Source organism: Arvicola amphibius, chromosome 15, assembly GCF_903992535.2.
Source record: "Arvicola amphibius chromosome 15, mArvAmp1.2, whole genome shotgun sequence".
Taxonomy (NCBI): Eukaryota; Metazoa; Chordata; class Mammalia; order Rodentia; family Cricetidae; genus Arvicola; species Arvicola amphibius.
In genome coordinates this window covers 5,127,453-5,377,752 of record NC_052061.1, presented here as the reverse complement: position 1 = coordinate 5,377,752, position 250,300 = coordinate 5,127,453, and the positions used below count along the sequence as shown (strand labels likewise).

General features: G+C 47.6%; 6 protein-coding genes and 1 pseudogene across 16 annotated transcripts in view; 5 read left to right on the top strand and 2 right to left on the bottom strand.

Annotated features, from left to right (window-relative positions):
* Positions 1–14,475: 14,475 nt before the first annotated feature.
* On the top strand, positions 14,476–35,946 carry LOC119801864 (cholesteryl ester transfer protein). 3 transcript variants are annotated; one of them, XM_038312591.1, is made up of 16 exons: positions 14,476–14,632; positions 15,375–15,489; positions 19,502–19,636; positions 19,740–19,810; positions 20,019–20,106; positions 20,685–20,754; positions 20,930–20,990; positions 22,487–22,578; positions 23,617–23,796; positions 24,484–24,534; positions 28,045–28,212; positions 32,721–32,788; positions 33,383–33,416; positions 33,817–33,886; positions 35,168–35,253; positions 35,700–35,946. In XM_038312591.1, exons 1-16 carry the CDS (start codon positions 14,515–14,517, stop codon positions 35,772–35,774), a joined length of 1,482 nt encoding a protein of 493 aa, XP_038168519.1. In that variant the 5' UTR covers positions 14,476–14,514; the 3' UTR covers positions 35,775–35,946. The 3 variants fall into 3 exon arrangements, with proteins under 3 accessions (XP_038168519.1, XP_038168520.1, XP_038168521.1); XM_038312592.1 differs by having other exon boundaries at positions 14,482–14,628; positions 15,383–15,489; XM_038312593.1 differs by having other exon boundaries at positions 14,499–14,628.
* On the bottom strand, positions 16,132–16,242 carry LOC119802374 (annotated as a pseudogene).
* A 1,837-nt stretch (positions 35,947–37,783) lies between the features above and the next one.
* On the top strand, positions 37,784–115,851 carry Nlrc5 (NLR family CARD domain containing 5). Its single transcript, XM_038313150.1, is given in 65 exon segments — positions 37,784–38,669; positions 56,793–56,905; positions 60,993–61,070; positions 61,072–61,104; positions 61,106–61,137; positions 61,139–61,262; positions 61,264–61,297; positions 61,946–62,005; positions 62,611–62,679; positions 63,695–63,759; positions 63,761–63,823; positions 63,825–63,938; positions 63,940–63,984; positions 63,986–64,055; positions 64,058–64,239; positions 64,241–64,279; positions 64,281–64,421; positions 64,423–64,458; positions 64,460–64,618; positions 64,620–64,646; positions 64,648–65,211; positions 65,213–65,388; positions 66,975–67,058; positions 67,193–67,276; positions 68,925–69,051; positions 69,152–69,231; positions 69,895–69,954; positions 71,152–71,217; positions 71,615–71,698; positions 73,926–74,009; positions 74,886–74,975; positions 75,875–75,943; positions 76,790–76,864; positions 77,332–77,691; positions 78,091–78,174; positions 79,724–79,813; positions 80,480–80,524; positions 81,244–81,333; positions 82,488–82,571; positions 86,721–86,804; positions 89,543–89,613; positions 89,767–89,820; positions 89,823–89,844; positions 91,242–91,325; positions 93,936–94,019; positions 94,664–94,753; positions 95,003–95,062; positions 96,042–96,125; positions 96,214–96,297; positions 101,756–101,842; positions 102,378–102,458; positions 103,550–103,633; positions 103,839–103,931; positions 105,435–105,518; positions 106,094–106,177; positions 109,379–109,462; positions 111,070–111,153; positions 111,414–111,497; positions 111,621–111,698; positions 112,311–112,394; positions 112,478–112,549; positions 112,731–112,814; positions 114,091–114,174; positions 114,498–114,581; positions 115,027–115,851. Coding segments are annotated over 63 exon segments (5,826 nt in total). The 5' UTR covers positions 37,784–38,669; positions 56,793–56,905; positions 60,993–61,004; the 3' UTR covers positions 115,130–115,851.
* Positions 115,852–121,792: 5,941 nt separating this feature from the next.
* Cpne2 (copine 2) lies at positions 121,793–170,057 on the top strand. Of its 5 annotated transcripts, none has more exons than XM_038312600.1 (16): positions 121,793–121,953; positions 137,602–137,819; positions 140,039–140,218; positions 140,593–140,667; positions 142,250–142,321; positions 143,431–143,514; positions 143,752–143,841; positions 144,328–144,426; positions 144,735–144,821; positions 146,152–146,211; positions 147,049–147,182; positions 148,710–148,764; positions 151,378–151,429; positions 152,468–152,601; positions 157,720–157,953; positions 169,856–170,057. In XM_038312600.1, exons 2-16 carry the CDS (start codon positions 137,640–137,642, stop codon positions 170,033–170,035), a joined length of 1,716 nt encoding a protein of 571 aa, XP_038168528.1. In that variant the 5' UTR covers positions 121,793–121,953; positions 137,602–137,639; the 3' UTR covers positions 170,036–170,057. The 5 variants fall into 5 exon arrangements, with proteins under 5 accessions (XP_038168528.1, XP_038168526.1, XP_038168530.1 ...); XM_038312598.1 differs by having other exon boundaries at positions 157,717–157,953; XM_038312602.1 differs by lacking the exon at positions 169,856–170,057 and adding an exon at positions 159,083–159,448.
* On the bottom strand, positions 162,694–195,047 carry Psme3ip1 (proteasome activator subunit 3 interacting protein 1). 3 transcript variants are annotated; one of them, XR_005283312.1, is made up of 10 exons: positions 194,569–195,003; positions 181,506–181,588; positions 180,881–181,033; positions 180,093–180,191; positions 179,394–179,515; positions 173,778–173,908; positions 170,182–170,246; positions 163,546–164,349; positions 163,232–163,349; positions 162,694–162,862 (listed from the first exon to the last, which is right to left on the bottom strand). XR_005283312.1 is itself a non-coding variant. In XM_038312603.1 (9 exons), exons 3-8 carry the CDS (start codon positions 181,005–181,007, stop codon positions 164,132–164,134), a joined length of 762 nt encoding a protein of 253 aa, XP_038168531.1. In that variant the 5' UTR covers positions 181,008–181,033; positions 181,506–181,588; positions 194,569–195,047; the 3' UTR covers positions 163,450–163,687; positions 164,095–164,131. The 3 variants fall into 3 exon arrangements, 2 of the variants coding, with proteins under 2 accessions (XP_038168531.1, XP_041910160.1); XM_038312603.1 differs by lacking the exons at positions 162,694–162,862; positions 163,232–163,349 and having other exon boundaries at positions 163,450–163,687; positions 164,095–164,349; positions 194,569–195,047; XM_042054226.1 differs by lacking the exons at positions 162,694–162,862; positions 163,232–163,349 and having other exon boundaries at positions 163,450–164,349.
* On the top strand, positions 195,020–246,587 carry Rspry1 (ring finger and SPRY domain containing 1). Of its 2 annotated transcripts, none has more exons than XM_038312595.2 (15): positions 195,020–195,509; positions 210,595–211,096; positions 216,925–216,977; positions 217,595–217,707; positions 219,616–219,742; positions 220,453–220,511; positions 222,348–222,414; positions 223,555–223,686; positions 225,232–225,347; positions 226,408–226,551; positions 230,406–230,517; positions 234,615–234,717; positions 235,079–235,231; positions 238,417–238,521; positions 242,484–246,587. In XM_038312595.2, the coding sequence occupies exons 2-15, from the start codon at positions 210,747–210,749 to the stop codon at positions 242,578–242,580; spliced, it is 1,731 nt and encodes a 576-aa protein (XP_038168523.1). In that variant the 5' UTR covers positions 195,020–195,509; positions 210,595–210,746; the 3' UTR covers positions 242,581–246,587. The 2 variants fall into 2 exon arrangements, with proteins under 2 accessions (XP_038168523.1, XP_038168524.1); XM_038312596.2 differs by having other exon boundaries at positions 195,026–195,173.
* A 3,087-nt stretch (positions 246,588–249,674) lies between these two features.
* LOC119801622 (ADP ribosylation factor like GTPase 2 binding protein) overlaps positions 249,675–250,300 on the top strand; it is a 9,348-nt gene continuing 8,722 nt past the window's right edge. The window contains exon 1 of one of the 2 annotated variants that reach the window (XM_038312212.1): positions 249,675–249,906. In XM_038312212.1, coding sequence (XP_038168140.1) covers positions 249,869–249,906 — 38 coding nt within the window. In that variant the 5' untranslated portion in view covers positions 249,675–249,868. Of the gene's footprint in view, positions 249,907–249,985; positions 250,223–250,300 lie in introns of those variants that run through there. The other variant, XM_038312213.1, reaches the window with a different exon arrangement.

Here is a 250,300-nt window from a genome sequence, read left to right as displayed (position 1 = left end):
GAGAAAGGAATAGAACTTCTCATTCACCGACCCTGGTTCCTCATGAGTACTTAGAGGCTGTGTTTGCCCTGAAAATGGTCCTTATGCCTGGGTAGCTATAGTCAGAGCCTGCCAAGCTGAGTCTCATCTTGGAAGTGCGTGAGTTACAATGCATAGTGGTCCCTGGATGGGAAAGAGATGGGTTATGATGGCAGGAATACCAAGGAATTGAGCTGGGGTTTTTTGATGTGAGTTAACTAAGATTTGGATTCACTGCTCTGGCAAAAGGGGTTAGGAAGGGCCCAAAACTAGCCTCTACCAAATAAACAGAAATGCTGGGGCTGCCTTACAGAGGAAGGGACCCAGAACCTTATGCAAACTACAGTGTTAGGACTTTTCAAATATTACTCCATCATCAAAGGGAAGTGGTATGTATATAGGGTCTCATGCCCGTGGTCCTCCCCCCTCATAAATTGCCTTTTTTCTCAGTCTGCACCTAAGGCCTCATGCAAATTCCCTGTGATTGGCTGACAGGTAGAGACCACAGATGCGCTTCAAAGATAGTTCTGCATGAGATGTTCGCAGCACCTGGAAAAGGGCAGCTTGCAGCATTCTGTGCTTTCTGGGACATCCAGAGAGCAGTGGCACAGGGAACTCTTCCCTCTGGGCAGAACGTTATGACGGCATCATTTGCTTATGAAGAGAAACAGCCAGAGCCACATAATCAGTGTATACTGATTAGACCATGTTCATAATTATACTGTGGTGTATACTGATTATACTGCGGTGTGTGCCAATATATGATTTTGTATATACTGCTTATGGGTTGTGGCCAGCGGCTTAGCTGGTTGGGCAGGGACTTGGGAGAAACAAGATTGAGAAGCTGGTCAAGAGGCCTTGGAAAAAGGCATGTAGGTAGACCTCTGAACAGACCAAGACCCAAAGGTATGTGTTCCCTGTGAATTCTCACTAAAGGGTGGATAGGCCCCTTTTGTAGATAGCAGCCGGTCTCCTTCCCTTGCCACACACATCCTTGTCCCAAAGGTTCATGGATAAAGTGTCAGAGTGACAGGGATGAAGTCTTGTAAAGCCCAGCTCTACAGGATGGTACGCGCTATGGTCCGCGAGCCAGGAACTAGGCTGGAGATTTAAACGCAAAGATACAGAGACACGGGTCATCCTTGAAACAAGAATGCCAACTTTATTGTGCTCCAGGGAAGCTTATATAAGGATCCTTAACTGATAGCCTTGCCCCAGCTTTTAGGATTTTCAGCTGTAAAACACACCGGAATTCACTCCCCTGCCATCAGGAACTCACGAGGGTCTCGGGCTCAGAGCAGCTGCAGGCACAGGAAAACGAGTGGTTTTGCTCAGTTCACTCCAGCAGGCAAAGGGTCTGAGGCAGGCAAAGAAAGTCAAGGGGCCAGGGATCTGCAGCCCCCACCAAGGTCTGGCCTAAGATTCAGCAGCATGGACTTCCACTCATGGTGAACCTGCTTGTAGCATAAGACATTAATAGTTGTACTGTATGTCCCAGTATGTAAGCCACAAGTTCTCAGGGAGCACAGTGGTCATTTCCTGCTGGGGAGAAGATCTGCATATTCCACTGCATGAGGAAGAACTGTCATTCTAGATGGAAGTGAGATTTTTTTTTTTTTTGCATTTATTTGTAGGTTGAGGATGACCTGAGGAGGTGCCAAGTTGACAGAAGTAAACTACAATGCTCCAACCCAGCTTGACTGAGTTCGGTTCTCTAAACATACGCATAGTGTGGTCTGACTTGCTTGCAGCCAGGTACCTTCAAATCAAGGTAAGCTGGGAAGGCCCCACTCAATTAGCTCACGGACCTGAGGTCTGTCTCCTCAGAAGTTGGGTTGCAGCCTTAGCTCCTGCCTGAGGTCCCCACATGGCTGACCAGCCCAGCCAAGATCACATGAGCCCATGGCAGCAATACATACACATCCCAGCTGCTTCTACCTCTCTGGCAGAACGTGGGCTACTACAGACTCTCAGTTCCTTGTCCCTTTGTGTCATGTTGGCCAAAATGGGTTACTCTGGCGGGCTAGCACTCTTGTTGAGTCAGGGGCTTCTTCCCTTGCTTGTGTCTGAGAACAAAGCATGTGGGGTATCTCCAGCAAAGGCTGAGACTTCCCAGTCTAGGAGAGGGCTGGGATCTGTAGAAAGAGGCAGGCCTCAACCCAAAGGATTTAAGGAGTCCAGAAGTGATGGTATTTTAATGGTGACGAGATCCTGGGTGTCAGGTTGGGTGGCTGTAGAGGAGGCATGTCAATCAGGCTGTGACAAATACCCAAGGAACCCCAGCTTTGCAGAAGGAAATGCTTTGGCTTCAGGGGTCCCAGATCACAGCTGCTTAGCTCTATTGTCTCCAGGCCTATGGTGAAATGGGAAAGAATGGCAGAGGCTGTGTGGAGCAGAAATGCTCAATTTGTGGAGTCTGAAAAGTGGAGAGAGAGATGGGGACAGGGAACGGGGGAGGGGGAAGAGGGTGTTATTAGAAGGAAGAGAGGAGAGGAAAAGAGTGGGGGAGGAAGAAAGGAAGGAGTAGAGAGAGGGAGGGAGGAATGGGGGAGGGAAGAGAAAAAGAAGAGAGAAAATAGAAAGAGGCCAAGGATAAAATATATCCAGCCAACAAAGGATTCACTGCTCTGGGGTCAGCTTCCTCCAAGGAAGTCCACCTCCTAAAGTTCATGCCACCACGCAGACGCCATGAAGCTATGAATCCATCCATAGATCAGATCAGTTCACCAGCAAGGCCAGTGCCCTCATGAGTCAGTTACTTCCCAAAGACCCAACTCTAAACACATCTGCACTGGGGACCAAGCCTTCAAGGTAAGCCTTTTGGTGAGGCACTTAGGAACCAAACATAATTTGGCCTTTCTGGTGTCCCCTGTATGCACTGAAAGTGTGTGCTCCTGAGGACAGAGGTGCTTACCAGTGTCAAGGTGTGGGAGCCCATCCTACAGCTGGATGGCCAGAACGTAACCACGTGCACAGCGTTACTACTCGGTGGGCAGCACCGGCAAACCCACTTGGGATTTACATCTTGGTAGGTCGACAGAGATTGCACTAGGGCGCAAATGGATATAAAGTGTCAAGAGTTAAGGGTAAAGGCATGGGAGGAAGAGGTCAGTGAATAGATGGTCGTGGTTTGGGTGGGGATTAAACAGCGGTCAGGGAGAGTCTGGGTGAAACAGCACTTGACTGCAGAACTGCAGATGCAGAGGCCCTGGGTCAGGAATGAGCATGGCATAGCACACCTGTACGACAGCATGCTGAGGCTGAGCCAAACGAAGTGATGGGAGATGGGGTCCAGACGGGGGCAGAACAGCCCACGTGAGATACTATCAGCCAAAGTGTGGAACACAAGCCTTAGCTGAAACAGGGTGGGGCCACTGGGCGATCTGTGAGCTGCCAAGTCTGATGGTGGTGTGCTCCGTGGAGAGAGGAGAGGCCAAGCGTCGTCGCTGATGAGTGACAGACAGTGGCAATCGCCTGGACCGCGTCCGCCAGCACCATCACTCTTAGGATTATGAACACTTTCGTGTTTCTTTTTTTTTTTTTTTTTTTGTCCCAGGCAGTTGTGAGCATCCCAACATGGGTGCTGGAAACCAAACTCAGGTCCTCTGCAGGAGCGGTGTGCACTCTTCACTGCTGAGCCATTTCTCTAGCTTATTCTCTTGTTCTTAACAAGAAGGACCCATCTCTTAGAGTTGGTCCCTTATGGCCAGCCTTACTGCCTCCTCACGGGGCTACAGGAAACCTACCCAGAGCAGCCAGCCTGTGAAGGGACAACAGAGAGTGCCGGCAGAGGCAGGATTTGGGATGGGGGGGGGGGGCACTGCAGCACCACCTTATAGTGTGAGCAGTGGCAGAAGGCACAGCAGGAAGGCAGACGGCTGTTCTGATGACAACTGTCTGTCTGGGACTGGCCTGGGGTTGTTCCCATGGAAGGGCAGTAGGGTTGGCACAAGAGGCCACTTTGTTTCCAGCATGGTGCTTGAGGGAACTCACACTGCCTCTGAGCTCCTGTGTCCAGTGCAGATTGACACAGTCTCTACATGAGATACCAGCTCTGCCAATACAGAGGTCACGAGGTTCCAAGGAGGTCACACGTGCTTTCCAAAGGTCGCCCTGGTGACACAGGCACGGGACATCCTGGATGAAGGACATTTTTTTTTTAATGTATTAGGTAACTGTATTCTCCACTTGAAATCAGGACATAAAGTTCCCCTTTTAAAATACATTTAAGTAAAAGAGCAAGTTTAAAGGTCTTGAAAAGTTAAATAAACAGGAGCCTGTCACATATGCAGAAAAGACACCAGGTCTGGCCGTGGCTCGCGGAGGACTGGCAGGAGACACTCACTACCCACAAAGGTCTCTGTGGACACAATGATCAAGACAAAATGTCTTGAAATATATGAGACGAATTCTGAAACATATATGTAGGAGGAGGGAAGGGACCGCTTGTTGATTCCCTGCTGCCCAGCCCTGAAATAATCACACAGAAACTATTAAATCACTACTTGGCCTAGTTGCTCTAGCTTCTTATTGGCTAATATCTTACATATTAATTTAACCCATTTCTAGTAATCTGTGTATTGCCACGTGGTTGTGGCTTATCGGCTAAAGTTCCAGTGTCTGTCTCCAGCGGGGCTACATGGGGTCTCTCTTACTCCACCTTTCTTTCTCCCAGCATTCACTTTAGTTTTCCCTCCTACCTAAGCTCTGCCCTATCAACAGGCCAAGGCAGTTTCTTTATTCATTAACCAATAAAAGCAACACATAGACAGAAGGACCTCCCACATCACATGTATCCATCCATCGGGATGGGTGCTGTGGGGCTGCCTGTGTACTAATGGGTACGTGTATTTCACAGCCAGATGTCTCTGGGTATCTATGTATAGGTGGCATGTGCATATCTGCACATGTACACACAGGTACATGAGGCTACATGCATGCAAATGTCTATATCGGGACAGGTATGGGGGCAAAGTGCATCAGGTGTGTGCATGTCTGAAGTGGCTGCTGTTAACAGAGCCATGGGGTGGCAAGTAGAGTAATTTTCTCTCAACACTCAGCATTACAGTAAGGGATTAGGCTGGACTGGAAGCCAGGATGGCCTGCCACTAGCCACCAGAGGGCAGAAGATGCCTAGGTGGAAGCTGATGCAGCCAGTCCCAACTCTTTTCTTGGGTCTCCGTTAGGCAAGATCAGGCTGGAGCCTGATGCCAAAAGCTTTGGCATTTCTCTGCCTTAGCACCATCTCTCTTGACCTCTTTCAGGCCTCTACCTTATCCAGTGAACCCTGGCCCAGGGCTCAGAAAGCAGACTGGTTGTTACATAGTGGATTAGCACCCAGAGGCAGTCCAGGACCCTTTGGGATCCCAGGAAATGTGCTCCTGACCAGGCCAACATGAATTCCTGAAGTGCCAATGCCCAGGCGTCCAGGAGCAGGGCTGGCCTTGTTCTTCTGGCTCCTGCACAGTTTGGACCCGGCTGGGAGATCTGTACTGGGTGGGCACTGTGGAGTGGTCGGCCACTCTTGTTTCAGGCCTGGGCCCCGATCAGAACGTTGCCAAACCCAGCCTTGGCCCTGGCTTGTGTGGAGTGGGCCCCTCTGGGGATTCATGGTAGGGCACACGCCTAGGCAGAAACATCCCAGGACCAGTCTGGTGGTTTCAGCAGTGATCATCAGGGAGCTCTGGTCTCCTTCAGTTTAGGAAGTTTTCTGAACCTCCGCTCTGTGATGAGCTAGCCTTCCATGATGGGCGGGTTGTCTATTGGAGGCTCTTAACGTCTTACTGATGAATGGGCACTGTGGGCAGGTGCCCCTTACAGCCAGAAAGGATGGTGGTACACACTGGGGACAGGGCAGTAAGCTGTGGTCCAAGCCCTCGTCCTTCCCATCCTCACTCCCTTTGAAAGGAAGACCCTGAGGTTCTGAGAGATTCCACAGCTGCCAGGCAGGTAGCTATTGAGTGGCCAAAGCTGGGCTCCCATAAGACTCCATGCCATCTGGTAATTCTGCTGTTTATTTAAAGACCCTTCACGCCTGTGGCCTTCTGTGTCTATGCTCAAATGTGGAGGAGATGGCAGACCTGTGGGTCTCAAGGGTAACAATAGCTTTGCCCAAGACTTCCAACTTAGTGTCTGTCCTTCCAGGAAATTCTCTGCAGATAGCACCTACACACCCAGGGCTGGGAGTGAAATCACGTGGTCCTTACCAGAGGGAAGAAGAGGGAGATCTGACACAAGGCCCAGAAAAAGACGGTGAGAGAGCACCAGAGGTTAAGATGAGTGTTGTGACCACTCACCAAGGAGCTCTGGCAGCCAGCAGGTGAAGGGCAAGGTCAGGAATGGATCAGTCCATGCCCAGTGCCTCCAGAAAGCTGGCCCTGTTTGCCCCCAGCTATTGGCTATAGACTTAAAATATGTTAAAATGCATACGCTCTGACCTCTTGTAACTGCACACTTCTGTTGTTCTAAGCACTGAGTAGTAGGAATAATTTGTTATAGCAACCACAGGAGTCTCATACTGGCTCCAAATGCCCAGCAAGAGCTTGTCAGCACACAATAGCAAAACCATAACTTAAGATAGCAGGACTCAGAATAGTTTATGTGGCATGAGATCACTTTTGTAAAAGGTATTCACATGTGCACATACACGTGTGTGTGTGTGTGTGTGTGTGTGTATGCATACACACACAATACCGGGTGAGAAAACCATCTATTACGTTTTACCCAATATAGGTCTTCCTGGCAAAGGCCTGCATACACGGACAGATAGCCTCACTGGCAAACTGTTGGGACATTATAGACATTCAATTGGGAGCTCATTTGATACAATGGAATACTGTGAAAGAATAAATAAACAAAAAGAAAAGGATATCATTAAGAAGTAGGAAGGAGGGGCTGGAGAGATGGTTCACCTGTTAAGAGAACTGGCTGTTTTTTCAGAGAACCTGGATCCAGTCCCGAGCACCCACATGGCAGCTCACAACTATCTGTATATCCAGTTCCAGGGGATCCAACACTTGCACACAAACATACAAGCAGGCAAAACACCAATAATAAAATACAAATAAATAAGTAAATAAATAATTTTTAAAAAGAGTAGAAAGAAATTCTGCAAATATTACAAATAATAAATCTGAATGTCGCTACTGAGCAGAACACTACACAATTATAAAACAAATCTATCTACACTCACTCAGTCTTAGGCTTAGTTACTTTATACAAACCCAGGTATAAATGGCACTCATCACTTGGAATGGGTGGGATCATTGATAATACCATTTTCCTCTTTACTCCATCAGAATTGTTTTTCTGAACAGAAGAATGAAGGATATTTATAATGAATTTTTAAAAAACACAACTAAAGAAAAAAATACAGATGTGTGTGGATCCGGGGTGGGGGAAACTAGGTTAGAAGAGAAGAGCACCTTTATAACTACGGCCAGACAAGGTGAAAAAGAATTTTAGAAGGCCAAGGACATGGTCGGGGGGGAGAGGGGGGACGCTTTCTGGAACCGGTGCTATGAGAAGGAGAAATGGAAGAAACCAAGGGCTGATGGGGAGAGTAAAGCCGGGCAGAACCCTGAGAGGATCTGGTTCCTCCAGGCCTCATTTGTGGTGTGCTGGTGAAGGCAGGGACCAGGGCTCAGCCTTCTCTGAGGGCTATCGTGTGAATTTCCAACTAACCAGTGACATGACTGAGTGCAGAGGTCAGAGACTCAGGGTCACACCTACCACGCAGTCCTTTCCACTCTATGGGCCTAATATATGCCAGCCATCTCAGGAGCCCCGATGGCAAGAGACTGGAATAAAGTAACACGAAAGAGGTCAGCTTTAAGCATTAACTTTGAGCATTCTGCTGTCATTTGCATAATCTAACTTTTAGTGGCTGATACCCAGCTTGCAAAATGCCTGGGAAGCTCACAATTGACCACCTCAATCAACCAGGCTTCTGCTGCACTCCCTGGTCTTGCAGGACATCAAGCGTGAGACCCATGGGCTTGAGCTGTGACAATGACCTGAAGCATGGGTGTCCCTAAGTCACTGACCCTCTGTCGGAATGCTGGTATCTCCCTCAGCCTTTGTTACAAACAGGAGGCCATAGCTCTCCTGTCCCTCCAGTGTGTCCTTGCAGGCAGGAGCGAGGTCTTCCTGTCCTAGCTGGCTAACCCCTTGTCCTGTTACTCTTAGTTCCAGTCTCCTGCCGCTAACGAACACCATGTACTGGAGACACTGTCAAGAAAACAGGTTTGGTTTGGCTCATATCCTGGTCTAAAGGCAAGGTGCTTATCTGCCGGTACCGCCTGCTGACAGAGTCCCGAGGCTAAGCAGGAACAAGGAGCACATGAGCATACGTGTATACAAATATGTACGGCCTCGCCATGACCACAGCCGCCTCTTCCATCTCTCCTCCTCATTGTGTGTGTGTCTGTGTGTGTGTGTGTCAGAGGCCAGCCACAGATGTCTTCCTCAGATGCTTTGCACTCTATTGTTAAGACAGTATCCATCGCTTTTTACCTGTAGTTCCTCAACTCAGCTAGCCCAGCTGTCCAGTGAGCCCCAGGGATCCAGCTGTTCCCACCTCCCCAGCGCTGGGCTTACAAATCCACACCGCTACCCTTGGCTGTTCCCACCACACCCCCTTTATTTGTATGTATGCGTGGGGGTGTTTCGCCTTCATGGATATCAATGTACCACATGTATGCAGTACTCCTGGAGGCCAGAAGAGAGCATCAGATCCTCCTGGGAATGGAGTTTCCATTAGTTGTAAGGCCCCGTGTGGGTGCTGGGAATTGAACACCTGTCCTAAGGAAGAGCGAACAGTGCTCTTATCCACCGAGGCACCGCTCCAGAACCATTAACTGTTATACCTGAATTCTGACTTAGCAACTTCCCCAGACTCCTCTCTTTCTTCTTCTAAAGCCACCAGGATTCGGTCACATAGGTTCTACACTGACAAGTAGATTCTGCGAAGCCCCACGTTGCTGTCTTAACAGTCCATGCTGGGGGTTAGAGCCTAACATGGTTTCAGAGGGAACAGACTTTATCCAAACCTCCATGGCTATCCCTGTAAGGTATTCATGAGTCCCAGCAGAGCTCATCAAGATAGTCTCCTAGAATGCGACTTTAAATGTCACCCACTTCAGGACACCACTACTTTTAATCCAAGCTCCTTCCAGTCATGGGGCACAGGCCTGGCATCCCAGGGAACTGGACACAAAGCTCCACCCCTGGTAAACAATGTCATCCTTTTCCCTTAGTGTCCTGGTTTATTTTCCTCCTGATAACCTGTTCTTTCTCTTCCTGATGCCCACTCTTCTTCCTCCCTGACACCCACTTTCCCTCCTCCCTGATGTCTGCTCTCCCTCCTCCCTGGTGCTTGCTCTTGCTCTTCCCTGATGTCCACGTTCTTCCCCACAGCTAACATTTATTTCAGGAAGGAGTTTCATTACTAGCTCTTTTTTTTTTAAATCAAATTTATTTTTATTTCTTTGTGTAGTTGTATGGACGCATTTGGAGGCCAGAGGACAACCTCAGCTGTCATCTTAAGGAAATCCACCTCCTTTGACAGGTGTATAACTTTGAGACAAATCTCTTCATGCAGTTCTGACAGATCTAGAACTCACTGTGTAGACCAGGTTGGTCTTAAGCTCACAGAGATCTGCTTTGCTAGGATTAAAGACATGTACCACCATACCTGGTTCTACCTCTTTTGTGGCACAGTCTTTCATTGGCCTGAAGCATGCCAGCTAGGCTAGACTGGCTGGCTAGCAAGCCCCATGGGTTCTCCTCTCTCCACCTCCTTGGCACTGGGATCGCAGGTGCACACCACACCATGCCCAGCATTTTCACGTGGGTTCTGGGGATCAAATCAGGTTGTCTTGCTTGCTGGTCAGGTTGCTGAGCTGGTTGTTGCTGTGGCAGAGTGGCCCAATGCTCTGCTACAACTGTAAGAAAATAATCAGACACCTACTTTAGATTCTTCCCTCCATGGCCCAGGGAGCATTGCTGAAGGAAGAAAGAAAAGAAAGAAAGAAAGAAAGAAAGAAAGAAAGAAAGAAAGAAAGAAAGAAAGAAAGAGAAAGAAGGAAGGAAGAAGAAAGAAAGGACTCCAGGAAGACGGGAGGTAGTGTATAGGTCTAGTGCAGAGACGACTCCTCTGCCCCCTCCACTCGCCCTCACTCCCCCCGCCCTCCCCCTCCATACTCCCGCCCCACGACACACTCCCCACTCTCACAAAGAATCCCTAAAGGACTTTTGTCAGGGAAGGGGTGGGTTAATGTAGCTATTTCCTCCAAATTGAAATATTTGCTTCCACAGAGAGGAGGAAGGTTTATAAGACTAGGAAAACAAAAGTTCATGAAACTTACAAGACCCAAAGGGATCAAAACCTTAGGAAATTCACAAAACCTCTCCTCAAGGTTATACTAGGGGTCAGGGGTCGGAGGCTTGTGCGCTGGCCAGGGAGCTCCAGGGATACAGTCTTTTTTAAGTTAACACCCATGATGGGATAGGCCGCCCTTGCCCCCACCTTCACCTCTACCCTCACCCCTGCCCTTGCCCCTTTGCGCTTAGAGCACTAGTGAAGTTTAATGGGTTATCCAGGACTTTTCATTTTTCCCATGTAAGTTGAGTAAAGTTTCTCAGCGGGTGTGGCGGCTTCAAGGATTCCTCACGGTTTCATACAGCAGAGTTCTTGTAACTAAATGTCGTGTATACACTGCCTCTCCCTGCAGCCAGTCGAGTTCTTCTCACAAAGAAGGAGGCAATATTGCTGACATGATTTAGAGCACAGAGCAAGTTGCTCTACTCTCAACCCAGGTATCTTTTTAACTCTAAAAAATGTTTATTTATCTGTCATGATTATTTCTAATGTTTTAAGTTTATTTTGTGACCACTTTGTATATGTACTAAGGCATCCTGATTGCTTTGCCCACACACTGCCTCTTACCCCTCTACGAGCCCTACCAACCCCCACCTTCTAGGAACGGACTTCTCAGCCCTACCAACCCCCACCTCCTAGGAACGGACGTCTTTATCTGTGAGATATGATTTAACCAAGGCCATCTGCTGAGTATTGATTTGAAGTTAATCAGGGGACTCTGGTAGTTTTTTGTGCCCAGATTATGACCCCCAGAGAGAGACCACTAGAGAGGCCCAGACTGTAATAAGCAAGGTTTAATCAGTATAATTCAAACATGTTTGGAACTCATCTCCATCTCCGTTACAGTGAGGTGGAGAGAGGAGTTGTATCTCCTCTGTGGGGTAAGCTTTTAAAGGCATAACTACAAAGAGAATCTTTGAAGCTGCTTTGGCACGGGTACAAGGACTTTTGCTCCCTCCCATTCTGCTAAGTCAGCTTTCTCCTTGTTCTTAGAGCAAGGCCACTGTTCTTGAGTTAGGCCGTCTTTATCAGCCTGTACCAGGTGGCTGGCTGGGCTGAGTTAAGTGACCTTGTGCTGGGAATTTCCCTGGTGGGAGAGGGGAAGGCCACTATCTTCCTGGGAACACATTCTGCTAGGAAATTTCTTCTCGTCCCTTTGAGAATAAGGGGTGAGGGTCCCACAGTAGACTCACTGGGGTGGGAAGACAACTTAGACAATAACTCCCTGCCCCCCCAGACTCTATCATAGCCAGAAGTTCAGACAGGGGTGAGGACCCCAAGCCCCTCTCTAATCTGAAACCTGACTATCGAGAGGCCCGTTCTTGTATAGATCTAGGCCCGTTCTTGTATAGATCTAATGCAGCCAGCCCCAGCTGGTTTGAGCTTTGATTATAATTGTGTCTTAGAAGATGGCATTTTGTAGCACCCCTCCTTATTCCAGCTCTTACACTTTCTTCTGCCTCCATCCCTCAGTGTTTTCTGAACTTTAGGCGGATGTCATGAATGCCTTGTTTGGGGCTGATCACTCAGCCGTCACTACCAATGCTTTAAGAAGCTATGGTCTCTGTTTTTGTTATTACCCACTGCAGAGAGGGGATTCTCTGACGAAGGGTGAAAGTGGCATTTGTCAGGGCCTTGTGGCCTTGTCAGCTCTCAGTCAGCGAGGTGTCCTGGGCTTGGAAGATTACCAAGCAAGCATCTTTCCAGGAAAAGTCCTGTAACATAATAGCTGGTGCAGTGACTGCAGCTGCCTGGTGCCGATCCTTAAGATCCAGGTGAGAACCAGCAGGACTAACCTCAGGGGAGAGGAGTAAGGGCCCTGGGGACCCACCAGAAGTCCCAGACTACCACAGGTGACCATGATGTCAAGGGAGCCGTTGTGCAGACCCTGAGCCTGTTCAAAGGTGAGAAAGGTCACCAGGGAGCTAAACAAACAGCTGAAGTAGGGATGTTTGATTCAGCTTGGTTTTTTATTTTATTTTATTTTTGCTTTGTTTTGGTTTTGATTTTTCGACCCTCAGCTGCCATGCCTGACCCTCAGTTTTAAGAACTGCTTGAAAGGTGGGCTTTTATGGGTCTGTCTGTTTTGTTTTGTTTTTAATCCATTACCCTCCCCACCATACTGCTTCACTGGTGTGAGGCCCTTGCACTAGAGTGTGGATGTTATCTCTCTGTATAGTCCGGTGACCGCTAGTACCCTACTAGGGCTACCCTGGGTCATTGTCCTCTGTTGCCTTGGAGTTGAACACAAACAACAGCTAGGACAATAGCCCCAGGAAGTCCTCCTGATCCTAACACTGGAGGCCCTTGTGTGGGTGGGATACCCAGAAAGGGATTTCTGGGCTAAAGGCTTCCATCCACTCATCCACCCTCTCAGCTGAGGCTGTGGGTGTGAACCTTGAGGTCAGTGTGCCCAGAAGGCTTGGCTTGCTCCTGCTCCTGAGCAGGTTTGAACTCTTGACGCTGGAATGACTCGGGGCAGTGTCAAGTGAATCTGCTCCTGCCTTCCATTTCTTATGAGCTCTTCTGCCCTAGTACCTGCATCCCTGGCTCCTTCCCAGAGGCTGTGAGCGGCAGTAATTGGTGAGTTGGTCCCAGTGAAAACATGACGGTTCTTGGCCCCTGTGGATCAGATGTCATATGTTGTAACTTCTGGAAAGCTAACACAGCCACAGGACTGGAAATTTAAACATCCCGGAGACTGTCTATTGGGCTCTTTACGGAGGCCTGCCCCTTTGGTCCTATAGAGCAGAAAGCAGGGAAGGCCACATCTTCCCATTCAACAGAGGAAACTGAGGCTCTCAGTGGCCACAAAGACCCTGTTGCTAGTGCCTCTAATCTCCCTTCCTTCAGTGTCAGAGACCTTCGGAGGCTGGTGCTGAAGAGGATGTGGCACTACGTGGTCAGCGGACTCTTTGGTAACGTCACAGCCTTGCCTGTCCCCTGGGAGAGCTGGATGGGAATGTGAGAGGGTGTGAGAAGTCTATCTCACTGCTCACAGTGTCAGAGACCTTTTGCCCGGTGGCTGCTCGTGGAAGATGAGGATGACTCTCTCTGGCCCTTTATGGATGACTGCAGAATGCGACCTTTAGGGTTTAAAGGCCTGGATTGTCCCTCCGCTGTGCCACCTGGAGGAATCTTCCTGAGCTCAGACTGTTGGATGGAATGGAGAATCAGAAGTAATAACGACTCACAGGGTGATCATGAGAACGGAATAAGACATGCGTGAGGAGGGCGTTACCATGCTTGCCAGTTCATGCCCAACCTAACCAGCATTTACTACAGGAGCCTACCGTGTGGAGACACAGCTCAGCTATGGTCTCAGATGCACATGCTGATCACTTGGTATGGGATGGGTAATGGGGGTTCTCAAAACCCTTAAAGATGTGGACCCAGGACCTGAATGTCTAGAAAAAGCTGTCACCAACTGCTATGTGACTTGTGCCTGCTCCCCTCCCTCTCTGGGCCTTATCCTCTTCCTCAAGACAATCAGGGTATAAGGAACTGAACTCCAAGTTCGCTAACTGGAGCATCCCAAAGAGCAGGCCATACAAGCGTCTGGGGGGTGGAAGGCTGGGTGAGGGTGCTGGGGTACAGTTTGAGTGGTCCAGGAATCTACTGTCACAGTCACAGAGGTTCTTGATCTTTCAGAAGACAGCAAAGGAGAGACTGGGACTCAGGTCCCTACCAGGCAAGAAGCCCATCTGCCTCTTTGACGTGCAGCAGCAAAATGTCAGCTTAGGCCACTGTGGGCAGCAGGCTCCAGCAAGAGCTTGATGCCACTATTTAATGGTCATTGTATTCTGGCTTCTCTATTTATGATTAGCGAGAGATAAAGTTTAGATGAACTTATCTGAGGCTGGAGGGGGATAAATGAAAGGAAGTATTATCACCGGAGGGTGCGGGTGCTCAAGGACAGATGAGCAAAGGGTGGGACACCCTGGTCATAGACCTAGAGCTGACCCCAGAGGAGGTCAGAGGTGCTAGGCAGGAAAGAGGTGGACCCTTGGAGCCAGAAAAGCGCTGCTTCCCGAAAGCTCATGGGGGCTGGGCAAACACATATATAAGCATGCAGGCTGGCCAGCCAGGCCACTGGCCACTGCTGCTGGGGCATCATGCTAGCTGTCACGCTCCTGAGCCTGGCCCTACTAGGAAGCACCTGTGCTTGCTCCTCCAGCACCTCGTATGAGGCGGACATTGTGTGCCGCATCACCAAGTCTGCCCTTCTGGTGTGTAAGTGCCTGCCTATGTCTGTCCTGTAGGGACTTCTGCTGGGATCAGAAGCCAGCAGACTGGAGTAGGGCTGTACCCTGGCAGCTTGGGGGTGAGGGTGGAGAGGGAAGGGGAGAAGAGAGGGAGAGGGAAAGGGATGAGCTGTGACGGAGAGCTCGCCTTTCTCTTCTGACTGCACACTCAAGATCAAAGTTGTTGGTCCCTGCTAGATTTCAAGGAGCCAAATGCATGGTTTTCTGAGGACCCCGAGTCAGTCTGTAATTGAGAGAACCTGAGGAAATCAGGTTCAGGGCAAAGCTGGGGATTATGTGTCCTTGGTAATAGTGGCCCAACTATGGCCAGAGTCAGGCACCTGTCATCAACTGCCATGTGACCTCAGCTCTCTTGCGTTCTCTGGGACTCAGCCTGATGAGAATGTGGGGAGGTTAAGTTGTGTTATCTACACAGAATATTCCATATTAATCGTATTGGGAGCCAGGGGTCTGGGCACCACTGAGCTAGGGGCTGCCATTTTGACTAGAATCACACAGCTCCTACGTGTTGGGAAGTATAGCGTGGGGTAAGAACAGGATCTGGGGGAAAAGTTCTGTGTTTCGTGATTACCGCCCCACCTCAGTTCCCACCCAGAGGCCTGTTCCGGGGATAGGGGCCTCATTTAGAGAGGCTGGAGAGTGGTCTGGGCTCAGCTGATGGAAGGTAAGGTGTGCCCAGCTCGCAGCCCTTCACTCAGCTCTCCTTCTAGTGAACCAGGAGACAGCCAAGGTCCTCCAGACAGCCTTCCAGAGAGTCTCCTACCCAGACATCAAGGGGGAGAGGTCCATGATGCTCCTTGGCCGAGTCACGTATGGTCTGCACAAGTGAGTGGCGGGGCTGGGGCTGAATGGGGAAGGACTTGAGACATCCTGTAGACCCAGGGAGGAAGAAGGGCACAATTGAAGATGCTCCAACCTGATGTGCCTGCCCTCCCCTGCTTTCAATTTGTCCAAGTGTAGGGGACCCCAGAGCAAGTGGCATGAACTCACCTCCACAGCAGCCCCTGTGGGAGTCGGGCCTCAAGAACCTCTTTCAGCTGGGCTAGAAGGATGAGGCAGAGAGGCAGCACACTGAGGTTTCTTGGCCAGACTGTTCTGACTTGACTGGGATCATACTCAGGCCCGAGGTCAGGCTGTGGGCTTGGTTTTTTTTTTTTAACAGTCTTTTCTCATTTTACATACCAATCCCAGTTCCCTCCTCTCTTCCCTCCTCCCGCTCTTCCCACCTTCCCTCCAGTCCATCCCCTGCCCCTCCCGGCCCCCCCCCCAATCCACTCCTCAGAGAGGGTAAGAATTTCTATGGGGAGCCAACAAAGTCCGACCAAGGCCATCACCCCTCCCTTTATTTAGGCTGAGCAGGGTCTCTCTCCATAGAGGATGGGCTCCAAAAAGCCAGTTCATGCACTAGGGATAAATCCCGGTTCCACTGCCAGTGGCCCCACAGACTGCTCAAGCCACACAACTGTCAAAAAGCAGTGGTTAGGTGCCATGAAGGAGGTGGCAGTGCCTTAACCGGATGTGCGTTGCCAGGCCCAAGGGCCTCTTCTGTCCTTGTCCTTCTCTCCTTCCCTACAACTCGGTCCTGACGCTTTTTAAGCTGAGTTTTGTTTTCATAATTGCATCTTCCTAAGACACACACACACACACACACCCGCCGGCCACCTCTACAAAGGAGACAGGAGGTTAGGCTACACACACTGCAGCAGGCACAACTGAGCCATAAGCTCAGCTCCTGGGACTCAGCTTTCTGTGTGTCTAAGGCCCTAAACCCAGGGAAGACGCTGTTCTTGGACCTTATCTTTATTTCAAAACCAACGTTCTCTTCCCCAGACCCCTAAAAACCCAGGACAGTGACCAGTTGGAGCAGGAACCTGTCCCTTTTTAGAGCCACTAGGGGGCGCTGGCAGTGGTGGAATGACACTCTGAGGACTCCTTCAGGTGGACTGAGAGGGACAGGGAGGCAGCCAGGGCTCTGTTTGTCCTGGAGTGTCAGTTTCTCTTTCTGTATCATGAGGACATCCGTGTCCTGTGTCACAACAAGCAGTGTCCTGGAAATTGTTAAAAAGAGGTATGACCTTACCTGGGCGGTGGTGGCACGTGCCTTTAATACCAGCACTCAAGAGGCAGAGGCAGGATGATCTCTGTGAATTGGATGTCACCCTGGTCTACATAGCAAGTTCCAGGACAGCCAGGGCTACACAAAGAAACCCTGTTGAGAGAGAGAGAGAGAGAGAGAGAGAGAGAGAGAGAGAGAGAGAGAGAGAGAGAGAGAGAGAGAGAGAGAGAGAGAGAGACAGAGAGAGAGACAGAGAGAGACAGAGATGGACAGACGGACAGACAGACAGACAGACAGACACAGAAAGAGAAGCTTTAACACATTAGCAGCAGTCCAGACCAGATTGCCCGAGAAGAGATTTCATTTCGATATAAGTGTTGCTCACACAAGCAAGGCTAGATAATGGGGGATCGGGGACCGGGGACTGGCTATGGCTGAAATCACTGTGTTCAATGGGATTCTTCACCCTGTTGTCTATGAAAGGAGGAGAATAAAATGTAATGGGGGAAGGAAAGCTCTGGGGAGATGGCTCAGTTTGTAAAATGCCTACCACACACTCAAGGGGTTCAGATCCCCAGTACCCATGGAAAAAAACGAGTACGGGGGCATGCACCTGTGTCCTAGTTAGGGATACCATTGCTAAGATGAAACACCATTACCAAAAGCACTTGGGGAGGAAAGGGTTTGTTTTGCTTAATTTCCACATCATAGTCCATTAATGAAGAAAGTCGGCCAGGAACCTAGAGGCAGGAGCTGATGCAGAGGCCATGGAGGGGTGCTGCTTACTGACTTGCTCCTCATGACTTGCTCAGCCTGCTTTTTTTTTTTATAGAACCTAGGATCACCAGCCTAGGGGTGGGACCACCCATGATGGCCTGGGCCCTCCCTCATCAATCACTAATTTAAAAAATGCCCTATGGGCTTATAACAGCCTGGTCTTTTTGGTTTTGTTTTTCTAGACAGGGTTTCTTTGCATAGCCTTGGCTGCAATTTTATGGAAGCATTTTCTCACTTGAGGCTCCCTTCTCTCTAATGACTCTGGCCTGTGTTACGTTAGCATAAAACTATCCAACACAACCTGTCAGGAAGATCCCTGGAGCTCACTGGCCAATTAGTCTAGACAATTAGTGAGTTCCAGGTTTAGTGAGAGAGACCTTTGTCTTCTAAACAATGTTGAGACTGACCAAAGAAGATACCTAACATTGATCTCTGGTTTCCACATATGTATACACATGCACGTATGCATACACCCACACGAACACACACATATACCCACACACACCAGGTGTGGTGCCACACACTTGGAATCCCAGTACTGGGGAGCTAAAGACAGGAAGATCCCTGAGGCTCAGTGGCCAGCCAGCCTAACCTAGGTGGTAAGTTCAAGGCCAGTGAGAGACTCTGTCTCAAACCAACAAACAAAAAAGGCAGATGGCATCAGAGGTTGTCCTCTGGCCTCCACATTCATACGCATGTCCACGTGAACCTGTATACACAGGAACACACAGAGAGAGACACACGCAGATTCTCTCTCTCTCTCTCTCTCTCTCTCTCTCTCTCTCTCTCTCTCTCTCTCTCTCACACACACACACACACACACACACCCCAGAGAGAGAGAAAAAAATAACAAAAGGCCAAGCAGTAAAACCTGGCTTTTCACTACTAACATCTATCCCAGAGGTCTGTATAATGCAGGCTTTGAGGTCGGGCGGAAGATGAAATTCCAGCTCCATAGAAGCCTCTGAAGTCACGCAAAGTCTCTGGGCCTTGGGCGGTGGTGGCGCACACCTTTAATCCCAGCACTCGGGAGGCAGAGGCAGGCGGATCTCTGTGAGTTCAAGGCCAGCCTGGTCTACAAGAGCTAGGTCCAGGACAGGCTCTAAAAAAGCTTCAGAGAAACCCTGTCTCGAAAAACAAAAAAAAAAAAAAAAAAAAAAAAAAAAAAAAAAAAAAAAAAAAAAAAGTCTCTGGGCCTCTCCACCTGAGCTCGGCACTGCAGCAGTGGCCATGTCCTGGCGTGACTATGAGAATGATGCCAGGACACACACAGACACTCAACAGTTCTTCCCCTCAGAGCACACTTCACATCTGTGGCAGTAGGTGGTTCACAAGGTCTCCCCCACAAGGACTAGGTCCCCCAATCCTTCACTACTGTCACCTCCAGGAAGCTTCTGTGTTCATTTCTTATTTGTTATCATAATAAACAGTGTACGTTTGGTGGCTTTAAGCTTATCTTGCAGTTGTAGGACAGGTGTCACTGAGCTACATTCGAAATGCTGGCAGGAACATTTCTGAGGTCATAGGGACGTGAGGTACTCTGCCCTGTGCAGTTTCTAGAGGCCACCCCAGCCTAGGATTCTGATGCCTCGCTCTCTAAGATCATTGGGGCTGCATCCTTGCCCATCTTTCCTGGTCACATGTCTGCTCTCACTCCCCTTCCCACTGTCTAACAGTGGGACTTGTGATTAACTTACAACCACCGGGAGACTTAGGGTTCCTCCCACTTTAATGTCCCCACACCTGCATGGTCCCCTCTGTGGATTAGGAGTTAATTTTTTGTGTGGGGTTCTTATTCCAGTCTAATACCCTCCCCAGCCTCTTAGGCAAAGTGAGGAGCACCTTTAGGTGCTTTCCTGGAGACTCAGGTTCCTGGGAGTTGACTCCAGGTTGCATTTAGCACCAGGACAGTAGGACTAGGCAGGGCCAATTGAGCTTGTGGCGAGGCAGGGACCGCCCCTTCCTGCCCATCGTGCCCTTCCTTACTATCATATATCCTCCTAGCATCCAGATCAGCCACCTGGCCATTGCCAGCAGCCAGGTTGAGCTGGTGGAGGCCAGATCTGTTGATGTCTTCATTCAGAATGCGTCTGCGACCTTCAAGGGGACCCTGAACTATGGCTACAAAGCCGCCTGGGGGTGAGCATTCCCAGTAGCTGTTGAACCACCTGCTGGCCTCTCCGTGACAATAAAGGAGCACAGGGACATTTTAGTGAGGGTGTTGGGCCCTGGCTTTTTGCAGGTTGAACATTGAGCAGTCCGTCGACTTTGAGATTGAGTCGGCCATCGACCTCCAGATCAACACGCAGCTGAGTATGCTGGCTCCTCTGGGAAGGTGGGAGGGGCCAGGCTGCAGGGATGGACGACCAAAGAGATGGGTACTCTGAGGCCTCTGGAGGGACAAGCTGGGAACGCTTGCGGGACGGGAAGCCCAGAGCTGGCCCAGCTTCTGGCTCTCTGACTGCCCATGGGTGCTGGCCGGTAGCCCAGGCTGCCCTCATGGGTGTTGGGTTCTCTGCAGCCTGTGATTCTGGCAGTGTGAGAACTAATGCCCCCGACTGCTCCATCTCCTTCCATAAGCTGCTCCTGCACCTCCAAGGCGAGCGCGAGTAAGTCACCATCTCCGGGAACCCCTTCTTATTCCCCAGTCCTGTTAGTCCGCCCCCTCCTCAGAGATGTCCTTTCCAGTCCCTTCCCATTAGTGGGCCCTTAAAACTCAACAACAGCAAGGGCTCCATCGCTGAGAATGTTTTATGAGATAAAGAGCGTTCTAAGCTCATTGCACAGAGAGGATCGCAAGGTTCAGAGAAGCCCCAGGATTACAATCAATAACAAGTGTGGATAGCGGAGGGGAGCTGGTGTCTGGGCACTGGAGAGAGCCATCTCTCAGCCCTTTCAGCAAATGGGTTCGTGCTCCACCATGCCCACATGCACAGAAGGTAAAGGTGTGATAGACAGGAAGTGAACCCTTCAGGGAAAGCCTACAGCAGCAGTGGGGTGGACACTTGGGTTCCAGGCCTTCTGAGTCCAGTGCTCTCCGCTGTGAAGTGGGGATACTCATGTCTACTTCCTGAGCTCTTGGAGGACTCCGAGGGCTGGGCAGCCCTGAAAGCGCTCAGCATACAGTAAGTGCCCAACGCATGCGTGTGACTACGTGAAGACCCACTGTGATGCTTGGTCCCCTCAGGCCTGGGTGGATCAAGCAGCTGTTCACAAATATCATCTCCTTCACCCTGAAGCTGGTCCTCAAGGGACAGGTAGGTGAAGCCAGACCAGCGTTAAGCCCGGGAACCAGGTTTCCTCCTCTTCCTACTCCCCGTGACCCGACCCATTCCCAGTGCATCCGCTCAGACACAGCTAGAAAGAGGTACCGCCTGCCTCTTCTCTGGCCTCTTCGCCTGCCTGATAAACAGCTTGAGCTGTCCACTCCAGGTCTGCAAGGAAATCAACGTCATCTCCAACATCATGGCTGACTTTGTCCAGACCAAGGCTGGTGAGTTCTGTCCTCGTGGTTTATTGTGGGACATCGGGACAGGCACTCCTTTATGTGACTTTTGTTGACCCGAGAGGCACTTCCTTTTGAAGGTGCAACTTTTTAAGCCGACCTTGCATAAGACACTGAACCTCTGAGACTCGGTTTCCCTGTTGGTAATAGAGAGGTGATAACAACTGCATCTTACCCCACAGGGTAGCAAGGAAATTGACTGAAAAACAAATGGACAATTAGATTTATCAGCCTCCCGTTCTCCTAAGGCTAAGCCCAGCAGCAAATAATGAATGGTGATGTGGAGACCTCACCGGGGGTGGGTGTGGGGGGCTGCAATCTCACCTTACCTTCCCACCAGTCCTAGAGCCATGGGGGAGCTCCCACGAGGCTGTGCAACATGGAAGGAACCACTGGGACTGTGGTGCCCTGTAAGGACATTCCTATGTCACTGGGAGGAACAGAGAGAGAGAGGACTGGGTGCTGCAAGGCCTGGGCAGTCCCGTCCTGTCTGGTACCAGCAGACAGAGCCACCGTTGGTGACCTACTTCTCCCCCAACAGTTGGCGTCTAGCTAGGCAGTCCTCCTAGCCCCGTTTTACTAATGATGACTGGTTTATAAGCCGACAGGACACTCCCCACACTCCAAGCAAGAAGTGGAGGAGAGGATTCAAACAGCTGGTCCTTTAGCAATTGATCACTGGGCCTGGCCACACAGTCCTTGCTCTCTGACTAAGGGCAATAAAAGCAGTGAAGGCTTCAGGTCAAGAACTGTGGGGACCTCTGAAGAATGAGTTAGGAGGGGAGACCTCCACACAGCCCCAGGTGTCCCTGGCATGCAGAGTAGCCACACAGTATGGGAGAGCCAGCTGCCTTCCCCACCCCTACCCCCACCCCCACCACTGGGGAAACCTGCTTCTGTGAAACACAGGGTGGTCCTGTCCATCAGGGAGTGGAGGTGGGAAAGAGACACAGAACTCAACTGGGCTGGGAGGCTGGGGTTCCATACTGACTAATGGGGACTAGTGGCTATAGAGCCCCTGGGGACTGCAAAGGCATCAGTGGTTTTTGTCAGCTGTAGCCCCTCTTGGACGTGGGAGAAGATTAAGAAGAAAGATTAGAATCGTTCACAGTGTGCAAGCTTGCTGGCTCACACTTTTGCACAAATGAATTAAATGAACACAGCCCTGAGACAGGTGCCGTCCTCAGAGGTGAGGACAAGGGTCCCTAAGGGAGTTAGGTCATCATCGGCTGTTGCCACTCCCAGTTTGGGTCTGGGGTTACAGCCTGCGCCTGAACTCTGAACCCTTCTACCCCAAGGCCTTCCTCAGCGTGAAGCTGCCCAGACAGACAGTCGCTGAGAGAGAAGAGTAGAATGGGATCGACCCTTGGCTCTGGGACTGTTCCACAGAAGGGGCGCTTCTCTCTGAAGCATTTAGGAACAAAGAACCCCTCAGCCAGGGTCAGCCCCATCCATAGGTCCATTTGACCCCTGCTTCCCCACAGCCAACATCCTCTCAGATGGAGACATTGGGGTGGACATTTCCTTGAGGAGATCACCCGTCATCACGGCCACCTACCTTGAGTCCCATCATAAGGTAGGCACATTAGGAGGGGGCCGGACTTCTCCTGTTGTACTCTTGCGTTTGGTCCTTACCCTCCACTTCCTTCCCCTAACTTTTATTCCATGGAAGGCAAGTGTCCTCACCACACCTCTGTAAGACATTTTAAGACACGGACAGAAAAGCAGGACCTCGGTCCATGTGCCTCATCCCCTCTTCAGCACTGACTCCATTACAAAATGTTTACTTGCCTTCTGGCCTCCCCAACAGCAGCCACTCAGGGTAGCCACCGCCCCTCATAGGATCTGAAGAAAGCCTGGGTCCCCGATTACCTGAGACATGGGCCATACTATTGTAACAGAGACCCAAGAGGACAGCTTGACGCCCACAGCTAATCCGCTTCCTCGGGGAACGGCCTAGGGGTTCTGGTCGATGCAGTGTCGGTGTGCACAACACAGCTGTATTGTGACTGAATGCTACACCCACTCTTCTCACACCCTACGGGCCTGGCCTCAATCACATGGTCACCTAGCTGAGAAGGACATTCCATGGAACTGTAAACCTAAGGCCTGGGTGTTACAGAACTCAGAGAGCCACCAGTCATCTCTCCAAGGGGGCTTGTCCCTAGGAAAGTGACCAAAAGGAACACTTCAGGAGGGTGTGGATGCCGATGAAGACCCTCCACCACATGTGGGTGGCTGTTGTCAGTGCGCATGAACTGCTAGTGACTCGTCTTCCTTGCTCTGTTGACTGGGGCTAGTGGCCGGGGACTGTCAGCTCCCTGAAGGCACAGGGCTGGCAGCCAGGATGGAAGCATGAAGACCACGGCCCAGCTGCTCTTTGGTGGAGTGCCAGCCTGGGAAGTGGTGACCAAGCCCACCTGACACCTCACCCTGTGCTAGGAGCCTATCGGGCACTTTAGCCGCGGTCCACTGAGTGCAGGTGTTCCTCAGTTTCCCCATCTGTCTTCGACTAGACGCTCTGCCTTCCAAAGCTCCGCTCTTCTCCCTGAGCCCGGCTCCTGAGCCTGGCAGGGCTAAGGAGAAGAGCACCAAGTATACCAGTTTCTTCCAGGGCCATTTCATCTACAAGAACATCTCCGAGGTGCGCCCCCTCCCTTCCTTCTCACCCGCGCTGCTGGGGGACACCCGAATGCTCTACTTCTGGTTCTCTGAGCAAGTCCTCGACTCCCTAGCCAAGGTCGTCTTCCAGGATGGTCGCCTCCAACTCAACCTGGCAGAGGCTGAGCTCAGGGTAAGGGGCAGGCTGGACTGCTGGGACCACCATGTGTGATGGTCTATACGCATTCATCCCCACCCAGGGTTGGGGAAAGCCCAAAGGGAACTTTGGGTGTCGGTCAGAGGAGCCATGAACCACCGAAGCTGCAGCCGTCATATAAATTTTGGTGCCCACTATGCGTGGTATATAAGAGTCACTGATCAATGAAACAGCAGACAGGCAGATGTAATTACAGATATTTCTGGCACATGGTGATTATGCAAATTACCTGCTGTTAGCATCGCTGCTGCTGCCATTTTTGTTGCACTGGCTGCAGGTGAGTAGGGTTGCCACTTTTGAGTATGCAAAAGCGGTCAACCAAAAATAAGAAATCCAAAGAAGCCAGAGAGGATAGGTAGCGTGTCCTAGACAGCTCAAGAGGTGATTCACAAGCCAGCACCTTTCACGGCTGCTTAGCTGGCTTACAGCCCACACCTGCCTGTGAATTAATGGGGGAAACTGGACTCCTACAGGGAAGACCACAAGGCCCCGCAGCCTGGGTGCCACAAGCCTCCAGCTAGGTCAGGATTTCTTATACTATACCCTTCCCTGATCTAAGCTGGGGTTGAGTTTCAGGAGGGGTCCAATCCAGGATGTTGCACCCCACGCCTGAAGTGTCTTTCTGAGGAGTAACCCTCATCCATGCTCACCCTTCTCTTGTAGGCAGTGCTAGAGACTTGGCACTTCAACCCTAACCGGGAAATCATTCCGGAGGTAAGTTCTTGTAACTTGGGGTTTGGCTTATGCACCCCAATCCTACCCCCCCACTTCAGGAGCTCCCCATCCCCAGCCAGTCTCAGCAGTGGGGACACACATATGAGCAAGGACAAGCTCCTGGGTGTCCAGTCTGAGCTAAGGCTGTCTACCTACCATCTCATTTGGAACTTCGTGGAGCCCTGAGAGCCAGACACTGTTCTGAGCACCAGTCTCCCACTGGACAGCCTAGTGAATGACAGGGCTGCCTGTGAGCCATGATGACTCTAAAGATTATACCCCGTACCCCTGCTCCATACCGAGTCCACGGGGGTGTGTGTGGAACCCCAGGATCAGCCCCAGGCTCTCTCAGGGGGCCCGGACAATAGGCTGTGGCTACTCACTACTGACTCTGGACCCAGCCTGAGAGTGTGCTCTCTGAATGTCATAGCTTTCCCTCTGCTGAGCGGTGATGATGTCTATAAACCTGTTTCTCAAGGCGAGGCCCTAATCTTGAAGGGACCAAAGCCCTGTCTGGGTAAACTCCTCCAGTCTTCTCATGGACTCACTCCCCACCTGTTGGAGGGAGGCCGCTTGTTCGTTCTGGCTGCCAAGAACCAAAATAATCACATAATCACACAGAAACTGTATTAATTAAATCACTGCTTGACCCATTAGCTCTTACTTCTTACTGGCTAACTCTTACATATTAATCTAACCCATTTCTATTAATCTGTGTATCGCTATGTGGGAGTGGCTTACTGGGTAAAGTTCCATCCCGCTCTGGTGGGGCTACATGGCTTCTCTCTGACTCCACTCTTCTTTCTCCCAGCAATCAGTTTAGTTTTCCTCACCTAGCTAAGTTCTGCCCTGCTATAGGTCCAAAGTAGTTTCTTTATTCATTAATGGTAATCACAGCATACAGAGGGAAATCCCACTTCATCCACCCACTGTGGTGGTTGCTTGGGTATTTTCACACGACCCTAAATTTTTCAGGTGCTCTCCCAGCTTCCCGTCACCTCCTTCCCCACAAACTCAGTAACTCTCTGAAACTGCATCTCCCAGAGTGGCCCCAACAGAGCTCCCTTCTGCTGCTGTCCCAACTCACTCACTCCTGCTCCCCCTCGGGAGTCTTCCTGGCCTAGCAGTGGCAGCCCTTCCTTTCTGAAATTCCTGTTTTCCCTTCCCAGCCTAGGCTGCTTCTTCCTTCCAGAGATACAACTCAGAACCCAGGCAAACCTCTGATTTGTTCTCCCTCATCCCCACCCCAAGCACCATCATGACATCCACGCTACTGTAGAGTTAGTCTGTCCACTTCTCTTCGTCCCCATTCCCAACCCCAGGCCCCTGTGGGGGTCTCTGCAACCTCAACAGGAACAGGCTGCAGAGAGATGAGCCGAGGGAGGCAAGAAGACAGTTCAGTTCAGCACAACTCAGTAGCGGGTGTTGGTACAAAGTTCTGGAGTCTGTCCCTGGGGTTTATTTTAGGCATCTTCAAGCGGAGCACAATCTAGTGGAAACTATTCTGGTGATAACTCAATTCCATGCGCACAACAAAGCATACATAAAGCTTCTTGAGGAGCAAAGTAAGTTAAACCCAGACCAGACAAGGCTTGGTTCTGTAAATTGAGGGGGAAAGCATGGTGCGGTATGTTAAATGTTCAGCTCAGGAAGTCCTGCACCTTGCCAGACAGAATCACAAATGCATCCTTCAGTCCTGGCTTTCACGGATTGCTCTTTGATCCGTTTACATCCTGTGTGGCTGCTGTCACCGCTGCTGCTGTCTGAGGACAGGGGCTTCACCATATGGAAGGCTCACGCTAGCCTCAAATTTTGCATGCAGCCGAGGCTGCTCGCCAGTTTTTGACCTTGCTGCTGCTGGGATTGCAAGCGTTCACCACAATGCTTGGGCTCTTCTCGTCTACACCTCTACGCCACTTGAACCTCCATGTGGTTTCCTTTGGCGAGGGTAGTCTCAGTATTTCTTCCACAGACAGGAAATATGTCTTGCTCCCAGCTGTACACCTCACCGATTTCAGAGAACACCAAAGCTCAGGCATGCCTACCTCAGTGCCACACCCTCTATGGTGTCCCGGGCCTTCGCTGCGTACAGCTTCACCCCTCAGCTGGCTCCCCAGAAAGCCTGTCTCCAGAGCCTAGGATTGGCCCTTTCTTTATTTTGAGTTCAGCTTTGTGTTAAGTAAAGCTTCTTATTTAGGACACTCACTGGGTGAGTGGTGCATTTGGGAGAAGCTGCTGGCCCAGTCCCATTGGCTGCCAGTTCTGCAGCTCTGCTCACCTGACCTGCCTCCTGCCTTACTTGTGTGAGCAAAGCTCCACCCACAGGGCCTTTGCTGGCTCTTCTGTCCTCCCTCCCCCCCTTCCTCTCCCCCACCTGATTCTTTTCCGTCTATGGGGTCTAAGCCAGATCTTTTGTACAAGACTCTTGTACCCTGGCCTGGTCCCTCTCCCCTTTCACATACTCTGATTGTAATTGTACGCTTCGTTTGGGGATTCTAGAACGAGTGCTGGGCTTTGCTGGTAGAGACCAGGTGTGTTTGGCTCTCTGCTTGAATCCCGTTCCTGATCAGAGCTGAAGTTAGTAAGGGTCCCACAAATATCATTAGAAACAACAGCAGGCTGTTAAGATCTCTCTCTCTCTCTCTCTCTCTCTCTCTCTCTCTCTCTCTCTCTCTCTCTCTCGTGTGTGTGTGTGTGTGTGTGTGTGTGTGTGTGTTGTGTTTTCTAGACAGGGTTTCCCTGTGTAGCTCTGACTGTCCTGGAACTCGTTCTGTAGACCAGGCTGGCCTCTAACTCATATTCGCCTGCCTCTGCCTCCTGAGTGCTGGGGTTACAGGCATGTGCCACCATATCTGAAAAAAAAAACCCACCTCTTTATTCTTTCCATCACTTCTACTGGGTCCCTAGTAGGACCAGCTCTCGGCTCTGCATGTTGGCAATCTCATTTATTCCCCACTGTTGTCACCCCCATTTTGCAGGTCAGGAAAAGTGGGGCCCACAAAACTAAGTGAATGTGTCCCTCCCATGCCCCTGGAGGTGGCAGAGAAGCAGCAGTATTTGCTGTCCCCCATACAGATGACAAAATTGAGGGCCTGGTGGGGGGGGGGGCAAAAGTCTTAACTTATTTTAATTTTTTAACATTTATCTACTTAATTTTATGTATGTGAGTGTCTTCCCTGTGTGTTTATATGTATGCCACATGTGTGCCGGGTGCCCACAGATTTCAGAAGAGGGAGTGAGATCCCCTGGAATGGAATTACAGACTAATGCGAGCCCATGTAGGTGCTAGGAATCAGAGCAGCCAGCTCTCGTAACTGCTGAGCCATCTCTTCAGCCAAGCGCTAATGTCTTGCCGTGTCAAGTTAGTATTGAGATATAGCTCAGAGCCTGAGCCACTGCCCCGAGCTGTTTATCCCCACCGGGGACTCCAGCCAGTCTGATCCCTCCAGCCCCCGAGGGTAGCCCTTCTGATGGTTTCTTCTGTTCCATGGGATCCCTGTCTCTCCACAGCTGTTCAGTGGCTTCCTCACTAGCCCAGGCCGAGTCACCGTCCACTGCCCGAGGAGGCCCACAATCTCCTGCCAGAACAAAGGTGTCGTGGTCAGTTCTCCTGTGGTGATGGAATTTCTCTTCCCACACAAGGATGGGCAAGATTCCGTGGCTCACACTTTTGAAGAGGTGAGATGCGTGCAGGGGTTTGGAGCACCGGCGGCTGTCCAAATCTATCGATTCTTTCCACCACCTCTGCCGGGATTCACTGTTTCCTACCCACGGCTCATGTTCATCAAAACTGTGGGACCTGAGCCAGGAGGTGGTTGACAAGATTGCCCCAGCTTTACTGCTCGTCCCCTAAGCGGAGCACTGGCACACAGATACTTGTCATTTAGGTCTCAAACTGTCACCATCTGCCCCTGTCAGCATCCTCTAAGACCATATGAATTTCCACTTTCCCATGTTGTGGGTTTTAGGAAAAAAGCATAGTGTGTGTACGTGCTGGCCTTGTCGCCGAGAGTCTCATGTAAGGCCAGGGGTGGCACCACAATTAAGGACACACCAGCATATCTCTTTGTGTCACAGCCGCATGGAACAAGGCCAGGACTGGTGACCAAGCCCCCTCTGAGTGGCTGTGTTTCATAAACTCAGAAACAACGAGCGTGGATGCTAGGATAGTTGTAATGAAGGCGCTGAGGGTCAGTCTGGTTCCCAAGGCTCTTCAAGAGTTCCTTCATGTTTTCTAGTAGCTCAGTCTCTAAAGATAGCAGGCAGGATGTCTACTCCTATAATCCCAGTGTTGGAAGGCTAGCCTAGGACTGTGGGTTAAAGGTAATCCTGGGCTAACAGGGGACCCTGACTGGGAAAAAAAACACACCCCCAAATCAAAAAAACACCCCCCCAAAATCCTAAAGGCAAAAGTAATGAAGCCCATCACAGAAATGTTGACATTTGAAAGAAGAAGCTCAATGACTCACAGGCCCAAGGTCCAGGACCACACCCCACCTCCATGTAGAGGGATTGGTTTCCTTCTGACAAGTTCCTTAAAAACAGCAACAAACTAACTCCTTAGTTATACATTTTAATTTCTTAAAAATACTTTGATTGGGCCAGAGAGATGACTCAGTTCAGTTCTTGGGACCCACACAGCGGAAGGAGAAAATCAGCTGCTGGGATTTGCTCTCTGGCTTGTGCACACACCATAATGTCCTGCACACAGACGGACACGCACCAAATAAATAAATACGGGATGAAATTTTAAAATTTGGTGCACTTGTACACACATACACACGCAGACACGCACACACAGACACAGGCACACAGAGAAATACCCACACACATAGGCACACACAGAGACATAAACAGACATGCGCACACACACAGGCACACAGAGAAATATGCACACACGCACAGACACATGCAGAGAAATACACACACACACACACACACACACACACACACACACACACGGTCTATATCTGGAGTCACAGAGCAGTTTTAGGAGTTGGGTCTCTCTTTCTACCATATGGATCCCAGGGATTGAACTCAGGCCATCAGGTCTGGTGGCAGATACATTTACACACTGAAGCCTCTTGCCAGCCCATACTCCTTATTTTTTTCTAATAACTTCAGATTTGAATAAAAGTTGCTAAGATAGGACAGAGCGTTCCACATCCACAGCCCCTGCTTGTACCTTTTCATTAACGGGCTCTATTTGCCGTAATGAAGAGATGACCATGGCTGAGCCTTAGTGACTAGCTCTAGACTTCATCTGAACCTCATCCGTTTTCCCTACTGACTGTCTTTTGTGCCAAGAAGATGCAGTCCACAGAGCATATGGCCTTCAGACATTTGAAAAGTCCACAGGTTTTTGTCATGTTCTGTTTACTTAACTTTTTTTGTGTCCTTAAGAACCCGAGGAGGTTCAGAGTAGTCAGTAGAGAAAAAAATAATTCAATGACGTTTGTTAATGCCAGGTGAGGCCAGCGTCCATATTGTCAGGGGCCTCTGCAGACTTTAAGGAAGTGAGAAGTAGACAGGGATGATAGGTTCAACTCCAAATAAGGTCTTGTCAAGAGGGAACTGATACCCCAAGGGTAAGGACAGGGAGTCGAGGAAGGGTGTGATGGAACGAACCTAACAGATTCTTGCTGATAGTGGCTGGGGTGACTAGATATCACCCTCATAGGAGCAGGTAGAGGATGAGCCAGATAGGAGGGCGGCCAGATACTGAGGGCACACAGTGGCTCTAGGAGGAGGTTTAGGAATGTGCCTGAAGTTTGGTCAAGCCAAGACCTTAGGTCAGAGCACAGTAGGCACCTTTCATGCCCCCCCTTCCCCAGATGCCACAGTTTATCCTCCTCCCCTGATGTCCCCAGTACCTTTCTCCCTCTCCGCTTCTGGGCTCTCCTCTTGTTTATGAACTTGGCTAGGCACATTAGCGTCCTTCATGAACTGTTTGCCCAGGATGCTAGAAGGGAAAGCTTCCAGAAAGCTGAACTAGTTAGATCTTCAGGGACCCAGGCTGGTGTCTTGGTGGCGTGAGACATCCTGGTGTGGATGTTTAGGGCTGGACGTAGGCTGAGACTGTCCGTGTGTCCGTGGGCTCAGAGGGCAAAGGAGGAAGTGAAGCACGGAAAGCTGTTGGATGGGGCAGGAGGAGAGGACATGGCTGGCACTGTAGTTTGGCTAAATTGAGGGGACATTAAAATGGGTTCTGGTGGGAATAGTCCTAGAGAAATTGTGGGCTTACCCCTTCCTGAACAGAGGTGGCTTTGGAGCCGTGGAGCGAGAGGACATTTTTTTCTGCGCCCCACTCACATTTGTCTCTGAGATAACAACTTCTGCATTCCTTAAATTCTTTTCAACACCCTGAGTTCCTACCATGGCTTGAGCCATGTGAATCCTGACCTTATGAAGCATATAGTGAGCAGAGAAAGGGTAACTGGTCATCCAAGCAAAAGACTATACTTTTAAATTTTTGCCTGGAGCTATAACATTGAAACGTATGTCCAATAAAGGTGCTTAGGTGACTTTAACTCAACATCAAGGTTATTTGAAGGCCATTTTGTACCTGGCTCTTACACACTGATATGTTTTGAGCATGATCCAGGGAGGCTGGCGGGGCACAGATATCTGGGCCTATCTCCAGAATGTCTGGTTTATAGTCATTAGGCAGCCCCCCAAAACATGCATTTCCAACGCACTCCTTGTTTTTAATGCTGGGGCTCCTGACCATGGGAACAGTACTGGTGATGCAGCTATCCAGGGTCCTGGATCTCCAGAGTGTGAAAATACAAACACATCCAGCTACTTGCAGAGGATGCCTTGGCTCTTCTTTGCTTTGGAGGTGGAGGATGGAAGTGATTTGCAAAAGTCTTGGTGATTGGTCATTTCAGACCTACCAGGAAGAAGCAGTTTGGGTGTGTGGACGGGACCAGGGTCCTACATCCAAAGCCGCAGGTGCTGGGCAACTTTCTTCAGTTTTGCCTTTTCAATCCCCTCCTGGGCTGTGGAGCTCAGGATCTGTGCATCCTTGGCAGATGCTCCATGACAGAACTACTCCAGCCTTATCCCCACCCCACTCCCACCCTGCTTCATCTGTGTTTATGTGGTACATTCATATGTATGTGCTCCTGTGTGTACACGTGTGTGCACACCTAGATGCTGGAGGTGACACTGGGTATTTTCTCTACCGCTCTACGCCATTTTCTTCCTTTTCTTTTGGTGGTTTGTTTTGGTTTTTGAGAAGAGAGTCACACTATATGGCTCTGGCTGGCCTAGAACTCAGAGATCTGCCTGCCTCTGTCTCCAGAGCACTCGAGTTAAAAGTGTATGCCACCACACCTGGCTTGTACCTTATTTTTTGAAGCAGGGTCTCTCACTGAATCTAGAGCTCACAAAGAGAGCATGCCCCAGAGATTCTCTTAGCTCTGCCCTCCCAGGTACTGGGATTAAAGGCGCATGCCACCACCACCCAGCTCCAGGCCCTGCCTTTAATGTGGGAGCTAAGGATCAAACTCCGCTCCTCATGTTTGCACTCCAAGCACTTTACCAACTGAGCAACCTCCCCAACAGCATCCCCAACTTGTGTTTTGTTTTGTTTTGTTTTTCGAGACAGGGTTTCTCTGTCGCTTTGGAGCCTGTCCTGGAACTATCTCTTGTAGACCAGGCTGGCCTCGACCTCATAGAGACCCGCCTGCCTCTGCCTCCTGAGTGCTGAGATTAAAGTCATGCGCCACCACCTCCTGGCTTTTTCCTGTTTTGTTTTTTAAAATACCATTGCTTTATAGGATGTATTTGATGCAAAAAAATGTCTCATATTGTCATCTTAGTTAATTCTCTAAAATAGTTTCTTTTAGTTCTTCTCTTTGAAGTCTTTTCCTGCTCTCTGGACACCACAGAGGCTATCAATGGCTTTTTATCCTGTAAATTAATGTTTTCTTTCATGACTCGTGTGTGTTTTTTATTTCCATTTGCAGTGCTGAGGATGGAACCTGGGGCAGGCCAGGCAAGCCATCTATCACTAAGCTATGTCTCCAAACCTTCCATTAGTTTTCAGAAGACCAGTGGCTCAGCTTGCTCCCATTGTTCCTGAGGACCCCCTGCTCCTTATGCCTCTCTGTTCAGTGCAGAGAGTAGAGAGCTATGCTTCCAGGAGGGCCCAGCTCAGAGCATCTGCTTTCTCTCCCCAGGATATTGTTGCTACCATTCAGGCCTCCTACTCCAAGAAAAAGCTCTTCTTAAGCCTTGTGGATTTCCAGTACGTCTTCTGGCTTGGGGGAAGAGGGTGGACTCAGCAAGCATGTCTTGACCCTGTGATGTCAAGCACGGGACTAGGACCTGGGTGGGGTGGTGGGGGTCTGTGGCTGGTTCCTTTGAGAACTTGGGAGTATCTTCGAGGAGAGAAGAACCCTCCCTAGTGTCAGCATTGGAAGAAAGAAGCATCAGTGTGGAGAGAGGGCTTGGCCTGACCGGTGCGAAGGCTGGGTGGCTGGAAGGCAAATAGAGAAAGAGGGTTCTGAAGGGTAGAGGCTTTGGGCATAAGAGAGGAGCACAGAGAAAGGAGGATGCTGTGGTTTCAGTCCAAAGCAGGACTAGATTTCCACCACCCCCACCTTTGTTCTTTGTGTCTGTGGTTGGGTGCTGAGGATGAAGCCGGAGGCCTTTGATGTGCTAATCAAGTGTCCCACTGATGAGTTATGCTTCACACCATTGCTTTTTTGAAACAGGATCTCGCTGTATACCCCAGGCTGTCTAGGAAAGAGTGCTAGGTTATGGGTATATGTCAGCATGTTCAGCTAAGATGAAGTCATTCTAACTTTCCATGTCTTTCTCTTCCTGTCTCTTGATTCAGGATTAAACCAAAGACTACCTCCAACATGGCTGAGGTAGGTAGTCTTGGAAGAAATAAGTTCTGGGGAAAAACAGGTGGAGGATGTAAAAGAAAATGGACAATAGGAACCTCCTGGGTCTCTTGTATAACTTTTCTCCTGCTCTCTGCCAGAAGGAACGTTGTTTTTAAAGAAATGGGATTGATCAGAGGAGACTTAAATTAGAAGGCAGGGGAATGCTGGATAGGTAGCCTCTCCTGGAGACCAGTTTCCCTTCTGTGGAATGGGATAACAGCCATAGCCTAGAAGGGACCTCTGGGAAGGAGCAGAGCGTCTGGGTTCAGATGTACATTCTTATGGGCATGCGAATGAGTGCATGTGGAGGATTTGTGGCCCATCTGCCCCATGGTCACGTCCGTGATCTGAAGAGCACTCACCATGGGCCTCTGATCGACAGAGCTCCAAGTCCATCCAGAGCTTCCTGCAGTTGGTGGTCTCCACAGTAGGCGTCCCCGAGGTCATGTCTCGTAAGTGTGGGGCCCAGGAAAGGATGGGGTGGGTGTCTGGCTTTACCTTGTTCCCACTTCTAGATTGTTCATTGTAGAGAACCCTCCCAAGCAGAGCCTGAAGTACTTCTCTCAAACCATTGGGTGTCCGCAGTCTCTTCCCAGGTGGTAATGTGTAATGCGATCAGACCCACAGACCCCTGATTCTGGCTCTCGCTGACAGCATTGTCTCTGCCTCCTCACTGTGGGCTAAGTCCACTTTAGGAACCCAGTTCTCAGCCAGGTGTGGTGCTGCACATCTTTCATCTCAGTGCTTGGAAGGCAGAGGCAGGTAGATCTTCGTGGGCTTGAGGTCAGCCTGGTCTGCATAGTGAGTCCCAGGACAGTCAGGACTATGCAGAGAGACCCTGTCTCAAAAGAGCAAAAAATAAAATAAAAAGAAGAACACAGGTCTCCCAGTGGCAACTGGATATGTCTGGAAAAAAAAATCCTGACAGCTGGAGGTAGCCACTTAGTGGGAGCCCAGGGTAAACCTCAGTTTCCCTTCCTATAAAATGAGATTTACTGATCCCCAGATTACCTGCAAACCCTGACATTATAGGATCTCTGTTCGTTTGTAGCTACTCCAATGGTAGCGTCTCACACAGGGGAGTGTAGAAAGCACCTTAAAAAGAGGCCCTATGAGGAACTGTGTTCCTGTCCACACAAGGAGGCATAGTCAACTGCCCCGTCATTCTGAACATCTGCTTATCTACATGTCTTTGGTAGACACAGAAGAAGAGAAACTGACTGTGTGTCTGGTCTCTTTCTCAGCCTCAGTTTCCCCTCACCAATATTGTTATGCTAAAGCTATAGGAACACTGGATATGATGGTGCAGGCCTGTCATGACATACATCTATCTGGGAGGCCAAGGCAGGAGGAGGATCGCAAGAGCAAACCCATGTCTGAGTTATGGAGCAAGTTCAGGCATTGCCTGGGCAGCTTAGTGTGACCTGGGAGAGAGAGGGAGACCAGTATTGTGGGGCCCCAGGTTCAATCCCAGTACTATAGAAACTAGAGAACAAATGAATCACAGACGGTGGAATAGACAGATGGAGAGATTTTCTGTGTGACTGCAAAGTACTGAGAAACCTCAGGTATGAGGAGTGACCACTAGGGAGAGGCAGCTGCAGCAGGGTGACTGAGAGAGGCTCACGGACACCATCAGTGCCAGCCTTTCCCTCTGGGACAACCTAGATGCTCCAACCTGGGCCTGGGGCTGGGCCCACAAAAGAGCTGACTTGACTCCCTCCCCTGCCTAGGGCTGGAAGTGGCCTTGACAACCCTCATGAACAGCAAAGGCCTGGACCTTTTCGACATCATCAACCCCGAGATCATCACTCGTGATGTGCGTACGAAGTCGTCCATAGCCCCATCTCCTGGACAGACAGTCAGATAGTGTTCACATTTGATTTCTATCGCTGGGATAAAACACTGGCCAAAAGCAGCTCAGACGTTGATTTCAGTTTACAGCCCATCAAAGGGGGAAGTCAGGGCAGGGACTTGAGGCAGAAACTCTGGAGGAATGGGTCACTCAAGCCCATGCTTAGGTAACTGTCTTACATAGCCCAGAACTACCCACCCAGAAAATTGTGCTGCCCACAATGTGCCGAGCCAACTTGCATCAAATAACCATCGAGACAGTGCCCCATCCCACACCCAGACATGTCCACATGCTAACCTGATCTATGCCAGTCCTGGGCGAGATTTCTCTTAGCTGACTCTAGACTCGGAGTGTTTGGTGGCTACTAGAAAGCATCTCTCTCCAGCACAGCCTGCCCCTGTCTCCTGCAGGGCTTCCTGCTGCTGCAGATGGACTTCGGCTTCCCAGAGCACCTGCTGGTGGACTTCCTGCAGAGCCTGAGCTAGGAGGCATGGCTTACGGGGCTGGGATCAGAAGCGTGCACCCAGCTTACAATGGGACCAGAACATCAGAATGCTGGCATCTCTCATGTGTGGCTCAGAGAGGGCAAGGAGATGGGGACTGGATCCCTGCTTCCCCAGTTATTAAGGCTGCTGCCATTAAATGCTCTGTGCAGGATCTGAGAATGTCCTTCTTGGGAAGAGGAACAAGGGAGCAGAGGATGGGAGGGACACATCTTACCCACCATGCCCATGTGCTGAGCCAATCTGTGACAGTGCCCTGTGGTAGGTGCCTTTGCTTGCAGCTCTCCAGAGCCATCCTCTGTGGAATATGTTGACATCGCCCCCCACCCCTAGCAACTGCTTTCCTAGCTCACATGGTGTCCGTGTGCACCATCCTTGACTCAGACCCGAGGGACACCAAGTGGCCAAGGCATATATAACACAGCCATCCATTTCTGCAGGAGCAAGGCGCATACTCCACCTGGATACAGAATAGTAGGAAAAGTAACATACTGTATTCTGTCCAGGCTTGGATCTGTTCACCTTTCTCCATTTTCCTATCCCCTTGGGCCAGTTCTCACACACAGAATATAGCCATGTAAGCTTTGCCACAGAAGGACCCGTGTACACTTTGGCCAAAGGAACTTGGTGTTGATGGAGGTCTCAGGCTATTGGTTGGGGTGTTGTGAGAACTCTTTCCCTGGGGAGATGTGAACAAGGCCTATCCCTTCCTCCTAAACTCCCAACACAAACCAAAGTCCTGTGTTTCATCACATTCACCATACAGAACCAATGAGTTTATTGGGCTTACTTACAGAGCACTGGTGACCCCAAAGCGGCATTGCAAAAGTCTTTAAGGATGGATGATGGCTTCCCCATAGCTGCACAGAAAAAGCCTTCTTTCCTAGTTCTCTTTCCCCTTCTAGAGACCTCAAGCAATTAGGGTAGAATTTCCTGCAAGTGGCTGGGAGAAGTGGCCAGAAACTCAGGTAAAGGGTCAATGACCTTCCCTGTATCCTTCTGATCTCATAAAGATGGCAGCACTTTGGCTCATAGGATAAAGGCTTATGAGGCAAGCAGAACAGAGGGAGTCTGGGAAAACAGTTCTCCCCGAATCCCCTCTTGGTAGACCTCGTTCCACAGTAGTGGAAAGGCTACTAGGTTCAAGATCCACTTCTCATTGCCATGTGACCTTCAGTTCTCACATGACCTCTCTGGATCTTCTCCCTGTGGTTAACAAGATGTTAACCTCTGTCCTGCCCCCCTCATGGGGCTTCGTGGGTTTAAGTGCATCTAAATACGGCCTGAGTTTGTCTCTTTGGGTCGCGGCTAATTGTCTGTGTCCACTGACACCCCTCTGTCAGAACGGAAAGGTGTGGGTCCAGCAACAGGGAACGGCTGGAGAAAGAAGAGCTGAGTCCTACTGTTGATGGTAGTTCCTTTCACACATACAGCGGGCATCCCGCCATGTACCACAGGCCGGGACAACAGGAAACAGGCTGGCTAAAATCAAGGCGTTAGAGGTACACCAGGCAGGGGTGGGAAAGTTGGGAGTCACATCCAGGTAATCACTGAAAAGTAACGCCACGTGCTCTGCCCATCAAACACTTTCTACATTTCTGGCTTGGTCTTACAAGGGAGGAGGTTAGAGGTCACAGGAATTCAAGACCCAAAGGAGGAGCTAGAAATAGAAGGGCTTCTTAAGTTTCAGGTACAGGTTACACCTGCGGTAACTTCTGGTCCTCCATTCTCACGGAGGAATGGGAAGATGCTATTGTCATTGTCTGCCACCAGGCAGGTACCAGAGCTGAGATTCAGGAGTTAGGGTTTTTGGTCTAGGGCAGTGGTTCTCAACCTATGGGTCATGACTCCTTTCGTAGGGGTGGCATATCAGATATTTACATGTGATTCATAACAGTAGCAAAATTACAGTTATATAATAGCAATGAAAATAATTTTATGGCTGGGGTCACTACAGCATGAGGAACTCACTGTATTCAAGGGTCGCAACATTAGGAAGGTTGAGAACCACTGGCCTTGGGTGATGAAGCAAGCACTAAAAAAGGACTTGAGCCTGAGGGGTTAGGGTCATGGTTGTGCTCCTGACCCTGCCATCAGTGCTCACGTGACATCCTTGTCTTGCCACTCCTCCTCAGAACAGTCTGGGAGAGTCGCTTTATTGTGGGACGTCACGGAGATTCCCCCCATATGGAAGACAGAGCCACCCTCAGGAAAAGCCTGGTATTCTATTCTGGGACAAGGACAAGAGGCAGGGCAGGCTGTAGAACTTGGAACAGAGCCAGGGCCAGCGGTTTTCCAGGACGGACCCTAGCCCTGTAATCCCTTCCTCGCAGCCCACCTGTTCCCATCCCCTCTCTGCTCTGCGCCCCAGCTTTCTTCTGTAGATTAGTTAAGCAACCCTTGCATCTTTGACTTGTGGCTCCTCAAGGCCTGGTGGACACAGCTGGAGACCGTGCTTGTCCAGGTCAGGTGTTGGTGATGAATAGCTGTCATCCTGCAGCGCACTAGAGCCAGAAGTCAGGACTCTGGACCCAACTCCACGAAGTTTTGCTCAGTGGCTTCTCTTGCCTTCCTCCTTTAAAGTCTCAGGGAGGCGAGGAAAGGACTGTGCGGGTCCTGCGGCGCCCTGGCCCCACCCACCGCCCCGCAGATGCCCACCTTACCCCGTCTTGCTGGCAGGCAATGGCACGCCCCAGCATCTCAGCGGCGATCGCCAAGCTGCGGCGGTTTCCGGGCACCCTCCCCGAGTGCTTTGGGACTGGCACTTTTAATCCACGTGATTTCTCGGCAGCGGCGGCGGGTTCCATGAACTGGCGAACAGCGCTAAGTGGCCACTTTCAGTTTCGCACCGAGCGAGGTGGAGCAGGAGTCGAGTCGGTGAGTTACCTGCCCAGATGGGGGCGCGGATGGAGATTATGGGTTTGGATTCCGCGCCAAGAGGGAGGAGGGGGTGCCAGAGGCCAGGTGGATGGACACATGGACAGATGCGTAGGTGGGCACTGGTGGCTTAGCAAAATGCAGTCAGTCACTGCAGTTTGGGGGCAATAGAAAGTGGCAAATTGGGGAGTCACTCAGTCTGGGGAATATGCATATGTCCGTACGCCCCTTCTCGGGGGCTACACCCGGCATCCACTGGAACCATCCTTCCTTGTTTTTTTTTTCCTTTTCAATTTCCATTGCTTTATTAATAATCACAGAAGTCCACCTGTTTGTTACGATTCCGAAATTTTAGCCTAAAACAAAACAGAACAAAAAAAAAAAATGAAAATCCTTTCTTAATTCATTTGTAGAAGAAATAGTTTGGCTGAGCCGTAAAAGCTTGCCGTAAAAACCTCCTGCCATTCTCCAACAGTAGCCAACCTCAGGTTTCTCCCATCAGCTATGTTTTCTAGCGAATGCCCGATAGAGAATTTCAACAGAAATAGCTCAGAGTGTGCAAAAAGGCAAGAATCTTTTTTAAAAATAGAATATTTCATTAAAAAAAAACCCTCAACTATTCTTTAAGGTCATCATCTCTTTATCTAATGATCACTGAAACTCACCAGGCATAAGGGTAGGTTTGGGTAGTCTTTTGTTCTTGGTCTGCCACATTGCCATGTGGGTTTTAAACCATTTTCTCACTCAGAAAAGTCGGAGTTGGGAGTTGCGGAAGTAGCCACCTGGGAGGGTCCTGTAGAGCCCCCGATCTTCAGTACTGTTTGCGTGTATTGTTGGGATTCTTCTAAAGAGATGGTGTGGGGGGCTTTGCGTGTAAAAGGTATTTTGAAAATTAACTCCCGTGATTGGGAAAAAGGCCAGGGAATGGCAAAGATGGGTGTGTATAGCCGGGCCATACCCAGAGCTTTCTCTTTCCGAGTTACTTTCTTTCTCTCTAAGGGACGAGGAAACCTGGAAAACCACCAGGTTCTAGCTCAGTGGTAGATCAGACCTTGTGTTGAGTCCTCGGCACCACAAAAATAATGCAGGAGGCCTGATCTCCCACCAGAGAACAGAGCAGGGTGACAGCTGATGATTGGGGTTCATAACCACCCCCCCCCCCCGCTGTGTACTTCCTTCAGCTCAGTCCCCAGAATTTACGCCTGCCTGCTCTGACTCCAGAACCAGCACCCACCTGTCCTGGACTGGGGACTTCCTGGGGGCTCTCAGCATTGTGCCCTTGCTGAGTGATCATGAGCTAACAATTGTATCTCTGGGAAGTTTGATTTCCCATCTATAATACAGGCATAATGGATAGTTCAAAATTTGTCTCATGGATTGACCAAGCAAAGTAGAAATAGTGCTTGGCCCCAAGAACAAGGAGCCTTGGGTCCTGATGGGACAAATGCAGAAGCTTAGGGAATGCCTCAGTCTGCTTAGCCTAAAGTCTTGTCTGCCCTGAATGCAGGGCTGGCCTGCTTTCAGAAGCTAAGTGTGATCAGGCCTAGAACTTGGATGGGACCTTCTGCTTAGGCTTGTCTCCTGACTAGCTGGAGAGCAGCAGGGCCTGACCAGTGTCCTTGCACCCCAGCACACCTCCCTCCCTCCTCTGAAGAGAACCCAACAAAATGTCTTCTCCCATCTGTTATGCTGTGGGTCCCCTAAGGAAGACATGAAGTCCTGACTTCCACTGCCTCTGAATGTGACCTTATTTGGACAGAAGGTGGCTGCAGAGAGTTAAGATGGGGTTGTAGGGTGGGCCCAGTGTGACTTCTGCCTGGTCATAGAAAAGATCAGCGTGTCAAAACAGACACCTTGGGGTGGGCGGTCATGCTGGGGAGGCCAAGACTGCAGCCACAAGCTGAGAGAGAAAAAAAATTCCAGCAACCGCCCCAACTGGAAGAAGGAGGGCTCCTTTTCTAATGCCTGCAGAAGGACCTCGGCCCACTCCTGGGTACAAACTTGCAGTCTACAGCCAGCAGAGAGCAAAGCACTGCTCTTTCCATCAGTGCTTGATGGGACTTGGTTACCACATCATCTCAGCAGCTCACCTGTATCACCAGCAGAGAACTGGGCAAAAAAAGTACAGACGCTTTGCGAAATTATAGGGGAGGGGTGTGGCTCAAGAGTCTGCCTGGCTTGCAGAAGAGTTGGGTTCTCTGCTTACCACAGATGACAAACAAAAACAAGTCTTTGTGGGTGTTCTCAGGATGCAAAGCATGGTCTCTTTTCACCAGATCTGTTTCTGTGAGTGTGGCTGACAGCCTGCACCCTGTTTGGCTGGGACTAATTCTGCAGAAGAAATATAATTTAGAAGCAAAACAAAATAGATCCATCCTCCTGGCTGCTGGAGCAAGGGGCTCAGACAGAAGGAGCAGGATCTCTGGATTTTACAGGCCTCAGAGCACCTGTGTAAAACAGGCAGCAGGGGAGGCAAGTGTCCCTGACTGCTTGTGGGACTTGCCACCCTTAAAAGGATGTGATTGTAAAGCTGGTACGTTAGCTCCAATTTCTAGGTCCCTGGAAGCTGGTAGAGTTGACATGGCCCCCATTCTTCTCTTTACTGGAACCCTGAGTCTTCCATTCTGAGGATCTCAGAAATGGGGGCCGGGGGCTCAGTTTTTCTGGTCACTTCTGACTGCAGATTCTTCCTCCTCTCTGTCATTGTCTCAGACCAAGGCTTGGATAGACTGGGTTCTCTGGGTTGGGAGATCCAGAGGAAACCTGATTTAACTGGTTCTTCCTGTTGGTGCTGCTTCCAATAACTCTTCTGTAACTCCTCCCAGTGGAATCTTCTCCACAGAAGCTTTGGCCACCCTCTGTCTGGCACTGATGATGGGGTGAAAGGGAATTAATTACATGGAGCTGATAGACACAGGCCCTCTAGCACCAGGTTTTTCCATGTGTATATCATATTGTATTTTTTATTTTTAAGACAATCTTATCTCACACACCAATCCCAGTTCCCTCTCCCTCCAGTCCTCCCGCTCCACCCACCTTCTCTCCACCCCACCCCCATCCACTCCTCAGAGAGGGTGAGGCCTCCCATGGGTAGTCAACAAAGTCTGTCTCATCACTTAAGGCAGAACCAAGGCCCTCCCACTATATCTAGGCTGAACAAGGTATCCCTCCTTAGGGAATGGGCTCCAAAGAGTCAGTTTATACACTAGGAATAAATCCTAGGGAAATCCCCAGGAATCCACAAGGATGACCCCAGCTAAGACCCTAAGCAACAGTGCCCTTAACTGCCCTTCCCCTATAATCAGATTGATGACCACCTTAATTGTCATCATAGAACCTTCATCTAGTAGCTGATGGAAGCAGTTGCAGAAAACCACAGCTGAGCACTGGGCCAAACTCCACGAGTCCAGTCATAGAGAGGGAGGAACAATAATATGAGTAAAGGGCCATAATGGGGAAACCCACACTAACAGCTGACCCGAGCAAGTGGGAAATCACGAACTCCTGACTGACAACTGGGGAACCTGCATAAGACCTAACTAGGCCCTCTGAATGTCAGTGACGGTTGTGTGAGATGGGCAGTTTGTGGGGCCGCTAGTGTATCCATAGTTTAATGGACTCCGATTTTTTTTTTAAAAAAAAGTGAGATCTCACTTGTTAAACTAAATAATATGGACACCTTGGTGACACATACCCAGTATTTAGGAGGTTGAGGCAGAAGGTTTAACAGAGGTGAAGCCCAGCCTGTCCTATGCAGTGAGATCCTGTCTCCAACTTTTTTTAAAAAACAAATAATTTAATTTAATTAAGTAACAAATATATTCATAGTGTAAAGAGGTAAAAATCCAGCGACCCAGATGCTTTCTCTGAAGACAACGGGTGGTGTCACTGGGTTTCTATGCCTCCTTCCAGAGTCTAACTGGGCCTTTACAGACAAGTGCATCCAGGGTTTCCCTGCACAGTCAGCTTCATTAAATAGACTTTAGATTATACATGTATATACATATACAAATACACAGACATGTACGTATGTGCTTCCATACCTGTATACACATGTACACACATGGGTTCCCTCTCTCATAATGATAGTGTACTGTATGGAGTATACACGTTTTTTTTAAAATTTAATGTGGTAAGTAATCTTTATTTTCTCTCTATATACTTATTATTTTGGTGCTAGGGACAAACGCAGGGCCTTGGGCATGGCAAGTGAGTGATTTTCACTGAGTCCCGTTTCCAGCCCTCTTTATGGCTGTATACTCTTTGCGAATAGAGAGCCCTGTTTATGCAACCATACCCTGTACTTTGACCATATCTATATAATAAATGCATAAAATCATATGATTATGGTGTATATGTATATTGTTTTATACAGCTATATCAAAATCCAGGGTCCACAAATGAAGAAACACATTCAATGTTTGTCTTTCCGAGTTCATCTTGTGTTCACTTAATCTGGTGCTCTCCGGTTGTGTCTGTTTTCTTGAACACACCATCACTTATTTTCCTTTATTGTGCGTGCCACATTTTCTTTATCCATTCTTTCGTTGACGGAACACCCGGGCTGACTCTACAACTTGACTCTTGTGATGCAGCGCAGTAAACACAGATGTGCAAGCATCTCTGGGCTGTGTGGATCAGGAGTCCTTGAGGTATACAGGAAGTGGTACAGCCGGGTCATACGGTAATTCTATTTTTAGGGTTTTTTTTTTTTTGAAGTGCCTCTGTATTAATCTTTATGCTGGCTAAACTAATTTACACTCCCAGCCACTATATATGTATATATTTATGTATGTATATATTGATATATTCCTTTATTCCTGAATCCTCCACAACACTCGATGCTTTCTGAGTGACAGTCATTCTGTCTGGGGTGAGAGGGGACTCGTTTCAGTTTGAATTCTGACGGCTAAGGAAGTGAACCTTTCTGTGTCCATTTGTCTTTCATCCTTCAGCTTCCGAAACTGTGCTCATTTACTTAGCCTATTTATTGATCGTGTTGTTTTGGTTTTCTATTATTTAGGGTTTTTAGGTTTTTGAGTTCTTTACATGTTCTATTAATCACTTGCCACATGTACAAGTGAGAAAGCTTGATCATCTGTTCTGTTAGTTCTGGTTGGTTTGTTTCTTTGGCTGCATGGAAGCTTTTATTTCATATGGTCCTGTTTCTCAGTTCCTAGTGTTGTTTCCCATGCTTTCGGGATTCCTTTCGGAAAGTCTTTGCTTAAAGCTGTGTCTTGGAGTGTTTGGTTGTGTTTTCTCTAATCATTTCAGAGGGCAGGTCTTACATTAAAGTCTTTGTTCCAATTTTAATTCATTTTTTTTTTGTGTGTGTGTGTGAGAGAAGAGAGAACTATCCAGAGAGCTATCAGGGAACTGTTGTTGTACGGGTTCCTTTCTGTATTCCTTGCCTCATTTCGTTCACTGGTGTGTGTGTGTGTGTGTGTGTGTGTGTGTGTGTGTACCAGTACCATGCTGTTTTTGTTACTATAGCTCTGTAGTATATATTAAAATCAAGTGTATGCTTTTAGCTCATTCTTTTTGCTCAGGATTAGTTTGGCTTTTGTTCTTCCAAAATTATATATATATATATATATGTGTGTGTGTGTGTGTGTGTGTGTGTGTTCTGTGAAGAATGTTAAAAGAATTTTGATGAGTATTGAATTGACTGTATAGATTATTCTCAGTAATATTGCCATTTTCCAGTATTAATTCTACCAATCCATGAGCATAGAGGTCTTTGCTTTCTTTCTTTGGTATTTTAAAATTATCAGTGTAGAAGTCTTCATTCCACTGTCTTGGTTAGATTTATTCTAAAGTTTTATTTCTAAAGCTATTGTGAATAGGACTTTTAAAAATTTCTTTCTCAGTGTGTTCATTATTGAGTATAAAATCGACTGGCTTCTGTGTTGTTTGCATCCTGACACCTTGTCCAGTATCTGTCAGTTCTAAGAGCTTTCTGATGCATTTGGTAGGACTCTTATGCAGGAGATCCTGTCATCTTCAAATTGGATAATTTTACTTCTTCTTTCTCATTTGCATCCTTTTTTTTTCTTTCTCTTCTGCTGTTCCAGCTAAGATTTTCAGTACTATATAAATTAAGAATAGAGAAAGTAGACACCCTATTCTGTTCCTGGTTTTAGCAGAAATAGTTCAGATTTGTCATATAATGTTGGCTATAGGTTTGTCATATCTAGTCTTTATTATGCTGAGATATGTTACTTGTATTCCAATTTCTTCAGTGGTTTTTTTTGTCATGAAGTGATGTTGAATCTGCTAAGAGCTGTTTCTCTATGTATTGATAGAATCCTGCAATTCTGTCCTTGAGACTATGGCTGTATTGAATTTGTTGATTGTCTTCGTTGCGCCGTCATTGCGTACTTGAGTGAAGACAGATTGATCATGGTGAATGTGCTCTTTGATGTGTCGCTAACTGTGGTTTGCTTGTATTTGTTGAGAAATTTTGCACCTATGTTCATTAGAGAGATTAGCCCATAATTTTCTTTTTTGTTCTGTGCAGTAAACATTGCTGGTTTTTAAACAAAATTCTTTTAGCTCTTTTGGGGAGGGGGAGTCCACCACCCAGCTCCCAAATAATCACATGGAGGACACTTATTCTTACTTACGAATGCCCAACCTTAGCTTGGCTAATTTCTAGCCAGCTTTTCTTAACTTAAATTGATCTTTTAAGTTTAATTATCTTTTGCCTCTGAACTTTTATCTTTATCTATTTCTGTATTTCTTTGCTTTTTACTCTGTGGCTTGCTGTATATCTGGGTGGCTTGCCCTTGATGTCCTCCTCTTCTCTTTCTTGCTTCTCGATCTTTTCTTCCCTGATTTCTCCTATTTATCCTCTCTGCCTATCAGCCCCACCTATCCTTTCTCCTGCCTTGATATTGGTCATTCAGCTCTTTATTAGATCAGTCACGTGTTTTAGACAGGCAAAGTAACACAGCTTCACAGAGTTAAAGAAGTGCAACATAAAAGAACGAAATACATCTTTGCATCATTAAATGTTCCACAGCATAAACAAATGTAACATATCTTAAAATAATATTCTACAACAGTTCTGTGTTTATAGAGATTTGGTATTCAAGTACTACTGACTTTTGGTTTTATATTTTGAGACAGGGTCTAAGGTTTCTGTTTGTTTGTTTTGTTTGGGTACTGGGAATTGAATATAGGTCCTCATCTATGCTAGACAGGTTCTCTACTGCTGATCTACAGCCCAACTTCATGCATTATTTTGTTTTGGTGTGTGTGTGTGTGTGTGTGTGTGTGTGTATGTGTGTGTGTTTTGATACTGGCTTTTGAAAATGAGTTGAAAGTGTGCTTCCCTTTGCTGTTTTATGGAGTATTTTGAGGAGTGTTGATGTTTGTCCTTCTTTAAAGGTTTAGTGGACTCCAGCAGTAAATCCCTCTGAGTCTGTGGGGTTTTTTTTTCAGGTGAGCAACTTTAAAAAATATTTTATTCATATTTTCTTTGTGTATTTAATTTTTATGACTCTTTGGTGGACAGAATATTATTATTGTTGTTATAATTTTGTGTGTGCATGCATGTGCAAACACATGCACTCATGTACATACCATGTGAGCACAGGTGCCCTCGGGATCCAGAAGAAGCCATCAGATCTCTTAGAGCTAGGGTTCCAACCAGTTGTGAGACACCCGGTAGGGTGCTGGGAACTGAACTGAATTCCTCAAGTGTCCTCTGTATTGCTTGTATGTGTTTGTAAATTCCTTCAGTGTCTGCTGCACCAAGGTTTTCTTTGTATTTCTCCATCAATTTTGAAGGATAGTTTTGCAGGATATAACAATCTGGGTTGCTAGTAATTGTCTTGCAAAGCTCGAACTACATCTGTCCACATCCTCTTGGCTTTTAGAGTTTCTGTCCAGGAATATGCTGCTGTTCTCTTTGTCTGAATTTTTATATAGCTTGATGATTTTCTCTTTGGCTTTCAATTTTTTGTTGCTGTTGTTGTTTTGTTTTGTTTTGTTTTTGGTCTCTCTGCTCACTGTTTTAATTCTGCTATGTTGTGGGGAGGTTTCTCTACCTGAATGAACATTTAGATTCCTAGATTTTCTGCTTTGGCCTTTTTGCACATATTTTCTTTCTTTTTAAAAAAATCCTTTATTTATTATAATTATGTGTGCATATGATGCATGTGTAGGTGCATGTCATAGCATGTATGTAGAGGTCAGAGGACAGCTTTGTGGAACTGGTTCTTTCCTTCCACGTTAAGTGGATTTTGAAAATCAAACTCTGGTCATCAGAATTGTATAGCAAGGGCCTCTCAGCCATCTTTCTGGCTCTGTTTTCTTTTAAAATATTTTATTAGTCTATAGTAATTATACATACTGATAAGTTTTATTAGGACATATCATACATTTATATAGTGTATTTGGGTCATACACACACACACACACACACACACACACCTTATCTTTTATCTCCCTTCCACCCCTTAATCACTTTCTTCTTCCTTTCTACGTGTGTGTGTGTGTGTGTGTGTGTGTGTCCCGGTGAGTTTCATTAGGGTTGTTTACTGGAGCATTGTGAGGGTTGATATGCAGTACTTATCAGTGCCTATGCCTCTGAAGAAAGTGTCTTCCCCACCCCATCGCCCTCAGTGAGGGAGGGCCGGGGCCACATCAACACCAATCTTCCACCCCCTACTTCCTCTCACCGTTACATTCGCCATCTCTTCTTTCACAACACGCACTAAGCCTTCCAGTGCAAGTATAGATGCCCTATTTATGGTTGGGCACTCAACATCTGCTTATTCTTAGTGCTTTGACAGGTGAATGAGTCTCTGCAGTCACCACTGACCACTGGGGAAAACAAAGCTCCTTTGACCCAAGCTGACAGCAGCTTTAATCTGATTTTGGGCTTTCATCTGGACTCTTGTTCCGTCCCCAGCTTCTAGAATGTTCCATTTTTTTGTGAGTGTATTTCCTATGTTCTTAGATTGTGAATCTAATTTTTTAATTGCTGAAAAGCCTGAGGCGGTTTGTATTTGGGTGAAAGGCTGGCTATAACCCTCTCGTGAGGGACACTTGTAACATTTGAGAGAAGAAAGGTGGGGAACTGTAAACCACGGTGAATGGAGGTTGGGAGAAGGAGGAGGCAAAGCCAATGGCAAAACTGAGAGTCAGGGAGGGGAAGAGGGATGAAGAGAAGGAGGAGGAGGAGGAGGAGGAGGAGGAGGAGGAGGAGGAGGAGGAGGAGGAGAAGGAGAACTGTCAAGTGGCTTTTGTGCTCCTAACTGCTTCTGCCGTGTGGATTTTTTGCATGTGACTGTACTGAGGAGCAGAACCCTGGGCAGTATCACCACCCCTCCCAACAGGAGTTTCGGAACCCTGTGGGGGAGGCTGTGCCTCCTCAGAGTGCTAGTGTGGTGGGTGGCTTGGTAACATCCAGGCACACATGTGGCTGCTGGCGGCCAGAGCTCCCCTCCAGTGTCTGCGGGATGGCTTCCTTGGGCTCATTCTTTTTTCTTATTTTATTTTATTTGTAGTTTTTCGTGACAGGGTTTCTCTATATAGCCCTGGCAGTCCTGGAACTCACTCTGTAGACCAGGCTGGCCTTGAACTCACAGAGGTCCACCTGCCTCTGCCTCCAGAGTGCTGTTATTAAAGACCTGCAAGCCCATTCTTTTTTTTTTTTTTTTTTTTTTTTTTTTGGTTTTTCGAGACAGGGTTTCTCTGTGGCTTTGGAGCCTGTCCTGGAACTAGCTCTGTAGACCAGGCTGGTCTCGAACTCACAGAGATCCACCTGCCTCTGCCTCCCGAGTGCTGGGATTAAAAGCGTGCGCCACCATCGCCCGGCTAAGCCCATTCTTAAGATAGACTTCTCAAGGTAGAGGTTGGCCTTTATTTTAAAATGTTTGAAACCAAGTTGCTAAATCCTGAAGATTGTATCAATGGAGGGCTGCTGTGAGCCACCCAGAGGCCCATCGCATGGGCAGAGGGGTGGAGCCAAACTCATCGCTGTCAGCCTCAGTGGTCTCCGGGTCTTGTGCTGGGAAAGAAACCACCAGCTGTTTTATGTCCTCTCACTGTGATGGGCAGGTCAGGGATCCTCTAGCTAAGGCCTCATCCAAGTGGTGTCTACCCAGTGAGCTTAGGAGGCTCTGGGGTGGTGCTTTGGGTTAAATAAAATCATAAAGAAAAGAATTGTTCTCTTTTCAGTTCCTGTGTCCCATACCCTTATTAGTCATGGAGAAACTTCTTGGCCAGGTGTCAGGGCCTCTGTGAAGCACTGCATTCAGAAGAATTAGTCCAGTCACCAAACTGGTCAGACCTCAGGTCAGAGCTGGGATCAGCAGCAACACCCACTCCATTTGGATTGATTCTGGCTTTATTTTTTATTATTACTTCAGTCCCCGGTGAATAATACTTTTAAAAAATAAAGTTAAAAGTGAGATGCTTCCTAGAACTTTGAGAAGTGGTGCTCTAGCTGTCGTATATGGTAATGGTAGTCTTAGTATAATATATGGGTTAAAAAAATTCTAGGAAATTGCACACATCCTTGAAAGGCAGACTATGGGGAACAGCCTGATAGCTATTTCTGCAATTCATACAACTTTCCAAATGATTGAGGCTATGCCTGTGAGCAGAAAGTAAAGTAAATCTGCTGAAACAATCATTTAGTTTTAAGAGAAGATCATTGTGTTTCCATCTGGGCACAGCCCCTGGTTCATGGTTTATCCCAAGGCTTATGCCCTATTATTTATTTTTTAATGATGCTAGAGATTGAACCTGGAGCTGGCTGGCATGCCTGCAGGTGTATTCTATGTGTGTTTTTATATAGCACAGCTCATTTGGTGAGGGCATTCTAAAGATATGGCTGTGTCCTTCCATGATCCATCACCTTCATACCCAGAATGCCATAACATTGTAACAATCTTATTGTGGATGTCTGGCTTGGTCAAACATGGCTGCAGGAATCTCCCTAGGCCAGAATCAGGTGCCTGCGTTTATTTGGACTACGGTGACAAGGTTCCATAGCTTGGGTGGCTTTATATGCTTTATATTTATCACTGTCCAAGAGGCTAAAGTCTATGGTTGCGATGCCAACATGGTGCGTTCCAGGAGTCCCTTCTCTGGGTTGCAGACTGCCCGCGTATTTTTTTGTATGCTTGTATTGTGGGAAGAGTATTGTAGAGCATGCTGGGCATTTCAATAAGGGACAAATCCTACTCCTCAGCACCTCTTGTGAACTAATTGCCTCCCCCATATCCACCCCAAACCACTAGGGCCTGAGGTTTCAACATATGACTTGGGGGTGACAGAAATACTGCATCTGTAGTCACGTGTGCTCTAGCCGTTTGGTACTGTCTTGCTTTCTGCCAAGGTGGGCGGTGGGGTCCAAGAGTGGACGTGTGTCTAGATGTAAAGTGAGCAAGCGATCCTGCAGGTTGCTTCACCTCACCTGAGAATTTACTCCTCCCTCTCTCTCTTCTGAACTGTTCCTTGCTCTCTGCCTAACCTCCCACACCAGGACAGGATTCTTCTGGTCAAAGCTGTCTCCCCACCCTGGAAGCTAAGGAGGGGATTTCCAAATTCTAGTTTCATTTTTGTTTGTGTTATGGCATTCTGGGCCCTGTCTGCAGAGTAGAACTTGACAGAGCCACTCTGTGGGGAGCCAAAGTGTGAAAGAAGAGAGGCTAAGGGAGAAATTGTCCCTTGGAGACAATTTCCGCTGCTCATATGACCTTCCAGTCCCCGGGGCCTTTGGAGCCGGACAGAAGGTTGGCATAACCAGGACTTGGATTGCTGGAGAAAGGGTGCTAAGTATAGGGACAAGGAGCCAGTCTCGTCGCACCAGCCGTGCAGAACTGGTGCCATCCTCGTCTGGCATAATGGTTCTGAGATGTGTCGGTCGGTGTAGCAGCCACCTGGGAACTTTCCACTGCCTGAACTCCACCCCTGAGACTGCGCTGACTGACAGCTCGCCCTGCCCCCATGTAATTCGAACGTGCAGACAAGTGTAGGTCTCTCTGGTCTGGAGGGACCAGGGAGTCGGTGACAGCACCCAGACACGTGTGGTGCCTCTCTGACCCCAGCCACTTCCTCTGCGTGGTGGGCCCAAGAACTGGGGCTGAGACCTTAGCTCCCAGGCTCTCTGCTGTGCCAGTCAGGCTGAAACCAAGACCCTGGTCCCAAAGGAAAGCTCATCTGGATTCCCTAGGGGCCTCAGTGGAGAGTCTGATCCCTGAGGAGGAAACAGCTGATTGGTATGTGCTGAGCTGGAAGCCAGATTCCCAGGGCTTCATTAATGGAAATGGTAGGTTGTGGCCCAGGCCTGGGGTGATGCAGAGCCTCTTTCTAGATGGCAACAACCATCCAGAGGGCTGTGAGGTGAGAAACGTCCCTTGCTTATAGCTCTGAGGCTCAGGCCCAAGGGGTTCCCTTCTTTGGTGATGAGGCTTCCATTCCCTCCTCAGTAAAGTACCATGATCTTACAGGTTTTGTTTTTGTGCGTATATGTGTCTGTGTGCATGCGTACGCGTGCGTGTGTGTGTGTGTGTGTGTGTGTGTGTGTGTGTGTGTGTGTGTGTGTGTATGTGTGTGTTTGGTTGTTTGGTTTTGGTTTTACTTATATAGTGTATTACTATGTAGTTAAGATTCTTTCTCCCGTCCTCTCTTCCCCCATCCTTTCCTCCCATGCCCTAAGGATTGAACCCAAGGCCCTTTTCATCTAGGCAAGCACTCAATAGCAGCCACACCTCCAGCCCTGTCTTCAAACTCATTTTTCTGCCTCGGGCTCCTTGCCTGGCTTGAGGTGACTTTTCTACAGGGAACTTTCACACACCTACACCCTACCGAAGTGTATGGAGCGAAAGGTGTGTCTTACCTGCTTTTCTAGCTTCTGTGGATAAAGGGCAAAGAATTGCTGGCATCTCCCCCCCACCCCCCGCACACAAGGCACCCTTCACCATAGGGACCACAAAGCGGGGAAATGGTAGGTTGCAACCCAGGCCTGGTCTCACTATTGTAATTGCGCCTTTCCCTCTCAGGACCTCACTTTCCGACCTATGCACCTCACTGCCAGGACACTTCCAGCTCTCCAGTGTCCACCAGCATTGGCCACCAGCATTGGGGAAGGCGGAAACCCTGGGTTCTCTGTCTTTGCTCTCTGTGGGCTGAGCTTGATGTGAAGGGTTCTGAGGGGACTGGCTGGCCTGTGTGGTGTGAGTTCATGTGACTTGACTACCCAAGCGTGAGAAACTAACCCCAGCAACACTTACTCTGCTGAGGTACTTCTGTCCAAGTGACTGTAGCCGTGACTAGAGGTGGCTTTCTGGCCACCCCAGATCCACATTCTTCCTGTTCCTGAGGTCAGAGTCCGATTCCCTTTTATTTCTACCCTTCTTCTCACGATCTATCCCTATGCCCTCTTTCCAGAGTCACCACAGGGTCAGAGCTTCTCATCTTGAGCCTCCTAGCTGGCCCTTAGCAGAAGGAAGGAAGATAGAAACACCCTTAATTAAATGAGGACACAAGGCTCTGTGTTTCCCAACCCCGCAGCTCATGCACCCTTACACAAGCTTGGGGTCTGGGGCAAGAGAGGAGCCAGTGGGGCAGTAGCCAGCAGCCTGTGGTGCACACCTATCTCCTCTCACATCCCCCCACCTTTCCTTCTTTGAACCCAGCACTGGGCTGGGCATGGGGTGATGTCGAGGAAATAACAGCAATGATAAGCAGTTATTCTCGCACAACAGGGTGTCAGACTGGGCAGACCTCACAGCAGCCTGACCAAGGGCCTGGGATTGTGACCCAATGATAGGCACCACTGCCCATGCCTGCCACGTTCATGGCACTGGGCTACTGACATTTGTATCTGTCTTCAGCTTAGCTGACGGTCTCACCTCACTGGAGAGGCCTGATGCCTTGCCTACCCTTAACGAGACCGTCACAGAAGCGGTGACTGGCAGGGATGTCCCTAAGTCTGTGTCTCCTGGCAGGACCAGTCACCCACACCCCGATACAGAGTCAGGCTTTCTCACGAACCACTCTTTTGCCTATCTTCTGTGACTACCCCATTCTGTTTGCCTGACCTCTTAATAAAGAACCCCATAAAGACTTGTCGTGGGCCCTGCGCCTAGGAATCTGACCTAGGACATCCCCAGTTTGCAGACTGAGACTGAGACTCCAAGAAGCTGAGTAACCCATGGAGTCACACAGCCGGTGACTGAATTCACCATACAGAATTCCAGGCCAGTGTCAAATGATCGAACTGTATGCTGTAATATGTATAATCAAAATAGTAACTGAAAGATTATTGTGATGTTCATAAGAAATAGCAAATACCACGGTATGAGAAAAGGACACGGTCAAGGAGGCTGCATTAAACATGAAGACATGAAGTGACTCAGCCTTGCAAGAGCCACGCGTGGGCCCGTGCCCATGATCTCAGCTAAGAAGGCTGAGGCAGGAGGATCTTGAGTGTGAGGATAGCCTGGCCTCTTCATGAGAACGCCTCAAACAAAACAAAACTAAACTAAAGAAAGAAAAGAAAAAGCAAAAGTTCAAGAAAATGTCACACACAACTGTGTACTATAATAATTTAAAAATTTTGAGAAAATGAGAAATTACTTAAAAGACAGAAATTGCTAGACGTTAATTAAAAATGAGCGGAAAACAATACAATGAGAAGCATTTTAAAAAGGATTTGCGTGTGTATTGTGTTGTGTGTATGTATGTGTGTCTGAGTGGTGCACACACATCCTGACAAGAGGGTGCCGAATCAACAGAAACTGGGGTTACAGGTGATTGCGAGCTACCTGCAGCAGGTGCTGGGAATTGATCCTGGGTTCTCTGAAATTAGGGCGAGGACTCTCCGTTCATTTGCTGGCAGGACACCAAGGCTGATCCCACGGCTTAGCTGTTTTGTATAGTGTTTCAATAGACACAGATTTTGTTGGGACTGTCTCTGTGGTGTGTTGGTCAGTGTCCTTTGAATATATGCATGGGAGTGGTATCACCTCCATGCTGGTTACCATGGTGGCTACATCACTCCACACTCCCACAGCAGGGTAATCAGCTTCCCTGTCCCTGTACATACCGTTGTCTGTTTTGCTGATGATAGCCATTCTGACTAGGTCCAGACAGAATCTCAGTGTAGGTTTTTGTTGTTGTTGTTGTTTTTAAAGATGTATTTATGTGCGTCATTTTTCTTCTTTTTCTTTCTTTCTTTTGCCTGCATGTATGTTTCTCCGAGGGGTCTAGATACTCTGGAACTGGAGTTACCGACAGTTGTGAGCTGCCATGCAGGTGTTGGGAATTGAACCCGGGCCCTCTGGAAGACCTACTGGTGTTCTTAATCACTGAGCTGTCTGTCCAGTCCTCAGTGTAGGGTTTTGTTTTGGTTTGGTTTTGGGGTGCTTTTTTGTCTTTTTGTATTTGTTTTTTGAGACTGGGTTACTCTGTGTGGCCCTGACTGTCCTGGAACTCATCCTGTAGAGCAGGCAGGCCTCGAACTCTGAGATCCACCTGCCTCTGCCTCTGCTGGGATTAAAGGTGTGTGCCACCTGGCTTCAGTGTATTTTTTTTTTAATTGAGAAATGCACCTTTATTGCCGTGCAGACTCTCAGGCAACAAAAACATTCATTGGGAGCGTGAAAGAAACCAGAAGACCCAGAGCTATCTGCCTCTCTTTTTCTTGCAATACAGCATCAGTCATAAACACACAGCACAGATAATGACCTTCCAAGGCACTTTGGGACATAAGCCTTTTTTAATTGTTTTTACTGAGTTATTTATTTTTCACCGCTTCCCTCCCTTCTTCCCCACCTTCCACCCTCTCCCATCATCCCCACGTTCCTAATTTACTTAGGAGATCTTATCTTTTTCCACTTCCCATGTAGATTAGATCCATGTATGTCTCTCTTAGGGTCCTCTTTGTTGTCTAGGTTCTCTGGGATGTGGATTGTAGGCTGGTTTTTCTTTGCTTTATGTCTAAAAGCTACTTATGAGTGAGTACATATGATATTTGTCTTTCTGGGTATGGATTACCTCACTCAACATGATGTTTTCTAGATCTATCCATTTGCCTGCAAATTTCAAGATCTCATTATTTTTTCTCTGTGTAGTACTTCATGTGTAATTGTACCATGTCATCTTTATCCATTCTTTGGTTGAGGGGTATTTAGGTTGTTTCCAGGTTCTGGCAATGGCAAATAATGCTGCTGTGAACATAGCTGAGCACATGTCCTTGTGGCACGATTGAGCGTCCTTTGGGTATATACCCAAAAGTGGTATTGCTGGGTCTTGAGGAAGGCTGTTTCCTGATTTTCCTTGTGTAGTTTCAATTAGCATTTCTCCACTGGTTAAGGATATTGAACAGTTTTTCACGTGCTTATTGGCCATCTGAACTTCATCTCTTGGTCAAAGTTCCTGATAAACTCAAAATAAATTACCTTCATGAGAAATAAACAATTTTAAATGGAATGTTGAGAATTAAAAGAGGTAACCCCAAAGGGTATTCGCGTGGAGTCCAGAAAATATTCAACATACTGTTTATGCACACTTGCCAACCTCATTTCCAAAGAAAATATAGTGTCTTTTGTCTCTCTCTCACACACGCACACACACACACACACACACACACACACACGTTACAAGTAAAATAAAGTGTTTTCTCTATTGAATTATTTTTTTGGTTTAAATATTCATTCTTAGTCAGTCCAAATTCTTATCTTCACCACTGCCTATATATTTCCATTTTAGGATGTCAGTGTTTAGTGGACTTTCATTTTTTATAAGACCGGTCTTTTGATAAAATTGCCTTCAGTTTTTCTGTCTTGTGTGTTCCTGGGCATTGACTCCGGGTCTTGTGTTTGCTAAATACATGCATACGCGCTGTACACTGAACTGTGTCCTGAGCCCTTAACTACCTGGCTCTAACTGAAAATGCCTGGTGCTGTTATAGTTACATCCTGTAGCCACACATCTGTTTGCTTTTTTTATCCAAATGACTCTTCTTGCCATCTCATCAAGACTCTGGGGTGTCCTGATGGAACTTTTCAAGCGGCATTGTGTTCTGCCTGATCTCACTGTAGAGATTTTTTTCCCTTCTACTTTCTGTGGTTACAGGCAGGTGTGTCTTAGACTGTCTGTGATTGTAACAGAATATCACAGTCTGGGTCTCAACTGTTGCTCACACTCTCAGAAACTGGAAAGACCCAGATCTGAGAGCCAGCACATCTGTCATCTGGCGATGGCTCCCAGCCACTTGCTGTGTTTCCATGGGGGAGAAAGAGACAGTGGCTTCCTGCATCTTCTTATAGGGACACTTGAAGCTCCACCTCACAGCATCGATGCATCTCAGTAGCCCCATCTCTGAGTCTGCTCACTGGTGTTTTGATGGCACCACGTGCACTCAGGAGAACATTAACTTGGTATCACAGTAAGGTGTACTACCATGCTCAGGCTTCACTGCCTGCTCTTCTTTTAGACAGGATCTATGCAGCCCAGGCTGGTCTTGAACTTGCTCTATAACTGAGGATAGTCTTGAACCCCTGCCCCTTCTGTGTTCACCTTGCAAGTGTTAGATTATACATGCCCATGCATCACCATGCCCAGCACTTTCTGACGACTGAAAATGAGAAAGTTAAGCTTTAAAGTAATGAGAAAGAAGGGTACAAGGCTGACCTCTTGGGGACTTTGTGAGAGAGGGCAGAGGCTGGCGATTGTGGTGAAGATTATTCCACTGTTGTGCAAATCAATGAACCGGATCCAGCTGTGGAATTGTTATGACACCCAGGCTCTGAGTTTAGGAGAACGTGTCTCTGTGTGTGTACATGCGTGTACGTGTGTGTACGTGTGTGTGTGTGTGTGTGTGTGTGTGTGTGTGTGTGTGTGTGTGTGTGTGTACATCCCCCATTCCCGGTCCGCTAGGATGGCACCAGGAAGGCTGTGCCAACTCTAGCGACATATAGAACTTGGTTGGGAAGAACTCAATTGGTTTGTGAGGGTGGAGGACTTCTGTGGGCTGTGTCCTCAAAGATATCTCTCAGGCAGGGGTAGGGGCAGGGGCGGGAACCAGAGTTCTTGAGACAGCAGCGTTCCTCTTGGCTCTGGAAGAGGAGGAGAGCATCATGTCTTCTCTCCCTTCAGCACCTGCACTATGGAAACAGAACACAAACTGGAGGGCTTAAGACAAGGCCCAGACACTCCAGAGAGCCTCTGCGTGGGAACGCTGGACCATCTATCATGATCCAAGAAGCCAGGTAGGTGTTTTTTCTCTTCTCTCTTTTCCTTTCTGCTCCCGTCCATTCCTCCTCATCCTTCCTATGGCCACGACTGTCAACCCCACTTCCCTGTGCCACCAGTCAGCTATACCTTTTTGCTGCCATGCATGGTAACCAAGAGTGGCCTACAAGTTCTAATGGTGTGGGCAGTCCAAACTCCAGAGTGCCAAAGATCTCTGGGCAGGTCTGACAGACATAGCACTTATAGCTCCAAGCCCTGAGAACTAGAGCATTAGAAGCCAGAGTCTTAGAATTCTATGTATTCTGAGTAGAGGCTTTGACTCTGGGCTTGGTCACCGGGTGCTAGGCAGGACCTTATGGGCTGTTCTTGCACTGATGAGGGCACCTACTATTGCAATCAGAAATCTGGCTGTGTTTATAAAGCATAGCACAAGGAGGAGAGGTTAGCTAGTCTTAATGGGAGGTCACTGTGGGGGCGCTGTCTCTACTATGCAGGAGGAAACTGTGGTCCATGTTTTTCACCCTGTTCATACTGCCATCAGGAGGGAAGGACCATTTCATAGGTCTCAGGTTGGGGTGCTTGCTATGTCTGTGCCAATAATACACGTTCACCCAAGATTGCCTCCACTCCCCACAACAGACAGAGAATACCCTTGCTCAATGTCCCACTGTGAGTGTGTCAGCCAGGTCCTGCTGTGGCAACTTAGCTTGCCCCAAAGCAGCGTTTCCTGCCCTTGCTTCCTGGCTGTTGTGAATGGAGGGGAGCTCTGGCCCGCAGAATTGTCCTCTGGCCCACACTCAGTTTAAAGGAGTAGCCATGATCTGAAATGGCACAGGATGAGTCACAGAGTGGCTTGTGAAACATCTGCACAAATGTGACCTGTGTAATTTTTAACAGTTTACCAGATAAATGGAGCTTCACAGCCACACCCAAATGCAAAGGGATGGTTCCTTATGATACCATCAAAGTCCCAGAAAGGGGGAAGCAGGGCGTCTGTAAATGTCCCCGAGACCTACCGCAGAGAATTAGTATTAAAGCAGGCTAGTAATCATCTCCTGGCTCTGGGCTGTGGATCTTTTTGCCAAAACCATGTTCTAGAGGTCGTTTCCCACAGAAGTCACAATGTCTCCTATGGTGAGATGTGCCCCGTCTGCCAGCGGTGGTTGCTTAAAGAGTTTGGTGTCTTATCTCAAGAGGTGGGACACCTATGGCAAAGCAAAGGCTTCATGTCAGGCTGACGTGAGGATAAGGAACAGCCCAGCATAACCTGTCAAGACCTCAAGACCTCCTTCTCGTCTGTCACCCACTGCCCTGGGCGATTCTTTCCCAAGCAGCGTAGCTGCCGGACAGCCTAGCCCAGTAAGGAAGCCATGCCCTTGTTCTCGGGACATCCTTTGGACAAAATCACACAAAGGTCTTGTCTCATGCTACCTGAGGCTCTAAGGCTTTGGAAGTTCACTGGCCTGGGAGCCAAAAAAAAAATCTTAGTTCTGATCCTGCCTCTGCCACGAACTTGGTATGTGACCTTGGGTGCTTCCTTCTCTCTTCCTTGGCCTGAATCTCCTCCAGGAACAATGGTGTCTGCCTAAGGATCATGTATGTGAGCACATTACATGACTTGTAAGCTCTGGTGCAAGTCTTAGATGTCTGATGGAGGAGAGGAGCCTGGAAGGAGCCCCCACTGAGTACCCAGGATGTTCAATGGTTGTAGCAAGGCCAGCTCCTGGGTGGACCTCCTACTCTTTCTAGAGTTAGAGGTGTTGGCTCTGCAAATTGAGGATTAGCTAATCTGTAATAATATACTCAGAGAATACCATGCCTAACACAGTATGTATTTCATTAGTGTTGATGGAGAAATATACCCCAAACAGTTTGTTCCAACATACAAACCACCATTCAATTAGCTCATCCTCCAACTGTTCGTTATTCATGTTGCTTCTGATTTTTAATTATTATAAATAATTGTGCCATGAACTGTTTTATAATTTTTTTTTCTTTTTCTTTTCTTTTTTTTTTTTTTTTTGTTTTTCGAGACAGGGTTTCTCTGTAGTTCTTTTAGAGCCTGTCCTGGAACTAGCTCTTGTAGACCAGGCTGGCCTCGAACTCACAGAGGTCCGCCTGCCTCTGCCTCCCAAGTGCTGGGATTAAAGGCGTGCGCCACCACCGCCCGGCTGTTTTATAATTTTAAAAGTTGTGTATCCATGATGGCTTCCTACTGCATATGGAATTACTAGATAGAAACCACGGCTCATTATTTTAGGCTTCTGCTTTGTGAATGCCCTTTGGTGATGTGGGATTCCCCTTTGTATGCTGTGAATATGGTTGGTTAATGAATAAAAAAAAACTGGCTTGGCCTGATAGGGTAGAACAGAGCTAGGCGGGGAAAACTAAACTGAATGCAGGGAGAAGGAGGGCAGATTCAGAGAGAAGCCGTGTAGCCCCCGCCAGAGACAGACGCTAGTTGGAATCTTGCCGGTAAGTCACAGCCACATGGCGACACACAGATTACTAGAAATGGGTTAAATTAAGATGTACAAGTTAGCCAATAAGAAGTTAGAGCTAATGGGCTGAGCAGTGTTTTAAATAATCTAGTTTCTGTGTGGTTATTTTGGTTCTGGGCGGCCAGGACGAACAAGCAGCCTCCTTACTACACTTGCCATCTATGGGAACTCTTCCTAGCAGGCTCTTTGTAGGCTTCCATCTAGAGGTGGAGAGCAGACTGGAGAGGTGGTTCAGCAGTTAAGAGTTCTTGCTGCTTTTCCAGAAGTCCCAGATCCCAACACCCACAGAAGGTACCTAGGAACTGCTTGTAATTCCAGGGAACCCAGTGACCTCTTCTGGCCTATGCAGGTGCCACACATACGTTGCATACAGTCACACAGACACATACAAATAAATAGAAATTAAAATTAAAACTCCATCTTTGGAAAGAGAGAACTAGCTGTGAAAGAGAGACAGACGAGAGAGAGAGAGAGAGAGAGGAAGGAGAGAGAGAGATGAGAGAGAGGAGAGAGAGAGGAGAGGAGAAGCAGATGGTTTGTAGTAGCTAGACCTGGATCCACTTTACGCAGAGTTCTTGAGTGACAGGATTTTGAACCATATAAAAATGTACTTCTCAGGCACATAATAGAGGGCTAAAGGCACAGAGTCCAGGGAAGCTGAGAAACTTCACCCACATGTTCCTCAGCACTGACCTTGACATCATTACCCAACATGACTGCCCAAGGTCTAGGCATCCTGTTAACATTCCAGCCACCAGGAAGAAGCAAAGGAAAGCAGATAACATTCCACTTGCATCCCACTGACCAACCCCACCCCCCCCCCCATCATGTAGCTGTATCTAACTATTAGGGAGCCTGGGGGGTCGAGTCTATTTTGGATAATCAAGGAACAGTTGCGAGTTATAGTTCTAAGGAAGAACAGTATTAGTGGGTGGCTAGACATCTCTGTCATGAAATGAACCCAGAATGAAAGCAGCACAGATGGTCCATGGAAACAGCATCCTCTGAGCCCGGTATACTTTGAAGAACTGGTAAACTGTTCTGCTTAGCGCGCGCGTGCGTGTGTGTGTGTGTGTGTGTGTGTGTGTGTGTGTTTACAGATCAGGGGAGGGTACAGAAGCAGGCCTGTCTCTGAAGCTGATTGTGAGCAGACACATCAGGCTACTTTCTGTTGCTGTGATACAATATACTGACGGTAGAGAGAGCTGCTCAAGAGTACAGTCTATTATTACTTGGGAGGTCAGGGTGGCAGGAATGTGATGCCCAAGGGTCCAGTCCATTACACTGGGAGGTCAGGGCAGCAGGAGTGTGATGCTGTTGGTCTTATCCACTGTCAGCAAGCAAAGTGATTAATGCCAGTGCTCGGTTCCCTCTCTGCCCTCTAGACAGTCCAGGATTCCCTGCCCAGGGAATTGTTCCATCCACATCAAGATGGGGCCTCCTATACTATTCATGTAGTGCAGATAATCTTCCATTTGTATGACCAGAGGCCCATCTTCCAGATTGACAGTAACAGAAATCACCATAGACCACGTACCCCAGCCTGCCTGCCCCCCCCACTCACCTACCCCTAAGCTCACCTGTTTCCCCTCATCTCCACAGGGGCCAGCCTCTGATGGACCCTGAGAGCCTCCAACTGAACACTGAGAACCTGTGGACCAGGCTTGTGAGTCTGCTGAGTAAAAAACTCAGAATGGCTGAGTGCCCAGGTTAGGTTCTACCCTCCCTAGCATGGACCTGGACTGCAGCAAGGCCCTTGAACCCTGAGAGCATTGATGTTCAGCTCAGGAGGCTGCACACCCAGAGCCTGGCACCTGGGAGTCTTTTATCCATAGTCTGTGCATGGGAGCTTGACGTGCCGCTAGAGCTGGAGGGTACCACTGCGGAGCATCTGGGGCCCAAAAGATGGTAAGAGTCCACACGGGAGGTGCGAGGCTGCCAGCACAGCCCTGTGACCTGCAGAGCTTCAGCCTCCCCGTCCCTGCCCCCAGTGACCCATCTGGTCACACAGAGAGGACATAGAAGAGCCATACATTCCAAGTGCCTGCAGTGACCAAGAGGCTTCCTTCTGCGGCGCAGCCAGAAGACCTCAGTGCCTACTAATAAGCAGGGAGGTTGACTATCCCATTCAGTACCATCTTGAGCAGAGCATGAGGAGAAGCGTGAGATACTGAGGGACAAGGAGTTTTTGGATAGAAAGTGAGACCCCACCCGTGAGCTCTATTAGTGTGGAGGCCAGGGACACATACTCACATACACATGAACAGACAGCTCACACAGGCACGTGGAACACATACACACATATATTGTGCAGACATGCATCCTCACTGAGATGCACACGTGTACACATATATGTACCCTTCTGCCTGTTGTTGCATGCAGAGTGCACCAACCTGCTTCCCTGACAGATGACTGGGGTGTCAGTTTTAATCTATGGAACTTATGGCTGCTCCCAAAACAGATACCACTCAGAGCTATCCGGATACCCTATATCCTCTTGGACCACTGTATCTATCCCACATTCCCGGTGACACATGTTCTGCTCTGTTTTTACAGAATTCTCTGAGCAGGTAGGAGCAGGTGAGGACAGCTATCCTGGACCTCCGCTTCACCATGGTGAGATCTGGGGTTAGGGCTCAGGATGTCAACAGATATGCTCAGTCTTCACCTTAAGCTAGTGGTGGCTAGTGACCACCATTTCCTTCCGCAGCACATGGAGACCGGAGCCCCACTTCCTCCCTCTCTGTGACTTTCAAGGCCTGCCCCCACTGCCTTTTACCAGGAATCTAATTTGGGTCCCCAGAAGAGACTCTGAGGTTGTGGCTTAGCCTCAGCCTTCTAGATCCCCCGTCAGGTGTCACCCCAGAGAGCCCTGTTCTCATGTCCCTGTCCCCTCATGGAATTCTAGGAAGGCAGGTATGATGTCATGGTGTTGATGTGTATTCTCAAGAACCAGTTTCAGGCTCAAATAGGTAACTGAAGATCCAGAGAGCCTGTCCCTTCCCTGGTGGACATGGTGCTTAGAATACCCTGCTGTGGGACTGCTCGCTTTATCCTGGCCCCGAGCCTGAAGCTTGCTGGTGAAGCCATGGAAATGGCCTCATAATTCCCAGGTGTCCCATACTTCCCTTCCTGGGCCCACTTGTGGAATAGAGCACCCCAAAGCTGCTGCCCTGGGTTCCCCCTTCACTTCCCTATGCCCTCACTCCTCTCTTTTTCAGGCGTCAAGCGCCCTTTTCAGAGCTGTGGGTCCTCACCCCGCCGGAAGCACTGCAGGAAGCAGCAGCTAGGTGAGTTATGGGAGTAGGGACCCCTGCATAAGACTGGGTTGCCCTGACGTTGATCACAGACAGGTTCTGGGCCTTGTCCCTGGCTGAAAAGCTTCTGAGGTCCAGAGGCTTGTTTTCCAAGCCTCCAGGAGAGAGCTACTGAAGATTCTAAATGAGCAGAGGAGAATAAAAGGCACTTCAAGGGCAGATTTGTCACATAGGCTCTTCCAGACTGTCCTCAAGGTTGTGGGAGCATCAGGTGGTAACCAGTGTAACCTCAGGCCTGGGCCTTCAGTGGCCATGTTGGAGGGTGAGTGAGGATGGAGGTGATAAAGGTGCCTTGGCGAACCCCCAGATAGGAGCTCCTTGGAGACACAGAGTATCTAGGGTTGCCATGGGGAAGAGGAGAGGGGAAACTTCCTTCATCCTCTGCCAGTAGTCCCAGAATAATCCTTGGCCCAACCCTCACATGCATATATACGTCACCAACTATGGGCATAACCAGAAAATTTATGTCTGTGCAAAAATAGACCACTACTTCAGTCCTTCTGGGCTGGAGGTGGGGCTGCATCTTCCCAATGAACTCAGGAAGGAAGAAAGTAACACCTGGCATAGCAGGAGCCCAGTTCCCATGGTCTGATTGACTGGTGCACAAGCCTGTCGTTTGTTGGTGCCCACTCTCAAGGGAAGGATGCAGTTGCCTTTGTCATCTTAGAGCTGGTCCCCATAGATGTTGCAAAGCAAGCAACCTCCCCCAGTTTACTGAAAACAGCATCACCTGTATTGCCCTGGAAGAGAGAGTTGTGACCCAAGGGCCCATCCCCACCTCCCTGAGTAAGAGGCTTCGGAGCCTGTGTTGCTCTGCAAACCCATTCTGTCTGGAGCTCTGTGTGACCTAAGAACTCCTTGTGCACTTAATGATGCCCCAGTGCCCCATAGCTGGGGACTAAGGCAGTAGCAGCCTGATCAAGGGGTCCCAGGATGTATGTCGAGTGTGAGAACTCCTGCCTTCATCCACTGCTGTGCCCCTTGCAGCAGCTGGCTGAGAAGTATCTGAAGCTCCTGAAGACTTCTGCCCAGCAGCACCATGGCGGTGAATGCCCCAGGAGCAAAGCCTACTCATGCCTCCCCACAAGTCTACATCCCCCCAATTATACAGTGGAGCGCGGGCTACAGCACCCTTGGACGTTTCAGGAGGGGGCTACTAAAAGAGACCCCGATGGCCACAGATGACACTGATGTTGAGCAGCCAGGATCTCTTCAATTTCAAGGCCCCCAACGGGACCTCGAGTGACAGTTCTGCTGGGAAAGGCTGGGATGGGCAAGAACCACGCTGGCACGTCGGCTCTGCTGGAGGTGGGCTGACGGTCAGAGCTGGGACCGCTTCCGGGCTCTGTTCCTTTTGAGTTCCGCCGGCTCAACATGATCACACGTTCGCTGACCCTGCCCCAGCTCCTTTTTGATCTGTACCTGAGCCCCGAGTCAGACCCTGATGCTGTTTTTCAGTACCTGGAGGAGAATGCCCATCAAGTCCTACTGATCTTTGATGGGCTGGACGAGGCCCTCCATGCTAATGGCCAGCTCCACGGGTGCTGACAATGCAGGCTCGGCCCTCGCCCTCTTTCTCCGACCTCTGCCGTGGGACCCTCCTGCCAGGCTGCTGGGTGATGACCACCTCTCGTCCAGGGAAACTGCCTGCCTGTGTGCCCACAGAGGCCGCCATGGTGTACATGTGGGGCTTTGATGGGCAGCGGGTAGAGAAGTTACGTCAGCCACTTCTTCAGTGACCTGCTGTTACAACGAGCTGGCCCTGGCAGAAAGGAGAGCCAATGAACGCCTCCGGGGAATGTGTGCAGTGCCTTGCACTGTGCAGGGTCGCCTGCATCCTGCCTCGGCCGTCTGCTTCCCTGGAAGCCCTCCAGGGCAGTCTACGGCCCTCCTGCCCACCGTAACCCAGCTGTTTCCTGCAGATGGTGGAAACATTTAGCTCCCATGGGGACTCTGCCTGCCACGTCCTTGTTGGGCCTTGGAAAGGTGGCCCTTAGTAGACTGGATATTGGGAAGGTCATTTTCTCTATGGAAAAAGACATTAGTCCTTCCCTGATGGCTTTTGGAGCTGCCCACAGCCTCCTGACCTCCTTCTGTATTTGTACCAGCCCTGAGCACCGAGAAATAGGCTATGCCTTTGCCCACCTTAGCCTGCAAGAGTTCTTTGCCGCTCTGTATCTGATGGCCAGTGACACCGTAGACGAAGAAACGCTCACCTACTATGTCACACTCAATTCCCACTGGGTGCTGCGGACCAAAGCTAGGCTGGGCCTCTCCGACCATCTCCCTACCTTCCTGGCAGGCCTGGCATCCCACAACTGTCGTGCATTCCTTTGCCACCTGGCTCAACAAGAGGAAGCCTGGGTGAGCTCCAGTCAGGCTGCTGTTGTTCAGGTGCTGAAGGGAAGCTGGGCTAGCCGAAAGCTTACGGGGCCAAAGATGATACAATTGTATCACTGTGTGGCCGAGACCCAGGAGCTGGAGCTGGCACAGTTCACTGCCCAAAACCCTCCCGGTCCAGCTCTCCTTCCACAATCTCCCACTGACCCGTGCAGACCTGGCTGCACTGGCCAACATTTTGGAGCACAGGGTTGCCCCCATTCACCTGGATTTGATGGCTGCCCGATGGAAGCCCCATTGCCCAGAGGCTCTGGTAGGATGTGGGCAAGTTGAGAATCTCAGGTGAGTCAAATCAGAAGAGAGGCAGGGGGAGGGTGGGGGAGGGCACTGTGCTTTGGGAAAGTGGGAGACCAACCAGTCTGCCAGAGAGACTGGATTCAAGTCTTGACCATCCAAAAAGAATGCTCCATCTTCATTTAGTGTGTAACACTGGTGGGGCAGCTGTGCACCTTGACCGGGCCCTGGAGTCCAGGTGCCATGCGGTTTCTTGACTCTCACGTCCTCTCTGGCAGTCAGGGACTGGAGTGCTGGATCTGGGCTATGCTGCTCAAGGCTGCTTGACTTGAACAAGTTTATGTGTTACCTCCCCGAGGGTGTTTTCTCTGTTACGTGCAGTGACTACTCAGTCAGACAGGCCTCTCAACCTGGCATCTAGGTCCAGAACCAAAGCTCCGTTTCTATCGGTTTAGAAAGAGCAAAGCTGTAGTCCCAGTGTGAGCCTCTCCAGATACAGCGGGGGAAGTTCCTGTTGGAGTATAGGTCTCTGTGACGGACAAGTCAGAAGTAGGTTGTTCAAGTGGGTAGTTTGCTCTGCTTCCATGTGGTCATGCAGGGACCCCAGTCCTTGCCCAGCATCCCTCGACATCTTAGCTGTAGGATCAGTGCTGAGCCATGGATGTCCCTGTGCCCTGACTTGAAGAAGGGAAAAGGTGACTTTAGGAGGAATGTGTTTACAGGTCACCGTGGAGTGGAACACGTCCCTTCCAGTCACGTTGCTTCGCTGAGAACCTAGCCACACATCCACTATGGGCTGCAAGGAGCTGGAAATGTCACTGCTGGCTGGTGAACTACTTCCAGCTTAGAGCGCCATTTCTTGTTCTTCCCCCTCATATCAACGCCAGGTTTCATTTACAAACAGTTATCAGTGTTTAATAGGCTGAAAACACCTCACAGATTTTAGTATATTATTAGCATTGTAACAACGGCAGTTCCATACCTATTGAATTACAGTAGTTTTTTATCACTTAAAATCCTTTTAGACTGATTTGCGAAGTGAAATTGTACCTCTGCTAAAGTCTCTGCCCATTTGATCGTAGCACTTTGTTGTGCTTCTGGTTCTAAGGGAGTGTCTTGAGTCTGGGGAGATAGCTCGGTGTCTGCAAGGGCTTGCTGTAAAAAGCAACAGGACCTGAGTCAAGTCCCCAGCGCCTATGTAAAAAGTTAAGCAAATCCTCTCATGCCTGTAGCAGAAGAGGTGAGGGACAGATACATACGGGATACCCCAGAGCTCACTGTCAGCCAGTCCAGCTTAAGCTAGAGTGAGTTTTCAGGACTAGTTGGGAGAAAAACAAACAAACAACAAACGGAAAAGTATAAAGACCTCTGGCCACTACGTGAGCAGTAAGCTTGCACACATGCATGATCCTTGCTTGTCATGACTGTATATGACTCTCTATATGACTGTATTTCTATGTATAAAGGAGGGGAGAAACTGATTTGGCAGATAAAGAAGCCAATGTTGTAAGCTGTGCTTTCTTGCTACCCCAGCAGCTACAATAACTCGTGCTACAGTGATGGTCCCCATCTGTCCCATGGACACTGCCAGTGGAGTACTGCCCCGCATGACTCATTTTGCTTCTCTCCTGCAGCTTTAAAAGCAGAAAGTGTGGGGATGCCTTTGCAGAAGCCCTGGGCAGGAGCTTGCCTACTATGGGGAGCCTGAAGATACTAGGGTGAGCCAAAGCTTGCAAGCGGAGATATGCAAAGAAGGATATCTGGCATTACCTTTCCTGCATAGTCCTGCACAGACAGATTCCTGGCCAGCCCCCTTCTCCGTCCCCATTCTGCTACCATCTTTGTCCTGTAGGTTAACAGGAAGTAAGATCACAGCCCAAGGCATCAGGCACCTGGTACAGGCTTTACCCCTCTGTTTCCAGCTGGAGGAGGTCAGGTGAGTGGCCTCTAAAAGGGTTCTTTTGCTTTGGGGAAGGGCACTTTCCAGCTCTTAGGATACCCCTGGGGCCTGCATATTCCATCCAAGATGATGAGAGAGAGAGAGGAGAGAGAGAGAGAGAGAGATGAGAGAGAGATGAGAGAGAGATCAGTCTAAGAATGAGGTGGCTAAATCTGAAAAGAATGCCTCTGAGATTCCAGCAGTGCACATATTGGGACCACCTTGGAGGATCATGAGTTTGGGCTCCCTCCCCTTCATTCTGTGACCCTAGAAAAGGTATTACAGCATCTACAACAGAAGCAGGTACCGTGGGGGAGACATAAATGCATACAACGTATGACTTTACATTCTGCACTTGGTACACACTTGCACAAAAATACACACTCAAGCTCAAGGGTGTGTCACATACCTAAATTCACAGATGAGTACATGCATGGCACATGCAGGCAAACTAAGATGCACACACACTGGCCGGGCATATCTGCACAATATACCTCTTGCTTGTGTCTGGAATTGATTGTTTCAGAGAAAGGTGGAACCGGGGACCCTCTGCTACAGTCTTTTTAAAAAATACTTTCTTTTAATTTTATTCGTTTCTTTTTTTGAGATTATAATATAATTACATCATTCTCTCTTCCCTTTCCTCCCTCCAAGCCTCCTATATACCCCTCCTTGATCTCTTTCAGATTTCATGGCCCCTTTTTTCATTGTTGTTGCATCCATATACATAAATGTATATACATATATATATTCCTAAATATAACCCTCTCTGTCTGTAAATGTTGCTTGTTACTTGTATGTATGTTTCCAGGGCCGACCATTTGGTATTGGATAACCAATTGGGGAGACTATTTCTCCACTCCTAGCATTCAGTTGCCCATAGTTCTTTGTGTAGGGTTGAGGTGTCACGGGCTTTCTCCCATCCATGATGCTGTCCTCGTTAGGCTCATGTTTAGGCAGTCATGTTGGCAGAACTATGAGTATAGCTTCTAAACATTGTTAGGAGACACAATCTCAGCAAAATCCTTGGTCTTCTACAGTCTTGTATAGCTCCTTCCTGACGTTCAGAAAGGCAACCCCGGAATCTAAGTAGGCTGGCCCAGGAAGAAGTAGAATACAACACTTACAGACTAGAACACAAGCTGACCAGTCTCTGCTGTTTCCTCTGATGAGTGCCTTTGTTCAGTGGTCACTCTGGTTTGAATGAAGGTTTAAACCATTGATTTTTATTAAAACTCTCTTTTTTTTTGGTTATTGAGTGACCTCAATCTTGGCTCCCATCACCTTTTATTTATTTATTTTTTAATGTCCGCTGTTGCTCTCAATCATTCTCATACCATTTATCCATCTGTCCTTCCAGCTGGGATTTCAGGAAGAGAAAGTGAGGTTGGAGAGGTTGTCCTGGACTCTGGGGAGCTGTGGCCAGAGCTGACACCAGAAGTAGAGTCTTTAGTCCCCCAGAGACTTCAGTGGTCCCCTGGGATGTTGGCAAACTCAGGACTCAGGCACACTGTACACCTGAGGCCTGGAAGCAGGTCACTGAATCACCTTACCTCTAAGACTGTCACCCACCACCTGGGGCTTCCTAGCACCCATCCTTCCCCCCCCCCCCCATCTGAGGGATTAGGTCTTGGTCTCCCTGCAGCTTGCACGACAACCAGCTGAAGGACCCAGAGGTGCTGAGCCTTGTGGAGTTGCTCCCTTGCCTGCCAAAGCTCCAGAAACTTGAGTAAGTGATCTTTACCCTCAGCCAGTCCCTTTTCCTGAACCAAGTCACTCTTTCCTTTGTCGACCATGTCAAGGGCATCCCAGCCCTGACACTTTTGCCACAATTTTGCAGCCTCTGAGCAGAAACCGTTGTCTCCGTGTCAGCGCTGGCTGTCCAGGTGAAGGTTGGCCATCACGTGTCCTACTGTCAGAAAGCTGCAGGTTCAGGTGAGCAGATCTTCAAGGTCTTGGGAAAAGGAAAGGGACAGAGGGAAGCGTGGGATGGGAAAAGAGGAGGTCCCTAGCTTACAAGATCTGTGTGTGCATGCCAGAATCAGCTTAATTCAGAGTGTGGCTTGAATCTGGTGCTTTACTAATAGCAAACGGATGGAAAGTTGCTTGGAGGATGGATGAACAAGCTGCGGAGACAAACGAACAGTAGCTCCGTGTCGCTCTCCGTGGTACTGAAACAATATTAACTCATTGGCTCACAGGTTAGACGTCAGGCTTCTTAATCTGAATACAAATGTAATTCTCATTTTTAAAAGCTCTCAGAGGACATGGGTGATACATAGTGGCAATACCAGGACTCAGGAGGTATTAGGAGTCCCAAGGCTAGCCTCAACTAATAGTGAATTCAGGGCCAGCCTGGTTTACATAACACCTTGTCTTAAAAAAAAAAAGAACCAAAACAAAACTAAACAAAGATGCCTCCCACATCATCTTTCTGACCTTTCAAAGCAGACTCGGGGTGTCAGAGAACTTAGAACCTGTGCTAGGGCACTCTTTCTCATTTATTGTTTCTCTATGGGCCAGGAAATAAACTTTCCCTGGATGGGCAGGGTGACAGCTGGGCTAGTGGTGGCTTCTGGTTCCTAGATATTATGGCTTTGTGTCTGACCCTCTAGGGAGTCGGACTTCATCTTCCTTCTGTCCCCGATCACAGAGACAGCTGTGCAGCAATCAGGGTAAGTAACTCAGGAGGCATGGCCCCAGCTAGTCCTGAGAAGGGGTCTGGGCTGAGAGGGTGAGGGTGGGAACCTAGAGTGGGAATGGGAAGACTCTCCCTACTGCCGTGTGGATTCCTGCTCAGGGCTGGCAAAGCAGTGTTCCCCCTCCCTCCCATGTGTCTGAAGTACATCTGACCCCTGGCTAGAAAGCATGCCCAGGGTCTCAGAGTGAGCCAGGCCTGTAGGGAGAAGGGGAAGAAACTGAAACTGAAAAGTTTTCCAAACTGGAAGAAAGATAAAGGAGAGGTTAGTGAGCCACACCTTAGGGCTGCCTGGGGAATGGGAGGACCGAATGTGTCTAACATGTTCCAGACACTGGCCCACCACCAGCATCCAGATGCTGGCTACACGTGGATCTCCACGTGCCCCCACCACTGGGCAGGTGAAGACATGGAAGGTTCTCCCTCTGAGTGAACACTCCTCCCTGACTATCCCAGCTTCAATCTCCACATCTGTACCATGACCCAGTTGTGCCAATGTCACTCCCTACACCCTCCAGATGTCTAAAGCTCTGACACCCAGTGTAGCCATTGCCAGCCACTGTGACAATGGAAATGAAGTGACTTCAGTCTTATCAGTTGCATGTACCACCCTTCCAGGGCTCAGTAATGGCCACAGGTCACTCCCGTGGCAGATGACACAGTGGGAGAACAGTTCTGTTATTGTAAAAGGGCTCTGTTAGACATTTCAAATCTATAAGTTTATGGAACTTGACATATAGTATAGCCCAAGATTCTCTGCAGTCCCTGGCATTCTCCTCTCCCTGTGTGAAAGTCCGGAAGGGCTGTAGCTCCCCTCTGCCTGGACCTGCCTGTGGCAGTGCATGATCCCTGTCTTCTGAGCCAAAGATCACATCAAAGGGATGCTATCTTGGAGACTTTAGGAAATAGAAACTGAAAAGTCTGATGGGTTATGTGACTTGCCAAAACCTGCACAGCCACATATGGGAGAGACCACATTGGAATGAAGACCTCAAGCCCTTTGCTCCTGCTGCTTCTCCTAGTTGCACCTTGAGTGCCTTCCCGCTCTGTCTTTGGGACTAACTCACCCCGGGAGGTGCTGCAGGCTCTTTAGACCCTAGATGTCAAGCAAAGAGGTTCAGCTCATCGGGTCTGGCTCCTGAGCCCAAGCTAGTGTGTAATCTGTTCTTTACAGAACATCAAACCTACAGGACAAAGACAGCATGAAGAAGGAAAGGCAGAGCCGTAGCCTGGAACTCAGGTACCTCAGCAGGGCCCGCTGCCCTCAGAAATTGATAATGGAGGGATGGCCCTTTCCCAGGGGAGGGAGGAGCACAAGTAGAGCAGATGCAGTGACAAAGAAAGAGCATGCATATGTCAGCAAGAGCTCCTGCTGAATGGGCCCTTGCTATATGTGGGACACTGTGTTCAGAGGTGGCTGGTACTTTGTGGAAAGTCTTTTAGGAACCTCATGAATGACACATATTACTCTAGTTTGGTAGAGAAAAAAACTGAGTCACAGACAGACGAAGTGCCTTGGATAAAATCACTCTTCTACTAGAGGTACACAAACCCCTAGGTCTACACCCTCAGGACTCATCTGACTCAGGACAAGAAGGACCAGGGTTTTCCCCTGACCTCCTCTATTCCTATCCCAGGCTTCAGAGATGTCAGCTCAGGGTCCATGATGCAGAAACCCTTGTGGAGCTACTCCAGAAATGTCCCTGCCTGGAAGAATTGGAGTGAGTACCCTGGAAAGTGGGAGACCTGGGGCAGGAACTAGGGGAGCTTGGCAGAGCAGCCAAGGCTTCACCTTCATGTGGGGGATGTGGTGTGGGTGGCTGACTCCTCAAGAGTCCGGGGACATCCCCTGTCAGAACACCTGTCAGAACACCTGTCGGAACACCTGTCAGAACATCTGTCAGAACACCTGTCAGAACACCTGTCAAGAACACCAGTCCAGTCAGAACACCTGTCAGAACACCTGTCAGAACATCTGTCAGAACACCAGTCACCATGTAGCACTGTCCTTATAGAGCAGGAAATGAAGGCACAGAGGTAAATTTGCTCAAGATCAAACAGGTAGGAAGCGTCTGGTCTGAAGGTCCCAGCCCATCCTCATGAGTCCCGCCACCACTTCCATGACCATCAGTAGAGGGGGACTCCTTCTGCACTTAGGATGACGAATTCTTCACAGGCTAAAGAAGTTCCTGTGATGCCAAGCTCCTGAGCCTAAGAACTGATGGTGGTTATTTCTTAGTGATAGAAAGGGGGCCCCACCAACAATCCCAGGAAGTCCTCTAAGGGATGTGAAGGCAGAATGTTGGGGTGCACCAGGTGGTGATAGTGCACACCTTTAATCCCAGCATTTGAAAGGTAGAGGCAGGTGGATTTCTGAGTTCAAGGCCAGTTTGATCTACAGAGCAAGTTACAGGACAACCAGGGCAAAACCAAACAAAAACAAAACAAAAAATCCCAAAAAAACTCACAAACAAAAAACAAATAGTGGGGTACTATGAAGTATTTAGGGGTGAGTTGGCCCCACTTCAGGGTGTGCTACATAAGTGGAGGGTTACTTGGACGATCAACTCTTGGGTCTCCTTACCTTGTTTTACTGGAAGACTCAGGGGCAAGACTCAAACAATAGCAATGAGGGCCAGTAAGACGACATCAGCAGTATGTGCAACTCGTCCACAAGCCTGGCCATCGGACTTCAAAGTCCAGGACCCACATGATAGAAAGAGCACATATCAATCCCCCCTGCAAGTTGGTCCTCCTCATCGCCTCCACGTGCATGACCCCAACTACAAAAAATAAACATAATTTTAAAAATGATTTAAAGGTCTGGAGAGGCGGCTTAGGGGCTTAGTGCCTGTTGCCCTCCAGGGGGCCCTGACTTCAGTTTCCAGCACTCATGTTGGCAGTTTGCAACTTCATGTAACTCCAGTTCGAGGAATCCAGAACCTTCACGCGCATGGCAGACACTCAGGTTTACAGAACAAAATTTAAAAAGAAGGCATGGTTGTTTCTGGCCTGTTTGCCGTCACTGAGCCTACCCCTCCCCAGTTCCCTCATTTGCAACACAACTCCACCCCACCTAACTAGATGAATAACACCTTCCCAGCCGCCTCACCCACCCTTATTGCCAATCCAATTTAGACGGTCTCAAGCCCGTCTCTTCTCCAGGTTCTTCATCCACTTCCTCTGTTAGAACCTCTCACCTAGTGACCCCATTAGCTCTGGCTCATGGTTTTCCCACCTTCCGCCATGGCATTCTCTTTCTGGCAGGGTAGACTGTATTTCACCACTGCCCTTTACTCCCTCTCTCTTTACCCTCAGAGTAAATAAAGCCCAAATCCTCACATCCTGTGATACCCAGAAGCCTCCCCCAAACTCCCCAACCCCTTTCACCCTGCTACCCTAACTCAATTTCCAGTCTAAACACACTGGCTTCCTCTGGATGCTGATATGCGCTATGTCATGGGACCTTTGAATGTGCTGTTCCCACTACTAGGGACAATCTTTAAAAATCTCTCCCTATCAGTCACCTATAGAACTCCTGGGATTTCCAGCAAGTACTTAAATGAATCAAGAAAGCCTTCCTGGCCCTACACCGGGTTAGATACCCTGGAATTAGGGAGGTTATCACAAGAAGCAGTTATGCATATTGCAGCGTACAGGAATAGGTATAGGTGGGACCTTCCAGTCAGGCTGTCTGGGTTGAGTCCAAGCCCACCCTTGAGCAGGTCCCTTAAGGACTCTGCCTTGGTTTACCCGGCAGGAAGATGAAGAAGATATACGAGTCTCTGCTTCTTCATGGATTGTATGAAATGTGGCATACATGTGGAAGCACCACATGTGGAGCTGGCGACCTGTCCCCTTTAGTTATTATAAAGTTCACTTGTAGGAACGATGCTCGGACTGAAGCGAGAGGGGGCTGTGAGCGTCTCCATGGTGCCTCTGTCTTAGTCTTTCAGGGAACCATCTGGAAGACGAAGGCTGTCGACTTGTGGCAGAGGCTGCTTCCCAGCTGCGCATTGCCCAGAAACTGGAGTGAGTTGCACACCCCAGCGCTGGGTGACAAAAGGAGTCATGGAGAGTCCCATCTGGTCCCTGCCTGCCCCTGTTCCCCATGCCCACAGTCAGCAAGGATCTGCCCAGTGTCCCCTCTCTCCAGCTAAGTGGGCCTCTTGACTGCACCTTGCTCTTGCCTCTGCCCTGAGCCACTAGTAGCCTCGCCATCTGACTCCTTGCACATGGACAGCATGTCCGTGGCACATCTGGCTCGCATGCCAGGTTGTCCTGGCCACAGCTCTGGGAGGCAGGAGCCTTGCACTGGGCCAGAGCTAAGGTACTGAATGGGCGGGTACTCTGCCGCTGGGCCAAGACTTCAGGGGACAAAGTAGTATGTTTGGTTACGGCGTAGGCATAAGTTGTTGGAGTGGTGACCCAAGAAAGCAGGCTGTCTAATGGTGCAGGGCGGGGACAAAGATGGTGTCTAGGTGGGTTGTGTTATGTCTTCCGGTCGTTTGGGTTGAGTAAGGAATAGTGAGGTTGGGGGAAGTGGTTTGGGCTTCAGCCTTCACTATGTCACTCCATAACTTTGAAATCCTGGGAGAGTAATTGAATGTCTCTGGGACTCAGTTTCTCCATCTGTAAAATGGAATTAAATGAGACCATGCACACCTAAAACCCATGGTAAAGAGTCTGCTAGTCAGTCCTGCATGGTCAGCAGTTACTTTGTATACCACAAAACCGAGGCTCAGAGAGAGGAGAACCAGGGGTAGTGCTTATGGGTTAAGCCAGAGAACTTGAAGAACTCTTTGAGAGACCCTGCTTGGGGACCCATGAAAGACAATAATTTTTAAGTCACAATGAGGGAGCAGGAGCTGTCTGCCTGCTGACGCTGCCTCCCTCTCCTCTCCACAGCCTCAGTGACAATGGCCTCTCTAAGACTGGGGTGACCTATGTGTTGAGAGCCATGAGAACATGTGGAGCCCTGAAGGAGATGCATATCAGGTGGGTGCCACACAGGGCATCGTCACTGAGTTCAGGACCAGGTCACCATACCTTCTGAAACTCCCCATATTATTTCTGGCCTCATACCTCAGGGACCCCCAGAAGATGCTGCCTGAGCCCTGCCCAGCCAGCACAGCGGTGCAGTCACTGCCAGTGCTGTGGCGCTCCTCTGGAGAGCTGCCTGCTGCTGGTGGAGCCAGCTGGGAGTGGCAGGGTCAGAAAATGAGGAAACTGCCCTCCAGCTCCTTGCTTCAGTTGGTACAAACTGTACAGTGTCTACTGTGTCCCCAGATCCTGTGGAATCAGGCTGGGCCCTGCCCCTTCCAGCTCCCATCAGTTCCTTCCCAGTTTCTCCTGAGAACAGTCTCCATGTGACATGTCACCCTCCTGTCCCTCTGGTCCAATCTCAGTTCTATCTCTACCAGGATGGGGACAGAGGACATGTGTGAATGCATGCTAGTGCAGCTACCACCTTGTTGCAAGCCTCCTTCTTGGTTCTCAGTTGCATGGAAGGTCTTTATTTTATGCACACTGCCCCCAAAGGGCTGGAGGGAAACCAGATCTCTCACAAGGTAGATTAGGGTCCTCATTCACTGTGGCCACTGAGATGTACTGCATGTCATGAGAGACAGCACCCATATTCTAAGTGCTCCAAGCAATGGAGGAAACCCCCACGCTACTCCACCTGAGCAGGCAGAAGGGGTATGTTCTAGCCTGAGGTACAAACCAGAGCTGGAAGAATATGAAGTCTGTGTAGCAGGAAGGCCTCACACCTCAAAGTCTCAGAGGAAGTCACAGGAAGGGGCTTAGCTTAGACAGGTGTGGTGGCTTGGTGGTCCCACCAGGTCAGGGTTAGACAAGGACCGTAACTCTGTCCCTTGCTCCTCTCTTGTCCACAGCCTGCTGAGCAACACCGTGGTACTCACATTTGCCCAGGAGCCAAGGGAGCAAGAGGGGAGCTGCAAGACGTAAGGACCCAGTGTTCCTACATTCCTCTCTGGGATGGGGCTGTGCCTCTCTGAACCAGGGCGACCTCGACAAGAACTCACAAAGTAGGACTGGAGAATGCAGCTCATATGTAGTGTTTGTTTAATACTGCATGAGACCCTGGACTCAGTTCCCAGCGCTGTACAAATGACACACGGTGGTGCCTAAGACACACGAGACCCTGTCTCAAAAGTGAAAGGGAATTGACCCAAGGGTCAGGCCTTCAGCAGCCTGGCTGGAGACATGGCTCTGATGAGGAAGGAGCAGACTACTGGGAATCCAGTGATGTAGGATCTGGGTAGTATGCAGTCCAGGCTGGAATAGTTAGACAATTATTCATGGGAACTTGGGGGTTTTAAGCCTAAATATGGAGAGTAGCCTGGCCCGGAGCTCTGATTTGGCCAGAACTTCTATCTTCCTTTGGCACAGGATCTTTCAAAGGGATGAGTGACTTCCAGGACATGGCTTAGGGGCTATGAACTCTTGTGTGCAATGTGTGACTCCCCACAAGCTGTAACACAGAGTCTGAGTCTGAAGGCTGGTAGGAGAAAAATGACGTCTCTACCATCGTCTGATGATTGATAATGACAATGATATCAATAGTGACAGCAACCAGGGTGAATTGGGCATTTCCTTATGTGTGCAGCTAGTGTTAGACAGAGAGAACTCATTCGTGACAAATGAGGCCAGTCCCAGGTCACACAGCAGGCTAAAGTTCCCACTGACCCTGGCTAAGGGCAGAGAGGTCAAAGCTGGACAGTGAGTTTGCAATGGACCCTGGAGCCAGAGGTAAGATGCTCAGCCTGGCCTTGCTGTGTGTCCTCCAGGGGTGCACCGCTTCCCAGCTTGGCATCTCCTGCGACCGTTCAGAGATGTCCTGGAGCTCTCGAGAGTCAGGGACAGTAATAATTCTCCTACCTTTGTCCCCAAGCCTCAAGCCCTGCCTCACAGGGCTTGCTGTGTCAAGGAGTTACAGCCTGCAACTTCCTGTTCCCTGCATATCCCATCCCTCAGCCACCTCCCACTGTCTAGGCTGTCCTACCCCGCAGCTTCCTAACCCTGGGCTGGGGAGACTGAATAAAGAAAAGAGGAGCCATGAACTTCCGACCCCCAATTCTGGGCCTCAGCCTGGACTCCTCAGCCCTGCATGTTCCCACCAATACCATCTTCCTTTTGCTTCTCTGCCTGCCTGCCTGCCTGCCTGCCTGCCTGCCTGCCTGCCTGTCTGTCTGTCTGTCTGTCTGCCTGTCTCATTCAGAGGTGGTTTCTTTCTCTACAGCACTTAGTCTCATTTCTCATTTGACTTTTTGCTTCTTGTCTCTGTCTCTGTTTCTCTTTATCTGTGCCCCTCTCTGTCTCTGCCTATGAGTGTCTCTATCTCTGCTGCTATCTCTACTTGTCTGTCTCTGTATTTATTGTCTCTATGGATATCTCCACTTATTTCTATCCCTTTCCCTCTCAGCCCCAGCCCCAGGCCTTGCTGTGTGCCAGTCCTCCTGTCCCTCTCCCCATCACAAACCACAATCCCTCCCTCCTGCCTGTGGGCCTCTCTGCCCGGCCCTGGGGCTGGGGGCAGCTTTCCCCTGGGTACAGTGTCTAGTGGTCACTGCAGAGCTGTGGGTCTGGCCCCTTGTAGGCTGACACACTGTGGCTTCCTGGCCAAGCACATAGAGAGGCTCTGTGGGGCGCTGAGAGCCAACTGTGAGCTCCACCGTTTGGATCATCTTGAGTGAGTATCTACATCCAGGGGGGCCTAGGCGGGACAGTACAGGCTGCTCGGTGATAGCACACAGATGTCCTGTTATTTGGTCCTTAGTTTTCTTTCTCCACTGACGTTAGAGACCTCGGGAAGTGGGGGAGTGGCTTTCCTTCCTGACATCAGGGGCTGGTGGAGTGACCTTCCTTCCAAGTATACATCCCACACTGGTACCCTTTGCAGCCATCCCAGAAGACCACAAATTTTGGAAAGAATACTGGGGAGAGGGATGTGGCCCATGTGTGATGTGCAAAGATTTAACCTAGTGCTTAGATTGGAGTTCCTGGTCCCAGAAGCAGCTGTGTTTCACCACACTTGATACCCGAAAGCAGAACCCACTCCAGAGTCCACTAACCTCTTCTTCTTTTCCAGCCTATCAGACAACTCTCTGGGGGATGAAGGGGTGACCCTACTAGCCCAGCTGCTCCCAGGACTAGGTCCCCTGCAGTCCTTGAAGTAAGCCACTAACTACCCCCCCCAGGCCTCTGTGGGAGGGTTTGTTCTGTGTCTAGTGACGATGTAACCCCGTAGCACATATGAAGCCCCTTCCTCCAGCACCACACAGGCAAATGCTCAACAAGGGCCCGACTGGGGCTCTGCTCACCCTGGCTGGACTGAGCGCTGGCTCAGCTGGCAGAGCTGTGCCCTAGCTTCTGCTTCAGGCCTTCTCCAAGCAGACCCTGTGTCTCTCTGTGGGCTCCCACGGCACCTGGGCTGTGCAGATGTGTGCAGTACGAGAGGATCATGGGAAGCATAAGGGACGCATGAGGACGTTAAGCGATAAACTACTGCCAGCAGTCATTCTAGTCCCTGGTTACAGAAAGAGGGCCGCTTGATGCAACCCCACCTAGGTGGACAGGGAGGATTCATGCGGTAGAAGACACCACGCAGCGTGTCTAGAGTAGCCCAAGTATTCTGATGACCTGATAGAGAGGTGGGAGGCACTTGATGGGGAGGAAGACCTCAGTGGACAAGATCCCCCACACTCTGCCTGCACTCAGCCACGTTCCTGAACTCTCAAAGACCTCGGTTGTTCTCGGCTCTCACAGTACCCTCCTGTTCCCGAGCTTCCCTGGACAGAAATAAGATGATCTCGTGAATGAAGCTGAAGGCCCTGGGTTCTGGCTCTCTGTGCTGCCTGCACTCTGTATGGCCTTGGGAAGTCAGGGCAGAAGCTGAAGCTTCTGAATGCCTCAGTAAATGCAGAAGAATCGGGTGGAGCCAGGCTGTAGTGGCACATGCCTTTAATCCCAGCACTCAGGAGGCAGAGGCAGGTGGATCTCTGTGAGTTCGAGGCCAGCCTGATCTGCAGCGTGAGTTCCAGGACAGGCTCCAAAGCTGCACAGAGAAACCCTGTCTCGGAAAACAAAAACAAAACAAAACAAACAAACAAACAAGAATTGGCTGTAGTCTCCACCTGTGGCTATAATGAACGAGCACTGTGGCCCAGGGCCTTTCTTGCTACAGTACTATGTTACCAGGAGACTGGCTGATCCTGGAGGTAGGGGCAATGGGGGTGCTTACAGGCAGGGAAGGGGCCTTTCTTTTGCAGACAATGGCATGCAGATTGAGTTAGCTGGCAGATTCTTGCAGGTGTTCTTGACCTGGGTGACAAGGTACCTGTGAGGAAGACCCTGGGTCCCAGTGGGACCTTACATGGCAAATGAAAACCCCATGATAGGTGGACAGAGACTCTGAGAGAAGAGAAATCTTTGTTCTTGCTTCAGGATGGCAGCCCCCTCCCCAGCTTTTAACCCTGAACCCCACCCCTCCTTTATCTCTGGGTTCCAATCTTAGCTCTGTCACCAACACAGCTTGTCCCTTGAGCAAGTTCCTACCTAGATCATCTCAGCTGTGTGGTGCATGCAGTTGGAGGGTTCCCGCTGTCATCAGGGTCTGCTGTCTGCTAGCAAAGACGCTCCCATCCCGGGACCTAAGCTCTGATGTACAGAGAGCACGTCTGAGTCCTTGCTGGTTTCATCATTGTTGCCTGTGTGATCTCTAGCCTTAACAGGAACGGTGTGTCCCTGGATGCTGTGTTTGGCTTGATCGCATGCATGTCTTCTGGGCAGTGGGTGTTCCACCTAGATGTCAGGTGAGCGGCTGCCCTGTCCCCTCCTGTCTCCCTCCCATCATCAGTTCCTGCTGAGGTCATTTTACAACTCACCCTGCGTCATCCTCAGGGTCTTAGGTGCAGTGAGCTTGTGCTAGGAGTTCATGGAATGAATGAATGAATGAATGAGAGGGAGATTTCTCCAAGTTCTCCTCGGAACAAAAGTCTTTCAACTCTCCCTTACTCTCCAGATTGTCCTAGACACTCCTAAGCAAGCTGGGAGCTGGCTGGTGGCCTTTGGGGCTCAGGGACTAGCCTAGCTGTGGCATCTCCAGAACTACGACACTAGAAGGGAAGGCGGCAGCCACCTCAGTCTCTGAAACCTTCCATGCAGAAATCCTGTCATCTTAGGAGCACTTTGCCCCATTCATCCCTCCCCTGAGAACCCTAAGAATAAAGGTGTGGTGGCAGGTGGGCAAAGCTGAGAAGCTTGGTGCCTGTATCTTATTTGGACAGAGCCCCAAAGCCAGCCTCCTCTCCCAGTTCACCACAAGAGGGCGCTGAAATAACGGGCCACAAGTCCTGCAAGGGTCTTAGATAATCATCGCAGTCGTTTGATCCATTATTATTATATTCCCTGGGTGGCGGGCCTTCAGGGAAGGGGACCCTTCGGCTCTTCCCAACCCACTGCTTCCTTTTCACTTCCAGCCTTGAGAGTGACCACGTCCTCCTTCGAGGAGCTGAAACTGGCAGGTGAGGAGGGGAGATCTGGGTGGTCTGGCTTGCCTGTGGCTCCTGATTCCCGCTTTCTGTGGATCCCCATCTCTACCCTGACACAGACACATCCATGCCCAAGAATTGTACCCCGTGTCTGGTGTGGTCTCTGGGCAGCTGCAACTATCTAATCTGTAAGGCCCTGAGAAGCCTGGCTAGCTCTTTAAATAAAACCAATTTAGCACTCACAGATGCTCCCAGCTGCCTCCCTAGTGGCAACAGGCGTCATGGCCTTGAGCCCTGGAAGCCTGTCCTCAGTAGCCCAGTTGGGGGGTGGGGAGTAGGGAAGGGCCAGCTGGACAGGTGACCTCACCAGGGCTAATGTGCCAGGCAGTCTGAAGCCAAGGCTAGGCCTATGGCTAGATGCGCTTGGTTTCCCAAATAAGAGCAAAAGAATGAGAGAACAGGGAGGCAGATGGACGGGCCTGTTCAAGTGGGTGGTCAGGGGAAGCCCTCTTTCTGTCTCCGTTTACCCGGATTGGGGGTTGACTTGAATAGGTGTGAACTGCTGATTTTCCTTGTTCTAGCTTCCCTTTCTTGAGTCTCAGTTTCCCCACCTGAGTAATGAGGGACCTGACTGGAGTCAAATCCTCAGGTTCCCGTCCAGGTGTTCTGCCTCCAGGTGTAAAAGTCCTGAGGGTGTGGGAGCCCCACAGGTGTGACTCAAGCTATCCTTTGCTATGCTTTCCCCCTCCAAGGGCTGTACTAGCTGGCAGATGTAGACTAGAGCTCCCAGCTGGAGCCCCGTTACTGACAGGCAGTCAACGCTGCACCTCCAGGAGCTTCAGGTACTGTATTCCACTTTTGTTCAGGGGTTAGGGAATGGGCAGAGCCAAGGGTCAGGGCTTCGAATTAAAGTAGAGGGAAGAGAGTTTGAGAGATGGGAAAGGAAAGAGGCATGGTACAGAGGCCAGCGCTGGGGGCTGCGGGGCCCTCTGGATCACCTCGGTGGAGCCAAGGCCTGACGTTCTTTTTAGAGAAGATGCCATAGCTGGGAAACACACTGGAAACCCAGCTGTCGCACTGCCCTGGCTTGCTATCTGCTTTTGAGACCTTCCCTTTTCTAGAAAGAGGTTTACTTCATACCCCAGAGAAGTCTGGCCTGGGTAACTCCCAACTGTGCCACAAGGGGCTATAAGACCCTGCCGAGCCCTGGCGTTCTCCTCCAAGAGATGCCTAAGCTGGCATCAACAGAGCTACTCACAGGAAAGTTGCCATGTCCCAAGCGGGAGAGACAAGGAGCGAAAGCCAGGGTGAAGGCACGTTTTGGAAGCACGGCAATGTAGCCTGAGAGCATAGCAGGAGAACCTGGGCAGGGCATTTGTTTTATGTTTAAGGAGAATAGGGAGCCCCTGAAGGTTTGAAGCAGTGGAGAGGCCCCTTTAGATTGGCAGTGTTGAAAAATGAGACGTGGACTGAAGAAACGAATCAACAGTTCAGAGTGTGTGCTGTTCTTACAGAGGGCCTGGATTCGGTTCCCAGTGCCCATGTGGGAGCTCACAACCATCTATAATTGCAGTTCTAGGGACTCTAACACCCTCTTCCATGGGCCTCCAAGGGCACCAGGCATGCACTTGGTGCGTGTACATCCATGCGGGCAAAACACATTTTAACAAATTAAAAAGATGAAGCACTTGGAGGGTGATGGAGGGCTGTGGCTGTGGAAGCCAGAGGGCAGTAAGTGGTCCAAGCAAGTGAAGATGGCATCTGGGGTCAGGGAGGGTGGTGGGTGGAAAGGCCTTGCACCACATGGGGCAGCTTTAATGTAGCAGTCATAAAGGTGGGCACCGGAAGGGGCTATAGGAGAGCTTGGGGAGGGGAGTGTGCCCTGCAAGGCATAGGAGAGGCGCCTGTGACCTGCAGTTCAGTATCTGTTGGAAGAAGGACAACAGGGGACCCGTGTCCACTCTGATCCTCTACCCTGTCTCCTGTCCCTTCTCAGCCTTCAGGGGTGTCAACTGGAACCCCGGAGTCTTGCCTGCCTCTGTGCCGCTCTGGAGATGTGCCCAGGGCCTCTGGAAGTCCAGTAAGTGACAAGACACACCCCCGAGGACACAGTACAGGTGACGTGCAGAAACCTGGGACAGGGCTTGTAGGGGAGTCTTGATGACTCTCCCCAGGCCTTCTTCCACCAGGTCATCCCCACTCCGGGAGTTACAAGACCCGCTGGTAGGTCAGTCATCTCCAGGAGCCCTAACCTCAATACTGAGATGCACGGGGTCCTGTACCAGAGCCCCACACAGGTCTCTCCCTCATCCTGCCTCTAGGGCTAAATCATCACCTTTGAACCCTTTGTCCCTGAATTACCTCACCCACTTCAGAACAACCAGTTCTGTAAGCAGAGACCAACCCCATGACGAAGCATTGCTCAGCCACTGGAAGCTGGCTGACTCTGGGTTTTGAGTCCCTGGGCCTCAGTTTCTGCTTCTGTGGAACAGACAGTGAGCCCTTCCTTGGGAGTCAGTGTTGTGATTCTTATATAAATATAGCCTTTAAAAGACTCCAGGCTGGAGCCCCCTCAAACCTACCCTTCCCTCCCACTGAACCATGGTGTGGTTTGTCACAGCCCTGTCCACTTCTTGCTCACTGTATGTCCCGTTTTTACTTTCTGATTGCTTAGTTTTTGTCCAAGATGCTCAGGACTGGAAGTGTTTGAGATTTTGGAATTTTCTTTAGGGTTTGGAATGTTTGCATATGCAGAATGAGATACCTTGGCAAAGGGAATCAGATCTAAACACAAAGTTCATTTGTTTCGGGTAAGCCCTATGTCATAGCCTGAAAGTCATATCCAGTGTCTACAGTGAGCCTGTACTTGGGTGCTGGGACCTGTCAGGACTGGAATTTTCCACTTGCAGTGTGATGTCAGTGCTCAAAGTATTTCAGATTTTGGGTCTTTCTGATTAGTGCCACTCCGTCGCAGTTTGCAGTCTTAGGCCAGGTGCAGCCTACAGCCTCACCTGGCTCACCCCTGCTTTCCTAGTTTGTGGCAGTCTCATGCCCTGACTTTTGGCTCCACCGCAGATTGGTATCAGCCTTTTGCACAAGGTAATCCATGCAGCCCCCAGTGTGTGTTTCCCATGCACTTCTCCATAGTGAACACACCCAGAAGGAGGGATTTGCAATGTTTGGCAGGATGGGATCTGGCCACGCACAATCTCCCTGCATTTAGACAGTGTGGCTTTCCCTGAGGGTCACGTCGTGAGTCATTAAAAACATTTTATTTCATTTTGCTCATGTGTTGTTTGCGGAGGGGAGGCAATGTATGTCCATGCCTCAGCATGCGTGTGGAGGTCAGAGGAGGCATTTCCGGAGTCGGTTCCCAGGAACTAATTTCAGGTTGTCAGGCTTGACAGCAAGTGCCTGTACCCTTGGAGCCATCTCACAAGTCCTCGATTCCTTTTTTAAAAGCTTATTATATTTATTTTGTGAGCATATGTGGGTGTGTATGTCATGCTACTTGTGTGGAAGTCGGAGGAACTCACAGTTATCCGTTCTCGCCTTCCACGGTGTAGATCCCAGGGAGCCATCTCAAATCACACTGGCCCTCAATTCAGCTTTAAAAAAAACTCCTTTAGACCACTTTTAGACGATGTTTCAAAAAAGTTGCCAAGGAGTGCAGAGAGCCGGCATCTCTTGTTACATAGTATGTTTGTCACAGTGAAGAAACACCTGTGACAGAAAGCTTTTTACTCAATCTTTAGTGCTTTTCCGTGGAGACAGATCTCTGCATTCTGGATAGCCTTCTGCACCGGCATTGCATTCAAGCGTTTCTTCCCAGCCTCCCGTCTTCCTGGAGGCTTGTGGATTTTCTTTTTGTTTTCCATGTCCCCCTCGGTTTTGAGGGCCCCAGGCGGGTATTTTGTAAGCCTTCTGCTGGTTGAGTTTGGCTGTTTTCCCCAGGTTAAACTAAAGTCTGGGCTTGGGGGCAGCATCCACCAGCCTAACTGCCACGCGGTATTTCTTTAGGGCATGCTGTCAGGCTTACATTGGCATTGACTACCTGGCCAAGGCTGTGTCTGCCACACTTCCTCACTGTGAGGTTACTTTATCGTTTAAACAGCTCTTTTATTCTAGCATATATAAAAGCAGAGAAAATAAAGAACCTTAGGTACTAACTTCTCTCTGAGGAGTGATGGACTCATAACACACCCCACCCCCTCTCCGTATACTATAGCACACAGCAAAGCACAGTGGCACCTGCCCCGCAATCCCAACAACTCAAGACTGAGGCAGGAGTATCAGGAGTGTAAGGCCAGACTGGACTACACAGCTGGCTCCAGACCAGTTGGGATTACACAGTGACACCCTGTCCCAAAACAAAACAACAAAAATTCCTGTGCACACACATGTATGCATACAAACACATGCATACATGCTTAATGATTTTGAAGTAGTTGCCAGACAGTTTATACTTTTTGTGGGGGCATTGAGACAGGGTTTCTCTGTAGCTTCGGAGTCTGTCCTGGAACTTGCTCTGTAGACCAGGCTGGCCTCGAACTCACAGAGATGCCCTGTCTCTGCCTCCTGAGTCCTGGGATTAAAGGTGTGCGCCACCACTGCCTGGCTTGACACTTTATACTTTTATTTGTAAATATTTCAGTATGAAAAGCTATACATTTCTTTTATATTTATTTATTTACTTACTTTTTTTTAAAGACAAAGTCTTCCTGTGTCTCTCTGGCTGGCCTGGAACTCACTTTGTAGACCAGGATGGCCTTGAAATCCCTCTTAAGTGCTAGGATTAAAGGCATGCCCCACCATGCTCTGTACTCTCATTTTTAATGTAACCACAAAAATATTATCAAACCTCAAATATTAACAATAATGTTCTGCAATCATCAACCACATCATCCAGTACTCAGTGGCCCTGCCTGGGGTGTTTTTGCAGAGTGCTTGCATTTCCATGCCTTTGCACCTGGGCCATCTGCAGCAGGATGCTGCAAACCCAGCTAGAACTGTGCAGACAGCTATACCAGCATTCCTGTGGTGTCCCCGCAATGCTTCCCAAAGCACTTTAGCACCGTGTACTTGTTAAGCACCCACTGAATACATAGGTTACATAGGGCTTGGAGCTGCAGGCCCTGCTCATACTTCATAAGAAAGACAGGCAGAGTGGGGGTTTGGAGAATAGGTAATATCTCAGGTCCCCGCCCCCAGCATCACTGCCTGTCCTGGAACAGTTCCCCTGCTACAGGCTTACTTCCTTCTCTACCTACTAATGGACCAGTGATAAGTCAGAAGAGGTCATGCGTCTATTGCTTTAAAAGTGTGTGTAGACCCAGAGACCATGGTGCTATGGACTAGGGATGTGGGGAAACCCCACAAGGGAAGGTGCTGTGCAAAGGCCTCCCTCAGTGAAGGCTCCACTCAGACACTGCCCTGGATCCAGGCTAGATGGGGGCAGAAAGAGCGAGTCTGAGCCTGAAGCTGAGCTCCATTAGCTTAGCTCCATTAGAGGTACTCAGCTTCAGACCACAGGCTGCTCCTGCCCCTCCGCTCCTCACCCACGTTGATGCTGTCCTACCCTCTCCTCCCAACCAACTAATGAAAACAGCAGGACTGGGGCCAGTGGCCTTCAGGCGCAACAGGCAAGGGATGGAGCAGAAAGTGCAGGGACGGGTGGGGGGGGGGGTGAAGGCAGGAGGGAAAAACAGCCTAAGGGGCTCTGGGGACAGCAAGTGACTCCAGACCCTAGTGGAGGGCAATGGGATTCTCCAGATAGTCAGGGCACACAGTGACCCAAGGGTAGGTGCTTGTGTCTCCTGTGTGTGCTGGTTCTGTGAGTTTATCTGTACCTGCTGTGCAATGACTGGTGGGTCATAGAAACCCACATCTCTCTAGTTGGATGACAGCTTCCTCCCTGCTGGAGTGGAGGTAGGTGATGACCCTCCACTCACAATTCTGCCAGCCTATGGAGTTTGTACAGAGAGTCTCCTAGACCAGGAGTCCCTTGGAAACCCAAGATGTCCAACAGCTTGTGAAAGATACACAGAATAAAGCAATTTCATTTGCTCCATCCAGTGCTTCCAAGATGCGTCTGACCTAACCCAGTCTTGAGAGGGGATCCTGTCAGCAGCATATCTCGTCTCATCTCCTGAGGGCTCTGGCTGTAAAGCTGTGCTGCCCACTTTCTAGACAGGCTTCCCCCACCTCATTCAAATCCTTTGCTTCACAGCTTGTCCTGCAAGACCCTGTGTGATGAGAGCCTGAAGACCCTGCTGCAGTGTCTGCCCCAGCTGCCCCAGCTTAGCCTGCTGCAGTAAGTCCAGGCTTCCAGTCCTTCTGCCCAGCTGACCGTGTCCCCCAGGCTCCGTGTGGCAGGTTGTCCTTCTTATTCCTTCCCCCTCTCCATTCTCCCCGCCACTGCATCAGTTCATCCTTCACCTCTGAGACTCAGGTCACCAGCGTCACCTCAATGCTCCTTGGACCTCGGTTTGCATTCTGACAATGGGGTTCATAGTCCAGGTCTTGCTCTGGGTGTTGCGCTCAAATAGGCCATGTGCTCAGAAGCTCATGAAGGATGGGAGGAGTGTGGCCAAGAGTCGGTCACGTGTCTGCTGCCTATGGAAGGTCACCTACCCCTACGAAGGGCCTACGCGATATATGGCCATGTATATGTCACATGCCATGTTCTAAGGTCGACCCCTCTAACTCTGTCAAAGGGGAGAATTTAAGCAGGCATTCGTCAAAGTATTTAAACTCTGTTTCTCTAATTTCAGTGCAGACTGGTTAGAATTTAAAAGGATTTACTTTAAATATGCTTCTAGAAGAGGGGGCTGGGAGAGACATCCACAGCTTGAGACGGGAAAAATACAACAGGAAATTAAATCATAGCATTAATAAGCGCAGCAAGAGCACCGAGGCTGAGCTCTGGGGATGTGTCCAAGACTGCTTACATTGCCTCTGAGCCGTGCTTCTCTTCTGAGCCTTTGGGTAGTGAGGAGGGGGGTGTGCAGATGTGAGATGATCAGAGATAGGATGGTCAGTCACACCACATCTGTGTGATGATTTGCATCTGTCTCTGGGCCCTTGTTTGGTCTTTTACTCACCCTTGCTGCTGTGGACTAGGCACCGTCTGGGGTGCTATGGGCACGGGGAATGAAAGCAAATGACCAGGACCTTGCCTTCTTGGCGTTTACCTCACAGTACAGTGAGCCAAGCAAGGAGCACAGAGACAGCGAATGATACAGCCAGGTGGCGTCAGGCAGGACCCTCGCCCTTGGGAAGGCTGAGGCAGGAGGATCTCAAGTTCTTGGTTAGCCTGGCTACAGAGTGAAATCCACAAATCCACAGGGGAGAGAGGGAGGGAGGGGGAGAGAGAGAGAGAGAGAGAGAGAGAGAGAGAGAGAGAGAGAGAGAGAGAGAGAGAGAGAGAAGCTAAACCAAATGATCAATATGTGACTATAACCAATAACAAGATAGTCTTCTCTAGTAGTATCTGGAGAGGGGATACAGATGATGGCTGGCAATGGTAGGTGTCTCAGGGATTCTATTGCTGTGAAGAGACACCATGACCATAGCCACTCTTATAAAGGAAAGCATTTAATTGGGGTGTCTTCCTTACAGTTTCAAGGCTCAATCCATTTTCACCATGAGGGGGAGCTATGGCAGTGTTGCAGGGCAGGTAGTCACATGAGAACCCTACATCTTGCAGGCAACAGGAAGTCAAACTGAGACACTGGGCAGTGTCCTGAGCATAGAAAACCTCAAAGTCTGCCCCCACAGTGACACACTTCCTCCAACAAGGCCACACAGACTCCAACAAAGCCACACCCCCTAACAGTGCCACTCTGTTACAGTTAGTTACAGTTCAGACTCCCACAGGAGGCATGAGCGGGAAAGCTACAGGAAGGACGGCAGGAATCTGGCTTTGTGAGCTTGTGAAGGGCAGGGAACTGCATTCCAGGAAGGGATCAGCTTGTCTGCAGCCTGGAAGCACAGCTAGCTTGAGGGGTTACAGGAACAGCCTTGATCAGCAGGAGAGCAAAGTCACTGGCTGGCAGGAAGAAGCGAGAAGATAACAGGAGTTATCAGGGCTGGTCAGGGGACCTGGGAGCCGGGGAGAGGCTTTGGGTTTTCACTCCCAAAAATTTGAAAGACAAATGAGTAGTTTGAATTTTCCAAAGCTAAGGTAGACTGCTGAGTAGAGGAAAGACTCGGGGTCAAGAGCAGCAACGGAAAGAGAGGGAGCTGTGCCCCAGGTAAATTGCACCCACATCCAGGTGTTTGAGGCCCAAGTTTGCAGCTGGTGGTAATTTTGCCCCTTCAGGTATCACTAGGATGTCTGTCTCTCCTCACTTCTTGTGGCTTGTGATCTATGTGGAAAAAATTCAACTGATCAAGCTGATTAGTGAAACCAGCCAAATTGGCATGTCCAGGTTGCAATGGAGAGACTCTGCCTCAAAGAATACTGTGGAAGATAGAGATTAAGGAAGATTCGTGATAGCAACCTTAGGATGCTCATACACACACACACACACACACACACACACACACACACACACCTGCACCCACACACAACATGCCCACATGTGAGAACATGCCCATACATGTGCATGAACACCAGACACAGAAAAAAAGAAATGACTGTAAGGCGCTAGAGATGGCTCCATGGCTAAGAGAACTTCTTGCTCTTGCGAGTTTGATAGCTAACAACCACCTCTAACTCCAGCTCCAGAGGATCCGATGCCTTCTTCTGCACTCTTTGGGTACGCTGCCTCTTCCATACACACAGGTAACTACACCCACACAGACACACAGAGACACATAAACACGAATAAATCTTTAAAAGAAAACTTAAACCATAGCAATATCTTGCATGCCAGGCAAGGTGCCTACTGGAGAGAAAAGAGTACCACAATTAGTCCCGTTGCCCCATAGGGAGACTGAGACTCAGAGGCTTACTCCAAGTCAACACAGTTAGCAAGAGAACCGGAACTCAAAGCCCTGTTAGATTGCCCCAGTGACCCTGCTTGGCCCTGCCCGTTTCCTTTTCAGGCTGAACCACACAGTCCTATCTTCAAAAAGCCCTTTCTGTCTAGCCGACATCTTCAACCTGTGCCCACTGGGTTCAGAAGGTCACTCTCAGGTGGGAATCATGTCTGGAAGCCCTAGGGCTAGTTCTTGGAGGGTGAAGCCTGGTGTTTGGAGGGTGTGAATGCTCAGAAATACCCAAGCCAAGTCTGGGGACACCACTGGGGGCATGGTCAAGGGTGACGGAGTGTTACTGTCACTACAGGTCCTATGCGATGCTACCCTGCACTTTGGCTCCAAGGAAAGCAAGAGGGTGTATGCTTTGGGTAAGTCCCCTGAGTCATCCTGGACATGCACAAAGATTAGGGACAAGCAGACCTAAATCCTAGGGCCAGAGGAGCATGCAGGATGCCTGCGGCCAATGTGAGCTAGTTCCTCCAGCGGGAGAATCAAAGACCCAGTGAGGGCTGGACTGGGGCTGGGCCCAGAGGCTACAGAGGAGTCTGTGGTCCAAATAGACTGGGTCCACAGAAAGGGCTTCATGATCGGCTCACCAATCGGGCTATCCTACCCAGTGGCACCAGGGGCCCCCAGGGGCCTTGGGCGAGCTGCTTACCCTTCAACTGTTGGCTTCCTCGGATACAGGAGCTATGGAACACTGGGCAACAGAACAGCAAAACATTGGCAAAGCTGTACAAACCAATATCTAAGGCACCAGGCACATACAGTCGTGAGTGACCCTGCCCTCTTGGCCCTGACAGTGCTGGAGGGCAAGAGGATAGTCTTTGAATGCAGATGCAGCTGAATGCCACTCATTCCCTGTGGGACCCTGGAGCTACCCCTCTGGGTTGTACCCTCTTTGCTGGGAAATGACAGTCAGTACCTGCTGGGCGCTAAAGTGTGGTCATAGAGTGGGAAGAAGGGCCACAACCCTGAGTTCTGACTGCTGACTAGCTTCAGACCCAAGGGCAGAAAACAGTCTTTCTGCAAGGGTTAGATAGCAAATAATGAGATCATGTGTGGTGGCACACACCTGTAATCCTAGCACTCGGGAGACTGAGGCGGGAAGATCCTGAGTTCAAGGCCACCCTGGGATACGCAGAAAATTCATATCCTTAAAAAAAAAATTTTTAAAAATTAAGGAGAGTAATAATGATTTTTTTCAAATTAGTAAAAATGATTTTTTTTCAAGTTAGCTAGCAATTTTTATCAACTCTCTAACTTAAGAGTTTGTTTTTTGTTTGTTTTTAAAGATGGCTGGCTTGCCATGGCCCTTCCATGTAACTGACTATGAGATTTCACTGTAGGGCCTTTTCAAACATTCAGACTGACTGTCCTTTTACATGCCAGCGTTTGCAAACACAGATGTTACCCTTATTCTCCCTCCTTTTCTTACTGAAGGGAGAGAGTCCGGTCACTGAAACGATCTGGGGGGGTCTTAAGCTTGAGTTTGAACCTCCTGACCTTGGTCTGGAGTTTCTGATCATCAGGTTTGGTGGGGGACCCAGGATTCACGTTCCAAGTTCCCAAGTGATTCTGATGTGACTGGTTAGGGACCACACTGAGAAGCACCCTTCCCAGAGGGAGTACATAGGCACCAAAAGGGGCCTGCAGGGAGCTGTGGGTACCTGGTGTTCTCAAAGGGTCCCAGCTTTGTTAAGGACCCCTTGAGCTCAGGGGCTAAATGCTTAATCTCTTTCTTGTCTCCGACGGGACCACACAGCTTTCCAGGATGCCACCTTGGCCAGGAGCATGTGGAGTCACTGTGTTGTTCACTGAGCAGCTGCAAAAGCCTCATCCAGCTTGAGTAAGTTGGGAGGAGGAGGAGGGAGTGGAGCACACCTGGATGGGGCTGGACAGGTACAAGAGTGAGTGCCCTTAAGAGCAGGCATCCTGTGTGTCCCTCTTCAGCTCTCAGGACCAGTTGTTGGGGCGTGGTGGTGGGGAGAGAGACTCTGGCTTTCGTCTCTAAGTCTCCCCAGTCTGTGCTTCCTCTTCTCCCTTACTCCCACCGTGGCTAAGTTAGTCTCTTCTCTCATCCCTGTGCGACAGACACCTAACTGAAGCGACTTAAGGAAGGAAGAGGTTTATTTGGACTTATGGGCGATTGGTTGATTGGCTTGGGTTTTAAGACAGAGTCACAGAGTCTATCACAGCCCAGATTGGCCTCAAACTTGCTATGTAGCCAAGGATGATGGTGAACTTGGATCCACTTGCCACCACCTCCAGGATGCTAGGATTGCAGGTGGGCAGTACCTCACCTGGCTTCAGCTCCTGGTTTGAGTGAGCTATGTTCCACCATGATGAAGAAGGTACAGTGGTGTGGTGGAAGCATGAGGAAGCTTCTCTCCTCAGTCAAACCTCTCTGGAAATGCCATCACAGTCATGCCCAGGGGTGCAACTCCTAGGTGATTCCAAATCCAGTCAGGTTGGCAGTGAAGATTAACCATCACATCCTGTAGCTTGGGCAGCTCTTCAGAGAAGGTGCCAGCAGCCCCTCAGCCACCTGCTGGCCCAGTACATCCAAGCCTGTAGGTAGATGTTGGGGGGGCAGGGTGTCTAATAGGAGGCATATTCTCTTGCTTAGCAGGTGGTAAAAAGGACCAAATGGCTAGGCTGAAGAGGAACCTGGGGCCAGCCAGGGTGGGGACTTATGAAGTGGCATGCCTGTGGCTTGTGTTGGGTGCTCAAACAGGATAGCCCTCGTCACCCAGAAAGAAGACACGGCAGTGCACTATGGAGGTTCTCCATATTGTAAATGCTTCGTGTGTTCTCGTTACCCTCTCAGAGCCTAGGTCCTATGATTGTCCTGTGCACAGTTAATACGCTCAGAGCCCAGAATTCCAGAGCCTGGCCAGCATCACAGGGCTACTCCAGCACTTACAGGTGGCAGTCCAACTGAGAATCACTGGGAAATGAAGAAGTCTTGTAAAAATAATAATAACCTACATAGTTTACATTTCTCTTGTGGCCAGATATATCATCTCAGCATTTTGGAGCTGAGGCAGGGGGATTCCAAGTTCCAAGCCAGCCTGGGCTCTGTAGCAAGTTTAAGACCCTATCTCAACTTAAACAAATTTCAGTGAAGGTGTTGTCAAGAGGAGAACTGTGGCTGATTGAAAGCATGTGTTTTAGGAAAGAAGTATGTTTTGTGGTAGAGGGAAACTTGCCTTGTTTTAAAGACCATTAGAGCTGGTGGTGTAGCTTAGTGGTTAGAGCACTAGCATAAACAAAGCTCTAGGCTCACACTCCGGTATCAAAGAAATCAAATGCAAGTTATTCTATTAATTGACTTCGTGACACAAAGCAATTTTTAAAATCTATCACATACACACACACTTGTTCACATACACTCCTTCATTTCATGCAGTGAATATCCAGAGGCCAGAAGGAAGGGGGTGTTGGATCTCCTGGAGCCGGAGTTATGGGTGGTTGGACCATCCTGTGTGGGTGCTAAGAACAAAACTCTGGTCCTCTGCAAAAGCAACAAGCACTCTTAACAGCTGGACCATCTCTCCAACCTCTATAAAGCAATTTTTAAAGGAACATTCTCAGAAAATTCCAAATAAACAAGTGTCAGGGCCATAGGACTGGAGAGATGATTGCTCAATAGTTGTAAATAGCACTTGCTGCTCTTGCAGGGAACCCAGATTCTGTTACCAGAACCCACATGGTAGCTGTCACTTAGCTGGAACTGCAGTTTCAGGGCATCTGGTCCCCCTGTAGACACCAAGCACACATGTAGTAGGCATACAGACATGAAAACAAACACCCATACACATAAAATAAAAATAAAATAATCTTTTTTTTAAGTGTCAGAAATATAGTCTGGAAATCGGATGTTCAGAAGACCACGGCTCCGTTTCTAAAATTGTGACTGAGACCAGGGTTGCTATCAGGAGAGGGAGAAGGGATGGTATTGAGGTAGTTTCTGGTGGTTTCTGGTGTCAGATTCCTAATCCGCAGGAGGGAATCTGTGAGGTAATTACATCCTCCAAACATTTGTCCCTTCCTTGGATCATTCTTGTTGGGAAATTGCAGATTCTAGCTGGCCTCAGCCACAGGCAGGGGAAAACTCATCCACTTTTTTCTAACTCCCAAAAGCCTGCTAGAGGAACCTGAGCCACAGATAACGGAGGGGGTGAGGAAGGCACAGTAAACACAGGTTTACTGAGGTGCCTATGAGGGGGTCAGTGGCCGTTGTAAAGCTGTCAGCGGTGGCGATGCTTGATGTTCGCAGTGGGGTGATGGGCTTGGTAGCTCAGACTGGTGCTGGTGCTTCGGGCACGGGGGGTGGGGCTGTTGGTGCCATGGTGATGATTAGCAGCAGTGGCAGCCAATTCAGTGGCCACAGGGACCATGAGGAGAAGGCGGAGCTAGAGCTTGGCTCACTAGCACTGTCCCTTTCTTCTGGCAGCCTCACGGACAACCTGCTGGGTAATGGTGGGCTCAGGTGCCTTCTGGAATGCTTGCCACAGTTACCCATCTCTGGATGGCTTGAGTAAGTAAGAGACAGCCAGGGGATTTCCCCCCTCCCCCCTCTCCCCCCTCCCCCGCTTCAACAAGAGCATAGTGGGTCCCTTTAGAGAACATCTCAAGAGAACTTGAAACAGGGTCAGTGATGGGAAGGGGTGACACTTACCTGGCCCTATCTCTCACAACCTCCTCTCTTATCCCCACTGAGGGCAGATCCTGTGTCAGACACTCAAGATAAGTTAGACCTTCCCCTCCGTCATGTACCCAGCACCAAGATAGCAACATTCCATCCCTACCAAGTGATGTGGGGCTGCAGCAGCCAGCTCCTGGTTGATCCCATTCCTGAAAACCCTCTAACTTCATCTGTGGGACCCAAGTTTGGAAAAGCACTTGCAGCAAGGGAGAGCTCTCAGGAATCTTCCACTCTCTCACCCCATCGCCTTATACAGCCTGTTGCTAGGCAACTGAACTTGGTACTCTGGGAGTCCCTGGCTCTGCTACGGATGGAGTTGCCTGATCAGACTCCTCAATGTCTCACACCATAGAACGCAGGCTCAGTAGGGGCAGCTCTGAGGACGCAGGGCCAGGTGCCCCCCCCCCTTCCTGGAGAATGAAATGGGAGGGGGAGTCAAGGGGCAGGAACCCAGCTGAGCTGAGCTTCTCTCCTAGCCTTAGCCACAACGGCATCACTCAGGAAGGGGTCCTGTGCCTGCTAGAGACTCTGCCTTCCTGCCCTCGTGTCTGTGAGGTCTCTGTGAGGTAAGCTGCCAACCACTGACTGATGGGGGAGTGCAAGATCCCCACATTGTAGCTTTATGTTGTGATTTTGAGTCTCCCTGATGGGTGCCACCAGGGTGGAGAAGACCAGGTGTGCAGACCTCTTCCTCATAGGCTATGTGGCTAAGACCTGCCCTGCTCCCTGTGCCTCAGCCCGTCTCTTCTGCACCTACTCAGTGTCCTGGGTGCCCAGAGTGCAGGCTGATGCCTCCCTGCCCTCTTTTCTCACAGTCTGGGCTCTGACTTCCGGATACGCTTGTCCAAAGACGAAGAAGCCAGGACAATACTGAGGTAATCCTAGTGGGGTGTGGAGCACAAAAAAAGGCAGGGATTCGGATCTGTGAGGAACCCATGCCTTCTTCACTGGGTTCTCTCCTAAGATGAACTTCTGACAACCCAGGTTTGGTTTCCTGATGAACATTGATGTTTTTATTCCATCCCCAACTTCACACAAACTACATTATACCATATTATACAATACACAAAGTACACACATGTACTAGATACACAAAATGCACACACCCTACACATACTATCACACATAGACTCTACACACAAAATATACACTATATACATATAGTGCATGAGAGTGCGCACATGCGCGTGCACACACACACATGTACACACACGGCCTTTGCTCTCCATCCACCAGCACTCCCTGCCTGATGAGGCCCTTCCTGCTCTGCTCACCATGGGCCCTGAGTCTAGCATTCTTTTCTCCTGCTTTTTCTCAGAGAAAATTCTCTTAACCCTTTAAGGCCAGCTTCTATGGCAGCCCCTCCTGGAGGCCCGTGAAGCATCAGTGGCCCTGATATCAGAGTGAACCTTTTTGGGGTCCTGCAGCCCCTTTTCAGGGACAAAAGACTTAGCTTACCTGTAGGCAGTGGAGGGCAAGGCCACAACCATTGCTCAGGCTCACCCTCCATACAGGGAGCCTGAACTACCCGGTTAGCCACAGAGTCAGGTGGACCCTGCCGAAGTCAGCTTTTCCTCCCCTGAAATAGCCCAGCAGCAGTGTGCTGGGGTCACTCTGTGGCTGCCTATAATGTACCATGAGGGCTAAATGAGATATATAGCGGGCATAGCAGGCAGGCGCCCTGTGCCCTACCTGTGTGGTAACGCTCCACAGGTGACTGACTCCCAGCTCCTGAGGCAGTCCCCAGCACTGTCAATTTGCATAGGCCCCAACCTGGGCCTGTGTCCTCTGGGAAGCGTGGGAGGAGAGGCCAGCAGCACAAGCCTCAGGTTCTGCCCTGCTTTCTCCCCTCAGGCTATGCGAGTGCAGCTTCAGTCCGGAACACATATCCAGACTGGTTCCCAGCCTGAGCCAGGCCCAACAGCTGACAGAGCTCTGGTGAGTGACAGGCCCAGCCTGTGGGGACACTGAGAAGTGGGGCTCCCTGCCTGTATGAGCCATACCAGTAACTGATCTCTGTCTCCAGGCTGACCAGGTGCCACTTGGACCTGCCACAGCTGACCAACCTCCTGAGTCTGGTGAATCGACCAGCAGGGTTGCTGGGCCTCAGGTACCCTCTTTCACCTGGGAGGGGGAGTGGGGAAGCCGAGGAAGATGGGGTCCCTACAGTCACAGCCTGGCCATTCCCTGCACTCAAGAGCCCATTTCTCTGCCCCAGAGCCATCCCAGGCACACAGAGAAACTGTCCCTGAGGAGAGGAAGGCTATGCTTTGGGGTTTAAAAAAAATAAATCATGCTTTGTGTATAGTCAGTTGGCAGAGTGCTTGTCTAGCATATATGAAGTCCTGGGTTTCATCTCAAACACCACAAAAGAAATAATAATTAAAATCATTTAAAAATAACCAAAAAAGTTCTGAAGGACACCTAATGGAACACAAAATAAATATGCTTATATTCTCACCATAATGTAAAAGCGTTCAGAAAAAGAAGACACTAAAATGGAGAGAGAGAGAGAGTAATCTTTTTAAACCCACATTCAATTTCCTGTGTTTGATAATTGTTCATTTTCTTCCTAATTTACTTCACATTCATTTGGTAAAATACCGTAAAACACAGACCTCATAAAAATACCTCTTCTAAACATCTCACCGTGAATCTCTTTAAAAGCAAGGATTGGGAGCTGGAGGTGGTTCAGTCAGTGAAATGCTTGCCTCGCTACGCAAAGACCTGAGTTCAGCCCCAGAACTGAAAGCCCATGAAAGAAAGGAGGGGTGCAATCCCAACACTGAGGATATGGAGATGGGGAGGACCTTTGGGGCTCCTTGGCTAGCCAGCCAGCCTAGCCTACTTGGCAAGCTTCAGCCCGTGAGACCCTGTCTCCAAAAACAAGATGGGGGGTCCTGAGGGACAACATCTAAGGTTGTCCCCTGGCCTCCAAATGCAAGAATGCAGATGTGCAAATGCACTCACACACACGTGCAAATATGCACACACTGGGATATGAGCACATATGCATGAGTTACTTTTCCTGTTGCTGTGATAAACGTGACCAAAGGCTGTTGTCAGAGACTGCTCATTCATTGCCCGGCTGTCCAGACCTGAATAATCACACAGACACTGTATTAGTTAAAACACTGCTTGGCTAATAGCTTAGGCATATTCCTGGCTAACTCTTATATCTTAAATTAACCCATTTCTATTAATCTGTGTATCACCACAAGGCTGTGGCCTCCAGTTAAGGCTCTGGCATTCTGGAGTCTTTCTCCTTCAGTAGCTACATGGCGTCTCTCTGACTCTGCCTACTCTCTCTATATATTTCTGTTCGGATTTCTGATCTGGCGTTAATCTGCCCTGCCATAGGCCAAAGCAGTTTCTTTATTAGCCAATGGTAATAAAACATTCACAGTAAACAGAGGGGAATCCCACATCAAAAGGGAACTCTGAAGAAAGAATCTATTTTGGGTACAGTTCCAGAGGGATAAGAGTTCATCATGAGCCGGGTGGTGGTGGTGGTGGCACATACCTTTAATTCCAGCATTCAGGAGGCAGAGGCAGGTGGATCTCTGTGAGTTTGAGGCCAGCCTGGTCTACAGAGTGAGTTCCAGGACAGCCAGGGCTACACAGAGAAACCCTGTCTCAAAAAACCCAAAACCAAAACCAAAGCCAAAAAGAGAAAAAAAAAACCATCATGGCAGGAACACATGGCAGCCAGCTGCAGATGTGGTAGTTCCAGGAGGCAAAGATATCACATCTTTAACCACAAGTACAAAGCATAGAATGAGAACTTGAACTGGGGTGAGGCTATGACCTCTCAAAGCCTACCCCCAATGACATCCTCTAACAAGGCTCTACCTCTTAAACCTTCCCAGACAGTCACAACTGGAGACCAAGAGTTCAAATGCCTGAGTCTATGGGAGACACTTCTCAACATAGGAGCATAAACCCATATACACAAATAAATAAGGATTGCCGTTCAGCCAGGACACCTAAGGAATCTACTGGCAATCCTTAGGGCCATACATTATCTGGTTTAATATGAAATTCTCACATGGTCCTTACATGGAAGAGCTGGTTGTGGGGTCCATGTCCACACAGGCTCCTGGGCATTCCTGGTCCATGGCTCTGAGCTGTGACTACACATCACAGGCAGAGCTGTGCTTGTTCATGTCCTCATGTGCCCTGGAGCTAACCACTTACTATCCTAAACTGATAGTTATATCAAAAGGCTCCATGAGCCGGGCGGTGGTGGAGCACGCCTTTAATCCCAGCACTTTGGGAGGCAGAGGCAGGCGGATCTCTGTGAGTTCGAGACCAGCCTGGTCTACAAGAGCTAGTTCCAGGACAGGCTCCAAAGCTGCAGAGAAACCCTGTCTCGAAAAACCAAAAAAAAAAAAGGCTCCATGAGATGAGATAACAAGTTTGTACCCCAAAACTTGGCTTCATAGGCAACACTGCATATCACTATAGCCCAGAGAAAGGGTGCATGAGGGGCTGATTATTCTCTTTACCTTTTTTTTTTTAAGATTTAAGAATTCACATTTCTTAAAATGATAGTAAAATCAGCCATGAGTACTGTCATGAGCCTGTAATTCATGGATCAGATCAGGGACAGCCTTGACTACCTAGAATGTTTGAAGCTAGCCTGATCTACATGAAATCCTGTCTCAAAGTAAATAGGTAGATAGAAAAATAGATAGATAGATAGATAGATAGATAGATAGATGATGGATGGATAGATAGGTAGATGGACGGATGGGTGGATAGACAGACAGACGGATGGGTGGGCAGACAGATACAAAAGGTGAAATAACGAAAAAGGTAAAACTATAAAAGTTAACCACCATAACACAATCAAGTGTACAGGTCAGTAGTATTAAAGACTTTCACCCTGGCGTGCAGTCACCATCCTGCAAAGCTGAAGTTCTATCTCCAGCGAACAGTTCCTCATGTCCCACTTACCCCAGCTTCTGGCATGAGCAGTCCCTGAACCAGGCTCCTCCAGTTCTCCCTGTCAGTAGAATCATGCTGTATTGACCCTTTGGTGACTGTGTGTTTCACAGAGCCTGCTGGAGGTGTGAGATCTTCCGTTTCAGGCCAAGCCCAGCAGATGGGTCTCTACAGTAACTCCTTCATCTGCTGATGGGCACTTGGGGTGCTTCTGCCTTTCAGCCCCGCGCTGTGAATGTGGGTGTGCAAATGTGACTCTGTGCCCCGCGTTCAGTTCTTTCCTAGATCACCCAACTCACACCTTAAAATAAAACTTTCCAAGCCCCAAAGTAACATTTTAAAATTTGGCAGAAAATCCAGACGAGCATAAAGGAAAACAATGTTTAAAAAAATAATGCAACTGAACTGTAAAGCAGGAATGTTTTAAATAGCTCTTTTCCATATGACTAAATTCATTTGTGCATTTTGTACAAAGTTTAGAAAATGAGCCAGGCAGTGGTGACACGTGCCTTTAAAATCCCAGCACTCAGGAGGCAGAGGCAGGTGGATCTTGGAGTTCAAAGCCAGCCTGGTCTACAAAGTACTTCTAGACAGTCAGGGCTACACTAGGAAACCTTGTCTCAAACAAACAAACAAACAAACAAACAAGTTTAGAAAATGTAAAAACCAGCCGGGCAGTGGTGGCGCACGCCTTTAATCCCTGCACTCAGGTGGCAGAGGCAGGCGGATCTCTGAGTTCGAGGCCAGCCTGGTCTACAAGAGCTAGTTCCAGGACAGGCTCTAGAAACTACAGGGAAACCCTGTCTCAACAAAAAAACCAAATAAATAAATAAATAAATAAATAAAATAGAAAATGTAAAAACCAAAATCAAGGGCTGGAGAGATGGTTCAGTGGTTAAGAGCACGGACTGCTCTTCCATGGGACCTGGGTTCAATTCCCAGCACCTACATGACACCTCCAGTTCCAGGAAACCCAATGCCCTCACAGACATTCATGTAAGCAAAACACCAATGCACATAAAATAAAAATAAACAAATTATTTTTTAAAAAAGAAAAGAAGAGCCAGATGGTGGTAGCACATGCCTTTAATCCCAGCACTCAGGAGGCAAAGGCAGGCGGGTCTCTGTGAGTTCGAGGCCAGCCTAGTCAACAAAACAAGTGTCAGGACAAGCTTCAAAACTACACAGAGAAACCCTGTCTCAAAAAACAAAACAAAACAAAACAAAAAACAAAAAAAAAAACAAAGAAAGAAAAGAAAATCAAAGTAAAATCGCTCATGAAAATTCTGCCTTCTTGCCAGTGCCAAGATAGTCTACATTTTCCTTGTATCTCACTCTGCCTCTCCTCTCTTCATACACATCTTCCTTCCTTTAAATAAAAAAATTGGAGTTATAGTTAGGTATGTTTTGGTTTCATTACCTTTACCACATAACAACTTGTGTTAAACCTAACAAATACTGTTTAAAAACAATACGCTCGGACCAGGGAGACAAATGCGAACATGAGGGCCTGCATTCAGATCTCCAGAGATCTCCAGATCTGTGTAAAGCTGATCACAGTGGGCATCTGCAGTCCCTGCATCCCTTCCTAAGGAGGACGGGAGCTGGGAACAGTGGCGTTCCTGAACACTCTGCTCGGCTAGCCTGGCTTATGGAGTGGAGCACAAAGAGACCCTGTGTCAAACAATATAGATGATGAGGACTGTCTCCTACCTGCTGACTTCCACACACCCCCATATGTACTGTGGCATGCTCATGACACAGGGACACCCACCCCACACACAAGCACACAAACAAATAATTTTGAGCCGGTCCTGGTGGCAAGCACCTATAATCCTAGCACTTGGAAAGCTGAAACAGAAAGATTGCCTCAAGTTTGAGTCCAGCCTGGCTTACAAAACAAGACATTGTCTCAAAAGAAAAAAAATTAAAAAAAACATTAATTAAAAAAGAACTTTTTAAAAAAAATTTAATCTCCCTTTTAATGTAGATGACAATGGCAGAGCAGTACAGGATAACCTTTAACTCCTGATCCCCCTGCCTCCACCACCTGAGTAGTGAGAGTAAAGGTATGCGCTGCCACACCTGGTTTTTGTGGCGCCAGGAATGGAACCCAAGGCTGCATGCACTCTAAGCAGATGCTATTCCAACTGAGTACATCCTCAGTCCTAATTTTATAATTTAAAAATCTCTCTCTTCCACACACAGACACATAGACACACATACAGATACATGCATGTACAGATGCACACACAGACATACACACATACACAGACACACATACAGATGTACACACACAGGCACACACACAGATACACACATGCATACACACACAGACACACACACACAGACACATAGACACACATACAGACACACGCACACACAAATACACACACACACGGACACGCACACAGACACACACAGATATACACACACATGCAGACATACACGCACACAGACACACACAGATATACACACACATGCAGACATACACACACACAGATACACACACACACACAAAATCTTCCAGGCTCCCCATGGCACTACCTCTCCCCCAGGTATTGCTCAGGTATAGGTTGATGCTCACCTCAGGGGTCCTTGTTTGTGTCCTTCCATGACAGGTTGGAAGAGCCCTGGGTGGGCCACATCAGCTTACCAGCTGTGATGGAAGTCTGTGCCCAGGCCTCAGGATGTCTCTCTGAGTTAAGGTGAGTTCAGGGAAGAGCCCCTGGGAATTCACCACTCTGTGACGATTGCAGCCTTCCCTTAGCCTCAGTCCTCTAGACACTGGTGTTGTATCCCGTAGGTTAACAGCATTGTCACTGGTAGAGACTTCTGGCTAGGCCTGAAGAGCTACACACACTTATATAATATATACTTACTTGTATAGTCTTGTGCAGTAGGCAGGCCACAATGTCAGAGGAAGGAAACTCAGGATTCGAGGTCCAGGCAGGCATGGCTGGGGGTCCATGCTGGCTACTCAGAAGTGGCACCAGGGTGCAGTAACATGTTCTATGGATAAGGATGATGGGAGCAAAGTTTCGGTTGGATCACGTGTGGTAATGGATTTCACCACGGTGCTGGCTGCTCTCGGCATCATCTCCCATTTTTGAAGTGTCTCGCCCTTGTTTGAGGCTGGAGGATCCGTTGCACCGTCCCAGTCAGAGAGCAGGCAGACTCAGACCTAGTCAAGCTGCCAAAACAAGCGGCCATGTGTCTCACCACACCTCTTCTCTCCCTCAGCCTCTCCGAGACCCAGTGCCAGCTGTGGCTCTGGCTGGAATTTCCTCACCAGGAAGATAATTCCGAGGCCATGGCAAACAGGTGGGACCCAGCAGCAGGAGCCTCCAGGGAGTGGCTGGTTACAAGGCTCAGGAGGTGGCCCTGCTTGGGGCCAGTATTTCTCATAGCCCCTGCTCAGCATCTTCTGCTGTTTGGTCGCTCCACATCCTGGGAGGTCTGCTCCATCACTCTCCATTCTGCTCCAGCCCGACAGCCCCATTCCTTCTCACCGGTTTTCAGTTCCTCAAACACCTTGTCCTTTCTGGCCTCAGGCCCTTTGCACAGGCTCTTGCTTCTGCCCAGAATGTCTTTTCCTTGCCTTCTTTCTTCCTCTTGTATCTGGTTATACTTTTTAATATTCCAAGTCTCATCTTAAATGCCCCATCTCAACCGTGACTCCTGACAGCCAAGACTTGGCCAAGTCCTCCCCCTCTCCACCGTCATAGATGCCAGGATTGATGACCTCTCAATCCAAGTGTCATATTTTAGAAATTGAAATGTTCCCTCTTTTGAATGGATACAGCTCTGCATGCGTACATTCTGGGGACTGGAGCATGGAACGTGACTGGATCTCAGCCCCCACTTATCTCCTTGTCTGCATGCCCACCCTTGTGTAGTCAATGATCTGCCTGGGCATGCCAGCTGGACCACCCTTCCCAGTGATGCTTGTAACTGGGTAGTACACTCAAGACTTCCTTTAAGAGACATGTATTTATCCTGTGCTACGAGTGTGAAGGCAGGGTCGGGACTCCCATCTGCCGCGCACCGCGCCCCCGTGTTTGCGTTCGGTGCGCTGGCACCCAGTTCGCGAGATTCGGGCAAGGGGCAGGAGGTTAAAATACACAAAGACTCACACAGACAGAGAGACAACGACACCGGTCATCCTTGAATTTCCCAAGAATGCCCCCTTTATTGTGTTCAGGGGCAGATTATATAGAGATAGCCACGCCCCAGCCAAACCCACCAGAAACCACTCTTCTGCCATCAGGAACTCCTGAAGGTCTCGTGCTCAGAGCAGCTGTAGGCACTCAGATCAGAGGATTACAAGAAATTCAGGATCTGGGGTCTCACTGCTCCCAATACCCATCGTGAACCAGGAGCTCAGAAACTGTGGCTTCCCTCTCTGCTCCCAGGTTGGCTCACTGTGACCTGGGAACTGACCACAGTCTTCTTACGAGACAGTTGATGGAGACATGTGCCAGACTGCAACAGCTCAGGTTGGCACTTCCAACACTAGAGGTGGCTTCAAGTTCCTTGGTTACCCCAGTGTCTTCTCTGCCCCATATTCTCTGCCTCACTTCCCTGGGGGTGGGACTCATCCTTGGGCCAAGGGTCATAGACTCAGGGATGCCCAGGATCTTGTGGGGATCCCCAAAGTGTGTTCAACCTGCAGTCTTCTGGAAGATTCTTGGCCCTTTGCAGCTTGTCTCAGGTTAACTTCAGTGACGATGACACCACCAGGTCCAGGCTGCTGCAGAACCTCCTGCTGTCTAGCTGTGAACTCAAAACCTTCCGGTATGTGGACTTGCATTTTCACTGCCTGCTCACCTGACCTGATCTTAAGCTCTGGGCCCAGAGGATGTTGCTCCCTCCCTGCGCTAGGTCCCAGAGTCCTGGAGACGATGCTAAGGCTACGGGATCCTAAATGTGATTTTAGAGACACAGCCATACATCTAAAAATGTATTCCCAGAGCCAGGCAGAGGTGGTGCACACCTTTAATCCCAACACTTGGTAGGCATGGGCAGGCAGATCTACAAGATCTAGTTCCAGGACAGTTAGGACTGTTACACAGAAAAAAGCAAAAAAACCATAAACAACAAAAAACTGCAGACACTGATTGTTTCACTTGGTTAATGTGGTGTCTGCCGTGCTCCTTCGCTTGCAAAATTACTGTTTCTCTTTGTGATTGATACATGTATTGTAGGAAGATCACTTCAGACTGTTGATAACCAGGATATCCAGACTTCCATCCACAAATTTTTTATCATCCATTGATATGCCTTGCCTGAATTAATGATCAGAATGAAGACTGCAAAATGGAGCTTTAGTTTAGTTGGGTTTGGTTTGATTTTTGAGACAGGGTCTCAATATGTAATCCAGACTAGCCTGGAACTCTCTACCCTGGTGTCCTAGTCTCTGACTGCTAAGGTTACTAGAATGAGCCCCCATGCCCAACTCAATTGGAGGCTTTTGATGTTCAGTGCAACTTAGTACATGATGGAGGACTCTCATTGGTTAATAAAGAAACTGTCTTGGCTTTTTGATAGGGCAGGATTTAGATAGGTGGAGTAGACAGAACAGAATGCTGGGAAGAAGGGAAGTTAGTCAGACGCTTCAGGCAATCGCCATGCCTCTCCTCTCTGAGACAGTTGCCATGAAGCCAGCCACCAGGTCAGACATGCTGAATCTTTCCCAGTAAGCGACCACCTTGTGGTGCTACACACATTACTAAATATGGGTTAAAGTGAGATGTGAGAATTAACTAATAAGAGGCTGAAACTAATGGGCCAGGAAGTATTAAATGAATACAATTTGTGTGTTGTTATTTTGGGGCATAAGCTAGCCAGGCAGTCGGGAGCTGGGCGGCAGAACACAGCCCACTGCTTCCGCTACAGAATGGCACCCAACATGGGGCTCGAACCCACGACCCTGGGATTAAGAGTTCAGGACAGTCAGGGCTACATTGGGAGACCGTGTCTCAGAAAAGAAAATGAGAAGCAAACAAACAAGCAAACAAATCCTCTTGGAGCTATCAGATTTTGACCCCGGAAGGTGCAGAGCAGTATAGTGTCAGCTGGATAGTCCCACGGTGTCCAGCCGTGGCTAAGGGGAACTCGAGGACCCCCAGCTTCTGCCTCCAGCACACCTTGACTTAATTAGCCCAGGGCGGGGAGGTTTATGGAAGACAGGTGTCCCCTGCCCACCGTCCCCAAGCACCACTCCCAGCTTCTGTCATCAGTTTTAGACCTCTGGAGGCCTGGGCTCTCCCTGACCTGCCACTCTTTGGTCCCCAACAGACTGACGTCCAGCTGTGTAAGCACAGAGAGCCTGGTCCACCTGGCATCTGGTCTGGGACACTGCCACCATCTGGAAGAGCTGGAGTAAGTTGGGATGGCTGGCGAGGACAGGGCTGGGAGGACAACTATGCCTCGGGGAGGGTGACAGAGATGCTTCCACCTGTCTCTTGTTCCCTACCAAGTCTTGCAGTTCCCAGACTGAACACTGTGTTCCTGGGCTTGCCTTTACCCTGGACCCATGGGGTGTCTCTGGCTAGATTTGTCTTTGTCCCTGGGTTGGTACAGCACATTTGTCAAAATGGGACTTGGATCTATCTCTGCCTCAGTTGATGGTGAGTGCCAGGTTGCAGAAAGCACAAAGGGACAGCACAGTCTTCATAGGCTTATATGTCCCTTAAGCTATACGAAGCCTTCACCTGGGATGTCCTTATCTGATACATCTGTGACTGTCACCTCTCCTGCAGGAACCCTAGAGCTTGGCCCTTGGGGCCAGGAATGCCCTTGGGGTAGAGGCTCCACAGAAAGCCTAGACTATTATTCTCAGCCCCAGTCAGCCTCCCCAGGGCCAAGGGCCAAGGGACAGGTAGGACAGGTAGGCCTGGGGAAAGGGGCTACCCAGGGCACTTGTCTGAATGGAGCCTTCTGTTTTGTTCCTACAGTTTCTCTAACAACCATATCTGTGAGGAGAACATAGAGCTACTGATGGGAGCCCTTCAGGGGACCTGCAAACTAAAGAGGCTGCAGTAAGTAAGGGGAGGCTAATGGGGAGGAGGGTGAGTGAGGAGCTTCATGGGGGAAGAGGGTGAGTGAGGAGGTTCATGGGGAGGAGGGTGAGTGAGGAGCTTCATGGGGAGGAGGGTGAGTGAGGAGCTTCATGGGGAGGAGGGTGAGTGAGGAGCTTCATGGGGAGGAGGGTGAGTGAGGAGGTTCATGGGGAGGGGTGAGTGAGGAGATTCATGGGGAGGGGTGAGTGAGGAGGTTCATGGGGATGGGTGAGTGAGGAGGTTCATGGAGAGGGGTGAGTGAGGAGGTTCATGGGGAGGGGTGAGTGAGGAGGTTCATGGGAAGAAGGGTGAGTGAGGAGGTTAATGGGGACGGGATGAGTGAGGAGGTTCATGGGGGAGGGGATGAGTGAGGAGGTTTGTGGGGGAAGGGTGAGTGAGGAGGTTCATGGGGAGGGGTGAGTGAGGAGGTTCATGGAGAGGGGTGAGTGAGGAGGTTCATGGAGAAGGGGAGTGAGGAGGTTCATGGGGAGGGGTGAGTGAGGAGGTTCATGGGGAGGGGTGAGTGAGGAGGTTCATGGGGAGGAGGGTGAGGAGGTCAGTTGGGAGGAGAGTTAATGGGAATTCATGGGGAGGAAAATGAGTGGGGTCCATGCAGAGGAGTACATGAAACACACTCAGGATCCACTGTCTCCCCGTCTCCTCTCTGGATGTACTTTTGAGTCTCTGGATGACTTCTCCCCCACCTTTTATTCCTCTGCTGAGCTGAGTGTCATCAGGATGCTTGGTCTCTGGACACATAATCCCCAAACCAAAGCATCCCAGGCAGGACTTGGAGGCTTCCTTCTTTTTAAAAAACAGAACAAAACAAAAACGACAAGGCAACTAACTCCAGCATAGCTGGGTCCAGGGTCCGCTACTGGTCTGTGTTGCCCCACCCAGCACCTCCACGTCTTTCTTGGGAGCACATTTCTCCCCATGCTCAGTTGGAGACATTGCCTGAGCTCAGGTCACAGGCCTGAATGAGAGCTAAGGCCTGCGCTGTCCTCGACTTAGAGAGCCTGATGATTAAGATACCGTTACAGAATAGAGGACACAGACTCTGGGCAGAACCCTTCCTGTGCCCCTGGCACCAGCACAGTGCTTCCTCCCTTCCTCCCTTCTTCCCTCCCTCTCTCCCTCCCTCCTACATTATGTGCGCATGTTCGCACGCCTTGGTGAACACCCAGAGATCAGAGAGCAACTTTAGGGAGTAGCTTTCTTTCCACCATGGGATTCAGGGATCAGATTCAGGTCCTCAGTTTTGGCACCGAGCACCTTTACCTACTGAGCCACCCTGCCAGCCAACAGGTGTCTCTCAGTAACTCTCCTACTCTCCCTAGTAATTTGCAATCATCAAGTTCACAAAGGTGCCAAAAACAGCCCAATCCAAAACACAGTCCCATCCTGCATAGACCCAGCTTAAGCAATATCTTGTGAGCACATTTAACTTCATCTCCGGCTTTCAATCTGTATTTCTGATGACCCAAAATACACCCTGGCTATAAAAAGCTCCATAATTTCAAAAATATGTAACAAAGAGGGTGAAATCCCTGGAGATGAGCTCCTTCAGTAAACTTCCTGGAACTGTCAGTCTGTGAACTGTTTGCCAGACTTTTCTCCACATATGTGCCATACATAATTGAAAAACAGCCCGCCTTCCATCCCATAGCTATGACAGGCCCCTGGTCTATCTCTCCTAGCTCATTTAGAGGAAATTACTGAGGATGGGAGACATTAGGAAACCTTGGGCCATTAGGAAACCAAGCCCCACCCCACTCCTCCACGCCAGTCTTTCCACAGAGCTGTTGCTTGGGCTCTCCCCAGGTGCTCACTGCTTTCTTAGTCTTCTAGAATCTTCCAGAAGCTTTATCTGAGGGGTTAAAAACCCAATAAAGTCACTCATTGACTCATTCATCTGTGTGATCCTAAAGCCTTGGCCAGGGCTAGGGGTTGGTGGTCCTGTAGGTTGGATCATCATGCCCATCATCCTCAGTCTTGAGTCCCAGACACTCAGGCTGCTCCTTACTACTTCCTTCTCTGTTGTCTGGAAGAAGCAGATGGGTCCTCAGTGTACAGAAGCCAGATTGGTCAGTTTCATGTCTTCTGCCACTGACAGCTCCCCTCAAACTGAGCCAGCTTCTCCCAGCTGTCCTCACAGGATAGGGAGTGGACCCTGTGTAGAGTTGTGCCATCCAGGTGCAGTGGACCCTGCTCAGAGCCACACCACCCAGGTGCAGTGGATAGGCTCTACGTGGACCCTGCTCAGAGCCACGCCATCTCTGTACGATGGATAGGCTCTAAGTGGACCCTGCTCAGAGCCACGCCATCCTGGTACTATGGGTAGGTTCTAAGTGGTACAGTGGATAGGCTCTACGTGGACCCTGCTCAGAGCCGTGCCATCCAGGTGCAGTGGATAGGCTCCTGATAGACTTGCCTGTCTTCGTGGGCTGAGGCTTTGTCAGTTTTAGCTCTGATTACGTGTTCTTAAGAGCCCTAGCTCTAGGAAATCAAGGCAGCTGGCCAAGTCCTGCTGCCACATTGCCTTGCTGGTGCGGGCACGCTCTTCACCTCTCTAGGCTAAGTCTTCTCTCCGAGCTTTGATTTTCTGGGATTATGAGGATTAAGAGAAATGATGCACGGTGAGTGCTGAGAGCAGAGGCTGCGGGTGTCCCCTCGGTAGAAGCCTGACTAATACTGTTCTTCCCTTCGGGGCTCATGCTGGAGGCCTTGGAATCACCAGCCAGTGGGTAACACATGGCTGGGGCCCTAGAAAGGGGTCCTGAGGTCTCAGGTTCTATTCTTGCTGCTGCTGCTGCTGCTGCTTCCTCTTGTGGCCCTGAGTACGCCCCCTTCCTCTCTGGGCCTCAGTGCTCCTCATCCGTAGAACGGAGATAGCAGTGTGCCCACCTTTCAACATGGCCCCAGCCCAGTCTTTGGTCACTGTTATGTGATCTCTGTTATTGCTCAGTCTAAGCTTGTGGTTGAGAACGCAGAGTCATTATTTTGGGCCTTGTGACTCTAATTCTTGCATACTTTTCTGGGTACTTGCATACTTTTCTTTGCACCCTTCACATCGGAGGGCTGTGGGTGTGCGAAGTGCGGAGCCCTCACAAGTCCGTCTGGACGGGGCTTCCGTCTGCATCTCAGGCATGAGGAGGTCACCTGACCCCCTCTCTCTAGCCTCAGTCACGTTCCACTGGAAGTCTCCTCCCTGGCCTTGCTCATTCAAGGACTAAGTCGCATGACCCTACTGCAGCACCTTAGGTGAGTAATCAGTGACCCCTGGGAAAGAGTGAGAGGACCACTGGTCAGCTCTGTTGGGAAACCCTGGGCACACGTCCTTTATAACCCGGGTTGACTCCCTCCGGGGTCCTCCCTGTGCTCTCATTGTCCTTGCCTCCTAGTGCCGCCAGCTTCCTCCTGGCTACAAAGGTGACCTGGCAAGGTGGGCTCACTTTGGGAGCCCCATAAAAGCCCTGCCCAATGCCTAAAACGCTCTGTAGATTTGTGTTGAGATGAGTCATGACTGCGCAGGTCCAGGTGCCAGGTGCCGATTGTGTTTTCCATGAGCACCTCGGTGGTGACAATTTTCAGGGCCAGAGGCCACGCTTTGTGAAGTGAGGGACACCACTCCCTGCCGAGTTGACAAGAGAATGCCACAGGCATTTGGTTCTGTCATAGGCCCACGTGGCTCTGGCAGGGCCTGTGGTTAGCATACAGGAGGATGTGGCACATAGGATCCAAAATCGATCCCCTGCAAGGCAGTTGGCTAGACGTCAACATGAAGAAACCACCCTCATAACGAGAGGGCAAACCATTTCCCTGGGCAGTTTAGTTTCCTTCAAGTTTAGCTTAGCTCTTGGCTCTCATACAAGCAAGACCAGTCCAGATGCAGAAAAGGCAGTGGGGATATGATGGTGGTAGTGAGGGGTGGGGGTGGGGTGGGGCCTACTGTTGGTGGTGGTGGTGATGGTGGTGGGGGTAGGTGGGGGGTGGGAGCTGCTGCTGGTGGTGGCAGTGTTAATGATAATCAGAAAAAGCCCCTTTCAGTTAAGATGCCTTTAACTGAGGAACCCACAAGAGCTTGCCATCCTGCCAGACTCCCCTGGGAACTCTGTTCATAGGGTCCAGCAAACAAGGCCAAGCTGAGGATCGGATCATAGTGTCTGCTGCAGGCCCGGGAGCTTTAAGCTTCCCCACTTTGCCTGCCAGTCACTGTGAGAATCTGGCAGTTCAGTTTTCTTACCTGGGACACCGAGAGCCGTCATTGTCACCAGCTTCCTTTCCTCCAGAGGCTTTTATGAGTGTCATATGAGTTTCTGAATGGATTCGGGTTCGGCAGTCTGTAGAGTTCTCCATACTGTGCCTGCAAAGTCCCTGTGCCCCTCTGGGCCTGGATTCTGTGTTTCCAGGCTGAGCGGGAAAGGCATCGGTGATGATGGCTGATGTCTTCCCAACGCTCTTCAGAGCTGCTGACAGCGTGGAGGAGCTGGGGAAAGTTGCCTGCCCTGCCCTTCCCCCAGATTCCAATTTTGTCAGGATAAAATGATGGGGAGGAGGGGTATCTCTTCAAGTAAGCCCTTCACTGCTTAGTGTCTCCCTTCACATACTTCCACACTGCATAGGCAACTCCAGGGGAGAGCTTTGAACCCCCAAAGATGGTATGCAAGGCATCAGGAAAGATTTTAGGATGGCAGCAGGGAGACTACCCTAAACCAGATACCAAGAATTAGGAGTCTCATCCAAACGCGAGATGATGAAACTCTTGTACGAGCTGAGGCCTTTCTCTGTGTATCATAACCAGGAGGGCTATGGGCAAGCTGAGATGGGTGGCAAGCTGATGGTCCTTCATCTTTGTTTTCCTCCCCAAGCTTGAGACATGACCAGATTGGAGACGTGGGAACCCAGAACTTAACGGCCATCTTGCCAAGGCTTCCAGGGCTCAGGAAGTTAGAGTGAGTCACAGCCCTTCTGAAAAGAGCCCGCAGGGACAACACCATGCTCCTGGGAGACACTGGACCCTGACCCAGGCCAGCACCGGAAAGGGGAATCTCTCCCAGCCTTGTTGCTGGGGAGAGGGAGTTTGTGATCTCCTAGGCCCTGTTCTCTGGGTCTTTGTGTGTTTCATCAGGATGGAGTCATAGCTGTATCTCTAGTACAAATGTCGTGGGGAGGGATGCAGGAGGAGAGGGTCCAATAACCTTGCCTTCCACAGCCTCTCAGGGAACAGCATTGGCCCAGCAGGGGGAGTGCCGTTGGCAAAGTCTCTCATCCATTGCAGGTGCTTGGAGGAAATCATGTGAGTGTCCGTCCAGGTGGGGTATCCCACAGGCCGGCTGGCCCCCTTGTCCCTTCAGAGCAGGGCTGAGCGGGGCTTCTGAGCTGGCTTCCCATGCTATCCCTTCACCCTTTCTTCTTTCAGACTGGGCAACAATGCTCTGGGGGACCCCACGGCCCTGGGGCTGGCTCAGAGATTGCCCCCACAACTGAGGGTCCTGTGGTAAGTGTCTTCCTGCCAACCGCGCATACAGAGCAGTAGAGAGGAGACCCAGGAGAAGTGTGATCCAAGCAACCCATAGGTTGAGCAGCTGAGCCTGAGATTGGAATGGCCCCTTCTCTGCTGCTGCTTCCCAGTCCCCAGATTAAGCTTAATGTTGGCCTTACCCATTGTCGCTGTGAGCCCCTAGCCAAATTTCTGTCCCTTCTGAGTTTCAGTTTCCTCATTTGTAAAAGGATGTTACCAATCTAAGCTTTTCTACCTAAGAGCAAGTCACTGAAGGTGTTTGAATTGATGTCGGCAAAAGGCTGCACGCAAAAGCTACAAGGGTATTGTTCCATCCTCTATAGGTCAAGACCAGGGCTTCCTGAGTTCCAGGCAGCCCTGGGGCTGCGATTCTTGTATGTACCATTTTCTAGGAAAGGTCTAAGACTAGAAACAGGATGGAAAGCTTGACTTCCTAATACATGAAGAAGCCGAGGCATTCACTGGGACAGGGTCAAAGACCAGCTAAGGTTGCTGCTACAGTCAGAGGCACAGTTGAGAATGTGAGGCTAAGGGAAGGCTCCCAACCCCAGAGTTGGCCCCAGGCTCCTCTTACCTTTTCCTTTCCAGTCTGCCATCCAGCCATCTGGGTCCTGAGGGGGCTCTGCGCCTGGCCAAGGCCCTGGAGCAATGCCCACACATAGAAAAGTTCAGGTAAGGTGGGGCCCTACCTGGGCCGAGAGACAGGTTGGGGAGGGTCTGGGGCAGTTCTGACTCGTATCTACCCTGCCCCACAGCTTGGCAGAGAATAACCTGGCTGGACGTGTCCCACATTTCCGCAAGAGTCTCCCACTGCTCAGACAAATTGAGTAAGGAGCCTTCCCTGGTTGTCTGATGAGATGGGACTTAGAGCTGGGGGTGGGGGAAAAGATGATTTTCTTAACCTCCTGGCCCTGGCCAGGCCAGTCTGGTCCCTCCTGCTCTCACTATGGGAAAGGGGGTCCTGTTAGCGGTGGCCCGTCTCAGAGGGCCATCACCATTCCATCCCAGCCTGATTTCCTGCAAAATCGATGACCAAGTTGCCAAGCACCTTGCCGCCAGCCTCATGCTCTGCCCAGCTCTGGAAGAAATCTTGTAAGTGCTTGCGAGGGCCCTGAGTTGGGAAGAGCAGCTGCCTCGGGGGCTGGCCCTGCCTACTGTGTGCTGGAGTTGGCCCTGCCTACTGTGTGCTGGAGTTGGCCTTGCCTCTCAGCTGGTTCTCCACTCTGGAGATGGGAAGCCCTATCTTGCCCTCCCAGTCTTACCCCCATGTACTCCAGCAACACAGGGCAGAGCCACTGGACTTCTCTTCCCTGTGTTGTGGGAAGGGTGTTGGGCCACATGGTCTGCAATGAGTTTTTGTCTTTGACTTCCCCTTTGGGGTGCTTTTCATGGTTTATGGAGACTCTACTTGTGAATAGCTATTGGTAATGCAAAAGGTAGAAGCTGGTTGACAGTCTCACACACACACACACACACACACACACACACACACACCCCAACACACCAGCTGTGACCTCTTTGGTCATTCCACTGCCTCAGACCTCAGTCTCTGGCAGCACTGTGAAGGTGTCAGGCCTGACTGCTGGGACTTGAAGCCCTAAGTGTTGAGCAGAAGAAAGTTCCAACTCTCAATGTACAGGGCACAGAGCACCAGAGGGCTTCTGGGTCTGCGTCCTGAGGAGTTTGGGAAGATTTGTTTTTTCTGTCTTGGGGATAGAACTCATGCATGTCAGGTGAGGATTATACATTGAGCTATATGCTCAGTCCTCAACATTCTTAGTTCTTAATCTTCCTCCATATGCCACAGGTCAGCACTCGCTGACTTTGAACTCAGTTACCAGTGACCCTCCCCTTTTAACCAGTGGGAGCAGCGCAAGGAACTGAGGACCCCTGGGAAGGACCTCTGGGAAGGACCTGGGTCCCCACTGGAAGCTCCATCCTCAGTAATACTGTATTCAGTCTCTTCAATACTTTCCCTTCCATCACACGGAGCCTCCATGGACAGTCGAGACATATGCTTCCATTGAAGATTAGTTTCTTAAAGCAAAAACACTGTGGGGGAGGTTTAAAAATATGACACATACTATCACGTGAGAAGCAGACATTGCAGCAAGGTGCTTGCTTGGTGTGCATTGTGTCATATTGTGGTTTCTGAGGAACATTGTTGCTCAGGAATTAGAATAGGGTGGGGCAGGTAGGGAGGAAGGAACGACCTGTGCCCTGAGAATTCTTCAGGGGTAGGTGCTGAGGTGGCTGGCTGAGAAACCCCTCTTGTGCCTGATTCTGCTGGCACCTAGGGCTCCCTACTGCCTTCCTTTTACCTCAGTGAACCTCCTGCCTCTGAGCTCGCCCCTCCTCCACTCTGCAGGCTGTCCTGGAACCTCCTGGGTGATGAGGTGGCTGCTGAGTTGGCCCAGGTCCTGCCACAGATGGGGCAGCTGAAGAGAGTGGAGTATGACACCCTTGGATGGAGGGTGCAGAGGGGGACCCCCATCCTAAGCAGCCCAGGGGTTATTGGGCTATTCCTTCCTCCCAGAAATCTGTGCAGGGTCTCTGAAGACTCTGGCTGATCCCAAGTCCCTGCCAATCTTAGTTCTTCCCATGCTCAAGATGTCCACCTTTCTACTGCCCCACCAGGAATCAGAGTCCACTGCTCGATGCTGGCAGTGTGGGAGGGGGTGGCTTGCCTGGGGTGGGACGTAGAGAAGGAAACCCCACCCCTGGCCTCATGCTTGCCCCTCTTTTCCTCTTCCCCTGCCCCTGTCAACTGCAAAGCTTGGAGAAGAACCGGATCACTGCATGCGGAGCCCAACTCCTGGCTCAGGGGCTGGTCCAGGGCTCCCGTGTGCCAATCATTCGGTAATGAAGGGCTGGTCCTTGTGGTAGAAGGCCACAGAGACCTTACAATTTGGATCAACCCCCTGTGGGGAAAGGCAGGGCCTGGGCTGAGAATTATTCAGAGAGACTTGGACTATCCCATTAGGAATTTGGTAGCCAGCAGACCCGAATCAAATCCCAGCTCTGCTATTTGCCAACTGTGTTGTGTCTGTAACTTCAGGTCCCTGAACCTCAACTTCCCGACCTGGGAGGGTGGTAAGGACTAAAGAATGGATAGAGCAGAACCCGGGACATGGCCAGCTCTCAGGGGGCAGCACCATGCTCAGGTGACTGCCTCCACTGGGTGGCATGGGTGGATGCCTCTTCTGCTTTAGGCCTTGATCTTTAATCCTGTAGGTAGGTTAGGAGCAGAGCCAAGAGGATGAGGGGACAGCTCTGGAGCTGAGGCCCATGTCTATGCCCACAGGCTCTGGAACAACCCCATTCCTGCCGATGTGGCCCAGCGTCTACAGAGCCTGGAGCCCAGGTTGGACTTTGCCTTCTTTGACCAGCAGCTCCAGGCTCTTTGAGGAATTGATGGACCTCTCAAGACTCTTGGTACAAGCCCAGTGACAACCACATTTCCCACCAGGGAAAGGGGCTCAGGAGAAGAGCCTCAGTTGGTGCCCAGCATCCTATGAATGCCCCAGTGGGGGAAGAGTACGTTTGTTTTATCACGATCCTTAGGGAGAACTTTCTTGGGACTTTGACTAAAAGAGGACTGTACATCATACATGACATGTGTTACCAGTGGGACACTGGCACAATGAGAGTACTATGATGTCATATATGACAGGGAAGGCTATGTATGGTGCACTGTGACCAAGACACGGAAGGTCATACTCACGACAGGGTAGGTCATATAGGTGGCATTACATGGAACTTATAGTGAGCGTGGTATCTGGTCAGTGGTTCTTAGCACCGTAAATGGTGGTGCATGTGATCAGGAATCCGCCTATGACATGCTGCCTATATCACATAACACTCAGCTTGCCAGGGGACCACAGGCAAGTTCAAGACCTAATTTATTACTATTTTAAAAATGTAAAACTAGGTGAATAGTATAGGCCTCATAGCTGTTTGGGAAACTGAGGCAGAGGGATTGCTAATTTAATAAGATCCTGTCTCAAAATGTCAAAAAGGACTGGTATACAGCTTAGTGGGAGAGTGCTTGCCTAGCATGTATGAAATCCTAAGCTGAATACTCAATATCTTATTCTTCCTTCCCTCCTTCCTTCCTTCTTTCCTTCCTTCCTTCCTTTCTTTCTTTCTTTCTTTCTTTCTTTCTTTCTTTCTTTCTTTTTTTTTTGGTTTGGTTTTTCAAGACAGGGTTTCTCTGTAGCTTTGGAGCCTGTCCTGGCGCTAGGTCTTGTAGACCAGGCTGGCCTCGAACTCACAGAGATCCGCCTGCCTCTGCCAACTAAGTACTGGGATAAAAGGTGTGCACCACCACTGCACAGCTCAGTATTATTTCTTTAAAAGTATTTATAAGTGAATCTGGAGCAGCTAAGTGATAGCATTTCTGCCCTGGGCTGGGAGGGAGAGAACTGACCGGCTCAATAGCCTACAGTCAGGGCTCTGGGCATGCCGAGGACTCAGCATGAAGTCCCCTCCTGCCAGAGCTCGGTTCTCCCTTCTGTTAATTGGTAGCCCTCCCCTCCAAGGATTTTCAGTCCAGGCTTAGGAGTTAGTTTGATCTTGGGACAGTTCAAACTCACCTGTTCTTTCCTGGTATAAGGGACAAAGCCAAATATAAGGGTCCAGGGATGGGTACTTTTAGGACATTAGGCAAGACCACTGGGCCCACCCACTACCTCAGCAGGATTCTGAAACCCCTTGAGGCTCTGTGTTTTTTGTAACTTCCAAGAGGGGGAAGGATAACCTTGTTACACTCCAAGTTAAACGATCAATAAATGCAGACAGTCCTCCCACCTGTGGCTGGTGTCTGATATGTGTCTCGCTACCCTGCTGCAGTCAGAAGTGCACCACCTCTGTGCTGTGGACTGCAGAATTGGAGAGATGGCCCAAGTGCACTAGGATAGGCAGTGGTGGAAGTTACCGGTCATGTGACCACCGGTAACTCACCATGCCTCACCAGCCACACAAGGCTGTTTTCAAAGTTCAGGTGATAGAAACAGGTTTGTTTGACCGACGTAATCCTTAAAACTCTTTTCTGAATTAATGATCAGTATTTAAATTTGGGGACTTGTATGTAAAAATCTCAACTCTGGCTTCTCAGGAGCTAGTCTAAAGCCAGACAGAGTAGCACATGGGCTACTTAGGGAGGAGAATCAGAAATCCAAGGTCCTTCTCTGCTACATTTTGAATCCCAGGATAGCCTGGGCTATGAGAGACTCTATTGGGGCAGGGGGAGGGCCTACTCCAGCCCACCCACCCGAATGTCCAAGGCTACTCTGATGAAGCAACATGGATGTGACCTTCAGATGGAGCACACATCCCTTGGGCTGCTCTACAAGGTCTCCCCTGTCATCTTGACTCCTTTGCTTTTTTGCCTGGCCCAGAGTGAGGCACATTTGGGACATGGTTGATAATGGGATGTGACTTGGCCTCTTGCTACCTATCTTGGCAAACACACACACACACACACACACACACACACACACACACACACACACACACACGAGTACACAAGAGTAGGTCAGAAAAGCAAGATGAACAAAGTCTCTGCTGCAAAGACGTTACGTGCTGATTACATGACATCTCCCTTTCTCATATAGGGTTGAGTACCATAAAGGGTGCAAAGATGTCATAAAGGGTGCAGAGATGCCATAAAGGGTGTGGATATGTCATAAAGGATGCAGAGACAGAATAGCCCCTACTCTGAGTGCATGAGTCCCTCCTTCCACCACATTGTGAAAACCCAGGCCAGGAGGGTGCAGTTATACTTTGGTGCCACTAGAGGGCAGGCTGAACCACCAGTGATTTCCCTATGGCCCTCACCAGGAAGGCAATGGGACCCACAGGAAGTTAGTTAATGCGAGAGGCTATTCCCATGTGGCAATTGGGATGTCAGAGCATATTTGTGGCTTGCCAGGATGACTTGGCCCTGACCTTTTTGGCCCTCCACATTGTCTCCGGCATCCCACCATGCTGAGGAGAAAGTCCTCCGGCCAAGTGCCAAACATATCTATCATACCAGGACACCCCTATCAAGCCAGAAACGGGGCACACCTGTTGCCACCCATCACAATCATGGGCGGGAAGTTAGCGGGAGTAGAGGATTCAAGAAGTTCACTAGGAAATCCTGGGTCTAAATTCTTGGGAAGTTGCCAGGTCAGCTAGCAGGAGTGTTGTGCTGACCCCTGTCTGGCCCAGACTGAAGACAGAGTCGTCAAATTTGAGAAAGAGTCAGGCACATCCACCAAAAGCACCCGGGCAAGGGACGTGCACAGGGTAGTTCCCAAGAACAGGGGGCCCAGAACACAGGACACTCTTTCTTTCCATCTTACCCTTTTCCGCTTGGCTTTCCCTCTCTGATTCCGCCCAAGTTCTAAACTCCAACCATCTCACAACAGTGGCCCCAGAACACGCCACGGACGGCTGGCAATGCAGAGCTGGTTAGGCCCACCGCAAGTCGGTGTGCCAATTTCTTGTTCTTTTCCTTGAGAAACTCCCTTTCCTACTGCCTACCTGCTTGGGAACCTTGGCAGGTTTTCGTCTAAAGCTAGTGGGGTCCAGTGTCCCTGGTGGCTTCTTCCCAGGGTAGGCTCAGTTTAAAAAATGTAGAGAGAAACAAATGAAATCCAAAGAGGTGGTAGGCCCGTGAAAGGCGCTTTCTCTAAGAGGTAAGGATTGTGGCTCGGCCTGGGAGCACCTAAGTCTGCCTGGGAGAGCCTCATGCTGCTGGTCACTTGCTCACCATCCTAGGTGTTCAGATGGAATCATAGCTACTCTTTCTGTCTCAGACCTGAAGCCTTCCTGCTTTGTCTGTCCTATCCCCCAGCACACACAGCTGTCTGTGAGCCACTGTTTCAAACTGCCTTGGGGAACTGATGAGAAAGCTCCCTAAATGGGTCCAATCATAAAATACTTCTGTGAGCAACGAATGTGAGGTTCCAACTTCAGCAAGCCTGGAACTGGTGTTCTGCTTTTCTGAGAAGCCAAAGGAGAACCTGGGAGTGGGAATTCAAGTAGCCTGCAGGTCCTGGTGTTCTGCAGACAAGGAAGTGAAATGGTCCTGCACCCCTGCTGGGTTCTGTTTTGACCAGCCAGAGCAGGCCTCATCCAGAGTTTGCAGGAAAGACTTCTCAGTGGCCAGCTTGCTGAAGATGACCAGGCAGCCTAGGTCCTATAGCCTGGTCACCAGTAGGTCACACCTCCATCACCAGTGGGTGGACAGCTGTCATCAACCGTGGAAGAAAGCCCTCCTTTGTCTGTGGCCACACCACCCTGCACGTTCCTGAGCTTATCTGAGCTTGAGAAACTTTCCCTGTGACTCCAGCACCGCTACCCAGACAAAAAAAAAAAAAAAAAAAAAAAAACCTGCCTTCACTGAGCCCAGGTGATCTCAGACCCAGGAGACTGAGGCAGTGGTACACACATTATAATCACAGCTCCCTCTGTCCCCTCCCCTCCCACACACCTGAGGCCCAGCCAGGTCCTGGCAACGGGATGCCTTTGACTCACGAGCACAGGGAAGGGTGCGAGCAATCTGGATTACCCTGAGCACTTTGTCCAAACAAGCAGCACCCAGGAAACAAACCCTAGGAGCAAGTGCTGTGTCAGGCATCCCACAGGGGCCTCTTAAGGGACTCAGGCCTCCAACTGCACAGAAGATTTCTCTGGGCTCCCAGTGCAAGGCAAGTGTTCACCCCCACTTTTCACCTCGCTTCTTGCGTGCCGTGTACGACACTAACCCGGGGCAAAGCCTTGACTCGTGTTTACCGACCTCCGCCCTTGGCTCTAAGGTAGCCTTATTGAGATGGAACCAATGCCTGGCACTTGGGTTTCTCGAGTAGTACAACTATTCATCAACATGACAAAAAGCTTGAGTCGGGCGCAGACAAGGAGGACTTCCTCCGGCTTGTGGTTTTGGCTCAGGGCATGTTCACTCCATTGCTACTGGACATTCCGGGAGGTAGAACATCACACCTTGAGGTGGTGAGAGGACAGAGACTTGGTAGAAAACTATTGCACCACGGACAGAGGGAGAAGACACCCTCAAGGATGTGACCTGGGTGACCTTCCTCAAACCAGGCCCCACCTCCTGAGGTTTCCATCACTTCCCAATAGGGAGTTACACAGTGCCTGGCCTTTTATGACGGGCTTCCTTTGAGGCCACCTGTACCATAAAGTTTCAGTACTTTCCCCGGGCGAGCAATATTCCACCGTGTGGACTGTATACTGAACTTCCCCTTACCAACAGTTAATACATATTGAATCCTTCCCACATTTTGGCTCTTGTGAATCATGCTGCTACAAACATTCATGCTCAACTTTTTTGTGTGGGTTTACATTTTCATTTCTCTTGGGTAAGTTGGTACCTAGGAGGGGAATTGCTGTGACCCCTGCCCTTGACGCTCTGTCCTCCCCACCAGGGCCTAGTGACATCTTTTTCCCCTCCCCTCCCCCCAGACATTCTTCTGGGCTTAAAAGAGTGCTGGATAAATGATATGGTTGAGTTGGGTCTCTATGCCAATTGCCTTTAACCCTGGACTTTTCATCTATCTATCTATCTATCTATCTATCTATCTATCTATCTATCTATCTATCTATCTATCTATATCTATCTATCTATATCTATCACCTATCTATCTATATATCTCTATCTATCTATCTCTATCTATCTATCTATCTCTATCTATCTCTATCTATCCATCCATCTATCTATCTATCTATCTATCTATCTATCTATCTATCTATATCACCTATCTATCTATCTATCTATCTATCTATCTATCTATCTATCTATCTATCTATCTATCTAGCTCTATATCTATCTACCTGTCTACCTGGACCTGGCATTGCTCCCCAGAGACCAGCAGCGTGAGAAGACCTATCTGCTCCCCACTTTCTACCCCATTGTCTGAAGGGCAGTGAGATCAAGAAAGGCTTCCTGGAGGAAGTACAGCTGATGTCAGCTTTTAAGGGGTCCCGCAAGTTGTTTTGTCCCAGAGCTGAGCAGAGGGCATCAAGGACTTTTGGTGCAAAAAGATTAAGGAGAATCTGGAGAAAGGCAGGACGCTCCTGGAACAGACAAGCAGAGAAAAAATCTCTATGCCCTGGGGCTGCTTGGTGGGGGCCCCTCTAAGGCAGCAAAGTGACTCAGACAAGAGGGAGTTCGTAGCTGCAGCGTGAGCCTCCACGTTAACCCTCATCTGTCTGGAACAGAAAACCTACAACTCAAGCGCCAGGCTTTAACCCTTACCGGCGCAGTCCGTGCACACCAGGACCAAGGGCTTTAGCCATGCCCATGAGATCGCTGAACAGCCATGCCCCCACCTCCCCATGGAATCTGGTTAAAAGAGCTTTGGTCCTGATGTTCAGTGGTTAACGTGCTCAAAGGGTACAAAATACCACTGAGTGGCCACCAGCTGTCCAGCGACAGAATAGTCCCTTAAGAACTGGTGTCTCTTCTGGGTCAAAAGCGGACTGAACAGAGGAGAGGCCTCGGCTCCGCGGAACTGCTCTCCCGTTGAGCCCAAACCCCAGTACAAACGTCTTTATCTCGTCTTTGTCACGGGAATATGTGTCATCTTCCCAGTCTCTGGCAGCAAGAAAACGCTATTGAAAGAAAATAAATAATAAATAAAAAAAGAAGAAAAAACACTGCAATTCTAGTGCCGCCCCAACAGCTCGGGGAAGCAAGCTCTGGGCGTCTCCCCGAGGGCTATGCGCTACACCCCACACTCTTTGGGGTGAAAGCCGCCGGCGGTGCCCCGGGGTCCAGGGAGCCCGGCGATCGCACCCCGGGTTCCCACGTCTTCAGTCCAAGAGCAGCGCGCGGAGCTCCGCGGAGCCTGACGCCTAGAGCGGCGGGCCCGGGGCTGGGAGCGAACCCGCGGCGTCGCGCCGAGTGGCAGCCTACTGCGTCCAGGTCCTCGCGGGCCACCAGCCGGGAGCGGGACAGGCTCCCGTGCAGCCGGGAGAGCCGCCCCTCCAGGAAGCGCCCGCCTCGCGCCCGCTTCCCGCCCACATCCTCCCTCGACAGGAGGGAGGAGCCCGCGCCGCAACCGCGGCCCGAGGAGGGCCGGCCCCAGCCCAGGCGAGCGCACGAGTGGGCACGGCCGCGCGGGCAGCGCCCTGAGCCTGTCCCGCGTCGCCGCCCGGCCGACAGCACAGCGCGCGGGGATGCCCCGGCGGCCCAGAGCACGTTGAGGGTGCGGGACACGCGGTGAGTGGGGCCCGTGGCGGGCGCGGCGAGGGTGGGCCGGGTACTGCGCGCGCCCAAGTTCGGCCTGGGGCTCCGAGGGGAGCGGGTTCTGCTGGAGGGACTCAGACGTCCGTGGTCGCCGCCCCCCGCAGCACGCCCGGGTGACTCAGCTACCACCCGGCCACGCGGGGGCGCTCGTTTGCGGGGGGGTCGGTGGCTGGGTGGCCTCAGGGACACTGGCTAGCTGTTTTTTTGGGGGGGGGGACACCGTCTTTCTCCGTTAGATGTCTAGAGAGCGTCCGGGGGATGGCGCCCTATTGCCACCAGCACAACCGCAGGAGGCAGGAGGCAGGAGGCAGGAGGCAAGCGGGCCTCGGGACTCTTGAAGGGGGCACCCCTTGACCCCACCCTGACCCCAACCCGGCCCTGCTCAGATGGGCCCTAGGGCCGACTGTCTAGGCTCCAGCCGGTGAGAAAAGATGGGGAATAGTGCCGGGCAGCTTTCCAGAAGTCGGAGTGTGTTTGCAAACTAGTTTTTGCGCAAAAGCTGTCTGGCACCTGTGTGTTTCAAGGGTTGGAGGAGGAAGCGAGAAGCCCTTCTTCCTTCCTTCCCATCCCTGCAGCGATGCTCCTGGGAAAAATAAAGGAAACTAATTCTCCTCTTTACTTCTCCCCTCCCCTCCCGAATCCTCACCCTACCTTTGGTAGGCAAGCTAGTCTTTGGATAAGGGGCTACCTCAAAAGGGGGGTGGGAAGTGCCCAAGGTCACAGGTGCCATAGCAGTCCGGACTCGGTGGCCCTTTGAAGGGTCTGCCTTGCTCTCTGATTCTTCCTGCCCCATGCTATTCTGGGGGAAGTGGCAATGGTATAAAGGTCTTTGAGGATTAGGCCAGCCGCCCTTTGTTTTGTCTGACCGTAGATCTCCATCATGTCGGGGGTGTGGAGTTGTCACCCAGAGGTGGGAAGGGGTGTTATTCTGCCCTTTGAGGCATCTACAGCTTCTGTGGTTGGTACATAGCGATGTTGCCAGGCAGGGTTCCAGCTGAGAAGCCCCCTAGTCCAGGGCCAGGGTCCTGCCTTCCTGCCTGAGGAATGCTGGATCCCTCTGCCTTTTTCCAGGTTGCTGAGGCAATAGTATAACTTTCAGAATACAGCTTCCTCACCTTGGAGAGCATGACCCGAGAGGGGACTTGATGTGGGCTGGTCAAAGTGGAAGGGCCTGGTCATCCTGCCATCTTGACAGGGCAGCTGGAGAGGATAACCATCCAGACATATGCTGTCCAGGAGAGACGATGTAAGGTCTCCAGGGCTTGAGGGTTGAGCCAGGGTCAGAGGTGCCTCCTCTGTTCTGTGTTCTCTGACCTCTGGTCACCTGGCGGCGACTCCCCCTGGTGAGCTCAAGAACACTGCTCTCTGAGTTGGAAGAGAGTCCTTCTCCCACAGGAAGAGATGCATTTTAATTGTCATTTCTGGTGTCCTATGGAGAGCCCCCCCCCTTGGGGAGCTGTGAGAGACCTGGCCTTGAACACCTTGTTGTGACCAGAAGTGGGATGGTGGCCTCAATTGTGCACCTCCAGTTCATCTCCAGGGCCACTTGGAAACTGACCAGGCACCAACACGAAGGAGTGAGTTTGTTGCCACCTGGCAGGGGGCCCAGTGAGCTCTGTCTGGGGCTGTCCCGAGATGGTGATCCAGCCTGCTGGAGTGGGAGGGCTCATCAGATGCATTTCTGCATGGAAAAACCAGGACAAAGACTCTGGGTGCTTGAGTGCTCCTGGCCTCCGGTGCTTCCTGCCTTCATGCCTTGACACACACAAACACCTTTAGGCCTGGGTGTTTTTCCATCTGTGAGATGAGGTAATAGCAGCCCATTTGCAGAGCTGTAGGGGGCTAGGGCCAGGAAATGGCGCCTGTGTTCTTACAAGTGGGGAACTCTTCCTGAGGGTCTCTGATTATATTCCAAGCCCTCCCCCAACAGGACTACATGAAGAAGAGAGTCAAAGCGGAGCCTCAGTTTCTCTATCTGTATAATGGTGAGGTGTGCAACCTCTGCTCCCTTTTCTTTCCGGGTAATTGTGCGTTTCCTTAAAGAGAGTTGTGAGGATCAATTTAGATGACAAAGGTGCCATGTGCCAGCGCTGTGATTGGTGCGGGAGGCACTTGGGAGCAGTTGTCATCCCCATTGTTCTTGGGAATATTAGCACACTCGATTCACATAACTGCACTCAGGATCCCTTCTGGGACTTGGGGGGGGGGGGCGCTTAACCACCTCTCTATGCAGAGATGAGTCCTGGAATCTAGACATTGGCCCTTCTGGGCTGTTCTGGGAACAGAGGCCTGGGTAAGAAGGTTTCGCCCTTCCAACGTGTGAACACTATTTGAGGTGGCCCATTCCATGTGGTTTCCCCGTCTTCCCACCTGGAACTGGCCTCACTGGGCTCTGAGGCCTGAACAGAAGACAGAAAGGCACTCTCTGGTAATTGCACTCCTATCTAGGGAGAGAGCGAGCATCTTGGCCTGCTGAGAAGCTCCTAGCGATTCCAGCCTTCCGCAGGAAGTATCCTACCCCTCCCCTCCCCGACAGGCTGGGGCCACAGAGGCAGGAGCAGAACACCTCTAGAAAACAGACATCCCTAGTTTGCAGCCAGCACATGGCTTCAGAAAGGTCAGTGTGGGCTCTGTAGAAGCAGGAGGCTGGGTCACCCTGCCATCCAGACAAGGCAGCTGGAGACGGTGACTATCCAATCATGTTCCTCCCCTTGCCATCCTGGAGAGACAATTTAATGTTCCCAGTGCTTGAAGACTGAACCAGGACTAGGGGTGCCTTCCGTGTCCCTTGCCTTCCTTTGCCTCTCAAATCTGACTTCTGTGGAGGTCAAGGAGACTCCTGTTCAGTGTGTCACCTCCAGCCACACTGTTGTCCCCTGGAATCTGAGAGGAAGAGACAGGAAGGAGAGGGCATATATATCCCTGTCCCTTTACCTTACTTTGTTTTCCCCAGGTGTTTGTCCTTTGTCTGTGCATCAGCTCCTTCCCTACCCCTTCCTCCAGTGAGCGCTGGGCAGGCTGCGCCTTCATACTTCAACAGTGCCTACAACAGAGTCGGTGCCCAGGAAAATGCCGTGTGAGGGGTGGGAGTCTACCCTTCGTCCCAGATGAGGTCCTGAGTGTTAGGTGACAACCTGGAAGGATTGCAAGCTTGCCGCTCTTGAGTCCCTGGAGGGACACGGGTTTTACAGTCCTGTGTGCCAGGGATTTGATGTGGAGGAGGGGGTGTGGAAAGGTGTTTGTCAGAACAGGGCAGGGTTTCCTGGTACAGAAAGCTGGGAATTGTGGGTAGCCACTGGTACTGCTTGCTGCCATTGCTTGCCCACTAGTGGACTGAGGAATGCTGGGAAGTGGCCCCTACTCTCCACTTACCCTAGACCGTTTCTTAATCTCTCTGGCTCAGTTCATTCATCAGCCCGCTTCCTTCTTATAATTGATTGGCTCTTTGACCATTTATTTGTATGCTGAGCCTCAAGCATGCTCAGTCAGCTGCCCTACCACTGAATTCTAGCCCCAGCCCCTGACCTCAGTTTCCTTATCTAAGAAATGGGCAACCTAAGAGCAGACACACTCTCTCTCCTGCACACAGTTAGCTGTTCAGCTACTTAGCAGATGTGTCCCGGGCAGCTCCTCTGGGTCAGGGAGTACCGTATGTCAATGGTGTAACCGTGGTCAAGGCAGGCTTTGCCCTTGGGCTGGAGAGCTTAGAAAGGATGGGGGCATCTGTAGCCACACCCCCAAGACTCAAAGGATACTTGGCTGTACCTCACATTACAGTCAGAGAAGCAGATACAGAGGGGAGATTCACACATAATTAGATAGTGCCTATTTGCCCATGACACCCCCCCCCCGTGGGTGTGAGCACCATAGTGGGGGACCAAAGGTCAAGCCCAATCTCAGAGTGAAACTCTCCATTAGTTAAGGTCCTGCCTCTGGCCAGACTTACTCCTGAGATCCCCTAAGTGCTCAGGGCACTCAGCAGCTTAGAGAACTCTGTGTCCATCCATCCCTCAGCTTCCAGAGAGTCAGGAAAGAGGCATGGTACCCAAGCCGACTTTGTAGATGACGTGCAGAGACCTAGAAGGGAGGTGTGGTAAGAGAAGGGCCTGACAAAAAGGGCTACAGCGGTTTGCTACCTAATGACCACTTGGCCAGCCCCTGTAGTAACACCGGGAAAACCCTAGGTGGCTGAGCTGCACATGGAGCCTGTGGGTGGGCTGAAGAGGGCCTCCCCAAGAGCTGGAGCTTAGGTGAGACTTAGCTAGCCTCCTTCCCAGAATGGCCTGGCCTGGTATAGGGCCCCCAGGAGAGCATCAGAGCCAACCCCTGCTGCAGCCCTCGCCTGAGTGTCTACATCTATATTTATCCCTATAATGGCCCGGTTGCCTGGCAGAGTGTGCTGTCTTTTAAGCACAGCACCCGGTGCCATAGCTGAAGCAGAAAGTGGTTTGTGTGCAGAGCTTCCCAGCCCTGACACCTTACCCAGAGTGAGAGCCAGTCTACTCCTGGGGCTCCATGCCACTTGGCAGGAGCCACACCGCCACAGTGCACAAGAAGGGCCCCTGAGAGTAGGAGTCTTGGCTCTGAACCTCTCTGTTCCCAACAAGCAGGGATGTGGTGGTGGTGGAACTGAGGTCGGGGTTCTTATATGGCTGGAAGGTGAGAGACGCTCTTAGCCCAAAGTGTCAAAGGACTTATTACTCTAAAATCCCAGAGTTCAGCTAGGTGTGGTGGCACACACCTTTGAGCTCAGCTCTCAGGAGACCGAGGCAGGGTGGATCTCTGGAGTTCCAGGCCAGCATGGTCTCCATACATCCAGTTAGACCAGCCAGAGTGAGACACTGTCTCAAAAGACCAAAAGCGGGGCTAGAGAGATGGCTCAGCAGCTAAGAACACCTGTCGCTCTTGCAGAAGACTTGGGTTCAGTTCCCAGCAGCTCATAGCCATCCTTAATTGTAGTTCTATGGGATCTGATACATATATTTATTTGACCCCTGTGGATACCACACACACACACACACACACAAGCACACATTGTGCACATATATACATGCAGGCAAAAGATTCATATGCATAAATAAATAAGAAAAAGAAATTCCATACCCAAGAACTTTGTGAATCTGTGATCTTGGGCTTCTGTAAGTCCTTTTTCCTCTCCCAATCATGTTCTTTAATTTGTTCAGCTCCCATTCTATACATGTCAGTATATATGACAGAGATGAAAACTAGGCTGCATATGGTGGCATGTACCTGTATTCTCATCTCTCAAGAGGCTGGAATAAACGGATTGCCGAACGTTTACAGCCAGCCTTGTCTACACAACAAGACCCACTGCAAAACCCCAAAACAGAGAAGAAAATGGTATCATTGGCTGCTCAAGCCAGTGGTTTCAATTTGGTGATATTGGACTGGTTCTCCTTAGTGACCAGGAGAGTAGCAAGGCCATGAGGAGGGGTGTGTGGGTTACCGTGTCACCTCCCCTACCCCACCCCTACTTAAACATTTTAGTGAACGTTCATAGTCATCCCGGTTTATATAGCAAGACTCTGTCTCAAAACCGAGAGGGTTGAGTGTGTGGCTTGGTGTCAGTGCACAGGACCCCTCAGTTCAGCCCCCAGCAACTCAAAAGAGAAAGAGAATCACCCCCAACATAGGATACCATGACAAAGTTGTGTGTCTGGGTCAAGAAATGGGAACAGCTGCTGTGGGCATCCTCATGTGTGTCTTTTGGTGAACGCTTGTGTCGGTAGTTAGCTTGCAGGCCGTGGCAAATATTTCTCTTGAAAGATTTGCATCAAACACCACTGCCTCCGGCAAACTGTAAGAGTTCTGGTCACTCCGCATTCTTGCCAAGCTGCGATGTGTCAGCTTTCTACGATTTTGACCATCCTAAGGATTGTAATGGGCCTGGTGCACAGTGCTGTCACTTTTGGCTTTACTGAGCTGAATGTGAAAAATAAGAGGAGCCAAGTGGAGAAGGAGAAAGTGCATTCCAGGCAGCTGGGACAGCAGGTGCAATGTTAGATACACAAGACAGTGTCCTTGGAGCGTATGTCGTGAAGAGCACAGAAGAGCCATGGGGACGAGGGAGAGGACCATGGGAGCCCTACCCCGGGGACTAGGTGTTGTCCTGAGAGGAGTAGGGAGCCTCTGAGAGACTTTTATCATTGTGATTCAGAGCTCTCAGTGTGTCCTGGCATTTCCATGAGTAAGAAAGCAGATGCAGGGGGTCTGGGGAGATGGCTTGGTCAATACAGTGCTTATATAGCAAGCACCAGGACGGGAGTTCATTTCCTAGAAACCATGTAACAGTAACACCAGCTGGGAAGCCAGATAGCTGAATCTATCCCTGGGGCTCGAGGACAGCCAGCCTTGTCTTACTTGGGACATTCCAGGCCAATAAGAAACTCTGATGAGCCCAGTGGTGGTGGTGTATACCTTTAATCCCAGCACTTAGGAGGCAGAAGCAGGTGAATATCTGTGAGTTCGAGGCCAACCTGGGCTACATAGTGAGTTGCAGGATAGCCAGAGATGTTACACAGAGAAACCCTCTCTTTAAAAACAAAGAAGAAACCCTAAGGAATGACATCCGAGGTTGTCTTCTCACCTCTGTATACACGCACGCACATGCACACGAGAGAAGGAACAGATATGAAGTAGACCACATGGCTTGTTCGGGGTCAGTCTGGAAGGAGAAGCCTTTATGAGATGCAGAGAGTGGTATAAAGAGCATGTATCAGACTGAAAGCCAGAAAGCAAGAACCGTTCAGGCAAACAGTCAACCTCCGCTGACAGTAGGTGTGGTCACATGGTCACAAGGCCTTGAGCAGGGGCGTCTGAAAGGTAGAGCTCATGGTGCCCTCAAAATGGGATTGGGCCTTGCTGGGACTGTCCTTTATCCCATTATTATCTCTGTTGGGATGGTCAGAGCCCCAAACCAGTACCCTGTCTCTCGCCCCTCAGAGCTCAAGGTTGCTTGGTTGGCTTACTGTCTCTGTGAACTTGGCTGGGCTATGGGGACCAGTTGTTTGGCCAAATACCAGTCTAGATATTTCTGTGAAGGTATGTTTAAGATGCGATTAACATTTAAATCAGGCTTGGGGAAAAGCCGATTATCCTCCATGCACGGGCTCCGTCCAGTTGATAGATGGCCTCAGCCAGAGACTGAGCTTCCTACAAGATGTGTTCTTAGACCTCAAGACCACAACATAGAAAAAACCCTTCTTGTTTCCAGCCCATGCTGCCCTCCAAACTTCAAGTTAACCCCTCTCATTGTCCTATGAACAGATTCTTTAAAAAACAAAACACTTCTTAAAGATTTATTTTTATTTTATGCTCACCGTTTTGCCTGCACGTATGTCCGTGTGAGGCTGTCAGAAGCTCTGGAACTGGAATTACAGACAGGTATGAGCTGCAGTGTGTAGAACCTGGGTCTACCTGGAAGAACAACCGTACTCTTAGCCACTGAGCCATCTCTCCAGCCCCCAGTCCTCTGCAACAGATTCTTTAAAACCAGCCTCTCGCTGTGCAAAGGCAGACACACTAGCATCTCAGTTTCTTTGAAAAGTCCTGATGATGTTTTTGCTCGCTGTGTTCCTGGACTTTGTCATCTGGTCAGTGGGGTGACAATGCCCTTCAAGACCCATCCCAAACCTCCTGAGAGCCTTGAGGATGTAGCAGCCCTCAGGGACAGTGGGCAAGGGTTGACTGATGGGTTAGTTGAGGGTTCTAGTTAGCAGAGAATTACTATCTAACCAGGCATGGTGGGGCTTATATGGAAACCAAATGTCATGTCCGCTTAACTAGGCTATATGCAGACCAAGCTAGAGCCATCCCCAAGGTGTGGTATTAGCCTCAGGTGGCTGCCTCCTTGCTCCCATCATGGTTACAGGTGGGCAGCTTCAAGCTTCCTCTGGGGAGCGTGTTAGAAACCGCACCTGCCTGCCAAACCCGTGGTTTGTGTGAACTTGGCCTCCTCCGCCTTGCCTGCAGGGCTTGTTCGTACACGGGTTGTTGGGTGCCTCCCTAGGGCTTCTGATGGAGCAGGTCTGGGTGGGGCTAGATGGTAAATTTCTGGTACTTTCTGGGAACCATGCATGGAGCAGGAGAGCCCCAAGCTTAAAGCTTCACTCCTTCAAAGATGGTGTTCATTCAGGTCCTGTGACTTCTGGGACATTTGGGGTCTCAAGGCCAGAGTTGACTGGAGACCTCTAGGACTGTCCCCACGTCCCAGTCCTGTTATCTACTTCTTGGCCCCCACCCTCCACCCTTGACCTAACTGTCATGGTGCGCTGTGCCCAAAGCAGAGAAAGATAATAGGGGACTATGTGTCTCAGCAAGTTTTAGTCCCTTGCCCTTTTTGTTTGGTCACACGTTCCCCTGTTTTTTGGTCTGCTGTCTCCACCCCAGAGATTAAGAACCACTGGTAATAGCCAGTTTGCTTTATCTTAATCCTCACAATGACCCGGGAACATACTTTATTGCCTTCTTTTTACAGAGGGCAAACAGAGAGAGAGAGAGAGAGAGAGAGAGAGAGAGAGAGAGAGAGAGACATAGAGAGAGAGACACAGAGAGACAGAGAGAGACATAGAGAGAGAGACACACACAGAGAGAGAGACATAGAGAGACATAGAGAGAGAGAGAGAGAGACATAGAGAGAGAGATACACACACACACACACAGAGAGAGAGAGAGAGAGAGAGAGAGAGAGAGAGAGAGAGAGAGAGAGAAGTTAAGTAATATGCCTGAGGTCTCACAGAAGAGAAATGGCAGAAGCAGTGGACACTATATCCTGAGTCTGTGCATTTAACCGCCACTGATGCTGGCCAGAGGGCCAAGCGTCTATGCAACTGTCACTAGCAAGACTTTGCAATGCTTTGCTCCTTATAGTTTGCATTGAAAACAGAATTTTTTTCACCTTCCAAATATCAGTTTGGACGCACCATTGTATGGAGGTCAGAGCATACCCTCAGGTGATGGTCCTCCCTTCTGCCTTGCAGGAGGCCGCTGAATACACCGGGCTAGCTGGCCTGTGAGCTGCTGGAAATGCTCCAGGCTCTGCCCACCATCTCACCACAGAAACCCTGGGCTTACAGTCACCGCTGCCACCCGTGACTTCACGTGGGCTCTGGTGATTCAAACTCAGACCCTCATGCTTGTGGAGTGAGCCCTTAACCCACGGAGCCATCTCCCCAGCCTCGGCATGCTGTTTTGACAGTAAAAATCTTCCTACTAGGAGTCCTTATTGGTAGTCCCATGGGCCTTCTGTCCCTAGAGTGGCCACAACTGAGAATCTTGGGGCCGAGCTGCTGCTGCTGGGCCACTTTAGATCTGCCTTTGCCCACTTTCCACTCTTACCTCTCTGTGTCTGGGTCCTCAGAGCCTCCTGCAGCCCATCATCTCCTGGGCCTGCTTCCCTTGGTATCTCCTCTTACGACCACCTCAAAGTTGGGGCCCTACCCATCTGGCTCAGCTCCAGAGTCCCCTCAACTTCATCAAGCTCCTACACCCGGTGTCAATAGGCCTTGGCTTTATCTATCCCTTGCTGCTTCTTGGGCCTCAGCTTCCTCCCTGTTACATAGGACCCTTGCTTCTCTTTCTAATCTTTCAGAGGGTTATGAGAAGTGGCTTTCACTCTTTAGTGATGCAAATGAGCAGCCTGCAGCTGGGTACCTGGCTCCTTGTGCATTTAATGCATTTGCTGGGTATTCACGATACACAGCTCTGCATTCGTGCTGGAGCAGGAGTCAGTGTACCCCCTGCCCCAGAACTATCATTACGGAAGGATTGTGGCAGAGCGAAACGGTTGTAGTGATCCGAAGGAAACGGAGTGGAGTAGACACAGATCACGCTGGCTCTCGTGATTGTGGAAGACCTCTGAGAATGCTGACAACTGGGACCCTTCACGAGCCGAGAAGCAGTTCTGTGAAATGGGACAGCAAGTGCCAAAGGGCCCAGTGCAGGCGAAAGATGGGCAGGTTTGAAGTCAGAGGGGAAGCCTGGGAAGTTTGGCAGAGAACCGGGGAGGATGGCATGTAAAGGCTCATCTTAGCTAGGCTCCCTCAGCCTGGGGTGGTGAGGGAGTTGTATGATTTGGAAGGGGAAGACATTAGAAGAATCTGTGGTAGCATTTGACTTCCGTGACTAAAGAGTCCCCCTGGCAGGGTAGGGGAGAGCTGCATGGGCTAGGCATTGCTGAACAGGAGACTTAGCAGCTTGCTTGGCCATGGCAGGGGAAGTGGAGGAATGGGGTTGATGCTGGCCGGAGGTGGGATGAGGCTGCCCCATGGGACATGGGAGAGGGGGGCAGGGAGTCACCAGCCATGAATTACGCACGAGAGTTCTCGTCAAAGCCATAATACTCTAGGTGTGTAGATTCGTTTTAATGGACTTCAAAGTCCATCCTTCCATCAAGAGCAAGATGCCTGGTCCTGGTGGCAATAGTCGCGATTCTGTATCATTCTTTATGTTTAAATAGGGTCTCGCTGTATAGCCCAGTCTGAACTTGAACTCGCAATCCTCTTGCTTCTACTCCTGAGTGCTGTGCCACCACTACCTGCTCTTCAGCCTTGTTCCTGCAGCCCTAGGATATACAAGGAATGTTTGTTGAATGAATGTGTGACCAGCGACAGACAGTCATTTCCAAGTCATTTCTGTTTGCCTCAGTTAGCTCATCCATAAGCGGGACTACTGGTTTGTCATTCCTGGCTCCAAGCTCTTTGCCAGGGGCCTGCGCCCACCTGTGCCAGGTGTCAGGCTCAACCTTGGAACAGGTTCTCACTGCCTGCGCCCCCTCTTCCAGCCCCAAACCCCAAATTACCTGCAGATGGTGCTGTCCTGGAGCTTTTCCATCTTGCCCAATGCACACACAGACCCAACCCCCCCCTTAATGACACCTTGCTGCCTTCTGCTGAGGGAGGGGAGGGGGCTGGCCCAACCAGGCTGTGGTTTCTTTTTCCATTGCGTCAGGCCTCAGGGTCCGGATCTCTAACCCCGCTGTGGCACTGGCACCAAGGGCTACTCTGATCCCCTGCCTGTCCCAACCTCAGACACCATGTGCTCCCCGTTTCGGGGATCCAGGAGCTTCCTGCCAGAGGGTGAGTTGGAGATGGGAGCCCTGCCCCTGGTTGGGGAGGAGTCCACTTCCCCGCCCACCATTCATAGAGCTCTGTTTTTCTTCAGTTGGAGCTAGAGCTGACCCAGGTGGAGTTGTAGTGGGCTTCCCTGGCCCAGGCCCTCCTGGCTGTGCCCTCAGTTAGAGATGGGATGTTAGTGCAGTAACAAAGGCAAGATTCTGGGTACGTGGACAGGCCGGTGACTATCATGAGGGTGTGTCCTCAGAGTGGTCATGTGAGCATTTGTATTTGTCCGTTTGAGCGTGTGTGTGCGTGCGTGTGTATGTGTGTGTTGCATACATGTGAGCTCATGTACGCTGCACCAGAAAGTGTGCCTGACCCATTCCACATAGGAACAGAACTCTGGGCTGTAGGGGTCCATGCCTAGGATACATGAAATCCATTGTAGAGGAGCCAATGTTGCAAATAGGAAGTGGGTGAAGCCCACATGTTGGTGATGGGGGTGGGGGAAGACTATCAGGGTGTGGATAGGGTGATGCCGGAGGGGCTGAGGACCTAGGTTCTGTGTCCTTGATAAAATGGGGAGTGGGGCCAGCTCATGAGCACAGTCTTGCTATTCCACCTACTTAGGAGACTGAGGCAGGGGATGGCAAGTCCGAGGCCTGCGTAACTTACTGAGACCACTGTCTCAAAATGTATTTATTTGTTTGTTTTGTTTGTTGGTTGGTTGGCTTTTTTTTTTTTTAAGACAAGGTTTCTCTGTGTAGCCCTGGCTGTCTTGGCACTCAGTCTCTGACCAGAGTGACCTCAAACTCAGAGGTCTGTCTGCCTCTGCTTCCTGAGTCTGTCTCAAAATTATAAAAAAAAATATGTTAAAAGAAAAAGGTGGCCGGGCGGTGGTGGCGCACGCCTTTAATCCCAGCACTCGGGAGGCAGAGGCAGGTGGATCTCTGTGAGTTCGAGACCAGCCTGGTCTACAAGAGCTAGTTCCAGGACAGGCTCCAAAAAAAACCACAGAGAAACCCTGTCTCGAAAAAACCAAAAAAAAAAAAAAAAAAAAAAAAGGTGGGCAAAGACTAGGGATATAGTTCAGTAAAGCACTTAGTTTGCATATATGGAATCCCAGTTTTAAACTCCTATCACTACAAAATATATGCATACATACATACATGCATAAAACAGGCTTGTCCCTGGCTTGCCTGCTCTTGGTCCCAGGCTCCCTGGTCTCATGGGTTCCCAGACTGTTCCCACTTTGCCTTCCTATTCCCCTCTGAGAAGACCCAGCACTGTCTTGGGCATAGGGAAATGGTCTCACAAACAGCTTCCACTTCCTGTTCTTCCATTTCCTGTCTGTAAAGTAGGGTGATGATCTTGCCCGTGCCCACCCCAGGCAGAGCAGAGGCCGTGTGGACACCTTTGATGCCCACTGATCTGCTAAGGCTGTGTTCTCCATCCCCCGCCGCTGGCTTGCACCACAAGCATGGCTCCTCAGCCCTTTCTGCAGAAACTGATTTTTTTTTTGACAAGAGTAAATCCTGCCGGCAAATTGCAGAGCTGTCCTGCTGCTTCGAGAAGTGAGACTGTAATGAGAGTCTAGGGACAGCTGTAGGAGGGGGTGCTGAGGACTGGCTCCTTCACTCTCCACATCCCCTTCCTGCCAGGTCCTGTATGCAGTGTCCCGAAGGAAGTTGGCATTGGGGAGGGGCTGTGGGACAGCAGCTGCTGCTCCTTAACAAGACAGTCAGCTGTCTCAGACCAAGTGAGCGTTTGAGAAGACCAGAGGACAAATAGGTTGGTACCTGTAACCCCAGCATGTAACAAACAGAAACAAGGAGTATAAATTCAAGGACAGCCTGGGCTACATAGTGAGATCCTACCTCAAAAGGAGAGGTGAGGCTGATAGCGCAGTGGGTAAAGTTACCACTGGGCCTAACGACCTTCGTTTGTTTACCCCTGGGCTTCTCTGCTTTCAGGGAGGAGGGAACTGGTTTACAAGTTGTTCTCTGACCTCCAGGTACCTAAGGATGCACATCCACCCATTACCCTCCCCCCCCCCGCAATAAACAAATGAATAGATACAAAAAAATTTAAAGGTCTGGGAGATGGCCCATATGTAAGCATGAGACCAGAGTTCAGTTCCCCAGTAACCGTACAGAAGGCAGGCCTGATGATGTGCACATAGAATCCCAGTGCTTGGGAGGGGGCATGGCAGGCAGAGCCCTGCAACTAGCTGGCCAGCCAGTGTAGCCAGATAGCCAGTGAGTTCCAGCCTCAATAAGAGACCCTGTCTCAAAAACTCAGGGAGGTGGCTAAGTAGGTAAAGGTGCTTGTCCTATAAGCATGCGGCTCTGAGGACTTGAGTTTGAAGGTGCAGAGTCTGTGTTAAAGGTCAGGCATGACTGTGGGTTCCTATAACCCCAACTTTGAGGGGCAGAGATGGTTAGAATCATAGAGCTCACTGGCCATCCAGCCTAGCCAAAAAGGTAAACTTGTTCAGCGAGAGACCTTATCCCAAGGGGGTAAGACAGAACGATAGAGGAAGACACCTGGCATCTTGTTCTGGCCTCTGCCTGCGTGGCCACTGTACGCACACCTCGCGTTCACACACACACAGCACACACAGCGAGGTGGAGCGTGTGGCCACTGTACGCACACCTCGCGTTCACACACACACGGCACACACAGCGAGGTGGAGCGTGTGGCCACTGTACGCACACCTCGCGTTCACACACACACACACACACACACGGCACACACAGCGAGGTGGAGCGTGTGGCCACTGTACGCACACCTCGCGTTCACACACACACGGCACACACAGCGAGGTGGAGCGTGTGGCCACTGTACGCACACCTCGCGTTCACACACACACGGCACACACAGCGAGGTGGAGCGTGTGGCCACTGTACGCACACCTCGCGTTCACACACACACAGCACACACAGCGAGGTGGAGCGTGTGGCCACTGTACGCACACCTCGCGTTCACACACACACAGCACACTCAGCGAAGTGGAGCGCTACTGAGGGCGCCAGTGTCAACCCCTGTCCCTCACAAATGGACAGGAAGTGATGCACACACAAAGGGCAAATAAGACTATGCCAGTCCTGCTTCTGGCTTGCCTCCACTCTCACTGTGAAGTCCATCTACCCATAGGGACCTAGGCTTATACAGACCCTGTCCTACACCCTCACTGTGTTTCAGCTAGACTAGGCTGGGGAGCTCCATAGGAACTCTAGCCCCAGAGTTGACCAGAACTAGAATGTGCTCAGCAAGCTGCTGGCAGGTCTTGGGATGAGGTACATACTCAACAAACATAGAGGAAATACATGGGCCTCGGTTTCCTTCCCTGGAAAATGGGATAGTACTACTATGTACTCCACAAGACTGAGGTATGAAGCAGTGGGGGCCCACCATGCTCTAAGGCGCAGGGGCATAAGCCCCCTCCTGGGGGAGATGCAGGTCAGTAACTCATTGAGCAGTGAGGGGACCAAATATCAGTGAAGCCCTTTGAGGTGTTTGGGAACTAGGCTTATCGCCCGTGTTAATGTGCATGCGTTGGTGAGCTCGACTCTGCCCCTGGGAGTCTCAAAGAACCAAGGTAAGACAGTGTGTTGGCAGATAGGAAATAGGTCCAGAGAACTTTAGGCTCGTCTACAGGGCCAGTGACAAAGGGGTCCCACAACTTCCTTACCCCATGGCGATAGTCCCTCCACTCCTGCATATGGACACCTTGTCCTCTGAGGGAAACAGAGCCATCGACAGTTGGCAGTATACACTGCTCAGCTGCATTGGTCAGGGAGGCCTGGGAGTGTCAGTTTTGTGCTCAGTCAGCTCGAGCAGGACCAGAGTCGGGTAGGAGGATGTGTTTGTTTACTTATTTGGGCATGCACCCTTCGTATATGCTCTGGAGTCTTCTGTATTCCAGACATGAGCTTGGGCTAGAGGTGCAGGAGGAACATAACAGGCAGCCGAACGAGGTCCAGTTTTGAATAAGTTACCAGAAGCTCACTTCCTAGTGGCCAGAGCAACAGGGAAAACCCAAGCCATCATATAATCCACTGATTGCTCACCCATGCGTTGCTCAGGAGAAGCCCAGGTTTTCTGGTACAATGCATGTAGAATACCCGTATCTGGTATGATGTCCTGTGATCTTACATGGGCAACACGGGACCGTGCATATCTCATGGGTAAGGACGGACTAAGGCAGAGAGCAGGGGACCAAGGCAAACCATACACCTCTCGGAGACTGCTCATTCCTTCCAGGTGGGTGTTTTGCATTCTCTCTCCAACAAGCCTTTGCCCATGTCTTACACACACATCACTTGCCATCTCACCATCTACTTTCTTGCTTTAGTTTGAAATGGAGGCTTGCCCTGTAACCCAGGCTAGCCCTGAACTCAGCTTCCTACATGCAGGGATTACAGGCTTGTCCCAGTGTCCGGTCTACACTCAGCTGTGGAAGGGTTAGTGCTGAGATCTCCGGGTGACGGGGTAGCACATGAAGAGTATCCGTCCCCTCCTGATGCTTACTCTTCTTCTCCAGACTGCCAAGAACTGCTGCTGCTGCCGCCACCAACCCCCATGGCCTACATTCCAGATGGGGGTGCCCCCGCCCCAGGGGCCATCCCCTTGGGCTCTCAGTGCTGTGTGTGCAAAGTGGAGCTGTCAGTGAGTGGCCAGAACCTGCTGGACCGGGACGTCACCTCCAAGTCTGACCCCTTCTGTGTCCTCTTTACTGAGGACAATGGCAGGTGGATGGAGGTGAGGCCAGCCACAGTGTCGGTGATGGGCAAGGGCTGGCTGGGTGGCAGAGGGGCACCTCCTGGATCCAGGGAATGCTGGGGTCCCGCCCTTGGGGCGAAGGCTGGGGGTGGAAGACCACTTAGGAAGCTGTCACTTTTCACAACTTTAAGTGTACTTAAAATATTACTTAAGCCAGGTGTGGCGGTACACACCTGTAATTCCAACACTCAAGAGGGAGGACTACAAGTTCCAGGTCAGTCAGGCTACATAATAAGTAAGTTTCAGTCTCAAAAAAAACTAAATATTTTTTTCTGGCTGGATGTGGTAATGTCGGGGCACATGCCTTTAGTACCAATACAAGCAGAGACAGGTGGGTCTCTGTGAGTTTCAGGTCAGCCAAGGCTACATAATAAGACCTTATCTCAAAAAAAATCCCCACCTATATATAGATACAGATTTATAGCTAGACTTCTGTCTAAATTATCACCCACAGATATATAATTATATTTATTATATCCTAATAGTTTATATGGTTATAGTTAGGAAAACTTTTATAGTTCTGTACAGACTTGCTTTCTGCAAGGAACCTTCCTCATTCGTTTCTAACAATCATCCTCTTGGCCAGAAGCAAAGAGAAATAAATTGTTCAAACTTGAGCCCCAGAGATGGACTCATGCCCAGCAATGCTACTCCCCGCTGTGCAATCTCAGGTGAACCCCTGTCCCTTTCTGGTCCTGTCTCTTTATTGAAATAGGGCTTTTCTCTTTCCCTCACCTACAGTGACTAGCTTCAGCACGGGGCCCTTCTGGGCTGGAAGCCTCTGGCCTGAGGGTTGGGAAAGGCTGTGGTTTAAGAAGGTTTCCGAGAAACTTGAACTGCTCACATACTAGCTTTGATAACTATTACAAAGGAAGTTATGATTAACTCGAGGAAGACAATCTGGAGGACTTTAGACCTGCCTGCCAAGGAGAATCCCTAATCCCAGCTTAGTGTCTCATCTTCCATATTATTCTGCATGCATGCATAGTTCCAAGCATATATACTAGCATTTTGTTTTGGGTAGCAGAAGCTAACCTACAACTCCTGGTCCTCCTTCTTCCTCCTGAGTGCTGGGATGGCAGGTGTACAACATCTGAGTTCCTGTTTGAGCTGAATGAGTGATAGGCACTCACTGAACATGCTTCAGTTTCTGGACCTCACAGACGTTGGCTTCTTGTAATGAAAAATTCTTTTAAAAGAGTTGGGATTGCTGGCCAATTTACAGAGGGGGGAAAGTGGGGCTTGGAGTATGCAGGGTTTCTGTATTTCCAGTGTGTTGGTGGCATAGCCAACAGAGGGAGGTGTGGCACTAAGTTAGCCCATGAGTCCAGGGTAGTCCAGGCCTGCAGGTACTAAAACCCCTCTGAGATGTCTCCAGAACCCGCCCGGCAAGCTCCTCAGGGAGTGGTGTCTCCCCCATTCATGACACCCCCAATCTGTACCACCCCCAGATTGTCCACAGGCTAAAAATAGTCTTAGTCAAGGCCTCTTCCGATCCCTGCTGCTCTTGCCCTTGGAAGCCTGGGTGGAAGGAAAAACCAACATAGCCCGGGTCTCAAAATAGACTCACTCGGGCTCTGCTGTGTGTGTTCTGAGGCCAGGAGGTGATTCCTGCCCAAACTACCATGTACCCACAATGCCCAGCCCTGGCCCACCAAGGCTTTGGTGTCCAAAGGAGGTGGGCATGCTAGACTGGACAAGTCCAGAATTTTGTCCAAGACACGAACTGAAGCCCTTGGCCCGACCTCCCTCTGTGATCTGCTTCCTCTCTTAGCTGCATGTACAGTGTGATTTTTGAGAAAAGGGTTTTCCCAAAGTAAAACATAGAAAAGCTTATAGGAAAACATAGTCAAAGGCCTTTGTTTTACAGAGGTAGAAGCAGGCCCAGATGGGGACAGGGATTTATGCTCTGCCACTTACCCAGTCGGGGCTGTGGCCTGAGCTCTTACCCTTGTCCCCGGGAATGGAAAGGCTCTGTAAAGTCAAGAGGGAAGTTCCTGGAATCAAGACTGGGCTCGAATCTTGCACCTGCCTCCCTTGAACTTAGCATCTCAGAGCTTTAGTGTCCTCACCTGTGAGCTGGGGCTCACGGGCTGTGAGCGCTGGCTGGAGGTGATCCGTAGGAAGGCTGACAGGCGCTAGCTAGAGAGGGAACCTGGCCGCCATGACTGCCTCCCGTTACCATGTCTCTCCGCCAGTATGACAGAACAGAGACGGCCATCAACAACCTCAACCCAGCCTTCTCCAAGAAGTTCGTGCTGGACTACCACTTCGAGGAGGTCCAGAAACTCAAGTTCGCCCTGTTCGACCAGGACAAGTCCAGCGCACAGTTGGACGAGCATGACTTCCTGGGTCAGTTCTCCTGCAGCCTTGGCACGGTGAGCCTGGGACTCCCAAGTGGAGTGGGGGTACACACAGGCCTCGGAGTCGACCTCTGCTCTTGGGGTTGGACAGCCCTCAGACAGGATTTCCCATCCTCTCCTTTCCCTAACCAGTCCTCCTGGCAGACTCCCCATCTACCGTGCAGACACCCCAGGAGCCAACAGGCCCCAAAGTGGTGTAGCTCAGTGAGTCTGGGGCCGGGCAGAAAGCTTCCAGGGAAGGAGTAACCAAACCCAGAGCCCGCCACCTGCAACCACAGAGAAGAGGGGGCAGTGTGATGCATGGTGCCCTCACTACATCCTGTTGTTGACCCATCCCCAAGAGCCCCTGCTGCCTCCCTGACCTCTCCTCCCTGTCTCTCCCATCCCAGATTGTCTCCAGCAAGAAGATCACCAGGCCTCTGCTGCTGCTGAATGACAAGCCTGCAGGGAAGGGCTTGATCACGGTATCTGCCCCCCTCCCTGCCCTTCACATCCCTTCTCTGTCTCCGCCACCCTCCCCCATCAATGGACTGCTTCTCCAGCAGATAATCACCAGCTTTGTTGGGAGTAAAAAGGCCCAACTTACAACTTAGCAACAGGTCTCTTAGCAACGGGCTTCTGGCTCTACAGATGATGCACTGGGGGCTGTCTGGCTGGGAGACTGTCAGAAGGCCCTATACGATGGTGCGGCTCAGGGCCAGGAGCCTCTTTATCATCGGGAGGAGGGGTGTCCAGAGCCCTCATAGTATCCCCACCAATACTAGTCCCTGAAGCTCCTCCCACCCCCCGGGGAGCATTTCACGGGCTCCTGATGCATATAACATGGTCTCTCAATGATTCCAGCAACTGCAATGGTTCCCCCTACACCTTGCAGTGATTCCAGTTATGGGCAGGCTCTTCCTGTGGATGGGCTCCTCCGTCCTCAGAGGCCTAGAAGGCAGGGCAAACCCCATCTCATAGATGAGGGAAATGAAGCCCAAGAGAAGCACGAGTTTCTCAAGCAAGATTTCCTCATCCAGCCTGTGATGTGCTGCTGAAAGCAGCTCATACTTATGTGTGCGCTTGGGCCCCTCACTCCCACCCATGGCTCCCTACTGCCTGTGGAGTCTTTCCTTCAAGCTGTGAGAACCATCATCAGTCCCTGCTTTGCTTCCCCACCTCAATAATTGTTCCTTTCCCCAAGTTCAGGGTAAGCCAAATCCATAACATGTCTCAAAAGCCCCCAAGATGGTTCCCAGGTTGTGGTTACAGCCTGGAAGGCACCCTTCCCCCCGCCAGCCCTGCCCATCCCCTCAGAGCTCACAGTCAGCTCTCAGGGAAGCTTCCTTGCACTCAGATGCCAGCAGGGGGACCCCACTCAGTGTCCAGGATGTCCATGGCTCCATGCTAGGTGGGCCTGGGTTCCTTCCTCTGGGAGATGGGATGATAGGCACCATCCTATAATCTAGGTGAAGAACAGGGAGGGAGAAAGGGCCCCAGGGCCTTGGTCTGTTGAGCAGGGGTGGTCAGTCTCAAGCAAGAGTGTTCTCAGGTAAGCCCGTCTTAGAGGCAGGACCGTGAGTCCGTCGGTGGGGAGAGGCCAGAGTGGGCTTTCGCAGTTGCACTGAGGTCTGAGGGCTGTAGCTATGGAGACGACGTGAATAGAAGACTAGTGTGCATCCCCCATCCTCCCTGGACCTCAGTGTACTCAGCTGTGTGTAGCTCTCAGGTTGGAGACCAAGCTCGAGGCCTGTGCTCCCTGAGGAGGGCTGTGCTCCCTGGTGCGGAGCCTCTCCCTTTGGTTCGTGACCACCTCCCCCGACTAGTCCCCATATTATCTGCCCCTCTCCTGAGCCATGGGACTCACTCTCTGAGTCTTCATAACCAGTCTGATCGTTACCCCATTTTCCAGAAAATGGAAACCAAGGTGTAGAAGTCAAGAGGCTGGCCCAGGCTCACCTAGCGCTCACGCTCCCCTCTGCCCTGCACCTAGCCCTGCAGAGATGGGTCCTGGCAGGGTACAGAAGGGGAGGGGCAGACCCCACTCTCACAGCCCCAACCTTTCAGATCACAGCCCAGGAACTGTCAGACAACCGCGTCATCACGCTGAGCCTGGCCGGCAGGAAGCTGGATAAGAAGGTAAGCCAGGCAGGGAGCTCTCCAGCAACAGCAAATTCTCCCACTGTGGGACAGCGCACTGCCATGGGGAAGGAGGCAAATTGTGACTGGACACCCTCTCGTTGTGGCCCCCTTTTCACACTCCCCAAATCCGCTGTGGCCCTCCAGGGTCCAGATTCTTGCCCTTCGCCCTCCTCTCCTTAGGCTACCTGGTTAGACCAGACCCTTTTGCTTTCTTCAGCTTTATGAATTTTCTCCTTTTCCAGTGCTGAGGATGGGACCCAGGACCTCACATCCGCTAGGCCAGGGCTCTGGGTACCACAGCACTGGGTACCCTCCTGTCTCAGGCCCATCCTGCTCTCTTCTCTCTGCCTGAGACCCTCTTCTGTGAACATTGCCCTGGTGCCCCTCTGCATCCTAACTGTCCTTTTATAGCCCCCTCCTTGAGCCCTCTTGGGGACAGACGTGACGGTGGCCTCCAGTTGCCGGTCTCCCGGATGCACACTGTTGTCCTGTACATTCTTACTTGATTCACTCTGTCCCCTTCACTCCCGTGTAACTTCTTCAGAGTGCCATTCTTTTTAACTTACATGAATGGATTTCTAGATGCCTTCATGTCCTTTGATGACAGGCATCGTGCGTTTATTTATTTATTACATTTGGAGAGGTCCACAGAGCTATGGAACACACGGTCCGAGAACAGCTTGCAGAGTGAGCTCTCCTCCGCCCACCATGTGAATTCTAATCACCAGGCTTGATGGCAGGCACCCTTTGCTAAACTGTGACACTGGCCTGCACTGTAGTTTTAGGGCTGTGGTCTCTCATGTCCTTGTGCCTGGCCTTATGACAGGCATGGCCTTTTTGGAGCCCTGTGCTGCTGTAGCTTTTCCACCTAAGGCGTGAGGTCTCTAGAACACAGAACCCTTGCCTCGCTGTGGGGGGTTTCTCGTTTTTCAGGTGGTAGCACCAGGCCTCTGGCTGAACCCCAGGGAGGTTGGGGAAAGAGAAGGGACAGACTGACTGCACTGTAGCTCCCTCCAATCCTGAATCAGGAAGGTGGCTGGGCTATACTCCAGCCCCCCTGAATCTGCTAGGGCCATTCCTCTCACACATGTCCTGCTACCCCCCAGGACCTCTTCGGGAAGTCAGACCCGTTTCTTGAATTTTACAAGCCAGGGGATGATGGCAAATGGATGCTAGTCCATAGGACCGAGGTAGGTAAAAGGAGCCATTAGGGGTGGGGTGGGAGGCATCCCAAGACTTTCTGATTCATCAAGCTGACAGTAGGGGGCAGCCTGTGCTGCCCCAGCCACGTAGATCCCACCAAAAGGACCACCAGAACATTGGCTTCCAGAGTTGGAAGCATAGCTAAGGGTTTGCCCATCTTTTCACATCCATCTCTAATGAGCGCTAATGAGTCTGTGCGCGTTCTGCTCCTCCCTGCCTCCCAGGTGATCAAGTACACTCTGGACCCTGTGTGGAAGCCGTTCACTGTGCCATTGGTGTCCTTGTGTGATGGGGACATGGAGAAGCCCATCCAGGTTAGTGACTCTGGGATCGTGTTCCCCACCCTGCCAGCCCCACTTTCGGTTCCACCCCAACGAGGCTCCTGGTATACATATGGAAACTGGGAAGAGCCCCTTCTTATGAGAAGGTAGGAGCCCTAGAGTCAAGGCCTGGATCTGCCTGACCCTCAGGACTTGGGCAGGATCCCCACCCCCAAGAGCCCTGCTATATAAGGACTGCAGAGTTGCTGGATAGCATTGCAGAGGGGCCTGGCCTGGCCAGAGGAGGAACAGATGCCGGGTGGGTAGAGTAACCGGCACAGCCTTCATTCTTGGGTAGCTTCAACCTGCTTTCCCAGACACCCTGGAGAGTTTCCTGTAGGAGGCAGCTCAGGAACCCCAGAGAGACCAGACGAGCAGGAGGGAATGCCCACACAATAGATGTGAGGTTTGCTCGGGTGGGAGCAGGCTGAGAGCTCATCCTGGGACAGCTCTGGGGTGACCATGCTGCACCTGTCCCAGGTTATGTGCTACGACTACGATAGTAATGGAGGCCACGACTTCATCGGCGAGTTCCAAACCTCTGTGCTGCAGATGAATGAGGCTCGGGATGGCGTCCCGGTAAGATGATCGCCGGGTCCCAGCAGTGACTGCAGAGAAGTCCAGGACGTTGACCCCAGCATATATGTGCTCCTCTTCTGCCTCGAGACCTCCCTCTGTCTATGGGGTAGAGGTTTAGGGTGTGGATGAAGCGAGAACAGCCCCCAAACCTGGGCACCCAGAAGGTAGTCTGGAGGAGGCCACCCAGAGAACCACTCAGGGGAGGCATCTGACCCTGGGTCTAGATTGTAGAGGGCATTCTGGGTCCCTGGGAGAATAGGGTCTTGAGATTCCCCCAGCTGAGCTTCCCTTCCTTCCCACCGTGCCAGCTGGAGATGGAATGCATCAACCCCAAAAAGCAGAGGAAGAAGAAGAGCTACAAGAACTCTGGGATCATTATCCTGAGATCATGCAAGGTGAGCTGAGGGTACACAGAAGCCTTGGTCTCCTTGTCTGAAGAATGGGTGTGTCGGGCTGGAGAGATGGCTCAGCAGTTAAGAGCACTGACTGTTCTTTCAGAGGCCCTGAGTTCAATTCCCAGCAACCACATGGTGGCTCACAACCATCTATAATGAGATCTGGTGCCCTCTTCTGAGGTGTAGATATGCAGGCAGAACACTGTACATAATAAATAAATAAATCTTAAAAAAAAAAATAAAGAGTGGGTGTGTCAAAGGCAGAGCGTGCTGCGGCTTCATCTCCTATTCCCTTCCTGTACAGAGCCAGGAAGGGTGTGAGCTGATTTCCCAGGGGATTTTTCGAGCTGGGAACCGCATCTGCCTACCCTGGAGGCTTATTCCGTACACTTAAGGCAGAGGCTGGGACTGAGCGCCCTGGCTTCTGGCATCAATGAGGACCCAGGCAGCTGTGGCTTCCCTGGTAGAAATGAGGCCATTAAGACTCAGAACACTGTGGTCAAGCCACGCGGGCAGATAGGACAGTAAGGAAGGCAGCCTGAGTGGACAAGTGCGTCTGGCTCGGCCTGAGGTGCAGGAGAGCATGGCCTGCCGAGGCCTCCCCATCCTAGTCACATCCTAGCCCAGATTGTCACAGGGTCACAGGGGCCTTCGGTGGCGGCACTACAGACAGTGCTCAGTCAATGCCAAGCATGATTTCGGATTCATTTCCGAAACACCTGCCACTCAACGTATTTTGGCACCCGCCAGTCCAGCCCCATTCTAAGATGGTCTGCCTGTGCAGTCCAGGCTGGCCTTGAACTTGTCAACTTTCCAAGCTGCAGGCATGACAGGTGTGGGAGGGGCATGCCCCTTTAAAATTTTTTGCTTAATTGCATTTATCTTGGAGAGATCCCTGATGCCCCTGACCTGGAAACATGCTTTGCTGGCAGAGGCCTTGACAGCAGACATTGCATCTCCTAGCTGTTACCCTGCTTGGGAGGCCTTGGACGGGCATCTGCACTTGGAGGGTGTTAGCAAGGGAGGCAGCGAGGCTTCGGGGAGGTGGCTGCCCAGCACCCAGTGAGTGTTGAATGCAGGCTTCCTCCATTGGATGACTGATTGGTAGGCGTGACTGGCTCTGGGAGCTGGTCCCTGCCTAGAATGGCACCCATGCTCTGGGTTCCTCATCAGCCCATGGCTTTTACTAGAGAGGTCTGGAGTCTGTTGGGATCAGATCAGGCTCAGCTGCTGCCTCTGGCCTTCTCCTGAGGCTCTAGGACACAAGCATCAACTCCTACAGGGACATCCATAGCCCAACCAGGACCCACTGACTCACCAATTCTTCCAGATACACCGGAACTACTCTTTCCTGGACTACATCCTGGGAGGCTGCCAGCTCATGTTCACCGTAAGCCCCCTCCCTGCCACCAGCCTACCCATGGGCTTCCCTCAGGGCTCAGGGGATGAGTGATAGACTTTAGTAAGGACTTCCTTGGGGTCAAGGGATGCAACTGACTTCAGAGGAGAGGGCGTAGACAGTGTGTCCTGGTGGGTGGGCTGAGTCAAGCTTGGCTGGGGGCAGAGCAGGGCCCAGGCCCTCCCTCTCCCCTCACCAACCCCCCCCCCCCCCCCCGCAGAGGAGAAAGGTCAGCTCCTCCCACTTGCCCGGACCATTGCTCCTGCCTTCTCTTCCATTCATTTGGGCCACACCTCTGTTCCTGGCAGTTCTCTGCCCACCCCAGGGCTTTGCATGGTTCTCTCTGCCACCTTTGCCAACCTCCCCTGGTGCTTTCTGTCCTCTGACACATCTGGCATTCATTGTCTTGTCTGAAAGCATCCGAGGAATTTTCCACTCATCCACATTCGTCCCTCTCCTGGGCTGGAAGGGCCATGAACTTGAACCCTCTCCATTTTCCTTCTCCTCCTTCCTCAGTTTGTTCCATAGTCCCTGGCATATAGTGAACACTGGACTGTCACTTGTGAGCCTTTGTGAAAGGCTCCTTTGCCTGTTTCTGTAGTGCAAGCTCCAAATGACCTCAGAGCCCAGTTCCTGCTCCTCACCCCATGGGCGGCATGGGAGCAGAAGAGTAACAACCAGTTTGCAGGTCCCAGCCATTATCCCGACTGTGGGGGCTGCAGAATGTGTAGACTTTCTGTGTCCACTAGGCCCTCCTAGTCCCTGAGGCTGTGCTGGGGATCTGGAGTGGCTGGCTACACTGCTTGGCCTTTTTTCCCGCTTCTGCAGGTTGGAATAGACTTCACAGCCTCCAACGGGAATCCCCTCGACCCTTCTTCTCTGCATTATATCAATCCCATGGGCACCAATGAATACCTGTCAGCCATCTGGGCGGTGGGGCAGATCATCCAGGACTACGACAGGTACGCTTGGAGATGACTCTGAAGGTCAGCTGGCGTCCCTTCAGACTGGGACGCTCAGCTTGTCAGAGCTAGAAGGGACCCAGGGATCTGCAAACCTAGGAATGGTGAGCAAGAGGCATATACATAGTTATTGCCCATCGATTCCTGTGCTCTCACCTGCCAAGCCCGGGTTCAAACTGGAATCTTTCTATACGTGATGGACCAGTTATCAGGACGGAAGGTGAAGCTAAGCTGCTACAGTGCAGCTACTGCTTTCTCAGTTGGGGGTACAGGCCTGGGTGGGACTTAGTAAGTGTCCAGCCAGCACTCAGCACTCGGGAGACAGAGGCAGGCTGACCTATGTAAGCTCAAGGTTAACTGGGTGCTACCGAGGTGAGTTTTAGGCCAGGCAGGGCTACATAGTGAGACCCTGGTTTTTGTTTGCTTGTTTGTTTTGTTTTCTAAGAATGTGTCTGAGTGAACACAGCCGAGGACTAGGGCCTAGATGGCCCAGTTTCGGCTGTTCAGGCTTACAAGGTGGCTGTGCTTCCAGGCCACACACAACATGCAGAGCAAGGAAGGCTTCATGGCCAGGTGGAAGACCTTGATACCCACCAGATCACCCATGGCCTCCATTGGCCCTCAGGCTCAGCGGAACCCCAGGGGGCAGCTGGGACTCTGCCTCCCTTTTGCCGTCTCCTTTAACTGGTCTCCCTGCTCTGTCCTGGGCTCCATCAGTTCGTGTTCTGCACAGCAGCCAGAGTGCCTTTGATATAAATGTTGAATGAATAAACAAACAAGACACTGTCCTTGCCCGGAAGCTCATTAAAAGAATCATTGGGATTTGGAGACATGTGTTTACATGGAAGGCAGAAGTCATGGGAGCACCAAAGAGAGGCATTATGGGGTCTCAGGGAACCCTTCAATGGCCCTTAAAGAGAAGTAGTCATTTTGGTTGGGCCAAATGGAGGATGAGGAGGAGTTTGTTAAGGAAAACAGATTTAGGGAGGGCTACTTCAAATGGCGCATAGTGGCTGACGTTGAGACAGGGTGTCCCATATGTGTGAGGAACTGCGAGAGGCCAGGGCTGGGCGTGGCTTTCAGGGACAGGAGGAAGGTGAAACTAGGCTCTGGGGCTAATGAAGGTAGGTCATGGGTATCATTTTAGGAGTGCCCCCCCCAACTGTAAACAGGAAGTTGGAAGCACCCTTTTGCTTCCACTGTGATCTTAGGGTGCTTCTAGGCCCACTGGTTAGAATTTAGCAATGTCTGCTGTGTCAAGCCATGTTCAACTGTCACCCAAAGGTGAACTTAGGCTTGGGCTTAGAGGGGAATAACTCTGGAGGGGGAATTTCTAGTCTCTGTTCCTGGGGTGCATAAGGTACACAAGGCTGTGGACCAGAGGAGGAGGGTGTGGTGTGGGGCAGGTGTGCATGTGCCTGTGTGCGTGCGTGCGTGCGTGCGTGCGTGCGTGCGTGCGTGTGTGTGTGTGTGTGTGTGTCTGGGAGGGCTGCCCAAATGTCTCACATGTTCTCTCTGTCTGCTCAGTGATAAGATGTTCCCTGCTCTGGGGTTTGGGGCCCAGTTACCTCCAGACTGGAAGGTAAGTGGCATGGACACCACCTCCTTTGCTGGAGATGGGACTGGGGCCGGGACAGAATGGGGTGGAGGGCTCTGGGTTTCTCTCTGCCCACACTACACCTGTGTCTTAGTCCTGTACCTCTGAGTGAGGCTAAGAGCCCAGCAGAGGATGGTCTGGAACAGAGAGAGGGGTAAACACCTGCTGCAGGGCCAAGATCCACTCTGGGTGAAGTGGAGAGGCCAGGCACACAGAGTTGGTCAGGAATGCAGGCCTGAGCTGGGGTGGGAGGGTGGAATGGGGGGAGCAGATCAGGGAGAGGTCACAGCATGGACATCAGGAAAGGCAAAAGGTCAGGGAGCAGTGCTTGTTGGCTCTTGGAGCGCTTTGCAGGCAACTCTACCTGATGGCTAGCTTCATTGTATTCTTACCCCAAGCTGCAGAGGTCAGCTGTGGTTCCTCTTTTACTGCAGAAGAGGCTGGCAAAGGGGGTTCAGGGAGGATAGAGTATCCAGCGGTCTGAGTCACAGGGCAGGGAGAAGGGATCCTCAGCTTCCCTGACTCCAGTGGATGGAAATAGTGAGAGACTTGGTTAGACATGGGGTGAGCAATAGAGTTTACAAAGTACCAGGGAGAGAGGAGGGCCAAGGCAGGCAGGTCTGGAAAGGAGACAGAGGAGGAGAAAGAGAGCCTAGATGCCCATGGAGTGGCCTTGGTGGAGGGCAGATAAGGACCTCACATACGACCGGAGGAAACTCTGGGTGGCCCAGCTTGGGAAGTCATTGAGAACACAGGCCACAGAGCTGGAGAGCTTCTGCAGCCACAGCCATAGACCACTATCCCATTTCACAGATGAAACAGCCAAGGCTCAGGGCTTTAATATGGCTTGCCTGAGGTTATCTTCACCCCAGGGGCCTGTGCTCCAAGTGACTTCCCAAATCATGCCCAAATCCGTTGCTTCCTAGAGGAGTAACCTGTGGGGATGGCAGGCATGCCAGCTCAGCCAGTTCCTCTTCTAGTCTGCCCTGCTGTGCTACACACCTGTAGAATGAGCATGGCCTCCCATCGTCTCAGCTCACCTCAGGGCTCACCTAGAGCAGCCGAGTGATTCTGGATCTCACACAGGAACAGTGGGCATGCTAGCCCTGAACTGTGTGAGGCAGGAGTGTGAGTGTTTACCCAGGGATCCAGGCTGGGGCTCTGGGCAAACATAGATGCCACAGTGGGGGGAAGGAGGAGCCAGTGGCCAGGCCCAGCAAGAGCTTGTTGCTAGGACAACAGCCAGCTTCCAAAGAACTCAGCCGAATGAGATGTTTCTTGAGCAAAAGCCTTGGAAATGTCACAGGGTAATACTAGGGGGTACTGGGCCTTCGCCAGGCTAAGCACCCAGTGGTGCTAACACAGTGGACTCTAAGCTGCCAGGCACACTGCCTGAATATACCAGACATGGCCCTCCTGGGCCCTCATTCTGTCATTCTGCCACCTGACCCGTCCTATGAGCCTGCCTTCCTCTCTTCCTTTCCCATGTGCCTTTTATCTCTGACTACTTCTCCTTGGCTCCTTCCTGCCACCGTGTCCCGCCTGGTGCTCCTGCTCCCCGGGAGCCCTGGCGTACGTCGTCCACACTCGCGTGGGGGTTGGCAGTCTGCCCTGGCACTGTCCTCACAGTACCCGGTCATTTACTCGTGCTCTCTGTGTGGAGGCACCTGGTCCTCTCCTGCCGTGCTGGTTCCTGGAATACAGTTGGTGTGAAGCCCTTGTTTGTGACAGAGTGGCTCTGGGACCCAGCCTAGTGGTTCAGCAGGTGCTGGAGCAGACATGGCTTGGCTCCAGAGCTTGAGAGGCCAGCTATTTTTTTTAAAAAAAAAAAAATTTGTAGGGGCTGGCAGAGGCCAAAGGCATTATTAGTTCATCTACAGCTGGAGTTACAGGTGTTTGTGAGCCGCTAGATATAGGTGCTAGGAACTGAACTCGGGTCCTCTGCAAGAGCAGAGTGTGCTCTTTACCCCTAAGCCCACTCTCCAACCCCAGGTTGGGAGCCAGGACTTGGGTTGCTGCATAGCTTACATGTGACCCACTCAGCCCCATTGCAAGGTCTGATTCCCTAGTTTAGCCATGAACGGTGGTCAGCCAATCCCAATTGTATGAGATGTGAGGTAGACTTCTGTTTAACACCCTGCCTGGTGCTAAGATTGGAAAAACCTTCAACGCCCAAACAAGTGACTCCCCAAATGGAAAGAACGAACAGGGACATTCCTAGTGTTCCAGGGCCCCACTGCCATTGGGGCCACCTCTGTCCCATTCAGGTCTCTTGGCAAGGGAGGTACACGGCATCCTGGACACCCCCTCCCCCCAGTGAATGAACTGGCATGTAAGGTCTCAGTTTCACCATTATGAAGTAAGGGAGGCAGATGTGGGATCAGTAACCTAGATATGGCAGAGTAAGGGAGTAAAACCCCAGAGGTGCTGTGGGCATTCCTTTAGCCAATCACCTTTAAGAGACCATGCAAATAAGAGACCACACCCAAGTGGGCTGGTATCTTAGAGGCTATTGGCTGGAGGCGTTCCCGCAGCACAGAGGGGGCTGGCCTCAATGTGGGCAGGATGCTGCCTCTTAGCCTGTCTTCTGCTTTCTAGGTGTCCCATGAGTTTGCCATCAACTTCAACCCCACCAACCCTTTCTGCTCAGGTGAGTGTGGGCCCTTCCTGCAGAAGTGGGCAGAGGGAGGGAACAGGATTCCAGTGTCTGTCCTTCCTATGTCCTCCCTGTCCTGTTTACTCAGAGGGACAGGCGAGAGGAGTGTGGAGTCCTACAGTCCTGAGTTCAAGGACCACCGCCGCCTGTGCCTGGCAAAGCCTTGTAGGAGTCGCTGCACCTCTCTGGGCCTAGGGAGGTGTGATACCTGCTTAGCTCATTCCTTGGGTGCATGGGGAAATAGATGAGAATTGGGGGGACAGGTAGCAGAGCAGTGTGTAGTCTAGGAAGACATCATTACACTCCTGCCTGCCCCTCTCCCCTGATGGCCAAAGATGGACGGTGGCCTGGCAGGGAGGGGACAGGCAGCGATGGAAGTTCAGCTCCACCCCTTCCCCACATGTTGCTCAAGACAGTTCAGAAACAGAGAGGAGAGAAGATGCTGGAGGGGACGAAAGGGCATCCTCTCCCTTTGGGGGATCCCAAGGCTGGACCAGGATGAACTCCACAGAGAAGGAAGTTCCCCATGTCACTAGGGCTGTAGCTATGATTTGGGGAATAGAGGGTGTCCCTTGGCCCTAAGTGATGGCCAGTTCTCCCTGGGCTCTGGTTTAGCACAGGTCCTCAAAGACATGCGTCAGCCCTGGCCAGGAGTATAACATTGTGAAGTGTTGGCTGGTCATGATTGTAAGGAGCTGTTCAAGCCCAGCCCCCACCAAAGCAGCTGCCAAGAATGTCCAGAGTGGACCTCCAGATAGTTCCCCGTGTCACCGACTTGCCTAGCCCCTTCTTTGTCGTTCACCCACTGATAGAGGCTCGGAAAGCTTAAACAGGTCACCCCAGGCCTACACTCATAACCATTCATAGCCAGGCACTCTAGAACCTTAGCCCTGCCCTTGAGAGTTTCCTGTTTCAAGACCACTCTGGCCAGGGCAGGGATGTTCTGGGGGAGCATGGAGTAGATGCTCTGTCAGCAGCAGGGTGAGGACAGGAGCCCAGAGGCACTGGGCTGAGCCAGGTCATCTTCTGCAGGTGTGGATGGCATTGCCCAGGCGTACTCGGCTTGCCTGCCCCATATCCGCTTCTATGGTCCCACAAACTTCTCCCCTATCGTCAACCACGTGGCCCGGTTTGCAGCCCAGGCCACACAGCAGCAGACGGCAACGGTAAGTAGGCAGCAAGGGCATGCGCACACCGGGGTGAGGCTAGCAGTGGCTGGCACCCTGCCCAACAGGAGGGAGATCCGATTGGGGTGTGTGCTCTTATCTTCCTGCCAGGATGGGGCTAGAGAGGAAGATGTTTCACCTCCTCTGGTTCCCTGGCCAGGTGAGATGCGGACTCTCTCTAGGCTGCTGTCCATCTGGTTCTGAGGCTGAAGAAGCCCAGTGTGATGGGCCTTGCTTCCTGGAGCCCTGCTCAGGAAAGCAGTACCATTAGAGCGTTGCAGGAAGTCAGATTTGTGACCCCCTGCTCATCTCGTTCCTTCCCCCAGGGCCAGATGCCAGTGCTTCCACGCGGGCTCTTTCCCACACTGCATGGCGACTCCCTAGCACCGCATGGCCATCTCCTTTTGGTCTGACTCCGCCGTGCCATTCTTGCCTCTGTTGCAACTTAGCAGCCTCTTGGCCCAAGGTTCCACATCTGTTGGTTCTAAATGGGCCAGGGCTCTGTGCACTCAATTCACTATAGACCCTACACCTGGCACAGTGCCTGGCTGATGACAGGAACACAGTGCTCTGTAGATAGATGGGATTGGGTCTGTGAGACCACGCCGCTAGCCTATCCCAAAGGGAAGACTCTCCACCATGAAGAAGGGGCTGCTGTGGGACTGTTCAGAGGAAGGATGCACCTGTCACTGGTGTAAGATGGGGAAACCAGAATGGACAGTAACTCTATGAGGCCTGGCAGGGACATTGTTTTGTTGTTCTTTAATTGCTGGGGGTTCTGAGATACAATAGCTTGGATAGGGCAGAATAGTGAGCAGCCTTCAGCTTCACTACCCTCCTGTGAGGGTGCCAAGCTTGGTGCCAACAAGGCTCTTGGCTATATGAGTCTTAGAAAGGAATGAAGACAGGCTTGTTTTCTTCTTAAGGAAAAACCATCTGGGCAGCGAACATGAGCACATTCCAGCAGTGTGCCCAGCCTCCTGCTGGGAGACGTGCGGCTTCATGACTGAGGGGCTTCATGTCTGCTAGGGTCTTGTCTACTCCTCTTCACCCGTGAGAGCCTTCACCTTTGTTTTGTGTCTGTGCTCAGACACCTGCTCTGGCCTCTCTGGAATCAGTCCCATTTGGTCTTACTTGCTATTGCAAGCCACCCTTGGCTTCCTGGGGGTAGCCTGTTACCCCTCAGGCCATGTGACTTCTGATGGTATGTAAGCATCTCTGAGAGAGTAGGGCCCAGAGTCTCTACTGCTCCTCCCGCTCTGAGGCCCAGGAGTAGATGCAGACTTCTCCACCACTTGCCTCCACCCTCTCCACGAAGGAAGGTGAATAGGGCTGTGGGGTGGCTCAAGCTCAAAGGGAAAGAACCTCATCTCCCTCACTTTCTGGTTGTGCTCCTCGGGCAGGTAGCTGAAGCTCTCTGAGCTTTGGTTTTTCTCATCCAGCACTTTCCTTCTGTAAGTACCATAGGGGATTGTCCAGCCTAGAGCCTGGCACACGCGATGTGTTGGTTATGGGAATGTCAGAGGGCACTGCTCAAGCTAGCATTTGGTAATGCCATGCACCTTGAGGCCCACAGCAATGGCAAGTGGAAGTAACTGGTGGGCTAGCTGCTGCTTCTGTTTAGCCATGTTTTGGCGCTGGGGAAGCTGATGTGACGTCACCCCCCCCCCCCCCTTCCCTCACATCTGCACACACAGTACACCCAACATGCAGGAAATGCAGGGCAGGTGGTGGTGTCTCCAGTGGGCCTCGCTCTTCCATTCATTTGGTCGCGTGTCTTTCCTGAGCATCGCTGTGCAACCTCAAGGATGCCTGGATAAGTGAGGTCCAGCTTATAGGCTAGCGGGAGTTAGCTGGGAGGCCACAGCAACGATGCAGTGTGACCAAGCCTCTGATGGCTGCAGTACAGGACCATACAAATGGTACCTAAATGGACAGCGGACACAAGGAACGGTTGGTGCTTAGAAGGGGATGTCCAGACTTAGACTTAAGAGACTCTTAAGAGTTAGCTTCGTAGGATTGTATCTGTGAATGTATATATGTGTGTGCGCACGTGTATATAATGGCCCAGCAAAGGGAACAGCACGTGCAAAGGCATGTGTGCGTATCGTGGATAGGAGACTGTGACAGCGCAGGCAAGGTTGAGAAGGCTGGCTGTCTCCCATAGGACCTTGGAAGCCATCAGACACTCTGTGTGGTTTCCTCCTGAGGGCAATGGGGAGCCACTGGAGGGTAATGGGCCGGTTTGAGTGGCCTGAAAGTGGTCTCTGCTTTGGTCAGAAAGGCCTTATCTTTTGTGGCCCATTCCTGGTTGCTGGCCTAGGCATCCAGTGTCGGATGGAGTACAGGCAGTAGCCAGCCCCCTAAGAATGCCTGTTACTCCCATCCCAGGGCCTTTGGCAGAAACTACCAGCCTCCCCAGACTCTGCCTGGAACTGTTGTGGTCATGTCTGTTTATTATGAACCCAGTCATCAGGGCATTAGGAGAAGTGGCTGTGCACAGTCCTGGCCCCGATGCATGCCTGGAATCTTTGAATGTACTGGGAGTTGGCTCGGGGAGTCTATTTGATGACATACTAGAGGCCTGCATTGGATTCCAGGCCCCTCACATGCAATGTGTGCTGGGTTGTCGGGGGCACCTAGGGTGCAGGGAAGGAGTGTGCGGAGGGACCTCCTGTGGAATTATCCCTGGCCGTGGGAGCAGAGGGCACGCTTAGTTGGGACAGAGGATTCGACACTCTTCTGTGTGGCTATGAAGGGGATCAGAAGGGACCAGCACAGTAGGACACCAGGACTTCAGAGTCCATTTCCACCCCTTCTATCCATTCTCTCCCTCCACAACCCTTCTGATTTGCTCTGGGGACCTCTGGAGGTGGTGGTGGACCTCTGAAGCTCCAGTTTATGACCCTGGCTTTGTCCCGGCTGGCTATGGCACCCAGGAGTGAAGGTTTATAGCCAGGCTTCTGGACTTTGCCCTAGGCCACTGTCCCAGTCACTTATTCTCCAATCCCAGGTTAATGGGTGACAAGATAGCTTTTTCCTGGCAGGCTCACAGTGCCCACCTACCAATACATTGGGTGGTGGAGGACAGCATAGAAGGAGCCCCAGCTTTGTGGTCAGGAGAACCTGTCAGTTACCTGTTCACGGGGCCGTAACAAGCCATTGAATCCCTCCGAGCCTTCTGGTGGTCTCTAAGCCAGACTCAGTTAGGTTGTCTGCTAACGGTCCTACGATGTCAGGAAACGCTTACCCAGCCTACTGTACCCACAGTCTAGCAGGAGCCCAGGCCCTGCCTTTCTGCACTCAGATCCTTGGGTAGGAAGACAGCAACTACAACAGAGAGCAAGAGGACCACGGGGGGAGGGGGAGTACATGTCAGAGCTGGATGAGGCGTGATGACAAGTACTACCTGTAACCGAGCAGCCAATTAGACCTTTGTCAGGCCTCTTCCTAAGTATCCCAAGACTATTGCCCTGAACTGCCTGGGAGGTAAGGTTAATGTGGATGAGAAGCCAGCTAGGGAAGAGACCCTGAAGCAGCCATTGGCAGCGGCAGGGAAAGGGTCTAGACGGACTGATAAAACCAGGCCTAGGGGTTGGCAGCAGCAGCTGTCTGCTGTGCAGTTCAGGCTACCATCTCCATGGCAACAACTATCCCCAGCCTGGGGATTTTGGTCTCTTAAAGGCACAGCATTGGAGCAGCTGGGGTGAGGAGGGTAGGGCCAGTGTCTGCACCAGCCCACCACACCCTGACCCGTAGTTTATACTTTGGGACAGAAGAAGAAGCAGGTTTGTATCGTCTGCAAGCTGCGCAGCTTTGCTAGGTCTGAAGGTGGCTCTGTGCCCACCTGGGTCACCTCTGCCCTCCCTGAGCATCATGGCTTTCCCTTCTGGCAATCAGGAGTCAGACTAGAGGACAGAAGCCCCCAGCAGTGAATCAGGACACTGCTCCTCTGTTTATCTCATGGGCAGGGCAGAACACTGAATTCCTAACAGGGCTCCAAGATGGCCAGGACAGGGCTGAGCTGAAAGGAAGGTACCAGCCAACTCCAAGTCTGAGGCCCATTGGTTGGATTGTCCTGTGAATTTTCAGAATGTCATCTATCCTCTCCATACTAAGTCATCCTTTGTGTATTTTATTCTCAGATTACCCATGTTCACTAATATATATATATATATATATATATATATATATATATATATATATATATATATATATATTTTTTTTGAGATAGGGTTTCGCTGTAGTTTTAGAGCCTGTCCTGGATCTAGCTCTTGTAGACCAGGCTGGCCTCGAACTCACAGAGATCTGCCTGCCTCTGCCTCCTGAGTGCTGGGATTAAAGGTGTGCGCCACCATCACCTGGCTTTAATATATTCTAACTGAATATATTATATAAATAATATATAATTTATAAAAAAAACCTCGCTATATGGAAATTTGGTGTCACTTACCATAAACAGAGGGTAGCGGGGAGACACAGAGCAAACTGTACAATGGTGTCAGGGTCTGCCTGGAGCCCATGCTGCCTAAAGCACTGAGCTTCCTACCTTCTGTTGATGAAGGGGATCGTGAAAGCCAGAGGCCTAAGACACCAGTCTGCCTCAAGGCTGCCTCCTGGGCACTGTGTATAGAACAGGGTGACCACTTTACACCTGCTCCTCCTGACCCAGTTCCAACAATACTACAACCTCCACGTGACCCTGATCCACATCCCAGAAGTGATGGCCCAAATAACCTGCGCTTAGCCCCTGCAGGTGTCTCCATCTGTGCTAAGTATTGAGTTAACAGAGAACACGTATTCCTGCCCACAAAGACAGAGGAGGGAGGCCAGCCCCAAAGGCTCGTAGGCTAGCATGTGTTCCTGTGCAAGCCTGGGCCTGTCAGGCAGCTGACAGGCCAGCTCTGAGCAGTAATTCTCAGCTTAGAGATGATGAAACCGAAGTACAGCGGATTAAGCCTCAGTGGCCCGGAGCTACACTGCATAGCAGCTGGCAAAGGCTCAGAGCAGGGAGTGTCCCACTGAGTGGGCCCTTTGCGCCTTCAGGCCTCGGGGATTCAGAAAGGAGGGGTGCCAGGGCCTCACTCTCTTCACCTGGCTGACTCTTCCTCACAGCAGTACTTCATCCTCCTCATCATCACCGACGGGGTCATCAGCGACATGGAGGAGACACGGCACGCCGTGGTGCAGGCCTCCAAGCTGCCCATGTCCATTATCATTGTGGGGGTGGGCAACGCTGACTTTGCCGCCATGGAGTTTCTGGACGGGGACAACCGTAGACTGCGCTCACACACAGGCGAGGAGGCCGCCCGCGACATCGTGCAGTTTGTGCCCTTCCGAGAGTTCCGCAATGTGAGTGTGCCCCCCACCCCCCCGTGGGCTGGGAAGGGCAGCAGCAGGGTCCACCACAGAGCTCATAGTCCGTGACAGGTCAGTCTCAGGTTCCTCCCTGATTGGCTTCTGAGAGGGCCCACGATGAGCCAGGTGCTACTGTGTCACCCTTGGCCCAGAGGAGGCCATTGTGACACTCATTTCCACAAACCAAAGGAACCCAGGAGTGGAAGCTAATCCTGATTATGGCTCTAGGCAGTGTCCTGGGTAAGAACTAGCCTGATGGACAGACCACTGTGGTCTGGTGAGGTTGAGAGCCAAGGCCCAGAGCTGGGGCTTCTTGGGCTTTCCTCAACCAGCCCTTATTCTGCAGGTGGGAAGCCCCTCCTCCTGTTAGTTTGGCTTTCTTTTCCAAAATACGGGGGAGGTTTAGTGATAGTGGTGGTAGCCAGCCTCTTCCTGAAAGTGGCGCTGGCCTTATTCAGATGACGCGTGGAGGCCAGGGCTGGCAGGAGGCTCTCGAGATGCTTTGTCTTTTGGACGGATCTTTGGGTGACATCGCGCAAGACCAGCCTAGGTTCTAACTGGGACCGATAATGTATCGCATGGTGTTGGATATGCCATGACCTTACTGAGCCTCAGTCCCCTCAGCTAAAGCCTGAGAACCAGGCTCAGCAAGTGGTGGCCCAGTGGTCATCACACATCTGTCTAGGATGACTGTGCCTTTCTCTGGCTTCCAGGACAAATGTGGGGCATCGGTCACCCGTTGCTATGTGGGGCAGTGACTTGACGCTTGCTGTGCCTGCTGCTCAGTAGTGGGCCGTTCACTGATGCTTCTCATAGCCGAAATGTTTGCAGCTGAGTAGAAACGAGACTGGGGAGAACCAGTTCTTTCCCCTAAATTCATCCTCTGAGGTCTTTCCCCAAACACCTCCCGCCTGTGAAGGAAGAGCACTTCCTCAGTGAGCAAGTCACTGTTAGCGGTGGGGTTAGGCTGGGCTGCGCCGAGGGTCACTCATTTCAGATGGCCCTGACCCTCAGCCCTAAGGTACTCCACAAGCCCCTGCTATCACAGCTCCAGGGCACAGCTCTAGCCAATCTGCTCATTAATCCTCCTCTTTCCTTTTTTCTCTCCACCTGGACTCCACAGGCAGCAAAAGAAACTCTGGCCAAAGCGGTGTTGGCGGAGCTGCCTCAGCAAGTAGTGCAGTATTTCAAGCATAAAAACCTACCCCCCACCAACTCAGAGCCTGCCTGAGCCCATGCCCAGCAGCAGCATGCCAGCTGAGCCCCCAGCCTCCCCCAGGAACATGCACGCTCACCCTGCTTCCTCGTGGGTGGCCTTTTCTACCAGTCCACATTTTTATTTTTTACAACCGGACCTCCACCCCCAACTTTCCCCAGCCCAGCTGGGCTTCCTTTGTCAGAGTCAACTGATGATGCTTCCAGGACAAACCGGCTTCCTCTCCCCACCCTCCTGCCACTCTAAGTATTGAATGTACTTTGTATAATTTTAGTGGGAGAATAAAATTTTTACAGTCATAACTGGCTTTTCCCTAAGTCACCAGCTGCGATGAGGAACTTGTCCCTAGCGCACACTTTGTATGGTGGCCTCCTCTGGTTCTACACGATGACTGTGTTCCATTCGTTACACTCAGGGTACTAAAGGAGTATCAGAGGTCGCCTTCAGCTCCTTCCTTAGTGAGGGTCAGTGGGCATGCACCCATCTAGAAAAGGAAACCCTCCCTCTTCAAGAGTCAGTGTCCTCCTGCTACTTGGGGACATGCATTCCCTGTCAGCAGTAGCGATCCCGTGAAACTGGCACGGGACATGGCACTGCACACACGGTACAGACATGAAGAGACACCACGCAGCACCTTCCTCTTGTAGGGCTCTAGCCTTTTGACCGGCTGATGTGATTGCCGTAGTGGATGTTTCTACCGAGCACCACGTTTCTAGCTCCCTGTACCAGCACTGTTCATGGACCTTTTACAGCCCAACCATGACCCTGCAGAAACAAACAGAAACACACTGTACCTACTAGACAGGCAGAATGTGGATGGGAGTGTGGCTGACCCCTGTGCATGCGTATTCTACACACAGCATCTCCCTTAGCTCTGCAAGGGGCTTTCCCACCCAAGCTGCTAATGACCTTACACTGCTCCACCGACACGAAGGGCAGGCGTCTCTGCCTTTCCCCCAGGCCAGGCCTTCCTAGCTGCTAGAACTGGGCAGCGCTAGGCAGGTCCCAATCTCGGAAGCCATGGCGTACTTGGTGGGAGGGAGGAGCAAACTTCTGTGGCCACCAGATGCTCGTTTGTTTTGAGACAGGGTCTCACTATGTAGCTCAGGCTGTCCTGGAACTCAATGTGTAAACCAGGCTGGCCTTGAACTCACAAAGATCATTCTGCTTCTGTCTCCTGGGAGCTAGGACCAAAGATGTGTGCCACCACACCCAGCTTCTAACTGCTCATTTAACTCTGATTTGGCCAACTAGGGAGTCTAGTGGTTCTAGCTCCCAGGTAGGTGGCTGTGTACTGAAGAAGCTAGAGTCTCACCAGAACACAGAAAGCCAGCCTTCAGGCATACATAAAAATTCTGGTTCTGTCATGCAGCAGGCAGTCACTGGGCCTCTGGGAGGTTGGGGTTCCTCTATAGAGTGTAAAGAAGGGCTGGCTTCAGAGTGCTTTTCCAGAATGAAAACTGTAGGTCTAGCAGCTTCAGTGGTGTTGCAGAAGCAGACTAGCAGCCTCCCATGGGGCCTTTCTGTGTCTCTGCCACAACTGGGGCCAGGGCTGCCTGTTAAAGCTGTTCCAGCTCCCTCTGAAACCATTCCTCTAGCAGGTGAGGGAATAATGCCAGCCCACAGTGGAGTCCTTAAGGTGTGACTGCAACCTGTGACTTCAAAGGTGTTGACAGGACTCCAGCTGAGCACCAAGCACCAAAAGTACCTGCATTCCCTTCTAGCGTGTCTAAGTAGGCTGGGGATGCCAGGATGCCAGGAAACCGCCCAAGTCCAACCAGATGACTGCACTGCCACTGAGCGACTTGTTTTCCTGAAGGGGCCTAAGATGACAGCTTAGTCACATACCCACAGCAAGGACATTCCAGCCAAGGAACCCGGTGTGCCTAAGCAATTAACATTTAGCTAACTGGAGTAAGGCAGAAGCTGGTGGAGCTGGCAATCAGATCTGACCCTTCCAACATGTTATTGTTCTAGCTACAACTGGGGAATGCCAGCATTATACAAAACTGTATGCTGCACACTAATATACTCTGGACCCCTACCCAGGCATGAGCGGTATCTAATCGAGATAATCAGTTATCCCATAGGAAGCTGGGGACGGGCAGGTGAAGGGCCTTGTCTGCCTGTATGCCGGTCATTACGGCTTATCTGTGGAGGGTGGAAAGAGGCTGCTCTCAAGAAGTTGGAACTTCTTGGCAAACCAAGCTTTTCTCTTAGGTGAGGAGGCCGAAAGGGGGGAATTCAGGAGCTGGGAAGTGATAAGGACTAATATCAAACTCTGATAAGGCTCCTGACTAAGGAGAGGGTGTTCCTGGGGATACCTCAGCCTGAGGAACGAGCTTTCTGCCCGGTCCTGGGACCTCTGGAAGCTGTACAGGCAGAGAGTCAGCTACCTGTCTAGGTCCAGTCACATCAGGTGACTCAAGTGAACAGCAGGCCTCAGGTGGACAAACAACAAATGACAAGTCAGACAGTTCCGTGCTTCCTGGTTAGAGCCGGCAACCGAGCACTGCTGGCCCTGAGATGAGAAACCAAACCCAACTATCTTTTGTACTTTCTTACCTAACTGTAAAATCCCTGTTATTCAGGCAGCAGTACAACTGGTGGGCCTGGTCCCTAGACCCTCCTCAGAGGCCCACACCTGCAGAAACTCAAGTCCTGACTGTAAAATAGCCTGTGTGCACAGAAGCTACTCATGCCCTCACGTCCACTTTCAGTCATTCCTAGCTTGCTTACATTAACTCAGGACACCTACAGCAATGTAATATTCTAGACGTTGTTACACTCTCTCGTTTAGGGAATGAGAAAAGGATGTACACGTTTGGTGCAGAGGGAATTATCTGGTCCCCGGGTGAGGCCTGCCAGGGCACAAGGCTGACTGTCCTGAAGGCTAAAGTGAGGTTTCCTTCCACTTCTGCTCATTCTTTTCTTCTGTGGAGCCAACTGTTGGTCTGCCCTGGCTGCTTCCCCTGTTGGTTGGCCTGCTTTGCCACAGAACTGGTGTTTCAATTACAGCCTCTACACCATTAGGCACAATGAACTACTGTTAAAAAAAAAAAAAGCCACCAGTGTGACTCAAGCTTGCCTGAGACACCAAAAGCAGAGGCCAGTCTACAGTTGGGCACAGTGGCACTCATCAGTAACCCCGGCATTCAGGAAGCCAGCTAGGGCTACACAGCAGACTGGGAAAAGAAACCTGGGTCTGTAGACCGTGCGGCGCGGCCAGCTGCAAACAATGGGGGAGCTGGAAACATGAGATGTGGTACGGAGAGACAGCTTACTCCGACAGGTTTGAAAATTGAATTTAGGGGACAGTTTTAAACCTCACAGCCCTGTTACCTTTTCTCAACATCAACAGCGACCATGAGGCACTCCAGTGGCCTCTGAGAAATCAAGCCACATGAAACTGATGACTTTGATGTCTTGGTCTGCATCCTGAAATGGCTCAGGGTTCTGTGGGTGCAAGAACACGCTGCAGGAGTGACAGCGCAGTCACAGGAACAATGACAGAGGCAGAAGGTGCTTGCAGTTTTACCTAAATGTCTTCTCAGGACGGAGCTGACGCTCCCGCACTGACAGGAAAGATTAGCACTGGGAGGCTCTGCAAAGGGTGGCGGCAATCACAGGCATCCACGATGGGTGAAGGAAAACCACCATCTGCTGGTGGGCACCAGTGTCAATACACTGAAAGGGGAAAGGAAGGGCTGGATGAGATCCAGGGCCCTCTCTGCCCACGTTAAAACTGAGGAGCTTCCTCTGCCTGCCAGTATGTCAGTGCCAACACATTCGGTGTGTCTCACTCGTCTCACACCCATAGGAAGGAAGAAACAATGGATACTGGAACCAGGGACTGAGAACTCGGGCTCATTATGGAGCAGGCGCACAGACCGTCAGATGTCTTCCAACCTGAGCCCTGTACACCTGCTCTCTCCCTCCTCCACGAGACAGAAACAGACAAGACCTGTGGCTCATGGTCCAGGAGCTGTTGTTGGGAAAGCCCGGGGACAGTGTGGGGCAGAGGCGGGGGGCGGGGCGTGGATAAAGGAAACGCACCGAGCCAGCACCTCAGGCTGGAATACCTTCACCGTCAAAGGCTGCAGCTCTGTGCAAACAGCAGTGCCTCGGTGGAGTAGAGGACAGCCATAACAGGCATGTCCCACTAGTTTGCAGCCTGAGGATTCCAGAAACAGCGAGGCATTAGTCATCTCTTTAACACAGCTATCAGCAGTTATAGTTTCTGGCTATGATTCAGTAAATTTGCTTCTCTAATGTTTAGAATCTTAAACTAAATTCTTTATTTCAAAAACAAAATCAAAACAGTTTTCCAGGGAGAGAAAGTGGGCAGAAGATGGACATGTCATCCTTACCAGCTCCTTCCTACCTCCTCAAGCTGGATGGAGGGGAGAATAACAACATGGAGGAGCATCACCTCAACGGCTGTGGTTGGCTCATAGCCTTGTGGGTGTGGTTTGCAATCTTTAGTCACACAACATCCAGGAAGGGTCAGACCTAGGGCAGAACTCAGGTCAGCAGCTAGTCAGCCCTTCTCTATGCCACACACAACATGGCAGAGCCAAGCAGCCCCTTCACCTACAATAGTGTATCAAGTTAATGCTTCCTGTGCTACTAGGAAAGGAGAAAAACAAGAAAGCAACAAGGTACGGAGAACCCTTGCAAGCCAGCTGGTGCCTGTCCTTGCACCACCAGTGGCATTTCTGAGACTTGCCTGAACCCCAACTCCTACCCCTGGGACTGGTTTGGTCATCTGCACTGGAGCATAAAGAGAAACCAAGCAGAGTTTGAGCCACAAGTGGACTATGGCACAATTCTAGGTTAGGTTAAAACGTCACATGTACACAGGAAGCAGGTGAAGAAGTTTTCTGAGGAGGTGATGTTGAGTCAGAACAGGCATTTACCCCTCTGGGGAGATGCTCCCTATGGTAATGTCAGGAGCTAGGGTGCTTCGAGGAAGGTGTTGGTTCGGAAGATGGAGGAGACGATCTTCCCTGTAGCGTTGATGGTGCCTTCACTGTCTGAACTGGACTCGGAGTCACTGCTCCCGGAGTAGGCACCCAGGCCCGGGAGGATGCCGATGCAGACAGCAGCAGATGGGCAGTGGATGGAGGGGCCACTCAGAGAAGAGCTTCCAAGAGACACGCAGGACGGAGCCTCTGCAAAAGGGAGGACAGGAAGTCAGTCATAGTGCTCCGTAATGGTGAAGGGTCATCCCCAGGTCCTGGACACCGAGCCAGGGTTTTCTACAAAGAGTCCCGGTGCTGCAGAACAACTCTTTGAAGTCATAGGAGGCTCTGGACATATTTGGGCAACAGGTGAGGAAGCTGACAGAGAAGAGAAAACACAAAGTTGGGACTCAGAGTCTGCCCACACTCTCTTGCCACCCACCAGTTCTGAGGCTGAGGAACAAACCACATAGAGTCACCTATCTTAGTCTGATTCCCTGTCTTCACAAGTCATAGTATTGCAGCAAATGCGACTGGGTCTGATGTCTTCAGCGATGCTGTGGCCCTCAACTGGTGGCTAGATTAAGAGACTAACTGTGGGCGGTACAAACAACACCGCCATACGTAGAGAGCAGTATACTGACTAGCAGGGATCAGCCATACAGCTTTGCTCTTTATGGAGCATTTTCCCAGGATGGGGAGATGGGTACCTCAAAAACTGATTTATCACTTTTGTACTGAGAATCACTGAAGAAAAAAATTATTTATTTTTTTACTTATTTATTTATTTAAGATTATTTTATGTGCATTGGTGTGAAGGTATCAGATCCCTTAGAACTGAAGTAACAGACAGCTGTAAGCTGTCATGTGGGTGCAGGGAACTGAAACTGGGTTCTTTAGAAGAGCAGCCAGGGTTCTTAACCACTGAGCCATGTCTTCAGCCCAGAAACATTTTAAAGCCAGGTACAATATCGCCATGTATCTGGGCCCTTCTTTCCGGAATATGCATAGTGATTCTGCTATTCTAATGACAAAGGCCTCCATCTACAACATGCAGAACTTGACAATTACAGAGAAAGTTAGGGGCCTGGAGAGATGGCTGAGATTAAAAGGCACATACTGTGTTTTGAGTTCAGTTCCCAGCACTCACACCAGCCAGTTCACAACCTGTAACTCCTACTTGGGACTCAGCCCTCTGACGGCCTCCATGGCACTGTATTCATACACACTTACCCAGACATGTACACATACATGTGACTAAAACCCAAAATCTCTAAACCAAAACAAAAGAACCCCAACAATCCTACATTGAGAATGGCACTCCACTCTTTCTTCCCTGTTTCCAGCCTCATGCAGTCACTGTATCAGCTGTATGTAGGGCTTCTCCCTGCTGACTGATGAGGGAAGTCAAGTAAGCTGGTACGTACACAGACTAGACCTGCGCCAGAAGATTCTGGACTCAAGTGAAGCCAAAGCTCACTGGAGCGGAAGGCTCAGTTCCTAAGTCACTGCCTGGGGCTGACAAGGACATCCCTTTTGGGGTTTGTCTTCCATAAATTTACATCTCACTTGTGCCGATACCTCAAGAGAATGCAAAAGGGACATTGACTCCATGGCTATATTGAGAAAAGTTATCAGCTGTTGGACACAGAATTCATCTCAGGGATCTGTCCTTCTCCAGTAGGCTATGGAGAAGCTGCTGCAGATAAGCAATGCCCAAGCATCTCAAAGAGCACGAGAGCAGTGACTGGCAGACAGCAATAATGCTGACCTGAAGGCAGTGCAGACACCACAAAGGCGAACAACTTTAAAGACATGAAGTCTTTCTAGTCTGTTTAAAAAAACCAAAAACCAAACCAAAACAAACCAAAACAAAACAACAACAAAAAAACCAAGCTGTGGGGCTAAGGAAACGATTCAGTGGTAGGTGCTTGCACTTGCCTAGCATGTACTAGGGCTCTCAGTTTGATCTCCAGAAATGCATGAAAAAAGAAGAAAAAATCAATGGACAACCAAAAAGCACAAAGAGCAGGGTATGGCAGTGCAAACCTATAATCCCAACACTTGGGAGGCTGAGACAGAAAGGTTGCTGCAAGGTCAGCACCAGTCAGGGCTATAAATAATGGTGATGATGGTTAAATAAATGGGTACCCTGGGATTTAACCCAGTTACTAGAGTTCTTGTCTAGCATGGTATGAAGTTCTGGCTTAGATCCCTAGCAGTGCAAAAAACCTGCCATGGTAATTGTGCTGGACAGTTTTATGTCATCTTGACACAGCTAGAGTTATCTGAAAGGAGGGAACCTTAACTGAGAAAAAGCCTCCATATGATCCCACTAAAGGGCAGTTTCTTAACTGGTTATTGATGGAGGAGGGTCCAGCCCATTATGGGTGGTGCAATCCCTGGGTTTGTGGTCCTGGGTTCTATTAGAAAGCAGGCTGACCAAGCCATAAGGAGCAGGCCAGTAAGCAGCACCCTCCATGGCCTCCGAATCAGCTCCTGCCTCCAAGTTCCTGCCCTCACTGCTTTTGATGATGAACTGATATGTGGACGTATAAATCAAATAAACCCTTTCCTCCCCAAGTTGCTTTTGGTCATGGTGTTTCATCGCAGCAATAGAAACCCTAACTAAGATAGTAATGCATGCCTATTATCCCAGTAGTTGGGAAGTAGAGGCAGGAATATTAGAGGCTAAAGATTATCCTTAGCTACATAGTAAGTCTGGGGCCAGCTTGGTCTACATGAGACCTTGCCTTAAAAAAAAAAAAAAAAAAAAAAAAGAAGACACAGATAATACAAGTAGTTCACAGAACAATAAAACATGAGTTTTAAACACAGGAAAAGAAACAATTATTAGGAAGAAAGGTGTGAGCAACAGCTCAAAAAAATTTGGCAATGACTTCCAAACTTAACCAACTGTTGTGGATCATGGTCCTCAGAACAAAATAACCACTAGCTTCATCAGATCATCTGTAGCTTCTTGCAAGAGACCATTCCAATCAGGCCTGCTGACTGTTGACATTCCCTCAGAGGAGGAGAGGATAGGGAGGATCATTGGACCTGGGCACAGTGCCAAGGCTTTCCCTGAAGAAGCCCCAACACAACAGAACAACCCAGATAACTAGAGGGCAACTGTGGTCACCCTTGTGTTACAAAAGGAGATTCCAGCCACCCCTCAGCCATCTATATCTCTGCCCTAGTTACACCTGGGGTAGAGTACAGGGGTATCTTGGAAGGAGATAGAGTACACAGGCTGGGGAAGGGTAGCTGAGGAGAGCTCCCTCCATGCAGCTAAGGGAAGCAGGCCACCATCCATGCTAGGTGAAGACTCCTCAGAATGGCTGCTGCTCTGGGGATCTCCCAGGCTCCTGCAATAACCTCTCACCCGTGCTCTGTAAGCCCACTAACATGGATTCTCCAGGGTGAATTCTGGTGGAATCTTACTTTTAAGAAGGGGGCAGATGTTTATATCTCTACAGGGAAGGACTTCTCACAACATCGATGATGTTTCCGAAAACTGTTCACAGCAGCAAAAGGAGGTGTTTACAGAGGCTGTGCTGTCAGTGTCTGCCAACCTGGGACAAGCTGAACCACCGGAGAGGGAACCTCACCTGAGGCACTGTGGGGCATTTTCTTAATTAATGATAGATGCAGGAGGGCCAAGTCCAGTTTTGGCAATACCACTCCTGGGCAAGTGGCCCTAGGTTGTATAAGAAAGCAGGCAGAGCAGCCCATGACCATAGAGCCAGTAAGTAGTATTCCTCCATGGCTCCTGCTGAGTTCCTGCCCTGGCTTCCTACAGTGATGGACTGTGAACTGGAAGTGTACAATAAACCTTCTCCTACCCCCAGGTTGTTTCGCTTGGGCTGGGGCTGCAGCTCAGCATACTCACGGAGACTGCTGCCCGAGAATGCACAAGGTTCTGCGTTCCATTAACAGGACTGTGGGGGAAGAGGGAAGGAAAACAAGTCTGTCCTCACTGGAAATGAATGGTCTCTAAGATGGACTCAATGGAAAAGGAGAGAAGCAGAACACAATGTAATTTAGGGAGAATCAGAAACATGCCCATGCACAAATACAACAAAGCCAAAAAACCAAAATCACGAACAACTGGTGGCCTAGGAAGAAACTGGCGTCTACTGAGCAGTGGAGACTTACTTTTCTTAATGTACTCTTCTTACCCCTTTTCTAAATTATTACACTCATTTAGACATTGTTTTTAAAAGGCAAATAAAAAACCAAAGAGCATCCTGGCCATTTCAATCAAAGCAGAATATCCCATCAATGCTATAACCCCCCAGGATATCCTTCCAATAAAGGAGGGGAAATGCAGAAACCTCAATGCCTGCTGAAGGGGCAGGATGTTTGTCTATACTCCCACTGAATAGAGGACCCTTGAAAGGGGGTGCTCGCCCCACCACCATCCTGACACACACCCTGGTAATGGCACAGAGTAGGCCAGAATTTATGATGGGAGTTAAAGTCACTTTAGAGTTCCCTTGCAAATGGCTATTTTGGGGGAGGGTGAGGTAATGGTAAAAATCTGATAGTTTTAATATTTGAGACATGACAATAAGTTGTATAATTCATTCCTTGAGCGTCTGTTGTATTATTATGCGCCACACAGAACGCTTTCAAAGCTGAGAATAAAAGAATCCAGTTCAGAGTGCCTAGGAAGGCTGGATCTGCCTGTGGAAGGATGGAGCCGAGCACAGAGCTGCGACAGGAATCTGGACTACTGTGACACTGGAGTCGCCTGAGCCCTGAAAGGACAGACCCTCCGATTATCTAGGAACTATCAAGAGAGAAAAGAGACTGCAGCTCTGACAAATTTCATTCCAAAAGCAGTTAACTGCCCGGAGAGAACAAAATGGTGCCCTCTGATCTCACCATTTGGGGACGTTTCCTGCCAACGCCTGCCTCTGCCGGACCACATTGTCATATCAAGTTATCAGAGAAAATGATGAATAGAGAATGTTCTTGGAATGCAGGCAGATGGAGAGAGTACAGAGGCCACCTCGCATGTTTGTTGGCTCTGCATGAGATAATTTTCAGTGGGAGAGCTCAGTTTCTGTCAGGGTCGGAGTCACCTTCTTTAGGACCAAGGCAAAGCCTGCCCCGGCAGAGGACAAGATTGAAGCAAGCTTCAAGGACAGCCAATTGCTTCTGGGGTCTTTTCTCCTAGCAAAGGAAGGTTGTTTCTCATCTAGCTTGTACAAGAATCAGGAATAGGAAGAAGGCACTTAGAATGACAAATATAACTGCGTATAGATACAGAGAACAGGCCTGGATAGAGACTCAGAAATGTACACTGGTGTTTCCCATGGAAATGAAAGAGATGGAAGAGGGTGTGGGAGGAAGAGACAGATGATGATATTTTTAAAGGTACAGGTACCATCCCCAGTACTGTGGAGAAACAACTGAATAAGCATCCACTATTTGAGAAAGAAATAAATGTAAGCCCTGTTTTATAGATGGCCAACTGAATTGGATTTAGAACCCTCAATCCCATAGGTGGAACTAAAAACAAACTCTTGAATTCCTCATCCAGGCCCAAGAACACTCCCTTTTACTTATAATTTCCTGCTACCTAATACAGAGGCAGATTTCATCACATAAAAAGTCACTGTCTTCAAGGAAAACAGAGTCCTGAATACCATTCTAGGCTCAATCCAATCCAACCACTAACAGAAGCTACACATTCTGTCTCCCACAGGTGAAATCAAGAAACCTGACATTTGGCAAGACAGAAAAACCTGTTGTGAGCAGAGGTCACCTGACCAGGGCTTATAAGCACTCCTGGGAGAACATGACTGTTATTTATCAGCTCTGCTGGTTCACAACACACTACTTTTGTGGGGCAGCTGACACATTCATGGTAGGAATTCCTGCTTAATATAAAACGGTTTGGCAAATTAGATTAAGGCTGGCTTATTTAAAGAGACATAATGCATCCTTCACAAAAGATGCAGTGAGTCCTTGTCCTTCCTACAGTTCTCGTCTGCAATGAGGGAAATGAAGAAATTAAGGGACCACACCCACCTTGAGCCTTGTCACCTGGGTCGGGGTCTGGTTTCAGTCTTTTCACACTATTGCCACTCTCTGAGCTGTAACAGAAAACAAGGTGATTTGAGCTGTGTTGACTCTCAGGGATCAACACTGAGGGAAGGGGAGGAGCAGAGATGCTCATCAGAGTCTGGGCCGTCTCAAGGCTGCGATGGCTGAAATGAAAGACAACATTTCACTTCCAAGCCTCTGCCCAAACACAAAATCTACCTTCTGAAAAATCCAATGACAGAGTGTGCCAATTTTGGCTTTCTGTTATCTTTACCATTCAACTTGGGTAGAACCACTGATGGAGTTCAAGAACATTTACACATTTTCACAATGACAACATTTAAATTATAAAAGGAAATATTTCTGATGACATGTAGAGTCACCCAAAAGATTTTCACTAAAAGAGTAGCTAAAGAATATGTTTCAATGGAGAAAGACATTACAGTAGAAGAAGAGATGGTGACGTAAGTCTAAACGGGCATCTCATAGTCTAATTTGTGGCATGAAACACAACAAAGTCCTGGGCAATAGTAGAACACAGAAGAGAGCGAATGTAGCATGAGATCTGATGGGAGGAGCGTTATGCTGGGGAGATTGTACCCACAGCCTCTCAATAGTAGGCAAGTGCTCTAGCACAGAGCTGCAGTCTCAGCTCAAGGTCTTCTGTTTGCATAATTTTTAAGAAGGTAAGATAGCTATTCATATGCTTGCCTGGTAAATTTCAAGGCCCTATCACTAAAAGAGTACAAATAAAGTATATATAATAGAAAGAAAAAATAGTTTAAGGCCTTATTCATTTCTCCTCCTAAAAGCAAGACTATAAGGAAAAATGTTTTAAAAGGTAAAAGGGAGGATGGGGATAGCTCAGTCAGGCAGACTGTAACCAGTGCCCTAGGAAAGCTGTGGTTCAATCCCCAAAACAGCGTAAACTGGGCATGCTGGCACACCCCTGTAATCCCAGTTCTTAGATGGAACAGGAGGATCAGAAGTCCATGGCCATCTTTGGCTATACACTGAGTTTGAAATCAGATTGGAATATATACACCCTGCTCTATAAGTAATAAACAAATACAGATAAATAAGTAAATATAAATGAAATTTAAAAAAATAAAAAAGACAGCACTAAGATGTTAGAAATTATATTTTAAGATCTGAATAAATACAGACTACACAAACTAGTAAAAACAGATTAAGTGAATACATTTTAAAATCATTTAAAGGTGGTTATCTAAAAAACTTAAAAAAAGAAAAACAAACTCCAAAAAAACTTAATACCCAAAAAGATTAAAAGTGGAAGCATGGGTCAGCAGAGAATCAAGGCAAACAGTAGCATGAAAAAGGCTGGGTGGTGGCTGTTCCTCACTGTCAGCTTGACTACATCTGGGACTAACTAAGACCCTGGGGTTACCACTGTTCTACTGCTGTGAAGAGACCATGACTAAAGCATTTGACTCAGGCCTTGCTCACAGTTTCAGAGGTTTCATTCATTATCATCAATCATGGCAGGGCGTGTAAGAGAAAGACAGACAGAAAAAGACAGAAAAACAATTTTCTTTAAAATCACTTAGAACATTAATCCCAGGAACAGGTGACACAGTCTAAAGCCCAACCAAAAGAATTAGGATATCCAGGCACAGTGGATACTAGAATTTAGGAGGTGAGGCAGGTAGAGAGTAGCCTGCTCTATACAATAAATTCCAGGCCACCCAGGGCTACACAAACAAAACCAAAACCAAACAAACAACCCCCCCCCCCAAAAAAAAACTATGATATATAAACCACAATACTACAATATAATTAAGTTAGAAATTAGTAAGGAAAAAATAAAGACAGAATTTCATAGCCTCTAAGATACTAGGATTATAAGGGTTAGTAGTGTATGTATGGGGAGGGTTACATTAGAACCAAGTATGGAAAAGTTACCTCAATATTGAAAATTTTAAATATGTTTCAATATTATTTCTGAGACAAAGAAGAAATTACAGTGGCAATTTTAAATACACAGTAGGAATTATAAAACTACTTGATGAGAGCTGAAAGAAGTAAACAGAATTGAGTGCCTCTAATCGAAAAGACTGAAAATAAATGAGCGTGGGTATCCCACAGGACGTTATAACAATAAAAACAAGAATAAACCTGAAAAACAGCAAAGATGATCTCTTTAAAGATAAGAAACAGGTTTGTTTTTGTTTTGTTTTGTTTTGTGATGCTTCACACATCTGGAGGCTTCCAGATTTTCACCAGGGATCTGAATCGTACATGCACCTTCTAACAACGATGACTCTCACGCTTTAAATTTATTAAACCGGAATTAGCATGAAGCCCCAGAGTTCATATATTGACAAACTCTCAGGTTATTTTGAATAAACTAGGGCAGGGGAGATCAGAAACTCCTGCCCCAAGAGGCTAACATGTCACCTTGCTACAAAAGCAACATTAAATGACATACTTTGAAAACCCAAGAGAGTCTCTATACAGATTAACAGATAAGCTAACAGAGCCCTTCCTAAATATGATATAAAGACTAATCAAGGGAGACAGTTGAAATACCCACTTGGCAACAGCGAGAGTACCCAGGAGGTAATTGCCCACCTGGAGAGCTCATCAAACTGGTCCAGGTCTGATTCCTGAGAGCCAATGAACTTTGAAAAGCTTATACAGGATGTTAAAAGATTCATGGCTTTTTAAGGTTCCTTCTTAGACCACTCACTGATCCTCCCTCTGTGCTGCTGTACCATGATGACATTTTTACATGTGCTCAGTGTTCCTAGGAACATCTGCAGCAGATAGATGTTGTGCCAAACCGCAAGACTGCATCAATACACTCCATTCAAAACATGTGGCTGGTTGCCAATACACCACATTGATCTTCCTAATAGACTGCACTTAGCATCATTTCACCCACAGTCTGGTTGGTCAAGCTGATTCAATCATTCTGGTGCCATTTCTGAATTTGAAAAGGGAGGAGCAAATATGACAAAGAACTCATCAGAATTTGTGGTAGTGCTTGTACCCCGCATCAGTCAAAACGAGCTGTAGCCAGGTCTGTAGCCCTGTCACAGCTGCTGCATTCTCCCTCACCTGCCTGCCAGAGCCCTGGTGCCCAGCCCATCAGCATCTTTCTAAGCCTCCTGACTCCTCCCCCGTGCCGTCACAGCTCACCAGCCGCCATCCTGAAGCACTTGCGGCCTCATCTACCTAGAAATACAAAAGCTCAAACACGGCACTCTTGCTTTATTACTGTATGACCGTGGACAAAAGTTCTTCATCTACCAAGTAGTCTTTCCATCTGTAAATCGGGTCATAAGAAATGGCGCTCTGTGGAAATGTCTGTGAGATCACTAGAGGAAACGTGACATGTAGCAGATGCTCAATGAAGAAGCGCTACAAGGCAGTGAATGAGTGATCCAGTCAGTCTACGGTCAAAGGCTATAGGGACTCTAAATCTGGAAGGGGTCGAAACGCAAGCACACTGACAGCCTTGTCACAGCGACATGCTGGATTTGCACTGGCTCCCGTTACCAGCGGCATTTCAGAGGATAGGGCCAGAGGGAGATTTACACCGTGTGCACACTGCTGACCTCTTATGCTTCACAGCTCCTGCCAACAGCTTAGCCTGGGAGAACTTGCTCTTGGTTTCTATGGGTTTCACAGCCAGCTTCTTCTCTACTTCTTTATTTTCTGCAGAAATTCCAACCTTGTTGAGATTACTGTGAGTTACAAGTTAAGGGTCAGATTAAACAAAAGGAAGAAATGCTACAAAGCAAAGGTAAATCTAGAGAACAAACATAACCCACAAACCCCTTGGCAGAACTTAATGAGACCTTCCTGCCTTGTCAAGTGATTAGGATACAGGCCTAAACCACCAGATCCTGAGTGTATGTGCACAAATGTGTACATGAATGCAGGCATGTCTGTGTCACTGCACGCATGTGTGGAAAACAGGACAACCCCAGGATTTGTTTTTGAGACTTGTTTCATTAAGTAATCTCCTGCCTCATACTCCTGAATGTGGCTAGCCCTGTCTAGGCTTTTGGGCTCTTGTGTTACATCTGCAAAAACCTCATTTAAAATCTTCTTAGTGGAAGTACTCTAAGGCACCATCAGGACAAGCTGATCCTCACGGCTCACAACTAAATGCCACTGATAGTCATGAAGACATTCTGCAAAACTCAATTTCACCCTTGGGGAGACGAGACTTATTTCTAAGGAAGTCATACATAACTTCTCAATTTCCTTTATATTCCTAAAGATCTTTGTTTTGTGGCTGGTAAGATGACTCAAGAGTAAAGGCACTCACCACAATCTCTAGAACTCACATGGCAGAAGGGAGAATAGACTCCTACAAGCTGTCCTCTAGCTTTCCACATGTATACACACGGGGGGGGGGGGGGGGGAGGCAGGTAGGCAGACTGGATCTGATGATGCATGCCTCTATTCTAGCTACTTGAGAGAGTTAAGCTCTACCCTGGGTTAAAGACTAATCAAGCCAGCCTGGGAAAGTTAGAAAGATCCTGTCTCTGACTAAAAAGTAGGAAAAAAGGCTGGGATGTCACTTAGTGGTAGAGAGATCATCTAGCATATGCAAGGTCCTAGGTTCACCCCCCAGTACCACAAACATGGAGAAAAGGCCTAAGAAGAGCACTTGTCAGGCCATGTTCACTGCTAGCTCACAAGGTCTGCACCCTGCTGCTCTTTGCACTAGCACCAGGCTCCTTCCAGTCTATGCTCTTCTTCAAACTTACTAAGCAGGTAAGTATTCTGATGACGTGCAAGTTGCTAGGATGCAGGAGTGCCCTGCTGGACAACAGTGACATCTAGTGCCCAAGAAATCTAAGAAGCAGCCTTAGAAAAATGGAGACCTAGATATCAGACATAGGTCATCCAGCTAGGTGGCAAATGTCTTTACTGACTGAGCTACTTTAACAGTCCTAAATCTTTATTTTCTTAAAATTATGTTTAAGTGCATGCGCATGTGTGCACATACATGCATGCACGTGCACACACACACCACGCACACATACCACAAACACAATGCACATTTCCAGGCAAGTGCACAGCAGTCAGAGGGTCCAGTAGTCAATTCTCTCTTTCTGGATCTCAGGAATCAAACGTGGGCCATCAAGCTTTAACCACTGAGCTCATCCTGTCAGTCCTAAAAGTTCATTTTTATAATTTTTCATTTTTATAAAAGAAACAAAACCCTTAATTTTCCTAGGATTAAAATGTCAAAACCATCAGCACATTGTGGTTTTTAATCTATAACTCTGTCACTAAGGCTCAGAAGATCAAAAAGAGAACAAAACCTACTCAATAATTTAATACCAAAATGTGAAAAAAATGAGCACACCAAAATATACATGTATTTTTAATAACAAGACACAGATTTTTTTTAAAAGTTTAACTTTTCTTTTCTTATTTTGGTTTTTCCCAAACAGGGTTTCTCTGTGTAGCCCTGTCAGTCCTGAAACTCACTCTGTAGATCAGGTTAGCCTCAAAATCACAGAGACCCATCTGCCTCTGCCTCCCAAGTGCTGGGATTAAAGATGTGTGCCACTATTGACCTGCTAACTTTTCATTTTTTTTGAAGCAGAGAAAAAGACCATCAAGATGGCTCAGCAGGTAAAGGCACTGCTGCCAAGCCTGACAACCTGAGTTTGACCCCTGGGGTCTACAGGTGGGAGGAGTGACCCACCTCCATATGCATGTTCCTATTCTCCAACAAATAAATGTTTTTGGGAGTTAAAGAAAGTTCCAACCTTTGACAGGGAGAAGCTAGTAATATTTTTTATTCACATTCAAAGTACAAGGATTTTTCCTCCTTTTAAACCCTTCTCCCTCTGAAACAAACACATCTCAAAATTTTCAGACTTTATTAGATAAGGCACTCTGTGTGTATGGGGATGGGGCATGCACATATATGTGGAGGCCAGGAGAGAACATCAGTTATCTTTCTCTACCATTTTCCACCTTACTCCTTTGAGATAGGGTCTCTCACTGAATGTCATTTCATGCCAAAGGTAGCTTTAGCCAGATTGGCTGGCCAGCAAGCCCAGGTATTCTCTGGTCTCACTCTTCCAAGACAGCCATACCTGTTTTTTTTGTTGTTGTTGTTGTTGTTCACATGGGTGTTGGGGAGTAGAACTCAAGCCTTCGTGCCTGTACAGCAAGCACTTAGTACACCACCCAGTGAACCATTTCCCCAGGCCCAGATAAGGCCTTTTTTAAAAAAAAGTTTATTTTATTTCATGTGTAGTGAGTGTTTGTCTGCATATATGTATGTGTGCCACATATGTATAGCATCTGTGGAGACCAGAAGAGGGCATCAGATCCCATGGAACTGGAAACAGATGATTGTGAACTGTCACATGGGTGCTGGAAACTGAACTTGGGTCCTCTGCAATAGCAAGACAACAACTGAACCATCTCTCCATCTTCCAGATTTTTAATTATACAATTTTAGATATGCATAATTTTCCTAAATACTAGCATAATCAACTAGAGTACTACTATTTACATAACACAAATCATAGCTCATTTGTATTCACAAGTGTTGCATTATAAAATATACCATGTTAAAGAGCAGAGCCAAGAGTCAGCATCTAATATAGAGTGCCCATAAATAAATATCTAATTCCTCCAATCCTGTCTTCCCGTATCTGGCTACTTGGGTGTTTGGGATCAGATATCTGCAACAAAGGGCCTGCTTTTCTTCAGTCTTGTAAGACATCTATCAGAACCCGCCCAGTTTCCACCTAAAGCCAGTTCTCTACTCCAGTGTCACTGCAGAAAGTTCCTGGTTCTTTCCTTAAGCTGAAAATGAGAGAGCATTTTACATTCCTAGCACCCTCTCTAGAATGTTCCTCTGGTGGACATTTATCTGTTAGTCTGTCAACCTAAAACAAAACAATTTATGTGAAAACTATACCACTACTTCCTTAGAGGATAAAAGCCTGGTGTCTGAAACATGACACAGAAAGGTCTGCCCATCTTCACAAATGTGTCAGCTCATAATAGTATTCTAGAGTCCTCAGGGTAGAGGTGGAAGTTCAGAAGAGTCAATCTTAGGTTTACAGTTCAAACTGAGGGGTAACTTGGTATCAACTCCCACAGCCTTAGACAGTACCTAAATGCTACTAACAGAACTAAGACTGGCAGCCAGTACTTATGCTCCCAGTTCTGACTGACACTAGGCCCAGTGCATCTGCCCACATTTCCTCCTACAGGTTAACTCGCACTGGGGAGGCAGAAGCAGATGGACTTCTGTGTGTTAGGAGTCAGTCTGGTCTACACGGTGACCTCCAGGCCGGCTGGGAGCGCACAATGACAATGTCCTGCCATCAATTATCAATTCACAGATAAACCCTGTTCAAACAGAACAGGGTTTACTCAACTTATACACTTGAAAAAGACAAATAAGCTTCCATACTGGAGGGGAAAAGTGAGAACGGCCCACCATTAGCTCCTACAGGTTATTTACTACAGTGCAGGCACTGGGAAAAATTAGTCATTCTGGTTGTGATAGAATTTATTTTACATTCTAGAAGTGAAAAGATAAAATGAGCCAAAGGAAACAAATGAAAATTTCCCCTATTTAAAACAAAATTATGGGGCTTGGGACAGAGCATGTGCTTAGAATGTGTAAATGCCTGGATGCCACTCCAAGTATCGCCAAATGGGATTACAGACAGCAACCAGAAGCTGCAAGTATACAGGTTCATAGGGAGAGGAGTGTAGAACTGAGACCTCAGCCATGAAATGCTAGCTGTGGGCAATCTGAAGGAAGAACATCTCAGATTGAAGAAATTATGAATTTGAGGCCTTGAAATGGAATCCATCTGATGAAAGAGGAACCTAGGGGCCAGAGGACATGAAAAGTAGTTACAGAACACAGAGGCAGGTGATCTGCTCCAAGTCATGTAGAGTCTTGTGCAGTCCAACTAAAGAATGCTGATGTAAACCAGGCATGGCGGTGCACATCTTTAGTCCTAGCACTCAGAAGACAAAGCAGATCTCTCTGAGTTCTCTGCAGCCAGGTCTACAAAGTGAGTTCTGGGTCAGTCACAGCTACATAGTGAGATCTTGTCTCAAAAGAGAAAAAAAAAAAGGTTGGGGATAAGAGTAGAAATGGAAACCAATTAGTAGTGACCCTAGCAATACAAGAAATCCAGAGTGGAAAGAGACAGCAAGATTTAGACAGGGCAGGTCTGAGTACACCTGGTAAGTCGTTTTGGCAAATGCAGAGTAGAGAAGACCGGGAAGAAAAAAAGAAAGAAAACAAACAAACAAACAAAAACTCTACTGTGGCATGAACTGAGAGTTCATCATCTGCTAAGTTACATTTGGAGGTGCCCATTAAGACATTCAAAGGCATATGGTATACGTAACTCCAGCACTCAAGACCCAGGAGGAACACAAGTTCGAGGCCAAGCTAGTCTATGTAGTGAGACCATCTCAGGAAAAGGGGGAAAAAGTTGGATAAGTAGATGCTTCCAACAAGGTAATATTAAGTCAAAAAAAAAAAGAAAGAAAGAAAGAATGATCTTCCTTGTTCCCTGAACCCACTGTAGGAATAGTTCTCAGGGTATGGGAGGGCTGTCTACCCTTGCTAAAAACAGAAGAGTAAGAGGAATGTTTCTAAATACGCCTTTTTAGGTCTGGGGAGATGGTTAATGAGTAAAAGCACTGTTTGGCAAGCACGAGGACCCAAGTTCAAATCCCCAGCACTCGTGTAAAAATCCAGGCATGGTGCAGACAAGCAGACCCTAGGTATTTACTGGCCTGCCAGCTTAGCTAGTGCAGCAGGACTCAGGTTCAGCGAGCGGTCCCATCTCAAGGGAACAGAGCAGGACACTGGATGTGATTGTCTTTGGTTTCAGTAGGTATGTACTGTATACACACAGGCAAATAAAAGGCCATAAACATGCCCTTTTAAATCTCAGGAAGCAACTTCTCCCCCAGAGAGGCTGGCTACATCGTCCATCTGCCTAAGCCTAATCCTACAAGGCAAGAATATCCGGCTACTGACTATGACAATTTATGCCTGGCTGACCCTGGAAAATGTGGACTTCTGATCACAACAGACGTGCACAGGCAGCACGCCCACTGGCCACAGCCGTCAGTCGTCAGTCAGAGGACACCGTGCTGACCCTTCCTGTCCGTGAGGACAGCGAGCCGCGCTCCAGCACAAAGGATATTCTGTACTCCTTCAGCTCCTCCAGCTCTTCTTCTCGCCGCTGCTTTTCTATCAGTTCCTGCTGACGAGAGACCTCATCAAGGAAGTTGGTCTCATCTTCATCTAAACCTCTTACCATATTTTCTGAGGAAACAATTGAACAAGGGATACTGAGAAGACTAAGAGAAAACAGTCATCTCTGACTTTTCCTTTCCTACATTAAAAGAAAAAAAATTATTATGATGTGTGTACATGCGTGCCATGGTACACACATGAAGGCCAGGGGACAGCCCTCAGGAGTCAACTCTCTCCTTCCAGCTGCGGGACCCAGGGATCAACTGGCACAGCAAGCACTTGTACCACTGGCAACACTGGGCAACACTGCCCCTTTTCCTTTTAAAATAAGCAGCAGATTCTTCGGACAATTAAAAAAAATAACTGTTAAACACCATGGCTTTTTTTATAAATAGCATGGCACAAAGTCAAAGCATTTCTCCCATTACTAGATATCAGCACAGAATTCAAATGGTATCTTAAACTCTAAGTAAAAATGTTCAATGTGGTTTAGAAGGCAGAAGATGGTCTTTTTTCTACTGGACGAGCTTCTGAAGACTGGATTATTAAGATAATTCTATTGCTAGTAATAAAGACAGTTTCATGAGGTCAAAGCACATCAGAAGGCCCAGTGAGCCCTTCAGAATGTGAACTGTATGAAGCTTACTGAATTTGAACTGCTCCTCATACTCCTGCTGCTTCCTGTCTTTCTGCTCCTGGAGCCGTTCGTACAGAGACCGGGGGTCATAGGCCTCCTCTGGACATTCTGAAAGGAAGACGGCATAAAGGAGACACAGAATTTAGGCTGTTTCATATTATTTTGGAATCACAAGGAGCTAGAAAAATAGCTAAGTGTCTATATTGTCTGAAGATGAAAATATCAAAAATAGCAAAGTCTACAGCATCTTTTGCCCCTCAGTCAGAAAGTGGCAGGTGGTTTGCAAAGGCAGCTATTAATGTTACACTGCTAACTGGATGAGCAGCTGGTCAAACCTATTAGCAGCATCCTCAGTTCAAACTGTGCCTCCTCCACCTGTGACAATGGAAGAGACTAGCAGACTCTCCTGGAAGGCATGGTGGTGGGCAGAAGAAGGCAAACATGGAGCACTCTAGCCCTGCTGTGGAGACTTCACATGGGTAACTTCGCCCTGTTCCTAAACTCTAACAAGGACAATTAGCACCTTCTTGGCAGAGTTTTATGAGGATTAAAGAATTAAACAAGGAGCTGGAGAATTGGTTCAGCAGTTAAGAGCACTGGCTACTCTTCCAGAGGACCCCAGTTCAATTCCCAGCACCCACATGGTAGCTCACAATTGCTAACTCCAGTTCCAGGGGACGCAGCACCTTCATCCAGACATACACCAATGCACATAAAAACAAACAAACAAACAAACAAACAAACAAACAGATCGTTAGAAAAGAGTTAAATGAGTGTCCAGCTCTAGGTCTATATACCTTGTGGATCTTCTGGTTTTCGAACCTTTTCCCACTCTTCTTGCCTCCTTTTGCGCCGCTCATCTAGCTCTGCCTCGGACACAAACCTCTTTTTGATGACAAGGTTACCATCATCTCCTCCATCCATAATGGAACAGTCTGCAGGGGGGAAATCTACAATATTTTGAAGAATTACAACTAAAATTCTGAAGAGAAGGGCTGGGGGTGTAGCTTAGTTGGTAGAGTGCTTGCCTATTATGCATGAAGCCCTGGGCTCAATCCTAGCACCTCATGTCCTGGGTGTAGTGGAACACGTCTGTACTCCTCATGTACTGGGTAGAGTAGTACACGTCTGTACTCCTTGCACATGAGACGTGCAGTCTTTCAGGTGTAGGCTATCCTGGCTTATCAGGCAGAAAACATCTGTGTTTTCCAGTCCGTGAGCAGTTCTGGAATCACTCTTTTGCCACGATGTTCCACAATGTGTCACAGTGAAGGTGTTTCTCTGTGCCACCACTCCAGACAAAGGTGGGCACCCACCTGTTCTCAGCGCCCACCCTGCTTTCTAGCTGTAGTATTCATCACCGCGCCCTCTTTCAGCTGCTACTTCAAGAGCGCAACACTATCTTGGTTTGCCTGTTCTTACCTCCAAAGCAGATTCTAATGGAGAATCTCAGGGACTCAAGGAGTCTTAGTCAAGTCCAGTCTAACAGCAGGGAGGTGACAGACCTAGACATAAAAACCATGAGGGAAGGAGTAAGACAAGGAGACCAGGCTCTCCTAACTCTCAGCTCAACACTCTCTGCTGTCTACCCTGCCCTTCCTCCCTGTAAATTAGTGGCCACATCTGTGACACTCAGGACTCTGACTTCAGGTTTCTCTTTTTTGTTGTTTTGTTTTTTGAAACAGGGTTTCTCTGTATAGTGCTGGCTGTCCTGGAACTTGCTCTGTAAACCAGGCTGGCCTCAAACTCAGAGGTCTGCCTGCCTCTGCCTCCTGAGTGCTGGGACTAAAAAAGCGTGCACCACTGAACAGGAGACGGCAGGTCTTTTTGACTCCTACAACCCAAGCCCTTTATGCACATGCTTGTGTAAACTATATCACACTTCCTTTCTACTCTTTCCTGAACTCTTTGGAGAAGGAAATAAAGATAGGAAAGTCTTACTCCTTTTCAAAGTAAACATTTTAAAACTGGGATGTAGCTCAGTGGTACAGAACTTGCCTGGCATGTGCAAGCCTTGGATTTCTTTTTTCCCTGAGGAATTATGGTAATTAACCATCTACTTTGACATGTTTTGTGTTACATACGATACAATTATCTACCAAAGATGCAAAAACTCAACCCAGTGTCTATTCCAAGATGATCTTTGACAACAACCAAATAATAGTTCACTGGAAAATAAGTCTGGGCCCAAAGAGATGGCAGTAATTAAGAGCACTGACTGCTGTTCCAGAGGTTCAGGGTTCAATTCTCAGTCCCTACATTCTGGCTTACAACTGTCTGTTCCAGGGGATCTGACACCTTCTTATGGCTTCTTTGGGAATCAGGTATACATGCGGAACACAGACATATATGTAAGCAAACACCCATACACATAAAATAAATAAAAACTTAGAAAGTAAGTCTACTGCTATGGTATAATTCTTTTGTATACTCTAAAGATTTGTGCCGGGCAGTGGTGGTGCACATCTTTAATCCCAGCACTCGGGAGGCAGAGGCAGGCCTGGTCTACAAGAGCTAGTTCCAAGACAGGCTTCAAAACTACAGAGAAACCCTGTTTTGAAAAAAAAGATTTGTCACTTGTATTGATTTAATAAAACACTGGTTGGCCAATAGCCAGGCATGAGGTATAGGTGGGGCTGCAGAGGAGGCAAGATAAGAAGGCCTTACTGATAAAAGGTACCAAGCCACACGGCTAAACATAGACAAGAATTATGGGTTAATTTAAGTTGTAAGAGCTAGTTAATAAACCTGAGCTAATAGGCCAATCAGTTTACATATTAATATAAATCTCTGTATGCTTCTTTGGGACAGTATGGCTGGGCTGCAAGACCGGGCAGGACAAAAATTTCCATCTACAGTCTGAAAACAGCAACAATTTTGCAGCTTTTACCACGTGTTATATGCTTTTGATGTGCATTATCAAATTTATATGCACACAGAACCTATGAGAAATACTCTCTTTATAAAGTTGAAGCCCAAGTTGTCATTTGTTTAGATTATACACATACCATGCAATAGAGTTGAGAATCAGATCCAAGCCCGACATCTTTTTATATTCTAACATATGTGGTGGCACATGATTGTAACCCCAATACTCAAGAAGACTGAGGCAGGAGGATCATGAGTTTAAGATGAGCCTGGAATACACAGCAAGTTAAGGCCAGCCTGAGCTATCTAAGGACCTGTCACAAATTTTTTTTCTCATCCTTACCTACTTCATCATACTCCTCCCCAGAAACCACATAATCTCGGTTAAAACAAAGACACGGCTGGACATGCTGACCAATACCTGTAATGTCAACACTCAAAGGTAAGGGCAGAAAGATGGGCTAGAGGTCAATCTGTATTACAGTGAGACCTTGTTTCAAAAAACTAAGGGCTGGTATCTTAGTTACAATTCTGTTGTTGTGAAACAAACAAAAACCCAAAACACCATGATCAAACAACCTATAGAAAAGCTTTTCATTTGGGACATTGGACTCCTGGGGGTGCGAGCACATGGCCATCAGGCAGGGACCATGGCAGCAGGCAGGCAGCAATGGTGCTGGGGCAGCAGCTAGAGAACTTACATCTTGATCCACAAGAACGAGGCAGAAAAAGAGCTAACTGGGAATGGAGAGGGGCTTTTAAAACCTCAATGCTCAATCCTGGTCACCCACCTCCTAATCCTTCCCAAACAGTTACCAACTGGGGACCAAGCGTTCAAATATATGAGTCTGTGGAAACCATTCTCATTCAAACCACCGCAGCTGGGAATGCAGCTCAGTGTACTAGGCGCTGGGTTCATCATCAGCATTGGGGGACATGAGCAAGAGGGGCATGTTCATTTCATTTTTTCTATGTCAAATCTGAGTGCTGAGAATGCAATGTTTTCGTTTAGTAAAGATAAAAATTGGAACTGGGCAATAAACCCAAACATTCAAAACAGGAGAAATCATCTCAGCTTGAATCCTACTGTTGGGGTTTAGTTCGATACAAAAATGAGAATTGTGAAAACTACTAGAAAGAAAACCGAGTCAGCTGAGGGAAACTTTGACCCCCACCTGGCCCACAACGCAGCTTTTTCTGATGCACTCAAAGCCTCCACTCAGATGCTTAGGACAATAGCAGGACTGCCCTGTCTCTGTGACGTTGCAAATTTCCTCAAGCTTTTCAGAGCAATCTCTTAGGAAACAAGAGCCAAAAGCTTACAAAATGTCCCCAGCAGAGACTGTCCCAGCAGGCACTGGTGGAATGGGAGTCATGCTGAGCCCTGGCTTCCCTCTGCTTTCCCTTCTCTACTGTTTGCTGAAGCTTCCCTTCCCACCCTGTATTAGCTGTCTGCTTTCCTCCCTGCTCCTATTTCCTAGAGAATAACTCACCACAGAAACGGTTCTTCCAGCCTTCACCTGGCATCAGAATCCATCACACACACCAAGGAGAGAAGCAGCAATTCCTATTTTCAACCTTCAAGGTGGGCCACTGCACACCCTTTCCAGGCAGCCAACTCCCTCTCAACCTTACAGTTTTGCTCTAAAATCTGTTCTATGAGTTCCACACATAAATTTAACCCATCAAGATGAATCTTCCAACAGGACAATGCTTCAATTATAGGAAGGTAACTCCTACTCTCCCCTTAGCTTGCTACTTTTCTAAGGCAAACGTTCGGTATTTTAATCCTACAAGACAGACAGAAATGTGTTTCAAAGCAGTGAACTTGCCTGGCCTGGTGGCACATATGCCTGTAATCCCAGCACTTGAGGCAGGTACAAGAAGATCAAGAGTTCAAGGCCAGCCTAGGATACATGAGACATACCTCAAAATCCAGGTTAGTCAAATGCCTCAGAGAGTAAAGGTGTCTGCTGCCAAGCCTGATGACCTGAGTTCAATTCCTAAAATCCACAGGGTGGAACTAAAATTGGGCTCCACGTGAGTGTGTGTACACAGACAAACATTAAAAAAAAATAATGAATAGCCAAATTCTGCATATTCTGTATAATAGTCAGAATATTTCTTCTCCAAAAAAACATTCAGATCTCTCAAGGATTACAACTGTCTTACGGTCAATAACTACAACCATGTAGCTCACACCTGTAAGTCCAGCACTGGGAGCCTGAAGCAGAAAGATCCTAAGTTCCAGGTTTAATACTGCAAGGCAAGCCACTTAAGTTTAGACAGTTTTCAATATAACCTACTCAATTCCAACCAATCAACAGCAAGTGCTTTCTGCTGTGCTCTTCTTATCAAAGGGACACAGGCAATGACAAAGACCATGGACTCTGACAGCAGGAGACTTAAGTTCAAACCTTGGTTCTGCCAGGATGAGAACCTGGGATGACACTGAGTCAGTCACTTAACTCCGCTGAGCCTTGACGTCCTTATCTCCATGTCACACTCACCAAAGGTGACACATAAAGTCTGGGTGGGAAAACCAGACAACTCATGCAAAGTCCTCGGCACGGTTTCTGGCACATTTCAAGATGATTTGAAAGGTTTCCTGTTACCCAAAAGAATTGTGTCAAGCTCTGGGCAAGGCACAGTAGTGAGAGAAACTGTGTGTACTCAAGAATGGGAAGAAATTAGTCATAAACAAATACAACCTTTACATGGAAAAGGAGCTCCATCAAACTGAGAAAACATGGAACTTTAATGTGCACATATCCAATTCTCTCTACATGTAAGCTTTTGCTATTTGTCCAACACTGGACTAACTTTATGAAGTACACAAAAAGAAGTTAAGGTCAATAATCTTGCACTTAAACTGTATAATATGGTACAAAATAAACCACCAAAGTGAAGAGTACAGGCACAGTTAGGTACTTCAGGAGACACACATGGATGGATGTCCCCAGGCTCAAGCCTTGGACATGCACCTTGATTCTTTTCCATTCTTTATGCCCCAATATCCCACTTGTCACCTAGTTCTGCTTTTACCTCATAATAATCTCATCTCAATCCATTCTATCCTTTTATGGGAGGTGGGCCCCTTCCTTTCTAATTCTTTTCCAGGACTCCATCTTGCATGGACTACTTTCCAAGTATTCCATAGGTCGTTTCTGTTCTAGCCTCCTCTCAATTCATTCTTCCCGTTATCAATCTAATGGCCCTTCTAAAAGGTAAACTTGCCTGCTACTACTGTCCGCCTGAAATGCGATTTATCATCACCACCGGCCCCACACACACTAGCATGAAAATCAAAACGTTGAATGACATTGCCACAAATAACGCTTGTGGGTGAAATTACCTTGTGGGGGAAGCACTTATATCAGAGTAAAGTCCATTTTCACCTGTGTGATCCCCTCAACTGTCTCACTCCCCCATCTTCCTAACTTAATTACAATAATCCCTCCACATAGGGCACCGAGAGCCACTCTGTACATCTCACAACCTGTCTTCTCTGCGAAGTTTGCCCAGGCTGTTGCCTCTACCTTGCTTTATCTTTGGACCTCACATGAACTTCGCTGCTCAGGCTCAGAATGAAGATCCCCACCTCTAAGAAGCTTTCCGTGTCCTTCTAGAGTAGTGGATGCATATTTCTTTCCTGAGTCCCTACCATATACATTTAAAACTCTAGATAGCACCCATTAACTATGCTTTACCACTGCTGAATGTTCCAACAGCTCTTTACCCACTATCAGCACAGTGTGGAGCATGTCAGGTGTATAATAAATATTTACTAAATAAACCAACCACTAGGAGGAGCTAAAGGATCTGAGCAGGGAAAAAAATGCATTCGACGAATATTCCCAAATACTGTCCAATGTTAACCAGGCAACAGTGGCCATTACTCAAGGACTTACTGCAGTTTCAATGTCTCAAGGAATTCTGCTCAAACATCAGTCAACTTTGAGCAACAGGAAACACAAAACCAAAACTAAAACAACTTTCTTTGTTACACAATCGAGCCATTTTTAAAAAATAACTCTTGCTAGCTTCCTTTTACTCAGTGGTTCTCAACCTGTGGGTTACCTCCCCTTTGGCAAACTTCTGTCTCCAAAAATATTTAATTATAGTTCCTAACAGTAGCAAAATTAGTTATAAAGTGGTAACGAAAATAATTTTATGGTGGGGGGTTACCAGAACTTGAGGAACTGTATTAAAAGGCCGCAGCATTAGGCAGGTTGAGAACCACAGCACCTGATTAAAAATACTTGTATCGGGCCTAGTGAGATGGCTTAGTGGGTAGAAGAGCTTGCTGTGCAAGCCTGGTAACCTGAGCTTGACTCCTGGAATTCAGACGGAAAGAAAACTCCTGGAGCTGCCTCCTGACCGCCACACAAGTTCTATGGCATCTGCATCCTTACACTCACACATATGTCTCTCTCCCTTTCTCGCCCCTCCACACACAATTAATTGACAATATTTAAAGTTTTTTATATAAAAAGCTTGCACTGAGAAATGGACCTTTTTCTTCAGATTTCATACTAGCTGTTGATTCTGCAGTACAGAAGTGGCCCATACCCTCTGCTGAAGTACAGAATTTAGGGATTTAGACTGCATTGACTTCTAAGTCCTATTCCTTAGCCAAATTTTCACAAGTTATACTTTTCCCCTTTTGCTTGCTAAAATAAATAAAGGTAAAATACAAGCAGACAAGAGCCCAGGATTATGGAGACCTAACTATCAAGATCAACCTAGGAATGCAGAGGATTTACTGGAAGGGCTTATTTTGTTGAGCCTTCTGTATTTAGTTTTAGGAAGACTAAATATTTAGTGCACACCTTTAATGCCAGTGTACACTCAGAAGGCAGAAGGATCTCTTTGAGTTCCAGGTTAGCCTTGTCTACATGATGAATTATTCTAGGACAGTCAAGGCTATCCAGAAAGATCCTATCTCAAGGAAAGAGAGACTGACTGATTATAAATACAGTCAACTTTTCTTTACTTACCCAGCTTTTGTTTTTCAGGGTAATTGAAGTTAAACTATGAAATTAAATATTTTTCACAGTGCAGATTAAACCTAGAACATCTTACAAGCTAGGCAAAGTGCACCACCACTGAACTACAGACTCAGCCCAACATTATTTTTAAGAGAAATATTCAATGTTCTTCAATATGGATTTTGTAGAAAATCAAAATCACTTTCTTTAAACTTTAAAAAAAATAGAGGATTGAAATATTTGAGGCCAACCTGGTTTGTTATATAGTGAGACTTCTATCTCCAAAAACAGCCATGCCTTACAAATTTGTTTAACAGCCAAAAAACAAAGATGTTTCAAGGCAGGGTAACTGTTACACACTGCACTACTGTATTTCTACTGGAGAAGTATTTAATTTCCAGGCTTGTGAGACAAAATAAGTGGTGTCTTAAATAGCATATTCTGCAAGTTCTAAAATACACAACTTACAAAGTAATTGCTATCCTAGAACCGAAAAAATTAGTCTGTTTAACTAGTGCCATGATGCAAGTTAATGAGATTTATTTTCCTATGGAATTAAATTTTGTGATGGCAGACTAAGTTTACAACAGGCTGACCATCACACCCTTCTAAAATTAAACCCTACATGTAGAAATATACTCAGGGAGCCAGGTGGTGGTGACACATGCCTTTAATCTCAGCACTCGGGAGGCAGAGGCAGGCGGATCTCTATGAGTTCGAGGCCAGCCTGGTCTATTAAGAGCTAGTTCCAGGACAGGCTCCAAAACTACAGAGAAACCTTGTCTCAAAAAGAAAAAAAAAAAAAAAGAAAAGAGAAAAGAAGAAAAAAGACAGAAAAAAGAAATGAAATATACTCAGGGAATCAGAATTCTTCTGTGTTATAAGGCTTTAGTTAAGGTAGCAAAAATAAGCCAACCCATTTTCTTTTGTCAGTTGACTGCTTTCCAATTAACATGTTAGTCTTCCTAAGCTTCAAAACATCAAGGAGATAGAGGAGATGACTCAGTGGTTGGGAGCATTTGTGTGGTCATCAGGACCACAGTTTGGATCCCATCTTTCAAGTAACAAGCTTCATGAGTCAGGCATACTCATACTCATATATCATACTATAATCCAAGCTCTGACAGGGTGGAGACAAAAGGGCTAGCTGAGACTTGCTGGTTTGCAACCAATCTGCAAACACCTAAGTCCCAGGTTCAGAGAGACTCTGCCTCAAAGGAATAGACAAGAAAGCAACAGATGATACCCAGAACACTCCTGTACCCTCCATGTTCATGGAAAGACAAGAATGAGGGCCTGAGTGAGCATGTGTGCACACACAAACCTAGATTATTTTATTTATTTTTAAAGAAAAACACACGGTGGATCTAAGAGCAAGTTACTTGCAGAGACAGCCTAACTAAATTGCTGAAAAGACTACTCTCCGGCCAGAAGACACTGTTACCAAGCAATAGTAATTTAGATCAGGCCAACTTTTCCTTATTATAAAACTTCTTTAGAGAATGACAATTACTTAACAAAGAACTCTGCTAATACCTATTACTGGACAAAACAGTCAGTGGGGAAGTAACACCAATCTTCTAACATTTAAGCTTATAATATACTACAGTAGCAAGAGAGCTAATGAATCAAAATGAGATTACAGCATAAGCATTTTAATCTATATTTAAGATATGTATTATACAGGGCAGTTTGTAATAAATTTCGAGGCAAAGAAACATGCAATTATATGTCAAGTAGTTAATGTATTTACATATGCACACAGAATCTTTCCACAGCACCAGGTCGCAATCTCCTCTTATATACATCTAATTCATCTCCTTACACTCAAGGAAAAAGGAAAACTAATGGAATATTTGCCCTTTAGCTGGTGTTCAGCACTCTACTTCACACTTAACTCTCAGAATAAAAACAATCCCATGTGCGAGTCTCATTTTTCGTGTATTTAGCTACATGCTGTGACAAGTGAATGCAAAGCAACCGCTCCTCTGGAACTCAGGGAAATCAAAACACCAGTATCTTTTGGTCCTGTCACCCCAGCCCAGCTCCCCCCCCCCCGCCCCATTGGGAAGAAGACACAACTACATTAAAATTTTTCAGCATTAGTCTTCAACATGGTGCCTTTCTAAGAAATGATCATGGGTAGCTTTTTTCTAAACTATTTTGGCATCTGGGTTGTCTTTAGACCCAACCCAACCCCATCCTCTGCATGCCCATCCTTAAAACTACAATCAAACTAAAAAAAGAATTGGCCTGTGCGATAATGATGGCAAAGCTAACCAAGCCAGCTTTTAAGGGCTGTTTTGTGTTTTGTTTTGTTTTTTTGAGACAGATTCTCACTATGTAACCTTGGCTGGCCTAGAACTTGATAAACAGTCCAGACTGGCTTCAAACTCAGAGATCTCCCTACCTCTGAATAAAGCCCACCACTCTCCCTGCAAGCCAGTTTTTTCCTAACAGCAAATCTTCTCAAGTCACTAACGTAACAAGTGTGGCACACAACAATTTAAGGAAAAGTAGGACACAGTTACTGCCATAGGAATAGAAGCTAAGCAGTAGGTATTCCCCTCCCCTCTTTGCTGTTTTGAGACAGGGTTTCTCTGTGTAGCCCTGGCTGTCCTGGAACTCATTCTGTAGAACAAGTTGGCCTCGAACTTTCAGATCCGCCTGCCTCTGCCTCCTGAGTACTGGGATCAAAGGAGTGTGCCACCATGCCGAGCTTAAGCACTAAGCTCTCTCAGGTAGACTAGAATGAGGCACCAGGGAAGCCTAACTCCTAGAGCTGCTGTGATACCGAGTAGTGAAAATACTGAACATTTTATCTAGAATAGCATCTTTCACTCAAGAGTACAGGAAATCACAAACTTCACATTCCAATATGAGATCCAGTCGGTGAAAGGCTTTCATCTCTGGAGAAGATGGACTAAATAATATAACCTGTCCTCTACTTTTACACTTAAAACGCTGGGAATGCAATAATGATGATAATGATAATGATGATGATGATGATAATAATAATAATAATAATAATGGCTGAAAGATGGTTCAGTGGATAAAATGTTTGTCAAGTAAGCATGAAAATTAAAGTTTGAAGCTCTAGAACCCCCATAAATGCAGGACACTGTAGGACACATGCCTACAATCCCAGTGTTCCTTCCTGGATATAGGAAGCAGAGACAGGAAAATCCCTGGGAGCTGTGGGCCAGCAAGCCAGATAAATGCAGTAGTAAACAACTAGAGACCACATAGCCAACAAGATGGAAGTCAAGGTCAGGAGAGATGGCTCAGCAGTTAATAGAGCATGCTGCTGCTTTTCCACAGGATGAGTTCAGTTCCAGGCACAACACAGGCTCATGATTGTTACAACGCGAACACCAGGGGATCTCATGCCTCCTCTTTGGCTTCCTCATGCACCTGCACACACATGGTACACATACATACATAACTATACACACATACACACAAATCTAAATCTTAGAATCAAAATAAAAGGTAGGAGGACCAACACCCAAAGCTGCCCTCTAACATGCAATGTGGCGTGTAAATCAACACATACACAAACACATGCACACACATACATATCAAACACATCACATACAAAAGTAAACAATAGTTAAATCAAAAAGCCAAAAAGAAGGCAAAGACTTTGGACAAAGTCTGTAAGGTGAAAACCAGAAATTAAACCCAAGACTCAAGAAGTTCCTTCAGTCTGAGGATTTCTCTGACCTCAATGACTGACTACAGTCGCACTGTGATGAGGCAAAGAATAGCCAAAGCCTGTTCCTGGGTCTGATAACCATTTCCCGCCCCATCTTAATCCGGTACCCAAAGAATTACACCTTGAAAGGAAAGGGAAAGAGAAAAGAAAACAGCAAGAGAAACAGATCCATGGAAATTAAATACACGGATCACACAACAAATATGCTTATAATATTTAAAATAAAAATCATGCGGGGTGGTGATGGTGCACGCCTTAATCCCAGCACTTAGGAGACAGAGGCAGGCGGATCTCTGTGAGTTCGAGGCCAGCCTGGTGTATAGAGCAAGTTCCAGGACAGGCTCCAAAGCTACACAGAAAAACCCTGTCTTGAAAGCCCCCCCACCCCAAAATCGAGCCTTGAAATTAATAACAAAAAATATGAAACTTTCTTTAAAATGACAAAATAAAAACTTCAGGAACTAAAAACAGCAATTGGGCTGGAGAGGTGGCTCAGCGGTCAAGAGCACTGACTGTTCTTCCAGAGGTCCTGAGTTCAATTCCCAGCAACCATATCATGGCTCACAAGCACCTGTTATGAGGTCTGGTACCATCTTCTGGAACACTGGATACATAATACATAAGTAAATCTTTAAAACAAACCAACAAATAAATAAAAACTGCAATTATGGAAATTAGTGTGTAAGAGGGGCACAGTGGTGCGCTCATTTATTCCCAGCAGTAGGGAGGCACAGGCAGGAGAATCTTTATGAGTTCCTGGCCCACTTGATTTATATAGCCAGTTACAGGACAGCATGGACTGAATAAGGAAACCCTGTTTCAAAAACCAAAACCAAACAAACAAAACAAAATGAAAAGGATACAAGTGCTTAATATAAGTGTAGGAACGGAAGAGAATCAATGAAGAAATTACCCCTCTAGGAGAATCAGGCAGAAAGATCTTGAGTTCTAGGCCAGCCTGGGCCACAGAGCAAGATCCTGACTTAAAAAAAAAAAAAAAAAAAAAAAAAAAAGCAAACAAACAAAAACTGCTTGATGGGGATACAGGGTGAAAATGACTAGAACTTTACAGACTAAATCACTATTCCAAGGTCAAAGGGCTACTTAACACTGCCAAATGTAAAAGCATACACCTGTAATTTCAACACTTGACAGATAAAAATCAGGAGATCAAGATCATCTTTCCATCCATTTCAAATCCAAGCCTGGCTACATGACAACAATCAAAAGAGTCAGATACGAAGACAAGTGAAAGTAGACAACTCGCAGTTTGAAGCATGATACCCAAAAACACAAAGCAAGGACAAACACTCTTAAAAGCACTTCTGGGCCAAAGGGATCACAATTAAGAGTGAAGACAAGTTTGTCAAAAAGGTGAACGCACTAGAATTGCTTAAGCTTGCTGCCCTAAAGACACGTTACACTGTAACCAGGCTTACAGTTGAACCATGCTGTTAAATTACTTCACTGTCAAAATAGGGGTAGTTTTCAATTTCTGAGGCAGAAGACTGCCTCTAAGCAAACTTTCAGATCCCTGGATGGTGACAATGAAGGGTGACAGCCGGGTAAATGGTGTTCACATAATTCTTCCTTTTTAGAAACCAGAATTTCAGCCAGGCGGTGGTGGCCAGCACTAGGGAGGCAGAGACAGGTGGATCTCTGTGAGTTCAAGGCCAGCCTGGTGTACAAGAGCTAGTTTCAGGACAGCCAGGGCAGTTACACAGAGCAACCCTGTCTCAAAAAAAAACAAAAATAAAAAAGAAACCAGAATTTCCTCTTAAAGGCATTAAGACTTCAACTTCAAAAGGTAATTGGGCTGTCCTACTTTCAAACCCGTAGGTATTATTCACAGCTCATCTTAGGATCAAATCGAAATACACAAGCTGCCTTTATTTCAACTCAATTCCTTCTAACAAGGAAAGCTAACCAGATTCCTTTCAAATATTTCTGAAGCAGTACCCTCCAAACCATTTTATTAGTTTGTTCGTTTATCCTGCTTTGGTTTCTGACAGTCTTGATGCAGGCCAGGCTAGACTCCAACTGACAGACTCCCAACCTCCCTCCTCCAACGTTCATGGACATGATTTCAGGATTGCCATGCTGAGCTTCTCCAAATGGTGTTTCTGGGGACACATCAATAAATCAATTAACGTTACCAACCAAACCTGTCTCACAGGTTTACATACAAGAAGTCACGGTAAATCCTAAACCACAGATTCATATTAGGCTTTCGTGGCTCCTACTCTAGACTTAACCAATCAGACTAAGGGGTAAGGTACAAGATCTGTATTTTAAAATCTTGTTTTCCTCTAAGAAGCACTTCCACGAACAATAGGTCTCCCCTTCCCTCTCCGTGGACTGACATTCCAAGGGGCACCAACTCTCAAATAAGACATCCCAACTATCGGTCTTAGTCCTAACAGGCACACCGCCTTGTTTCCTATCAGAAGAGAATGTGCGGGGCACAGCGATTGGGGACATAGCAACAACACGTAACAAATGTGCTTCCCATCCCGCAACTACACTCTGGGATTCAACGATTCTCAATCGAGCATGCCACGTTTTCTAAGACGCGTGGAGCGGTTCCGAGTACAACACAGGCGGCTGCTTACTTGAGGCCCGGATAACTTCAGCTAACAGAAAAGGGCTGAAAGCAGCAAGAGGCCCGGCGAGGAAGAGAGGGCCGGAACCTCCCACCTCTACCCCCACGTCGTCCGCAGGCTCCCGCGGATCCGCTCAGGGTGGCCACCGCAAACTCCCAGCCCAGGAGCTTCAGGATACCGGGCACGGACAAGAAAGCGGGCTGAAGACGAGTCTGGGCCCTAACCCTAATTCCGGCCATAGTTCACCCTCGCCTCGGCCAAAAAGCCTGGTTTCGCCTCCCGGCACGGACCCAGGCCGCACTCACCTCCCAGAGCGCGGGAGGAGAGCCTCCCTCACCTCCGCGGCGTCTAACCCAAACCGCCGCCGCCAAGGCCGCTCGCTCTTAAAAAAATAGGACAGAAAGACAGAAAGGACAACGGTTTAAAGCAAGCGAGCAGACTTTGCTTTTGTATTCCTTTTGACCCTTCGGGGCTTCCTCTTCCTCACCGCCACAACAAATTTCCTCCCCGCTTCCGGCAGCGCAGCCCAATCAACGGCGGCCTCCCGCCCCCGAGCGCCTCGTGGAAATCCGGTGCTCCAACACCGGATGGAGAGATTTGATTGGGCCGTTCGCCCTTCGGCAAGGCGATTAGCCGGTTCATTCCAGGGTGGCGGGCCGAACCGCGGGCTCACGTGACACGATCCGTGGCCGATGATTGGCTGCCTGAGAGAGAGGGCTTGCCACCGAGGAAGGGGCGTTTCCTAGGGGACTGAGGGAGGGCCCGGGCGGTGCGAAGCGGGGGTGGGCCCTGCGCGTAATGGCTGTGCCGTGTCCTCGCGTCCATCTTTACCGCTCTCTTGGACCTGTCACAAAGGAGTCGCGCCGCTGTCGCTGTCCCCTCCCTCCGGTGGGCCCGGGAGCTAGTGAAAGTCAGTGCCACAGCCCAACCTCGCTGCTCTGGGAAGCCCCTGAGGGACGTGGCCGGGGAGGGAGCCTACGGGCTAGGGACGTCTGTGAGGGAAGGGAGCAGCCGCTAGAGCCTGGGTCGGAGAGAGCGGACTGGGGCCGCGACCGGCTCGGGGCTGGGGTCTGGGAGAGGGTGACGCCTGGCAGAACCTGGGAAGCAGCCGGCACGTTCTCCGCCGAGGCCCGCGCTGGAGGCGCCTGAAGCGGTTCCTGGAAGAGGGTGTTTCCCTTTGGGGGATCTTGCCTGGAGGAGGTCCTGGGGTCACCCTTCCGACGAGACTGCGGCTGAGCGGGCCCAGGTGAGAGGCAGGTACCCCCTGGCGAGGCTCCCGACGTGGGGGAACGCACCGTCCGGGCTGCTCGGAGCGGAAGGGGTCGAGGGGCGCACGCCGTGGGCGGGGGATCCCTTTTGGGGAGTTTGCGTTTCAGCGGGGAGCGGACTTCCCCTGGGGAGGTCTGGCGGTGCCTGGGGTGGAGGGTTCTACGTGGTGGAGAGAGGCTGGGGAGAGTTCTGCGCCGTTCCGAGAGGCTGGAGGCGGGAGCCAGACCTAGCGGATTCTCCAGTTCTCGAGGCCTGAGCTAAAATTTGGGTAAAAGCCCGGGGAGGCAAGATTTCTGGGCAGCTCTTTCCATTGGAAAGCCCGAGTTCGGGATAGTAAGCGGAAACGGGAATAGGCACGGTTCTTCCCTCTCTCCGGAGACTGACCAGGTGTCCTAGACGAAGGATTCTTCTGCCTCTGGGCTCAGCGCCAGAGTGGGACGCGGGAGTCGTCCACCAGCACCCCCTGCGAGCCTCCAGATTTGGCATCGCTTCCTGTCTGCTGTCTGCCTCGCTCTCCCCGTTCTCACAGGAGACCTAGGTAGAGCTGCCGGGCTGAACCGCTGAGGAAGTCCTGTGTAGACGTCGTCTGAGTGAGGCTGTGTCCCCTGGAGTGTTGTACTTTGAACTTTTCAAAGTTGGCAGTGTCTGTTATTGCCTGGAGTAGTGTCCTGTAGTCTCCCAGGTCCCTCACTTATCATCTGCTTGTCCTTGGTTGAAGTGACTTAACAGCTTAAATAATCAACGCTGTGTGTGAAAGTCTGGTAACGCGACGGATTGCTGTTGAGAAATAAAGTGTTTTCTAATCTGTAAGATCGTTGGTGTGAGAGTTTGCATAAATGCAGGTGTCGACTTCCTAGAGCGCTCTGAGAACCACACCTTACAGAATGCTTCAAGGGTTACAACTTAGGTGATGTTAGTCTAAGTCCTGATTTCAAGCCCTGCTTCCTTGCCATGAAGAGGTTTCCAGGTTTTGTTTGCGGAGTTTTAATTTACTTTCAACTTTTCTTGGTGCTGGTAGGAGCTAGCACTTCCTTCAGGAAGTTTTTCTCCAAGAAATTTGTTCTCCATATTGAAGGCCCACTTCGTGTCTGTATTTCTGGCTTTAGGATGGCTACAGGTAGTTAACGCTATGCTGGCTCCCTTGATTGTAATTTGTAAATAAGCCTGCGGTTTGCCTTCCATGAATTCTGCCTGTGGTACCTACAGAGTATAGATTACAAGGCTCTTTTGATTTTTCACTTTCTGTAGAGTTTGCACTTCTTGGGGTGATAACTTGCTTTGTAGGTTCCTGTTATTATGGGTTACAATAATAAGATAAGAACCTATGCCAGTATGTGACACTTCACTAACCTTGGTTTTGTGGTACTTGTTAGAGCTGTTTTGTTAGGGCTGGTGTCCCAGAATTTAGGGATTTATTTGTGTTTTTGTTGTTGTTGTTGTTGCCTTTTAAAAATAGGCTTTAAAAGAAAAGTTGGCCAGAATTCCCTGCTTTTAATCTTACATTTCACATTTGTTGTTTTGTTTACTGAGGTGATTTTTGTGGAGCATCCTGATTTCCCAGGATACATAGTGTGTGGGGCTTCTGCTTAGTATCCTTGTAAGTTCTGCTTTTTGCTTTTTTTTTTTTTACAGGACTTTCATTTTTTTTTTTTAGACTCAGTGTTTTTAAGCTATTGATTATATAAAGTATTCCATCATGGCTTATGTAGATTTTTATGCTTAGTCAGCTAAATAGCTTCTTTTAGCATCAAGGGGAACAAAAAGCTTAGCATTGTACATAATAGTGTGTTTTTCTGTACTGAATAGGGAACAAGCAATTCTCTCAGCTCTGAAGTATGATTAGCAAGGTTAGCAATAGTAGCTGTGTTTCTGAAGTGTACTTACAACAATCTGTTTAAACTCATGGAGATTAAATTCATGTTCAAGGATTATATAATTTTTTTCTAACTTTTTTCTGATAATGAAATTTTTTTTTTTTTGAGACAAGGTCTTACTACGTATTCTTAAACTGACCTGAAACCGGTGGTCGTCCTGCCTCAGCCTCCTGTGTGCTGGGACTGCAGGTGTATACCATACCTAGGTTTTTTGTTTGTTTGTTTGTTTGTTTTGAGACAAGGTCTCCTTATGTAACTCTGGCTGGCCTGGAACTCAAAGAGATCACCTGCCTCTGCCTTCAGAGTGCTGGGACTAAAGGTGTGCAACACCTTATCCAATGAACTTGAATTTATGATGGAGAATCACCTTGAAGGTTTTAGAATACAACTTTCTTTGATACTCTAAAATCTGTGTAGCTTTAAAATATTATTAAGAATTGTTTAGAAAATTTAGTAAACAAAATTTAAAAGGATTTTATTTTTAAAGTTTGTAATTATGTGTATGTGGAAGAGAAATAAGACATGTGTGCGGGTGCTTCTGGAGCTACAGGTGCTGATCCTCTGGAGCTGGAGTTTTATTAGGCAGTTGTGAGCCTGTCTCTGTTAGGAACAAAACTTGGGCGCTCTTAAGCACTGAACTATCTCTCCAGGCCTGTTAGGAATTCTTGAAAATGGTGATCTTTATTATAAAATATTAAATGGGAATTTTTCTGTATTTTAGGGTCAGATCCTTGTAAAGTAAAACTTAATATTAATCATGAGATTCTAAGTGTAAGGGGGAAGTAAGCAGGCACCACCAATGACCAAATGAACCAGTAATCAATTTCAATCATTTGGGTGGGAGTGGGGGTGGTTGTTTTCTTCTTTTTTTTAAATTTTTATAAAAATACTATTTATTATGTATACAATATTCTATTTGTGTATATCTCTGAAGACCAGAAGAGGGCACCAGACCTCATTACAGATGGTTGTAAGCCACCTTGTGGTTGCTGGGAATTGAACTCAGGACCTTTGGAAAGGCAGGCAATGCTCTTAACCACTGAGCCATCTCTCCAGCTCCCCTCCTTCTCCTTCTCCTCCTCCTCCTCCTTCTCCTACTCCTCCTCCTTCTCCTTCTTTTCATCCCTTTCCTTCCTTCCTTCCTCCTCCTTCCTCCTCCTTGCTTTTGGCATTTTCAAGGCATTTGCCAAGTTGAATGCATTTTTTTTTTCTGGTACTCAAATTTAAAAATTGAAAAGCTGAATAGTCAGGAAGTGGTGAATGCCAAAACCTGGGCCACAGCCCTTAGGAAACTTTTAGTGGAGCAAAAGAGTGTGTATTTTCCTCCTAGAGCTGGAGTTACAGGCACTGGTGAGCCAAGCAACATGGGTGCTGGGTCTTCTGCAAGAGCAGTGTGTGATCTACTGCGGAGCCACCTCTCCACACCCTGTTTGCCTGCCTTTTTTGTATGAGCTTTTGAGAAATAGAAAATATTTAAATAGCAAGAAGTTGATGTAAAGAATTCAGTAAGGAATGACCTCTGCATGCAGCTTTCCCCCTGCTTGAAATTACAGCATCCAGGCATAATTTCACAGGTCCTGTACACTTCAATTAGAAGGTTTAACATTTCTTACTCAGCAAGTGTATTACTCCTCTGTAGTTTATGTTTCAAAGTTGGTTTTTTCTTACTTCTACCTCCTAAAGAATTAAGTTTCCTCTCCTTTGTTCACTGAATGCAGTATCCTCAAAATATGACCCCAACTCCACCCTTCCTCATGGGAAATAGAGCTCCTTTATTCAGTCCTTACTGCTTCGTCATTGTTCGTAGCTACAGATGCCTATGAACTTCATATTAATAACCTTCCAAGGCATGGTTTTTTGGGGGGGGGGGGTGTTTTGGGGTTTTTTTTTTTTTGTCTCTTTTTTGGTTTTTTGAAACAGGGTTTCACTGTGTAACAGTCCTGGCTGTCCTGGAACTTGTTTTGTAGACCAGGCTGGCCTCAAACTCACTGAGATCTGCCTGTCTCTGCTTCCGAAGTGCTGGGATTAAAGGTGTGTGACACCATGGCCCAGCTCAAAGTCAGTTTTTAAAGCTCGCTAAGATACTGTATTTGTTAACTCAGACTAAAGCAATTAGAATTTACTGCAATTGGACTGGGGATATGATTCAATGGGCAAAAGCATTTGCCATAGAAGCTTGAGGACCTAAATTCTACTCTCCATAACCCATGTAAAGCCATGTGCAGTGGGGTGAATCTATAATCCCAGTGCTCTTACATGGAGGTAGGAGGCAGAATTGGTAGGATTTTCAGAAGCTGTCAAACTTGGTGTTCATGGCAAAACAAGAGACTGCCTCAAACAAGATAGACTGCCTCAAACAAGATAAGAGGCAAGGACCAAGGCCTAAGGTTGTCCTGATGTCCACATATATTCTGTGGTGCATGTGCCTCTAATCACATGTGAACATGAACACAGATTTTTTTTTTCCAAAAGATTTTTATTGTAGTCTGTAGTACCTTTTTTCTCTTAGGTGGTCTGTCCTGGGACACTTGGCACCAATACAAAACTTCTCACCTATGAGGTACATAATGTGGATTCCTACAGAGGATTCTTTCAGAAAGGATATTGGGGTGCAACATCTTCTGTCTCAAAATAATTTGCTTTTCCATTGGTTTTCTGATCCTTGTTGTTTTCATTAAACTTACTGTTTATAGCTTTATCAATTTAATTTTTAAGTCCTGTTAACCTTTCACTGTGTGGTTTTTAATTTCTGAATTTTTAAAAATTTATTTTTGTGCTGGGCGGTGGTGGTGGATGCCTTTAATCCCAGCACTCTCGGGGAGGCAGAGGCAGGTGGGTCTCTGAGTTCGAGGCCACCCTGGTCTACAAAAGCTAGTTCCAGGACAGGCTCCAAAGTTACAAAGAAACCTTATCTCGAAAACCCAAAATAAAAATTTATTTTTGTTCTCTGAGTGTGCATATATGTGTGGAGATCAGAGAGCGACTTTTTTTTCTCTTTCCACTCTTATATGGATTCCAGGGATTAAACTCAGGTGACCAGGCCTGTGTGGGAAAGTGTGCATCTTTAGCCACTGAGCCATCTCACTGGTCTGCACGGGGATCCTGTGAGAGTGTGTTGCAATGCAGTTGCTAGTGCTGTTTTATAGTCTTCTAAGAACTTGCCCATACAGAGATACTTCAGTATGATTAAGTTCCTTTTCAACTAGAAAACTGGTGGGACCAACAGTCTCCTTCTAGTGGCACTCTAGTTTTATCCATAGGCTCTGTTAGGGCGTTAAGTGTATTATGTATTGCTGTCCTTCATCCCTAACTCCTGCTCCCTTTGACAAGAGTATACAGACATTTTTCATCTTTGTTCAATACCTGGTATATTGAATGGTGACATCACAGTTTTTAAAACTTTATTTTGTAAATGTTTTCTGTTTTTAAAAATATTTTACTACTTTCTAGTTTTACAAATTTTAGAATAAATTCACCTAGGTATTTATAACTCCACCTATTAGATCTGATGGGTATACAGCTGTGTGTACAGTCAGGAGTTTTAGAGACCATTTTAAACAGGTATTATTAAGGAAATTTTTGCCACTTGTGCCACTTATATCTTTATTTACTTTTCTTAATAACATTGGGTTTTTTCAATAAAAAATATTTTCCTTAAAACTTTGGATAAAATAGCAATATTCTTCCTATTATTAGGTCTTCTGGGGTGAAACCTTCAAGTAATCAAGAATATTAAATTTGAGCCGGGTAGTGGTAGGTAGCACATGCCTTTAATCTCAGCTCTTGGGAGGCAGAGGGAGGCAGATCTTTGTGAGTTTGAGGCCAGCCTGAGCTACAGAGTGAATTCCAGGACAGACTCCAAAGCTTCACAGAGACACCCTGTCTCGAAAAACCAAAAAGAAAAGGAATATTAAATTTGTTTTTCTCTCTTCTTCTGCAGCCATCATTAGCACTTACCTTAGTTTTTACTTGGAATTTCCTTTTTACATTTAAGGCAGATATTTTTCATCCTTAAGACTTAATCGAAGGATATTTCCTGTTTGTTTTTTCTATTCTGAAAAGTCCTTGTTCTAGTCAAGACCTAAATTTTATTTTTATTATTTACTTAAATGGGTTTTTTTTGCCTTTGTATATGTGTGTAGTGTGCATGCATATGTGTATTATTATCTGGCCATGTGTGTTTGCGCATGCATGTGGAAACCAGAGGTTGACATTGTCTTAATTATTTAAGGCAGAGTCTCTGGCTGAGCCCAGAGCTCATCTCTTCAGCTAGTCTAGCTAGCCAGCTTGCTGTGGGGATCCCATCTGCCTCCCAAGTGCTGGTGGTCCTCCATGTCTGTCCAGCATTTATGTGGGTCTTCAGGATTCAACTCCAGTCCTCACACTTATACAACAAGCTTTCTACCCATTGAGCCACCGTCCCAGCCAGTTTGTTGTTTTTTTATTCATTTTTTGATTTTTCAAGATAAAGTGTCTCTTGGTAGCCCTGGCTATCCTAGAACTTGCTCTATAGACCAGGCTGGCCTCAAACTCAGAGATCTGCCTGCCTCTGCCTCCCAAGTGCTGGGATTAAAGGCATCACCACTACATCCAGCCAGTTTTCTTTTTTAACTCATGTTTTGCATGCTAAAAGGTTTTGTCTTTTTTCCTTGGTGATGGTCAGGCCGGGATTGAGCTCTGTTATTCTTTCTGCCGTAGTCTCACCCTTCTCATACGAGTTTTTGACACCAAATGTTACTGCCGTTGGATTAGACACTTTCCATGTTTTAGCTGAAAAATTTTCCAGGTACTCCTTCAATTCAGCCAGAGAGATGACCTGATTTTCTCCAAAGATGTCCTTTCTTACACCAACCTCAGCACACAAGGGAAGAATCATCTTGTGCTTGTCCCAGCCTCTTGAAGGTTATAGTCTATGGGATAATAGTCCCCTGTGTAACTCAAGCCTCAGATGCTCTCATCAGCACTACTGCTGACATAGTTTTGGATACTTGAGTGACATATAAAAATACCTTATCGATGCTGCCTTTCCCATTGGGTGTAAAGTGAAATTCCAACAAAATTCAATCTACAGCTCTTGATATTGAGATTGACTCCCCAGGTCTCCTATAGATACCAAAATTTATAGATATTAAAACTCCCTTATCTAAGATGACATGTTTGCCTATAACCTACATGTCCCCTCCTCTCAACTTTAAGCCATGTCCATATTACTTATAATACCTCATAAAATATATATGCTGCATAAATAGTTGTTAATCACATATTGTTTAAGGAATAATAGCCTATGAGCAACCAATACATGGTTATCACATTTGATTATTAGATTTAATTGTCAATTCGACACAACCTAGAACCACTCCAGTGTCAATGAGGGATTGTCCAGATCAAGTAGGTCAGTGGGAATGACTGTAGGGTAGTGACTTTTTTATGTTGATTTATGTGGGAAGACCCAGTCTGAAAGTGGGTGACACCGTTTGCGGGGCTTGGGGGAGCTGATCATGCTATTCATGCATTCATTGCTCTGTGCTCCTGGTTATCGGATGTCATAGGACCAGTTCCCTCAAGCTCCTGTCTCTGTGACGTCCTTACTATAATGAACTCCCGCCTGTGAGCTGGACCTGTGAGCCTAAAGAAATCCCCCCTCCCAGTTTGCTTTTGTTGGGGTCCTTTTTATCACAGCAACAGAAAAGAAATTCAAGCCTTTTTTTCTTTCAAATATCTATAGTTAGTGGACTATGGAGATGGAGGACTATTTCAGACTCCCCTTTTCTCCTCCAACAGCATAACAAATGCTCTAGAGCTTTAATACTATAAGTAATTTTTTTAAAAAAATCTTTAGGAGACCTGGAGAGATAGCTCAGTGGTTAAGAGCATCATTGGCTGTTCTTGCAGAGGATATGGGTTCAATTCTCAGCACCCCCATAGTGGCTCACAGCCATCTGGAACTCCAGTTCTAAGGGATCTGACTCCTGGCTGGGCACAGACACATGCAGGCAAAATACCCTTACACATAAAATAAAGCAAAAAAGGCAAAAACTTTGGGTACTTTCTATTTCAACTGGCATGTGTGATCTTAAAATATATATGCATTTATCTTATTGCAGTACTAAATTTGTTTTCCTCCATCTAACCTCAATAATTAAAGAAATTATGTTCTTTGGGTATCCTAAAAGATATTTTCAAAGGAAACTTATTTCTGTGTAATGTATCCTGTATTTTTCTTTTCTTCCTCTGTGGTTTCTGCAAGTGCCCTGCTGGAGATGTAGTGTTCAAAAAAACTCAGCATTGAAATAGTTAAGGTTTGCATGACACATATAAATTTAGCTCCTAAAAATATTGGTCTGACTAGTGACAGGTATGCTGAATTATTGGGGGTTTTCTAAAGTATGTAATTTTTTTCAAAACATTTTTAAAAATGAAGTGTGGTGGATATAATGATGGACAAATTTGTGGTAAAGCAAACACAAAACGCTACTGGTAGACTGTGTGGTAAGTACATAGATGCTGTTTACAGTGCACTAGTCCCCCTTGCTGTATGCTTGAAAGTGTTCATCATAAAATAAGATGTTGCCAGAAGCCATTGCTTGAGACACACTATACTGAGAGAATCTAAAAACATCTTCTAATGAGAGAAAATCGCTGAAGCAGCATATAATATGACCTTTCATGCTGCTTGGTTTAGCCTTGAGGGGTGAAGGGCTGGAAAACATCCTGTGTCTTGTAACACTGTTTTGGAATGGTGGGGTAAAGATCACATTAGTTGGCATTTTGTTTTCTGTCCTTATGATCATTCATTTAACCAGCTTCTCCATTCTGGACAGTGTTGGAAAAGTTCTTTCTGTCATGTGCTTAATAACTAAATGCAAGCAAATATTTGAAAAGATGAATCACTAATTCCTGGACCATTTGTTAGAGAGGGTTAGACCAGCTGGCCAGAACTTCCGTGGTGAGCTGGCTTTAAGAGTAGAGTCTTATGTTTTTTACTGACTGTGAGACAGAAGCTCACTGATTTAACACAAAATTTACGATTTATTAAGATCTACTGAGCTTGTTGGTTTTCTTTTCTCCTCATAGGAATATTGAATACCTTAACTGTATAAAGGTCTGACTAGTGACAGGTATGCTGAATTATTGGGGGGTTTTTAAAGTATAAAAAAATCTTCACTTTAAAGATATGCATTTGCAAATGCCATATTGTCTATAATTATCGTCTTGCAGCAAAACAGTATAAAGTGGTTAATGGTTCAAATTCTTGTCATTAAGATGGTGAGAAAAATATACTAAGCATTGATACTCAGTGATAAGAATCCTCTCTGACTCAGTTGAGGATTGCCCAGTCACAGTTATAATAGTTGTGCATACTTAAATAATGATCAGGGTTTTGTCCTTATTTTTTGTTTATGTTTGGTCTTAAAGTTGACTTTTTGAGCTAATGGTGGAAAGATAATGTTGGCCAGGTGGCGGCCGTGGCGCACGCCTTCAATCCCACCACTTGGGAGGCAGACGCAGGAGGATATCTGTGAGTTCGAGGCCAGCCTGATCTATAAGAGCTAGTTCCAAGAGAGTCTCCAAAACTACTGAGAAACTCTGCCTCGAAAAACCAAAAAGAAAAAAAAAGATAATGTTGAAGTTTATAGTGTTAAAAGTGTATTGCTTTTATATAAACTGTAGTTTTCTCAAACTCTGGGTAATAGTACCCATAAACAGGATACCATCTACTTTCTTTATGATGTTTTACAGGGTAGAGCTGATGAAAAATACTATATGGAGCTGTTTTTATTGTTTTTCACTAATTAAAATGTTTTATTATGAAATTTTTATACATTCGTATTGGAGCTCTCCTTCACCCCCACCATTTTATAGGTATGACTATTTCCTAATGGCTATTTTGGCCGTCATCTCCAAGCATTTAAAAATAATCTTTATTTTTCTGGAAGGAATATTGATATATTTGACCTCACAAGAATCACTACTTAGTATTTCAGTCTGCCCCATAATTCTTTCAGTAGATGCCAGGTTCTGTGCCAGGAACTAACAGTGATTTCCAGACTTGGCTGGCATCAGAATCACCTAGGGAGCTTTTCAGTAGTCACAGGCTTGGGCCACATCCTAGAAATGTGAATTCTGACTCTTTGGAGTTACTGTGAGGTAAGAATTATTACTGTCTTCCTCTTTGTAAAGTGTATCATTGTCAGATTCATTAGAGTGCCTGACAGTAAGCAGAGCAGAGCTGGGACTTGTATCCAGGACTGTCTGACTGTGATGTCCATGTACTGTGCTTGTGCTTCAAGTGGCCTTTGGTATCCTGTGCAAAAGCTGTAGCTGGAGATACTGTCCTGAAACAGTGGTCCTTGGCAATGGAACACATACTGCCTCTTTCCTTTAGAGACAAAGCAAAGTTGTTTGAAGTGTAATTGTTTACCTTCTCACCGAATAACCAGTAGTCTTTCCAATGAAAGCATGTCATGGTAGCTCCCACTTCTAAGGATGAAGCTATGCATTTGTAGTACTGAATGAAACTGAAGGAGTTTATACATTGTACATATGTGTGCCGTGGCTGTAAGCCTAAAGAATATGGCCATTTCACAAACTCTTTAAAGATAGTTTTTTCTTTGTATGTTTTTGCTCTAATTTTTTCTTTATGTTTCATAAGTGATCTTCTGTGTAACATTTCATGGCTTCTACCACCTACACCACACCTGGTCACTATAGCTTTTTGTTTAAAAAAAGAAGAAGTCTCTAGTGGGCATAGTGCTGCACATATTTAATTATAGCAATTGGGAGGCAGCGACAGGAGGGTCTCTGTGAGTTCAAGGCCAGCCTGAGTTCCAGAACAGCTAGAGCTACATAGTGAAACCCTGTCTAGATAAAACAAAACAATAAATTAATTAAAGCAAAGGAAGAAAAAGTCTCTCTACTGTTAAAATAATTGAAAACTTTAAAAAATCTGTTTAACTAGGCTGGTAGCATTATGCCAATATTCATAGCTTGGGGGACTGAGTCGGAGAATCACACAAGTCAGGAATTCAATGCCAAACTGGGTCTGGACAGCTTAGTGAGATTATTTATAAACAAATCACACCACCCTTCCCAACAAAATACACTCCATATCCTTCCTAAGAAATTTATAGTGGACACTGTTTTCTGAATTATTGAAGGCAGTGACTCAAAATGCACTTGACCTCAATTTAGAAATAGAAAAAAAAAACTTTTAATTTTTCCCTTCTTACTTCAAACTTAGTCGGGCTTTAAAAATGCCTGCATGTATGTAGTATCTTCACATCACTTTGAAATTATACTAAATAAAAAAATCTACACTAAGGAATTAATTATTCTAAACATATACAAGCCTTAGGAAAATAATTTAGATAGAATGAAGTCTTAAGTTGTTGAGACCCAACAAGCTGCCTTCTTCATGGGTACTTTTAACATTGTTCTTTTCTCTTTTTAAAGATATATTTATTATCTATGTTAGATGTGTTTACCTGCATGAGTTTATGTGCACCATATTGCTTGCAAGAACCCTTGGAAACCAGCCTTCTGAGTGCTGGGATTGAAGGCGTGCACCACTACCTCCTGGCTACAATAGGGCTGTTAACCTCTGACCTGCCTCTCCTGCCCCTCAGTATTGTTTCTTGTAAATGATGCTTAATAACTTTATATCTTTTGTTATTAAAGTATAATGTCTCCCCCCCACTCCCACCCCGGACTTAAACTACTTTAACATTCTGAGATCATTATGTGTTATTTTTAGTACCAGATTGTTTCCCTTGCTCAGGTGTGCCTTCCTAGTTTAATGTTTCTGGTTAGACTAAAGCTGTTTGTATCTTGTGTCCCATTCTGTTTTCCATGCCAATGATGTGTAAAGACTTTAGAGCATTAGAGAAGCCAGTGAAATCTTTTCTGCTCTGCTGACATTGAGCTTGGCCATGGGCTCTGACTGTTGTGAGAAGGCAGTTTAAATTAGCATTTCTGTGGGGGACTGTGTTTCCTTAAAGAACCCCCTGTGTTGGATCTTGGACCATGCCTTCCAGCAACCCCAAAATGTTAGTAAATTTAGCCACAGATGTTTATACCATAATGTGTCAGAAACAAGAGTAAACTGAAGTATATTTCTATAAATGGTAAGATAGCTCTGTGTACACTGCACAGGCAGTTGCTGAACGCCGTGTCTTATACTAGTAACCCAGCATTCAGGGGGCACATGAGGATCTCTGTGAGTCCAGGTCAGCCTGAGCTGTATGCTGAGTTCAGACTAGCCTGGGCTTCAGAGATGCTGTCTCAAAAAATAAAACGTCAAAGAATAGTTATTTGTGGCCTCAGATAAAAGAGAAAAACTAATTTGCAATGCCTAATAATTGATATCAAAGTAGGAGATTATAACAAGGATTATTGGACAGGAAGGGCCAAAGCATGAGCTCACATATATAACAGTGTCTTGCTATATAACCCATGCTGGCTTTTAAAACTCACATGTCCTTATTCCTAACGCATGGGGTTGCAGAGGCAGGCAGATCTTGAGTTCTATGAATTCGAAGCCAGCCTGGTCTAAAGCAAATTTCAGGACAGTTACAGAGAAACCCTGTCTCAAAACCCAAAAAACAAACACAAACCTCACAATCCTCTTGCCTCAGCCTCCTAAGGGCTAGAAGTGCAGTCATGTGCTTGCTGATAGGCCTGGCTTAGAGCATGTATTCTTAAAGGTCACTTGGTCTTTTTCAGAAATCAGCCTAATTTATAAAACCCCTTTAACTTAGTAAAGTTATTTCTAGTTTCTTTCTTCTTTGTCTGTTAAGCATTGAAAACTCTTGATTATCTACTCTCGAGAGGGAATTTTACCCTGGCCTTCATAGTAATAGGAATGTAATACAGCTTTTGTGAGTTTAGTGTATGTTTTGTGTTAAAAACCTATTTGCAGCTGAGTCCTTATGTTATTTTCTTACCTATATATTCAGTTACTTCCTTGTAATTATGTATGTATGTGTGTACATGTGTGTACGATGTGGGGGGGGGGGTAAACATTTGGCCTTCTCTACAAGCTGCCGTGAGGTTCTGTTGGGTCTGCCCACCTTTCTGAATGATACACCTTCTTTTTTCTGACTCTTCTGGACACTGGCGAGAGCCAGTGCTTTCTGGTAGTTTAAGTTTTCTTAGTCTTTCTCAAAGTCTCTCTTCCCACTGTGTAGTTGATTTCCATGTCAATATAACTCATATGGCATGGGTATTTTTCCTTCTCCATTCTTTTCTCCCTTGAAGTAGCCACTGAGATTTACAGGTTGTCTGCCCTAGGTTTTTTCTTTTAAACTCTAATAAAATTTTCCTCAAACCTTAAAGAAAAAATTCTCATCTCCATTTTTTGTTTGTTTTTTGTTGGTTTTTTTTTGGGGGGGGGGGGGGACTTTATTTTGTTTCTCTGTGTGGTCCTGGCTGTTCTGGACCTCGCTCTATAGACCAGGCTGGCCTCGAACTCAGTGATCCACCTGCCCTCTGCTCCTAAGTGCTGGGATTAAAGGCATACTCTACCACACCTGGCCTGTTGTTGGAGTTTTTTATTGTTTTGGTTTTAGTTTTACTTACCATCATTTTTTCTATCTCCTACTTCCAAGACTTCGTTCCAGAACCTAGTCACATGTTTTCAGATCAATGAAGAGCTGTTGCCATCATGTATGATGGTCAGCACATTGTGTGGGATGAGACTAGCCATCCATGGAGTGCAGGGACTTTGCCTTCCCTGTTTTTAGCCTCCTAGTCTCTCCCTAATGCTTGGCAGAAGGTGCTTGGATTCTTTAACTTTTTAGCAACAGACTAATCATTGTGAAGAACATAACTTTTCTTCATGAATTCACAATTTTTCTAAACAATCTTCCCTATGTAACAGAAAAACTTTGTGTGTAACCGTTTGCATGATTTCTATACATTTTCCCTCCACACCTCCTTCCTCCACTTCTTTCCTCTCCTCCCCTCCTCTCTGTGGTTGGGTAGTGCATGTACACATGTCCTCTGTGGATATGTAGAGGCCAGAACAGAATATGGAAGGTCTTCCTCTATTGCTCTCTGCCTTACTGTCTTGAAGTATAATCTTTCACTGAACTGGAGGCTGACCATTTTAGCTAGACTAGTTACTTGGGATCGACAAGGATCCAGTTCCCAGTGCTAAGTTTACAAGCACATACTGCCATGCCCAATCTTTTATGGGGTGCTGGTGTTTTGAACTTGGATCCTCAGGCTTCTAGAGCAAAGCACTCTTGCCAGTGAGCTATTTCCACAGCCCTGATTTCTGTTAAATTCTTGAGTGATCCTCCTTTGGGAAATAAGTGTAGCTTCCTTCACTCTTTTATTATTAATTAGATAGGAGTTATGATATTTGTATCATAACTTTTTCATCAATAGACATCTGTAATTAGATATTTTATTTGAAACATTAAATTTTCCCATATTTTTACATAAAGGACATGATGCATTTTTTTTTAAATCACAGAAGGAGCATTTGAAAGTATAGCACAATACTGGGCGGTGGTTGCACACGCCTTTAATCCTAGCTTTCAGGGGGCAGAAGCAGGCCAATCTCTGTGAGTTCAAGGCCAGCCTTGTTCTCCAGAACAAGTTCCAGGATAGGCTCCAGAGCTACACAGAGAAACCCTGTCTCACCCCGCCCAAAAAAATGTTGCGTAAGTTTGTGAAATGTATTTCTGTAAGGATAGGAACTACATATATGGTTTTTAAACATTGAGTAGAAGTCCTGTGGCTTACAAGGATATGGTTTAGCCATCAATCAATTTTAAATTTAATGAATGATAGAAAGGAGTTATTGGTGCTGGTGAGATGACTTAATGGTTGAAAGCATTTTCTGTGTAAGTGTGATAAGCTGATTTGTTCGCCAGGACCCACATGGTAGGAGAGAACTGACTTCTGAACATTGTCCTGTGGCCTTCTTATATGTGCTGTGACGGGCACTTTTTTACACCCACATATATCACATGCATACAAAACAATCATGTTTGTTTTTTAATTTAAAAGGAATTGTTGATTGTTCTGTTATCCAAAGATATCTTTATAATGGGAACCTGTAAAAATAACCAAGGTGATACTTCATTGTAATCTATGCTATTAAAACCACACTAGCAAAATTTGAGTAATTAAGTAACCACGATCTTCTGTTAATTTTCTTTCTCTTTTCCTCTCTTGTAGAACTGCCAGTGCATGGCCAGCATTCCTGGTGGTTGATAATGTTGGAAGTCAGCTGTCCGACCTTCTCCAGCACGCAGTTGTTAAAAATGAATAGAATGCGAGTTCAACTCCACATCATGGAAACAGTACCTGGGAAATTGAAAACTATCTAAATGATTGTCTTTGGTTGGGCTGTGTTCTTAGCAAGCAGAAGCCTTGGCCAGGGTCTGCTATTGACTCTCGAGGAGCACATAGCCTACCTGTTGGGGACTACAGGTGCCACCACTACTATGGGTAATTCCTGTATCTGCCGAGATGACAGTGGAGCAGAAGACAGTGTTGACACCCACCAGCAGCAGGCTGAAAACAGTGCAGTCCCTACTGCTGACACTAGGAGTCAACCTCGGGACCCCGTTCGGCCTCCGAGGAGAGGCCGAGGACCACATGAACCGAGGAGAAAGAAACAGAATGTGGATGGGTTAGTGCTGGACACACTGGCGGTAATACGGACTCTCGTAGATAAGTAAGTATCGACCTACTGTCGCACCAGTGCCAGGGAAGTGTTCTGCCAGCAACCACCACTGGTGGACTCCTTCCATTCATTTATGTCTGCCAAGCCTTGTGCTCCTAGGCCAAGAGAGAATGCTTATTTCTCCTCTGACAGAGTAAAGAAGGTTGGATGCTTTCACTGCTGTCATCTACTCCTGTCTGGAAAAGTTTGAATGCTTCTGTACAGAAAACTCTTACTGAAAACATGATCTTTATAAGGGAGTACAGTAACCTCAGAGTGAGTTTGTGTTACTTGCTGAAGTAGGAAATGAGGAAATGCTTTCTTGAAGATCCGTTACTGTGCTTGCCAATCTGTTCATATATTCAAGATAAGTAGTCTTACCAAGAATATGGCTGCATGCAACTTCTGTGGGTAAAGAGTTTTATCTGTCTCTGTCTCTCTCTCTCTCTCTCTCTCTCTCTCTCTCTCTTTATCTCTCTCCTGCTTTATTAATTCTTATTGAGCCTGTTAGAGCCATTTGAAGAAATTGTAAGTTGAAACTGCAGGGCACACCTGGGCCTGTGTTCTTCTCCTGCTTTGTCTAAAAACAAAATCTAATGGCAGTGAAATTAAAGGATATTGTTCAAATTGACAAAAGTTCGAAGTTATTTAGTAAGTGCCTAAGTTAGACCACGAAGGGCCTAGATTCAGATTCTAGCTCATTACTAACTTTATGACATTGAGCAAGGTACTTCTCTAATCTTTTTTTTTTTTTTTAATTATTATTCTTTGGCTGGAGAGATGGCTCAGTTGTTAAGAGTACTGACTGTTCTTCCTAAGGACCCAGGTTCAAATCCCAGCACCCACATTGCAGCTCACAACTGTCTGTCTGTAACTCCAGTTCTAGGGGATCTAGCACCTTCACACAGATATGCATGTAGGCAAAACACAAATGCACATTAAATAAATCTTTTTTTTTTATTGTTTGAGACAGAGTTTCCCTGTGTAACAATCCTACCTGTCCTGGAACTAGCTCTTGTAGACCAGGCTGGCCTCGAACTCACAGGGGTTCATCTGCCTCTGCCTCCCGAGTGCTGGGATTAAAGGCGTGCATCACCAGAGTCCGGCAAATAAATCTTTTTTTTTTAAAACTCAGTAATATTAGAAAAAAAGAAAAAGAAGTGCTCAAAAGACAGCAGTCATTTTCAGTTTTTGCTTTAGGTTTTGCTAGAAAATTCCTAAGTATTTAATAATCATACTAATAAAAGCAGTTTTGTTTAATTTAAAAAATGATAAAGAAAAAACACTGTGCACCTAAAATATACAAACAAATCCTTAGAGCTATATTAGAGTCTTCCACACAGTACTGAAGTATTTGTTGATCTACAAGAATAATAATTTGGGGGGAGTGTTAGGGATATTAGTTCAAGTTAGAACACTTAACTAATATCCATTAAGCTCTTAACTAGATTCAACACACACAAAAGAATATTTCTTTTAAAAGTTATCCTTCATATTCTATGACTATAATGGAAAATTATCCTTTCCAAATAAGGAAGTAAACCACAACAATGTTAATTAAGCACATTGAGAAACAGGTGCAGAGTAGGTTTTGCTGTATTTTAAAGGCAAGTATAAAGGATATAGAAGCAAGCTTTAGTTCCAAGTTCCAAGCAAACATTACAAATTTTAAGTCTTCTTGTTAATCAAGCTCATAATAATTCACATAGGAGAAGCAAGTGTGCCTTTAATCCCAGCAGTGGTAAGCAAATCTCTTTAATCCCAGAAAGGGCAGGCAGATCTCAGAGTTCGAGTTCCAGGACAACCGAGGCTACACAGAGAAACTCTTATCTCCAAAAAAAAAAAAGGAGGGGGGGAGGCAAGTACTATATGCTCGAGTAACAAGGTGACTTCTACTTAAATTTGTCTCTATAGAATGATAAGTATAATTTCTGAGACTGGAAAAATAAAGCAGGTCTTAAACTTGCAATCCTCTTGCCTTGCCTCCAGAGTACCTGGGATTACAGAGATAAACCCAGCTTTATAGTTTAATTATATTTTTATTATTGTGTGTGTGTGCACACATGCACACAAAGCCGTGTGAGTGCAGGCACGTGCTTGCCATGGGTGTGGAGGTCAGAGAACAGCCTGGATGTCTGCCCTCACCCTCTGTCTGTTTGAGACCTGCTTCTTTTGTTGTGCACTGGCCTGCAGACTTGGAGGACTTCTGTCTCTGCCTGTTGTCTCTGTGATTGCTGCACCAGACTCTTATGTGGGCACTAGGGACTCAAACTGAGGTCCTCACACTTGTGCTTTACCTGCAGAACCATCTCCCCAGAAATCAAGTTCCTGACTTGATTTCAGAAGATACTGAAGGGTAATTTTATAACTTGGTTCTTGAGGTTGTCAAGATGAAATGTCAAGGAGAACTACAAAGGACAGGACAAAGGGATGTAGCAAGAATATATCTAAATCTGTTACAGATGTAGATGTGGCAGTTACCAAGTAGTCTCTTGGTTAGATTTTCTTGTTGTTTACATAGGAAGAAATGCTGATGTGAGAAGACAGCAGGTCCCAGTGCCTTGGCAGAGAGGCTGTGGAGCAAAGTTTTTATGCTGTTCTTTCTAGTTCTCCACAACTTCATTTTGAAATAAATGGCCTAATCACAGCATGCCTTCATACTCGGCTTTCTTCTTGTTGTGGCTGCCTGATTTTAATCCTTTGTGTTTGTTCTTCAGTTCTGGAAATTCTCAGCTATTACATCTTTGAATATTTCTGGTATTCAAAGTGAATCCTTCAGTATTTTTCCCTGTATGTATATGCCTCTGTCCCCTTGGTTTAGCTGACCTCAAGCTCAGGATTTTCTCCCTGCCTCAGCCTCCTGAATGGCAGAGTACAGGCATGTTCTCTTCAGATTCACTCAGTTTCTCTTTCTGGCATATCTGAATTCCATCTTCTTTTCTTTTTAATGTCTGCTTCTTGGTTTTTGCTTGGCCATTTTGTTTTCATGCACTTCTTATAGTTGTTGTTCCTGCAAATAAGCTTATTTTAAAATCATTTTAAAAATCTTTGCTTATTTTGAATAGTGACTCAGATTGTTATGATCTTAATGCTAGGGTTTTGAATTTTTTTTAAACATGTCTGGAATTTAATTTACAGACTCCTTTTTCCCCTCTCTCTCTGAGACAAGGTCTCACTGTGTAGGTGGGGCAGGCCACAGTGGCATTTGCCATCATACCCAGCTGCAGGTTTCCTCCTGGGTTCTTCCTCACTATGCCATGCTAATATGCTCCCCCAGTCTCCAAGTAAACCTAATTAAAATCGGTAGTTCTGGGTTTCCAAGTCTGTAAAAAGATAAGACCTGTAGCATGAATTTTATTTTGCCTTCTAAAAAAAAAATTGTCACTGGAGACTTGTACTTTACAGCACTTGTATCTCTGATTGTCCTTCCTGGAGAAGGATCCATGCTCCAGACTACTTTGTGCAGCTTTCCTGTCCTACCATAGATGAAGCTTTCAACCTGTAACCTAGCAGGCTGATACCCTCAGTCCTCTGTCCATTTCACAGCCCACAGCTCAGTAATCCTCTGGCATACCGTCCGCCATCAGAAATGTCTGCTCTTTCTGCCTCATTGGACATGCGTCTTCTTTGAACAGAGGGATGTGTTTGTGTCCTTTATGTATCTCCATATAGACAAGCAATATTTCTTTACCTTATTGGCTGCTGGCTCTGTTGCATTTTATTGTTTTTCTCTGAATTTTACTTTTTTCAGCACCCACCTCCACATATCAGTAGGTAATTATACTAGTGTTCCAGCTTCAAGCTTACATTTACTTGCATCTATATCCGAAGAATATCTATAGAAAGGGGTTGGGGTGGGTTTTAAAAAGTACATTATTAATTTAATTATAGAAAACATTTTAAAAAATTTTTTTCTCATTATTATGTTTGAGACCTGTATTGCTATATGTAAATCTTCACCTGCTTCTGGCTGCTATAGAGAATTCCTTTGTATGCTTGAAAGTCCTTTTTGTTTTGTTTTTAGAGACAGGGTTTCTCTTTGTAGCCCTGGCTGTCCTGGAACTCCCTTTGTAGATCAGGCTGTCCTTGAACTCACCGAGATCCACCTGCCTCTGTCTTCCAAGTGCTGGGATTAAAAGCATGCGCCACCACTACCCAACTGACAAAATAAGTACCATATTTTGTCATGTATTTTCATATGGTAATAGTTACTTAGGCAAATGCAAAATTCTTATTGCAAATACCCTGAGATAAATAGCAAAAATATACATTTATGTGTAGACCTATGTAACTTTCTCTAAAGATGTTAGGTATGTGCATATTTGACTTTATTATTGATATGCTGTCCTTTGGGAATGTGTGCAATAGTTATATTTTTAAGTTTTTTTTTCTTTTGAGACAAGAACTCCTATCTCAACCTCCTGAGTACTGAGATTACAGGCATGTGCTACTGTGCCCCACCTAAAACATTTATTTGTGTTGGGGGTGGGGGGCATGGGTGCTCCTGGGGTATGCTGTATATGTGGAAGACAGAGGATAACTTTTGGGAGTCTCCTACTGTAAGATCGGGGGTAGAACCCAGGTTATCAGGTTTGCTCGGCAGACACCTTCACCCTCTGAGTCATCTCACTGGCCCTCAAACACCTTTTAAATAATAATTAACCCATCTTGTGAAAAGACACAGGTTTGCCAAGTAACAAGCACCTAATGAACATCTGAGCTAAATGTAGTAATCTCCTTATCTCAAAGTTGTTCTGAGGATTAAATGACTTAAGACAATAGTTTTTATGTTTGTTTGCTGTGTTTCCCATAGTAGGAAACAGAAAGCCAGGGCTGACGAGATGGCTCAGTGAGTAAACTGCTTGCTGTACAGCATGAGGACCATTCATTACCTGGCAAGCTGAGCAACCTGAGCTCTGGATCCCCAGCACCTGCGTAAAAGCTGGGTGCATCTATAGCCCTGGCACTGGGAGAGTGGAGACAGGTGGATCCAGGGGTGCTCACTGGCCATCCGGTCTAGCTGAAATGGTGAGCTTCAGGTGAGGAGAGTAAGGTGGAGAGTGATGGAGCATGACGTCAGCCTCTGCCTCCACACGTGCACGCACACACAAACGCACACACCCACACACACAAACGCACATCTCACACCCACACACACAAACCAGAAATCCAGAACCTGTAAGCAAAAGGTGAGTTCTTAAGCAATTCGAATTATCATTGTTTGGTGGAAAACGTTTCAGCACTGATGCTCCCCTAAAACACCTCTCTAGAATTCCTGGGGAGACAGTGTGAAAACCCATTGAGACATTTAATTCCATTTTAGAGAGGTATCTAAGTTATTAAATAAGTCCTCTTGCTTTCGTTTTTGGATTCATCTGTCACCATTTTATGAAGCTTAAACAAACAGTGGTATTTTTTCAGAATAAGTCTTGTAAGTGCAATATATCTGTAGGCCCTTGATTCCTAAGTCCTCGGTGGAATTACCACCTCCCATCCTAACAGCTGTTTAAGGTAAGTGTGATGAAGATGCTGATGACCTTTCTGGCACGTGTCAGCTGGCACTGGGCCTTGAAAAATAAAGCTGAGAACTCGTGTCCCAAGTTTTAGTATGTGATCACAGAGGGGAGTTGTGTGTCCCAACCTGCTCCTTTTCTTGGGCGCCATCCCATGACTGGAAGCGAGCACCTATGGCCTACACTTGTTCTTACAGTCATCTCTTCCGTCTCTTGCCTAACATCCATTCATGTTAATTTCTTGTCTCTGTTTTGGCCCCATGCTTCCAGTTTGAATTTTATTTGGAATTAAATTCAAGTCTAATGTCTGGAATATTTGTTTTTCAGTGATCAGGAACCTCCCTATTCAATGATTACATTACATGAAATGGCAGAAACAGGTATTTTAAAGTTTTTATTTTTAATGCTTCCTATTAAAAATATTGAAAGATGTATGACTACCTTTTTAAAGATAAAAGATTGTAAAAATGCCATATGTAACATAGAAAAGGTTCTGGGTGTATGGAAGTCTCCTGTAAAAGTATATTAAGGACCATACATTGCATCCTCAATATTGAGCTACTCGTCTCAGTGATGACTGTATCTCATTTGAAATTGAGATTAAAAAAATTTATTGGTGGGTCTTTGTACTTGTCCTATTGTTTGTCTTTCAGTATCCTAAGTATTATTCTAATATCGAGCCAAGTGCTGTTTACATAGTTCAGTCCTGTTCAACAGTGAGTTGCTTAAAGCTATTTTAATCATAATCTGAGAATCAAGGCCATAGCTTAAATTTTCTACAATTAAAAATGCCCTTGAGTCACAAGATACCTGTAATAGGGTTTTGGTTCCATCATGGCAACTAGGGATTTATGATAGTACCCAGGCCAGCTTCTGGCTTTTTAAAGCCACTGCATAAAGGCCAAAAACGTTGCTTTGTTAATGTGAAGTCCTTTTGTATATTCTCATGTTTCCAAAATAGTGACTCCTTTATATAATCTTCTTGGTTTGCCCTTAGATGAAGGATGGTTGGATGTTGTCCAGTCTTTAATTAGAGTTATTCCATTGGAAGATCCATTGGGACCAGCTGTTATAACCTTGTTACTAGACGAATGTCCATTGCCCACTAAAGTAAGTTAAACTAATCTTCATGGAATTGTCATCTGTGCCATCTGTACACAGCATGAGTAATCTCACAGAAGCATTTGATAGACTTTATATATTTGAGGTATATTACTGGGTAGGTATGAAAAGTTTTATTATTAATGAAGTGCTATATCCTCTTTGAGTAGTTTTAGTTCAGCATTTTTTTAATGTTTAAAGATTTGTATCTTCAAGGACAGTCTAAAAACTAGAAGAAAATGAGCTTTTATCTGCCTCTGAGAAACTTCCTCATAACCAAGATTTTCTATTTAAGAGGAAAAGTACAGTACCAAAAGCTCTTCTGAGTCTTACTTAAGCACATTAGAGGTTTGCAAAGCCCGGCTCATAATCTAACTAGGACACAAATGTTAAATTTTTATTGCTTTGGCCTTTACCTTCTACAGACTGCCTCCATGCACACATTTTGTTTTATTTGAGACAGGGTCTTATGTAGCCTTTACAGTCCTAAAACTCACTTTGTAGACCAAACTGGCCTCAAACTTAGAAATCTGTCTGCGTGCTGAGATTAAAGGCATGCACCACCATGCCCATGCATACTTTTAAAAATTTGGATTCTGATATATTTTAATTGTGTGTTGAAGCCTCAGACACTTGAGTAGGAAAGCATGAAAAGGAATGTCTTTAGCCTAGTCATTGTCAGGTTGGTCATTGCCTATGCTAATTTTTCCATTTTTAATTTGCCTAAAAAGTTGGTGGGATTTGTTCTTGCCTGATAGAGCCTTTTGTAAACCCAAGCATTGTAGTACATCCCTATAATTTTAGCACTCAGTGGGGAGAAGTAGGAATTTAGGAGTCCAAGGAAAGCCTTGATGCCTTGGTTACACAGCAGGTTTAAGGACAGCTTGGACTACATGAGACCCTCTCTTTAAAAAAAAAGTACCCCAGCCTGATGGTGGTGGCACACGCCTTTAATCCCGGCATTCAGGAGGCAGAAGTACTTGGATTTCTGAGTTCAAGACCAGCCTGGTCTGCAGAACAAGTTCTAGGACAGGCTTCAAAGCTATACAGAGTGAGGTGGCTCATGCCTGTAATCTCAGCATTTGGAAAGCTGGCATAGGGATTACATGACCTCAAGGCTAGCCTGGACTATATTAGGAATTGCAGGCCAGCCTGGGCTAGACTACTGTGAGCCCTTGTCTTGGGGGGGGGGGGAAGTAACTTTTTATTTAAACATCACTAGGTCATAATTATTTTTGGTTTTATGTTTTTGGATTTGTTGTTTTAAGTCAGGGTCTTACTATGTGTGTTTGGTTTCTTTTTGAGACAGTATCTTGCTCTGTAACATAGGCCGGTTTGGGTAGCCCAGTTTAGCCTTGATGCTACAATTTTCATGCCTCAGCCTCCAGAGTCCCAAGATTTTAGGTATGTTCCACCATGACCAAGTTACTGTAATTAATCATATTAACATTTAAATGGGTTTAGTGTGGTTAATGATTCAAGAGTATGTATATTGTAAAATGGATGTGGTAATTCATACCTGTAATTCCAGCATTCGGGAAGTTGAGACAGGAAGATTACCACAAGTTCAAGACCATCCTGGGCTATAGTGAGTTTCAGGATAGCCTTGGTATATATAGCTATATGTATATACCAAGACTCCATCTCAAAAAAACAAAAGTATAAAACATGTACTGTCTATAACTGCTACATTTTGGATAAAATGAAATATGGTATTGAGAAAACTTAAGGTTGATCAGATATTTCAACCTTATTATTTATTATTTCAATAATAATACCATTGGAGTTATTTTATAATTTTATGTGATCATTCCAAGTTCATTGAATACCTTTTTATGGTTTTGTTTCTAGAATTCCCATGGGACAATAACGTACAGAGTAAATATTCATCAAATCTATTTGTAACTTTTTTTATAGGATGCACTCCAGAAATTGACTGAAATTCTCAATTTAAATGGAGAGGTAGCATGCCAGGACTCAGGCCACCCTGCCAAACATAGGAACACATCTGCAGTCCTTGGCTGCTTGGCTGAGAAACTAGCAGGTAACTCTAGCACACGCCACCCAAGATCCTTACTTGCTTGACATTGAGACATCTGTGCTGCAGACCTTTGGGCTGTTTGTTGTAGCAGAAGGAAGTTGAGTGTGGTGGCTCACACCTGTAACCATAGCACCGTGAGACAAAGGGCTGAGAGCTCAAGCCTCCCCTGCGTAGTTAGAGGCTAACCATACCTCTGGGAGATCTTAAACAAAAAACAAAAAAGGAATGAACAGAAATGAAATAAAAGGAAGAAAATTACTCAAATGACAGTTAAATGTAATCTAATTTAGCTTTATTTTTTTCAGAGAAATTTAAGATAAATTTGTCATTTTTTGCTTAAGACAGGGAAAAGGCACAATATAGTATAACAAATAAATATTATATACATTTATAGTAATGAATATTACCCATTTTAGGAATATTAACAGCAAATTGCATGAGAATATCTCAGCCAGTTACTTTATATATGTTGGAAGAAATAATGGATTGAAAATCAGAACACGTGGGTGCTGGTCTAGAGTCTCATGGCTCTCTTTGGTGGACTCAGTTGCTAAGCTGTGAAATGGAGATGGTAGTAGGAACAGCCTGAGAGAGGAGGCCTGGGGAATGTGCATCAGAGAACAGAACTGAAGCAAAATAATTTTGTTATTATTTACTGGTTTAAAATAGCATGGCACTTTTAATTATATCCAGTATTTGCTGTGTTTTTCTAGGTCCTGCAAGCATAGGTTTACTTAGCCCAGGGATACTGGAATATTTGCTACAGTGTCTGGTAAGTAAGACATCAAAGATGATTATTCTCATCATACAGATTGTCTGTTTTTCTGAAATCACCAACATAGTTCCTGGTGCAGAGGATAGGGTGGGTTATAAATTTTATGTACAGGTGTTCCCTGGGTTTTTGTTTATCACCTCCTATGATTAGAGACAGAAAGGAGAGCGAGAAAGAGGGGGAATTTATTACAAGCAAATAATAATTGAATTGATCTAGTTTTAAATTTAGTCATAATATAGCTGCTAGGACTTCTTGTGTGTTCTTACAGTCTACAAAATAGTAATGGAGAATACTGCCCCACCAGTCCACTACACCTCCCCACACACAGTGGAAACAGAATTACATGGCATTCCAACAGCAGGCCTAGTTCCCAGTGTATAACAATCTCTAGTCCTGCCCACCCTTCCCTTTACAGTGAAAATGTCATTGGTGGAATGATAGATGTATCACCCATGAAGTTGGTGGTTTGTTGAAGCTCTGTCTCCCTATTGCTCATAGCTCTTGACTGCAGTATTGACTAGCCTGTGTTTCTAAGTTATTTTTGCAAGCCTAGTGAGCACTGGCCTTTTTAAAAATCTCTATCCTAAAAGAATTTATTTGTTGGTGCCTACACAATAAGTGATTAAAATAACCCTTATACAGCTCTGTGTGAGCGCTGGTAGGTACCAAAGTAGTGGGAGGGTCATTTTCCTTCACAAAGCTCACTATAATGTAAAGAAATAGAACCATTCAGACAGCAGTTAAATTACACTTTATGACAGGATGTGATCTAGGGCAAAATTACTTCCTCCAGACTGGTGCTGTAAGAGTTCTGAGAAGGTGAAGGGATGGGTGGGTGACAAGGGGCCTGTAGTAATCGTGGAAGACAGACTTCCTGATGTGGTGGGGCTTAGCTAGTTCATGAGAAGGTTAAGATTAGGAACTCACAGTGAGTTTCCAGGCTAAAGCAGCAGGGCAGAAGCCAAGTGACAGAGTTATCTGATCAGAGAAGACAGTGTTCAGAGGGAGGAGGATGTGAATTGGAAAATTTGGGACTGGAAAAACCAGGCAAGAGAGTTAAGGAAGTGGCAAGGATAAAGATGCTGAAGAGGTTTTATAGCAGGGAGAACAGTGCTTCTCTAAACCGTGCTAAACTGGCGTGCGCCGCCGCCGCCACCACCACCCGGCTATGTAGGCCTCTCTTTAGGTGGGTGATGTAAATTCAAATATAAGTTAAGTACATATCTTATCTCTCCTGTCAGCAGCAGCAACTGTAGAATTCCCTGCAGGAACTAGATTAAAACTAAGATATTGCCAGGTGTGGTGCTGCATGCCTTTAATTCTAGCACTAGGGGACAGAGGCAGGAGGATCTCCGTGAGTTTGAGGCCAGCCTGTTCTACAGAGCGAGTTCCAGGACAACCAGAGCTACGTAAAAGACCCTGTCTCACATAAAAAACTTAAGATGTTAATTGATAATATCATTATTTATAGTTCTAGAGATGGTATTTCTTTGTGGTTCCTAAAGGTTATTTTTTAGGTATAATTCTGCTTTTCTTTTTGGCTTATTTTAATGAGTATTCTTTTAGCTAACAAAGCCATAATACAAATGTTACTAAGTTTAATAGCATAATGCATTTAATAAGATACTGCTGAAATGTCCATATCTATAAATTAACCCAATGATTTTTGAAAAATAGATTAAGAGATTCTATCTTGGTCTCCATTAGCCAAGTGGACAATTGAAAGTTTGAATGAGGGAGACTTTTCTGCCTGTATTTAAGGAAGAATATGAAGTTGATGCCTTACTGCCTCTGCAGAGGTGACTTTTGCTTTTATCTTTTGTTGTCTTTCAGAAGCTACAGTCACACCCTACAGTCATGCTTTTTGCACTGATTGCACTGGAAAAGTTTGCCCAGACAAGTAGGTATAGTGACTTCTTGCACTAGTGATCTTTGTTGGTTGTAAAAAATGAGCCTACGCTTTTAACTCCATCAAATGTACATACATTCTGGTTAGAAAACCATCAAAGTATATCAAAAACAAAAACAAAGATTGTTCTCAGCTAAGATTCTAAGCATGGTGACTATAATTTTATAGCTAAAACTTCAATGATAAGGGGATGGCGAGATGTGGCAACAGTTAAGAGCGCTTGCTTTGCAAGCATGAAGACCTGAGTTTGGATCCCAATGCTCATTAACAAACCTGGCACCTCATGCACACCTCTGAGGTGAACAAAGACCAAACAATTGCTGAGGCTTGCTGGCTTCCAGCCCAGTTATAAAAATTCAAGCCCCCAATTCAAGGAGTGATCCTGCCTCAAAAGGAATGGTGGAGCATGTAGACGAGGACACCCAGTGCTCTCTTCTGGCTTCCATGCATGCCTCGCACGTGTGCATATATTCACACAGACAAACACATACATAAACCACACACAGAGAATTTAAAGGAATAATTTCAGTGACATGATGAGGCTGGAAAGATGGCTCAGCAATTAAGAGCACTTGATGCTTTTCCAGCGGGTTGGAGTTTGGTTCCCAGCACCGACATTGTTGGGCAGCTCACAGCCACCTGTAGCTCCACTCCAGGGAATCTGAAACCCTCTTCTGATCTCTACAGGCACTCAGACACACATGACATACACATTCACAGACTCTTATGGATATACATAAATAAAAAGTAAATCTTAAACTGTGTGTTATGGTACATGCCTTTAATCACAGCACTTAGGGCACAGAGGTAGGCGGCTCTCCATTACAGGCCAACCTTGTCTACATAGGGAGTTCCAGGACAACCAGAGCTACATAGAGAGACCCTATTTTAAAGACAATAATAATAATAATAATAATAATAATAATAACCAAATAAATATTTTAAAAGAGTGATGAAAAGGTAGAAAGTCACAAGTTTTTTGCTTGTGTCATCCCTAGAGGGAAGTGTTAATGAAAACTGTTCCAGTCTCCAAATTCTGTATTGTCTCCCTCATTCCTTACCACCACTAATCTGCCCAGTATATCCTCCTCTTCTGCCATTGTTATTTAAAGATCTCATCCTTCTAAACAGGTGAAAATAAATTGACTATCTCTGAATCCAGTATTAGTGACCGACTGGTCACCTTGGAGTTGTGGGCTGATGATCCTGATTATCTGAAACGTCAAGTTGGCTTCTGTGCCCAGTGGAGCTTAGACAATCTCTGTGAGTGGGGGTTGTCCTTTATTAAAATGTGTTTCTGCTTCTCTATATTGATATTTTCGTTTTGTTTATGTTGCGTTGGGGTGGATGTACACATTTGTAGCAGTTAAAGGATAAATTTTAGGAGTTGGTTCTCTTTCCACCATGTGGGTTCCATGTCATCAGGCAACTGCCTGTACCTGCTGGGCCATCTCACCAGTCAAAATTTGTTTACGTTTCTAAACCCCTGTCTTCAGTAGGATCAATAGCCTTCCTTTTGCTGTAATGAGTGGGAGTTCTTAATAAGCGTCTCCACTGCAGGGTGGATGTACTCTGATAGAAAAGTATCCTAGGCACCTGTCAGGAGAGTTAAGTGGAACGCTTCCTTTCTAGCATTCTTTGGGTCACAGACCTTTACTGACAGCAGCTGAATCAGATGTCTTAATTATATAGCTCTGGCTAAGCTTGTCAGCACACACTTTCCTCACTGCCCACCAGCTAGGTCCAGCTAACTCCACCCCTGGGCCTGTTCACACTTGTACTTTCTTCTTTGTCTTTCCTTGTGTATATGTGCGTGTGTGTGTTTTATTGTCATGTGATGGAATATGTGACATGAAAAACCTAATGGGAAGAATTACTTATTTTGGTTCATAGTTTCAGAGCTTTCAGTTTACCGTGGCAGGAAGGTGGGAAGAACAGCCCAGTCAGGGAGGCCAGGAAACAAAAAGACAGAATTTAATTTTCAGTGCAAGGATGGGTTCTAGAACCTTGTTCATGCTAGGAAAGCATCTACCACTGAGCTATAGCCCCAGCCCTTTTACCTTCTTTGTTCTCTTCTTCTTATCTCAGATGGTCTCCTCAAACCCAAATTAATTCTTTCTTACACAGTGTCAGTTTTTTTAACTTTTTCTCCTCCAAAGGCTACTAGAATACAAACCAAATTGCTGTACCATTACCTGTCTCTATTGCTAGCACTGTACTAATGTACAGTTAAACACATAACCTCTAATTCTTGCTCTAACATGGAGTACAGTCTATGTAGTGCTAGTTAAAGGTAATTCTGAGTAAATGCAATTTGGAAGATGGGAATGATTGTATAGCTATAATTTTAGCATTTGAGAAGCAAAGGCAGGAGAAATGAGTTCAAAGTCATCCTCAGCTACATAGTGAATTTAAACCCAAACCAAGCCACATTAGACCCTGCCTCTAAAAAACAGAACTGAACAAAACAAAAACCCACTATCCCGAGATTACACACTTAATCCTGTACTTCGGAGATAGAGACAGGTAGATCTCTGTCAGTTGATAAGTTCTAGGCCAGTCAGGGCTACACAGTGAGACCTGTTATTTAGATTTTGTTTCATGCACTCTAATAGGTACAGAGACTGGAAACCCCACGCTTGCAGTGTTGCCTTTTCTGGCCTTTGCTAATTAGTTCATGTAACAGCACAGCTAAGATGCTAGGTCCAACCAGTTCTCCATTCTTTGACAACTAGAGATGACAGTTTTTCCTTTCTTCTAAACCATTACAGTCTGCCCTAGGAAACATGACCACCTTTTCTTTTGCAGTTTTAAAAGAAGGTAGACAACTAACCTATGAGAAAGTGGACTTGAAAAACATTAGGGCCATGCTGAACAGCAATGATGTCAGCGAGTACTTGAAGATCTCACCTCATGGCTTGGAGGTAAAGCTTTCACAGACCTTTTGAGGGCTAAAACTACTTTTCCCCCATTTTTTATGCCCTGCTTCAGGACAATGGTTAAGAGAACAGGTAGAGGCTTTCCTTCTATCTGAAGAGTGGCTAGAGGTAGAAGTGGTAAGGATAGAGACTGCTTCGGGATGCCGCTTACTCAGTTACACCCCACAGAGCTGCTCCATCGTAGCGCTGCAGTGCTTGTTGACTGGTTCACATAGGTCTGAATTGTTTGTTTGTGGTACTCAGTTCCTAAGTAAGTGTTCTACTACTGAGTTACAGCCCTAGCTAAATGTTTTTAAACACTTCAAAATATTTTATGTATATGGATATTTTGCCTGCATGTATGTCTATGTACCATTTCCCTGCCTGGTGCCTGTGGAGGCCAGAAGTCATCGGATCCCCTGGATCTGGAGTTACAGAAGTTTGTGAGCCACCATGTGGGTGCTGGGGCTCAAACCCACATCCTTTATAATCAGTGATCTTAACTGCTGAGCCATCTCTTTTAGCTCTATATCTGTTTTTAATCTTTGTCATTTTATTCAACTAAAAGTATGAAGACAGATGTTTCCCAAAGAAGCCTCTCCTTCTGCAAATGCCCACATAGCCAATTGTGCTAGACCTGGTGCTTCCCTTTCTTGTGTTGGATATTGCCAATTTTATACTGCAGGTGATAGAAGAGCTGCTTATATACAGGAAAGTACCAAGGACGAGGCATTTCAGAATTGAACAGTGGTTGCCAAGTCCCTTTTGTCATTTTGTCTTTGAATTCTATGTAGACACCCTGTCTTTACCTTTCTCCTTCTTCATCTGATGAAGACAGTGTTTGCACTTATAAATATGCCGATCCTAAAGCAAGCTCTCTAAGTACTGAAAAACAAAACCAGCAGCTTTAACTATTTGCAGTTGCAGCTATCTTTGAAATCCTAGAAGTCACTCAGTTTGATGCTTTTTAAAATCACTGAAGATGAACAGTGTAGCATTGATAAGGAAAACTCTGTCCTGTCTTCCAGTTACTGATGGATTGATTTGTACCCCTTGGTTCTGCCAGGCTCGCTGTGATGCCTCCTCCTTTGAGAGTGTCCGCTGCACTTTTTGTGTGGACACTGGGGTGTGGTACTACGAAGTAACAGTGATCACTTCTGGTGTCATGCAGATTGGCTGGGCTACTCGAGACAGCAAGTTTCTCAACCACGTGAGTACCAGGGGAATGCGAATGAAACGGCGGCAGCTTGCTTTTCTGGTGGACAGGTGGATATGTTTATCTTCAGACAGGCTTGTTCAATAGCTAGGTGGTGCCAGACTCCTAACAGAGGCTTGCTGTGCTGATGTAGAACTAGGAAACAAGTGGAGATGCCTCTCAGCCTCTGGGCTTTTCCCTTTTTTTGCTTGTTTGTTTTTGTTTCTGTTTTTCGAGACAGGGTTTCTCTGTGTAACAGCCTGGAACTCGTTTTTTAGACCAGGCTGGCCTCCAACTCACAGAGATCAGCTTGCCTCTTTCTCCCGAGTGCTGGAATTAAAGGCATGCGCCACCACCCCTCGACTAGAGATGTCTTTATGGCTCTCCTGTAGTCCCAGCCATATCTGGGACCTGGTTATTGAACTGTAACAGGGGACATCTATTTTTCCATTTTGTTTTTTGTTATTTTTGAGATGGTGCTTCTCTGTGTAGCCCTGACTGTCCTGGAACTTGCTGACCTCAAACTCAGAAATCCACCTGCCTCTGCCTTCCGAGTCCTAGTTGTAAAAGTGTACGCCACCACAGCCTGGTTGGCAATGGATGATTTTTACCTTGAGATTAAATTTTGGAAACCTTGTAGGGTTTGGAAACCTTATAAGGTTGCCAGAGAGATGATTCAGTAGTTAAGAGTGCTTTCTGCTCATCCCAGAGGACCTGAATTTGGTTCCTAGTACCCACGTGAAGCTACTAACAACCACTTGTAAATCCAGCTTCAGGAGATCCAACAACCCTTTCTGACCTCTTTGGGTGCCCACATACATATTGTACACACACACTAACATACACATAAATAAAAAATAAAAATGCATCTTTAAATAAAGGAATCTTTTGACTGGGCAGTGTTGGTGCATGCCTTTAATCCCAGCACTTAGGAGGCAGAGGCAGAGGCAGGTGAGTCTCTGAATTAAAGGCCAGTCTGGTCTACAGAATGAGTTTCAGGACAATCAAAACTATTCGTAGAAACTATTTCGAAAAAACTGAAAGAGAAAACAAAAACAAAAAAATTTTTAGCTGGGCGGTGGTGGTACACACTTTAAATCCCAGCACTTGGAAGGTACAGGCAGGCAACCTCTATTGAGTGCAAGACCAACGTATCTACAGAGTGAGTTCCAGGGGTGCCAGAACTGTTAAGCAGAGAAACCTTGTCTCGGGGGATGGGGAGTCCTGGGTCCTGTCTCAAAGGAAAAAGGGCACCATGTATAAATTCTCTTTCCATAGCATTAAATATTGGCTAACTTTTCTTATTTGATTTTTACCTTGTAATTAATAGGCACATTTACTTTCAATATTTATCTTTTGTTTTAGAAAGTGCTGAAGTAAAGGGAAATCTAAATCTGCTATAGTAAGTAGGCCTGGGATACCACTGATGTGGGAGTGTCACGGGTCCTTCAGGTGGATACTTTTCCTTTTGGAAATAAGGTCTTGCTAACCTAGATCATTATATGGCCCAAACCTGAAACTCATGGTGCTCCTCTTCAGCCTCCCAAGGGTAGGGATATAGACCTGTACCACCACACCTGACTAGACATACACCCTTCAACACCTAACCCAACTGACTTTTCTGTTAGTCAAATTTTATGATACATGAGCTTTTTTTTGGAGAAAACATCAATGACAGGTGATGCTGGTGCAACAGGAAGGGTCCTCAGTCCTTGGGAGGCCTAGCTAGGTTGAGTCATGGTCAAGACTGAAGGGCTTGTGAAGGTAAAGCCAAAGACAAGGAGTGGATCCCTGTCACCAGGCTGGGCCAGTGCCTGGTCAAGGACATGAAGATCTAGTCCCTGGAGGAGATCTGCCCATTCTCCATGCCCACTAAGAAATCTGAGATTATTGATTCTTCCTGGGTGTATCCCTAAAGGATGAGGTTCTAAAAGACAGAAGCAGACGCTGCTGGTCAGTGGACCAAGTTCAAGGCTTTTGTTGCTTTGGGGACTAAAATGGCCATGTTGGTCTTGATGTTTAATACTCCAAACAGGTAAGCACTGCCCTCCAAGCGGTCATCACCTTAGCCAAGCTTTCCATTATCCTTGTGTGGAGATGCTACAAGATCATCAAGCCCCACATCAGCCCACACGAGATGGTAGGCCACTGTGGCTCTGTGCTGGTGTGCCTCATCTGGGGCAGAGGCACTGGCATTATATCTGCTCCTGTGCCCAAGAAGCTGCTACTGACAGCCTCTTTTGATAACAGCTGCACATCAGCCAAGGGCTGTACTGCCCTCCTGGGCAACTTTGCCACCTTTGATGTCATCTCATAGCTAACCAACCCCTGATCTCATCAAGTCTCCTTATCAGGAATTCATTGACCATCTTGTGAAAATGCATACCAGAGTCTGCATTCAGGGAACTTGAGTTTTTGTACCAGAAAGATAAAGTGAATTAAGTGTAGGGGGGAAAAAAAGTTATTTGAAATCAATTCAGCTTTGTCCAAGGTTATTTTGTAAAACTCCTAGACTAGAAAGAGGAAACTCAAGTTGCCAGGCTTGACAACCAGTGCCTTTATTCACTGAACCATCTCCCTGTCCCTGTTTATTTTTCTTGTTTGTTTGTTTGTTTATGGGCAAGCACTGAAAATATGATCTCACTCACAACCACTCCTGGGCAGCACACTTGTGCAGGTGAGGTGCAGGGCCTTCTCTCCCAGTAAGGGTAAATGAGGGCAGGTATCAGAGTCAGCAGGATATCCAAGAGGAGCCCCAGTGAGAGCCCATTATCAGTAATCTAGCAGAAGCCAGAAGCCTGGAACCAGACCAATGACTATTAGCAATGAACTCTTACAAGTAAAGATGAATGGACTAAAGGATAAACTGTGTGGCTCACAAAGGAACATGACAGCTGCCACAATGATACTCTTTTTGTCTTGTTTGGTTTGGTTTGGTTTTTGGTTTTTCTTTTAAATTTTGCTTTGTTTTTAGTGGTGAGATTGCAAGGGCAAAGGGTAGATGCAAGGGTATGGGGAGATGAGTAGGATCAGGTGCATGATGTGAAATTGACAAAGAATCAATAAAAGTTAAAATAATAATAAAAATAAAGACCTCACTCTTTTCATTTGTTGATACAAGGTCTCATGAACCCTCCTAGCCCTGCCTCTGCCTCCTAAGTCCTGTTATTTATAGGTATGCCTGGCTCCCATTCACCCTTGTATATTAATTCTGGGCAATAATTGAAAGGTAACAAGCAAAGCCTGGCGGTGGTGGCACAAACCTTTAATCCCAGCACTTGGAGGCAGAGGCAGGTGGATCTCTGTGAGTTTGAGGCCAACCTGGTCTGCAGAGCAAGTTCCAGGACAAAAAAAGTTAGAAAGTAATAAAAGAAATTGATTGTTTAGAACCTATAAAATTTTCAAATTGGACTGTTATCAGAATAGTTTTGAGCTAAGTACCATTCATAAAATCTGAGGATGTGGGCATTTTTGAATCTACCACGTTCAGGAAAGTTCGCTTGGCCACAGGGAAGTGGCAGGTCTACAGATCGTGTAAGTTTAAATTCAAACTAAAATTTGCTTTTCTTAGAACTAGTCTACTAGGAAGCTGACTACCCTTCAGGAGGCTGTTTCCTTTTTCAGGAATGGTCTAGAAACTAACCTGGCTTAGGTGTGCGAGTGCCTGCAGCAAATGAAGCACTGGGCAGATCTGTGTTGGTGGAGCTGGTATCTGTTTACTTGGAACTAGGCTTCTCTGTTAATTTGATATCTTCCAAGTACCATAGGCTTTCTCTTCATTCAGAAAAGCTTAGGATGCTACCTACTAGGTCTCCCCATGTTAGAGTAGGTAGAGTCTTGTTAATCTTCTGGGCCTTGTCTCTATTCAGGAAGGATACGGCATTGGGGACGATGAATATTCCTGTGCCTATGATGGCTGCCGACAGCTGATTTGGTACAATGCCAGAAGTAAGCCTCATGTGCACCCGTGCTGGAAGGAAGGTATTCATTCTTCACCTTGAATTTGTCACCTGGGTTGGGACAGCTAGTTTTCAGCAGGCATTCACTGTGGTAGGCTATAAATATCTTCATAGGAGACTTAGAGTCAGTATCACTGTCATGACTGTGAAAGGCATTCCCCTATAGGCTTTACCTGTTGTGGCAACCCTTCTGAAGCAAAAGTATTTCAGAATATTAAATTCTTAGGAGCTGTAGAAATAGCTCACATGTAGAAACATGTGCTGCTTTTCCAGAGGATCTGAGGTCAGTTTCCAGCACCCTGCCTGTAACTCCAGCTCCAGGAGAATCTAATACTTTCTTGCATCCATGGGCACGTGCACTTGTGTGCACATAAAATACATGCACTTCCGTCTTCATCCGTGTTCTATTGCTGTGAAGAGACAACCATGTGCTGGGAGGTGGTGGCGCACGCCTTTAATACCAGCACTCGGGAGGCAGAGGCAGGTGGATTTCTGTGAGTTTGAGGTCAGCCTGGACTGCAGAGTACGTTCCAAAACAGGCTCCAAAGCCAAGAGAAACCCTGTCTCGAAAAACCAAAGAGAAGGGGGGCGGGGGGAGACCATGACCATAGCAACTCTTATAAAGGAAAACATTTAATTGGGACTGACTTTCAGGTTCAGAGGTTTACTATATTACTGTCATGGTGGGAAGCATGGTGAGCCACAGGCAGACATGTGCTGGAGAAGGAGCTAGGAGTTCTATATCTGGAAGGACAGGCAGCAAGAAGAGAGAATGACAGCTGGCCTGGCTTGAGCTTCTGAAACCTCAAAGCCCACCCCCAGTTACATACTTCCTCTAACAAGGCAACATCTATTTCAATAAGACCACACCTACAATAATACCACACCCTCTGAGTCTATGGAGGCCCTTTTCATTCAGACCTCCACAGCATAATTTAAAACAATAAAACTAAATCTTGAAAAAAAGTTGGCTTTTTTTTTTTTCACAAGGCAGAGACAAGCGGATCACTGTGAGTTCAAGCCCCACCTGGCCTCCCTATATAGCTAGTTCGAGGCCAGCCAGAACCAATAGTGAGATGCTGCCCGAACATAAATGAATAAATAAATAGTGGTTCAACGCTTAGGAACACTTACTGTTATTTCAGAGAAGCTGAGTTCATTTCCTAGCAGACACATCAGGAGACTTAAAACCTCCAGTAACTCCAGCTCTGAAGGATTTGACTTTCTCTTCTGGCTTCTACTGAAGCCTATATTCATGTGTCTTATGGTCACACAAATGCACACGCAGACACATGAAATAATATTTTAAAAAATTTAGCCCGGCAGTGGTAGCACACACCTTTAATCCCAGCACTTGGGAGGCAGAGGCAAGTGAATCTTTGTGAGACCAGCCTGGTCTATAGAGCGAGTGCCAAGACAGGCTCCAAAGCTGAGAAACCCTGTCTCAAAAAAACAAAAAACAACAGCAAAAATCTCTTAAAAAATAATACAAAATTAGAAAAAAGATATGTAATTCTTACTGGAAAAAAAAACCCACCCTCCCTATAGTCAGTCAGTTTTTAGATAGTTTCACTCTGCTGTGCATGTAGCCCTAGAAGTCACTCTGTCATGGTCTGGCCTCAGCCTCCCAAGTGCTAGATTACAGGTGTGAATCACTATTACCACATACTCTTACAGTAAAGAAAGTGGTTTATAACTCAATGTAGAACAATTGCCTACTAATCATGAGGCCCTGTGTTTGCTGCCCCGTAACACACACACACACACACACACACACACACATTACTGGGATGTCTAGTTTCCTCTTTGTGTTTGCATTTTGAAATAAAGGGACTGTGGATATGTTAAGGACACTGGAATTGTTGCGACACTAACATGAGGATATTCTCAGAGATTATGTGGCTATAGATAGGTTTTTGGTAGTCAGAGGCCATGCTGTAAGTAGGGTCATAGGAAATTATGTTTCATACGTAAGTAAGGAATAGAGCCTATTTATTCTCAGTATTGGAGCTAGTTAAGAAAAATAGCCTACCTCTTTCTCCATGCATCCTTTTCTCATTTTCGTGCACTAATCAACATTATAAACTGAAATGTCAAGCATGCTAAGAAAGCAGGGATTTGACCACTCACGTAGAACTAAGTTGATAGTGTGGGAAAGGGAATGAATGAATCTGAAAAACCAGAAGGACACCCAGGGTTTTTTTGTTTTGTCTTGGTTTTTTGTTTGTTTGCTTTTTGAGAAGTCTCTCTACATAGCCCTGGCTGTCCTGGAACTTGTTCCGGAGACCAGGTTGGCCTCAAATTCACAGAGATCTGACTGCCTCTGCCTCCTGAGTGCTGGATTTAAAGTGTGCACTACCATACTTAGCCTAGGCACCTAGATTTTTGAAGGCATGTATAGCTTATGCGTTTGATAGAGGCACTGTCTTCAGAACTTTTTTTTTTCAAGGTAGGGCTCACTGTTTAGTTCTTCTTGGCCTGGCATTTGAACCTGGAGCAGTCCTCCTGCTTTCGCTTCCCAAATGCCGGGGTTAAAGGTGTGTGCCACTATGCCTGGCTTCTTAAAAGCTGCCTTTCTTTATTAAGGAAATATTTCTGAATGCATTTATTATTTTAAAATTTGAAAACTAGAAAAGTGTAAAGCAATTTTAATTCCTCTCTTCATCACCCTCTCCTTTTCCCTCTACACACACACGCATGCACGCACGTTTTAATTAGGGTTTCTATTGCTGTGATAGAATACCATGGCCAAAATCAAAATTAACTTGGGGAGGAAAGGGTTTATTTCATCTTCTCCTTCCAGCATACAGTCCACCACTGAGGAGCCTGGAAATAGAACTAAAGCAAAAGCCATGGAGGAATGCTGCTTACTGGTTTGCTCAGTAGCTTTCCTATACACCCCTTACCACCACTCACAAAGGCCCTCCTCCATTAAAGAAAATGCCCTATAGACCTGCCTACAGACAAGTCCAATGTGGGCTGCTTTCTCTAATGAGGTTCTGCTTCCCAGATAATTCCTAGTTTGTGTCAAGTTGACAGAATATAAACCAACTAGGACATATACATACATAAAAATGTGTGTAAACATATAAATGTATGTGGGTGTTTTGCATGCATGTATGTTTGTACACATATGTATTGCTGGTGCCCTCGGAGGTCAGAAGGGAACTGGAATTACAGATGGCCATGAACTACCATGTGGGTGCTGATTCAAACTCAGGTCCTTTGGAAGAACATCCAGTGCTCTTAACTGCTGAGCCATCTCTACAGCTCTAGAGTTGTTGTTTTTTTCAGCACTAAAAATTGGTATGTATTTATTTTCCACTGTTATGCTTCATTTCCTGAACACGTTTCTAGGTTATGAAAAATAACACTACTAGTGCTGGAGATGTAGCTCAGGTGGTAAAGAGCTTGTCTGCCATGAATGGAGGCCCTAGGTTCAGTCTCTAGCACTGAGATATCTGGGTACAGTGTTATAACCAGTAATCCCCAGGACTCATGAAGTAGAGGCAGTAGGATCAAAAGTTCAAGATTATTCTCAGCTACATACCAAATTCAAGGCCAGAAGAACACAAAGCATAATTGGCTTATCATGGTGGGATGTACCCATAATCCTAGCATTCAGGAGGCTGAAGCAGGAGGATTTCACATTTGAGACCATCTTGGGCTACATAGCCAGTTTGAGACTAGCTAAGGCTGCATACAAAGATCCTGTCTCAGAAAAATCCAAAAACAAACAATAAAATAATGTTTAATGTTTTCAATATTTTATTATAAACTAGAACAAAAAATGAGCTCTCACTTTAAAAGAATATATGCTTCAAAACAAAGACATTTTTGTAGTTGTTATCTAGGGCATTTTAAATCTTGCCCAAGAGACAAATCAGCACATAATTTTATCTTACCCAGCATGTACTTTTTTTCACATTTTAGCCTCTTGAAATTGGGATGCATCTTATACAGTTGATGGCTTGTCATGGTTTAGTGGAAGCTTTTTTCCTTTAACGCACAGGAAACAAAGATAAGCATGTTGAATATGTGGCGGCTTAGTACAGAGCCATTGATACTCTTGAGGGATCTGGGTAGCACAAGCCTAACAGTGTTTGGTTTATCTTCTAGGCGACACAGTAGGGTTTCTGTTAGACTTGAATGAAAAGCAAATGATCTTCTTTCTAAATGGCAACCAGCTGCCTCCTGAGAAGCAAGTCTTTTCATCCACTGTGTAAGTAGCTCTTTCCAGTCAAAGATTGAGTAGATTCATGGAATGTACTTTTCTCAAGAATAAAAAAATGAACACCTTTGTTCGTTTATCTAAGCAATTATTAGATAAATAATTGCTTATTTATTAAATATTATTAGATAATAATAAAATGGATTTATTTTAATTATTTAGAGCTACATTTGATATGCCCTCCGTGTCCAAGAGTTTGATACAGAAAGATAAAGGTGTCTCCCCTGGCTCACAGGCTGGTCCTGCTTCCCTTCTCCCAGAATGACTGACTCACTGACTTTCTCAAAGTGACTCTGTATATTAACTTGGTCTTATAAATTCTGTTGACCTCTGTGCTCATTTTTATTTGTAGATCTGGATTTTTTGCTGCAGCTAGTTTCATGTCATATCAACAATGTGAGTTCAATTTTGGAGCAAAACCATTCAAATACCCACCATCTATGAAATTTAGCACTTTTAATGATTACGCCTTCCTAACAGCTGAAGAAAAGATCATTTTGCCAAGGTAAGAGTCTGCCCAGGCTCTTTCCAGACTGTCTTGTGCTTCTCAATGAAAATCATAACAGCTTATGGGAGATTTTTTTCAGCATAGTAACTTTGAACAAATAATCTCACTGAAAAGGTTAACTTTCTGAGAAATATAAATTAGTTAAACAGGTCCTAGGAAGTTACATATAAACAATTACTGACCAGAAGACAGTGTAAAATTTATTTGAAAACAAAAAATTAAAAGCTTTGTCTGACAAAAGCAGGTGGTTTCACAAGAGCTCTCACTATCAAATTGTAAATGATAGCTTCATTATTATTTAAAGCAGCTGTTCTCAATCTGGGTGTCAAATGATCCTTTTATAGGAGTTACCTAACACCCATAAAACATAGGTATTTACTTTACAGTTCATAACAATAGCAAAATTACAGGTATGAAGTAGCATTGAAAATAATTTTATAGTTGAGGGTCATCACAACATGAACTGTGTTAAAGGGTCGAAGCTTTAGGAAGGTTGAAAACCACTGATTTAAAGTATTATAGAGCCCAAAGAAAAAGAAGGAACATGTCCACATTCTTTTTATGAGTTAAATAATGTTGATGTAAAAGTCAGAAAAGGACTGGTATGGTGGCCCCTACTTTTAGTCTCACCACTGGGGAGGCAGAGGTAGGAGAATCATTGTGAGGTTGAAGCCTCACAATGGTAGCATGGTCTCAGAAAAGAGAGAGCCTGTCTCAAAAATATACAAACAAACAAATAAATAAATAAAAATAAAAATCAGAAAAATAGAACACATTCACACACATACACAAAAATGCCAACTAACTTCACTGGAATATCTGTATAAACATCCTTAATATTGGAAAATCAGTACATCTATTAAAGATTTGATTTATTGAAAGCCACTTCTTTGGGGTGTAAACTGCATAACAAACATGCTAATACTGTTCTACAGCCGTGAGCACACAAAAAGCCATCTGAGGTAACATTGGCCTTATTTGACAGAAACTGACATTGGCCTTATCTCCTGAATGAATGCCTGCTTATCTTCCTTATAAAATGATTGTAGTCTGTTCCTTCAGCTAGGGAGATATTCCAGCTGCTTCCTGGTAATTACTGCTTATTGAAGCCTGTTATACAGTGTGAGCCAAAGTTTATCATTTTTTTAAACAGGGCAGCTATCTGGGTCAGTATGAGGCAGGGGACTCATATTACTAGTGTTATATCAATAAGATAGTCTCTCAGCAGTCAAGGAGACTATACTGGCCAGGACATAGCTTGTGTTAAACCATATGCAATACCCATAAATATAACTGTAATGCAGTGAGATCCTGGCTTCTGTCTTGAAGCACAACATAGCTGTAAGCAGCCTCTTTCTTTACCTTACACCCCATCTCAGTGACCCAGCAGTTTCAGGTGAATAGAACTAGTCTCAGTATGGGCAGCAAAGCCTTGGCAGTATTCTAAGAATACTTATGTGTATTCAGGCATCTGAGGTTTTTGTCCCTTAGAGCTTCTGTGCAGTTTGTCTTGATGCGACAGAGTTTGTGAACTTTAGTTGTTCTCGGTGAAAATCTGAGGTGACACCTCCCTCCTGACATACCTCAGTCCTTTGCCTGCTTTTCCTGGAGTGAGGCTCATCATTCACCTGAAGGGCACAGCTGATCCATCTATGAATTCCCCTGCTTCTTCAGGGTTAAACTTCCCAGAATAGGGGTGGGAAGTCATCTTTTATGGCTGGTTTATGCTTATCAACTTGGCAGCTGAATATTCATATAACACTCAGAGTTTCTCTTATCTTGAATAAGAACAACAGGTTACAAGTTAGGTCATTTTCATTCTGAATCTAGACTTTGTTGTCTCTGACAATGACACAAAGTTTTTGACACAGGCTTTGCCGTGTAGACCTATACTCCGATTTACTACAGAAGCTGAAACAGGAGGATGGCAACTACCACCTGGAATTTTGTTGTTTATATTATGTTTATTCTCTATTCTCCTCGTGTATTTTATTAACCTCTTTATTATGCTAAATTTAAATACATACAAAATAGTAAAAGAATCGCGTAGTGAAGCCCTTGCTTTTCCTGTGCTCTTCCCTCATCTGTTAGTAACGCCATTTCCATTCCAGCTTCTGTCACTACTCACTGTCCAGACAGTGAGGCTCAATTCCCCCATGCCCTCACATGTCTGCTAAGATTTGCTTAATGAGGCCCTCTTTGACTGCCATCATTCTCACCCCTATGTCTCTCATACCTTGTAAGCATTCTTTTTCCTCTTTCCCAGTTTATTTTCTGTCATGCTATTCATCAGCATTTAACATAGTTTTTAGTTGTCTCCCCCACTGCCACTCTAGAGCATGGACTCCATAGAATCAGTTACTTCTTTTTGTATTTGTGGTTGCTATTTTTTTCACCCTGTATGCTCTAGAGCCCAGGCTTCCCAAATGCTGATTCTAGCTGTGTGCCACCATGCCTAGCTAAGGATACTTATTTGATCTCCTGCTCACTGCTGAATTGTCATGGCTTGGGTTAGTGACAGGCACATAGCAAGCCCATAAGTGAACTTGAGGAGTTCTTCCTGTCTGCTTTCCTGTCCATGCTGAATGGAAGTATACTGGAAGAGTTCAAATCTAAGGTGTCTAAACTTGCAGGGAGTTTACATGTCATAAATCCCTTGTGCAAAAACTGTGGATGTTTTCCCTGAGAAAGGTGTGTGCTTTTCACCAAATTCTCAATATATGTTACTTAAACCATTGAAATTTGCTGGTAAAAGAACACTGGACTTAGAACCAAAGGATTTGAATTTGGTTTGGTTTGGTTTGGTTTGGTTTTTCAAGACAAGGTTTCTCTGTGTTATAGTCCTAGCTCTTGTAGATCAGAGTGGCCTCGAACACACAGATTCGCCTGCCTCTACCTCCTGAGTTCTGGGATTAAAGGCATGCGCCACCACCACCCAGCCAAATTTGATTTCTGTTTATTAAGTTTTATGTAAATCATCTCATAGAACTTTATTTTTTTTATCTGTAAAATGGCACACTCTAGCCTCCTTCACTCTGCTAAGGCTGAGATGTGTGGAAACTTTACTGAAAAATTGTGGAGTATATTTTCCCTGGGTAAGGCTTTTTGTGAGCATTTCATGTGGTCCATGCTGACTGACTCCTTGTTAACAAAATGAATTTCATATTGCTTTATCTGCTCAGGCACAGGCGTCTCGCTCTGCTGAAACAAGTCAGTATTCGAGAGAACTGCTGCTCACTCTGTTGTGATGAGGTAGCAGACACACAGCTGAAGCCGTGTGGACACAGGTGAGAGGGCTGCTGCTTGGGTCTTTCCCTCACCATACTCAGCAGCGCTTCATACAGCTCTTGAGTGACTTAGATTATCAGGACTGTAGTGAACTGAGTGAGGCTGTTTGATATGAAAGTTATTCAGATAAACACATACACAAATAGATTGGGTGGCGAGGGAGAGGGGTGTTCAAGACAGGGTTTCTTTGTGTAGCTTTGGCTGTCTTGGAACTTGCTCTGTAGACCAGGCTGACCTTGAACTCACAGAGATCCTCCTACCTAATCCCTAATCCAAGTACTGGGATTAAAGGCATCTGCTACTAAGTCTGGTTTAAGTTTTTTATGTAATTTTAGCATTACAACATGTGAAAGGGTAATGTTGTCTACGAGCTTCTTGGGACATCACTTAGAGGTTACCTCCAGCTTTTTACACTCCTAGCCATTAAAAAAGCGCAGCTCCCATGCCATCTCAGCCAATCATCTCTGTAAAAAGAATTTACAGGACACCTGGCTCCTGTAGGGCAGTGTCTTAGCATCACCAGAGCAGCAGTGAGCTGGTCTTTCCTGATAAAGTCATCCCGACTGATATCAGGAAGATGTGAGTAGTACACTCAGCCTGTGGGCAGCACTCATGCTGACAATACACACTGCTTGTGTCCATCACAATTCGACACCTGGTGTTTTTGACAAATCTGTAGTCATCTTTTTGCCCAGGTGTCTTGACCCTAGAATTATGGACCACAGTTTGCCGTCACAGGAGTGACTCAGCCTGGATCGTTGACCAGGGTCTTCTGAAGCATGTTGTTACCTAATAGGCTGTTAGAATGCATGCATTGTGTTTCTTTTCACCCTTAGCTATGAAGTTTCTCTGCTGTTGCCCAGAATTTCTAAGATTGAATACCTCTGCAGGATTTAGTTATCAGGGCCTTACAGGCAGATACAGAATTTAAAGGTCTGATACCCTTTTCCATCTTTGTTTCCAAATAGAAGGATCTGATCTTCATCTGTGAGCCCTTTGACCCTTCCTGTGGCTTCTTTTCTTTTCTTTTCTTTTCTTTTCTTTTCTTTTTTTTTTTTTTTTTTTTTTTTTTTTTTTGTTTGGTTTGGTTTGGTTTTGGTTTTTCGAGGCAGGGTTTTTCTGTAGCTTTGGAGCCTGTCCTGCAACTGGTTCTTGTAAACCAGGCTGGCCTCAAACTCACAGAGTTCCGCCTGCCTCTGCCTCCCGAGTGCTGGGATTAAAGGCATGAGCCACCACCGCACAGCAAACACAGATTTTTTTGTTTCTATTTTTGAGACAGGGTTTCTCTGTAGTTTTGGAGCCTGTCCTGGAACTAGCTCTTGTAGACCAGGCTGGCCTCGAACTCAGAGACCTGCCTGTTTCTGCCTCCCAAGCGCTGGGATTAAAGGCATGCACCACCACCACGCAGCAAACACAGATTTTTTTGTTTCTATTTTTGAGACAGGGTTTCTCTGTATTTTTGGAGCCTGTCCTGAAACTAGCTCTTGTAGACCAGGCTGGCCTCGAACTCAGAGACCTGCCTGTTTCTGCCTCCCAAGCGCTGGGATTAAAGGCTTTCCTATGGTGTCTTAAACACAACTAAGGACTCATTGATGAGGACTAGTGTGTAAAGACTTAGAACTAATTACCCTGAATATGTGGTCATAGTTTCTACAATATCCCAAACAGAGTTGGAAAGAAATTTAGAAGAATTTCAAGAATACTATATCTTAGAGTTTTTTGAGGGCGATGGTGAAGAAAAGAAATCAGGATAAAATAAATGATGAGACCTTGGAGAGGCTGAAAATGAAATCATTCCTCTTATTGTAGCAAATGGTGTAGTTATGGAGTTGGCCTTTGCCTTCCTCCCAAAGGCACTAAACCTGGATAGTTTTACTAGTGAGTTTTTTATAATTTTCAGGGCAGAGTAGTTCAGATCTATCTAAACTTCTCTCAATCACAGGTAAAATAAATCTACTACTATTTTTACAAAATCTGCATGGCAAACACTAAAAATAAAAAAAGCAAACACATGGTGGCTCACAAGCACCTACAGTTCCAGAAGATCCTATGCCTTCTGACCTCTGAGGGCACCAGTGGTGCACAGAAATATGGACATGCAAGTGAAACACTCAAAAAATAAGTAAATCAAAAATTAGTAAAATAAGAATAGATAAAATTTTTTAGATATTCTGAAATATGTTTTTTTTTTTTTACTAAATGCTAACTTAGCACCTTTTAATGTTAATGTTTAGACAGTGCAAGGATAGAACTCAGACCCTCACACATGCTAGGCAGGTGCTATACTATACCACTGAGCAACGTCTAACATTTTTCTTTATTTCTTTTTTCTTTTGAAAATTGTGTTTGATTTTGAGATGAGGTCTTGCTGTAGAGCCCAAGCTGCTCTGCCTCAGCTTCACAAGTGCTGGCACTGTAGATAAAAACACACACTAACTAGCACCTTTTTAATGGTGACATCATGGAAGCATTCTAAGATGTTGGGGACAAGACAGAGATACTTGTTGCTACTACTTTGATTTACCACATAATCCAGCACCTCTTCTTGCTCTGTGCATAAGTACCAACCTGTTTGTAGATCCATTTGAAAGTACTTCTTATATTGGCTTGGGAAACAAGCAGAAAACTAAGAATGCAGCCAAGAAGTGTGTCATGCTTCTATAAAGAAAAGCTAGGAGGGCTGGAGCTCTAAAGGGTCCAGGTTCAATTTCCAGCTCCCACATGCAAGCTCATAACCATATGTAACTCTAATTCCAGGGGATCCAATGCCTTCTTCTGGCCTCTTTAGGTGCTGCACACAGTACACATACACAAAACATTTTTGTTTAATTTTTTTTTATTGAGCTATACATTTTTCTCTGCTTCCCTCCCGTCCTCTCCCCTCCCACACAAAATATTTTTAAAAACTGAAAATCTAGGGGCTAGAGATGGTTCAATGATTAAGAGCACTGACTGCTCTTCAGAGGTCCTGAGTTCAAGTCCCTAAACCATATAGTGGTTCACAACCATCTGTAATGAGATCTAGTACCCTTTTCGAGCCTTCAGGCAGACTTACAGGCAGAACATTGTATGCGTAATAAACAAATAAATAAATCTTTAAAAAAAAAGACACATTTTAAAAAATCTTTTAAAAAAACTGAAAATCTAACTGTGTAATGGTGGTGCACTCCTTTAATTCCAGCACTTGGGAAGCAGAAGCAGGCGGATCTCTGAGTTTGAGGCCAGCCTGGTTCCAGGACAGCCAGGGCTGTTAGAGAAACTCTCGCTTGCCTCGCCCAGTCTTGATATGAGGGTTTATGTCTAGTCTTATTTTAACTTCTTAGTTAAATAATGATCAGTTGATAGCCCTAGGAGACCTGTTTTTTTGTTTTGGTTTTTGGCTTTTGGATTTTGGATTTTTTTTTTGGAAGGGAAATGGAGGAGGTTTGGTTCTAGGGGAGAGGAAAGATGGGAGGGAGGGAGGGACGGAGGGTGAACTGCAGTCGGAATGTACTATATGAAAAATAAACTGAAAACCTAATATATACTAAAGCATTTATTAGTCATATTAATTAGTCACATGTTATTATATAACAAGGTCACATCTGTGATGGAAGAAGTAACTATTACTGGGATAAATGACTAGCTGATAGGGGATAAATAGCATATATTTCTGAACATACATACACACACATAACACACACAAATGTGTGTGTGTTTGTGTAATTTGTACATATAGATTTTCTTGAGAAAGATGAGCTTTTTATTTAACTCACAGAGGAGAAAAATGGAGGATCAAAAAATAGGAGGGAGATTTAATTTTTATTTATAAATTCTCTTCATGTTATTTTCCAAACTATGCATGATTGCATGATATGTACACTTTCTCCAACAGACTTGTTAACATTTCAGATTTAGCTAGCAGGTAGAGTTTGACATTTGAAAGCATTAATTTAACTGGCATTTGTATCTTTTCCTTTAGCGACCTGTGCATGGATTGTGCCTTGCAACTGGAGACCTGCCCATTGTGTCGTAAAGAAATAGTGTCTAGAATCAGACAGATTTCTCATATTTCATGACACATGTGAAGAGATACCATGGACATATTTCTACTCGATTCCAACAATGTTGAAATGGAAAGAAAAAAAACACACGAACATCTCTAACCAGTTGTACGCACATTGAAACTTATAGCCATGGTCAGATTTTATGCTAAAATTGGTAGTTTGTCAAAGACAAATTCTCTTAGAATCTAATCCAACTTGCCAGCCCTGAATTTCTTTTGAGGCCTAGGAGGCCGGATGTCAGCAGCTGGGCCTGTGGTACTTCCATGAAAAACAGCAGGTGACAAGGGTCTCCTGAATGCTGAAGCCACGCCGGAATTCATGTTCATTTGGTTGTTTACACAAGGTGTTTGCGTCTTAGTCCACAGTTTATATTTTGGGGTGAAGTCATTTTGGAGAAATAATTGACAGCGTGTCTGGGTTAAGCATCATTGATCAGAGAAACCCGGTGTGTTAAGCATGGATATTGCACTGCAAGACTTGAATCTATAAACGTAGCATCACGCAGGTCATTACTTCAAGCAACATGGAGATCTGGAAAGAAGGTGCACAGACTGTAGGAAAAAACAAATAAACAAAAAAAAAAAACCCAAATTTTTTTTTATATTTCTGTGATTCCAAAGAACATTCTAGTTTTTTTAAACTACAGAAAATTGGTGGTATTTTCACATTCATGGTGTTTCTATCCAGTTTCAGTACCCACATTTTGTGAGGAAAAATGTTTTACCGATGCAGGAGGCACTAACTCTTAACCCAATTGCAATGTTAGACTGGAAAAAATTTGGTAGTTAGTGTATCTTTGAGGTACCATCAAATCAGGTTTTTTTTATTTTTAAAAATTTTTTAATCAGTATTGTTTTTGGAAATCATATACTTTAAAACGCTTGAATTAATAGTCTCTAGAGGACAGTCTGAGAACACATATCCTGTTGTTTAAATAAATACATGTTTTTGAGTAGCAAGTTCAATCATGAATTGTTGACTCTGTCTTCATCAAGTGTTTTTATCCCTCTCAGGGTCTCTGGTGAAGGCCTCAAGAGATTGCTTTTTTTTCTCCCAGAAAATTGGAAGGTAGAATTGTAAATTTTTTAAGACTTATTTCATAATGGTGTACCTCAGCAACTGCCTTTCAATTTATGCCAAGTCCTTACTGAGTTTATACTTGAACAGTAGATGTCTTCTGAGTTTTACGGTGTCTTAAATTCACTGCACATTCTTTTCCTTCCTTTTCCCTCTTTGTTGTTTGTAGTTCATTAAACCTGTCCTACCACGGAGGTGACTGCCTTCCTGGCTGTACTTGCTGGGGTGCTGGATTTTTCCATGTCTCACTGGTCTTCCATAAATCCAAATATATATATACATATATATATAAGTCTATATACAGATAGAGTTATGTGTCCTTCAGCTTGTGGTGAATGCAGTAATTTGCATCAAAGAATAAAATATCTGTTGCATTTTTACTCTAACACGTCATAGCTCTCGTTGGTGTCTTCTCCTAAAGCTCCTACTCTCAGGGTAGGAGAGAACCAAGTGTAAGAACTAAGGAAGAAAGTCGGACCTGTGATACCAGCACTCAGAAGGCTGAGACTGGAAGATTGACAAGAGTTTGCAGGCAGCCAGACTGCTCCACAGTGAGTTCCAGTTAGGGCTGGATAGCACTGGATCATTAGGTCAGTGGTAGAGTACTTCCTGGCATGTGTTCCTTCCCTGGAACCTCAGAGAAAAAGAAAACTAAGAATTAAGTTTAGCCGGGCATGATGCATGCCTTTTGTTCCAGCACCTGGGAGGCGGAGACAGACCAATCTAGGAGTTCCAGGCCAGCCAGGACTACATGAGTGAGGTCTTGTTAATTACATATCCATCAGGTAGCTCTTCACTGATAGGCTTCAATAGGTGCTGGCACTGTGCCTGTGTGGCTTGTCAGATATCCACTTACGGGGCAGCAGCAGGAAGAAGCAGTATAATTTCTGTGTACTGTGATAATTTTATAGTGCCATGAAGGATAAGAATATGCCACCCAGAAGTACGTAGTTATTGTGAGAATTAGGCAGAACAACTTTAGATATTTGGTTAACATGGGTAAGGGAAGTTGTCAGAAGAAAACTAAGGGAGACGTAAGGATGTAGCCAGGCAGAGGGATGAGGACAGATTTCTAGGAGTGGGTGTCTAAGTGGGCATAACACTGTGGTAAAGGTCCTCACTAAGAAGGAAAGCTGGTGCAGGGGAGATAGGACGTGGTGGGAATAGTGTGCTCTGCCACAGGAGCTGTGCATGAAGCCGTGGTAAGGAGTTTGTGTTTCCTCCTAAATACAACAAAAAGGCAATTGTTTATTAAGCTTGGAAGTGCCTGTATAGAGAATGGTTCTGTCCTCTGCTTGGGAATAGAATAGAAGAGTAGGTGGGGCAGAGCTAGGGGAGCAGAAAATCTAATATAACAGGGGCTAATGGATTGCAGGAACCTGCCAGCTTTCTAGAAGTTTCCCCTTGAACTTTGTTCCTAAGGTGGCCTGCTCTTCCAATTTTTAACTTTGAGACTATAGAACAGAAGAGCTTCAGTAGGGAATCGATTAACCATTCAGAGTGGAAGCACATTTATCGTGGAGTCACTTTAAAAAGATACATACTGCACATAGAGGAGAAAGAAATGGATTGGTAAGACACATGCAGACTCAAACAGTCACTAAGTCAGAGGGAGAAAAGAACTTGTTAGGACATTTCCACAGTGATTCATTGGGGGAAATCTAGAGTTTCAGCCAGAAAAAAAAAATAGTGCATTGCCATCTTGTTTTGTATGATGTAAAACAGGAAAATATCATGGTGCCATTTGCAGAGTTCCAGAAAATAATGATTGTGCCACAGAAACTGAAACCATGTTGGTCAGCAATAGAAAATGAATTTTATGATTTGAACCATCTGTAATATGTATCCTTGAAAACAAACCAGCTCTTTGCAGTGTTGTCCGCTCTTATCTCGTGCTACTGCTTATTCACTTAGGAAATATATGTGTAATTTTTTAATGAATATATATATATATGTATATATATATATATGCTTTTGAGGCAGGATCTCACTGTGTACCTTTCACTGGTCTGGCCTAGGACCAGCTGTGTAGACCAGTCTAGCATGGAACTCAAAGATCCCGCTGCCTCTGCCTCCCAGTGCTGGAATTAAAAGGCTTGTGCCACCCCCCTGGACAGGAATAGTTTTTTTGTGTGTATGTTTGTTTTTTTGTTGGGTTTGGTTTGTTTTGGTTTGGTTTGGTTGTTTGTTTTTTTTGACAGGGTATATTACCATGTAGCTTTGGATGTCCTAGAACTCACTATGTAGACCAGACTGACCTCAAACTTAGAGATCTGCCTGCCTCTGCCTCCCAGGTGCTGGGACTAAAGGTGTGTGCCACTACGCCCAGCAGAAATAGTTTTAATGTAGCTAGTTATGGTGGCTGATACCTATAATGCCAGCATTTTACGGGCAGGTGGTTTGCCAGGAATTTGAAGATAGCCTAGATTACACTGTGAGTTCCAGGTCAGCTACAGAGTAAGAGCCCATCTCAAAAATTTGAAGACTGGGCATGGAGAGATGGATCAGCAATTAAGAGCACTGGCTGTTCAAGAGGACTCAGGTTTGATTTACGTGGTATTGGTGTCTCACAACCATCTGTAACTCCACTTCCAAGTGATCAACACCCTCTTCTGGCATCCTCAGCCAACAGGCATGCATGTGGTGCAAAGACATATATGCAAGCAGAATATCCATTCACATAGAATAAATATTTGAAAGGGTTTTTGTTTTGTTTTGATGTTTTTTTCCTAATGAAAAAGTGCTGGCAAGATGATGATTCAGCAGGCAAGAACACTTGCCACCAAGCTAATGACCTGAGTTTGATCCCTGGCCCCCATATTGTAGGAGAGAACCAACTCCTGCAAGTTGTCCTGACCTCATGCACTGTGCACTGCCATGTGTATGCGTACATATACAAATAAAATGTATTATTTTTTTTTAAATTAAAAGAAAACATGTATTTTTGTTTTCTGTTTTTTGTTTGTTTTAGACGAAGTCTAACTATGTAACCCTGACAGACCTTGTACTTGTACTCAAAGAGATCCTCCCCAGCTTTTTTTTTTTTTTTAAGAAGAGGATGTTGAATCCCAGAGCTAGAGTGAAATGCAGTAAGCAGAACTGCCTGATACGGGTGCTGGGAACTGAACCCTGGAAGAGCATAAAGTACTCAACCCATGAGTCATCTCTCTAGCCGGAAAGACTTTACGCCAGGAGGTATTGATGCATGTCTTTAATCCCAGCACTTGGAAGGCAGAGGCCGGCGGATCTCTGTGAGTTCAAAGCCAGCCTGGTCTACAGAGGGAACAGCCAGGGTGCACAAACTCCCGAGTGTTTTGCTCAAAGCTTCTGCTTCCTTGGAATATATGTGTGGGGGGGGGGGCTGTTTGTTGTTATGTTGTTTTTGGTTTTTGGCAGGATCTCTTATAGTCCTGGCTGGTCTAGAACTCCCTGTATAGACCAGACTGGCCTCAAACAGAGACCTGCCTGCCTCCGCCTCCCAAGTGATGGAATTAGTGATATGCTTCACCATGCCCAACAGGAATACTACTTGCTCTTCAGCCGAATTGCTGTTGTGTGAGAAAACCTAGACATCTCCAGAAAGCCTACCCGCTCCCCGCCCAACTCCTAGCCGTGGCCCACCACTAGGTTGCTTCCTACCTGAGCTCTCTGAGAGGCTTCTCAGACTCCACTGCGGCCCTACCAGATGACTCCAAATGGAACAAAGGCGAGCTGTCCTTGCCAAGCCTTCCCAAAACACAGATTAATGAGTGAAATATTTGTTTTAGTCCACTAGGTTTCTTGGGGAGGAGGGGTTGTAAATAGCAATAGGTAACTAGCAGGGGCAAAATTCCATTCCTTTCCTTTTTGGTCCATGAAACAGCAGGCTAGTTCATGTAGCACAGAAGGAAGTGGGATATAGAAAGAGTGTGTAATAGAATCTTAAGAGAGTTTGCTCTGAACTGTCTGACCAGTGCTTGACCGTATCGAGACTTTTTCTGTTCCACCAGCCAGCTCCCAAATAATGACAGAGGCTTATTATGAAAGCTCAACCTTAGCTTAGGTTTGTCCCACTAGCACTTATAATTTAAATTAACCCATTTATATAATTACATTTTGCATCATGACTTTTTAACCTTATTTCTGTACTACCCATCCTGCTTCCTCGTGTCTCATCTCTGGAGTGCCTAGATTCTTTCTCCTCTTTCTCTGCCCAGAAATCCCACCTATTCCTCCTGCCTAGCTATTGGCCATTCAGCTCTTTATTAAACCAGTCACAACAATATATCTCACACAGTGTACAAATATCCCACAACAGCTTGATGGAACATCAGTTTTAGATGCTTGTCATCCTAAATATGCTTTTCAGAGCTGTGACAAATACTGACCAAAACTAATTTTGGGGGTAAAAGGGGTTTGTTTGCTTCCACAACCATGCTGTAGTCCATCATTGAGGGGAATTGGGACAGGAACTCTGCAGGATCCTGAAGGCAGGAACTGAAGTAGAGACAAAGGCCGCATATGGTTTGTTCTCCATAGCTCGCTCAGCTTCCTTATATAGCTCACACCTGCCCAAAGGTGACACCACCGCAGGGAACTAGGCCCCATTAAGAAAATTATCCACAAGCAAAGTCGGGGATAATGGCACACACCTTTAATCCCAGCACTTGGAAACCAGAGGCAGGCAGATCTCTGAGTTCAAGGCCAGCCTGGTGTACAGAACAAGTTCAGGACTACACACAGAAACCCTGTCTCCAAAAAACAAAAAGCAATGGTAGTTCCCTTCTTCCCAGGTGACTCAGATCAATTTGACAGAAGCCAACCAGCAAGCACATTTGTCTTCACGTGTTGCTAACCAGAGTACTCTGGAGACTGAACTTGCAGTGTGTTTGAAGTCTTGATTCCAGATGCCGTAAGATCCATAGACACCGTTTTGTATTCAAAAATGTCTACTGATTAATTCAGTTTAGCCATGTGACCCTCAATTCATTCCCTAAGTTTTCTAGTTATATACTACACATTTGGCTAAAAGGTATCAGACCACCAAAGAGATACTTAGTGAGCCACTGAGATAAATCCATTCTAACCAGGGCATGGTGGTGCACACTATTAAATCTGAGTGAGGAGGATCTCATCAGTTTGAGGCCATCTTGATCTACATAGTGAGCTCCTGGCTAACCAAGGCTACATACTGAGTTCCTGTCTCAAAAATAATAGTAATATGGAGTCCCAGTAAAGCCACTTTCACAGTATGAAAGTTTTTGAGGGGACTTTTCCCAGAGCAAAGTTATTTAATTCCTGATTACTTCAAGTTGTCAACTTTTTTTTGTACTGCATAATTATCCAAGAAACCATTTAATGTCTAATAATTTGTTTTCTCGTTTTCTTGTGTTTATCAAGACAGAAGTCTCACTAGGTAAGCGGGCAGCAAACTGTAGCTGAAGCAGGTCTTGAATGCCTTGAACCTCTTGCCTCCACCTTCCAAATGCTGGGACTACATACTCATGCACGCCCTGCTCTTGCTTTTAATTTGAAGATTACAAGTTAAATTACAAGACATCTACTAATGCCATGGAATCTTCCATGTTTCCAAGAAGTAACTTTCGGATAAATCAGATGTCTGTATTATCTAGGACAAAATATGAGCGACTGACTTTCGAGCAATTTTTTGATTTGTTTTTCGAGACAGGGTTTCTCTGCCCTGGAACTCGCTCTGTAGACCAGACTGGCCTCGAACTCAGAGATCCACCTGCCTGTGCCTCCAGAGTGCTGGGATTAAAGGTGTGCGCCACCACTGCCCGGCCAACTACATAATCTTTACTACCCCTAAATTACAAGTGAAGAAATTGAGGCTCTTGGCTCCCACTGCTTCATCTGCAAGCCTGGAATGGCAAGCGTTGACACACAGAACGCCACCATTTCGCAGACCTCTGCGTGAACCCCGAGAACCTGAAGCTGTGATTGGCTGCGGGGGTAACCATGGTGACGGGAGGCGGGGCTGCGGCGGACCGCGGGCCCTAACAGACTGTAGCGGGGGTGTCCCCCGCGAGAGGCCGGTGGGCGCAGGGCCCAGCCGGGAGCCTCAGCCCGGCCTCGCGCGATCGCCGGGCGGGGCGCGGCCTCCTGCGGGCCCTTGATGCGGTTGAGGCGGCGCGGGCCAGAGCGGAGCCGGGCCCGGCGGCGGGCACGGTAGGAGGCTGCGGCGGGGCCGCGGGCCCGGGCCGGTGACTGGGGCGCCCGGACCATGGACGCCATCGAAGAAGAGAGCTTCGCTCTGTCCTTGTGAGTGACGCCTGCGGGGTCGGGCGCGGGCCAGGCGGGCCTGGCGGGCCTGGGCCGGGGCTCCGCTCCAGCGGGGCGTTTCCCACCCGCGGCCTCCGTGGGGCTGTGTCACTGATTACCAGCGCTTCCATCACAATCCTCTGGCCTCAATCTTAGCGGTCAGTAAAACCTAGAGGGCTTGAGCTGCCCAGGGCTGGCGGCGGCCTCACCGCCCGTCTCAGGCCACTCCTGATCGAGTTACCCTCTGGGCCCGTGCTCCTCCGGTGGTCACACTCACCAGCAGATACACCTGTCTGGTGTTAAGAGCCAGTATGCGGTGAGTAGATCCCGCGGGTAATACATGCGGAAGTCAGAGGATGTGCCACGCCAGCCTCAGCTCCCCATATCCATATTG

Coding starts and splice junctions, on each gene's coding strand:
- LOC119801864 (XM_038312591.1), top strand. CDS start 14,515: ATGCTAGCTGTCACGCTCCTGAGCCTGGCCCTACTAGGAAGCACCTGT. Junction 14,633..15,374: donor CAAGTCTGCCCTTCTGGTGT/GTAAGTGCCTGC, acceptor CTCTCCTTCTAG/TGAACCAGGAGACAGCCAAG. Junction 33,887..35,167: donor CGTCCCCGAGGTCATGTCTC/GTAAGTGTGGGG, acceptor TCCCCTGCCTAG/GGCTGGAAGTGGCCTTGACA.
- Cpne2 (XM_038312598.1), top strand. CDS start 137,640: ATGGCCTACATTCCAGATGGGGGTGCCCCCGCCCCAGGGGCCATCCCC. Junction 137,820..140,038: donor ACAATGGCAGGTGGATGGAG/GTGAGGCCAGCC, acceptor TCTCTCCGCCAG/TATGACAGAACAGAGACGGC. Junction 146,212..147,048: donor GCTGCCAGCTCATGTTCACC/GTAAGCCCCCTC, acceptor CCGCTTCTGCAG/GTTGGAATAGACTTCACAGC.
- Psme3ip1 (XM_038312603.1), bottom strand. CDS start 181,007: ATGGATGGAGGAGATGATGGTAACCTTGTCATCAAAAAGAGGTTTGTG. Junction 179,516..180,092: donor TGAGGAGCAGTTCAAATTCA/GTAAGCTTCATA, acceptor TTGTTTCCTCAG/AAAATATGGTAAGAGGTTTA. Junction 164,350..170,181: donor CCCAGGTGACAAGGCTCAAG/GTGGGTGTGGTC, acceptor TCCCTTTTGCAG/AGGCTCCGTCCTGCGTGTCT.
- Rspry1 (XM_038312595.2), top strand. CDS start 210,747: ATGATTGTCTTTGGTTGGGCTGTGTTCTTAGCAAGCAGAAGCCTTGGC. Junction 217,708..219,615: donor AATGTCCATTGCCCACTAAA/GTAAGTTAAACT, acceptor CTTTTTTTATAG/GATGCACTCCAGAAATTGAC. Junction 219,743..220,452: donor CTTGGCTGAGAAACTAGCAG/GTAACTCTAGCA, acceptor GTGTTTTTCTAG/GTCCTGCAAGCATAGGTTTA.